The following is a 288358-nucleotide window of genomic DNA, read 5'->3' on the forward strand; positions in this document are numbered from 1 at the left end:
CTTGGGAGGCAGAGAATAGATGGGGACAGGGTCAGTCAGAGGTGGTATTTACTGGTTCTCCGAACTACTCAAAATTTACGCTGACGGTTCTCCAGAACTGGTCAGAACCTGCTGAATACCACTTCTGTTTACTTCTTCCTCCAGTCCTCCAACTCTGTTCTAGAGATTCATCAGCCACCAATCCATATTAATAATTAATAGTAACATTTATATGGATATGCCATTTCCTTCTAATTTTGCTTTTAAATAACAAAGGTTGGTGAAAGAGTTGGTACTTTTAGTTCTTCTTCTATGAAAGAAGATTGGCCATGTACATTGTACATTTTTATTTAAGTAAATAGTTTCCCAACAGCAAAGACCTTAGTCAGAAGATCTCACAAGCATTGGAAATTATAAATGTATATCTTGATCCTAACTGCATCACATGAAACTCTTATTTCTGTTTGCATGAATTTGTCATTGTTGCACATACCTCCAGTTTCACACAAGTTTGAAAATGTTTAAGCCTAGGGGTTCAATTTGCTTTGACCCTGTAAAGAGCTTTGACAGACTCTTTACAGGTATTTTTTGACTTACAACCAAAATTGGGACCAGAATTTTTGTTGCTAAGCAAGGTGGTTATTGAGTTGCCTTTGATTTTATTACCATGTTTGCCATGTTTATTAAACAAATCACTGTAGTTGTTAACGTGGAATGTGTGATTGTTTAACAAATCAGCTTACCACATTGATTTGTTTGGAGCTTTCTAGGAAGGTTGCAATGGCGGTCACATAATCTTGGCTCACTGCAACTGTCGTTAAAGTTATATTAGTTGCCAAGCACCCAAATTTTGATCATGGAATGCTGTGATGGTCATCAGTCACTTGCTAAATAAATGGTTTTAAGTTAAGAATTGCCTGTATTTTTCAGAGTTATGCAAAGCATTAAAAGTGGTCCTGAAATGAATCATTTATCTTTGAACTGTTAAATGGACTGCATTTTTGTAAGCTTAGGGTAAGGGCTACAATTGCTTCAAAAACCAGCTGCCTCTGTGTGAATTTTCAAACTAGGCACCTGAGCCTGAACCTCACAAAAGATAGAGGGACTGTAAGAGAGCTATCACAAGGCTAACAGGAGAATAACATGCAGGAGTACTAGTTCTATCTTTATTACAAAGTTCCATTAATAGCAACTAATTAGTCTATCTATTAGTTCCAGACAAGAAGCATGCAGGAGTACTAGTTCTACCGTATTTTTTGGAGTATAAGACGCTCCTTTCTCCCCTAAAAGGCGGGGGGATTTAGGTGCATCTTATAGACTAAATATGGGCATTTATGCTTCCCAAACCTTCAATGCATTACATTTTTGCCCTCCCTGGCCCGCAGAAGCACTCAGCAGTGCTCCATGTTTTGGGGCTCCCAAAGCACTCTGCAGGCCATAAACCAGCATGTTTTTGGCAAAAATGGGCCATGCGGAGACTTCAGTGTGCTTCTGGGGGCCTGAGAAGGCAAACACAATGCGAGAAGTGCTTGGGAGCCCCCCAAAATAGGCCACTTTTTTGGGAAAATGGGCCCCTTTTTGGCAAAAACGGGCTGTGCAGAGCACTGCAGAGTGCTTCTGGGGGCCAGGGAGGGAGAAAATGCAACGCAAAACTATTTTTCTTGTTTTTCTCCTGTAAATTTAAGTTTCTCTTATAATCCAAAAAATAGGGTATATTTATTACAAGATTACATTAACAGCAACTATTTAGTTTTATTAGTTCCAGACAAGAAGCATGCAGGAGTACTAGTTCTATATTTATTACAAGGTTACATTAATAGAATCTTGCAAATCTGAAAGTCCTCCTACCATCCTTCAGAAAACTAGGGAAAGTCCCTTCTGATATGATTTCCTCACCCTCCTCTTTCCTACTCAAGTTTTATCAGACCTTGATCAGCTGCTTTTCCTCTTTATCTTCCAAGGTCATTTCTACATAACATTATAGTTCCTGAGAGACAGAAATGCTTCTATACAGCTCTATTTTTCTGAATCCAGGTTAAGGGGAATTGGAAAAGGGAGCATTACTTTAAAGCTGTAGTTAAATAAAATCTGAGCATGTCCCAGTAACTCCTAGACATAGAGGCAAACAACCTCAAATTTGAGAGGTTTGCTGAACCTTAGTTAGACAATTGTTTATCTCTATGGACAATACCCCTCCCCATATTTATATTAGTAGTCTTTAACACAATAAATACAAAAATGCTTTGCTTGTAATGGGTTAGAATTGCCCCTGTATATGAAAAAGTCACGGCTTTTAAAAAGGAGGGAAATAGCATTTAGCTGGCTGTAGTATTTTCTCCGCTTTACTGTATTCCTTTAGACTTAGGCCAAGTGTAGTAAAGTTAAGAGAGGTTCCTTTTCGTTATGAATAGAAATACTGTATTGCTGGCTGCCAGCAGTTAGGCAGTTCGGCTCAAGGTTGACTCAGCCTTCCACCCTTCTGAGATCAGTAAAATGAGGACCCAATTTCTTGGGAGCAATAGGGGCGTGCATAAGCACACCAGCATGCCTAACGTCCCTGTCCTACTGTCCCAGTGTATTTGTACCAGTGACGTGCAGTCACTAGAGGCAGGGGAGGCTTGGCCTCACCAGTCTCCTGAGGAAAAGGAAACAATTTTTAAAATAATTAAAAAGGCCAAGGTAGTTGCTCCCAGACTCTAAGTCACATTGACTCTGAGTCTGCTTAGTGCAGTTAGTAGGAGGAGGCTAGAGTACTATGGGCCTCCTTTGCATAAGGAATTTTTCGCCTTTTAAGAGTTAAACAAGGGTTTAAAAGCAACAAATTCCATATGCAAATGAGGCATGTGATTCTCCCGCCTCCTCCTGCAGAGGGCACTTTGTTTAGAGGCTATTTTAAAACATTTAAGCAGAGTCATCCACGTGGTGACTCTAGCAGCAATTAGCCTAGCCTGCCTGGCCCTGGCTAGACCAAATCTAGCATTTTTGATGCAGCTGGAAGGTATGTGGGTCAGAGGGAGGGGGCAGGGGGGAGGAATTCAATTTATTTGTAATGTAATTGTAATTTGTTTTTATTATGTGTATGTGCGTGTGTGTGTGGTTTTTTTTTTTACCCATCTCTGCTGGCCCGCGGGCTGGCACATCTATTTTTATTTTTCATTTTATTTTTTTATTTTTTAAAGCCATGCTGCCTCGGTGCGCCATAGAGCGAAACATGTCCTGGTTTGTGGCCGGGTGGCATGCACTTTAAAGTGCAAGCATGCCGCCCGGCCACAAACCAGGACATGTTTCGCTGAATGGCGGCCGAGCCCTGCTGGCACTCTAAGTGCCGGCATGCCTTCTGGGCCAGCCGGCCATTCATATAACCGGGGCTTTCAAAGGGGCTGAGGGGGATTGCACAACTAGCAATCCTAAGCAAGCCAGCCTATGGGTCATTTCTCTCTCTCTAGCAACCCCCACAGCTGCAGGGAGAATAAGCAAACACAGCGGCAGGGCAAAAAGGCGACTGCAGTCGAGGCGTGCAATTTATTCATCTGGCACGTGCGGAGGGGCCCGGGCTGGATCAGCTGTATTTGTTTAATGAAAGGGGCAAAGAGAAAGGAGGTAAGAAAGCGAGTTGCACCAGAGAGCGAGAGAAGTTGGGGGGGGGGGAGAGACTTAAACGCCGCACGCCAGAAAAGAAAGCTGCAGGTGTCTGCAAGGCAGAGACCACCGACCACCCTGGAGCCACGAAACCCGGAATTAGCAAGGGAGGGTGCATTGAAAAAGCCGGGGCGAGGACGCCTTGCCGCGGCAGAGGCACACGTGGCGGCTGCTCCAGAGGGAAAGTGGTGTGGGAAGAGCCCGAGGAAGGCCCTCAGTGGCCGACAGGCCCTTTGCGTCCCGCCCTCAGGTGCAGCTAAAGGCCGGAGGCGACGGTGGTTCTCTTATTCCTTCCCTCCCGCTTTTTCTGGGACACGAGTGAGCCCTCAGACCCCAGTTCCCTCTCCCCAAGAGTTTTCCAAATTTGAAGCCCTCCAGTTCTCTTGCGCTGGTTTGGGACTGGCGTCAGAGGCAGGTGTCCCTTAAACAAGAGCAAAAAGAAGGCCAATGCTATTCTCATCTCCTCCCCTTGAAGAGGTTCCCATTTCCCCCGTTGGATTAGAATAACCATTTTGGAGTCTTGGTATGATACTTTTCAATGGCGCTTTTGGCATCAAACCCTAGTCCTGAGCCTACTCAGTTGAATGGAAAATGAAGCCTCCAGTCATCACTCTTGTCAAAGTTTTTAAAAAGGGGAAATTGGGTTAGATTTGTTGAGAGGTTGATCATAAATGGTTGGGGGGAGGTGTTGCCCTATTTTTGGGGGGGGGGGGTCTTAATTTCAATGTCATCTTCTGTGTGTGTGTGTGTGTGTGTGTGTGAGTGAGAGAGAGAGAGAGAGAGAGAGAGAGAGACATCAGTGCTTAAACCTCCATAAACCTCACCGCACGTCACTGATTTGTACCCGTTTCCTTTGCTCTTATTCATGTTTATTCTTATTCATGTTATATCGTACATGAGTGACAAATTAAATAAATAAATAAATAAATAAATAAAATATGCTGGACTGTCAACCGCTTAGAGAGGGCTATAAAGCACTGCGAAAGCTTTATGTAAGTCTAAGTGGTATTGTTATCTTCCCAAACAGCCTGAGAACAATGAAACCCTAGTTTGCTATCTAATCATTATTATTTTTTAAAAATGTAATCTAATCATTTATCATTGCGACCTCCTAAAACCTTTTTTAGCCCTTGAGGGCGCTAATGTCATCCGCCTTTCTCGGCAGAACCAGGCGGTCTGGAGAAAGAGGCCCTCCCTCGCCTCTTCCCCCTCCCCCGCCCTTTTCTCAATGGGAAAGGAGGTCGGTGACGTCTTCCGCCGCTAGGGAAGGACTCGCGCCGAGTTCGGAGAAGCCTCCAAGTATCCCAACGCCTCGCCCGATCCGCCTCAGCCGTCCTCCAGGGGGCGATAGCATAGCGAGCAAAAGGAGGCCCCCGGGAAGCTGGAGAGAGTTGGGGAGAGAGAGAGAGAGAGAGAGAGACAGAAGAAGGTGGCGGCGGGGGGCGAGAGAGAGAGAGAGACGCAAACAACTTTTTTTAAATGCTTCTAGTGAGTTGCAGCCACCGGGCCCGCCGTCCGCCGGACTTGTAATCGGAGCCTGCAACTGGCTGGAGCGCGGTGCTGCAAGGCGAGAGGAACTCCGAAAGCTGCCGCAGCGGAGATACCGAACTAAGCCCGCTTAGGGGGCAACGGCGGCGGCTGGGTGGGTGGGTGCTTTCTTTTCTCCGGGTTTCTCCTAGCCTCGCCCCGACGCTGGGGAAGGCCGGGAATGGGTAGGAGAGAAACGCGTGAACTTTTCCCCTCCATCGTGCAGGGCAGGCGGAGCGGGGCAGGCGGATGGAGGATGCGCTCTGCCCGGCGAGCTATCTAAGGAGGAGGCGGCGGCGGTGGCGGCGGCGAGGGAAGCGCCGGGGACGACGACGACGATGAAGCAGCAGCAGCAGCTGCCGGCCTCGCCGCCTCCGAAACACTACGGGGCGGGCTGTCCGGAGCCCCAGCCTCATGTGGCCCCGGCTTCTTCGGGGGGTCCCGCTCCCGGCATGGGCTGGAGGAGGAAGGAGGAGGCCCTTCTCGCTGCTGCCTCTCCTTTCCCTCCGCGACTACGGCTTCTGCATGGCCGCCCTGCTGCTCTTCTGCCTAGGCTCCCTCTTCTACCAGCTCAACGGGGGCCCCCCTCACTTTCTGCTGGACCTGAGGCACTATTTGGGTAAGGCCACGGAGGGGGAAAGCGAGCAGGGATGCTCTTGCCGCGGAAAGAGGTTTGGAGGAGCCAGGCCAGGGACCCCTCGAGTGTGGTGGCTGGAGGGAGCTTTTCCTCCCGAAGCGAGAGCCGGTTTTTTGGAGAGAGAAGGAAAGAAGCTCCTCTAGGAAGTGGGCGGGGGTCTCCGAAGTTTAAGCTGGGTCTCACTTGTTGTCAGGGGCGTCTTTTCCCAGCTCTCTGCCGGCCATCAGTTCGTAAGTGGAGCCGTGAAATTCAACATCCTTCTCTTTGAAAGGAGCAGAAAGGGAGAGTGAGATTACACCGAGAGTGGTTGGGTTAAGGGTGGGTTTTTTTCCCCTGACTTTCCAAATAAGGTGTGCTTTCAACAGTAAGTTGGTGAATAGTAGTAGCCTGTGTGAAAATGCTGAATTAATGTTTGGAATTGCTACTAATCAGATAATTTCCCTGTCCTGTGTATGCTTTATTAATTAATACCCAACCAGCAACCAAACTTTTGTCTTCATTATATTACATAAGGATACTGTGGAGGGAGTGAGGGGGGGAAATCCTATTTATTAGAACCACTGCTGACAGGATGAAACTTATTGAGTGCATTAAATGATACTTTAATCTGCATTTAAGTGGTCCTGAATAAAAAATAAAGCTTTAAGGCACAAATAAGAAATAAGTAAAAAATACTTATAACGGTGGCTTTTATAAATCCTTAGCCATATTTTGGACAGATTGCACATCATATAAACATAAAACCCATAGCTTTATGTTTCAAAGGTTAGAATTTTATGTCAGCATTCCAAATATCATGCAGAATTAGATCAGAGTCCAGGCAGAGCTATCCGTAAAGTTCCAATTTAATAAGATAGACATGTTGGCAACAAACCTGTGGAATCCCAAATCTAAAAGCTTCCTGGGATTCCACCCAGTTGAAAGTTGATCTTATCCCCACACCCATAAATCCATCACATGGTCCAATCTTCTTCGGCCACACTGGCCGAAGCTGGGAACCACCCAGCTGGTTCCGGTCAGGTTGCAGAGGTGCAGAGACAAAAGATGACCTTGGGCTTCTAGAAAGGAATGACACAACACATTCCACAATTCTACTCCTTTCTATTCCCCTCCCCAATTACTATACTATGAAACAGCATAATGAAATAAGAGAGAGGGTGCAGGCCAAAGATCCTAAAAAGGAATATAACTGCAGGCCTGACAGGTGTGCCTCTCCTCAGAAGAAAAATGTTTCCTGAAAAGAGAATAACATAAAAGTTAACATAACAAAATTAACCACCTCTTCCCCCCCCCCAAGGGGAACCCTTTGGCTTATTGGGAAACTTCTCATGGAATTGTTTACTAATTTCTCCACTTTTAGGTTCCAGCTTTTCACCCAAGTAGCTTCAGACAAAGGGTAACCCTTCCAATGCACTAAATACTGTAAGCGACCACTATTCAGCCTGGAGTCTACGGTTTTTTCCCTTTCTATCACTACAGGAGGAGGAAAAGTTTGGGTGGATGCTCTTATGCTGGACCCAATTACTGGCTTCAACAAGCTACAATGAAATTCTGAGTCAATTTTCCCTAGACTTCTGGGTAGACGGAGTTGAACTGTAACTGGGTTAACTATCTTCACTATTGGGAATGGATCTAGAAATTTGGAACCAAATTTCTGGCTAGGCATTCTTAATCTCATGTATTTGGTAGTTACAAAAACTTTGTCCCCCACACAAAAGGGTTTGGAGCGAGCGATGTTTATCAGCTTGCTTCTTATAGGCTTCTGCTGCATCTGCTAGAGCTTTCTTCATATTTTCCTATCCTTTCTGTAGTGTGTCCATCCATTCATTCAGAGACATGAAGGAGGGAGGTTCTCTAGAACAACTCAGGCATGGCAACAAATCCATGCACTGGTAATCTGGAAAGGAGTTAATTCAGTGCTGCTGTGGACCGCGTTGTTGTAGGCCACTTTGCAAAGGGTAGCAAGTCCTACCAGTTTCTTGCTGATAGTCCACATAATACCGATGTATTGTTCCACCACCGCATTGGCTCTCTCTGCTGCGCACTTCATGCTGGGATGAACCTCTGAGCTCAGTTCTTGTGTGGACCCAATGGATCTCAGACCCCTCTCCAGAACTTGCTGTGAGCTGGACTCCGTGGTCTGAATGATCCTCTTGGGCAATCCGTGCATGGCGATAAATGTGTTTCACAAACATTTTCGCTAATTTCTTTGCGGACGGCAACCCTGAGCAAGCAATGAAGTGTGCCTGCTTGGAAACCAAATCAATAACTCTCCAGATTACTCTGTTCCTACTGCTGTCTGGAGTTCCATGATGAAGTCCATTGCGACCTCTTCCTATGGTTGGTTAGGGCTGGCCACTCGTAGAAGTCCAGGGCACTTCTCTGACATTGGTTTCATTGTTGCACAAGTAGCACAGCTTTTATGTAATCTTCCACCTCTGATTCCATCTTTGGCCACCAAAATTGACGCCTGGCGAGGTGGAGCATTTTTAGGAATCCAAAGTGGCCTCCTAGTTCTGTCTCATGGGTTCGCTGTAGAACTTCCAGCCTCAACTGCGCGGGGACGTACAGTTTGGACCCCTTCCAGGCTAATCCATTTTCCATCGTTAGGATATCCTGGTTATTGTTGAGCCACTGGTCTGTTGGGAGCACCAATTTCATAGCTGTCATCAGCTTATCCTGGCTTCGGTTAGTGACTTGGGCTGCCTTTTGATAGGAGGAAGAAATCATGGGGTGAACAACTTCTCCCTTCTTACTGTTGTCCTACAGTTTTCTCGACAAAACATCACCCAACAAGGTTTTTGATACTTGTTGGACCCCTGGGGTTTTGGTCTTTGCTGCAGGTGCTTGCAGGTTCTGGGCTCTTGGGTTCATTCATCCTTGGGTGGCCCTTTTCCCTCCACCGGTGGTAGTGGCCCAACTGTAATAATCAATTTCCTACCCCCGTATCCCCATTTTATCGTAGGCTTCCACTTGTCAAGCCATGCAAGTTACTTTCTTTTCCTCCCTTTCACTTCATAATCCTTGGAATCCGTGGTGGGATTCAATTTTTTTTACCTCAGTGGGTGTGGCTTGGTGGGCCATGGCATGGTTTGGTAGGCGTGGCTTGGTGGGCGTAGCAGGGGAAGGATACTGTAAAATCTCCATTCCCTCCCCACTCCAGGGGAAGGAGTACTGTAAAATCTCCATTCCCTCCTGATCAGCTGGGACTCAGGAAGCAGAAAATAGATGGAGCGGGCCAGTCAGAGGTGATATTTATCGGTTCTCCAAACTATTAAACGCTACTGGTTTTCCAGAACTGGTCAGAACCTGCTGAATACCACCTCTTCTTGGAATGCTTGGTAACTGTCATGTTCTTCATTATAAAGCTGTTCTTTAGCAAGAACAAATAACATTCCTTGTGCTCTTGTTAGCTCCATGAAGGGTCTTTGTTATGGAATAGCAGGGGAACTAGAGGGTGACAAAAAAATCCTACATCATTTCTGACTTATTAGATAAATCATTGAGGTTCATACCTGATCCCAGCCTCCCAGGGATAAAATATCTGAAAGACTGTTGCTAGTATTTCAAGATATGTTGGCTATAACTAGGCTATAATGAATTTTAGTGTAGGAGACTTACAAAATCACAGTGGAAAGTAATGACACCCTATGTTAACCTAAACCTAAATAGTTATAATAAGACCCTTGGGTCCTAAACATGTGTCAAAAATCATCCGCTGATCACATCAGTGCTGTAACTGGCAGTTGGTAGATATTTCCCATAGAGTGGGTGACATCCATTGTATCTGTTGTCTTTGAATGTTTGGAGAACTATATTATTAATGAAGTCTCTTTTTTTGTTGATATTATTTAATTGTGACAGTTTCTTGTCACGATTAGACAGTATGATGATTATTTGGAAAAATGAGAACTCTGACTTTAAGTGCAGAAAGCGCAGAAACTTTTAGTAATGGCTTTCCACCAGTTCGTGCTACCTTCCTAAAATTATCTTATTTTTAAGTCATCGTAACACATGAAATGACCTTTAGAGATAATATCCATTCGTGCCATTTCCTTATAATACTTATGCTGTTTATATAGATTTCATTGCTAACTTTTAACATCCTAATAGATTCACATGTACTTTACATGCAGTCCATCTAATTTAGTCTCTACTACTTTCAAATGACTTGGAGGGTGTATAATACTTGTAAGTCCATTTTCTGACATTTCTGTATATACCATGTATATATGTGTTCCTTTATTGTAAAGCACATTTATTATTGAATACATGAGGCTTATTTCAGAGAGCATTGTGTTTATGTATTCGCTTCTTCTAACCACCAATTTTCAAATTGAATCTTCCTTTTGGAATTCAGTACTGAAGTTTCCACATCTGGGTCCATTTTTTTCCCCTTTTGTAAGAGAGACAAGAACTGGAATAGTATTTTTCAAGAAAATTCAACCATCGCTGAAGAAATGGGAATAAAAGCTTCTTTTGAAGTTGCTTTTTTATACACCAAAGGTTGCTTGATGTATTATATTGTATTGTGAGTTTTGGTATTTATCTGTTCCCTTTACCTACTAAATGTATTGAATACTGAAAATTTCTTTGGAGAAATGTGAGTCACTCTCAGGTTTGTGATTCAGAAACTGGTAGAAATTTATAATCATAGAAATGGCTAGTATACATTAAATATAGAACAGTAAAAAAGTTGAGGCTGAACTTTTTTATTTGATTCTACTGCTGCACATGAAAGAATTGGAAGCTAACACGTTTCTCTCCCCCTCCCCCCCCCATTATCCTGTACTTGTCTCTCCTCATTTCCCCCTTCCCCATTTTCCCAGTGTATGTGTAGGCAGACAGACAGAGCAAGCTTATATAAGTGATGCCCAATTTCTGGTTTAAAGTTTACAAACTCAGGTGGAGATTATGAGTTACATAAAAATGAGAAGTGTTTACAATGGTTTTCTATTTAGTTATGGAGAAAGGCAGTTATACTGGTGCTTAATTTGTAGCAAGAAAAATATCTTGATAGTATCAATGATCTTGATAAAAATACATATATGCTTATTCTCTTAGACATATCTGGAATAGTTATTTCAGAAGCTAGAAATAAGTACTAATAGTCATAAACATCTATGTGGTATTTTGATACTCTACAGTTATATTCACCATTACACAAGAGACATATTCTTATATGGTGAGGCTTCTCCTTGTTTACTATTTTCCTCCTGGTATCACTTTCATGTGTGCTCTAAAATGTCTCTCGCTGGCAGATACCATTCTACCGATAAGAATAATATTTGTACCTTAGAAGTGAAATGAGAAGTCCTTGGTGATCTCTGAGCTGGTTGCTTTCTTGCAGATGTTTCATTATCCAAACTAGGTAGCCTCATCAGTATTACCAAATTAGTAATATCAGTGCACACTACACTGATGAGGTTACCTAGTTTGGGTAATAAAAGTCTATAACAGTGATGGCAACTTTTTTCATCATCAAGGTGCCGAAATGGTTGCACGGAAACATCATGTGTGTGTGTAACGCGCTTGTTGGAGCCGCACTGTGGAAAAGCCGAATTTCCGAGTTCTCACGCCAACGATCAGTTGGCTGATGCACATGTGCAGGGCAGTTTTTATGCGCAAGAGGGGTTCGCGCTCTGGAAAAACCGAACTTCCGGGTTCTGGCGCGCATGTGAACCCACATCAGCTGGCTGCCGCTCATGCGTGCACCGGTTTTTGGCAACTGCGTGACCACAAAGGGACAGCTGATCATCGCACGTATAATGTGCACCAGAAACTCCGAAGCAACAGGCAAGCCATGTGTACCGGACGACATGGTGTCACACGCCACTTTGGGCACGCATGCCATAGGTTTTGCCATCACAGGTCTATAAGAAACAAGCAAACTCGGAGAACACAAAGGACCCCTCAGATACTATTCTGCTGGGGAACAGATGTAGTTGAATTTTTCCTATATTTCAGGGATGTAGGCTGTAGCAATCAATGATGAATGTATCTATCATTTTGCTGGTATTGCAGGGAGTATATTGTGTAGAACGCTTGGTCATTCCCTATGTCTCAAATGTCTTCTTTGAATTAAGATACAAGCAAATGGTGAGAAAAGGGTGAAAAAGAGGCTGTTTTATCTTTCCCTGTGGTCTGTTGAATGCAAAAATAGTTTCTGCCATGGTTGTCAAATATTCACTATTGGTAGAATTATCAATACAGTTGGTAGAACGATTCAAGTTAGAATATAGTTGAAACCTTGAAATACAAATAATAGTATTTAATCACTTTTACTTGAATTAGTTTGAATCTGTGATCCACCAATAGCAGGAACCTCTAGGAAGGTGATTCTGGTGACCAATATGGAAAGATTTCAATAAACTGCCACAGAAGTAACAAATAAGCCAACCATCCCACAAAGAGTACCTCTTTTAATAAAATATAAAAAGGTACATCTAGTGCTAGGATGCAAGCATCAGTGGAAGAAAGGGACTACTATGCATACACTTTTGCACTTCCCATTCAGAAAGTTTTGCTGAGTGATTGGTAGGAAACATACACATTACCTCTGTGAATTAGAAAGCTACATCAAAATGTGTAGGCTCTGCCTTTAATAATTGTGTGATACCTTTGGCAGAAGAAGAATCAAACCTCAATTTGAGGATTTTTCCTCAAACTGTGTGTTTGTATATATATTTTTCCTAAATCCATATGAGACTTTCATATTCTTTAACTATAAGGTTCTAAGTTTTGCTTACTAATTTTTTTGATTCTGAACGTTCAAGGTTTTTTTAGCTACTTTTTGTTGGTTGTTAGCTATGTATAGAATTTGTTAGGGAAGGGTTTTGAAATACACAAAAAGGTCAAATATTAGATTATTGGAGTCGTGATAATTGGGGCTTCGCAAAGTGTAATCATATTGCAGTTAGTGTTTCTTGTCAAGGAGTTATTGAGAAATAAATGATGTACCGTAATGGTGGCTATTAATGGTCTTTTCAATCTTTCTGCCCAGAACTCTAAGAGGAACAGTGTATATTAAGAAAAGTGAATATACATGAAATTGGGAAAAAGCAGAAATTTATATTCCTCTTCTTTTTTCCAGCTTCCTAACAGTGTTAGGAACATCCACCCAATAGTCTTGTACAGTTGGTAGAAAAAAAGCAGTTATGGAGATTAGGAGCAGAATTAATGTCTCTGATGAACATATGCAATGGAGTAACAGAGCAGTCTTGTATGAAAAAGCCACAAAATGCATCAAAACAACAGGATGGTAGCAGGAAGATTACATTTGCCTGTTGTAGACTCAAGCGTGGAATTTGTCATAATATAAAGTCAACATGTGTGACAAACTGAACTCCATATCAGTTTCTGTTATCATTCACCCAGATGAGAATAGTATTTCTTCAGTCCTGTATGTTATTTATGGCTGTTACCAGGTATAACCAAAATGAGAAATAAAGCAGAAATTCCAAGGAATATTAATTCTATCTGTTTATCCTGATTATTTTAACAGTGCCTCTTTATTTTGCTATGTCAAGGTATTTCTCTGTTCAGGTTGATTTATTTTCTATTTAGTGTTTTTTTATTTTTATGAAATTATCTGAAGCTATTAATACTGGACATAAAAATAATTTTTAATATAATCTGTCTGCAGGCTTACACTTTACAAAGCATTTATTTATGTTAACTTCATTCCCTCATTGCAGCCTGCACACAGATATTAGTATGGGGAAACATACTTGCACTGCCTGTGAGTTATTTTTTCCACATATTTTGCAGGAGTTAGCTACATTTTGGCCAGAGAAGTTTAGAAGCAATTCAAATGTGTATAATTGGATGGTCACCTAGTAGATTGCATATAAAAATATGAACATTGAAATATTTTTCTTCCAATAATGGACAACGGTTTGTTGGTTTTCAAGGGTTTTTTGAGTTCTTCACAATATTTTCTAGTATTTGGGAGTCATAGAAATTATGAGTGTACTACAAAAGAGTGGCAATTAGTAAAAAAAAAATCCTCCCCATCCCTTACACAAGAAGAGAAGCAGTTAAGGTCCAACTTACTACTTTGTGTATGGTTTAATACTAAAATGGAACTTCACTTTTCATAGACTCCCAACATTTCTGACAGGAATACCATGTTTTCCCGAAAATACGACATGTCCTGGTAATAAGGCCATGCCACATTTTTCTGGTGGGCAAAAATATAAGCCCTCCCCTGCAAATAAGCCCCTGGGACAACCCCCCACCTCCGACCAGGCAGAGCGCCGCTCACCAACTTAGTGGTATCCTGAAGGTGCCAAGCCGCGGGAACTGGGGGGGCAAAGGTGATCGTGTTGCTTGGTGCCTTCAGGATACCGCTAGGTTGGTGAGCGGCTGTGCTCAGCTGAAGAGGGGGGTTGCCGGGTGGCTGCTCTCTTTTGAGCAGGCTCCCAAAGAGCCAGGTACACCAGCCACCCGGCAAACCCCCTTTCCAGCCAGGCACAGCGCCATTCACTGACCTAGGGGTATCACCAAGCTGCATGAGCACATGTTCACTGCCGCCCAGCTCCCGTGGCTTGGCGCCTTGAAATGCCAGTGAATGGCGCTCTGTAGCCGCCATCCCAGCATGGCTTTTTTGGCAGCTTCCAAACTGAGTCTTCGGGCAGTGGCTGCTGTGTATTTACGCTCTATGGTTGTGGGCTGGCTGTCAGCAAAGCGTATAACCATAGAACGTATGCCCAGAGCGGCCGCTGCCAGAAGACTCGGTTTGGAAGCTGCTGAAAAAGCCATGCTGTGATGGTGGTGGTGGCGGCGGCGGCAGCGGAGGTACCCTGGAGAGCTGGGCGGCAGCGGAGGTGCCCTGGAGAGCTGGGCCAGGGCATTGTGAGGCTGGGAGGCATGTGAGCGAGAGCGGAACAGCTGCTCATGCAACTCCTCTCTCCAGCCGGGCAAAGCACCATTCACTGGTATTTCGAAGGCGCCAAGCTGCGGGACCCGGGCAGCAGCAAACACGCACTCAATGCAGCTTGGCCCACAAGAAGGACAGGATAGACAGCAAACTACACAACCACCAGACAAGATGGAGCATCTCTCTTCTCTAGAAGTGCAGGGTGCTATGGAACCAAGACCTAGCCGCATGACTACTAGACGTATGGAGAAACAAGCTAAAAAGCAACAGCATCAACAATCATCGGCCATCGATCAAGGAACTACAATAACAAATCTGGAAGCAGTGGGAGGAGCTAGACCTAAGGTTAAACAGGCCATGCAGGAAGCTCTAAAAATGCTTCAACCAACCAAAGATGACAACTAAGATTTTAACATGGAATGTCAACGGACTGAATTCTCCACAGAAGAAGAAAATATTTCATTATCTCAAACAGTTTAAGAACAATGTAATTTGTTTGCAAGAAATTCATATCAAGTCAACTGATCAAAAATATTTGATCAACTCAAAACTTGGTCAACATTTTGCAGCTTCCGCTATGGAAAAGAAGAATGGTATAGTTGTATACTTAAGAAAAGATATGAAAGCTGAATTAATAGAAGCAGATCCCTTTGGAAGATATATTGCTTTAGACTTAATCTTAGAAGGGAAAAAGACATTACTTTTGGGAATTTATGCTCCCAATCAACAGCAAGATAGATTCTATAGAAATCTTCATGCTAAATTAGTACAGTGGGACTATAGTTCCTGTATACTATTGGGTGACTGGAATGGAGTGATAGACACTAAGAGAGATAAGAAGATTTCCCGCCTAAATACTAAGATGCGAGCAAAGTTACCCAAACCTTTCTTTGACATTATGGATGATTTTGAATTGAGAGATATTTGGCGAGAAAGAAATGCAGAGGAATATGACTTCACTTTCTTCTCGGACAGGCATCAATCCCTTTCAAGGATTGATTTTATTCTAACCACTAATGATTTGCTTTCTAGGGTGAAGAAAACAAAGACTGCGGCTAGGGTCCTTTCGGACCATAACCCAGTTTGGATGGAGTTGGGAAGGGTAGTGCAGGCAAGAAGGTCTTGGAGATTGAATGAAAACTTATTTAGATATGAAAAGTATATTAATGATTGTAAAAAATTACTATCTGAATATTTTGTTTTGAATATGAATAAGGGTACATCTATGGAATTTGTATGGGATGCAAGCAAAGCGTATATGAGAGGAGTCTTGATGAATATAAATAAAACACATAGAAATAAGCAAGGGTTAAAACGAACAGAACTGGAAGAAGAAGTTAAGAGAAAAGAGCTGGAGTTAACAATGAACCCAGACGATACAAAGGTTAAGGAAGCTATTAACATATTAAAATCTCAATTTGACATGTTGATCTCTGACCAGGTAGCCACTAATTTATTATATGCAAAACAATACTTTTGTTTACGGACCAAACAGGTTTTATACAAGGGAGACAGATGAAAAGTAATGTCAGACTAATTATTAATGCATTAGAATATTTGGGAAAGAACAACCAGATCCCTGCTGCGTTTATATTTTTGGATGCTGAGAAGGCCTTTGATCGAGTTAACTGGCAATTTCTGCTGAAGATACTGCAAAAAATGCAGATAGGAGATAATTTTTTACACTCAATTAAAGCAATATACCAACAGCAAACAGCAGAAATCATAGTCAATGGAAGTTTAACAGACTCTTTTCAAATTGGAAAAGGTACAAGACCGGGCTGTCCTTTGTCCCCATTATTGTTTATTATAACTTTGGAAGTATTGTTGAATAAAATACGGGGCTTGGATGGTTTAAAAGGGATCAAGATTAGGCAGCAAGAATATAGAGTCCGCGCTTTTGCGGATGATTTGGTCATAATATTGGAACAACCGCAGGAATCCAGTATGGTTTTAATGAATACGATTAATCAATATGGTCAAGTGTCTGGCTTTAAAATAAATTTAGGAAAAACCAAAATATTAGCTATAAATATGAATATTAAACAAAAGGAAGAATTAGGAGTGATGCTAGGATGTGAGGTAGTTAAAAAAGTCAAATATCTTGGAGTTAACATTTTAACTTCAAATGGGAAATTATATAAGCATAATTATGAACCACTTTGGCATAGCATACAGACAGAGATGAAAAAATGGGAGAAATTGCACTTATCTTTGCTGGGTAGGATAGCGGCAGTGAAAATGAACATTTTACCAAAATTTTTATTTCTTTTCCAAATGTTACCTATACTTAAAAAAGATGCGAATCTTTTAGAATGGCAGAAGGGTATCAACAAATTTGTGTGGGCAGGAAAGAAGCCGAGGGTAAAGATGAAAATAATGCAAGATGTACGTGAGAGAGGAGGATTGAAACTACCTAATTTAAAACTATATTATGATGCAGTGGCATTATCTGTAATTAGTGATTGGACTCATTTAACCAATGATAGAATATTGAATATTGAGGGACAGGATCTGGTATTTGGTTGGCATGCTTACCTGTTATTCAACAAAAAATTGGATAAGAATTTTAAAAGTCATATTTTAAGAAATGCTTTATTGCGGGTTTGGAAGAAATACCAATATAAATTAAATGACAAGATACCCATGTGGGCAATTCCTAGACACACAATTGAAAATATGAATACAGCACAAAAACAGGACAGAATTACTTACAGACAGCTTCTTACCTCGGAAAGGAGGGTATTACAATTAAAATCTTTAGAGGTATTAAAAGAGGAGAAGGTAGTTCAAACATGGTTCCAGTATGGGCAATTACAGGCTAGGTGGAAAATAGATCAAAAAATTGGTTTTATCCAAGTTGAGGATAATCTGTTTAAACAAATAAGAGATCAAAGCTTAATGCGTATAAAGAGGATATATAATGTATTAATACAGATGGATTCGGAAACAGAGTTAGTTAAAGATTGTATGATAAAATGGGCTCAAAATATTGAGGAACCAATAATGTTGGATACATGGGAAAGAATCTGGGTAAGAAATGTGAAATTTACACAAGCTCAAAATCTGAGAGAAAATTTTTACAAGATGTTCTATAGATGGCATTTAGATCCTAAAAAGTTGGCTTCTATGTATCCGAATGTACAGCCTAAATGTTGGAGGTGTGGTTCTCTCGATGCTACATATTATCATATATGGTGGACCTGCCAAAAGGTTAAGGCATTCTGGATAAAAATATGGTGGGTCATGCAAAATATTTTTAAAAGAAGGATAAAATTTATTCCTCAGTTATTTTTACTAGGTATATGTAATGACTTTACAGTGGTAGAGACTAATTTGATTCTGCACCTGATAACTGCAGCAAGACTGTTGGTGGCGCAATATTGGAAGAAGGAAGACTTGCCTACAATCCAAGAATGGACATTGAAAGTAACAAACTTAGCCGAGATGGCTAAAATATCGGCATATCTCAAAGATCATTCAAATGAGATATATAAACGAGACTGGAAAAAATGGATTGACTATATACAAAATAAATACGGGACCAAGAAATTCTAGTTAGCCTATGCTTAAGATCAGAAATGATTTAAACGGTTAAAAGTTAGTTCAGTAAGAAGAAGCTAAGGTCAATGTAGAATGTCATTAATTTCTTTATTTCTTTTTTCTCAATAGATTTTAGACTGTGTTAGTTAAAAATCCATACCGTGTACGGGTTCTGGGAAGTCGGGGGAGGGGGAAGGAGGAGGGGGGTGGGGGGTGGAGGGAGGGAGGGGCACACACAAAAAAATTGTACTTCAATGTCTTAATGATTGACAAATGATGAAATATTTGTGTTTTTTTTAAAGAAATAAAATAAAAATTACCACTTAAAAAAAAAAAAGAATATTTGGGAAAGAACAACCAGATCCCTGCTGCGTTTATATTTTTGGATGCTGAGAAGGCCTTTGATCGAGTTAACTGGCAATTTCTGCTGAAGATATTGCAAAAAATGCAGATAGGAGATAATTTTTTACAGTCAATTAAAGCAATATACCAACAGCAAACAGCACAAATCATAGTCAATGGAAGTTTAACAGACTCTTTTCAAATTGGAAAAGGTACAAGACAGGGCTGTCCTTTGTCCCCATTATTGTTTATTATAACTTTGGAAGTATTGTTGAATAAAATACGGGGCTTGGATGGTTTAAAAGGGATCAAGATTAGGCAGCAAGAATATAGAGTCCGCGCTTTTGCGGATGATTTGGTCATAATATTGGAACAACCGCAGGAATCCAGTATGGTTTTAATGAATACGATTAATCAATATGGTCAAGTGTCTGGCTTTAAAATAAATTTAGGAAAAACCAAAATATTAGCTATAAATATGAATATTAAACAAAAGGAAGAATTAGGAGTGATGCTAGGATGTGAGGTAGTTAAAAAAGTCAAATATCTTGGAGTTAACATTTTAACTTCAAATGGGAAATTATATAAGCATAATTATGAACCACATAGCATATAGACAGAGATGAAAAAATGGGAGAAATTGCACTTATCTTTGCTGGGTAGGATAGCGGCAGTGAAAATGAACATTTTACCAAAATTTTTATTTCTTTTCCAAATGTTACCTATACTTAAAAAAGATGTGAACCTTTTAGAATGGCAGAAGGGTATCAACAAATTTGTGTGGGCAGGAAAGAAGCCGAGGGTAAAGATGAAAATAATGCAAGATGTACGTGAGAGAGGAGGATTGAAACTACCTAATTTAAAACTATATTATGATGCAGTGGCATTATCTGTAATTAGTGATTGGACTCATTTAACCAATGATAGAATATTGAATATTGAGGGACACGATCTGGTATTTGGCTGGCATGCTTACCTGTTATTCAACAAAAAATTGGATAAGAATTTTAAAAGTCATATTTTAAGAAATGCTTTATTGCGGGTTTGGAAGAAATACCAATATAAATTAAATGACAAGATACCCATGTGGGCAATTCCTAGACACGCAATTGAAAATATGAATACAGCACAAAAACAGGACAGAATTACTTACAGACAGCTTCTTACCTCGGAAAGGGGGGTATTACAATTAAAATCTTTAGAGGTATTAAAAGAGGAGAAGGTAGTTCAAACATGGTTCTAGTATGGGCAATTACAGGCTAGGTGGAAAATAGATCAAAAAATTGGTTTTATCCAAGTTGAGGATAATCTGTTTAAACAAATAAGAGATCAAAGCTTAATGCATATAAAGAGGATATATAATGTATTAATACAGATGGATTCGGAAACAGAGTTAGTTAAAGATTGTATGATAAAATGGGCTCAAAATATTGAGGAACCAATAATGTTGGATACATGGGAAAGAATCTGGGTAAGAAATGTGAAATTTACACAAGCTCAAAATCTGAGAGAAAATTTTTACAAGATGTAAAAACCGTGTACGGGTTCTGGGAAGTCGGGGGGGAGGAGGAGGGGGTTGTGGGCGTGGAGGGAGGGAGGGGCACACAAAAAAAATTGTACTTCAATGTCTTAATGATTGACAAATGATGAAATATTTGTGTTTTTTCTTTTAAAGAAATAAAATAAATATTTGAAATGCAGCTTGGCGATATCCCTAAGTCAGTGAATGGTGCTGTGCCCAACTGCAAAGGGGGTTTGCCGGGTGGCTGCTCGTGAGCGTGGTTGCTTCATGGCTGTTGTGTTGCGCTGCTGCGACAGCACAACATAGCCATTTGCCCATGAGGCTGTGCCTGGCTCTTTGGGAGCCCACTCGCAAGAGAGCAGCCGCCAGCAACCCCAAAACAATAAACCCTCCCCTCATAACAAGGCCCAAGCCATATTTTGTGTGTAAAAAGAAAATAAGATCCTGTCTTACTTTTAGGGAAACAACAGTATTTCTGAATAGGAATATATTCATCAGTTTGGTAATGACTGGGGTGCTGCTGTACCTTCATCTAGAGCAGGGGTGTCAAACTCAATTTCATTGAGCGCCGCATCAAGGTTGTGTTTGATCTTGGGGGGAGTGGGAGGGGCATGGCCAGCTCAACGTCACTCATGTCGGGGGTGCCTGTGATGGCCTGAGCACTCTGCCAGCGAAAACAGGTTGCCAAGCTCAGTTTCAGTTGCGACAGACACCTGCAACTCTCTGCCACAGAACAAGGAGCTCTGGAGTGCCACACACGGCCCTTGCAAGCTCCATTTTCAGCTGTGGTCCTCCTGTAGCCCTCTGCCAGCAAAAATGGAGCTCGGGAGTGCCTTATGCAGCCTTCTTAACCTCCATTTTTGCTGGCAGAGGCATTGTGAGCTGGTCCTTCACTGTTTTCAAGATGGCCCCGTGGGCCAGATCTAAGCAGTCCAAGGGCTGGATCTGGTCCCAGACCTTGATTTTGACACCCCTGATCTAGAGATTCATGTAAATAGGAAATATTTTCTAATGCAGGGGTCCCTAAATCTTGGTCTGTGGACCAATACTGGTCTGAAGCACATTGGGAATCAGGCCACACAAGTAGAGGGAGAGCTCACAAAGCTCCATTTGCACATTTGTGGGATTAGGATCTATATTTTATTTTTTATCCTTGAAACAATGGAGGGCTGTATGTAACTGGCAGACCACATATTTACCAGGTTTAATCACTGGCATTAACCATGGAAAGAGTAAATAATAGGAAGGATTCCTACCTGAAGATGGTAATCAGTGTTGACAGTTGTGGTTCAGTTAAACAAATACCTGTTTCCCTGAAAATAAGACCTCCCTGGATAATAAGCCCAATTGGGTTTTTGAGTGCATGTGCTAAAATAAGCCCTCCACAAAAAATAAGCCCTCCCTGAAAATATTGCAGCACAGCAGTAGCCATGAGGTGACCATGCTCGCCGCCTCCTGCACCTCAAAAATAATAAGACCTCCCTGAAAATAAGACCAAACATTTATTTCGGGGTCAAAAGAAAATAAGATAGCACCAAGGCATTTCATGATTAGAATAGGATTTGGGATGATGGTATCAGTTTTTCTTTCTACATCTTTTCTCCCTGTTTGAAACTATTTTGCCTACTTATGCCAGGTCCCCTCAGGTCTTACAAAAACATTCCTAATTCTTTGGAAATATTATATAAAAGTTGCATGAATTATATAAATAAATTTAAATTTATATGATTTATATAAATGAATGTACAGAATGCTTTTTTTCTTTTTTCTTTTTTTATTAATTTTTTTAATTTTTAATTTAAAACAAGTACAACATCTTTCTTTACATGCTATAGAAAGTGTATCAGTCGGTCACAAATAAACTTTCGTACATCTCCACCACAGTCAACAAACATAACTCATGTTAACTCAAGCATTTTAAGTCAAATATTCATACATATCACCATCATCATATATCCAGTTTCATTTGACTGTAATTATTATTTAAAAAATTGATAATAATAATAATCTTAAACAATACATGCCCACACCAGTGGGAAAAGAAAAAATCAAAAAACAAAAACAAAAACAAAAAAAAAGCCAAAAAAAAAAAAAAAAAAGACAAGGCAGGGAAGAAAAAAAAAAAAAAAGAACACAGGTATATATTATAAAAAAAAGTATATCAGCTGGTTACAACATATTTTGGTGCATCTCTTCCATTAATTCATATTAATTCAAATATCTTAACTCAAATGTTTACCATATTAACATCATCATACCTCCACTTTTAGTTAACTACAGTTATTTAAACATCCTTCAACCTTAACTATGCCAAAGAATTAATCCATAACCACATGCTGACATTTCATTTACTTGTTTGTAAAATCCTCTATTAACATCAAATCCTCATATCCTATTTTAGCTGAACATCCATAATATTTAATACCAAAAATTCCATCTTCCATGCAGTATAGTTTATTATCATTCTCCCTTCTTTATGTAGTTGTATCGTATATCATAACATTTTCCCCATATTAATTAACATTTAACTGTATATATTTTATTTTATTTTTTAATAGTGATAATTATTGTGATTAATAACCTTTGTATATAGTCCAAAAGTATTTCCAACCTTCCTTTCTCATATCCAATTATTATTTATCATATCAACTCCACATTATATACATTACTATCAATATCAATTGTTATTCAGCTATATCTATTACAAATAAGAGTAATTAGATTTAGCTAATTTTTTTGGGGGGGGGGCTTTTCAAATGTTTTATTTCATTTTCATTTCATACAGTCATACAGATTTAGCTAATTTTAAATTGTATTCTTCCATCTATCAGCCTATGTCTCTCCAATAACAAAACCTTCTCAGTCCTATTGTCATTCGTTGAATAGATTTACCAAATGTTTTTATAAGCAAGTCCAAACAGGGATATCTTTGCACCTTTTTGCTCAGGATGTCTCTGATGAGATAATAATGTTGTCCCAGCCTTGTTAAACTTTTCAAATTGACTTTAATTCTCAAGGGTGGAATTAAGAAATCTGCTAATGATGTTTCATAAAGTGTAGATTCTTTAATACTTCTCAATCCTCCTGCGCTCTGTCTCTTAAAATGAATCTTCTGTATAGCTGCCCCCCTTTCCAGCATTGCATTCCTTTCTTCCTCCGAGATAGACCAGACGTCATTTCTCACATTCTTCATTTGTATTTCAGGAACATTCGAACATTCAACGTTCTCACCTTTTTCTTCATATTTTAATGTCAAATAATCCAATTTTTTTTCAAATCTTTGAAATGAATCAAACAACTTTGAAATGCAGAAAAAAGTATTGAACGAGCCCTTGGAAATAAATCGACGCCATGTTTGACGCAGTTAGAGGCTCTAAGATATTTGCAAGTAAAAACAAGCTGGAGCTGTGCGATCTTATCTGAGCTTAGACCAACACAACCAAGCAATAAAAGTGTCAGATCGTAGAAAGCCAATTTGTAGTAGATTAGTTTTACAACCCACTTAGAAGAGTCAGGGGGAATGTTGAAGAATTCCTTGAAGCGTTTAAGAAATAGGGTAACCACCGGCCATAAATCCATTAAAAAAAACCAATTCGCCGCTAGATTCTTCTGTTTTTGGTTTCAATTAGCTTAAATTTTAGGTGCGGACCGTCTCTCTTTGAGTAATAAATCAGCTTACCAGTTGAATCCACTTCCAACCATTCTTAGGGGCAACCTGCAGTTTCGGTTAGCATACAGCTAATCCAGAAAGGAGTTGGCAGGAGGGGTTAATTCCAAGCCCCCCAGAGACTTTGCGAACGTCTCTGAGGTCACTGGATCTCCCTTCACCTTTCACTGTCTCTTCGGGACAGCTAGGGTCCGACGACCCGTCCAAAATTCCTTCGGAATAGGGGAGTTTCAGGAATAGCCTGAAACTCCGTCTTCTCACTGCTAAGCCCCGCCTTCTTCCCAGAATGCTTTTTTTCAACCTTTTTCCTCCCCAAGAAAGTCTTCATTGTAAATCCCAAAAGATTTAATTGGTCTCTGCTGATTAAATATGAATATATATTGACAGCAAACCGAAGTGCACCTTTCATTATGACATTTTAACGTTGATTAAAAATTAAAGGAAAACATTTATGAAGATTTACTGTTTCATCGGGTAATTCAAGGCATTGACTATACAGACAAAATTTAAGTGTTGTTTTGAGATGTTGTCCATACAAAATGATTTTCCACTGAACAAACATAAGCACGTTTCAAAAGTGCTTGAAAATAAAATCTGATATCATTAATTTTATTTGCTGGCTTTTAGAATATATCCTATCAAATTTCCTACATTTATTGATACGTCTTCAATTATTAGAAACAGGCTGTATTGCTGAATGGCAGTATTAGTAACTGGATATATTTAATATAAGGGTTTTGTGTCCGTAAATATTAAAAGCAATTTCTATATGCTTATTTCAGTTCATTGGACCTACATTATATGCATGGTAGTTCCTTGACATAACTGATATTTTTACTGTCTGGTATTCTCCATCTAATTTTCTTCAATTTATTCTTCCAACAGCTACATATGATATTTCTTTATGGCTTCTACTGGGAGGGGCAGGTTGACCTACCATTAATCAGATTAACTTAGATTCATAGAGGCAAAGTATTGGAAACTTGGATAGTTGGTTGGGTTCTTCTGTTTCCCTTCAGCGACTGGGAAGAGGCTTTGGTTTTACAAAAAAAAGGAAATGTAAATTATAAACATCTTCAACTAGTTCAGATCAATCCCTGAGCCTTTAGGAGAGACTCCTTATTTAATATTGGTTGTTGTAGCAAAGAGAAAGAGATGAAATAGAAATCAATTGTGGGCATGAGAATCCAGCTGTTCCTTCAACTGGATGGGAAGTCAAATGTCCATACTAGATTTTGTTACAGTTTAGGAAAAGATACATATTTTAATATTTTAAAAAGCCAGATTTCTGTTGTCTGTTTTGCACGGGTCAACAGCTTATACTTGAATATAATGATTTTAGAATAGTCCCAGAAATGAACTGTTGTTTATTTTAAGCAGCAGAGAAGAAACACAGAGTAATTATTTGGGGTTGTTTTTTTTTTTTTCTAGAACTACCACTATATTGTCACTTCTGTTTGCCTTGGGGTTCCTTTCCTCGCTTGAAACATTCTGAAAAATCTATGTGAAAGAATTAATCAGCTTCGCAATCAACATTAAACTTGCAGCACTGATTTAGTGAGACAGGATAATAAATGGCAAAGATAATTATGGAGGTTTTATTTATATTTTTCCTAAATCCCTAGACAGAGTAACTATAGAGAACTCATAACTTGTGCAGCTGGGGAGATGAAAGAAAAACTTTTTTCTTTTACATGTCATATAAACTTTTTTTAATTGCAAGTAAACATTGTTCATGAAGTTTATTTTGGGTTGCATCAGATCTTATCTTTTAGTAAATATATCAGCTGTGTGTTTATAATAGCTGCTTTTAAACCAAAGCACTATAAAGGAGCTTTGTGGGTTATTAAATTATAATAAGTTGAACTAAGTTACTTTCTGTTTATAGACTGATTTCTGATTTGACATGATTTGAAAGCTAGCAAACATATGTGAAGGTCCAATTAAACTGATTATTGTTAAAAACCATGTGCACAGGAGGTTAGTACCTGCTTGGAGTTTAGATAAGAGTCCATGGAGTTGGAGTTAGTCCACTTGTGACTACGTAGGGATCAAGGGTGGGTTCCGGCAGTCACTACTGCTGGTTCGCTTGTGGCCGCGCACAGGCTTTGTGTGCTTGATGCTCACTGTGCGCACATGCACAATGCAATAAAAATTGCTCTGCACATGTGCAGAAGCAAAAAACAAGATGGTGGTGCCTACAGCAGCGCCTGGGGAACCAGTTCCGGGCATGGCAGGCCTGGGTCGCTGCCAGTTCCGGCAGCCCAGGTCGCCAAACCACTACCAGTTCGGCTGAACCAGTCCAAACTGGTAGGAACCCACCTCTGATAAGGATTCTAATCTAATCGCTCTTTTGATTCTGCCCTCTGGTTCTTCTACTTCTTCATCTATATTTGGAATGTTAGGAAACCATCTGTTGTATATGTTTATACCAAACTAAAGTTGCATTGAATTGCATTCCCTTTGAAATAGCAAATCTGCATCTAAATTTGGTATTATTTGGTAAAACCTAAATGGTAATAGTGCAAATCACATTTATCACCTAGGATGATATGACAACAGCCTATAGGAAAGAGCTGCTTTTTTCTTTTGAAAGCTTACGTGGCAAAGGGATAGATGATTACTTGGACTACCTGTCTCTGAAGGTTTTTGCCCATTGTGCCAGATGCAGCAGAGTAGATATGATCCAAGTGCCTCTGTTAAACATGTCACCTTACGAGACTTCATTGTCTGTTGCAATGCTTGGATTAAGGTTTGGAGGGTCCTAACCCTTTTGGTCTTTTAGGCCATGAATGTCTGGTTCCCCCCCCTTCCCCAGTGCTAAGCCCAGGACATTAGGGAAGCCATATCTATATCTATATATCTATATCTATATCTCTATATCTCTCTATCTCTGTCTCTATCTCTATCTCTCTCTCTCTCTATCTGTCTGTCTGTCTGTCTGTCTGTGTATATATATATTTGTATAAAAGGCAAATACACTCACTCATCACGAAATCTCCAGCACTGTAAAGCCTACAAACTTGAAATTTAGCACGTATGTTCCTCTTGGCTTCTAGGTGCTCGCTAAGAAAGAATTTTTCAAAATGACCCTCAGTTCATTAGTAAATCTTATACAGTAATTAACACACTCTGATGCTAAGGAGTTCTACTCCTGCTCCCCACCTGAAAATAACTCTGTTCCAAGTGCCAGTTGCCTCACATTCCATTATCTCAGTTCAAACTGGCAGACATTCCACTCCTTCACTCAGGAGCAGTCTGGGGCTCCTTACAGTACTAAATGTCGGTACCTTACCCAAATATCTACACCTTCCACTTATGGAACTGCTATGAGAGTGATATTCCCTTATGTGTTTCAATCACCGACCACCATTCAGCCAATGGATTGTGATGCAAATTTCTCCTGCATAGCCCAATCACATAGTTTCATCACGAAGCATGGATATCCAGCTAGTATATGTAGTATTTGGGCTGAGGATTTTTTTTTTTTTACTATTTTAACTTTGGTTATGGGGTTCTTTTTAACCGACAGGATTTTCACAAATGCACCCTTTGATTGTATTTTGTTTGTTTTGACAAACAGTCTTAACACATTCACTTTGTTGTATTTTCTTCCTTCTACGCATTGTCTAGATTATTGACTGACGTTAGCTTATTTATTATGTAGTCAGTAAAACATATCTTCTGGTATTTCTTCTGAAAGTTTCTACTATCTGCTGTGTTGGCTTCATTCATTTATCTGCCAACATAACAGATAGTAGAACTTTCAGAAGATGTGTTTTACTTAAATAATATTTGGCTGCAGTCTTTTCAGCACTTGCAAAACTGACCATAAATTCAGATTCTTTACATTGGAACCCTTATCTAAAAATTAAGGTGTCTGTGAAGTTCTTGACTTGCGACCAGTCTTAGGTCCTCGACTTACGACTGGCTGCAGGTCCTTGACTTATGACCAGTATTAGGTCATCGACTTACGACTGGCCACAAGTCCTCGACTTATGACTGAGACTCTGGCAACCAAAGGCTTGCGCCTATTGGTTTAGACGCACCGGGCTGAAAGCGGGATTTTAAAGTGCTTCTATTGGCTGACCTGCTTGACAGCTCTTGTATAAATAGCTATCAAGCAGGGCAAGGTTCTGAAGTAGCTGTTCTTGTTCTGAGCTTGTGTTCTCTGTTAAATAAAGCCTGTTAAAGTACCTCAGTGACTCCGACGCCTATGTTCGACCTAGTCTTCAATAGTGTCACCAAATCAAAATGATGTTAACCGAAGTAGTAGCTAGTCTGAAAAATGCAGTTTCATCTGCATGCATCTCTTTCTCTTAAAAAAAAAAAAGAAGTTCTTCACTCCCTTTGAATTTATGCAATAGCAATAGCAGTTAGACTTATATACCGCTTCATAGGGCTTTCAGCCCTCTCTAAGCGGTTTACAGAGTCAGCATATCGCCCCCAACAACAATCCGGGTCCTCATTTTACCCACCTCGGAAGGATGGAAGGCTGAGTCAACCCTGAGCCGGTGAGATTTGAACAGCCGACTGCAGAACTGCAGTCAGCTGAAGTAGCCTGCAGTGCTGCATTTAACCACTGCGCCACCTCGCCTCTGCATCTTTGATGCTGGAGGGTGTTGGGGTTTTTTTTAGTGGTTCTGTGTTCTCTAAATATTGTGCACAGGGTTGATTCATACCCTACCAGAAAAGTATACTTTGGTTATTTTGGCCTTTATGGTAATTATGTGCATGATCATAAAGCAGTTATATTGCAGAGGTTGGTTAAAAAAACAAAACAAAAACACTCAGCCATAACTTGTCCTGTACAGTTATTTAAAGGAGAAAAAACAGGATACTGAGTCAACATGCTTTTATATTGTGGCTTTTCCTCTTTTCTTTTACATGTTTTAGAATGTAGCATCCATCCAATAAAACATTTTTGATTTAACACAATTGAGGGTATTTTCATTCTTTTTAGGCAACATTATTGAGCTGTCTTCATTATTTGGGTTTAGACTTGCTTCGAATATAAAAATATTCAGTGACTGTACTCTATGGATTAAGCTTGAATTTAGGCTGACGTGAATGTATGCCAGGGAAATGTATGATGGAATATCATAAGCAGTTAAAACCTGCCATGTATGTTTCCATTGAGTGTTAAAAGTGGGGGAATTCACTTCAGTACTAATAGAAGATACATTATTCTATGACCCAGATTGTTGGGGGTAATATGCTGACTCTGTTAGAGCGGGGCTGTAAAGCACTGTGAAGCGGTATATAAATCTAAGTGCTTAATCTGTACAGTAAAATGTGAAGTATCCTATAATTATCACCTTAATGCAGATTGAACGGAAAGTTTTCTGTTGACTTGACAGAAAGAAAAACAACTTTCTATTCATGGTAAACCATCTTTAAGCAGTATTTAAATGTCAGTTCCTAGACTTTGGTATGTGTGGTTTCCTTCTTATTTCATGATACATTCTTAACAGAGAGTAGTAATGTTTCAGAGATAGGGACTGAAATATTATGTGGTAAAATATATTTAAAAGACTCAATTGAAGTTGGTAGTTGTTTCAACAGCTGCAGTTTTATGAAACCATTGCTTTTTTATGACTGAATGCCACAAAGATGATTTGTGATATAACTTTTTTCCATGTGTTTGTTTTCATGTACTTAACTTGGTTGTTTGGCTATACCATACATTACAGTATTATTTTCCATATTCAGCGTTGATTTTTTATGGTTATCTATTACTACTAGTTGATTGCTTGTTTATGCAATTTTGATGCAATCCATTATAGAGTATATGGCTAGATCATTGCTTTTTTTCAGTTACAGAAAGCTAATTATAAAATATATTTAAAATGTTTATCTGCAAGAAAAAAATGATGAATTGTTTGATGAAAGCTTACTGATGGTTAGTTTTTTTTGCAAAATTTCTTTGTGATGCTGATGTACACTTATATAATGTTTGTGAAGGAAAACTCTGGACTGTCTCTAAAGAGTTATACTGGCAAATTGCGCTAGATTTTCATACTAACAGAAAGGAACGTGTGCTTTATGGTACTTGGAAGAGAAAGCATTCAGCTAGTTGGGTAGCAGTTCCTTTGGGTTGATGGCTATTTTATCTGTGTAATACTCAGAGAGCAAAGTATTTTTCATTGAATGATTCAGATGTAAGATTTTGTAAGCCTTGTGAGATAGACCAGACAAGAGACAAAGCCAAATGAGTTAATTCTACTTCGTTGTATGATTAAGGTAACAAAATATTGCAGATCTAGAACTATATATCTTCCCCCTCCCCTTTACAGCCTATTAAACTAAGGAGGTTCTCTTCTGTGCCTTTTGCCCAATCCACATTCCTGCTTTAGGCTCCCAATGCCATTCTCACACACCACTACCAATTTGGGAGTGGGGTGAAGAGACAAGATGATAGTAAAATAAAAAAAATATCCCATTTCTTTAAAGCTACATACTTGCACATCTGTGATTATATACATTCATGCAAGGACGTAGAAGTATATTGTATTAAGTTCCTTTTAGCTCTTCATGCACAATGTCATATGTGTCCACTAGGATAATGTTTTCCTTATTTAAGGATCAGTCTCTTTTTCGTGTATAAAAGATTACTATATGAAGAGTTTCAGAGGATTATAAAATGAATGACTGGCAACACATTCTTATCCCCACAGCCTTGAAGGTAATGAAAAAAGTTTAGAAAGGTTGGCTAACCATAAAGCTGGATATTATCTGGTAACAGATATTTTAATGAAGTAGTTGAGAAAACGTTGTTTCCAACAACGGAGAGGAAATGCAAAATATAAATAGTTTTATAGTTAACTTCTGCATTTACCAATTTATTTTCTGTGTTCATTTTTAAAATACAATAGTGTGCTTTCCTCTATTTTTTTGCCCTTTAGTAACCTTGACTGCTGAAAAGCAATTTCATTCTTCCTTCACCCTTTAAACTAATAGAATAGAAGAAACAAAAAGATCATTTGAATTGTTACTTCTGTTTTGGCTGACTTCCCACATGAGAAAACTCAATTGAACTTTGTAGTGTTTTTCTAAATTCCAGTTGCATTCATTTACCATCGCACAATTCAATATACCAAAGAAATAGTCCAGTGATGGCGAACCTTTTTTGGCTCATGTGCCAAAAGTGGGGGGAGCGCAAGTGGGGGTCATGTGTGGGCCTGCTGCATCCATAATGCAATGCACACAACACTAGTATACATGCGCGCATGACCAGTGCTCCCCCCATTTTTGACATGCTTTTTTTTGCCTTCCCCAGGCTCCAGAGGCTTTATAGGAGAAAACAGTCTCTCCCACCTCCCCGGAGGCTCTCCGGAGGCTTCAGGAGCTTCTCTGAAGCCTCCAAAGCACGAAAAACCGGCCCTACGAGCAAACTGTATGTTCAGGAACGGTTTAAGCCCTCGGGAGCCTTCAGAGGCCTTCCAGGGGCTTCCCTGAAGATTCTGGAGGGCAAAAAATGACCCTACAAGCAAACCAGAAATCACCTTCAGAAGGCCCCTGAAGGCTCCAGAGGGCTAAAACCAGCCCTACGAGCCAAACAGAAGTACGTTCCCGAACTTCCAGTTTGCTCGTAGGGCCAGTTTTAGCCCTATGGAGCCTTCAGGGGTCTTCCAGAGGCGGAATTGGCCTCAAAAGAAGGCCAAAGTCAGCTGGCCAACACGCACATGCACACTGGCCAGCTGATAGGACAATGCCTTGCGTGCCCCGACAAATGGCTCCACGTGCCACCTGTGACATGAGTGCCATAGGTTTGTCATCACGGGTCTAGTCACTCCTCCTCTTCATCATCTTAACCATTGTCTATCCACTGCAGGATGAAGGCCTCTTCTGCATGTTTCCAACCAATACGGTCCTGAACTTTCCTTTGCCAATTGGACGCGCAATACTTGCTGATGTTGTCATTCCATCTTTTTTAGTTCTTTTTCGTGGATGTTTTTTATCAAGTGGACTCCATTCTATGACCTGCCATCAGTTCTTCTTGCTATGTAACCAGCCCATTTCCATTTCAATTATTTTACTGTCTTGATCAGTGGTGGGTTGCAGGTGGTACTTCCCGGCTGAGCAGCTGGAGCGTTGCAGAGGCTCACGGAGGCATTGCAAGAGGTAAGGACACATGCACGCACTTTGCACAAGTATGTGCACACTGCACGCATTCATGTATACACCGGGCCCCGTTGCACCGGGATCCGCAACCCACCACTGGTCTTGATGATATTGTATGCTTTCGTTTGTTCTCTAATTCATGTGCAGGTCTTTCTGTCTTGCCTTATAATACCAAGAATGTATCTTTCCATGGCTCTTTGTGCCATTCCTAGCTTTTGTATGTATGTATGTATGTATGTATGTATGTATATGTGTGTGTGTGTGTGTGTGTGTGTGTGTGTGGATATATATATCTATATATATATATCTATATCTATCTTTATATCTATATCTATATCTCTATCTATCTATCTATCTATCTATCTATCTATCTATATATATATATATATATATATATATATATATATATATATATATATGTTTGCATTTAGAAACCAACATTAAATTGTAGCACTACCTTCTTTTACAAGTAGTCCTTGATTACATCAATTGGCACTAGTATTTTTGTTGCTAAACAAAGCAGTTGTTAATTGAGTGACACCTAATTTTATGACCTTTTTGCCATGGTTTTTAAGAGAATCACTGCAGTTGAATCACAGGGTCATTAAATGAATCTAGCTTTCTTCATTGACTCTGGGAAGGTCACAAATTTTGATCACATATGGGGATCTGTGATTGCAAGGATCAGTCAAAAGGCATTTTTTCAGAACACTTGTTCCTTTTAATGGTTATTAAAAGAATGGTTATAAGTCGACAATACCAATAATTGTGAATCACTGGGCTTACTCTACCAAAGCAGGGTTCGTGTTTCTTTTCAAGATATTTCACTATGCATTTCTATGTGCAGAGATGGAGAAGTAGAGCCCACTTTGCAATATCTATGTGGAATTAGAATTCTGTGTTATTGGAGGCTACCTGGAAAATATCAGTGATTAGCGTTTGGGGAATGGTGCCCATTCTATTTTGATTGATCTGCCTTGTCAATCTGTTGTATATCACTGGAATCAGGTGCTGGCCTGGGTGATAGACTGTATTTTTAGTTCCACTGATCTGTTGATGGCTTCTTTCTTTCTTTGAGTGCCGTGTCTCCAGGAATTATCTGGCTCTTCTGATGTTTGTGTGGTCATTTGTTCTAGTCAAGTATGTGGTTCATTCTGGGGGCATGAGTGGCTCTCAGCGATTCTGGTCTTACTTCTTTCTTGCAGTTATGTGTTGTTTTCATTCTTTTATTCAATTGGCTACACATTTATTGGGTAGAAAAAACCTCACTGCATTTCTTAACAATGTTGGCTTAAGGAGACCTAGTTGGGAAAGAAGCTCTGAAAAAAACTTGGCAAGGCTGGTTCCCTTCTCATTTTCTTTTTAGACTCTAATTAACTTAAAAGATGGATTAGGGAGATAATCTCCAATTCAGTTGAAACACACTTACAATGGCTAACAATGAGTTCAATGCAAAATATGTAAGGTTACTAATATGTAATAATAGTCTGAGCTGTTTCTTAGTTATTTATTTTTTTACATTATTTTCTTACATTTACCAAAAAACAGTATCATTACAAAACTAGATAAGGACTAAAAAAATAAAACTGCATTTGAACATAAGGTTATAAGACGTGTTGTAGAGATTGATTATAAAGACTATTATCTCTCATGCTGTTTTTTAATCTATGTGATTGTAATTGTTTTATTGACTTGGATTTGAATTCATATAACTATGAACTTCCCAACATCTTTCCTTTGAAGAAGCATGCAAATTTTAATCTATGCTATTAAAACTCATGTATCTATTTGATTGTAATCTTCAATTGGGTGGAACGGTGCACCATAGGGCAACATTTGCTGAATCCATATAGTACCTCAAATGGACTGATTTATGGAATGTGTCCAAAATCTGGAACCCATTATGACTCCCTTGGGATTTAAATTTGACAAAGTTCTGGCTACTTCATGCTGCCATGCTCCTTCACCTACACGGACATATGATTGTCATTTCTAGCACTTGCAGCCAGATTGCTACATAGAAAGTCCATGGAGATGCCAGCAGGAAGTTTCTTTGTGTATCCATGAAAACTTCTGTAATGTTGATTTATCTAAGGATTGCACTTCCTTTATAAACATACTGATTAAAGAAAACTTTCCGTTTCTTTTGATGGCATGTTGCTACTTTAGTTTTTGGCAAAGAGATAATTCTGTCTTGATTAATTAAATGACCAAGAAATATTTTGCATAACTCTTTAAAAAATCCCACAACTGCGAGTGGCAAGGAAATTTGGTTGTCCAGCATAGATTTCAACAATGGGTGGTTCAGTTAAAAGGAGGTACAATTTTAAGCATGAAGCATGTGGGAGAAAGAACTGTATTTTGGACATGTGTCAGATTTCAAGTAGAATTTGTTACAATTGCATATGTCTGAGCAGTAGTTCTCTAAATGTGGAATACACTAATTTCTTTTAGCAGAGTATTATTTTGCAAGCATATGTAATGTTTTAGTGAATAGTTTTATTTAGTTTTTATTTTATAGGATTTTGTCTAGATGACAGATAATTTCTGTGTACGTTTGTAAATGTATGTGTGTATTTTTGAAAAGGTCATATCTACATATTTTATGATAGACAAAACTACAGCTCTGTTAACATTTCAGATGACTCAGATGTATTTAACTCATGGAATTCAGAGAAGCATTTCAGAAATTTTCTTTTATAATTTCAAATAAATTCAGAAAAGCTTCATTGTAGGTTAGGACATTGGATACTCTCAGCAATATTTTTAAAAAATTAAGGAAAAGGCAGACAGTTTTTCTTCCTTCCTTCCTTCCTTCCTTCCTTCCTTCCTTCCTTTCTACCTTCCTCCCTCCCTCCTTCCCTCCCTTCCCCTCTCTATCTCTACTGTTTCGTATAGACAAAACGTTGTCAGAAAAAAGAAGTATGTGTGTCTTAAACAATCCTGTCTTTAGCAAGAAATATATTATTGTGATATAGAATAATTTTTAAAGTTTTGTTTTTCATCCTTCTGGCACTTTCATTGACTTTCAGTTTTGGTTTTTTTTAACCATAAAGCTATAAGTACTATAGCATCATTTCATCAGATATCCTGTCTTTCTTTTGTCTCAGATTGCTAGGGATATTCAATTTATTAGAAATTGGTGCAAATCTTGAAGGATGGTCACTGAAAGTAAATTAATATGGACATCTTCCAGCCCTTGAGAGAGAATGTGGCATATTTTGATTACTTTTCCAACAGCATGCAAAATTTTAAATAAAAATTGCCTTTCTGTCCATGAAATATATCTTAAGAATCTCCTTCACCTATAACTTGAAGGTAGCATGAAAAAATTTACTCAGCAAGCAGAAGTTGGAAACAAAGCCAGAAAGAGGGATATGATCTTAGGAGTAGGATGAGCAGGAAACATCTTTTCGTTTGTTTTTTAATTGCTTAGAGTATTTTTATGTGAATAAAACATAGAGGCATTAAGAAAAGAGATTTTGAAGCTTACGCAGATTTTAGATGCTACTTTTATTTCTACTCTTTATTTCTATACTGAATATCTTGCAATGTGCCACTAATTAGTAAACTACAGCTGGTTTCCTCCATTTAATTTTATGCTTGTTATCTGATTTTTCAAGACTAATCGGTTACTTGGATGTTCTAGATACTTGTGTAATAGGATTCTGGAAGTCTTTTGATAAAACAGATTCCTGATTTAAGTTGTCTATAACGTGGGTTTGTAGAGTCTTATGTGGTTTAAGATGACTCTTTTGGAACTTTGAGACAAGTTTCAGTATTTCTGGATTCGGAAACTATTCAGGATAAATTCATCTTCATTTCTCCAGTTCTTCCTTCTCAATAATTATTTGGAAGAGACATCTTTTATTTTTCAGCTTTCATCTTTTTAAAAGAATCCTTTTAGAAGAATCCAGCAAACATGTCACTACTAAATCCAGTGGCTCTGGGGCTCAACAAAGCATAACCATAGTTTTATCCTGAATAAAATGCGATTGTTAACAAAACTTGTATTGGTACTTGAGTGTTACAATTTTTAATCATTGTGTAATAAAAACTTTTTTTTCCTTTTGTTTTTTTGACAATGTTGTAATTGCCATTGCTTTCTTCTGGAATATTTTGTTTTCTATCCCTTAGGATTTCCTGATTGTTTCCCATCAACTTCTAAACATGTCTGACACTGTTTAGCTTTTTCAAGGTTAGATAGCAATATGTTATGACATTTATTTAATTCAGGGTTGATAAATTTTATCAAGAAGTAAACAGCCAAAAAAATATTTGCTACTTCCCTTCCCTCTCCTTTTTGTCTCTTCTGTACTCCTCGACTTTTGTTTTGCTTTCTCAATGGGACAAACAGATGAGCACCACATATGTGATCTAAATTATTGATTCTGCAGTTTTAAATGCTGGATTTTTTATTATATAAGCCATTATCACTTTTCTGGATGTTCTGATTTTTCTGAATTCCTCAGACATGCCAAGAAATTGCAGAGGCTTGCCTCCCCCACTCCGCCCCAGTGACTCTAAGCTAAGCTCTATCTGCATTAAACACTAATTAGCTGAATATGAATCAGTCTTCCTTAAGACAGAAAGCCAGCAGATTACAAATATTTTACGGTGATATTTTTGGATTTTTATTTATTTTGATTTTCATAAGCATATTAAATACTGAAATATTAAGTAATAAACAGTGAAAAATTAAATTCTTTCATAAATTTTAAAATAATTTATAATTCAAGATATTTCTTTGTACTACTTTCTACTCTGCCAGCAGATTACAAATATTTTATGGTGATATTTTTGGATTTTTATTTATTTTGATTTTCATAAGCATATTAAATACTGAAATATTAAGTAATAAACAGTGAAAAATTAAATTCTTTCATAAATTTTAAAATAATTTATAATTCAAGATATTTCTTTGTACTACTTTCTACTCTGCCATATGAAAGATTATCTTCAAATAAGTAGAATTTATAAGGCATGGATACCATAAAGATTTTCCCCCCATTTCCCTATTTAATGTTGATGATATATATAGCATATTAGGAAAAAATAGTGGTATCATACTGGAATTGAGAGTCACAGAGATTCTCTTTGTATTTCTGGAAAAGGAAATTGATATTTGGTGTTGCAAAATGAATCTCTGTGGTTTTAAAGGAGTAGATAGAAGGATGCCAAATATAACTAAATAAAATAATTGATCTGGCTGATGGTAAGATGTATCGGAACTTATAAGCGGCATTGATTTCTTCACTTCATGGGGAAGGTTACCATGCCTGGAAGGATTTCAACAATCTGTGCCCTTTGGATATACTTGCTTCCTGCCTGAGTAATGGCATAGTTTAATGACTGTAGCATATCATATTTTGGACTCATCATGCAAAAACTGAATTCCCTTTGGAAGTCCATGATGCCGGGAAAATTTGGATCAAAAAGAGGAAGAGAGTGTCCAAAAGCAAGGTGCATGGATTTGATTATACAACAATGAATGCATTGTTGAGAGACCCATAAAGCTGAATTGAAGACAAGTGATTCTGGAGATAATCTATCCATATGATTGCTAAAAGATGAGACTGACCCGATGACACTTAATCAGCATTTTCCTGCCTACCCATCCAATTGGAGGGATGGAATGCCTTGGCCAGGATCCTGCTTCTCAAACCCAACTTGTGGAGCTTTTACAGCCGGAAGAACTTACTTTTACAATGGACATAATATCAATATTGACGAAAAAAGGAAACCAATTCTGAAGCAGCGTCTCGTGGTCCTAGCAGCTTTGAGGCACATAACCAGAGTCAGGAGACAAGAACATTTTTTTTTTAGCTTGGCTAGCCTACTGCCCAAACAATTATAATTTAATAAATCATTTAGTACTCTTAAAAACACAAGGTCTGCAACATCAATCTGTCATAGAACACCAGGACCTGGGTTCAGATAGCTGGAATGGCATGAAATGTACAAACTCTGAGTTAGCACAATAGCCAACAAACTTCTGACACAAAAGGAAGAAGGAGAAAAACAATTCCTTGAGACAAATGTATTTGTTATACTCCTATCTTGCTGCAGACAGTTCAGCATTCAGCTGTTTCTAATCGCTTGTCATGCTTACATCTTTCTCGCAGTCTTGCTTCCTCTTTTTTCCAGGTGTTTTTTCCTCTTTCTTCTCTCAGATGAACCACTTCCTTTCACACCTCTCAGATACTGTTCTCCTCTTGTCATAAGAAAAAAGTTTTTTCCTTAGCAAGGGCAAGGTTTAGGGGGAAATCTGTTGGGTAAGACTGGTCATGGATATTGGCTGTCTGGTTTGATATGGGGGAAGGGAAGGGGTTTGCCCATTCACAATAATAATAAAGCTATCATAAGAAAACATTGAACATTTGTCATCTCTCTTGGTATTTTCCAGAATGGGAGGAGGGAATGGTCACACGTGGGTTTTATCACAGCCTGATTGGTCCAAGGCTGAGAGGAAATCTATAAATACCGGTGCCTGTCCATTGCTGGCCCAGATTCTCTCTCAGCCTGGTCCAAGCTGTAGAGTAGTTTGATAGGTTTCTATTTGTTTTCTCCTTTTGGGTGAGTTCTATTCAATCTGATTCCTATTTGGCTAATTGGGCACTTTAAATCCTTTTAAATTCTAAATTGATCTGCTGCGGCCCCAAGGGACAGATCTCTGCCTCGGGTGGCTGGGGGAGAGCCCAGTGGGGCACTAGTCTCCCCCCCCCCGCAGGCCAGGAGCCTTAGCCCGTCCCCGGGTGTGCGGGGGTGCGGTTCCATTCAAACTGCTTCATTCAAACTACTTTGAAGCGGCTGTTTTTGCAGCAGGAAAGTGAAAGAGAAACTTCAAAGCCTCGAGGCTCGAGCGAGCAGATCGCTCCGGAGGGGCCTCGCTGCAGGCTTCTTTTGTTTGTGTTGCCGGGGAGACAGAGCAGGGGGAGGAGAGCTGCTCTCCCTGCTCATTTTAAAGTAACGCCGGCTAGAAAAGCCTGGCTGGGCTGCTGGTGATTATTTCCAGCCCTTTTCTCCCGCGCACGGAGTTCCGGCAGCCATTTTGGAGGCTGCCACGTGCGTGAGGCCTGGCCCTTATCGACGGGCCTAGTGCGGTCTAGTGAGAGGCCTTGAGCCTAGGTCTCCCCACAGGCTTCAGGCCCTGGTCTCAGGTGGGACTTTGGAGGCCGATTCCTGCTCCTTTCGTCAGACACGTGAGTGGGGCATGGACGAGGGAGTGGAGATTCCCCAGGGGCAGGGGGCAGGCCCTACTGGGAGTGAGGAGGCCTTGGATCAGGAAGTGGGGGGAGGGCTCCCCCTCAGAGACCCCTTTCTTCAAGGCACCCCTCCAGTTCTGTCTCTAGGGATGAGGCAGCTCGCCATAGGGCGCTGGAAAGGACCTTTGCCAGGGCAGAAAGGCAGGCCCAGTCCTCCAAGTCTTTATCTAGGGACAGATCCAGGTCCCCTGTTAGGCCCATTTCAGAAAGGTCTCTACTTAGAGGTTTTAGCCCGGCTTCTTCATGCAGCTCCCCTGGTAGGTCGCGGGCCTTCTCCAGGAGGGGACGTTCTCCATCCCCCATAGATGATCCTCTGGAGGGCACGTCCACAGGCCCCACTTCCCCCCAAAGGTTGGCCCCTCAGGGCCCTGCTTCTACTTATGGGGATGTGGAGGATCTGGATAATCTCCCTGAAGGGATTAAGAGGCTTATTTCTGCAGCCATCACTCGGGGTATTGCCCAGCGGGACAAAGGCTCTCTTTACTCTAGGCATGGGGGGCTGAACAGGGCTCAGTTTTGGGCTTCCTCCCCTTCCATGATCAGTGAGACTTCCTTCCTGGGGGGGGGGGGAGTTACCCCAGGAGATGGGATTCTCAGATGATGAGAATACCACTGTTTCGGAGGAACCTTCTTCTAAGGTCCTATTTATGCCCGCCTTGTTTAAAGTTCTCTTGGATAAGGCGAGGCACACCACCAAGGTCGGAACTGGGGATCCTTCTGTGCCCCCCCCAAGGGATCCCGACATGGTCATGTTCTCTGCCACGGCCACCAACAAGGAAGAGATCCCTGCCCCTCCCTTGTTCCTAGAGGTTCTGACCGACCAGTGGGCTAAACCTTCTAATTTCTCTTCTCCAGGCAGTACCGACTGTCGGCATTATAACACGGAGCAAACCTTTGCTCAGGCCATTCAGCTCCCGACGGTTGACATCCCTGTGGCAGCATTGGTGTCCTCCTCCCCGGTGGTGTCGGGCGATGCGGCAGATAAGTTGAAGCCGGAGGATAAGCGCGCAGAGCTTACTTTGCGGAAGAACTTCAACGCCACAGCGTGGGCCATTAAGGCGGCGGCTTCAGCTTCGTACTTTAATCGTGCCACGGTCATGTGGCTCAAGAAGCTGCAGGCACGCATTCCCATACAGGAAGACCGGATCCATCAGGATCTGGTCAAGATTCTGGCAGCGTGTCAGTTCTCAGCTGACGCGACCTTGGATACGGTCAAGTTTGCTTCTAGCGCCCTGGCCACCTCGGTCACGTCCCGTAGGCTCCTATGGTTGCGCCATTGGCAAATGGACAACAAAGCGAAATGGGATTTGGCGGCTGCCCCCTTCAAAGGGCCCGATCTCTTCGGGGAGGCCCTTACTCGCATCCTCGTGGAGGATAAGGATAAGAAGAAGGTCCTCCCCTCCACGGCTAAGAAGGCCGAGAACAAGTCACGTCCCTTCCGTAGGCAACGGTATAGGGCCCCTAACTTCGGCTATAACCAGCGCTTCTCTTCTTTCTCTTCTGACAGGCAGCTCTTGGGGCAGCCCCTCCAGGACAGGAGCCGATTCCAGGGCCAGGCTCGGCGGCCCTTTCGGGGGGGAGGCGGCCGTCCCTTCCGCAGGGGGAAGTGACTCGAACCCGAGTCATCCCATCGGCGGCTGCCTCGCTCTTTATGCGGACCAGTGGGACGACATCACGTCGGATGCCTGGGTCCGAGCCACGGTTCGTTACGGGCTCAGGTTAGAATTTCTCTCCACTCCTCCAAATCTCTTTCGGTCGTTCCCTCCATCCCGGAGTCGAGAGCGCCGCCGCCTGAGGAGTCAGGCGATCGCCCACCTCCTCGAAATCCAAGCGGTGGAGGCGGTTCCCGCAGGGGAACGGGGCCGGGGCCACTACTCAAATCTCTTCGTAGTCCCGAAGAGCACAGGGGGTTGGAGAGCAATTCTAGACCTCAAGCGCCTGAACAGGTTTCTGGTCTACAGGCGGTTCAAAATGTCATCGCTCAAGTCCATCCTTCAGGGCAACAGGAAAGGCGATTTCCTGGCCTCTGTGGATCTCACGGAGGCCTATCTTCACATTCCCATCCTGCCCGCTCATCGCCGGTTCTTGAGGTTCTCCCACGGGCCCCACCATTACCAGTACAGGGCTCTTCCCTTCGGCCTGGCCTCGGCCCCGAGGACCTTCACAAAGGTCCTGGCTGCTCTGGCGGCCCATCTGAGATCGGTCCCGGTCCGCCTCCAATGTTATTTAGACGATGTCTTGCTTCAGGCGGGCTCCCTGTCTCAGGCCGTTTCAGATCTTCGGATTACCATTCGAAGCCTCCAGGCCCTGGGGTTCTCGGTAAACTTCGAAAAGAGCCATCTCACTCCCTCCACTCGCATTCTGCATCTGGGGACAGTCATAGATTCCAAGTTGGGGGAGGTGCGTCTGTCTCAGGAGAGGCAGGTCAGCCTTCGTCGGCTGGCGGAGAGCGTTCGCACAAAGCGCTCCGTTTCCATCCTCTCTCTGTCGCAGTTATTAGGCAAGATGGTCTCTTGCATAGGGATTGTCCCATGGGCCAGACTCCATCTTCAGCCCCTTCAATGGGAGCTTATCCCCTATCAGAGGGGACGAATGAGCAATTCCCTTCGGACTCTCCGCATCTCGGCGGGGGTCCGTGCATCCCTGGTGTGGTGGCTCTCCCCGGCCATCCAGCGGGGGTGTCTGTTCTGGGAGCCGAGCAGGGTGACCGTCACCACGGACGCGAGTCTGTTCGGGTGGGGGGCCCTGGTGGGCTCTCGGATGGCTCAGGGCAGATGGACGGCCTCGGACCTCCGTCACAACATCAATTGGCTGGAACTGAAGGCCGCGCGTCTGGCCCTGAGTCACTTTCACTCCTCGGTGGAAGGGAGCCACGTTCTCCTCCTGACGGACAATGTGGCCACCAAGGCGCACATCAATCGTCAGGGCGGGACCCACTCGAGAGCCCTCTGGCTGGAGGCTCTGCGATTGGGGTCGTGGGCGGAGAAACACTTACAGTCTCTGGTGGCGGAGCACATCTCGGGACTCTCCAACGTCCAGGCGGACTGGCTCAGTCGAGCAACTCTGGACAACGGCGAGTGGCAACTCCACCTGTCGCTGTTCCGGGAGATCTGTCGTCAGTTCGGGTCCCCCCGGGTGGACCTGTTTGCGTCTCCCAAGAACACACAACTCCCGTGTTTCTTCACCCGTTTCCAATCCAGCTCGGCGGAGGGCACGGATGCCCTCAGGAGCCGGTGGCCCCTGGGCCTTCTCTATGCCTTTCCCCCCATTCCACTCATCCCGGGGACCGTCAGGAAGGTGGTGACGGAAGGGGCCTTGGTCATTCTGGTGGCCCCGTTTTGGCCCAGGAGGCCCTGGTTTGCGGACCTGGTTCAGCTGTCGGTGACTTCCCCGTGGAGGATCCCGCAAGGGGAGGTGGTCTTACGGCAGGGGGCCCTGATTCACCCAGAGCCTCAGTGGCTTCAGCTGACCGTTTGGCTCTTGAACGGCGGCTTCTAGGGGGGGCTCATCTATCTTCCGGGGTCATCCGCACCATCGAGGCGGCACGTCGCCCCTCGACGACCCGCATTTATAACTCCACCTGGGCGGCGTTCGCCCGCTGGTGCTTCCCCAAGGGCATCTCTCCCAACAGAGCCACCATTCCCAACATCTTGGATTTCCTTCAGAAGGGCCTGGAGGACGGGCTCTCGCAAAACACCTTGCGACGCCAAGTGGCGGCTCTGTCCTCGGTCTTGGGGGGGGGGTCTTCTTCCCTTTCCCAGTCTCCTCTGGTCAAGCTGTTCCTCAAGGGGGCGGCTAATCTCAGGCCTCCCCCCGTTCATAGATTCCCCACGTGGGATCTTCCGCTTGTCCTCAAGGCCTTAACGGGAGCTCCGTTTGAAGCTCTCCGCTCGGTGCACTTGCGCTTCTTATCACTGAAGGTGGTCTTCCTGGTGGCCATCACTTCCGCCCGGCGTATATCCAAGCTGGGCGCCCTGTCTTGTAAGGACGACCTCTGTCATTTTCACCAGGACAGAGTGGTCCTTCGCCTTGACCCGGCATTCGTCCCCAAAGTAAATACCCCCTTTCACAGGGCTCAGGAGATCGTCCTGCCCGACTTCTGCCCGAGTCCGTCCACTGACAGGGAGCGTCTTTGGCATCGTCTGGATGTCCGCCGTGCCCTGCGGATCTACCTCCGGCGGACCAAGGATTTCCGCAAGTCTGAGGCCTTGTTCGTCTCCTTCCTACCTGGAGCTCTGGGTTCGAGGGTGTCCTCGGCTACCATCGGCCGTTGGCTGCGTCAGGCCATCTCGGAGGCCTACGTGGCCTCAGGGCGGCCGGTTCCATCAGGCGTCACGGCGCACTCTACAAGGAGCGCGCTGACCTCGGCAGCGTGGGCCACGAGGGCCCCGTTTGAAGACATCTGCCGGGCGGCTACCTGGGCCACTCCAACCTCGTTCATCCGGCATTATCGTCTGGATGCTTTCGCGTCGGCGGACGCGTCTTTCGGTCGTAGGGTCCTACAGGGGGTGGCAGCTGAGGCTCCCCTTCGGTCCTAGAGTTCCTGTTCTCCCTCCCTGGGACTTTAGCTTGGGTATGTCCCACGTGTGACCATTCCCTCCTCCCATTCTGGAAAAAGGACGTTGGTCTTACCTGAACGTCTATTTTCTGATGGGAGGAGGGAATGGTCACAACCCGCCCTGAGTTTTGTCTGTTGGGGCCAAGGGGAGGGCCCGGGGGGGGTGTTTCCCGGGGTTTGTTGTGTTGTTTCTTGTTTTTCAGTTGTACCGTTCATGTTCGAGAATCTGGGCCAGCAATGGACAGGCACCGGTATTTATAGATTTCCTCTCAGCCTTGGACCAATAGGCTGTGATAAAACCCACGTGTGACCATTCCCTCCTCCGATCAGAAAATAGACGTTCAGGTAAGACCAACGTCCTTTTTAGCCTTTTTATGGCAGTATTTAGAAACTGGATTGTTATCATTAACTTGCTCAAAATGTTCCAAAAGAGGGTTGTAGTTGTGAAAAAATGCTAGACAACCAGCATAATTCATTGAAGGTCAGAAAGCCATTTTTTGCCTTCAGACGCAGTCATTGTCCCTTGACATTATTTATTTTTGAAGAATACAGATAGATTACTTTGCAGGCAGTCCTTATTAAAATGTCAGTGTCTCTTATCACCTTAACTTCTTTCTATGCATCTTTCTTTTAATGTGTGACATGCAATATAATATTGGTGTACTAAATTCAAAAAATCAGTCATGTTTCACGTGTGTTGCTATGCCACTGCTTCACTGTTCTGACTGTCCCTAATCACACAGGCATCATCAGATGTGAACATCGCTATTTTTATTAAGTTAAGCTGGTACTTTTTATAAAACATTTTTATTGCAGAGGCAAAATACAACAGCATCAAGGAATTGCAGTTGTAATATGCTATCAAGTGGAAACTATGGATCTAAATGTAAAGCAGAGATATTTGTTGATACATGTGTCTGTATTGTCCATCAACACTGAAGTATGAAACACTGCCAATGTTATTTTATGCATGCTAATATTTTGTGCAATGCTGTTGATAATTTCTCAAAAGCAGAGGTGGGTTCCTACTGGGTCAGAGCGGTTTGGCTGAGTAGGTAGTAAATTGGCCTGCCAGGCCCCTGAACCAGTTCTATTGGCACCGGCGCCATCTTGATTTTTAGTTCTGTGCATGCGCAGAACAATCTTCATTGCAGATTCTTTTTTCCCTTTTCTAATGTTGTGCGCATGCGCAGACCTTTTTAGGTGCAAATGCACACACACTTTTGCGTGCCGAACTGGCAGTATTGGCGGCAGTAACCCAGCCCTGCTCAAAAAGCATATTTTTTTCTCCAGATCTCTATTATGTGAACAAACTACCGTATTTTTCAGAGTATAAGATGCACTTTTTTTCCTCAAAAAAGAGGCTGAAAATCTGGATGTGTCTTATACACTGAATACAGCATTTTTTGCCTCCCAAAGCCCCGCCCCTTCACCAAAATGGCCGTGCATACTCTTATGGAGGCTTTCAGAGAGCTTCTGGGGGCTAGGGAGGGCAGGAATGAGCAAAAAACAAATGGTTTTTTGCCCCACCAGTCCCCAGCAGTGCTCTATAAGCCTCCATAAGGCTATGCATGCAATTTTTTGACAAAAAACGGGCCCGTTTTCACAAAAAGTGTGCCATTTTTTGCTCATTTTTGCCCCCCCCCGGAGCACTCTGCAAGCCCCCCCAAGGCTAGTCATATCTTTTTTGGAAAAAAAACAGTCCCGTTTTTGTGAAAAACGGGCCGTTTTTGGGAGGTTTGCAGAGTACAAAAACATGTTTTTTCCTTTTGGAAAGCTCTTTAAATGATTGATGAGAATTACATTGATCAAGTGCTGTGTCAGCAGAAACACCTACCTATCTACTGTAGTTCTCTCTCTCTGTTTCTCTCTCTATCCCGCTACCTACCAACCAACCTACTCTCTCTCTCTCTTCCTACCTATCTACTGTATTTTTCTCTCTATCCCTCTACCTACCTATCTACATACTCTCTCTCTTCCTACCTACCTACTGTATTTCTCTATCTCTCTCTATTTCTCTCTCTATCTCTTTATCTATCTACCTACCTAACTACTCTTTCTCTTTCCCTACCTACCTACTGCATTTCTCTCTCTTTCTTTCCCTCTCTATCCCTCTATCTACCTACCTACTTTTTTAAAAATTTGCCTCTTCAAAACCTTGGTGTATCGTATACTCCGGTGTGTCTTATACTCTGAAAAATATGGCATATACACTATATTGCCAAAAGTATTCACTCACCTGCCTTTACTCGCATATGAACTTACTGTAAGTGACATCCCATTCCTAATCCATAGGGTTCAATATGGGGTCGGTCCACCCTTTGCACTATAACAGCTGCAACTCTTCTGGGAAGGCTGTCCACAAGGTTTAGGAGTGTGTTTATGGAAATTTGTGACCATTCTTCCAGAAGCGCATGTGTGAGGTCACACACTGATGTTGGACGAGAAGGCCTGGCTCTCAGTCTCCGCTTTAATTCATCCCAAAGGTGTTCTATCGGGTTGAGGTCAGGACTCTGTGCAGGCCAGTCAGGTTCATCCATACTAGACTCTGTCATCCATGTCTTTATGGACCTTGCTTTGTGCACTGGTGCACAGTCCTGTTGGAAGAGGAAGGGGCCAGCTACAAACTGTTCCCACAAAGTTGTGAGCATGGAATTGTCCAAAATGTCTTGGTATGCTGAAGCATTCAGAGTTTATTTCACTGGAACTAAAGGGCCAAGCCCAGCTCCTGAAAAACAACCCCACACCATAATCCTCCCTCCACCAAACTTTACACTTGGCACAATGCAGTCAGACAAGTACCGTTCTTCTGGCAACCGCCAAACCCAGACTCGTTCATCAGATTGCCAGATGGAGAAGCGTGATTTGTCACTCCAGAGAACGGATCTCCACTGCTCTAGAGTCCAGTGGCGGCGTGCTTTACACCACTGCATCTGACGCTTTGCATTGCACTTGATGATGTATGGCTTGAATGCAGCTGCTCGTCCATGGAAACCCATTCCATGAAGCTCTCTGTGCACTGTTCTTGAGCTAATCTGAAGGCCACATGACATTTGGAGGTCTGTAGCTATTGACTCTGCAGAAAGTTGACAACCTCTTCGCACTATGCGCCTCAGCATCCGCTGACCCCGCTCTGTCAGTTTACATGGCCTACCACTTCGTGGCTAAGTTGCTGTCATTCCCAAACACTTCCACGTTCTTATAATACAGCTGACAGTTGACTGTGGAATATTTAGGAGTGAGGAAATTTCATGAATGGATTTGTTGCACAGGTGGCATCCTATCACAGTTTCAAGCTGGAATTCACTGAGTTCCTGAGAGCGACCCATTCTTTCGCAAATGTTTGTAAAAACAGTCTGCATGGCTAGGTACTTGATTTTATACACCAGTGGCCATGGAAGTGATTGGAACACCTGATTCTGATTATTTGGATGGGTGAGCGAATACCTTTGGCAATATGGTGTATTTGCATGTGATTATCAGTAGTATAAATGGAAAGATTTAATAATTAGAAAGAAAAGTTTTTTGAACTAAGGTGAAATTATCAACATTTCTGAGCAACATTTTATTATTGCTGTGGGTATTAGATTCACAATCAGTGTAAGCAAACATATATGCACAGCTTAGAGGAAAGGGTTTATTTTGGGGTTAGATTAAAGGCAATGTCTGAAAAAATAGAGAGTGAAAATTGTTCACCATCCACCATTAACTGTTTTGATTTCTTTCCTCCAGCATTTGGGTAAAGGAAATGTCATACAAAAGTCCCTATGGTTTTAAAAGTGTAGATGGATGTGTATCAATGTACAAAAAATTACAATGAGATTCTTTGATAGACAATAAGATCTGTCAGAACCTGTGGTATTATTTACTTGATCTTTACCCCAACTTTCTGGTCTGGGGAAAAACTCATGGTGCCTAGCAACAATTAAGTCCAAAAATAATTTAAAAATTAAAATGCTAGTTGAAATTACAATAATCCGAATGCTCAAACCTTTTAACAATAGCCTGGTGAAAATAGTGTCTTTTTACAGATTTCTTGAATCCTGAGAAAATTGGAGTTTGAAGCAATTTTGGAAAGTGTACAGGTAGTCCTCGGCTTACAACCATTCATTTAGTGACTGAAAAAGTAACATAATTGTTTTCCACACTTATGACCATTGCAGCATCCCCCTGGTCATGTGATCAAACTTTGAATAGCAACTTGATTTTGATTTGATTTGATTTGATTGTATTTCTATGCCGCCCTATTCCCAGAGGGACTCAGGGCGGCTCACAAACCAAGTAAGGGGGGGGGATACAAACAGGAAAAAAAGAGACAACGGACAAACAACACAACAATTTAAAAACAATCAACAGCTACACAATTCGAGCGGGGACGGGAACTCATCAGCCCCAGGCCTGTTGGAACAGCCAGGTTTTAAGGGTTTTGCGGAAAGCCTGGAGGGTGGTGAGGGTCCAAATCTCCATGGGGAGCTCGTTCCAGAGGGCCGGAGCAGCCACAGAGAAAGCCCTCCTCCGGGTGATAGCCAATCAGCATTGGCCAGTAGATGGAATTCGGAGGAGGCCTAATCTGTGGGATCTAATCGGTCTGTTGGAGGTAATTGGCAGCAGGCGGTCTCTCAAGTACCCAGGTCCAATACCATGAAGGGCTTTATAAGTGATAACTAGCACCTTGAAGCGTATCCGAAGATCAATAGGCAGCCAGTGCAGCTCGCGGAGGATAGGTGTAACGTGGGTGTACCGAGGTGCACCCACAATCGCTCGCGCGGCTGCATTCTGAACAAGCTGAAGTCTCCGAATGCTCTTCAAGGGCTGCCCCATGTAGAGCACGTTGCAGTAGTCCAGTCTTGAGGTCACAAGGGCACGAGTGACTGTTGCGAGGGCCTCCCGGTTCAGGTAGGGACGCAATTGGTGCACCAGGCGAACCTGGGCAAATGCCCCCCTGGTCACAGCCGACAAATGGTGTTCAAAAGTCAGCTGTGGATCCAGGAGTACTCCCAAATTGCGAACCCTGTCTGAGGGGCATACCGTTTGACCCACCAGCCTGAGAGATGGAATACTTGGTCAATTGGTGGGAGGAAAACACTCGGTCTTGTCCGGATTGAGTGCAAGCTTGTTAACCCCCATCCAGACCCTGACAGCCTCCAGGCACTGACATATCACGTCAACCGCTTCACTGAGTTGGCACGGGGCGGACAGATACAACTGTGTATCGTCCGCATACTGATGATATTTTATCCCATGCCGTCGAATGATCTCACCCAGCGGCTTCATGTAGATGTTAAACAGGAGGGGGGACAGGACTGAACCCTGCGGCACCCCATAGTTCAGGGGCCTAGGGGTCGATCTCTGCCCTCCGACCAACACCGACTGTGACCTGTCCAAGAGGTAAGAGGAGAACCACCAAAGGACGGTGCCTCCCACCCCCACCTCCCGCAGTTGTCGCAGAAGGATACCATGGTCGATGGTATCGAAGGCCGCTGAGAGGTCAAGGAGCACTAGGACGGAGGCATGACCCCCATCCCTGGCTCTCCAGAGATCATCGGTCAGTGCGACCAAAGCAGTTTCCATGCTGTAGCCAGGCCTGAATCCAGACTGAAAGGGATCTAGATAATCGGTTTTATCCAAGGACCGCCGGAGCTGAGAGGCCACCACTTTCTCAACAACCTTCCCCACAAAGGGGAGGTTGGAGACTGGACGATAGTTATTTAAGATGGCTGGATCCAAAGATGGCTTCTTCAGGAGGGGTCTCACCACCACCGCCTTTAAAGCGGGGGGAAGAACCCCTCCCGAAGGGAGGCGATAACTACCGCCTGGATCCAGCCATGTGTCACCTCCCTGCTGTTCGCAACCAGCCAGGAGGGGCATGGGTCCAGCACACATGTGGAGGCACTCACAGCTCCCATGGCCTTGTCCACTTCCTCAGGGGTAACGAGTTGAAAATCAATCCAGAGATGTTGCTCCAGATTCTCCCCTGGTGCCTCGGCTGGCTCTGCGCAATTGGAGTCCAGGTCCGCCCGAAGCCGAGGAACTTTATCCGCGAGAAATTGGACGTATTCCTCAGCTCTACCTCGCAAAGGATCGCTCGTATCCCTCCTATTCAGGAGGGAACGGGTTATCCTAAACAAGGCAGCTGGGTATGACTCAGCGGAAGCTATCAGAGTGGCAATGTGAGTTCTTTTTGACGTCCTAATTGCCTGGAGATAGACTCTGATGCAGGATTTTAATAGTGCTTGGTCTGACTCGGACTTACTGGATCTCCAGTGGTGCTCTAGGCGTCTCTTTTGGCGCTTCATCTCCCGGAGTTCCTCAGTAAACCAAGGAGCCCTCCTGGATCCACTGCCTCGGATCGGCCGTAAAGGCACAATCCGGTTGAGAGCCTCTGATGCTGCTGAGTTCCAAGCAGCAGCCAGGGTCTCCGCCGGACTGCGGGCGAGGGTATCGGGAACAACGCCAAGCGCCGTCTGAAAGCCCAAAGGGTCCATAAGGCACCTGGGGTGGAACCACCTAATCGGTTCCTCCTCCCTACAGTGGGGGTTGGCCTCCGAAAGTCAAGCCTCAGTAGGTAGTGGTCCGACCATGACAGGGGCAAGATCTCACTACCCCTCAAACCAAGATCACAACTCCACTGCTCCGAGAGGAATACGAGGTTGAGCGTGTGACCCGCCGAGTGAGTCGGGCCCCGGATTACTTGGGCCAAGCCCATGGCTGTCATGGAAGCCATTAACTCCTGCGCTCCATCAGAGTGCTCGCCGAGCGAAGGCAAATTGAAGTCCCCCAGCACCATAAGCCTGGGGAACTCAATTGCCAGCTCAGCTACTGACTCGAGGAGTGAGGGGAGGGCTGTTGCAACGCTGTTGGGCGGCAGGTACGTTAACAGCAAGCCCACTTGACCCTCAAGGTCCAACTTCATCAGCAAAGACTCACACCCGACAAGCTCCGGAGCAGGGATCCTACGAGGAGCTAGAGACTCTCGGATAACAATAGCCACACCCCCACCCCTTTTCTGGGGTCACGGCTGATGAAGCACCTGAAAGCCCTCTGGGCACATCTCAGTGAGGGGGACTCCTCCCTCCGGGCCCAGCCAGGTTTCAGTAATACATGCCAGGTCTGCCCTCTCGTCTAAAATTGGCATGTATTTGTGGTTGCAGTATCTTAGGGTTGTAACCTTCTTACAAGCAAAGTCAATGGGAAGCCATGTTCACTGAACAATCATGTTACTAACTTGACAAATGCAGTGATTCGTTTAACAACTGTGCAGGAAAGGTCATAAAATGGGGCAAAACTCATTAACAAATGCAGTGGAAATTTTGGGCTCATTGTGGCTGTCAGTCAAGAACAACCTGTAATATAATGTACAAGACAGTAGAAAGTAAAAATGGTGTTGCTAAAGATAACAATAAAAGATTGGCAAAATACAGAAACTTATTATTAATGTTATTATATCATTATATATTACATGTTATATATTTGTTAGCAATTGAAAGAATGGATAGTAATAAACAGTGTGAGTATAATAAATGAACAGTATCTCTTTATGTTTAAACATATTCTTTATGTTTAAGCATATTCTTTACTCAGTGGTTTAAGCCCAAACGTTAAACCTTAAGTAATTTTTACATTTTACTTAATAGATTCACTGTAATTCATGGAATAATGCAATGTTCTGGGAAAATCTTGAAACCCATTGTTGCATAGTCTTGGGACTGCAAGATAACATCATAGGGATCTCTTTGTATTTTATTCCCATAGGAAGAATTTTATGTGTTTAGGAAAGGGCCAATAAAAAGTGCTTCATGATGAAATTGAGATGTGAACTTTTCTAAATCAAACACCTGACTGCAGTATACTGGCACCCATCGATGAAAACTAATACCAGGGAAGAAGTCTAATGGCCACTTGTGTGTTTTCCTTTCTGCATTTTATTTCCTGATAGATAAAATATAGAAATACAAGAATGCAACCAAATGTAACAACCAGGACTGAGGCGCCAGCAAAATGAAGAACTTGAGATGACAAGTTTGATATATTCAGAATCAGAATGGATTGGAACATTTCCTCTGTTTATAACAGACACTATAATATGTTTCCTCATTTGATTCTCTCAGTTTTTAATTTTAATTTTTAAACTTTTTTGTGGATACTCAAGTTTTTTCTACAAAATGAGACATACAAATAACTTCTATAATGCCTGCATTTTTTGTGCACCATGATGGTGAAAGATGCACCATGATGGTGAGCTTGAGCTATGGTAGAGGTGTGTAAATCAGCCCCCCCCCCCCAACATTTCAGTTTACTAATCCCTTCGTAAAGTTTTGGATTGTTCATTGACCCCCCCCCCCGGCCAAATAAATATTTGGGAATCAATGTAATATGCACTAAAATAATTTAATAAACACTAATTAGATAATATCATGAATAATATATCAACAACAATAATAAATAGTCCCATTAACCTTTGGGGGTGTTGATATGCATCATTTTTCCTGGATATTGGAAAATCATTTGTCTTCAAAAGACAGTCAGTTGCATAGTTTATGTATATAGTGAAACAGTGCTAGAAGTTTCCTGATGTAGACTACAGTAACGAATAATTCTGTGGTTTGACAAACTAAACAAAAACAGGAAAAGCAGAAAGAAATAGCCTGCAAAGTAATTATTGTTTGCTTCTGAACTGTCCAGCCTGGTTTGAGCATTTCCAAATTCCCAAAATAACATTGGGAACCACATTTCAGTGGATCTGAATGTCAGTAGACCTGTTCAATCTCTTTGTGAAAATTTGTTGCCCAAATCTCTATCCAAAATATAAAATAAAGCAGATGTGGATAGTTTTGTTCTTTGTTTTCAAGTAAAAGACCTTGAGATAGATGGATGGATGGATGGATGGATGGACGGATAGATGGACGAACAGACAGACAAACAAACCATGTTGTAACTAACTTTTATCAATATGTATATATTGTATATACTGTCTTCAATTTAGCATATCTATTATTTTACAGTAACAATAAAACTAACCACCTTTTACTTATATTATCAAACAAATGTAATAGGCAAATTTGTAAAATGGTAAGTCTTGCATAAATCAAAGTGTTATCTGCTTCCCAGGTTTTTGGTAGAAATGCACAAAATTCAGTTGACTGTGAGTGTAACTAAATCTTCAAAGACTCACTTCCTTTGTGACAGAAATCAACACATTTTCCAGAGTGGGAGGAGGGAGTGGTCACATGTGGGTTTTATCTTAGCCTGATTGGTCCAAGACTGAGAGCAAAGCTATAAATACTGGTGCCTTTTAGTCCTGACCCAGATTCTCTCAGTCTGGTCCAAGTACTGTTAGATAGGTGTTTAGGTAGGATTTTTTTCCTTTGCGATCTGGTTTCCATTTGGCTAATTGGGCACTTTAAAATTCTCAAACTTCCAAATTGTTACTGCTGTGGCCCCAAGTGACAGATCTCTGCCTCGGGCGGCTGGGGGAGGGCCCTGTGGGGCGTTTGATCTCCCCCCCCCCCGCGGGCCAGGAGCCTCAGCCCTATCCCCGGGAGTGCGGGGGTGCCAGCTCCGGTCTTTAGCTGCTTCCCAAGCAGCTCTCTGTGCAGCAGCGGCGGCAGGAGCGGCTTCGGCACCACGTGGAGCGCGCGAGCCGCCCGCCTTACAGCTGATCGGCTCGGGCGGCTTCCGCTCTGCCGCTTTTCGCTTTAAATTGCTGTGGGGGCCGTGCGGGGGTGAGGAGAGCGTGCCTGAGTGCCGCGTGGATCCCCCGACCCGATTCAGCACGGCGCCTGCTCCTGGAAGCCCGGCTGAGCCGCTGGTGTCTTTGCCGGCCTTTTCGCCCGCGCACTGGGTTCCGGCGGCCATTTTGGGAGGTCGCCACGTGCGCGGGGCCTGCTGCGGCCTACCTCGTGGGTGAGGCCTGGCACGAGGCTTTGGGCCTAAATCTCCCCACAGATCTTAAGGCCCTGGTTCCGGTGGGACGTTCGGAGGCCTGTATTCCTGCTCCCTTCGTTGGACACGTGAGTGGGGTATGGACGAGGGAGCGGAGATTCCCCAGGCCCAGCTGGGGGTGAGGCCCTGGATCTGGAGGTGGGGCGGGGGGCTCCCCCCCAGGGATCCTTGGTCACTAGGCGTCCTTCTAGGTCCTCCACTAGGGAGGAGGCCAGGCGGCATAGGGCTCTGGAGAAGACTTTTGCGAGAGCAGAGAGGCAGGCCCAGTTGACCAGGCCTTCATCCCGGGACAGGTCCAGGTCTCCCCTTGGGCCTGTGTCCAGCAGATCTTCCCCTAGGGGATTCAGCCCGGCATCTTCTTCTAGCTCCCCTGGCAGGTCTCGGGCCTACTCCAGGAGGAGGCGTTCTCCATCCCCTGCAGGTGATCCCCTGGAGGGTACGTCCAGGGACCCCTGTTCCTCTCAGAGGTTGGCTCCTCAGGGGCCTGGGTCTGCTTATGGGGATGTGGAGGATCTGGATAATCTTCCAGAAGGAATTAAAAGACTTATTTCTGCAGCCATTTCACGGGGCATTGCCCAACGAGACAAGGGCTCCTTTTCTTCTAAGCATGGGGGGCTAGGCAGGGTTCAGTATCGGGCTTCCTCTCCTTCTGTGGTCAGTGAGGCTTCGTTCTTGGGGGGGGAGTTGCCCCAGGAAATGGGCTTCTCGGATGATGAGAATACAGCCCTTTCTGATGAGCCTTCTTCCAAGGGCCTATTTGTTCCGGCCATGTTTAAAATTCTCTTGGACAAGGCATGGCAGACCACTAAGGTTGAGACTGGGGACCCTTCAGTGCCCCCCCCCCTAGGGATCCTGACATGGCCATGTTTTCCGCTACGGCCACCAACAAGGAGGAGATCCCGGCCCCTCCTCTGTTTTTGGAGGTCTTGACTAACCAGTGGGCTCGCCCCTCCAACCTCTCGGCTCCTGGCAGTAATGACCGCCGGCACTATAATGTTGAACAGACCTTTGCTCAGGCCATTCAGCTCCCAACCATTGACACCCCGGTGGCCGCCCTGGTCTCCTCCTCCCCGGTGGTGTCGGGCGACGCGGTGGATAAAATGAAACCGGAGGATAAGCGGGCAGAGCTTACCTTGCGGAAGAATTTTAACGCCACAGCGTGGGCTATTAAGTCTGCGGCCTTGGCTTCCTACTTTAACCGTGCCACAGTCATGTGGCTTAAGAAGCTTCAGGAGCGCATTCCTATCCAGGATGACCGGATCCACCAGGATCTGTTTAAGATCATGGCGGCCTGCCAATTCTCGGCTGATGCGACCCTGGATACGGTCAAGTTCGCTTCCAGTGCCTTAGCCACCTCTGTCACTTCTCGCAGGCTTCTTTGGTTGCGTCACTGGCAGATGGACAACAAGGTGAAATGGGATTTAGCGGCCGCCCCCTTTAAGGGCCCCAACCTTTTCGGGGAGGCGCTTACTCCCATTCTTGTAGAAGATAAGGACAAGAAGAAGGTCCTTCCTTCCACGGCTAAGAAGGCAGAGGCTAGGCCACGCCCTTTCCATAGGCAACGGTATAAGGCTTCTGATTATGCCTATAACCAACGCTTCTCTTCTTTCCCTCCTGATAGACAATTCTCTGGGCGGTCCTTTCAGGACAGGAGTCGCTTCCAGGGCCAGGCTCGGCGGCCCTTTCGTGGAGGAGGCGGCCGTCCCTACTGCAGAGGGAAGTGACTCAAACCCGAGTCGTCCCATCGACGGCCGCCTCTCCCTCTATGCGGATCAATCGGACGAGATCACGTCGGACGCCTGGGTCCGAGCCACGGTTCGTCACGGGCTCAGGTTAGAATTTCTCTCCACTCCTTTGAACCTCTTCTGGTCGTTCCCTCCGTCTCGGAGTCGGGAGCGCCGCCGCCTGATGGTTCAGGCGATCGCCCACCTCCTCGAAATTCGGGCGGTGGAGGCGGTTCCTTTAGGGGAACGAGGCCTGGGCCACTACTCCAATCTCTTCGTGGTTCCGAAGAGCACGGGGGCTGGAGGGCAATTCTAGACCTCAAGCGCCTGAACAGGTTCCTGGTGTACGGGCGCTTCAAAATGTCATCCCTCAAGTCTATCCTTCAGGGCATCAGGAAAGGGGACTTCCTGGCCTCCATAGACCTCACGGAGGCCTACCTTCACATTCCCATCTTGCCCGCTCATCACCGGTTCCTGAGGTTCTCTTACGGGTCCTGCCACTACCAGTACAGGGCTCTTCCCTTCGGCCTGGCCTTGGCCCCACGGACCTTCACGAAGGTTCTGGCAGCCCTGGCTGCTCATCTGCAGTCTGTGCCGGTTCCAATGCTATTTAGACGACGTCTTGGTTCAGGCGGGGTCCCTTCATCAGGCCGCTCGGATCTTCGGCTCACCATTCAGAGCCTTCAAAGCCTGGGTTTTTCGGTGAACTTCACCAAGAGTCATCTTTCTCCCTTCACTCGCATTCTGCATCTGGGGACAGTCATGGATTCCAGATTGGGGGTGGTGAGTCTGTCTCAAGAACGGCAGGACAGCCTCCGTTGTCTGGCAGAGAGCGTTCGCGCAAGGCGGTCCACTTCCATCCTCTCTCTGTCACAGTTATTGGGCAAGATGGTCTCTTGCATCGGGATTGTTCCGTGGGCCAGGCTTCATCTCCGGCCCCTTCAGTGGGAACTCATTCCCTTTCAGAGAGGACGCCTGAGCAATTCTCTTTGGACTCTCCGTCTCCCGGCAGGGGTCCGCCTCTCTCTGGCGTGGTGGCTCTCCCCGGCCATTCAACGGGGCTGCTGCTTCTGGGAGCCAGACAGGGTAACCGTCACCACGGATGCGAGTCTGTTCGGATGGGGGGCCCTGGTGGGCTCCCGGATGGTGCAGGGCAGGTGGACGGCCTCGGACCTCCGCCACAACATAAATTGGCTGGAGCTGAAGGCTGCGCGACTAGCTCTGCGTCACTTCCAGTCCTCGGTGGAAGGGCGTCATGTGCTCCTCCTGACAGACAATGTAGCCACCAAGGCACACATCAATCGTCAAGGTGGGACCCACTCGCGGGCACTCTGGTTGGAGGCTCTGCGGCTGGGCTCTTGGGCAGAGAGACATCTGCGGTCCTTGGTGTCGGAACACATCTCGGGGCTCTCCAACGTCCAGGCAGATTGGCTCAGTCGAGCGACTCTGGACAACGGCGAGTGGCAACTCCACCCGTCGCTGTTCCGGAAGATCTGCCAAAGGTTCGGGTCTCCCCTGGTGGACCTGTTTGCGTCACCCGAGAACGCCCAGCTTCCACGGTTCTTCACCCATTTCCAGTCCCGGTCGGCAGAGGGCGCGGATGCCCTCAGGAGCCAGTGGCCCCCGGGCCTTCTCTATGCCTTCCCTCCTATTCCCCTCATCCCAGGGACCATCAGGAAGGCGGTGGCGGAGGGGGCCCTGGTCATTCTGGTGGCCCCGTATTGGCCCAGGAGGCCTTGGTTCATGGACCTGGTACAGCTGTCGGTGGCTCCCCCGTGGAGGATTCCGCGGGGGGAGGTAGTCTTGCTGCAGGGGGCGCTGGTCCACCCGGAGCCGCAGTGGCTTCATCTGACTGTGTGGCTCTTGAACGGCGGCTTCTGAGGGAGGCTCATCTGGAGTCATTAACACCATTGGGGCGGCTCGATGGCCGTCGACGACCCGCATTTATAACTCCACCTGGGTGGCCTTTGTCCGGTGGTGCTCGCCTAGGGGCATTTCTCCAGATAGGGCTACCATTCCCAACGTCTTGGATTTCCTTCAGAAAGGTCTTGAGGATGGGCTTTCACAGAACACCTTGCGTCGCCAGGTGGCGGCCTTGTCTTCGGTCCTGGGGGGGGGGTCTTCTTCCCTTTCCCAGTTTCCCCTGATCAAGCTAATCTCAGGCCTCCCCCCATTCACAGGTTCCCTACGTGGGATCTTCCCCTGGTCCTCAGGGCCTTGACGGGGGCCCCGTTTGAGCCGCTCCGCTCAGTTAACTTGCGCTTCCTGTTGCTGAAAGTGGTTTTCCTGGTGGCGATCACATCCGCCCACCGTATTTCTGAGCTGAGTGCCCTGTCCTCCAGGGACGACCTTTGTCACTTTCATCAGGATAGGGTGGTCCTTTGCCTTAGAGGTTTAGAGGTTTTATTTGCATTTGTAGGCCGCCCTTTTCCCTGAGGGGACTCAGGGCGGCTCACAGAAAACCAGGGAAAGGGGAAATACAACATTGAGACAACAACACATAATAAAATAATGAGCAACATGCATACAACATTCGGGCGGGGTAGAAATCCTTATCCCCAGGCCTGACGGGCGAGCCAGTTCTTCAAGGCAGTGCGGAAGGCCTGGACGGTGGAGAGGGTACGAATCTCCACAGGGAGCTCGTTCCAAAGGGTCGGGGCTACTGCTGAGAAGGCCCTCCTCCTTGTGGTTGCCAGCCGACACTGGCTGGCCGATGGAATGCGGAGGAGGCCTAATCTATGGGATCTTATAGGTCGTAGGGAGGTAATTGGCAGAAGGCGGTCTCTCAAGTATCCAGATCCACTGCCATGTAGGGCTTTATGGGTGATCAATAGCACCTTGAAGCGCATCCGGAGATCGACAGGTAGCCAGCGCAACTCGCGGAGGATAGGTGTAATGCGGGTGAATCGGGGTGCACCCGCAATCACTCGCGCGGCTGCGTTCTGTACTAGCTGAAGTCGCCGGATGCTCCTCAAGGGCAGCCCCATGTAGAGCACGTTGCAGTATTCCAGCCTAGAGGTCACAAGGGCCCGAGTGACTGTTGTGAGGGCCTCCCGGTTCAGGTAGGGTCGCAACTGGCGCACCAGGCGTACCTGGGCGAATGCCCCCCTGGTCACAGCCGCTATATGATGGTCGAATGACAGCTGTGGATCCAGGAGGACTCCCAAGTTGCGGACCCTCTCTGAGGGGTGTAAAATTTGACCCCCCAGCCTGAGTGTTGGATTATTGGCCAAATCTTTGGGAGGAAAACACAACAGCCACTCGGTCTTTTCCGGGTTGAGCACAAGCTTGTTAATCCTCATCCAGTCCATGACGGCTTCAAGCCCCCGGTCCATCACGTCAACCGCTTCATTGATTTGGCACGGGGCGGACAGATACAATTGAGTATCGTCCGCATATTGATGGTATCTGATCCCGTGCCTACGGATGATCTCTCCCAGCGGTTTCATGTAGATGTTAAATAGTAGGGGGGATAAGACCGAACCCTGCGGCACCCCATATTTTAGGGGCCTTGGGGACGATCTCTGCCCTCCCACTAACACCGACTGCGACCTGTCCGAGAGGTAGGAGGAGAACCACCGTAACACGGTGCCCCCCACTCCCACCTCCCGCAGTCGTCGCAGAAGGATACCATGGTCGATGGTATCGAAAGCCGCTGAGAGGTCAAGGAGGACCAGGATGGAGGGATGTCCTTCATCTCTGGCTCTCCAAAGATCATCCATCAATGCGACCAAAGCGGTTTCCGTGCTGTAACGGACCCAGCCTTCGTCCCGAAGGTAAACACTCCCTTTCATAGGGCCCAGGAGATCGTCCTGCCCGACTTCTGCCCTGGCTCAGCCAATGACAGGGAACGTCTCTGGCATAGGTTGGATGTCCGCCGCGCTCTGCGGATCTACCTCCGGCGGACCGGGGAGGTCCGTAGGTTGGAGGCCCTGTTTGTCTCCTTCCAGCCGGGGTCACTGGGGTCGAGGGTGTCTTCGGCTACCATTGGCCGTTGGCTGCGTCAGGCCATCGTGGAGGCTTACACGGCCTCGGGTCAGCCGGCTCCATCGGGGATCACCGCACACTCTACTAGGAGTGCTGCGACCACGGCGGCGTGGGCCACGAGGGCCCCGTTTGAAGATATCTGCCGGGCGGCCACTTGGGCTTCCCCAACGTCTTTCATCCAGCACTATCGTCTGGATGCTTTCACGTCTGCGGACGCGTCCTTCGGTCGGAGAGTTTTGCAGGGGGTGGCGGCTGAGGCTCCCCTTGGGCCCTAGTGTTCTTGTTCTCCCTCCCTGGGACTTTAGCTTGGGTATGTCCCACACGTGACCACTCCCTCCTCCCACTCTGGAAAAAGGACGTTGGTCTTACCTGAATGTCTATTTTCTGAGTGGAGGAGGGAGTGGTCACGACCCACCCTGAGTTCTGTTTGGTTGCGGCCAAGGGGGTTTGTTGTGTTGTTGTTTTTGTCTTTTCAGTTGTACTGTTCATCTTCGAGAATCTGGGCCAGGACTAAAAGGCACCAGTATTTATAGCTTTGCTCTCAGTCTTGGACCAATCAGGCTAAGATAAAACCCACACATGACCACTCCCTCCTCCACTCAGAAAATAGACGTTCAGGTAAGACCAACGTCCTTTCTGTTACCTCAATCCAAGAATGGATTTTGGAAGGAGAGGTCTTGCTTATTAGAATCACTTATTAGAATTAGACTATTAGTGCTGAACTACTACTCCTTATACAGGCAACTGTCCATGCATAGCATATTCAGAATTCCCCTTTGTGTAATAAGTACATTACAGGCTTTTGCAGAAGTTGATATCTTGATAGTTAAGGATTGATTTTGTTTTCTCCTCCTGGTTCTTTCCATACTCTTGCAGATGTCCATGAGGCTGTAACTAACAATTTATTTTATGCTGTGCAGGCATGTACAGAAGTCACTGCCAAGACATCTTATGGGTCTTTAGAGACTGAGTTATTGTAAGTGCTAATGAGTTCTCAATTTAGTTTTTCTGCAGAAACATGTGTTTTCTATAGAAATTCAGTCACATGCTAGAATTCTAAGCAAATATACTTTGAATTTCTTAAACAAGATTCCGCAGTTTGAACTGTTTGGAGAAATGTGCAAGAAACAAGGAACTGCAGTAATTTTCTTGACAAATAGTTAGCATGTTTTTGTATTACTAGCACTTTTTCGACCTAGCAGAAATACACAGTAATGAATTATATTTGATTGTATTGGCTTCTCATGGAAGCCAATTTTTGTAGTGGTTAAAATGCTGAGTTAGAAATTGGGAATCTATGAGTTCTATTCCTCCCTTAAGCAAGACAGTTGGCTGCATTACTTTCAGCTATTCACTCTCTCAGCCCTAAGGGTTCTTGTTGTGGGAAAATAGACAGGAGAATTACAGTAGGTAGATATGTCATCCTTAACTGGACAAAGATAAAAGTAGGATGTTGTTGTTGCTTAAATATTTCTGGGTTTAGAAACATTTCACTTTTTCATTATAGGTTTGTCTCCCATGATTGGGGGGTTTCAGGTGCTAAAAGACAAAGAATTGATTATAACAATACCAAGGACATTTTTGAAGTTTCTGAGAGTTAAAAGTTTATATATTTGAGAGAGTACAGATTGGGTGCACTAAGCCAAAAGCAAACAAATCATGACTCATATTAAGCTTTAATATAAACTCAGTTTATGGCACTTCTCCAGGAATCAGGTTTAGTAAATTCATTCTTTAAAATACACCAGTCTTTTCACAGACCACAGTCCAAACTGGATTTTTGTTTCTACTCAGAGTAGATATAATAGGCATTTTTGCATGTCTTGGATTTGATTCAGTTCAGAACACATGACTGAGCTCAACTGTGTGATGTTAATATGTGACAACATAATACAATTTTGTAAAGTTTGCTTTTACAATATTATGTATTGTGTAAAATTTAATTACTGAGCATGTAAATTATGTAAGATAATACCTGCTTATTCAACACCTGCTTACTACAATGTAAAGTTGCAGTTCCTTTTCAATTAAGAAACGTGTGAATTGATATCCTCTTATTGTTGCAATCCGGAAAGTGTATCTGTAGTATAAAAATATGCTTTTATTGGTCTTTAAGACATGGAGGGACACAGTGGCTCCGTTGATAAGACGCTGAGCTTGTCAGTTAGAAAGGTCGGCAGTTCAGTGGTTCGAATCCCTAGCGATGCGTAACAGAGTGAACTCCCATTACTTGTCCCAGCTTTTGCTAACCTAGCAGTTCGAAAGCATGTAAAAATGTAAGTAGAAAAATAGGAACCACCTTTGGTGGGAAGGTAACAGTGTTCTGTGCGCCTTAGGCCTTTAGTCATGCTGGCCACATGATCACGGAGACGTCTTCAGACACGCTCTTCGGCTTTGAAACGGAGATGAGCACCACCCCCTAGAGTTGGGAACAACTAACACATATGTGCGAGGAGAACCTTTACCTTCTACTGTGCACCGCTTGGAGAGTCTAAGCAATGGGTTATTTCAGTCTGCTTGCCCTGGACTAAGAAAGTCTTTTCCCTGGCCACGCCTCCTGGCATGGCTCCATTCTCCAGAAAAAATTATCAGTCAGCCCGATTCGATTGATTTTTGTGAGCTCCAGCTATTTGGTCTTTTCCCTTTGGCTTGGAGTCTCCACACTAATTCTTTTCCCTTCTACTTCTTCCTCTCTTACTGTACTAGCCTTTCCTTGTTGTTTTGCTGTGTTTTGGTTGCTGTAACAGGCCTTCTGAGGCCAGGAGGTAGGTGAATGGTGGGGGAAGGTTCTCCAAGGCTGCACTGACTCATCCGGCTGCGCAGGCCTGCCGCTTGACTTTTAAAAGGCGCGGCAATCACCGGCAAGGCTTTTTAAGACCGCAGCAATCTCTGCGAGCTACCTTTATTGTTTTAAACGGAGTTTTTTCACTTTTTGGGCTTAGCTTCGCTCTAGCCTGTCGCAGAGGGGTGTGAGGCAGGTGGTTCAGCCTCACGCATGCCACACTGCTCTCCTTCGCCCCCACGCTGTTGCAGCGGCCATTTTTGGCAAGGGCTTTTTGCGCGCCTTTCATGCCAAGGCCTACCGCTTCAGCAACACCTCATCAGGAGCCGCTGGATGACCAGGGGGCACAGCGAGGGGCCCTCAACTGAACCTTCTGCCATCCTCAACGACCCCCAAGCGGCGCCAATGCCAGTGCTGCTCGCGGCCTGTGCTCTGGCACAGGGAAACGGCCCAGGGCCTGCTTAAATAATATACTCAGAATTTTTTTCTTCACATGTGACTGGGCCTTCTCTGCTCTCCTGATGGGTCTTGCAGTACTCCTGCAGACCTTTAACCTCCATTCCTTCTGCTCTTTCTGGCATTGCTCCTCTGCCTTTATTCTCTCATTCATGAAATGTTTTTCCTATGGATTCCTCAACTTACGACCTTTTGTGTTTCCTTTATTGCAGAGTAGCCAGTTCAGAGCATCCAGCACTCCTGCCTCCTCCTGCACTGGTCAGACCAATCTGAGTGATCATTCACCATGGAACCCTCTACATCAGGTTCTTTGTCCTGCGCAGGTTCCCAGCAGGTTTTCCTCTCCTGCTAAGGATAATGGGTCAGGCAGGAGTAGGGTGGTCAGGCAGGGTAAGAACCCTGAGAACACCTCTGTAGCTGAGGCTTAAGATGCTGAAAGGCACCAGAGACCCCTTGACAGTTAATTTGAGAGGGCAAAGCGCCTGGTGGAGGAGGATCTTCCCCCGTACTCCTCCTAGGGTATCCTTGGTTCCGTCTCCTCCCGGGGGGACCCTGCAGTCCTTCTAGCCGAAGAGGTGGAGTTGCAGGACTTGTCTCCTGACGGATCCCTGGCTACATCTTCTCCACCCCCCTCTGGACTTATGATCAGGGGCCCTCTCCTGAGGAGCTTCCCAGACCTGCCCCTTGGGGCAGCCCTCTCACCTTCAGGGAGAACCAATTGAGCAGGAGCCTGGCTCAGATCCCGCATCTTGAGTTATCTCCTCATATGCAAGCGGTGGTGGCCCGGGCCATTGCCAAGGGCATTGAAGCCAGCATGCGGCAGCACGTTCCTCCCACCCTCTTTCCTGGCCCTTCCCAGCCGGTCCAGGGGGCAAGGCGGGCGCACCATCACTCTCTTGAATCCTCAGTGGTCAGTGAATCCTCAGCTATTGAGGATCCTGTCCAGGAGATACATCAATTGTCAGAGGATGTGGCCCTTTCACTTGACGCCCCGTTCTTCTTGGGCCTCTTTAAACCACAGTCCCGTTAAGTCATTCCTGCATAATGTTACGGCAGCCACTGTTAAACAAGCCCACTCATCCCCCATCTGCGGCTGTTCCAGTGAATCCCAATGCTGCCATGTCTAAGGTTCCACCTTCCCAGCAAGAACTGGTGCCGTCCCTGAGCTGTTCTTAGATTTGATTCAGCGTCAGTGGAACCGACCAGCCACTTCATCCTCCCCCAGTGGGCGGACAAGAAGCCTGGGAACCTGCCCTGGAGGACCTCCTTGGTGCTCCCAGAGGTGGATCCCCCCATTACGGCCCTACCATTCAACAATCCCCTCCCCGTGGACCTCTTGGAGGGTCTCAAAGCAGAGGACAAGAAGGCAGAGAAGGCCTGCCACAAGACACATCTTAAGGCGCCTTCTTCCGCCTTCCTTTTTTTTAATAGGGCTGTAGTGATCTGGCTGCAGGGCTCCAGAACACGCTCCCAGTGACAGCCAAGAGACTTCACCAGGGCGTAGCTAAGATAGTGGCAGCTGTCCAGTATGCCGCGGACGCCTCCCGAAATGCACCAAATTTGTTTTCCAGGGCCTTGGCATTGAACGTTGCATCCCGACACCTCATTTGGCTCCGCCCCTGGCGGGCCGACCAGAAGCACAAATGGAAGCTGGCGTCAGCTCTCTCAAGGGTGCCAAGCTATTCCGGGAGGTCCTGAACCGTTTCCTTATAGAGTCAAAGGACAGTAGGAAGGTCTTGCCTTCTGCTTCCAAGAAGCAAGACCGTTAAGTCTACTCCTTATCCTAGGAGGCAGTCCTTCGTGCCTCTGAGCCCTCCACGTCTGCTTCCTTCAACCCTTCCGATAGACCCACAGGTCAATCTGAGTCAGAACTCAGGACGGGTCCTCCTTTCGAGACAAGAGGGGCACAATATGGGTTTCGCAAGCTCAACCGAGGGGGGGCCTCCAGCAGGCTCTTCCGTAAGTCTAGGTGACTGCCCGAGGTCGTCTCCCATCGGGGATCGACTGTAGTTGTTCGCCTCCCTTTGGGCCGAGAAGGCTGTGGATGCCTGGGTGCTATGGACCATCATCGGGGGCCTCTCCCTGGGGTTCCTGTCTCCGCCCCCCAGGGTCATCATCAGGCGACCCTCTCCCTCCTGCCTCTTGAGGAGGGGGCGGATGGTCCAGAAGGTCATCTGGAGGCAAAGGCATAGAACAGGTGTCTCCCGGCCAGGAGAGGTGGTATTTTCCCCTCCATCCTCTTCCTGGTGCCCAAGACCTCGAGGGGTGGAGGGCCATATTGGACCCTAGAACCTCAACCAGCACCTTGTCTATCGGGGGTTCAAGATGCAGTCCCTCTAGTACATCCTGACGGGGATCCACCAGAGACACCCTCTGGCTTCTATTGAATTAGAGGAGGCATATCTTCATGTTCCCATCCGTCCCCAGCACAGGAGGTTCCTGCGCCTTTTCTATGCCGGCCGACTTTTTCAATACAGAGCCCTTCCATTCGGCCTGTCGTCGGCATCCAGAACCTTCACAAAGGTCCTGGCGGTGATAGCGGTGCTCCTCAGGCGCAGGCCCATACAATTGCAATGCTGCCTGGACGACATCATCATCTCCAGTCGTCTTCCAGACAGCAAGCTGTGCGGGACCTCCACATCACCATGCGGACCCTCGGAAATCGTGATTTTCTCTCAACTTGGAGGAGAGTCACCTTGCTCCTTCCCCAGAATCAGTCACCTTGGGGTGGTGATAGACTCCATGTCATGTCAGGTTTTCCTGCCCCAGGACAGAGTAGAGGCTCCATGGTCTATGGCTTACATAGTGCTACGTGCAAGGCAGGTCCCTGTGATTCTCTTCGCAGTTGTTGGGGAAATGGATTCATGCCTGTCGATCGTCCCCTGGGCCCGTCTACACTCCATGATGCTGCAGTGGCTCCTGATGCCACATCAGAGAGCCAACAGGAGCGACTAAACCAAGCTGATTCCCGTGCCTCCGACCATGAAAAGATCCCTCCAATGGTGGGCCTCGTCAGCTGTCCTTGAGGGGCACCTCTTCAGGGAGCATGACGGGGTCGTCGTCACCACAGATGCCTGACTTTCCGGCTGGGGAGCGCACCTGGGTCTCCTCGTGGTCCTGGGCATATGGTCCGCATCAGAATCTCATCGCAGCATCAATCTTCTGGAACTGAGGGCGGCGAGGTTAGCTCTTCATCTCTTTTATCTGTCTGTTCGCCACCGTCATGTCCTCCTGAGGTCAGACAATGTGGCCACCAAGACGCTCATCATCCGCCAGAGTGGTGCCAGATTCCAACCTACTGATGGTGAAGGCGGAGGCCCTGGGCCGCTGGGAGGAACGTCACCTGAAGTCTATGCGCTCCGACCACATGTTGGGAGTAGCAACACCCAGCGGACTGGCTCAACAGGACCACCATAGATCCTGCCGAGTGGCAACTCGATCCTGCACTCTTCCATCGCCTCTCCCACAGGTTCGGTCTGCCGCTGGTGAGCCTCTTCGCCACTGGGAAGAACACTCAGCTCAGGAGATTCTTCTCCCGCTGCCCGTCTCCAAGGGCAGAAGGAACGGACGATCTGCGGTGCCACTGGCCCCGGAGACTTCTTCTGCCATTCCTTCCTCTCCCTCTCTTACCACAAGTCCCTTCCAGGAGCATAGCGGGGGGAGGAGGTGCTCTTCGTGGCTCCCTGCTGGCCTGGAGATCGTGGTTTGCTGACCTGGTCAGCCTGTCAGTGTCCCTCCCCGTGTCGGATCCCACCAGATCAGGTCTCCCTCTGCCGGTTGGCCACCTGGCTTCTGAGGGGGACCTACTCAGGAACGGAGGCTTGCCGGAGGAGGTGGTGCACACCATTCAAGCTGTTCAACCTTCCTCCACGACGAGAATCTACGATGCCGCCTGGGCATCCCTTCCAGGTGGTGTGAGAACCTTCTCATTGATCCGGTCACAGCACGGGTGGACTGCGTGTTGGATTTCCTGCAGGGGGGCCTTGAGAAAGGCCTGTTCCCAAACACGCTGCGGCGCCAGGTAGCAGCCTTGTCCACTGTCTGGTCCGGGGATCCTTCCTTGTCGCTCAGCAGGATTCCCAGGGTACGTCATTTCCTGAATGACGTCTCCACTCTTCGTCCTCCCACAGTGCATTGACATCCTGCCTGGCAACTGTCTGTGGTGCTGCAGGCTATCACCTCTTCGCCTTTCGGGCCGCTACGCTCGGTCTTCCCCCAACATCTTACACTGAAGACGGCGTTCCTGATGGCCTTCACATCTGCCCGCCGTATTTCCAGGTTGGCCTTGTTGGTCCGCCAGGACTTGTGCATCGTTCCGACAGAGTCGTTTTGCGCCTTGCCCTTCCTTCATTCCGAAGGTCACCGCCTGGTCCCACAGGGCGCAAGAAGTCATCTTGTGGCATTTTTGACCTTGCCCTTCTCGTACACAGGAGCATTCCTGGCATAAGCTGGTTGTGTGACGCGCTCTGAAAATCTACCTGCATCGGTCCTCAGACTTCCGTAAGTCCAAGGCCTTGTTTGTATCCTTCCAGTCCGGCTTCTTCGGCAAGGAGGTCACCTCCTCCACTGTTGACAGATGGTTGAGGGCGTGTATCGCCTCTGCCTACAAGAGTCAGTCTAGGGCAGTTCCGCGTCACACCACTGCACTCTCTACGAGAACCGCGGCCACCACTGCAGCCTGGGCCACCCAATCTTCCATTGTGGAGATTTGTAGGGCGGCCACGTGGTCATCGCCGTTGCCCTTCGTCAAACTCTACAGACTGGACAGTTTTGCCTCAGCTGAGGTGTCCTTCGGCAGGAGGGTACTCCAAGCGGTTGTTCTTGCAACCAAATCCTGGGACACTTCTTCTACCCGCCCAGATGGACAGTAACTTGGGTATGTCCCATTGCTTGGACGCTCCAAGCGGTGCATAGGAGAAAGACCATTGGCTTACCTGAAGGGTCCTTCTCTGTGCACCACGGGAGAGTCCAACCCACCCAGATCCGTCCCGGGATGCATGCTCTCCATGTCAACTAAATTGGTCATTGGACTCTTCTTGAACCATCCTCTCGGCCAGACTTTTCTATTTTTCCTGGAGAATGGATTCACGCCAGGAGGTGTGGCCAGGGAAAAGACTTTCTCAGTCCAGGGTAAGCAGACTGAAATAACCCATTGCTTGGACTTTCCCGTGGTGCACAGAGAAGGACCTTTCAGGTAAGCCAATGGTCTTTTACCTTTAAGACACAGTATTTTATAAAGAAAGGAGCTGCATAAATTTCCCATGGCAGCAACTAATGATGTAAACTTGTTTTGTTTAAAAGAATGGGAGATAGATATGTCGTTAAAATCTGTAGCAAAAGACTTCGGTATTTGGAAATTGTCAAATAAGTGAACTGAATTGTACAGTATATGTTAATTTAGTTGCCTGTCAATGTTTTAAAAGGATCGACTAAAACACAGTGGCCTCTGCACCCTTCATGTATTGTGATGCTTTTGTCAGCAGGTTAATTTCTTTTTGGCTTGCAGCACATATCACATACTTGGAATTGAACTGGAACCAAACCATTTCCTTTGTGATTCTGAGCACATCCCATGCTTTCCACAGCTATGTAAAAACAACTGAAATCGTCTCTCTAGAGATGACTTTCCTATCACTTTTTAAGATTTCTTCCTCTCCTTTCTTCTCCTCCTTTTTAAAAAAATCTCCTTTTTGGCATTGCAGAAATATATTTTCATAAGGTAGCATTGATGCCTCCAGAGCTGATTCCTGTATTACTGGGGCAGCAAAAACTGTATTTTAGATTTATTTCCTTTATAAAAGATAATGCCATAAAGTTGTAATTTTGTGGATACATTTCTAAAGGACAGCATATTTTGGATTACATACCAAGTAAGAAAAAAGAGCTTGCTACGCCCTCTTTAAAATTTGGCTTCTCCAACTGAAAAATATTTTTATATTTAAAGTACTTGAAACAGAATGCCTGCTCTTCTCATCAGACTATATTAGTTCATGGAGGACACACCCATAATAAGGACCCATAATAAATCAGTGCTTTTAAAGAGAAATCCAAATGAATATATCTCCATTTTACGCTTCATATTTCGTTGTTTTCCTAATGTTGTGTACTTCAGAACTGAGGAATGAAAGTAGAAATCTTCCAACAAACTCACATAGCCTATAAATGGGATCAGAAATTCATTTAATATTATCATTGAAATCAAGTAGACAAGTGGCAATTTGAATAAAAGCAAATAGAACTGTTGGTATCAGATCTGTAACAATAGTTTTAAAATGGATGGAAACAACATTTGGTTTTTAATAACACATTAAAGTATATTACAGAATTGAGACACTTTATAGCAAAATATATTGAAATAAAAAATTATTTCAGGATTTGGAAATTATTAAACGGATAATTTCAGTAGTTTGGAAAATGAAGCAGTAAAAATGAAGATCAGCTGCAGCTGCAATTTAGAGCAAGAGAAACTTTCCCTTTAGTGAGATTAAGGATTAATTCTTTTGTTTCAAATTTATGTTAAATACTGGCTATTTTTTTTTCCTAATAATAAAGTAAATCAGTGGTCTGAAATGTGTTTCCAAAGAACTCCAATGTCAGCCTCTGCTTTGCTGCTGCTTCGGCTGCCATTGAAACGGGGAGGGGGGGCATGGTATTTGGGAGGGGAATCATTATGTGCTGGAGGAAGTTTCTAGACGCTGAACTGACCATCTCTTTGCGCATGTGGAGAAAGGGAGTTTCCGGCCAAGGCTAACTGTCCAGCATTCCACCCTGATGATGCTTTTTGAAGATATCTCCCACCTGACAGTTGGGTGAATTATTATTGGACTATGAAACGGGGTGCCAAGGGGAGGGGATTGAACTATACATGATATCCATTGCTTTCACGCCAATTTATCCAGACTCAACTTTGCTTTGCTACTTATCGTTTGTAATTAGTAAAAGTACACTTCATTTCAAGAATGGAGTTGAGTGGTTTCTTTTCTGATTATTAAATGAAGCAGCACCTGACATCCAATATTATTAGTATATTAGTTGGAAAAAGAGGGATACGGTAGTTTCCTAGTGATAATATCTTATTAACAGTACAGGATGAGTCAACTATTGGGTGAAAATGTGGACTATCCCAAAATATTATTTCTTGAGCAAATCCAAAATAAACAATGTCTCATAAACAATATGTCATACCACATATTATTTAGGAAAGGTCCTAAATCATATGTAAAATATTGGTTTATTAATTTGCTAAAATCTCATCACTGGTTTTTAAAGTTACTAAGCAATCATTGTTAATTAACTGAACATTGACATAGGTAAGACATCTGTTTGGCAAGACTTAAAATTGTATTTTTAAACATGGCTTCTATTATTGTGAGCTGCAGAAAATTTAGAACTGAATTCAACGGCATGACAAACATTTGGCAAACAGATTGTATAAAAAAGCATTTTAGAGATGTCTTTGACGTGAAGTTTGTTTAATCCATTTATACATCCTTTAACATTTATGGTGCCAAAATCAGGAATCTGTAAGAAATCAGAATGAAAATTATAAGTTATGGGTTTCCATAAATTTGCTTAGAACTATGTAGACCTGCAAGTAAACTAGGAAATCAAGAGATTCTATAGTAGAATTACTGTGCTCTTGTCTATTCCAAATTATGCTTTTTCTCATTTCGAGAGTAAGTTGCATTGTTACATTTGATGACTTTTTAGTTTTGTTGCTACTTAACTATTTTCTCACATTTTAAATTGAAATAATATTTTTGCTGAACAACATTTCTCCAACTAGATAGGGGATAGGTTTTTTGTATATTTTGATTCAACTGCTAATTCAGAAACAAATCTTTACTGGCTTGGAATTAGGACATATAATCCTGATATAATAGCAGTTTGCGCATAAAACATTTCTGTATAAGGAATCATTTTTTGCTTTTATTTTCTTACAATGAAGATTTTGAAAAATTCAAAGAAAGCAAGTAGTATTACTTTTTTTCCATGGAGAAAACAATACTGAAGTATGAAATTGAAGATAATGTACAGTGCATTCTGATCTCCTTCACTTTTGTAAATTTTGTTATGCTGCAACCTGATTCTACAGTTGTCGAAATTCATTTTTTTAAATCATTAATCTACACTCAGTACCCCATAATGACAAAGTTAGAACAGAATTTTAGAAATGTCTGTAAATTTATTAAAAAGAAAAAATTGAAATATCACATTGGCAAAAGCATTCAGACCCTTCACTCAATACTTCGTTGAAGCTGCTTTGGCAGCAATTACAGCCTTGAGTTTTTGGGGGTATGACACAACAAGCTTTGCACACTTCGATTGGGGATTTTCTACCATTCTGCAAATCCTCGTAAACTCAGGTTGGATGGTGAATGTTGATTTACATCCATTTTCAGGTTCCTCTAGAGATGTTCAATAGAGTTCAAGCCAGGGCTCTGGCTGGGCCACTCTACGACATTCATAGAGTTGTCCCTAAGCCACTCTGGTTTTCTCTTGGCTGTATGTTTAGGATAATTGTCATTTGGGTAGTGAACCTTCGGCCCAATCTGAGGTCTCGAGCGCTGTGGAACAGATTTTCATTGAGGTATATACCTGTACTTTCCTCCATTCAGCTTTCCTTTAACCCTGACCAGTCTCCCAGTATCTCCTGCTGCAAAACATCCCCACAGCATGATGCTGCCGCTAACATGCTTCATTGTTGGGATGATATTGGACAGGTGATGAGCAGTGCCTAGTTTCCTCCAGACATAACATAGAATGAGGCCAAACAGTTCAAACTTGGTTTCATCAGACCAGAGAATCTTGTTTCTGGCAATCTGAGAGTCATACAGGCGGTGTGGTGTTGTTGTTTTTTTGCAAACTTCAAACAGGCTTTTATGTGTTATGCACTAAGGAGAGTCTTCTGTCTAGCCACTCTGCCATAAAGCCCAGATCAGTGGAAGGCTGCAATGATAGTTGTCCTTCTGGAACACTGTCCCATCTCCACAGAGAATCTCTGGAGTTCAGTTAGAGTGACCATTGGGTTCTTAGTCACCTCTCTTACTAAGGCCCTTCTCCACCTATTGCTCAGTTTGACTGGGTGACCAGCTCTTAGAAGAGTCTTGATTGTGCCAAACTTCCATTTGAAAATTATGGAGGCCACTATGCTCTTAGGAACTTTCAGTGCAGCAGGAATTTATTGTAGCCTTCCCCAGATCTGTGCCTTGCAATAATCCTGTCTCTGAGCTCTGCAGGCAATTCCTTTGTCCTCATGGCTTTTGCTCTGCTACAGTATGCATTGTCAGCTGTGAGGCCTTCTATAGAGGTATGTGTCTTTCCAAATCACATCCAATCTGTTTAATTTACCACAGGTGGACTCCAATCAAGGGGTGGGAACCTATCAGCAACAATAGCTAAATTTCAAGTATTGTTGCAAAGGGTCTGAATACTTATGCTGATATCTCAGTTTTTTTCTTTTTAATGAATTTACAGACATTTCTAAAATTCTGTTTTCAGTTTGTTGTTATGGGGTATTGAGTGTAGATTAATGAGAAAAACAAATGAATTTCAACAACTATAGAATCTGGTTGGAGGGCGGGGCTGACATCGCTACGACACGACATGCAATCTTGGAGCTCCAGGATTGCTGTCAATATCTCTGCTGCTGGACGGTCCTTTTGGACCTAAACAGTCCCGTAGAGACAGTGATAGAAAAGGGCACGTCCTGCTGATCTCAGGGGCAACGCAAAGTCCCTGATTGATCCAGGAGAAGCTCTTTTTTCCGGCGAAAGAGAAGCAGCCATTGAAGCTACAGAAGGTTGGGACAGCTCCTGAACGGAAGAAAAGCAGGAAAGAGTGTGTGTGTCAAAATGGTAAGATAAAATTTACTATTAGAGAAGACAATGCCCAAAAAGACTTAGAGTAAAATTAAAATTGAAGACAGAAGAGAGCAAGCGGCGAATTAAGCCTGAATTAAACTTAGTGTGTTATCTTTTTTTATTTTTTTTAAATGGATGGAACTTTTACAAATTCCTCTTACTTTTTAAATTGGACTGATTTCTTTTTTTCCTCTCCTTCTATTTTTCCTCTTTTTTCATATTTGTGGATTATGATTTTCTTTTCTTTTTACAACACCCGGCTGGATTGTTTGCTTTTAAGAACTTTTTTTCTTAAGTTCGGAATTTAAAGAGAGGGGTAGAGGCAGAGGAAAAAGAAGCAACACTGCCATCTAGAGACTGGGGGCTTGGAAACGTTTTTTTATTTCCATTGAACATCTGACTCAAATCTAATACTTCAAGGTATCTATTTGTTTATTGAAAGGGGTAGTGGGAAGAGTATTGATTGTTTATGCAGGTGCTCTTCTGGAGTACTATCAATAGCTGGACTGGAGTGAAGAGAAAACCTTGACTTGAAAGATTATAGTGAACTTGTTTGAAACTTAACAAAAAAAACTTTGGATGTTTTAGTGGCAGTGTTTATAACCTGGAAGAATGGTGCAACATGAAGAAGAAAAAGAATTAACATTGAAAATGATTATTTTTGAAATTCAAAAAGTACAAAAAACATTAAAAAGAGGATGAAGAACATAGAACAAAAAACAGAAAAAATAGAGGGAAGAGTTGAGAATATTTATAAAACAATGATTAAATTTGAGGATAGAGTTCAAAAAATTGAAGAAAAATATGAACAAAGTGATTAAAAAATTGTTGATATTGACAGTAAATTGAGCATGGTTGGAAATGACAGGAGTGGAATGTTGAAAGGAGAGATTAACGAACTGGAACCCTTTCTCAAACCTCAAAACATGGAAGAAGAAAAGGGAGAAAATTTGGCAGAAACAATGATAGAAATTCTGGCAGAAGCACCGGTGATAACTAAAGGCAAGTGGGTGGAAGGAACAGATGGAGGGTTTCAAGTTTTTACAAGATACGCAAGGAACAACAAGGTGCCAAGAGAAGTCCACATAAGACTTATCAAGAAAACAATTAGAATACAAATACCACAAATGGCAAGAGATATAGGACTGCACTACTACTGGAAGGATACAGGATGATGAAATGAAATGTTAGAATAAAAATTAAGTTAAACTTAGTTAAATTTAGAGTATTATGTATAAAATAAAGTAATAATAGTTATAGCTAAATAAATGATTAATAATGATAATAATACACATATATATATTAGATTGATAATATGAAATTTTATATAAATTGTAAGTGAGGACTATGGAGAGGATGTTTAAAAGCTTTGTTATAAAAGATAAATAATTCTATATAGAATAGAATATAAAGATGTAATCATTGGATGATTTCAGGTTGATGTAAATGTCATAATATAAATTTATCTTAAATTTAGAATATTTTACATAAAAATGATATAATAATAGCTATAGTCAAATGAATGTTTAATAACTATAATAATTGTATACATATATATTAGAATGATGATATGAGTTTTTACGTAAATTGCAAGTGAAGACTATTGTGAGAAAGCACAAAAGCTTTGTAACCAATCGACGTACTGTAAGTAATTGGGAAAGGATTTTTATTTTGTGTGTGTTTATGTCTGTATGTTTTATGTTTGTTTAAAAATAAAAACGTTTTTATAAAAAAAAAGAATCTGGTTGCAGCACAACAAAATTGACAACAGTGAAGGAGGTCTAAATACTTTCTGAACTCACTGTAAATGCAGTGAGAGAGGAAAAAAAGTGCCAGGAAAGCAGTTAACAGTCACCAAAATAGAGGCAAGATGAGCCTGAATATACAGGTAGTTCTCAACAATTGGGATTGGAACTTCTGTCATTAAGTGAAGCAGTAGTTAAGTGCTTATACAACCTTTTTTGCCATTCTTGTTAAGTGACTCATGGTGATCATTAAGTGTATCACATGATTATCAACAAATCTGGCTTCCCCCATTGACTCTGCTTGTCAGAAGACCTCTGAAAAGGCCGCAACTACAGTATATACCGTATTTTTCGGCGTATAAGACACCTTAGTTTTTTGGAAGAAAAATGAGACGAAAAATTCTTCCTCTGCCTATGAGCATCCATGGTATTCAGCTGGCTAACTTACTGTCAGCATAAGAGAGTTCATGACTTGATCAGCGCCACGCAGCTTAGCGCCTTTGGGATATTACTGGGTTGGTGAGTGGCACTCTGCCCGGATGGAAAGGGGTATTGTGGGGAGGCTGCTCATGAGAGCTTCTGCCCGGCAACCCCCCGCTCCAGCTGGGCACAGCGCCATCCACCAACCTAGCAGTATCCCAAAAGCGTCAAGCAATGTGAGCGCCTTTGCTCCCCGGCTCCTGCAGCTTTGCACCTTTGGGATATTGCTAGGTTGGTGAGTGGCGCTCTGCCTGGCTGGAGGTGGGGGGGGGTTGTCCAGGGGGCTTATTATTGGGGGAGGGTGTATATTTTTGCCCACGGGGAAAAATATGGCATGGTCTTATTATCAGGACATGTTGTAATTTCGGGAAAAAACAGTAGGCATAGCAACTAAGTCAGCCAATGAGGGCTACTTACACTCTGAAACAGTATTTGCTGTGAGCAACAAGGAAGGAGCCTGCCTTAGATGAGAATTGAAAGTGAAACTGCATGTGTTTTGCTTGTATTTATTGCTACCTTGGAAAACCTGCTTTTGGTATTGTATTGTGTATTATTATTATTTTGAATCCTGCTGAATCAGTTACTTGTGTGTGCTTTCTGAATGTGATTGTTGCTGCAAACTCTGACCAGCTGGGTCAGCTTTAGCACTTATTGCAGCCTGATTCAGCAAATAATAACCAAGCTGAACTAAGTAATAGATAAAAAAGAGGAAATAAAAATTGTAAAACACAATTCACTAAGATTTTTTTCATGGGAAGTGGGTCTGTGGGTTGGCAGTTCACTTAGGCCAGCACATTTATTCATTTTCTCCAACCAGTGTACAAGGATAGGGAAGCTTAGATCTTTCTTACTGTGTGCTAAACTATACTCATCTTTGCCAGCGTACTTGTTCTGACAAGACCAAGAGGGAAAGTTGAACATTGGACAGACATACAACTCAACTCTGTGTTGTCATACTCTTACTTTGGAATTGCATATCACACAGCTTGATCCCCAATTATATGGCATACCATACAGAATGTTAATGTAAGTGCTAATATACCTTAATTTCAATGAGAAAGGCCAAGGACATTGGAAATGAATTGCTATTCATATCTTTTTCCCTTTGTAAGGTATCCTCTTACTTGTATTATTTCATTTACTTAAAATAAACTCACAACTGACCTTTTTTTTAAAAAAATGTGAACAATATATCTCTCTATTAATGTAACATGAATTAATACATCCTCTGTATGCTCCTATTCTTCTAAAGAAGAACTGATTAGCTCTTGTTCCCTGTTTTCTGGAAGGTGATACTAGGGACTCTTTGTTCTTAGAACCAGTGGCTAAAACATCATGAATTTCTATTATTGGGATATAAAAATAATAACACAGAGTTTAAACCCTGTATGATGCTTCCATCAAATGGTTCACATCTCAGAAGTAGCATCTTTGTATGTATAAAATGAAAGGGCTATGTGTACATTTCAGTTCTGGATTATTGATTGTTGATGGATGCTGAGTATAGTTCAGACCTAATTCATCTAATCTGTATTCCACTTTATTATTATTTTAAATCAAGGGGTTAATTCTGTAGTCTTTCTCTGAATTGACAGAACACTGCTCAAAAAGCCAAGTATATCCAGTTTATATTATCTTTAAAGTCTGAATATAGTAATAGATAGTTATATTGGTACATAATTTACATAACCTATAATTTATTTCTTTAAGATGAAGAAATATTTTTTTATTTTAACATGAAATAAAGAATATCATGAAACAAAAATGCTAGGAACATTCTTTTTAAATCAATAGCTTTCTGTTGAGTGTCTTAATTACAGAGAGGATTCTTCAGACAGACTTCTCATTGTTAAGAAAAACTGGTGTGTACTAACAGCTGGATATTAGGGTAAATTTGGCATTTGCTAGTGATGGAAAGAGAACTGATTAACATAAATGTAGCCTGGCTATTAAAAGTTTTTTTATTCATTAATCTGGTCATTTAGAGACATAAATAAAAACTTATACTCTTTTTCAAAATGTATTTAGAGTAGTGTGTGTGAATAAAATCTAAAAATGCAAAACTAAAATAGTACTCATATTGCATTCTTCAGTTTTTAATGTCTTTATAATTAACTGAAAGGAATCATTCCCTTGTTATAAAACTGTTGCTAGAAATCGCTGAATCATTTAAATTTAGCCCCAGAAATTGATATGGCCATATATTCAGAATGAATGCTTGATCTGCTTGGTACAGATTATATTGCATTTGCTCTTTCTTATGGATGAAATAGGGAAGATATTGTGGCTAATAAAAGCTCTAAAGTAGGGATGTCAAACGCAAGGCCTGATGGCCAGATCTGCCCCGCGGGGTGCTTAGATCTGGCCTTAGGCTTTAGGGCCACCCTGGAAGGACCAGCCTGCAGTGCCTCAGCCCAGACCAGACCAATCGGATACTGATCTATAACTTTGTGGCAGCTGGCAGCATGCTTGAGGAGGCCATGGCAGCCAAAAACAGAGGTTGGGAGGTCTGTATCCAGCTCTGTTTTCGCTGGCAGCGTGATAGCAAAACAAACTACTAGCAAAAGTGGCATTTGATCACAAGGCAAGGAGGCATTGAGAAATGTTTCCCCTTTTGCATTTGAGCATCCAAGAAGGGACAAAGAGAAAAGACAAAGAAAAAGAACGGAAGATGAAAAGAGAGCAAGGAAGGAAAAAAAGGGAAAGAGGGGAAGAAAGAAGAAAGGAAAATGAAGAGGGAAGGAAAAATGGAAGGAAAGAAGGAAGGAAGGAAAGATATAAAGAGAAGGAGGGAGGGTCTGAAGTAAGTCCTGCCTTAGAACTTGGCCACCTGCTCCCCTTTTGCCATCCCTTTGTCTCCTCCTCCTGACTCTCCTGGTGATCTCCCATCCTATCACTAAGGATGCTTTAGTTACAAAACCAGGTCTCGTCACGTGGAAAGAGAGTGGGCCGCCTTCTGACCCACACACTTTGCTCTCCCGCACACACCATGAGCAACCTGCCCAAGGAGAATGAGCACAGCAACATCAGCCTTTAGGAAGAGGTAAGCGCAGCCTGGCACCCCCTCAGGGAAGTGGAGCTAGGCTGAGGGTCCTGGAGCCCTAGGAACTCAAGGGTCAGGCTGGGTGCTTGCCCTCCACTGCCTAGGGCTCTGGACAGCCTGTTTCGCCATCTGGGGGTCCTCCGTGTGGCCTGAGATGGATGGCAAGACTCCTCTGGAGGACAAGGCTTTGGCCGTCTCCCTGGTCTCGCCTTCCTGCGCTGGAGACAATAGATACCCCAGCCCCGCCACAGGTGCCCCTGCCAGAGTGACATTGAGCTGACCATGCCCACCCTGCCCATGCTTCCAGGCCCCCTGAGGTCAAACACAACCCTGATGTAGCCCTCAATGAAATTGAGTTTGATACCCTTGCTCTAAAGAATAAGAAAAGCTCTACAAGGCTGTTCTTTGGCTAAATTATATTATCCATTGTTCTTTGATGGCCATGGACCATGGGGTTAAGATATAATATTAGTGATCCTAGGTAGTTTTCTGTGATGTCTAAACATTGCATAAGGTTTAGATTATATAATAGAAAATTTCATTATACCAATAGAAGAGAATATATGTCGTTCAGGGTTGAACTGGTGTCCTTGGTGTTCTCTGAGCTTGGTTATTTGCTTACATATATTTCATTACCCTTCATTACAACTATGGTAGGTAACGATATCAGTGATAGCAAGTGTGGTGTTTGCTCTCTATTTATATCCCAGTTTATGTCCAGCCTGTGTTGGTGGGGTGCAGTTTCATCTTGGAAATTCTATGATTGGACTGTTATTTTTTACTTGATTGTTTGATGTTGATCCCTGTTTATCTAGGTGTTGATTACTGGAGATGATGTTTTCTGGCCTTTTTTGTTTCCTTAACTTTTTACTGCCTCTATTAACTGGAATAAATGTGGTTTATTTCTATGTGATTATTGATGGCTGATTTGTCTGATTGCCAAGCTTCCTAGCATTTTTGGATTTGGCTTGGTTTAGGACGCTCAATTTTTCAGTTAAAAGAGTAATCCAGTCTCTCCATATGTTATAAGATTAAGTAGTTTTCATCTGTCTTTTGACTGCTACTTGGTGTTCATGGATGCCCTCTGCTAGTTTGTTTGTCTGTCCTACATAGGGAGTGTTATAACTCTTACACTATATGTTATAGAGGAGTCCTGTTTTGTTTTTGGTTTTTTTGCTTCTTGAGCTATTGGGTCTTTATTTTACTTGTTTTGAAGAGATTTAGTTTGGTTTGTGTGCTATAGTGATGCCATGTGGTTGTAATAGTCTGTTGGTTGTCCCTGGGATGTTTTGATGTATAGTAATATTATCATTTTCATAGCTTGTGTTACAATCCACTATAGTGAATTGAGTGTCCAGGTATTTTTCATAGAGTTGCATGGGTATCTATTTTGTTGGAATTCCTTGTAGAGATGTTCTGTTCTACCAAGGACTCCACAATTTTATTATAGCATGAACAGTATAATGGAATGCATCACAATTAAGAAATCCTTATCATCAGACTTCCTGGGAGGAGCCTACTGGTGGGGGCAGCAAAAAATCAGCTGCCTCCGAATTCCTGGCTACGTACCTGTTTAGAGGATCTTCCATCTGATGTCTTATCAGGTTTTCTTATCCTTCAGGCAAGAAGGAAAGAAGAAACTGTTTTGCTGGCAAATGCTCTTCGATTTTTGCAGCTTTTGTGCTTGCAAGGAAAGGGGGGCTAGCCCAAGGCAGAACGGCTGTCCGTGCTGGGAACTTCAAACTGCCTTGTGCAGGACAAAGTAGGTCTCTCCCACTCTGCTCAAAGTTTTGTTTGATTTATTCTTATCACGAGCTGAATCCGTTTACTGTGGACAATAATTGCTTATCAACATTTTAGCTTCTTTTCTTTTTCTCCTCCGAAAAATTATTTACTCAGAGGCTTCTAAAATGGCGCCGAGCAGGCTGGTTTCTCCGGTAATAACGAACACTTTTTGCTAAATCCTCACAAGAATTCAAAACAAAAGAGATTGCTTATCATTTGTTTTGGTTTCACAATAGAAGAATTTTACTCCTTCATTAACCTTGTTAATGAACCAAGTTAAATGGTGATGAATCTGCTGAATGGTCTTGTTACAATGTTTACTCACTGAAAGTTTTGCCAAGCCTTAAACTTCAAAATAAAAGCCTCTTTACTTAAAGCTGCATATTCAGGCAATAGAGTTTCATTAACTGCAGGCAGATAAATTTTGAAATGGCCTCAAAACCAAATATTAACTTGAAGTCGTCACCCTCTACTTCCAGGGGCACATCTTCAGTGCCTGGCACAAAGCTGCAGCCTCCGCTTCCTACACCCCCTGCTGGGGATGTGTTAACGAAAGAATTTTTCCTGAGTAATCTAAGCGAGGCTCTTAATGCACAGACAATTAAAATGGAAGATAAGTTTAGAGATAATAGAGAGGTGGTAAAGCAGGAGAGAAAAGAGGAAATAAAAGAAATGAAAGAAGAAATTAAAAGTGAAATAAAAGGACTTAAACAGGAGCTGTATGAGAAATTTGATGCTAAGGTTGATAAAATTAGAGACGACATGCTGAGTCTTGTAACTGTATTAACAGAACATATTTCTGGAGTGGAAGATACTCTAGAGGTTCTTAATGATGCCAATGCTAACTTGACAGTGAAAACAGAGGTGGTGGAACAAAAAGTGGAAAATGCTGAAAAAGAAATTATTATGATACAGTACCGACAAATGGAGTTCGCATTAAGAGTAAGGGGGCTGCGTGAGGAGAAACAGGAGAACCTGAAACAGATCCTATCGGAAGCTTTTGACCGCCTGATGGGAAGACCAGGGACCAATCAAGACTGGCAAATTGACAAAGCTTACCGCGTTAACTCCTGGCTGGCAAAGCAGAAGCAGCTTCCTCGAGACATCGTTATATACTTTACTACAAGAGAGTTTAGAAATATGGTACTGCAAGCATCTTATAACACTAAGCTTCAAATTGGCGGTCAAGACCTGGTTGTTTTGAAAGAGATACCACCTCAAATGTTAAGAGCCAGGAGAGACTACGCTTTTTTGGTCGAAGAACTCAGAAATCGTCAGATACAGTATAGATGGGATGCACCATTTGGCATCATATTTACATTTGATAAGCAAAGGTACCGCCTCAACTCTGTATGGAAAGCCCGAGATTTTTATTATAATATATTGAATGCCGGACACCCTGCACCATCTGGACCTAGAGAAAGACCACAAGAAGGACAGGATAGACAGCAAACTACACAACCACCAGATAAGATGGAGCATCTCTCTTCTCTAGAAGTGCAAGGTGCTATGGAACCAAGACCTAGCCGCATGACTACTAGACGTATGGAGAAACAAGCTAAAAAGCAACAGCATCAACAATCATCGGCCATCGATCAAGGATCTACAACAACAAATCTGGAAGCAATGGGAGGAGCTAGACCTAAGGTTAAACAGGCCGTGCAGGAAGCTCTAAAAATGCTTCAACCAACCAAAGATGACAACTAAGATTTTAACATGGAATGTCAACGGACTGAACTCTCCACAGAAGAGGAAGAAAATATTTCATTATCTCAAACAGTTTAAGAACGATGTAATTTGTTTGCAAGAAACTCATATCAAGTCAACTGATCAAAAATATTTGATCAACTCAAAACTTGGTCAACATTTTGCAGCTTCTGCTATGGAAAAGAAGAATGGTATAGTTGTATACTTAAGAAAAGATATGAAAGCTGAATTAATAGAAGCAGATCCCTTCGGAAGATATATTGCTTTAGACTTAATCTTAGAAGGGAAAAAGACATTACTTTTGGGAATTTATGCTCCCAATCAACAGCAAGATAGATTCTATAGAAATCTTCATGCTAAATTAGTACAGTGGGACTATAGTTCCTGTATACTATTGGGTGACTGGAATGGAGTGATAGACACTAAGAGAGATAAGAAGATTTCCCGCCTAAATACCAAGATGCGAGCAAAGTGACCCAAATCTTTCTTTGACATTATGGATGATTTTGAATTGAGAGATATTTGGCGAGAAAGAAATGCAGAGGAATGTGACTTCACTTTCTTCTCGGACAGGCATCAATCCCTCTCAAGGATTGATTTTATTCTAACCACTAATGATTTGCTTTCTAGGGTCAAGAAAACAAAGATTGCAGCTAGGATCCTTTCGGACCATAACCCAGTTTGGATGGAGTTGGGAAGGGTAGTGCAGGCAAGAAGGTCTTGGAGATTGAATGAAAACTTATTTAGATATGAAAAGTATATTAATGATTGTAAAAAATTACTATCTGAATATTTTGTTTTGAATATGAATAAGGGTACATCTATGGAATTTGTATGGGACGCAAGCAAAGCGTATATGAGAGGAGTTTTGATGAATATAAATAAAACACATAGAAATAAGCAAGGGTTAAAACGAACAGAACTGGAAGAGGAAATTAAGAGAAAAGAGCTCGAGTTAACAATGAACCCAGACGATACAAAGGTTAAGGAAGCTATTAACATATTAAAATCTCAATTTGACATGTTGATCTCTGACCAGGTGGCTACTAATCTATTATATGCAAAACACAATACTTTTTGTAATGCAAACAAACCTGGCAGATGGTTAGCTTATCAGATTAGGAAAAAAAGGAAAACTCGAAATATATCTAAACTGATTTACAGAGGGAAGGAGGTGTTTCAACAGGAAGAGATTCAAAAGGCTTTCTGGGAATTTTTTACAGAACTGTATAAAGGGGATAAAATTAATGGTTTAGACATAGACAAATATTTAGACAAAGAGAAAATACCTTCAGTTAGAGAAGAACACAGGCAAAAACTGAATCAACCAATAACCTCGGGGGAAATCCTGCAGGTAATTAAGCAATTAAAGTCAGGGAAAGCACCAGGTACAGATGGCTTGACAGCGGTTTACTATAAAAACTTACAGTTAGAAATGGTAGAACCTCTTAGAGAATTATTTAATATGATTCAAACGGAAGGTAAAGTTCCCTCCATCTTGGAAGACAGCGTTTATATCTTTGATACCCAAAGAAGATCAAGATACTACTCAACCCAAAAATTATAGACCTATTTCATTACTGAATGTAGATTATAAAATTTTTACTAAAATATTAGCAAATAGGTTAATGTTGGTCACTCAACAATTGATACATACGGACCAAACAGGTTTTATACAAGGGAGACAGATGAAAAGTAATGTTAGATTAATTATTAATGCATTAGAATATTTGGGAAAGAACAACCAGATCCCTGCTGCGTTTATATTTTTGGATGCTGAGAAGGCCTTTGATCGAGTTAACTGGCAATTTCTGTTGAAGATATTGCAAAAAATGCAGATAGGAGATAATTTTTTACAGTCAATTAAAGCAATATACCAACAGCAAACAGCACAAATCATAGTCAATGGAAGTTTAACAGACTCTTTTCAAATTGGAAAAGGTACAAGACAGGGCTGTCCTTTGTCCCCATTATTGTTTATTATAACTTTGGAAGTATTGTTGAATAAAATACGGGGCTTGGATGGTTTAAAAGGGATCAAGATTAGGCAGCAAGAATATAGAGTCCGCGCTTTTGCGGATGATTTGGTCATAATATTGGAACAACCGCAGGAATCCAGTATGGTTTTAATGAATATGATTAATCAATATGGTCAAGTGTCGGGCTTTAAAATAAACTTAGGAAAAACCAAAATATTAGCTATAAATATGAATATTAAACAAAAGGAAGAATTAGGATTGATGCTAGGATGTGAGGTAGTTAAAAAAGTCAAATATCTTGGAGTTAACATTTTAACTTCAAGTGGGAAATTATATAAGCATAATTATGAACCACTTTGGCATAGCATACAGACAGAGATGAAAAAATGGGAGAAATTGCACTTATCTTTGCTGGGTAGGATAGCGGCAGTGAAAATGAACATTTTACCAAAATTTTTATTTCTCTTCCAAATGTTACCTATACTTAAAAAAGATGCAAACCTTTTAGAATGGCAGAAGGGTATCAATAAATTTGTGTGGGCAGGAAAGAAGCCGAGGGTAAAGATGAAAATAATGCAAGATGTACGTGAGAGAGGAGGATTGAAGCTACCTAATTTAAAACTATATTATGATGCAGTGGCATTATCCGTAATTAGTGATTGGATTCACTTAACCAATGATAGAATATTGAACATTGAGGGACACGATCTGGTATTTGGTTGGCATGCTTACCTGTTATTCAACAAAAAATTGGATAAGAACTTTAAAAGTCATATTTTAAGAAATGCTTTATTGCGGGTCTGGAAGAAATACCAATATAAATTAAATGACAAGTTACCCATGTGGGCAATTCCTAGACACGCAATTGAAAATATGAATACAGCACAAAAACAGGACAGCTGTCTGTACCTACAGACAGCTTCTTACCTCGGAAAGGGGGGTATTACAATTAAAATCTTTAGAGGTATTAAAAGAGGAGAAGGTAGTTCAAACATGGTTCCAGTATGGGCAATTACAGGCTAGGTGGAAAATAGATAAAAAAATTGGTTTTATTCAAGTTGAGGATAATCTGTTTAAACAAATAAGAGATCAAAGCTTAATGCATATAAAGAGGATATATAATGTATTAATACAGATGGATTCGGAAACAGAATTAGTTAAAGATTGTATGATAAAATGGGCTCAAAATATTGAGGAACCAATAATGTTGGATACATGGGAAAGAATCTGGGTAAGAAATGTGAAATTTACACAAGCTCAAAATCTGAGAGAAAATTTTTACAAGATGTTCTATAGATGGCATTTAGATCCTAAAAAGTTGGCTTCTATGTATCCGAATGTACAGCCTAAATGTTGGAGGTGTGGTTCTCTCGATGCTACATATTATCATATATGGTGGACCTGCCAAAAGGTTAAGGCATTTTGGATAAAAATATGGTGGGTCATGCAAAATGTTTTTAAAAGAAGGATAAAGTTTAGTCCTCAGTTATTTTTACTAGGTATATGTACTGACTTTACAGTGGTAGAGACCAATTTGACTCTGCACCTGATAACTGCAGCAAGACTGTTGGTGGCGCAATATTGGAAGAAGGAAGACTTGCCTACAATCCAAGAATGGACATTGAAAGTAACAAACTTAGCTGAAATGGCTAAAATATCGGCATATCTCAAAGATCATTCAAATGAGAGATATAAACGAGACTGGAAAAAATGGATTGACTATATACAAAATAAATACGGGACTAAGAAATTCCAGTTAGCCTATGCTTAAGATCAGAAATGATTTAAACTGTTAAAAGTCAGTTCAGTAAGAAGAAGCTAAGGTCAATCTAGAATGTTATTAATTTCTTTATTTCTTTTTTCTCAATAGATTTTAGACTGTGTTAGTTAAAAATCCATACCGTGTACGGGTTCTGGGAAGTCGGGGGGGGGGGGAAGGAGGAGGGGGGGTGGGGGGTGGAGGGAGGGAGGGGTACACACAACAAAAAAAAATTGTACTTCAATGTCTTAATGATTGACAAATGATGACATATTTGTGTTTTTTTTTAAAGAAAAATAAAAAAGTTCTGTTCTAAAAAAAAAAAAGAAATCCTTATCATCAGAAGCAGTTTGAATACATTCATTGCAGTAGATTATTTCATTTATAATCACATTAATATCACTTTTTCTTTCAGACATCAAGTGCTATACATGGAAGACTTTCTCACTTTATTTTTACATTTTCTATTCAAAACACTTCTCATTATTTCTTAATTGTGATGTATTCCACTATGATTGCTTTTTAAGGCTGTTGTGCTGGATAGTGAATGTGTGTGTTTGTGTGTGTGTGAGAGAGAGAGAGAGAGAGATTGAGAATGTTATTTGAATTATGATGATAAAAAATGACCCTATTTAAAATATTGTGATCATTCCAGCTTGGTTTGATTTATATATTTGCAGAAATAGAATTTATAATAGCTTTAACTACTATATTATAAACAGCAACTAAATTATACAACAGTTTATATTATTTTCAAACCTTAATGTATATATAATTTTATGTTATATACAAATTAAACACACTCTTTAAATTAAGTTCAATACAATTAGCCTACCTGCAGTTTTGGAATATTGGGCTCCAAGGGCTTGAATTTTTCCTCTCTCTGAGAAACGTTACTCACTTGCCTAAATAATTGAAATTCTAAAAATATTAATCACAATAGAACTCACTGTGAAATATAGAACAGAATAAAGTGCTATTACTTTCAAATCATTACTTTGAAAAAAGTAATGGTCTATGAAAAAATGGAAATGTAAAAACCATGTAGAATGCATTAAATAACAACGATTTAATCAATTGAAAAGTTTTTAAAATGACATCGCACTATAGAGCACAATTTTAACTATCAAAATCTTTTCTACAGTAATGCTTGAAATAAAATATTCACTGGAGCTATGTAAAAGCAAAGTAGAAGGCAGGGCAGCTGTTCTGAATTTTTCCTAGACGTTTTTCTTTAGTACAAAATTGACTATTCTGACCACACCAAGAATACAAAAAAAGTTCCAACAATGTTTGAATCAGAGGTGGTATTCAGCCGGTTCTTACCAGTTCAGGCGGCGACTGGATGTTCCGCCCACCTACCCCGATATAATGTGTGACCTTCTGCGCATGCGAGGTCACATTTGCGACCCATTAGTGAAGGTAAATGAATTCCACCACTGGTTTGAAAATCAGTGGAGGTCAGGATGCTTCAGGTGAAATTGGAATGACCCATCCTGATCTCAAAACAAAACACGAGCTCAGAACATTTTAAAGTTGAAATATGCCCGCTCTCTCCTAGGAACTTGCATGAAAAAGAAAGCATTTTCTAACCACCAGTTGACTTCTAAGGAAACTAAAGATTTGATTACAAATTACTAATCTTAGGCCCATGAAAACAATTCAAAAGAGTGTTTCATTAGTATTGAGCAAAGAGTCTCTCCTTCAAGTATTAAAGTCACAATGGTTTCCCACATCTGTCTGCACTTTTGTGTGTTCCAGTGCAAATAGTTCTTGTAGGAATGATCTTGATGATTGTCCATGCCTGCACAGAAAACCATGAAAAGCCTCTGAAACAGCCAAAACTGCTTTCTAAAGTACCTGGTTACTTTAATTCTTGAAAGCAAGTTAGACTTCCTTCTAATACTTTCATAATGAATACTTTTTTAAAAAATAGACATTGTATTCATATAAAATATCAAGTATAGTAATTGTTTATATTTAATATAGCGCAAGTATAATGGGTAATATAGAAATTTGATAGATATAAATAAATACATAAATATTTGCAGTTTTCTTTTTTCATTTTTTTTATATTAAGGTCTTTAATGGTCTGTTTCTTTTTTCTTTATTTCTAGGAAATTCCACTTACTTAGATGATCATGGACCAGCTCCTCGTAAGGTGAGATGCTTTGTACATTATGTTACATTCAACCAGATTCTGTTCGGTTGTTCCATTTTTCTGCCACTGTAGTTTATAAATGATAAATCATGGTGAGTAATGGCATTATTTCTGTCCCATCAGAAAGGCATAGCACAAACAATGGTTCTAGCATGGTACTTGGGTGTAAAATTGGAGTTACAGATTTTGGAGGCTGTTAGAAACCAAAAAATGTGCACCTTTCTGATTTCAGAATAACTTTGTGCTAAAACCTAGTTATTCAAAACAACCAGTTGTACCATTGACTTATGAATTTTGGCATTTTTAAAATTTTGGAGATCCATATCCTGCATGTCATGATAAGAATGTGTTAATAAATTAAGAATAAGTTAAATCAGTTAAAGAAATTTTGCTTCTAGAATCTGAGTAAACTATACACAATTTTTAATATTCTTACTTGATCAGAAAAGTTCCATTTTCTTTAATAGGTTTTACCTTGCTCATTTTTTCTGTTTAATTCTAACTTATATTACAGTCCTGATCTTATATTTAATTCTATTTTATTTTATAAATCATTGTCTTTTATTTTTCTCTGCTGATTTCATAGGTTTTGATTATTTGTCGACGAGGTATGCAGTGATGGGATTCAACATTTTTTGCTACCGGTTCTGTGGATATGGCTTGGTGGGAGGTCATGTGACTGGGTAGGCATGGCCAACTCGTCATCACTCATGGCCATTCAGTCACATGACCATTCCACCGGGCCATGCCCACAGAACTTGGTAGGAAAAAAATTTGAATTTCTACCTACCTACCTATTTTCTGCCCAGGCCTGGTCTAATCTCTCAAAGGCCTCCTCCTGCATGCTGTCTGCTCTTCCTTCGCCAGTCCTGTTTCCATCCTTCAGAGGCCCTGCCCTAGCCCCCGCTTCCTCCCCCATGACTGCATCTTTCTTTGGGCTTACCTTCCTCCCGCGGCGGCTGGTCCAGACTCCAGATAGCAAGTTCTCTTTTTTGGTGCGACTGCGAGAAGTCTCCCAGCCACTGCGTCTTTGCCAGCTGCTTCCTGGCAGCAGCAGCTGGTTGGAGGCCACCAAAAACTACTGGAGGTCTCAAATGTGCCAAAAAAGCCACTGCCATTGCCACCCTGTTTTTCGTGCTGGCCATTCACATGCATCCTATTACCTGCTGTGCTGGAGGGACTTTCCGGGCAAGTCTATGCTGCATAGAGTCAGTGTCCAGAACTTACTGTTTCTGTGACTTATTTAATTGCTTACTTATTTATATCCCATCTTTATATTTTTAAAAATAACTCGAAGTAGCATATGCATTAGCCTTTGGGATATAGAAGTATGGTAAATGCAAATTGGGTATCTTTCGTTGAGGTCAGCATATCATGCAATATTGATGATGTTTTGTTTTAAATAAGAAATAATAAAATCATCTTTGTTTTATATGACCAAATAGAAATGAGGTGTGATTTACAACTATTAAATCTTAGACTGAATATCCAAGAATTCAAGCATTCTAGAGGAAGAAAGGCTATTTTTCTTTTTCAATCTTTTAGCCTGTGCAAAAAGTTTAAATTCAGTCCACATTCCAATTCAATACATTATTAAAATATCCAGGAGAAAAGAATAAAAAAAATATTCTAGGTTAAAGTAAAACAAAATATAAATTTTACTACTAACTAAACTTAGCAGATTTGGTTACCTACATTTATGAGAATATTACTTTTAGAGTCATTCCCTATGAAAACCCAGCCAGAGGTGGTATTTACTTGCTACCATTCTTCTGAGGGTAAAATATTTTCATACAGCTAGTTTTTTTAGAACAGGAGTGTCAAACTTGATTTTATTGAGGGGCACATCAGGGTTGTGTTTGACCTTGTGGGGGCGTGGACAAGGTGGACATAGCCAGCTTGATGTCACTCCTATCGGGGCGCCTATGGTGGCCCAAGCGCTTGGCCAGTGAAAACGGGCTCCCGAGCTCGTTTTTGGCTGCCACTGCCTCCTGCAACCCTTTGCCAGTGAAAATGGCACTTTGGAGACCATTTTCACTGGCAGAAGCACTGCAGGCTGATCCTTCGCTGTGTTCAGGGGGGCCTGCGGGCCAGATCTAAATACCCTGTGGTCCGGATCCGGGCCTTGAGTTTGACACCCTTGTTCTAGAAGAATGTAAGTAAGAAGTTTTATGAATATTTAGTCTTCTTGGTACTTAGGGTAGTTGAATATTTGAGGATATTAATTTTCAACAGTATTTTCCTATTCTTATAAAGTTGCCAGCAGCATCTAATCTTTGAACAACATTCAGCTTAGTCGACAAAGTTTGTTTTGCCTGAACTCTCTTTTCTGCTGTTCCCATGAGCAGAGAATATGAGAATTTACTTGCATAATTGTTTCCTGTTATTGAATAAAGTTTGTAATAAAAACAAAAACAAACCTAATATTAGCTCCTTTTGATCTATATTTGAAGTTCTGTTTACCCAGCTCCCTTTTTCAAACTATTTCGTTTAGTTGGTCAGTCCACATTATGATTGTTTGAGGTTTGAAATTCAAAGTAATTTAAATGCTCAAATTTTAAATTAATTCCCTTTTGAAATATAAAAGTGAGATGAAGTTTCCTTGCCAGATAGGTCAAATGGTTCATGTCCTCTTCTTAATTACTGTTCATTTGTCCACACTCTTGAATAAAAATAATCATTTATTTCTATGGATATTCTCAGTCATCCAGGTCATGGTTGTCCCAAAAGTGCATTTTCAGGAGAGAACTGGACTTTCTGGTTTTTCTTTGAAGACATTTCACTTCTCATCTAATAAGCTTCCTCACCTCTGAAGAAAGAAAATATTCTTCTTCATTTGTAATAAAGCTATTGCAAAAATCACTGGCCTGAGATTGGGTTCTTGTTGAACCTTGTTGACCCATAAATCTTACATGTCTGATTATCTTCAAAATTACTTAGAGGTCAGGTGAATCTCATGCCGGTGATTTTTGCAACGGCTTTATTTCAAATGAAGAAGAATATTTTCTTTCTTCAGAGCTGAAGAAGCTTCTTGGATGAGAAGTGAAACATCTTCAAAGTAAAACCAGAAAGTCCAGTTGCCTCTTGAAAAAGCACCTTTAGGACAATCATTTATTTCCTACAAATATAATGGGTTTAAATCTCTATTATATAAAATTGTATTTACTTGGAAGCACATAGAGATACATATTTGTCTATTTTTATTTTAAAATGGGAGCCTTCCCCACCCTCATAGTTCAATTGATTGGGGTGAATTAACCAGAAATGTAAAAGTAGGCAAGCTTGGGAGGAAATCTGTATCCTTGAGTACAAGGCAGTTTCATCTTATGAAGCATTTTATTGCAATGGTAAAGTCTTTGGGGAGAGCTTAAAGAGGTCAGTAAACATCTGTACAAGTTTAGAAGTGGATGAAGAAGCCAAGACTGGACGGTTGTCAAGGCAGTCTGCTCAGTGCAGTGTAATTCTGGCTCTTAATGAGCTGCTCGACCTCAAGTGGCTGGCTGAGAGAATTGAGAGACAGACATTTTTACAGGGTGGAGAGACATAACTCTGGGACCATTTGCCCTAGCCTCATTTTTTGGTTTAATCTTTTGCTTCAATATTTGAAATGATCATTTCACATTCAAAGCAGGAAAAGTTAATTTAGAATCTCAAGAGAATAACACAATAACAGGCCTAATCTAGGCCAACCCCCTGCTCAAGCAAGAAACCCTACACCATTTCAGACAAATGTCTAATCTCTTCTTAAAAGCCTCCAGTATTGGAGTACCCATAACTTCTGGATGCAAGTCCTTCCCCTGATTAATTGTTCAAACTGTTAGGAAATTTCTCTTCACTTCTAAGTTGGATCTTTCCTTGCTTCTTGTCCTGTCTTCAGGAGCTTTGGGGAGTAGTAGTGATGTTATTCAAAAATTTTTACTACCAGTTCTGTGGGCGTGGCTTGGTGGGCATGGCAGGGGAAGGATACTGTAAAATCTCCATTCCCTCCCGATCAGCTGGGACTCGGGAGGCAGAGAATAGATGCGAGTGGGGCCCGTCAGAGGTGGTATTTACCGGTTCTCCTAACTACTCAAAAATTCTGCTACCGGGTCCCCTTTTCTCTGCGCTTATTTCAGTGTTTTGGTGTCGTCGTCGCCCCCCCCCCCCCCCCATATTTTAGCTTTTCCACATACTTTGTTGGGCTACTGACTAAGGGACATTTTTAAAAAGTACATTGATGAAAAATAAAATGATAAGAAACTGGATTCAAATAAACATTGTTCTCAGACTTTGCAGGTTATACAAAAGTCCAGGAGAGAGTCTTTTGTCTTGGGAGATCTCTTCCCAGATGAGAGTTTCTCATCTCTCCTATCAAGGAAAATGATAGTTGACTCTAGATGATAATCTATAAGGATTGTAAGTGTTGGAAATCAAACTACTTTTTATGTTTTCTTTAGCACAATCTCCATCTCTCTCCCTGTTAACCATGGACAAAAACTACATGTAGCTCAAAATTAATTTGTCTTCATAGTTTGCCCAAATAAACATGTCGACTCTTTTCAGATATAGCTTCTGTACTTTAGTTTCTTTCTTGCTGCCAGAAGCTTGATTATTACTATAATCATGTTTCTGGCTATATTGTGGGAAAGGAGATTTTCCACTGCAGAAGCTTAGTTTCCACTCCGACAATATTATGGAAGATGGTTAAAAATACATTTCTTCCCCCATGTTTTAATTGGTAGTTAATTTTAATGTCTAATTTAAATCTTCTTTTAGTTTGTATTTGTATTTTTACTATTGTAAGCTGCCTAAACAGAAAATTGGGCTGGAAATCAATGATACACTTTGTTCCTCTAGCATAGCTCCACACATAAACTCCCATATAATTTTATTTAAATGCAACAACTTCATCATTTTTATGGATTTTTGAAGCAATCAAGTTGTTTGAGTGGGCATCCTTTTTTATTTTTGGTCACATTTGAGAATTGTGTGCTCTTATCACAAAATGACTGCTTGGAGGGCATTGCCTTTCACTCAAAGCCCTCCTACTAGAAAGAAAGAAGCTGGTGTGATTACTCTCTGCCACCATCTTACCACAAGATGCACCTTACCACAACTAGACTGTTGTTCCAATGAAAATATTCCCAATGCATTTTAGCTACACCCCACCTTTATTAGTATTATTTATAAATGCCTGTTTGAGTCCTAGGGCTTTTTTGAAGTAAAGATAATGTAGAAATTAGTTCTTCATAATAGTACTTCTCACAGGGACGTGGTGGCTTCGTGCATAACACACTGAGCTTGTTGATCAGAACGGTTGGCAGTTCAGTGGTTAGAATCCCTAGCACCGCGTAACGGAGTGAGCTCCCATTACTTGTCCCAGCTTCTGCCAACCTAGCAGTTCGAAAGCATATAAAAATACAAGTAGAAAAATAGGGACCACCTTTGGTGGGAAGGTAACAGAATTCCATGTGCCTTCGGCATTTAGTCATGCTGGCCATATGACCATGGAGATGTCTTTAGACAGTGCTGGCTCTTCGACTTTGAAACAGAGATGAGCACCACCCCCTAGAGTCAGGAACGACTAGCACATATGTGCGAGGGGAACATTTACCTTTACCTAATAGCACTTCTCAAGTCGGGGCTATATGGCCCCCTGGGGGCTCATATGATATTTTGGGGGAGGGGGAGTGAAAACCATGGCACATGGACCTCAGAAAAAGAGGGAATCAAAGAAGAGCAAAGTGTATTTTACTGCAAATATTGTATTATTGACTTCAGAAAACTCAGTTACTGCTCTGCGTCTGTATCTGATAATGGGACTTGGACAGGGGGGGCCAAAGGAGAAAAACAAGGTCATAAGGGGACCCTAAGCAAAAAAAAAAAAAGATTGAGAAACACTGCTTTATAAGATGATATTTTTCTATTTATTGTTGTTATTTCAAAAATATCTTTTAAAAATGAAGTGAGTGTGGAACATGATTAAGCCCAGTGTATTTATATGGGCAATCTCATAGACATCTCTGTGGTAAACAGTTAAGATTAACCTGTTTCATTAAATTTAAATGTAAGGATAAACTGAAGCATCAAGGAGCACATCAGGGGTGGGTTCCTGCCAGTTTTAACCTCTTCTATAGAAGAGGTTCCACAAATCTACTGTGCCATTTAGAACCGGTTCCAGCTCCCTCCCCCCGCCCATCCGCACCATGCTTGCCCCGCCCACCACTCACTGATTGGCTGGCTCACCAATGGCCCGGCCGCCTCTAAGAGTCCTTTCTAAACCTTAAAGTCTTAAAGCTGTCAAGTTTGAACATCCCTGGGTTTTTTTTTTAAAGGATTAGGGGTGCAAGGTCTTGTAACTTGACAGCTTTAAGACTTGCACACTTCAATGCCAGAGTTTCTGAGCCAACATTTTGGTTGCTAAGCAAGAGCGTTGTTAAGTGAGTTTCACCACATTTTACAAGTTGGCCATGCCCACCCAGTGACATGACTTCCAAGCCACTCCCATTCAGTCACATGGCTGGCAAGCCACTCCCAGCAAGCCACTGTCACAAAGCAGGCTACACCTAGGGAAGAGGTTCTAAAAAAAATTGAAACCCACCACCGGAGCACATGGACCTAAGTACAAACTCTATGTTCTTGTTCCTGCTTCTCTATGGAAATTCTCAACTATCCATGTCATAGTTGTCCCAAAAGTGCTTTTTTCAGTTCAGAATTTAAGAAGTTTTTGGAATGAGAAGTGAAACATTTTCAAAGGAAAAAGAAACCCTAAGAATATCCAGTTTGAAAAAAAGCACCTTTGGTCCTGTTCCGGCTTGGATGTAATATATAGTATATTTAGCAATTTATATATACTACTATAAAGTATATATTATTAATGGAGCAGCATTTAAACTTCACAGTTCATTTCTTGAAAGTTCATATGGTTTATTTTTAAAATTTGAGAATTCCTTAAATTAAAATGTACAAAAGCATTTCAACCGGGTGAGATGGTGCAATAAGAAAATAAAGATTCTCCCCTTCTTGTACAGAAAATAAGTCTAAACAGTCCGGACAAGATTGGGATACTTTTCAAGAGTGATGCATCTGGGCAGCTGAGTGATGCTCTACCTGTCCTGTAGGGGTCATGACTTTCTCTAAGGAGTAGATTTACACTTTGAAGGTGTTCCTGGATCACCACTGTTAGTAGAAGCCTAGGTGGCTTCATTGGCAAATAATGCCTTTTATCAAGGCATTGCTAATTTATCTACTATGATCTTACTTGGATAGAGACAAACAGCTTTACAACAGTTACTCTCTGATATTATCTCAGTTAGATTATTGTAATGTGTTGTGAGTGGGGCCCATTTGAATAAGAGTTGGAAACTTTTAGTTAGTTCAAAAAATAGCAGCCAGTTTGCTTAATGGGACTGACCATTATGAATATATTATGCCATTATGCCATGGTATTATGCCAGTTCTTTGCCACTATACTGACTGCCATCCATTTCCAGTTCAAAGTTCAGATTTTTACCTTTAAATGCCTAAGCAGCTTAGGGCAAGGTTACCTGAAGGAGCATTTTCTCATGAGCCTTACCTAGATTTTAAAATAATCTAATAAAGCCTTTCTCCGGGTCCTTTCATCAAAACTGAGGTGGGCATCTTTAAGGGGTGGATTTTTTTCCCCTGAGATGGCATTTCATTAATGTAATTTCCTTCCCAACTGGCACCGAGCATCATTTCAACACCAGGTGAAGACTTTTCTATTGATATTGATGTGAACTGATATGTTTGAACCTCTGGGTTGAAGAAATTCCACAAACTGCATGTCAGGTGCGACTTCATTTAATAATCAGGAAAGAAACCACTCAACTCCATTTGTTTGACATCAAGTGTACTTTTACTAATTATAAACAAACAGTAGCAAAGCTAAGCTGAATCTGGTTAATTAGGCGCAAAAGCAAAGAATATCATGTATAATTCAATCCCCTCCCCCTGGCACCCCAGTCCATACTCCAATTATAATGCACCCAACTGTTAGGTGGGTGATATCTTCAAAATACATCACCAGGATGGAATGCCGGACAGTTAACCTTGGCGGGAAACTCCCTTCCTCCATATGCGCAGTAAGATGGTCAGGTCAGCGTCTAGAATCTTCCTCCAGCACATCATGATTCCCCTTCCAAATATCATGTCCCCCCTCCCCGTTACAATGGCAGCCAAAGCAGCAGCAAAGCAGAGGCTGACATCCGGCCCTCCTCCAGAAAAGGGCGGTCAGACCTGCAGAAATGAAAAGAACACAAACAAACGGACACACAACAATACATAAACGAGAGAAAGGGTAAGGGAGAGAAAAAAACAAAAGAAAGGAAAAATTAGGAGATTGTCCGACAATCAGGGCTAATCAGGATAGGCAGAGTAGAACTTGCGGAGCAGACGAGGCGCTCGAACATGGGACGTGTCTACCCATTCAGTGTGAGATGGGGGGAAATGCTTCCAAACCACCAGGTACTGAACACGGTTTTCCCATTTACGAGAGTCCAGTATCTCACGGATCTCGAAATGTTGCTCCCCCTCAACCAAAAGCGGAGCGGGCGGAGGAGGGAGAGGTGTTCTCAAAGAAGAAGTGCAGAGAGGCTTCAGGAGAGTAACATGAAAAACAGGGTAAACCCGGTTGAGATGCTTAGGCAACTGGAGTCGGACAGAAACAGGGTTGATCTTGACAATGGGAAACGGGCCAACGTATTTGGGCCCCAATTTCTTCGACTTCTGGGGTGTTTGAAGAAATCTAGTGGACAAATAAACTTGATCACCAACTTTGTACTCATAAGGCTTAGCCCGTTTCTTATCAGCCTGTTTTTTATGAGCGCGGTGTGCAGCATCCAAAGTCTGGAGAGCCAAAGGCCAAATGTCCCGAAGGCGATCACTCCACTCAGACAGCGACGACACTTGTGGTTGCTCGCGAGGAATTTCAGGAATGGGTACAAAATCCTGGCCGAACACCACACGAAAAGGGGTAAAACCAGTGCTGCTGTATACGGAATTATTGTAAGCCACCTCAGCATGAGGCAACAAATCTACCCAATCATCCTGCTGTTAGTTAATGAAACAACGTAAATATTGTTCTAGTACAGAATTAGTCCTTTCACAAGCCCCATTAGTCTGAGGGTGGTGGGAGGAGCTTAGCCCCTGGGCGGAGCCAATCCGATTCAGAAAGTCTTTCCAGAAGAGGGAGGTGAACTGAACACCCCTGTCCGCAATGATGTGGTCGGGCACCCCATGCAAGCGATAAATATGAGAGATGAACATCTTAGCGAGGGATTTTGCAGAAGGGATCTTGGAACAAGGGATGAAATGGATTTCTTTGGAGAATAAGTCCGTAACAACCCAGATAACCGTGTGTCCCTGACTCTCAAGAAGTTCGACAATGAAATCCATGGAGATCTCCTTCCATGGGGCCACTGGGCGAGCCACCGCCTGGAGTAACCCCTGGGGCTTACCTGGAGGGCATTTAGCAGCAGCACAAACGGGACAACTGGCAACATATCTCTCAATGTCCTTTTTCAAAGACGGCCACCAAAATTGCCGCTTGACAAGGTGTAGAGTCTTGATGAATCTAAAGTGCCCAGCCATCTGGGAGTCATGAGCCCGTTGAAGGACAATGGGTCTAATGGACACAGGAACGTATAACTTCGCCCCAATCCAAGGCAATTCATCCTTTATAGTGCATTCATTCATGTGCTGTTGGAACCAGTCATCCCCAGTAAGGGCTTTTTTGAGGTTAGAAAGAAAGTCCTGAGTGACCTCCACCTTAGAAGTTGCCTGACTTCTAGTAACAACAGGAGCAGCGAGGCTCTTTGCGGGAATGACAGGCTGGACCACACTGAGCTTAGAACAGTTGTACTGAGGGAGTCTGGACAAAGTATCAGCCATAAAGTTTCCCCCCCCCCGCCCCCGGAATGTATTTCAAGGTAAAATTGAATCTATTGAAATGCTGAGCCCAGTGCATCTGCTTAGGAAAAAGTTTTCTGGGGGTTCTCAAAGCTTTCAAATTTTTATGGTCAGTCCACACCTCAAAAGGGTGTTTGGCGCCCTCCAGAAAATGGTGCCACGTGGACAAAGCCCAGCGAACAGCAAAAGCTTCTTTCTCCCAAATGGCTCAACGTCTCTCCGTGTCGGTTAGTTTGCGTGAGGTGTAAGTGCAGGGTTGTAATTTACCTTGGCTATTAGCTTGAAGTAGTACAGCTCCCACTGCCACTTCACTGGCGTCAGCTTGGGCCACAAAAGGTGTGTCCATGTCCGGGTGTTTGAGGACTGGTTCCTCCGCAAAAAGGCGCTTTAACTTCTCGAAAGCAGCTTGACAGTCCATAGTCCAATCCAGCGACTTGCTAGGTTTGGGTTTGGTCCCTCCTTTAGACTTAAGGAGGTTAGTTTTGGGGAGAGCTATCTTAGCAAAGGAGGGAATAAATTGACGATAGAAATTAGCAAAACCCAAAAACTTCTGCAATTGCTTACGTGTACGAGGGGCCTCCCACTCGGTGACTGTTTTGACCTTAGCGGGGTCCATTTCAATGCCCCTGTGGGAGATGCGATAGCCCAGGTAATCAACCTGCTCCTGATGGAATTCGCACTTGGATAATTTGGCGTAGAGTTCAGCCGCTCGGAGTTTTTTCAGCACTGTGCGAACAAGCCTCATGTGTTCTTCATGTCTCTTGTGTAAATAAGGATATCATCTAGATAGACGATAACTCCTTTGTAAAGATGGTCATGTAAAACCTCATTAATTAGCTGCATGAAAACAGCTGGCACCCCCTGGAGGCCAAATGGCATTACCCGAAATTGGAAACAACCAAGGGGGCAGTTGAAAGCAGTTTTCCATTCGTCCCCCTCTTTAATTCTGACTCTATATTATGCTTCTTTTAGGTCCAATTTAGTGAAAATATGGCTCTTCCCCAGTTGGGCCAGCATGTCTTTCATCAGTGGTAATGGGTACAGGTTCTGAGCTGAGATGCAGTTCAAGTTTTTGAAGTTCACACACAATCTGAGGGAGCCATCTTTCTTTTCTCTGAACAACACTGGCGCTGCTACCTGGCTGCCTCCCTGGCTCAATGAACCCCTTTTCAAATTTTTATCAATGAATTTTCTCATTTCCTCCATCTCTCTAGGGGACATGGAATATATTTGGGGCTTTGGAAGCTTTACTCCAGGTAAAATATCAATGGTGCAATCTATGGGCCTGTGAGGGGGCAATTTATCAGAAGATTTTTATTTTATTTTTATTTATTTTATTAATATTTATATTTATATTTCTCACTAAAAACATCCTTGAGGTCCCAATATTCCTTTGGAATTCTTTCCTCCCCCTCAATTTTCTCCTGCCCCCTGGCTGCCAGTGTGGGGTTAGTAGAATCAGAGTCTGGGGTTTCAACTTTCCCCTCAGGGTGTGGTTGTTCGAATCCGTAACCACCCCTCTCTCCAGTTAATGTGTGGGTTCCATCTACGGAGCCAGGGGAGTCCCAAGATAAGGGGCCGGTCCATCCCAGGCGCCACAATAAAAGTTATTAATTCTTGGTGGGTACCCATCCACATCTCGATGGGTTCAGTGGAAAAATGAGCAGGGCCGCCTCCCGCAATAGAACCATCAATTTGGCAAAAAGCAATAGGGTTTTTTAAAGTTTTTAATTTCAAGCCCAGCTTCTCCACCATCTCAGGGCTTATCATGCAACGGGAACATCCAGAGTCTAATAGAGCTTTCTCTGTTGCACCAGAAGAGGGCACTCTAAGCTCAATTGGGATAAGCATAGGGCCAGCACGGGAACTTACCCAGCGATGAGAATGCTCATCATCAGATTCATCAGACGAGCTGAGGCTTCCGTCCCCCTCCTCCTCTGGCTCGAAGCATCAAGAAATGTTCTCAGCAGCGAAAGCAGCCTCCTTCCTCTTGCCTGTAGTCTTCTCCGGTTTCCCCTCCCTCTGGAGGGGTGGAGCGGGTTGAGTCAGTTTGACGTGGCAATTCATAGCCCGATGCCCCTCCTTTCCACAGTGAAAACAAGTGAAAGGCTTGGCTTTGCCCGCAAAACCTCCCCTGCCTTCACTCCTTGAGCGGGGGGGGGGGGTTAGGAGGTGCTGGGGGGGATTTCTCAACTTCTCCCTCTCCATGCAACGAAATCTGACTAAATCCAATTCCACGTCTTCCGCGTTTTCATACCAAGCTTCTAAACGACGGGGAAGGCGTCTGTTTATGCATTGCTGATATACATCTTTATCCAAGCCATCAGCAAATTGATCCAGCAAGGCCTCTTCTGACCACCCCCTCATATAGGCTGACAATTCCTGAAATTCCTGCACATAGTCAGGCACAGTTTTCTTTCCCTGCTTAAGGGCCGTAAATTTCAGCCTAGCGCGACGCTCGGTCAAAGGGTCATCGAACCTTCTTCTCATGACTGCCATAAATTCATCAAAATTCCTCAGGAGAGGGGAATTGCATTTATGTAGCCCGACCATCCAGTCGGCTGCTTTCTTCTCCAAGGCCATTAACACCATTCTCACTTTAGTTTCATCTGTCTCTAAATCAGGCCCATATATTTCCATATAATTCCAGACCTGAATAATAAACAACCCGAGGCCTCTGGGTTCTCCATCATATTTTACGCTTAAGGGTGGCACCTTAGCCATCCGGCGTCGCCTGCCCCCTCCCCTGCTGTTGGAATGTCTCTAGCCGCAGGGGGGGAGGCTGGTTCTGGGTTTTCTTGCGCACAACCCCCTTCGGCCCCTCCAGTTTCCCTTAAGCTATGCATTGAGTACCTTTTGTCCAGCTCCTCTGTGGGCTCCCTTTCCACAGCTCTCTCTCGAATTCGACGTTCACTCCATGCCTCTTCAAGGAGCCTCATAGCTTGGGAGATTTTGTAGTCTTCTTCTCCAGTGCCACTCCAGTCAGCTGCTGGTTTTTTCTTTGGCCTCCTTCTCGTGACTCCAGCTTGTAATTCCTCAGGTTCCTCTTTCTGTTCCCACACCCCAAGTCCATCTGGGACGGACGGCAGATTCTTCCACTCTCAGTTCGGCTAGTCTTCTGTTAGAGATGGTCCCGCCGCTGCCCCCACTTCTTCCTCCTGGTCGCTTTCATGCAAAGACATTCTCTTTTCTTCTTGTGAGGGTACCCCCCTCAGTAGTTGTTCTCTCCGGGTTGGGTGCGAGGTCAGATTCAGCTTATTGCGACTTCATTTAATAATCAGGAAAGAAACCACTCAACTCCATTTGTTTGAAATCAAGTGTACTTTTATTAATTATAAACGAACAGTAGCAAAGCTAAGCTGAATCTGGTTAATTAGGCGCGAAAGCAAAGAATATCATGTATAATTCAATCCCCTCCCCCTGGCACCCCAGTCCATAGTCCAATTATAATGCACCCAACTGTCAGGTGGGTGATATCTTCAAAAGACATCACCAGGATGGAATGCCGGACAGTTAACCTTGGCGGGAAACTCCCTTCCTCCACATGCGCAGTAAGATGGTCAGGTCAGCATCTAGAATCTTCCTCCAGCACATCATGATTCCCCTCCCAAATACCATGCCCCCCCTCCCCGTTACAATGGCAGCCGAAGCAGCAGCAAAGCAGAGGCTGACACTGCATTCAGGTAATTAAGATTGCCAGAATGGAAAGTTTCCAACAAAACCAGATTAGATTCATGGTCTCATTTTGTTGTCCATGCATTCTTGTCTTTCAGATTGTATGTAGCACTTCTAGGCCATATACCATTCATAATTTTGCAGAATTTGTATTTTGCTAGAACCAATATTTATAGTATAGGTAGATTTCAACTTATGACCAGTTGTGTAATGAATATGCAAAGTTATGACACATTTTTAAAAAACCTATTTACAATTCAACCTCAAAGTTACAATTGCCGCCCCCTACAAAGTCATATGATTGTATTTCAAGGACTTGGTAACCAGCTTGTATTTATGTCTAGTTGCAATGTTCCATGGTTATGTGACTACAATTTGCAATGTTTTTTTACTATTTTTTGGCAAAAAAAATGTCCATGGAAGGATAGATTTGCATAGTGACCACTATATGTTTCTAAAAACAGTTGTAAAATTGAGTCCAGTCAAATGGTTCCTCAACTTATAACCACAACAACATACAACTAAAATTCCAGGTTTTATTGTAATTATAAGTCAAGAATCGCCTGATCTTCCTTGCTTATTGGAGACTATTGAGATAAATTATAATGGATGGGTATATCTATCAGAGGATTTTAAAATATGTAATTATACATGAATAAGTAATGTCAATGAATGCATTTTTTCTCTTGCTACTCTCAAAGATGAAAAACAAATATAGTCGTGTGACATTTAGTCTCAAACAGTGACAAAATTGAGCTGAAATAATTCAAAATATTAAAAAGTAAAATGAATAGTAAATGAACCAGAGAAAACTGGCTTAATACCACCTCTGGCAGTCAACTTATTCTCCAGAGCACCTGAAGGCAGGATAAGAAGTTAGGGATGGAAACTAATTGGAAAGGAAAAATTTCCTGACAGTTAGAACAATTAATCAGTGGAACAACTTGCCTCCAGAAGTTGTGAATGCTCCAACATTGGAAGTTTTTAAGAAGAGATTGGACAACTATTTGTCTGAAATGGTAGGGTTTCCTGCCTGAGCAAGGGGTTGGACTAGAAGACCTCCAAGGTCCCTTCCAACTTGGTTCTGTTCTGTTCTGTGTGCTTGGCAGAAACTGCCTTAATTTGATTTTAAAGTGAAATGCAAGTATAGAAAAACTGGTTTAGTGAATAAGCATAGAAGCTTACTTCAAACAATACCTGACTAGTTTTATTACGTTTAACCTATTTATGTGTATTTGTGGTTAATGTTTAGCCATTGAGAACTGATTATGTGTATGAATCTATTATAACTTTTGTACTTGAAGATATGTAAACAGATATGAAACCTTACTTGACAAGTCATTACTTAATACAACTATCCAAATAAGAAATGCATGTGTTTACTATTTGAGGTTCTTGGATTAATGTTAGTTCACCAATTCATCATACTCAAGACATAATTAGTATTTTGTCTCACCAAGGATTATTTATTCTTGTTCTTTGGATAATTTCCTAGAAAGGGATATAATCCTGAATGGTTTGTGACATTTTAAGACCTTAGATTTACAAGAAATAAAACAAAAATATGTATTCAGTATTCTGTCTTAAATTACAAAGAGAGGAAATGCAGATAAAAGTCCTCTGTTAATTGAAAAGTGCAATCAGACTAAGTAATGGAAATTGAATTTTATCTTTAGCACACTGAAGGAGAAAAGAATTTAAGAGTATGATACCAATCGAATATTAGATCACTGTGACATAAATAATCTGTGCACTAGAGCTTTCCTTCATAATAATTTTGCTAGTATTATGATGCCTCAGGGTATTTCCCATCTTTGATATAATAATCCAAGAGCATTATTCTAGAATGAGAAAAAAGAAATATTTTCTGCTTTGTCAATATTTCATACTTTCGGATTTCTTTGCGTCTGAAGTACTCATTTTCAAAATTCAAATTTCAAGTCAAAACAATATCATTTATTGCAGTTAAATATTTTCAAATAGGAAGACTAACATCTTTTTATCTTTTCTGCCTAGGTCCTTCCATTCCCAAGCCAGGTGGTATACAACAGAGTTGGAAAATGTGGGAGTCGGACTGTGGTTTTGCTGTTAAGAATTCTGTCCGAGAGGCATGGGTTCAATTTAGTTACATCGGATATTCATAATAAAACTAGGCTTACCAAGAATGAACAGGCAAGTTATCCGCTTACTTTTTCCCATTTTATATTCAGAAGATCAGAAAGTCAGAATAGAGTTGGAAGGAACCTTGGAGGTCTTCTAGTCCAACCCCCTGCTCAAGCAGGAGACCTTATACCATTTCAGACAAGTGGCTGTCCAATCTTTTCTTTAAAATCTCCAATGATGAAACACCTACAACTTCTGTTGGCAAGCTGTTCCATTGGTTAATTGTTTTCACAGTTAGAAAGTTTCTCCTTGATTCCACATTGCTTCTCTCTCCCTAATTCCACATTGCTTCTCTCCTTGATTAGTGTCCATCCATTTTTTCTTGTCTTGCCTTCTGGTGCTTTGCAAAATTCGTAGCAAGTCCATTTCAATGATGAAATTTTAAAATGCATTATACTAATGTCTGTTAGAGAGAGAAAGAGAGTGAGAGACAGTGTATCTCAGTCAAATATTGAACCTGGTTAATACTGGTACTGAAATACGTTCTGCCTTCAGGCATTTTGATGGAAATTGGCTTCATGAATGGAATGATATGTATGAATGGAATCCAGTAGTGCTTTAGATATTTTTGGTTAGCATTAGAGGTGCAGCTTTTCATGTACAATCAAACTAATTTGTTTTCAGAGAGTGGATTCTCCAAAGCAGATTTTGAGAGTAGAAATGCAACTGCTGATGGAAGAAAAATCATTTCTGTTCTATCAGAGGAAATTGCTTTCATTAATGGAATATCCAATTGGACGCTAGGTTAAATGTCCATTGTTCACTAAAAGTTTTGAATAAGCTTTCTTTAGTTTCACATTATGGTTGTCTATGGACAACCAGTCTGGCATTTGCATTTATTGCTATTTCTTTTCCTGGGGTTTAGTTATGTGTCAGTATGATGTCACCATGTTTTCAGAAATTTGCTCAGATCATTCTCTGAAGACATTTCTAACTGAATTAAAAATAGCACTAAAGCACTGGACTGTTACAATTGCTGTGCCAAACAGGTGTGAGAGAAGGCAAATATTGCTGGAAGTGGATAGTTATTTTTCTGGAAAAATGTTCACTCTTATTCTCAAATCATTTTTTTTTTGTGCTGAAAACCAAGATTGCTAAATATTGAGTGCAACCCTAAAATCAACCATGGAAAGTTTAAGTTCAGCACATTTGTGCTTGTTTTGGGGGATCAAAGTTAAAAGCAAACATCACATAAAGTTCAGTGAAATCCTGTAACTAATAGGTACTCAAAAATGATTTATGATATGGCCTTGAAGTTTAAAATTTGTAAGATCAAACTAAATATATCAAAGAAACTTTAAAAAGTCCCTCTATGAGGAAGATGGGTGGTTCAAAATGTGAAAAATAAATAAAGCATTAATTGGGCCTTTGTGAACATTAGGTGTATGGATGACAGGAAGTGTTCGGAAAGAATGATGCAGAAAATAGAATTTGGAAAACAAGACATTCTAATCAGGAAGCTGACATATTTCACATTAAAAAGAGGTTCTTTCTGTGTGAGTTTGAATACATACAGAGACAGAGGTGTGTGTGTTGCAAAACTTCGAAGTCTCTTGTGATCTACCACTCTGATCCAGTATGAATTGATAGATAAATGTTTTTCAATCTAGGGTAGAGGAGAGTGATGAGCCCAGAATCACTCTGATAATATTTTGCCTAAGGAAGGATTAGACCCTGGAATTTTCCAGCCGGATCAAGCATCTTAAACACTGTATCACACTACTTCTCTTTTGTGTACATACTTCATGTTTATGTGCATGGAGAAGACTTATACAGTGTTACTGGATAATTAGTTACAAATCTTTTCATCAGAAAAAAGTTGCGTGTTTTTCTAGCAAACTACATACAGTACTCAACCACAGAAGGCTATGTTGAATATCAATATTTAATATAATTTAATATGATTCAGACTTATTCATAGTAAGATTATATTCAGGCTGTTTGATATTTGCCTATGATGCTGATACAGTAATGCCTGGGAGTTGTTGGAACTTATAGGATGAAAGGCAGTATTCTTATTGGTGAATCTGGAATTCACAATATATAGAATTAAGAGTAAGCAGAGGAATTTGAAGACAAGTAGCTGAGGTCATAAGCATATAACAGATGATTGGGGAATTGACTTATTCGGATAATAATTCAAGAGCACTCCAAACAACCTACAATATTGCTTTTCCAGCAGCAGCACATTGCATAAAAAAAGACAAATTGAGTTTAATAGAGTTTTAAAGACTCAGATTTTCAACAGGATTCCATTTTTAAAAATAGAAACATCAATTAATTAAATTTAGGATATTGATTCATATGCTTATGCATGCAAACATTTTTTTTTCTTCCGTTCAATCAAGAACAATTATTGGAAATTGCATGGACAAGTCCCTGCTGTTTTCCTAGCAAGGTTTTTCAGAAATGATTTGTCATTGCCTTTTTCTTAGGACTGAGAAAGAGTGACTGGCCCCAATCACCCAGTTGGTTTTGTGCCTAAACAGAACTAGAACTCACATTGTTCCCATGATCTCACGTTCCCAGTTAGTACCACCTATTTCTACCACATAAACATATAAAGGCACTAAATTAATTTAATTAATTAAATTAATCCTGATGACTGATTGGAGGGAATAATCAGGACTAGGTATAGAAATCAGGCAAATTGTGTCTCCTAAATGCTCTCCCTACTTTGATGTTGGAAGAAAACAGATTGACTTTGGTGCAGCTTCTAGTTAAAACTTCTGTGAAATGTAGAACATGAATAATCTGTTCCTAATCAGTGAGGCCATGGAAATAACTTTTTTTATCTGCAATGTTTCTGTGGAGATTGATTTGCAGGGGGAAAGGAAGATGGGATTATAAGGATGTGACATTGGTTCGCCTATCTCAGGAACATCTGATTTGAGAAAGATTCTAGAAGTATATCTTACAATAATATATTTAATGGAGTTTATTTTAAATCAGAATGTCAGGAGTCATAACAAAGAAGAAATGCAATGGTTAAATCACCCAGCTTTAACACTGTAAATTTAAAATAAATAAAACATACATCCATTTTCTCACATCATGTTTTGATTTTCAGAGAGATGCATTTCAATGGTATGTTATTACTTAGAATGATGCATATCTATTTTTAAAATAACACAACACCATATATAATATTATTGCAAGCATTGGCAAAATAATGTAAGAGGAAAGAGTTTTAACTCAGATATAAAGAAATCTTAAGTTAAAGCTCTTTCCAATTTACTATCTCTTTGAAATATGGCACTATTTTATTCCCAAGTAACAAAATTATATTTTATTTGAATAACATTTGACTTTATTTTCAGTCTTTGTATACTGTATATACTCGAGTATAAGCCTAGTTTTTCAGCCCACTTTTTGGGCTGAAAAAAGCCGCCTCGGCTTATACTCGAGTCAGTGAAAAATTTGCCCGAAATGGAGGAGAAAAAGGGGCGGGGCCATGCCGCTGGGTGACACTCGTGAATGGCCCAGTGCCCCTGTGAGTTTCCCCTCCCTCTGTGTCAGTTTGCCGCACAGCGCGCACCGCACCATCCCCCCTCCTCACGTTCTAATGTAATGCAGGGCTGTCTTACGATTCCCCTTCCTCCCCCTCCTGCCGCTCTGCAACGATGTCCCACCTCCTCCTTGTTATGGCAAGCAGCCACATAGCGATGTCCCACCTCCTCTGGTACAGTGATCCAATGATAGGAATCACTGTGCCGTGTGTCATAGGAGGCGGGACATCGCTCCCGCGGCTGCACGGGACATCATCATCACAGCGGGACATCAGCATCATGAGGTGAGTGAAGTATTTCATTGAATACACCGCTAGTTTACTGTTTTTCTTTGAAATAAATATTCAAAAACATTATTGGTATCTATTTTTATTTTTGAAATTTACTGGTAGCTGCTGCATTTCCCACCCTAGGCTTATACTCGAGTCAATAACTTTTCCAGGTTTTTGTGGTAAAATTAGGTGCCTCGGCTTATATTCGGGTCGGCCTATACTCGAGTATATACGGGTAAGTCGGCTTTGGTGTTTTCCTACAAATCACTTGTTAATGCCACCAAGTGGAGTATTACTGAAAATGCAGTCTATTTTTTTTACTGAACTTCTAATATATTTTAGTAAGAAAAATGTATTTATAAAGACATATTTAAAAAAAACAGAAAACAATAGTTTTCCATAATCCTAAATTGTTCACAATTCGGAAATACTTTACCAGGAAATAACTTCCCAGTGTAATGAATAATCCACAGTAAGGTATAGTGTACTCTGTTGATATATTATCTTTTCTCTGACTTCAAGTTTTGTACAGTATTGTGAAAGTAAAGAAGTTATCAGTACAACAATTTTATTGAATTGAATTCTTTGTTGAATTTTTTAAAAAGAATTAAAACTGATTTCTATTCAAGTTTTACATTGATATTAATTAATTATATGCATACCCCTATAACTTACATTCATACCAGTGACGTGCGGTGAGGTTTATGGCTGGTGTGGCAAAAAGAAAAAAAGTGGCTTTTGGCCGCTGTCAAGAAAGAGGCTTTTGGCCGCTCCCGGCGGTATGTCCGCCATACACACACACACACCCCAAAGAATCCCAGACAGACAAACAAGCAGCTTCCCCACCATGGGCTTTGTTCTTAACCGACAGCGGGCAAAGGGAATAGAGAGAGGCAGTGGTGAGGCTGCCTTTTGCGGGGAGAGCAGGAGCTTGGCCAACCACGGAAAGGTGCCACGGGGTTGGGAAATAAAGTGCCAGCCCGGGGTTGGGAAATAAAGTGCCAGCCCGTGCTCCAGCAGAGGCGATTAAAACACGCACATGCACACACACACACACAAATTACTTATAATAATACAAATTACTTACAAATTACAATAATTTTGAATTCCTCTCCCCTCCCTCTGACCCACATACCTTTTCCAGCTGTTTCACAGAGGATTTCAACTCTTCTCTTGTCTGCCATGATGAAAATGTAAAAAATGTAAAAAGAAAAAGGCAAGAGCTGCTGAAGTAAGGCTGGATTACCTGCTGCCAGAGTCTCTAATGGATGACTCTGCTTAACTGTTTAAAAAAGCCTCTAAAAAAAAAGTGCCCTGCAGAGGTGAGAGAACCACGTCCCTCTACATAAGGAATTTTTCGCCTTTTAACCCTTGCTTAACTCTGCTCAAGTGATCATAAAGATAGACTAAATGAGGCATGTGGTTCTCTCACCTCCTCCTGTAGAGGGCACTTTTTTAGAGGCTTTTTTAAACAGTTAAGCACTAAGCAGAGTCATCCACTGTGACTCTGGCAGCAACTACCTCAGCCTTTTTCCTTTTAATTTTTCTTTTCTTTTCATGACAGTGGTGAGGCCCTGCCTCCCCTGACTGCACATCACTGATTCATACATACATATAGTATGTGTTCATCTTTTTTGGATTAGAGTATTATAATCACATAAAAAAGAGGAAAAATATAGCTTATCTAATTTACATGAACACATTTTCTACACCTCTTCATATCTTTCTATAATTTGAAACCATCAAATAATTTCTTTCTTTCTTTCTTTTTTTCTTTCTTCTTTCTTTTTGCAATAATAATTTTATAACCATTTTCCCCTCATCCATGACTACTTTCAATTCATAATTTCACCAAGCATCCTTATTCGCACTTCCCCTTAGCATAACTTGACACAGTTTTGTGGCACACTGTAATATAACTATTTTCATTCTGTCCACATCCTCTTTCCTTATACTCTTCATTCATTGTTTCTTTATTTTTTTTCATATAGAGTGTGTATTTTGTGTTCCTACAGTCATTCAAATTCTAGTCCCATTTCCCCACCCCCATGTCTTTCTTCCATGCATTTCCCACTCCACGAAGATTTACTCTTGGCACTACCAAAAAATGATCTGGCCCACATTCTGAATCTTTCATCACCCTCATCAGACTAATTGTTTTAATCTTTTATCCTACACAACCAAATCAGTCACTTTCTTATATTCATTCTTTTGTAGTGTGTACGAATGTATGCATAGGCTTAAGTTTAACCATGTATTCAAAACATGCATTTCTGTAAGCAGATACTAAAAAAACCTGTTACCAGTCACATTTATTTTTAGGTTCTGAGGAGACCAGTGGGTTTTTTTGTATGGGTGTGAATGGTGTCTTGTCTCATTCCCATGTGTCAATTCATGTCTTTAATAATTTTCCCCTTTATCCTGTTCACTACACAATTGTTTCATCTTTTGTTCTTCCACTATTACCATTCATTAGAGCATAACATTCAACTATTATTAAGTTAATGATGCCAATTCATACTTTCTGACATGCATTATAGCCCTTTCATTTATAATTAAATTTATATTTTCATTTCCTTAGAGGTATTCATCAGCATCAATGTTAAAGGTCAGATCATCATCCTTTATTTCTATTACGCTACATTCCTTCCCTTTTTTAAAATTTCTCAGCACACATCATTTAACATTTTATGACCAGTCACAATGGCCTCAGAATGGGTACTGTATGGCTGGTCATGGTAAAACTTTGCATTGCAGTCACATGACCGCATTTTGGTGCTTGACAACCTGTTCACATTTATGACCTCTTCCTAGTAACTTGCAAACATGTCATCACCGTTTGTAATATTCTATGCCAGCTTCCCTAGAAAGTCAGTGGGGAAGCCAGCAGGAAAGGTTGCAGGTGGAAGGGAGGTTGAGTTTTAGGTCCATTTCCCCAGCATGCTGAGGAATTTCCCTTTCCTCCTGCATGTGGAGGAGTGGACTTCAAATCTGGCAAAAATGCAATTGAACACCATCATTCTGCCAATCATTTAAAAGGCTCTTCTTCAAATTGCACTATTTGGAGAAAAAGCCTTTAAGGCAATGACGAGAATAGTTGCCTGCTCACAGGATGGAACAAGGCAGCCTCAATCGTCAGCAGCTGCCAAACAACAGAAAGGTAAGTGGATGGTCTTTGTGGGGCTGGAAAAAGGCACAGGTCTCCTGGGTGTGGTGAGGGGGCTGTGCCCCCTACTTACTCTATCATGTCTGGGAGGCCTAGACCGTCTCCCTGGCGTTCTGCTGGACAACCCACATTAATATTTAATTATCCCAGCTGGGACAGCCAGGCTTGCGGTCAGTATGTGAACTGATCCTGTGGTTGTCTTGATTAATAACTGTTTCAATCAACAACTATGGTCATAAAATGGAGGACTAACTGTACATTTTCCTTATACTTCTCTTCTGTTGATTGTTTAGCCAAGAAATTTGAAATATAAACTTCCAAGATCACAAAAGTTCTAACTAGATTTACCATAGAGAAACTAATGAAGAAATTAGTGGAGGGGGGGAGATTCCAGAGATTGCAAGCTGTCTTTATAATGAAACCAAGATTCTTGTTCTTGCAATGGTTTCTTCTACTCTCACACACAAAAGGTTAGAAATCATTTTCATGAGCAGGAGGGAGAGTGATTATTTCCACCTGTCTTGTTTTGGTAACAAGTTTGTCTGGCAGTGGATTTGTGGCTGCATGAGAAATGGTTGTCACATTTAATCCGTTAACTGATGGTCTTTATCATGTAATCCTGTTTCATTGCAAGACATGATTCTCTGTATGCCACGGTTGTCACCAAAGACACTGATAGTTGCTGAGCCACACGGACTTAGTCAATTGAGACGTTCACAAAATACTTTTTATTAATATAAAGAAGGAGTAGATTGGTTTTGGCCAAACCATATGCAGCACTTCTGAGAACAGTAAAATACTACTGGTCAGTCTTGGTGTGTTTTGACCATTGTGGCAGGGGTAAAATGCTACCGGTTCTGACCGGTTTGCCCAAACCGGTAGTTTAAAAAATGCTACCGGTTTGGGCAAACCATTTTTCTGATTATCAGCTGTGACGCGTGAATTATATTAGCTAGAAAGCAGGATTTCCTGCTTTTGCAGGCAGTCTGTGCAGGCACGGAAGTGCATGCGTGTGCTCACATTGCTACCGAACTGGTAGCAAAGGTAAGTGGATTTCATCCCTGCATTGTGCCACAAGAATAAACAATGCACATTTCTGTCCTGAGCATGCACATCTCACAAACCTTGGATGTACAGATTACATGGTCAGGATGCATGTATTGATTTTTATCACCTAACCAAAAGTATTTTTGCACAGTTGTGCACAGTTTTGCAATTCTGGGATTTCAGCTGGCTATAATGAAAATATAATTTGTACAGGGTATTTCAAATTACCACTTGGATATACAATGTAAGTATTTAGATTATAAAATAAACTGACTGAAGTCTTAATCCCTGGCAAGAAAGTCTAGAAATCTTTTACAAATATCTAATAGTAACACTTTTGGATTGATGTAATATAGTATGTTCCAGATATGTTGAGGCTTTGCAAAATTAGGGAGAACACAGTTGCAGAAATCACTTCAATTCAAGCTTTCAAAAAAAGGGGTGGAAGGGAAGAGTCTTAAAATTAAATTATCTTTTAAAAACAAAATCTCCATGGAAACTAAACACAAATAATATTTGTGAAGGAATTGACTGAAATAATGAAGAACATTGCTGTGTTTATTTGGAGCATAATGCAGTGATGAAAATTAGGAGTTGGAAAAGTTATTGTTGTAGGAGAAATTAGCTCTGATTTAATGAAATTTAATGTACTGTTTTTGTAAGTGCATTAAACGTATGCACGTATCATTGTGTTTGTATGCTTTATGAACATAAGTGGATCTCAGGTAGCTGACTGATTTGTTTCTGCTGCTTCTGCATTAGTGCTTCATGCCCAATAAATTTCCCAATAAGAGAAGAGGAAATTAATTTTTAAAATTATAAAGTTCAGGAAATAAAGTTGAATATTTTTATATGAAAAAAATCATGGTCCCCCCCCCCGCCCCAAGCTACTGTTTGTGGCTAGTCTTGCTGCAATCTAATGAGTCAGAGCCCAATGAAATAAGTAGCTTTTCATGGCTTCTCTTTGAAACTGTTTATCTTAATTTTTGTTTCTTTTTGTTTTTAGATGGAATTGATTAAAAACATAAGCATTGCAGAGCAGCCCTATTTATTCACTAGACACGTTCATTTCCTTAATTTCTCAAGGTAAGGACTCATTTAATTTTAATAGCATATTGCAATGAACAGACAATTGGTTTAGGCAATCCTTTTACTTTTAATTTAATGTTTAGCTACAGAAAACACATCCTTTGATAACTGTTTGTCATGCGAATCTGCTTCTTTATTTTGAGCACCCTGTGATTTATTTGGGGAATATACAGTATGTGCACTGACACACATCCTATAACAATGTAAGATTCTACCATAAGGAAGTTGCATTTCTGTCACAAACCAGAAAAGCAGTGATGCAGAATTCCCCTAGCCATCCATTATATCAAGGATAAGGATTTTTTGATAAAAAGGAAGAAGGAAGGATTTTGTATGTTCTATTACTGAGCAAAATGTTTGGGAATAAAATGTGTATCTTTATTTTTATTTATTGGTATGCACTATATGCTTCTTTCAGAGGTCATTTGCGTTTCCAAACTTTCCAACTGGAAACTTGGCATCATGTTATGCAAAAAGGAATCTTCTGCCAAAATTCCATTTGATTTTTTAAAATGTTCCTCTGCACGTATACTTTGCTATTGAAGACCTTTAGCTGTTAAAATTTACTATTGTAATCTGAAAAGTCTTGAGAGAGGATTTCAAGTTCAAATTCAAGTTATAATCCCATAAGCTTTATGATCTAAGATATCATAACAGGTAGTCCTCGACCTACAACCACAATTGAGTCCAGAATGTTGGTGGTATGTCATTGTGGTCATAAGCCATCACCTTACTGGACTTGATTTTACAAGTATTCTTATGAAGAGCTTTAAATGAATCACATGATTCATTAAGTGATTCACATAGTTGTAAATGAATGTCAAAAAAAACCCTGCAAAAACATTGCAAAACATAAAAAGTGACTTTAGGATGCTGCAACCAGTTATAATTGTGAGCAAATGCTCAGCATGCAATTTAAAGGTAAATAATATGTAACTTTTTTGAGCCTGTTGTAACTTTGAACAGTCGTTAAGTGACCATTCATAAATTGAGCATTACCTATAAGTCAGAAAAACATAATTATATGGAGGAATAAGTTTAAATTTGCACAATGTTGTTTGAAGGAGATCAGAATAAGAGGTGTGCAGCCTGTTTCAATGTACATGTAAATCTATATAAAGTTCAGTTTCATTTGCAAAATGGTGCTTTTTCTAAAATTTCACACGCAGAATGTTTAAAAATGAAGTGTTATACACACCTTTGTGCTACAAAGAACTACAAAGTTCTGCAAACTGATATCAGAAACAAAATAAATTTATATGAGTAGTCCTTGACCTACAACCATTCAGTCAATAACTTGCCAAGTTATAATGGCACTGAGTAACTGGTGGTTATGATTTCAGAGTTCTTGCCATCCCAGCATTGCTAGAGTCACATGATCAAGATCTGGGTACTTGGCAACCTGTTTGCACTTAACAATTTGTTGCCATTTATCCCACAATCATTTGATCATGATTTGCAACCTTTCCTGGGGAGCTGGGGTAAATCTCCTCCACCCATGCACCTGTCCCCAGCCCTCTGCACTTGCACTCACTCACTCCCATGTACCCTCCCTGAGCAACATTACACACCCCTAGGCACTCCCTAACCTATACTGTGCCTCTTGCCTGCCCTTCCTGACATGCACCTCTGCAACCCATGCAACTCTTGTGCCCTCTCATGCACCCTACCATGTGTCACCTCTTGTATCCCTTGTACTTTCTTGGTCCTCCTTTGCACCCATGCCTTTTAAACACCCTCCCCAATCTTCCCTCACATCAGCCACTTACCTTTCTGTGAGCCTGGGAATCACAACTTCTCCCACTGACTTTGGCTGTAGCAAGTCAGCTGGAAGTTGCCTCACCTAATGACCGCGGGATTCAGTTAATGATGGCAACTGGAACACAGGTATTGGCGCCACTAAGCAGTGTTATTCCTCTTTATATTCACATCTCACAGCAACAGAAATCCTCATCCTAACTGTTCTAATAGCAGATCCTAATGCCCTAGTAGCAGCTCTTACACTGGTGCCTCAAAACTACAAAGAGTTCCTCTTCCCTCTACAATTATAAACAGGAATAGCCATCTTTTAGTATTGGGACTAGGCAAGAGGGTATGCTTTATCTCCATGTGGCATTTTGCATCATGCGGGCAACATGCTCTGCTGCTGTAAGGAATGAAAATGGTGGCTGCCTTTGTTATCTCGATCCAGGTCAGACCAGAATTATTGAATTATTATCCAAACTCGATTGCAGAAAATATGACTTCAACAACAGAGTGGTCAACACCTCGAATGCTTTACCTAACTCCGTTGTTACATCCCCAAACCCTCACAGCTTCAACCTTAAACTGTCTACCATGGACCTCACCCAATTCCTACGAGGTCCCTAAAGGGGGTGTGCCAAAGCGCACCAGCGTGCCTACCGTCCCTGTCCTACCATCCCCATTTATTTGTATCCATTTCCTTTGTTCATGTACGTGTTCATACTTATACCTACTATCTTGTACATGTTTGATAAACAAGCAAACAAAAACAAATAAATATTTAGTAGGGATGCCAAAACATGGCTGCAAAACTCAAAGTGACCACTAGATGGCAGTCAAGAGATTTTCAAACATTTTTTGTTTGTTTTTTAAATAGCAACTATTCCTTACTTTTTTCTATCATCAACTAGTTCTCCAGAATTTTGCAGCTCAAATCTTTCCAACCTAACCCTGGGAAAAATGTTTTCATTCTTTATATTTCCCCCCTATATTTGGGGCTACACATAGGTAAACTATCTAGTGAAATATCGGAATCAGTTTAATTGAATATAGCATACAGGTTTTTTTGAATTTTGAAAAACATTGCAGCATTGGATTGTGAGCATTAACTTCCTCCAGCTGCTTATTTTTTAATTGAAAGATTGGCATTTGAGGGGAAGAAGGCGCACAGTAAATACTTCTTAGCTGAAGCAATTGCCTTAGTGATACAAACATAAATTGAAGAAGGGTGGAAGTCCCTATAAGACAATCTACATCTGTCATGATGAAGTGATGTATGTTTTGGAAGATGTTGAGAATTCTTGAGCTGAATGAATGAAATTCTATTCTCTTTAGGCTCATGGGAGGTGTGCCACAATTTATAATTTATTTCATATTTTATTCTGCTTTCCCATCTGCTACGTTTGCCCTTGAAGTTTGGCATTGACCAAAGATATGTACAGAAATCTGGGTCTTCTAGTGCAAATGGATAGCTTTTCTGAATTCTGGCTAATTAGGTCAGAAGATATGTTTAGTTATAAATTATACTATAGTTTTTGTAGCAGGAGAGCCATGTTAGTCTATGCTAGCCAAAACTCAGGAGGAGTCTGGTAGTCCATTTTTTTTTTTTTTTTTTGAGTAACAGATTTTATCCAAAGGCGTAAGCCATTCTGAGCCCCAGAATGTATCACTTCATTTGATGCATCATGCACGGGATAGCTAATTCGATGTAGAACTTAAAGGGGCCAGGGGACTGAGGAAAGTAGGGGAAGCAGTAGTTAGGGAAATGCAGGCTAGATGTGGGAAAAGTTACGGATTCCTTTTAAAGTACCGCATCCCCAATTTAAACCCTACATCGCTTTACCCATTCCATACACTGGATAAAGTGCACTGCAGTTCACACAACATTTTACATTTTGTAATAACTTTTTTCAGTCTGAAAGGTGCTGGCAGACTTCTTGTGATAATTGGTAAGAGCATATATCTAGAATAGCAGAGTCCCCCTCTCCCTCTTTTTTTTATTGTTGTAGAAGATGGTCCAGGCAAGTGAGCAGAATATAAAATAGGGACTAAATTCAAGAGGACTGAAGTGGTATCCTTTCTCAGATTGTGCAGCTAAATTGGAGTTTAAAATTGGAAATCTAAATGGCAGCAAGATCTAATTCATCGATACTGCTTGAATCAGTTTGGTGAGAGAACATTCCACAGTTACATGTCCACCTCCTTCTCTTGTAACCACCCTTTTCATGTATATTGGTAAGGCTATAGAAGATTTCGGCAAATGTGCAAGTCAGTAGGTGGCATGGTTAGACAATTGATACACCTGGTTCTGCAATACCTGTTCTGACTTGGGCTATATGCCACATATGGGCATTATTAATCACTAGCTGATAACCCAGCGTTGCCAGGATATTTATTTATAGGGGGCAAATGTCCAAACCAAATGTAATTTCTAATGTTGGATTTTCCCTCTTACCAGAGGGAGCCCCCTTGTGGAGTACCATGAAACTGTTACCATTCTACTGCACTGTACAATAAAAGCCATTTTACGGAAATACAGTAGAAGCCATTTTAAGGCACAACAGGCTGTATCTTAACAGAACACACAGACCCCGAGGGGTGTTAGGGGTGTCTTACCCCCCCCCCCACATGTTTTTTTTCCAGTGAGTACCAGGTTTGGTTGAAATTGCTTTAGGCGTTCCAGAGTTATGCTGGAACATACACCCATACCCACCCACACACACACACACACACACACACACACAGCCATTTTTATATAGAGAGATGAACTGCAGGTGTGTTCAATCTGTAACCCAGGTGCCACATGCAGCTCTGCACAGTTAGTAATGTGATTGTGCATATTGTAAACTTTTAACATTATTCTGTGATTTACATACATTAACTCTAAGGTGACCAGATTTTCAGATTGGTAAAGAGGGACACCTTTGACGCGGGTGGGTGGGGGCCTTGATTAAAAATTTTATACGGAGCAACAAAAATTTTCATACAACGCAAAAATAGTATTGTAATATTTTTTTTATTTCAACATAACTACAATTTACAAATATAAATTGTAACTGTTGCCAAACATCAAAATTTTGATCACGTGACCATGAGGATGCTGCAATGGTTGCTAAGTGTGAAAATGGTCGTGAAGTGTGAAAAATGGTCATCAGTCACTTTTTTCAATGCCATTGTAACTTTGGTCACTATACCACCTTTCTTGCCACAGTTCTTAAGTGAATAACTGCAGCTGGTATTTTGTATTTTGGATAGAATCTTTTTAAAAATAGTCTAAGACAATTTAAAAAAAGATTCTATCTAAAATACAAAATTACCAGCTGCAGTTATTCACTTAAGAATTGTGGCAAGAAAGGTGGTATAATGGGCTTAGTGACCAAAGTTACAATGGCATTGAAAAAAGTGACTGATGACCATTTTTCACACTTAGCGACCATTTTCACTCTTAGCAACCGTTGCAGCATCCTCATGGTCACACGATCAAAATTTTGATGTTTGGCCACAGTTACAATTTATATTTGTAAATTGTAGTTATGTTGAAATAAAAAAAAATATTACAATACTATTTTTGCATTGTATGAAAATTTTTGTTGCTCCGTATAAAATTTTTAATCAAGCCCCCACCCCCAGTCAAAGGTGTCCCTCTTTACTGAAAATCTGGTCACCTTGCTTTTTAGGATGCTGTCTAGATTTGCCATAGCTTTCCTCCCCAGGAGCAAGCGTCTTTTAATTCCTTGGAATTGGGTATGTCTAGTTTAATAAAAAGAATAACCAAGGTATTGTATTGTGGTTGCTGCAATTAATATACTTAATAACTCCATTTTTATTCTTTATTTTTTAATAATAATTTTCATAACAGTTGCTCCTGTTTTTGTAATTACTGTTTTATATTATTATTTTAGTGGATTGTTGTCACCCCTGAGAGTCATTTCTATTGAGATGTACACATTTGAACAATAAATGTATTTATTTTCATATTTAAGGAAAGGCATCATCTATAAACTAAGCAAAGGTGTAGCTTCCAAGATGTGCCCTTGGGATCTTGAAGTTGGTGGGAATCTACTCAGAGATTAATTGAGGAAAGCTTAATAACAGGGACTTCTTAACTTAAATCCACACAGAATAAAACTATTTTAATAAATCCTATGCACAATAAATAAAATATTATTTTAAAATAAAAGAAAAAAACCCACTTACCAGCAGGCTTGCACTCCAAGTAAACCCAGAATGATGTAGATGTTAATACAAAGAACTGAGCAAATTGAAATGGTGAAATTAGTCAGGGAAAAATGCCACCATATTTTGGAGCAGTCCTCGAACCTACGTGCCCCTCCCCTCTGGAAAATCCAGGAAGTAACCTCTCTAGCCATTTCCTGTAGCTCTATGGTACTAGATCATTTTTTTCTTATAAAAGTGAGTAAAAACGGCACGGGGGGGGAGGTCCGTTTTGTTGCTTTAACGTTTTAATATCTTCAATGAAAGTACTGAGACACAGAGAGAGAGGTTAGACAGGGTGTCTTTTGTCTTGCCCCGGTTAGGATTTCTTAAGCAAATCCACTGGGCTTTCAACATGAAGCCAGAAAATCGGGACTTTTTTAAAAGGTGGAGGGACACGGGAAAAATTGTTATAAAGCGTGCTTATCACGCTGAAATCGGTACGTCTGGTCACCCTAATTAACTCTGTTACCTATTTTATATGTGGCCTAGTCAAGCATTGTGAATGAAGTGGATAATGCAGATTCCCTCTTGATAATTTAGTCCAACAATAAGCATAGAGTTTGGGATTTTTTTTTTATGTAATTGAAATCAATTCCTATTTACTAAATGTTTCTATTTTGTGAAATATCAATAAAATAATAGAATTTAGAATGACAATCCCTTGAAGTGTGTGTTTGGTATAAACAAAATCCACCACTCAATTCCATTGGGTTGAGATTAATATTCCCAGAATTGTAAATTATGTTCTGAAATAAGACTTCCAGACTATGTTAGCTCGCTATTATCTCTTTGAAGCAATTTATTCTATTTCAATTTCTTAAAATACTTTGTATGCTTTCTCAAACTAATAATTCTTTTTCCAAGTCTTGTTCTTAGCTGCTATACTTCCTAGAACAGGGGATCCCAACCTTTTGGGCACGACAGATTGGTAGAGAAAGATTTTTAAACAGACCACAGGGGGCGTTGTTTTGCATGCTGCCTGTATATTGTGGATGGGGCTTCGCTTGTTTGCACGGTCTTATTTGCATGGCATGCTGTGGACTGGTCCATGGAGCAGGGGTTGGGGACTCCTGTCCTAGAATAGTTTCATGAGTTGACACCACATAAATTTATGATTTAATTAAAGGATCTTTGTTTCCTTTAGATTAACCTCGTGGGGTAGTGTATTCAACCTCTTGTTAAGTCTTAATTGATTGTGATCTTTGATACAAAGTTGATTTGCTAGCTGAACTGGACTGACTTTATGAAAAATAAGTAAGAAAAATAAGCACTTGGCCTACAAATCTTGTTCATAATCCATTGTGAGATTTAAAATTAGCAGTTCTGTTTTAATAATCTTAGCATTAATACTTCAAGAACAATGAATTGTCACAATTCATTTTGTCAGTTATTTTGAATGGAGGATTTTGTACTTGTTTTAAAACAGATAATTGTATAAATACACTTTATAGTATTTCAAGCTAAAAGTATTATAGGGCTAAAGTTTGGAAGAAGCACAAAGCACTCTGGGGAATAACTAAAACGTCAGTCTTAAAGACAAATTTTGTTTATATTAAAAATAAATTTATATTCCATTAATTCTTGGTATTGCATTTACACTGATGACATGGTGCATAATCTAAAAAAAATGTGTAGAGTGTCTAAATTTCATGAAAAATGAATTAAACTTTAACATCAGGTATCCTTTTATTCAATTTAAAATATTTACACGGCAATAAGGCTACATACTCCTAACAATTTAGATGCTAGTATAATTGTATCTAAATCCTATTGGTTTCCATTATATTCTTCCAGATAAATTATGTATATTATTCCAAATAAATTATGTATATCAATATTGTTCTTTATCTCACATTTTAACCTTGCTTTTATGTAGATCTGAAAGTAGTAATCCAATTTATTAGAATATATTTTGAAAGTAATCATTAAAATGATCTTAATATAGAATCTGTATGTAATTTTACAATTTATAATGTAAACTTAAGGATTTATAATCATTAGTGAGTTGGAGACCTTAGTTCTAACATCTAAATAGGGCAACATCTAACATCTGAGTAGGATAACTATGTTAGAGCTAAGATATCTAACTCACTAAACATTATTAAAAACGTTTGTATTACATATTTGTCATAAATTCTTTCAACCCTTCTGTAAGCTTTTATATGTGGAAATTGTATAGCTAGCCATGGTAATGACATAATTGTCCAACAGAATATCCTCACAAATAATTGTGCTTAGGATCATAGACTTGGAATGTTACACTGAATTTGGAAATTGATTTATTATTTATTATCATGTAAGTTTCACATCTGGATTTTCAATTTTACCCTGACATTTTATTAAGATTTCATACATTTTACCCTGATATGTGTTAGCCTTTATAATTAAAAAAGAAAAAGCATTTTCCCTGCAACAGTTCAGTGCTTTCCTCTCAATTAATCCTTAAAATGAAAAATACATATTAACCTCCCTGGGATATATAAACTAAGAAAATATTTACTGGGAAACAAGCCATTTGCTTTTGGGGCAATTTCTCTTTTTAGAACACATCCTTATTTTAGCTATATTTATTGTAGTCTCAGTGGATGGTATAGGAAAGCCAAGTACATAAACATTAGTGCAGGTAAGCAGATATGATCTGGTTACTACTTCACTTACTGTAGATCTAAAGCATTGGAAGCCCTGATTGGGGCTTCCATTTTTTAAACCATTTTTTAAACATACTGTTTTTGTCTGCAGTCTTGTATCTGGTTCTGTTAGCAACAATGGTATACTTCACTTTATAAAATAGGATAGGGTATCCTATTGAATAAAATTAATATTACAGTAAACTGTCTTCTGTCTGGTAAAATAAGTTATTCCACATTAAGTTCAGTATAAAAATACATTGAAATAGTTTTTATATTCTTTTTGGTGTACATATTTAAATTTCTGATTTATTAATCTTCAAACTTAAAAACATTTTATCTCTTGCCAATGGTTACTGTAGTTCTATTTTCTACTCTTATATATTCTCTTCTGACACCTTTTGAATTTTTAAAAGTTCTGTTTGCAGTTTTCTGATTTTTCTTTATTTTTGTTCGCCAGATTTGGAGGAGACCAACCAGTATACATCAATATTATTAGAGATCCTATCAATCGATTTTTATCTAACTATTTTTTTCGCCGTTTTGGAGACTGGAGAGGGGAGCAGAACCATATGATCCGTACTCCAAATATGAGGCAAGAGGAGAGATACTTAGTAAGTTATTCCAAATGTTGCTGCCTCAATTTATTACTTTATTAAGAAGTTTTAAGTTGTGGTGGTATCTTTGTATAACTGATGGAAATGAGAAAAGCATAAACACTGATGATTTGATCTTGGATAATAGAACTAATTTGGCATGCTCTATGTAGACTTAGTTGGGTGAAGCGAGTAAATAGAGAATTCCAATTCTTCACTAAATTTCTCTCAACACAAACATCGATCAAGACTATCGAGGGCAGGGTTATCAAACTCAAGGCCCACAGGCGGATCTGGGCCCACTGGGTGCTTAGATCTGGCCTGCGGGGCTCCCTGGAAACAGTCAAGAACTGGCTCGTGGTGCCTCTGCCAGCGAAAATGGCATTTGGGAGGGCCACATGCAGCCCACCCAAGCTCCATTTTTGCTGACAGAGATTGCAGGAGACCTTGCAAGCCGGAAAACGAGCTTGGGAGCCCATTGTCACATGCAGAGTGCTTGGGCAACCACAGGCGCTCCCAGCACGAGTGACATCAAGCTGGTCATGCCACCCTGACCATCCCAGTCCCCCGAGGTTAAACATATGGTGTGTCCCTCAATGAAATAGAGTTTGACACCCCTGACTTAGGGAATTTGAGTAGTTCCATTTTCTGACCAGTCAGAAAATAGCAGTCTTTGGTATCTTTCATACTGTGATTGAAAAAGTAATTGAGGAAAAATTAGCTCCACCTTATTTGAAGTGACAAGTGTAATGTTGAGGTCCACCAGAGATGAGGTATTATTACCTATTGAGGTAACGTCTACATGCAAAACACACCAGGTCAAACACAGCTTACAACAACAGTGGTTCAATAAGACTATATTGGTCCCAGCAGGCTGATGACATCATTTAACTTCTGCTTTGGTTGGTTATAGCAGAGACGGTATGTGACCTCTTTGTCGTAGATAAATTGGCGCCTAATGGAGTTTAAAGGAGTCCATTGCAGTGGTGGAAAGGGATCTTTTAGACAGTTCAGCTTACAGAACTAGCAGTATCCTAACTGTTTATGAGAATCTCCTCCAATGAGAATCACTGATTCTGGATACTTAGTTTTGTTATTCTGATTTCTTTAACTACTTAAAGCATGATGCCAACTATTTATATAGTTTCAAAACTGATGTAAATTACATTTACTTACATTCTCTTCGCAGAAACTTATTCAATTAAGCATATTGAGTTAGAACAATTTAGTAATTTAGACAAGAATTTCCATCGTTAAGCAATGCGGTTATAAAGTACAATATCATGTGACTATCACTTAGCAGCAGCAGTCCTGGCAATTTCCATTTCAGTCATTAACTGAATCCCACCAATCGTGAGGACCTACCTCAATCCAGCCCATTCCAAGTTGGATTACAGGTTGTCCAAAGCGTATATTGTCATACTGGGAAGAAGGCAATGAAAGTCAGCTGGGGGTGGTAAGACTGGCAGGGTGAGTAGAACACAGGGTGGGCCAAAAAGGCAGAGATTTGGGGGGGGGGGGATGAGAGATAAGTTAAAGTACCCCTGCATTCTTTATTGCAGGCAGGTTACCAAACAGCAAAGGTTTGATAATGTGACCATAGGGGCATTGCAATGGCCATAATTTTGGGGACCAGTCATAGCTAACATTCATTCAGTACTTAATTCAGACTTCGAGCAGTCACTGAAAGAATGGTTGTTAAGTATGCCTTATCTGCATCTCCACAATAAATTATCTTTGAAAACATTTCCTTGCCGAGGTTCAGTAAATGTTGCTTCTGTTTCTGTTGGATGAAAAACATTTCCCTTTCTGTGTATAACTTCTGTTTTTTAGATGATTGAGAGAGGCCTTTGTTCAGACACTGGATGCTTCTGAACTTCAAAAGTTATAACAAGGATTTCTGGGGTTTTTTTTTTTTTTTCTGATGATAGTATTTTATCTTGGGAAATTCCCACGAAGCTCCCAAAGGTGCTTTTTCAAGAGGCAACTGGAAATTCCAGTTGCCTTTTAAAAAGCACCTTTGAGACAACCATGATTGTATTACTGAGAATCTCCATAGATGTCCCACAAAGCTCCCAAAATATTTCAAAAGATTATCTGTTAGAAGGGTCCTTTCAGAGAGGCGTTTAAGATTAAATTATTAAATTTAGTAAGTGAGATTAATCCTTAGCGACTGTTTCTTTATGCTCAATTTATAACGTAGAAAATTAAAACTGATATCTGTGTTTTAAGTTTTAATGTAATATAAAATAACAGGTTTTATATAATTCTTACTCTAGAAGAAACCAATGATAAACATTTCAGGCTTGAGTGTATTACCGAATACAAATCACTGGTGCCTATAAGCACAGAAGTTTTGGCTTCTGAAATCTCAGAAATGTTTGCGGAAAATTCTACTGACTATTTGGAATCTTAGAGTAAATTGTTTTTGGCTTTGAATCACTTCCAGAAATAACAGCAGTTTGTGCAAAGTATTGGATAAACTTGTTTTAAGTGTTTTCATCAGGACTTACCATATTTTTCGAAGTATAAGACGTACCTTTTTTCCTCAAAAAAGAGGGTGAAAATCTGGGTGCATCTTATACACTGAATACAGCATTTTTTGCCTCCCGAAGCCCCACCTCTTCACCAAAATGGCCATGCATACCCTTATAGAAGCTTTCAGAGAGTTCCTGGGGGCTGGGGATGGCAGAAATTAGCAAAAAATTGGCTGTTTTTGCCCCGCCCCCAGCCCCCAGCAGCACTCTCTGTCTCCATAAGGCTATGCATGCAATTTTTTGACAAAAAAGGGCCCGTTTTTGCGAAAAACGGACCGTTTTTTGCTAGTCGTCCCCCCCCCCCTTGCTAGGAGCACTCTGGAAGTCCCCCCAAGGCTATTGATACCTTTATTTGAAAAAAAAAACGGGCCTGTTTTGGGGAGGTTTGCAGAGTGCAAAAAGGTTTTTTTTCCCTTTTGGAAAGCTCTTTAACTGATTGATGAGAATTACATTGATCAAGTGCTGTGCCAGCAGAAACAAAGTCTTGGGTGCTCCAGCGATTTCCTTCTCCAGCACATGGAAACATCTACCTACCTACCTACTCTCTCTCTCTCCCCATACTACCCACTGTATTTCTCTCTTTCTCTCTCTCTATTTCTCTCTATCCCTCTACCTACAAACCTACCTACTCACTCTCTTTCCCTACCAATCTACTATATTTCTCTCTCTATCTCTTTCTATTTCTCTCTCTCTATCCCTCTCTCTACCTACCTACTATATTTCTCTTTCTCTCCCCCCCCTATCTACCTACGTACCTTCCTGCCTACTCTCTCTCTCCCTACTTATCTACTGTATTTCTCTCTCTCTCCTCCCCCCTCTATACTACCAACCTACCTATTCTCTCGCTCTCTTCCTACCTACTGTATTTCTCTCTCTCGCTCTCTCTCTCTCTCTCCCTCCCTCCCTCTCTCGTCTCTCTCTCTCCCTCACCCTACCAACCTACCTACTCTCCCTACCTATTTACTGCATTTCTCTATCTCTTCTATTTCTCTCTATCCCTTTACCTATCTACCTACCCACCTACCTACACTCTCTCTCCCCCCCTACCTACTGTATTTCTTTCTCTATTTCTCTCTCTCTCTCTTTCTCTTTATCTACCTAACTACTCACTCTCTCTCCCTACCTACCTACCTACTGTATTTCTCTCCCTCTTTATCCCTCTATCTACCTACCCTACTTTTTTTTAATTGCCTCTTCAAAACCTTGGTGCATTTTATACTCTGGTGCGTCTTATACTCCGAAAAATATGGTAATTCAAATCCATCAAATCCATTTTCCAAAGTCAGATTTGGCCTAAACTGCTGCTGCACTATGTTCACAAAACCTTTCTACATTAATTAGTTTTGACAAAAACTAAACTGCAATCTTCTCCCCACCACCACCCCCAATTCTCCCTCCAGCTATAGATGCAGGAAGAAAGATCAGTTAGGTAGGTTTAAAGCTGAGGTAAGGCTTAGCTCACATCTCAGCTTCAGCCATTTTAAGATGTGTGGACTTCAGCTCCCAGAATTTTCAAGCCAACTTGCTAGTTGCTTGCTGGTGGACAATCCTAGGACTTGAAGTCCATACAACTTCAAGGTACCAGATTGCTAAAGCAATATTTTCATTTCATTTCATTTCATTTATTGAATTTATAGGCCGCCCAATCCCGGAGGACTCCGGGTGGCTTACAGAAATGAAAAATGTTAAAAAGGATTAAAACAATAAGATACAACAAGATTAAGAAGAAAACACAACATGCACCCAATCAAAGAAACCATCTCTGGATCCAGCTGTTCTTAATAACTATCGCCCAGTCTCCAACCTTCCCTTCCTTGGGAAGGTTGTCGAGAAGGTGGTGGCCTTCCAGCTCCAACGGTCCTTGGAGGAAGTAAACTATCTTGACCCCTTCCAGTCAGGCTTCAGACCTGGTTACAGCACTGAAACCGCTTTGGTCGCATTGACCGATGATCTCTGGAGAGCCAGAGATGGAGGACATTCCTCCATCCTGGTCCTCCTTGACCTCTCAGCGGCTTTCGATACCATCGACCATGGTATCCTTCTGCGACGACTGCGGGAGGTGGGAGTGGGAGGCACTGTGTTGCGGTGGTTCTCCTCCTACCTCTCGGACAGGTCGCAGTCGGTGTTAGTGGGGGGGCAGAGATCGTCCCCTAGGCCCCTAACATATGGGGTGCCTCAGGGCTCGGTCTTATCCCCCCTACTATTCAACATCTACATGAAACCGCTGGGAGAGATCATCCGCAGGCACGGGATCAGATACCATCAATATGCGGACGATACTCAACTGTATCTGTCCGCCCCGTGCCAACTCAATGAAGCGGCAGACGTGATGAACCGAGGCCTTGAAGCCGTTATGGACTGGATGAGGGTTAACAAGCTTGTACTCAACCCAGAAAAGACCGAGTGGCTGTTGTGCTTCCCTCCCAAAGATTCGATCAATATTCCATCACTCAGGCTGGGGGGGTCAAATTCTATACCCCTCAGAGAGGGTTCGCAACTTGGGAGTCCTCCTGGACCCACAGCTGTCGTTTGACCACCACTTGACGGCTGTGACCAGGGGGGCATTCGCCCAGGTTCGCCTGGTGCGCCAGTTGCGACCCTACCTGAATCGGGAGGCTCTCACAACAGTCACCCGGGCCCTTGTGACCTCTAGGCTGGAATACTGCAATGTGCTCTACATGGGGCTGCCCTTGAAGAGCATCCGGCGACTTCAGCTAGTACAGAACGCGGCCGCGCGAGTGATTGTGGGTGCACCTCGGTTCACCCACATAACACCTATCCTCCGCTGGCTACCTGTCGATCTCCGGATGCGCTTCAAGGTGCTATTAGTCACCCATAAAGCCCTACATGGTAGTGGATCTGGATACTTGAGAGACCGCCTTCTGCCAATTACCTCCCTGCGACCAATAAGATCTCATAGATTAGGCCTCCTCCGTATTCCATCGGCCAGCCAGTGCCGGCTGGCAACTACAAGGAGGAGGGCCTTCTCAGTAGTAGCCCCGACCCTTTGGAACGAGCTCCCCGTGGAGATTCGTATCCTCTCCACCGTCCAGGCCTTCCGCATAGCCCTTAAGAACTGGCTAGCCCGTCAGGCCTGGGGACAAGGATAGCCGCCCCTCCCGAATGATGAATGTATGTTGCTTACTATTTTATAATATGTCTCTATGTCAATGTTTGTATTCCCCTCCCCTGATTTTATGTGAGCCGCCCTGAGTCCCCTCAGGGAAAAGGGCGGCCTACAAATATTAATCAAATCAAATCAAATCAAATCAAAGGGGGGCTGGACCTCAATCAAGAGGTCAACAGCCCCAGGCCTGCCGGAAAAGCCAGGTTTTAATAGCTTTACGGAAGGCCATGAGAGTGGGTAGGGTCCAGATCTCTGGGGGTAGCTCATTCCATATGGCTGGAGCGGCAACAGAGAAGGCCCTACTCCGAGGCATCGCCAGCCGGCATTGTCCAACTGAAGGCACCCGGAGAAGGCCCATCCTGTGCAATCTTATTGGTCTTAGGGAGGTATGCGGCAGGAGACGGTCTCATAGGTATCCGGGTCCTAGGCCATGTAGGGCTTTAAAGGTGATAACCAGCACCTTGAATCGTGCTCGGAGACCAATGGGAAGCCAGTGCAGCTCGCGGAAGATAGGTGTAGTAGGGGTGTACCTTGGTACACCCAATATCGCTCACGCGGCTGCATTCTGGACTAATTGTAGTCTCTGAACACTTTTCAGGGGCAGTCCCAAGTAGAGCGCATTACAGTAATCCAGTCTTGAGGTGACAAGGGCGTGAGTGACTGTTTGAAGTGCCCCCTGGTCCAAATAGGGTCGCAACTGGGGCACCAGGCGAACCTGGGCAAAAGGCCACCTAGTCACAGCCGGCAGGTGATGTTCCAAAGTTAGCTGCAGATCCAGGAGGACACCCAGATTGCGGACCCTCTCTGAGGGGAGCCAATTTTCTCCTCCCAGGCTTAAGGACGGACTAGCTGGACTGTCCTTGGGGGGCAACATCCACAGCCATTTGGTCTTGTCAGGATTGAGTGCGAGTTTGTTCGCTCCCATCCAGACCCTAACAGCTTCCAGGCACTGGCACATCACTTCTACCACTACACTGAGTTGGCAGATACAACTGAGTGTCGTCCGCGTACTGGTGGAATTTAATCCTGTGCCGGCGAATGATCTCACCCAGTGGCTTCATGTAGATATTAAATAGGAGGGGGGACAAGACCGACCCCTGCGGAACCCCATAATTGAGGGGCCTAGGAGTCGACCTCTATCCTCCGACCAACACCGACTGCGACCTGTTGGAGAGGTAAGAGGAGAACCACCGTAAAACGGTGCCTCCCACTCCCACCTCTTCCAGCCGTCGCAGAAGGATACCATGGTCAATGGTATCGAAGGCCGCTGAGAGGTCAAGGAGCACAAGGCTAGAGGAATGCCTTCTATCCCTGGCCCGCCAGAGATCATCGGTCAGTGGGACCAAAGTGGTTTCGGTGCAGTAATCAGGCCTGAAACTGCCTTGAGAGAAACACTAGGTCGAGTGTGTGTCCCGCTATATGAGTCAGACCCTGAATTACCTGGGTCAAGTCCATGGCTGTCATGGAAGCCATGAACTCCTGGGCCCCATCAGAGTGTTCGCCTAGGGACGGCAGGTTGAAATCCCCCAGTACTAGCAGTCTGGGGAACTCAACCACCAACCCGGCTACTGACTCCAGGAGCGCAGGCAGGGCTGTTGTAATGCAGCTAGGAGGTAGGTACGTCAGAAACAAGCCCACTTGAACCTCTAGGTCCAACTTCAAAAGAAGGGACTCACACCCCACAATCTCCGGAGCAGGGCTCCTGCGAGGAGCTAATGATCCTCGGATAATAATTGCCACTCCCCCACCCCTTCGTTGGTGTCGTGGTTGGTGGAGCACCTGAAACCCTTCTGGGCACATTTCAGAGAGGGGGACTCTTCCCTCATGGCCCAACCAGGTTTCAGTAATACATGCCAGGTCTGCCCCCTCATCAAGTATTAAGTCCCGGATGAGGGGAGCTTTGTGAATCACAGACCTGACATTTAGCAACAGCAACCTGAGACCAGGGCCCTGGCTTCTCTTGCCACCTGGTCCTTGAGTTGAGCTTACAGGGCCGGAATGAGGGATCGCTGTGACGTAGCGAGCCCTTCTTCCCCGGTAATGGCTAGCCCAGTAGTCCCCGTCGTACCTATTTCTCAACCTCAGCACCTTTAAGCTGTGGACTTCAACTCCCAGAATTCCCCAGCCAGACATGCTTAACATCTTAAAATTGCTGAGATTGAGAAACACTGACATATAGGAATTCACTACAGCCCTTAAAATCATTCTGGACAGTTCTCAGGACATTAAGAATATAAACAGTAATTTTTAAGCAATGTCAAGTGACCATTAAAAAATGCTTCAACTGTTTTTCCAGCAGTTTTCTTTCAAAACAATGAGTTTTTTATTTCCAATGGCTGAAAATGCCAAATCAAGAATTTAGTTCATTATTAATTATGCCAGTGCAACTGAAAAAAGGAATGCCCTTTATAGAAATAGTTGGTTCCTTTCCATTCTTAGCCAAAGATTTTAATTATTCTGAAAGCAAGTGGCCATGCAGGGGATATACATTTGTCATATATGATCAAATGGCTTTGAAATTTTAGAAAATCCTAGAACATCTCATCCTCATTCAAAACCTATACACAGGTCAGGAAGCCACAGGCCAGGCAGAAAATGGCAAAATAGGTTGGTAAAGGAATGGCAGCAGGCTGTATGTGCTCTCCTTACTTATTCAACCTGTATGCTGAATATATATATTAAGGGAGGCTGGATTGGAAGAAGATCAGCATGGTTTCAGAATGGGAGGGATAACAACAGTGGCCAAAGTATGCCGATGACACAACTCTGGTGGCCAGTAGTGGCCGCTGCCTCTTTGAGAGCCAATTGGGAGACTTCTTTGCCAGCCAGCCGCTGGCTGCAGGCCACCAAAAAGTCCTCCAATCAGTGAAAAAGCTGCTGCCGTTGTCACCATGTTCTTCACATATGCACATCCCTTGGACTGCCTGGGGGCCACCGAAAATTCTGGTCAGCTTGCCTTCTGGACTTTGGACCAGCCACTGCGGAATGTAAGCAGCCCAAAGAAAGAGGCGGTGGTGTGGGAGGAAGAGGGTCTAGGGCTGGGGCTGTAGGGAGGGTGGGGCAGGGAGAGGGGAGTGACTCTGGAGCAAGGCCGGATCCAGGGAATGGCGCATTCCTCGACCCGGCCGAGGTCAGCAGCGAAAGGATCTCAGGGAATGACGCATCCCTGGGCCCCAGCCCCAACCCAGGGTGAGCGGGCAACATACTTACCTTTGGTGAGCTGAGCAGAGTGGGTGAGGCACGGAGGCAACTGGCAAGGCATGTAGCTGGGGTCGGCCATGTGGTGAAGGCATATATAGGCTCGGATGGGCGGGGTGAGCGTCAAGCAAGTGAGAGCGTTGGACTGGCTGAGCGAGCAGTGGGTGGGCAGGTGAGACAAGCAGCAGGTGGGCGGGGTGAGTAAGTGGCAACAGTTAGACTGGTTCAGGGGTGTGGCTAGCCGGCCATCACTAACAGTTCTCCAACCCCGGGAAAATGGCCGCCACCGGTTCATCATTACATTCCGCAGTGGCTGGTGTGAACCAGCTGAATCCTCTGCTTGTGGCTGAAAATGCAAAAGATCGATGGGCTCTAATAACGGAGGTGAAGGAGCAAGAATAGGGAAAAATGGGACTAAGATTAAATATAAAGAAGACCAACTATTGACAACATATATAAAAAGCAGACTTCAAATTGACAGAGAAGATATTGAAGTGCTTCTACCTTTTAAGATCAACTGTCAACAGTAGAAGAATCTCTTGTTAAGAAATACTTGAGAGAGAATTTCCATGAAGGCCTTTGAAAAGTTATTCAGATGTCCTGATGTATCTGTACCTACAAAAATCAAAATGTGAAGCCAATGGTTTTTCCTGTGACAACCTATTGAAGTGAAAGCTTGACTTTGAAGGAGCAGGATAGAAAAAGTATTAAACTTATCAACTTAGAGAGGACTCCTAGGAATACCATGGACGGCCTAAAAAAACAAATGATTATTAAATAAAACACCTCAGAATTCTCACTTGAGGCACAAATGAGTAAACTCAAATTATCAATCTATGGTCATATTTTGTGGTGACTTATCTCCCTGCTGAGCAAGACAAAAGGAATGAAAAGAAAAGGCTCACCCACAGATCAGCTCAATTACAGTGTTGATGGCTATATCATTGGAAGACCTGAAAGTCAGATTGGGGACAGATCAGTCTGGAGAAAATGTATCCATGTGGGTTGCTAAGAGTGGACACTGACTTGATGTCTCATAATTAGTCATAACAGCTGAGGAGAATAAGGCTCTTACTAGAGTGTTCAGAATTCTGGGTGGAAGGGAAAGAAATGTGCCTGAAAGTTTTTGTTTTGTTCAGTGTTTCCTAGAAGCACTATATGAACTCTGCTCAGTCACAAATACCAGAATGTACAAAGCAGTATTTCAAAAGTGCCTAGAAAAAATATACACATAGACACACACACACACACACACACACACACACACAGCAATTTTCCTTCTTCCAATTGTTCTCAATTATTTCTTTCAGCTACAATGCTGTATATTGTACACTTAAATGTGACTGTTAAAAATGTCTCTATTCTTAGGAAAAGATTACTGAATAATTCATCCACACTACCTGAGATCTAGTTCTAGTCTTTATCTTCCATTGCTAGAAGCTGTAAATTTTATCTATTTCTCTCAGCAGTTTTAACCTACACTTTTGTTATTAATTTAGAAAATCAAATACTTGCTTATGTAGAAACTATTATTTTAGTTTTGGTGACCCAGATTCGTACTTAACCCATATGAGAGAGAATATTTATCTATAAGTTCAACATACTAAGAGGTTTCCTGCATCACTGGGGGAAAAAATTCCCACAACGTTATTATTGATCATACTGTGAACTACATGTGAAAAACAGCAGTTACAGCATAAATTTCTCAAGCTGCTAATATAGAAACAGTGTTGCCCACAAAATGATATATTTAGAGTAAAGGACCTGAAAATACGTTTCTACTCAGCCATGAAATAGCTGAGTAGTCTAGGGAAAAATCACACTTCAGGAAAAAATAAAATAAGTGTAACATGAGTATAGGAAGACTATAAATATTATAAATATGTATAATACAGATTGTCAGGGTTCCAAGTAACACTCTCAGAGAAAGAAGACTCTGAGGCTTGAGTTTCCTCCAAGTTCCATTTTATTAGAGATGTCATATTGGCACATCTGGGAAAACCTGAATCTGAAAGTTTTCCCCACCCAAATGGCACTCACATGTCCATCACATAATCCAATCAGACACCATCCAAAACTGGAGATGCCTCCCAGTCACCTCCTCGCAGCTACAGGACAACATGTCCTTGATTCTCTGAGAAAAGAATGTTATTTTGACTATATCTCACCCATACTCCATATAATCCTCCCTCCCATTTTTCCACAGTAGGAAATGTGGCAGGCCTGAAGACCCAATATAAAAGATGTCTTCCAGGTCTGACACCAGAGGTGGGTTCCTACTGGTTTGGACCGATTCAGCTGAACCGGTAGTAACTTGGTGGCCTGGGTCGCTGGAACCAGCAGCGACCCAGGCCTACCACGTCCACAAACCAGTTCTTTCAGCGGCACCATAGGCAGTGCCATCTTGTTTTTGCCTTCTGCGCATGCGCAGAGGACTTTTTGTTGCACTGGTGCATGCGCACACAGCTCGCATCAAGCATGTGTGTGTGCGTGGCGCATCCCTGAGTGAACCAGCAGTAGTGGCAGCCAGAACCCACCCCTGTCTGAAACAGATATTACAAATAATATCACAATTAAGCATGATACTTTAATACATCATATATGAGATTTAAAGTTCTCTCCCGATTAATGGATACAATAAATATATTAAACATTGTGCTATTAAAAGCAAAAAGAAAAGATCTTGGGCAGTCCCTAATATTTTTCCTTGCCTGTAGTGCCGTATATTCTCTAATGAATAAGGAGAAAAATTGTTCCCAAAGGTCAAACACATATTTGTATGAAGGGCTGGGAGAAAAATAGCACTAAACATGAGTAGTGGGTTTTTTATCTGTAATTGAAGACAATTTTTATCTGTAATTGAATCTACCGATAGTCCTTGACATCTTGGGCCCCAAATTTCTGTTAATAAGCGAGACATTTATTTAGTGAGCTTTGCCCCTATTTTATGACCATTCTTGCTACAGTTATTAAGTGAATAACTGCAATTATTAAGTTAGTAGCATGTTTGTTAAGGGAATCTGACTTCCCCATTGACTTTGCTTGTCAGAAGATCCCAAAAGGTGATCACATGCCCCTGGGACTCTGCAACCAACCTATTCAATTGCCAAGCATCTAAATTTTGATTATGTGACTGTGGAAATGCCACAACAGTCGAAAGTGTGAAAAATCATCTTAAGTGGTCTCAAAAATGATCACTAAATGAATGGTTGAAGGTCAAGGACTATTGTATATAAAATATATGTTTCAGAAATATATTTCAGGTAACTTGGGCTTGCACTTAGCCAGCATAGGTAGACTAATCACAGCATCAGAACAGCATTAAGAGAAGAAAAATACTTATTGTAGTAGAAAAACAATTATTTTGCTTCCAAAATAGTGAACATCAAGGTCAAGGGCAACAAGTAGGCTCCCAAATTTCTCCAAAAAACTATTCTACCCTAGTAATATTGTACTGTTGCTGGAAAGGGCAGGGTTCTTTTCTGGGGACGGGTTGTAATTACAGTGACCTCCTTCACTGCACTTATTATATCCTTAGCACTGGTGAAAATTATGTCTTAAAAATAATTGGTGCAGACTTGGAATTGTCTGAACGAGACGATGGGAGGTAATTGCAGCATAGAGTCTATAGACTGCTTGTTCTTTCTTAGACTAGTGAAGATAGTCATATGTTCATTTACCTCTACATGGGGCAGCCTTTGAAGAGTATTCAGAGACTTCAACTCGTCCAGAATGCAGCCGCGCGAGTGATTGTGGGTGCACCTCGGTACATCCACGTTACACCTATCCTCCGCGAGCTGCACTGGCTACCGATCGGTCTCCGGATACGCTTCAAAGTGCTAGTCGTAACTTATAAAGCCCTTCATGGTATTGGACCTGGGTACTTGAGAGACCGCCTGCTGCCAATTACCTCCCAAAGACCCGTTAGATCACACAGGGTCGGCCTCCTCCGGGTTCCGTCCACTAGCCAATGCCACCTGGCTACTACCCGGGGGAGGCTCTTCTCTGTAGCAGCTCCGGCCCTTTGGAATGAACTCCCCGTGGAGATTCGGACCCTCACCTCTCTCCAGGCCTTCCGGAAAGCCGTCAAAACCTGGCTGTGCCGGCAGGCCTGGGGTTGATGAGTTCCCCTCCCCTCTCGACTTGTATGGCTGTATGATTCTTGTGTATTTGAATTACGTGTATTGTGTTTTATGTCCCCTTTCCCCCTTTTGAGTTGTTCGCCGCCCTGAGTCCCTCCCGGAGAAGGGCGGCATACAAATAAACTAAATCTGAATCTGAAGCTGAAGCTTAAACCAACATGGAACCATGTTACCAGACATTTTCCAGGTGTTCCTGTCTCATCACAGGGATTAAGGGTACTCCAGTGCAAAAATGACCTTGGTTTTCTTCCTGCAGTTAAATCAAGAACTCACCAGTTCAATTAATCTTTAATTTTCATAACACATTTAGCAGTAAGCAATTAATAAAAGCATAGATAAATCTTCATGTGATACCTCTGTAGATGGAAATATAGGTTTTATAACACTGTATTCAATTGTCGTAGGAAGAGGCTGATCACTGAACTGGAAACAGGAAAATGTCCATCTTCAGAATAAATTTCAGTGTTGAGGGGTTGTTAAACAGAATTTGTGCTAAAAAACTATTCCAGAGATCTCGCTGGAAATTCAAGAGAGAGGATTTTTTAGATATATGTTGATAGCAGTCCTAAAAATCTGCCTCTGCAATAAAACTGTTGCTATGGTGAATATATGGTAAACTTCTAAAAATTGTAGACTTGCATTAACAACACAAACACAAATACATTGTCCAATTTTTTTCTGTCTGTGATTTCATAAAGGAAATAAGAATCATGCAAATTGACTGCCAATTGGAATATAGATTGTGGTTTCTATGGAAAAGAATGTTTTCTGGAAGTATTTATATAGTATTGAAAATTCCTGGAAATAGAATTCAGAGTGGTAAAATGACAGTCAAGGTTTTGGGTTAAACAGATTACAATGCATTAGACTACATGAAGAATTTGCAAGTATGTCTTTCTGGAACCTGAGAGAATAAGTAAATTACCACAAAAATTCTTAATCTGGAATTTATGCATTGCTTATCTAAAGTTCAGCATATAATAATAATGTTCACTACTGTGAATGGAAACATAATGGAGATATTTTAATAGAACGTAATGTGATTTCCATAAGATCATTTCAGCAACAAAGTGTTAGCCAAGAATAGTTGGATTTTCCTACAGCTGCCTACAATTTGAGAAAAATTAAAAGAATGACAAATAGAAGGGGGGTTGGTTTGTTTAAAAATACCTGCCCTTTAGAAATATCCTCAGCCTTTAATTTCTCAGCCTTATGATGTATAGAAACTTATACTGGTGCTCCTTAAAAACAGTGAAATTTATCATTCCAAAATTCTTTTCTGGTTTAGGAAACTCATCCAATGATTGAACTAGCTGCTGTAACTATATTAAATCACTAGGAAACGTGGTTTCCCAAGGCTCTGACTCCATTCAGAGCAAATATTTAACAGACTTTCATATACTTATGTGACTGCTGTACTTCTTTAATAGCCATTTGAGGTATTGGGAGTTGTGATAATGTTCATAAAATTTAAGAGATTTGAAACAAAATTACATTTTAACTACCTTTTTCTTTGAACTGCTAGTCATGATCATGATTGCTGGTCATGTTCACTCATTGCTAGTCATATTGAAACTGAAAGACTTCAGCTATATCTGGTTCTGATATTCATGTTATTACATTTATCTTTACAATATACTGGAAATACTTGTTTTATAAGTAAAGTCTGGCTAAAACATTTCTCATATATGGTAAGACACAAATTTGCTCTAGGAAGGAGACGGTGATGGGGTAGGAATCTTTCCTATAACCCCTGTTACCTTTACAAACGCGAAAACAAGTTTTTTATTTATTTAGCAGCCCTTTGTGATTGTGTTACGTACAACACAATACTGAAAAAAACCCTGTATCTATGTAACTGACAGTATCTTACAGCTTATATTTCATCCTCTTGATATCAGAAATATATCATGTTGCTACCATCAAAGATAAATTTACAGCAATTGTAATTATCTCACATAAATTTTTTGTCTAATGGAGCTCATAACTTCCATCATAAGTCATAAAAATCATAAGTCAAAGCATCAAGGTGACTGGACCTGATTTTACAACATTTTTTCTGTCAATCATGAAGCAAATGCCACAGATCAATGTACTGTATTTCCATGGGGGTATTTTGCTGGGCCATTTACCAGGAAATGGTAAAAAAAAACATTGTAAATTGTGTCACATAATCATAGAACATTGTAAAAGGCTATAAAGGTGAGCCAGTTGCCAAAATGCAGTTGTGTGTGTGTGAGAGAGAGAAAATGGGAGGGAAGGAGGGAGAGAGAGAGGGAGAGAGAGAACGGACACATGCATATGTGCATGCACTCGCCAGAATTCGGGAAATGGGTTGTAACTACTGTACTTGGAATTCTCAGTAATTTTTCCTCTTTCCCTAATACATTGTTTCTCAACCTTGCAACTTTAAACTCCCAGAATTCTCCAGCTGGCATGCTCACTGGAGAATTCTGGGTGTTAAAGTCTACATAGCTTAAACACAGCTCTAATGTGAAGGAACTTGTAAAATTCAGTCATTTTTCCTGTGGTTCTTGATAGGCCTTTATGCTAAAAGCAGCAGTTTTTCATTCTACTAATCTAGTATCCACACTGAAATACTGCTGTTCGCTTCATTGCAGTCCCCAGTGGACTCTTACCCTTTCACGAGACACCCACACAATCTGGCATGATGTGCTGTCATTGGCAGATCCTTTTCCAACAGGATCCGCAGAGGAATTGTCCTGGCCGAAGAAGTCTGGCTTCAGTTGAATTGGTTTGCATCACATCTGCTTACCATATGGTTCCTTTTAGCTATCTTCTTGCATTTAACAATTAAATTCTTCTAAAATTTAGAAATTGAAATTTGAAGAAATAATGTCTTAATTTGTGTCTTGCTGCAAGAGTAGCCTGATTTCATTGTTTAAAGAGTAAGCTTATAAACCTTCCATAGGAATTGGACTTTGCAAGCAACAAAACAATTCTTTCTATGGCCTGAGCTTCCCTCCTGACCTTTGGTCTTTATGGTTATATATGGGACATTTTTTTTTAGGAAGTAGGATGCTACAGAAGTATCCAGTTGTCCAGTCAACTAATATTTTTGGAGAGGGTGAGGATTGTGTAGATGAATGACTATGGAGATTCTCAGCCAAACAGGTCATAGTTGTCCAAAAAGTGGTGTTTTTTTGGGAGGGGCAAGAGGATTCTGAAGAGCTGAAGAAGCTTCTTGAAAGCATCTTCAAAGAAAAACAAGAAAATCCAGTTGCGTCTTGAAAAAGTACCTTTAAGATTGTAGATGGGACCTTGGGCCAGGGGAGATATGGCTGGGATCAGGAGAGCTTATGTATTTGTTAGGAAGAGAATCAGTCAGTCAGGAATATCATGATGACAATGTGTAAATGGAAATGTGGTGGGACTTGGGAGGATGGACCATTCTTAGGTAATGCAGTTCAAATGTCTTGTACTGGTATCATGTTCCAGCTCTTGGTACTTGCTCCCAATGCCTGGTCATTGGGCTTAGGATGATCAGCTGTTTCTCAATGGCACATCCATCTCTAATAAGGCTTTCCTTACCTAATGATGTATTATCTGACAATTATCTCATTATCTTTGCTTGGAAGAAGCTAGCTGGGAAGGTTGCAAATGTGGATTCCATGACCCCAGAACACTGCAACTCCTGTAAATGCAGGCCAGTGGCCAAGCAACCAAATTTTGATCATGTGACTGTGGGAATGCTGCCATGGTTATAAATGTAAAGACCAGTCATAAGTCACTTTTTCAGTGCTGTTCTAAGTATGAATGGTCTCTAAATGAATGGTTGTAAGTTAAGGACAGTCTGTAAAAGAGAGTGCAAGGAAAGGGAGTTGGATTAGAAGACCTCCAAAGTCCCTTCCAACTCCATTATTCTATTATTCTGGAGTAATTCAGATATTGCAATTGACAAGCATTTCCAGATTAAAATTTAATGTCAAGAAAGAATTTCATATTTTAAAAATTGTTGATTGTCATTTAGAAAACAAAGCAATATTAGTTATATCTAATTAATTGTTATGGCTTCATTCTAGTAGTAGTTCAGTTCATCTAGGGCAAATCACCTTCCATTTTAAACATTTCTGTTCCATTATTTGCCATAGAGGGGTAAGAAAGTAGCAATAGTTCTTAACATTTTTAATGCCAGTAGCTTTTGTTACTTGCTACACAAGGGTTTTTTTCAGTATAAAATATTTGAAAAAGGAAGATAAAAGGGAAGTAGCAAAGTGTCAAAAAATAATGAGCTAAGTTTTCTCAAAGTAGAAACTTTGTTCCACTGTTAACAGATGAAAGGGATAAGATGGTTTGGAGTGCATTGGTTCTTTACATCTTTTGTATAAATTCATGTTACTTTAACCTTTTTATAAAAGGCTATTACAATTTGGATAGCTTGCCCATTTTGTAAATATACATTTTTTTCCTGTATTAATAGAAAAGATTTTAAAAATTATCTTTTTTTAAGGATTTTTAAAGTAATGAGGCTTCGAATTATTTTCACTGGGTAATACAGGAAAAAGCTCTATGTTTGCAAAAACAGTTAGTCACTCTGCAGTGTGGTTATTATATGATCAAAAGTGGAAAAACTCTACCCACAATGGGATAATGCCAGGTGAAAAATGATGGAATTTGCAGATATGTCCAACCTCTCTTCCTTGATTAAAGAATGCTTATAGCTGACTCGACACCCCTTTTAGACCTTTTTGCGTGAATAGAAAAAAAATGATAATATTTTTTATGTTGTTGATGTTTAGCAAAAATAGTTAATTAAAAAAAACAGCTTTTTTGGTAAGTAAAAGTTAATTTTGTAATTCTATCAATGGTGGGATTCACTTACCTTCGCTACTGGTTCACAAATGTGAGCACACTCACCTTCTGCACATGTGCACTGCCTTCTGTGCATGTGCAGAAGGTCACACCTTATGTCGGGGTGGGTGGGCGGAGCCTCCAGCAGCAGCTACTACCGGTTTGCCCAAACCGGTAAGAACCAGCTGCATACCACTTACGAATTGTATCTAATACTTGCTGCAAAGAAAATCAGAAGGTACTTCTTTCTTTTCTTTCTTTCTTTTTTTTTGTCTTTGTCTTTTTTCTTTTTTCCCCTTTATTTTACTGATACTAGTTCTTGTTAGTTTTAATTTTCTATTCAAATATATTTAAAGTTTATCACTGATTAGTTTTGAACATTGATTTACCACCCTGATATTCCCCATTTAGTTTTCTATTGCCTCTAGCAGTTGATCTCTTTATCAACTTTATTAGTAATTATTTATGAAGAAAATGGGATTATTTAATACATGGTTGCAGTATTATAAAAAATCTTTGATTTTTGAGAATATGTATTAATTTTTGTTATCAACCAATTTTTATCAAAGTTTTCAAATTTACATTGGCCCAGCGATATTTCTAATCTTTCCAGTTTCAGAACCGTATAATGGAACATAAGAATATACAGTATTTCAAATGCATTGATTTAATAATATTCCAGACATTACTGTGGAAGAGTTTTCACTTATCTATCTCATTTTTGGAATATATCTCCAAATTTATTCAGCATGCAATCTACCCCTGAAGATTTGTCATGCATAAAAACACTATGCCAAAATGCTTTATATTGTTAAAGGAGAATATTTGTAGCTCATGGGTTGAATTGAGGGGTCCTTGGGGCTCTCTGTGCTTGGTTGTTTTTATGCAGATGTTTCATTTTATATATATATATACATATATATACTTAAAGTCACAACCCCTGGTATGCCCAAGTAAGGATATGGCTAGCTGATGAGAGCTAAATAGCTTGAAATAGATCTATACTAGTCTTCCTTTATTTATTTATCAGCACAAATAAAAACATACATATATATACATATATATACATATATATATATACATATATATATATATATATATATATATATATATATATATATATGATTTTTTTAAAATTTATCAGCACAAATACAACTATATATATATATATATATATATATATATATATATATATATATCACTTTTTCTTTCTTTTTTATTTCTTTATTTCTTCCTTTCTTTCTCTTTCTTTCTCTGTGTGTGTGTGTGTGTGTGTGTCCCTTTGCCTCTCTCTCTCTCTCTCTCTCTCTCTCTCCCTCCCTCCCTCCCTCTGTGTCTCTCTATGTGATTCTCTCTCTGTGTCTGTCTATCTGTCTCTCTCTCTCTCTCGCTCTCTCTCGCTCTCTCTCTCTCTCGCTCTCTCTCGCTCTCGGTGTATCTCTCTCCTTCCTCCCTCTGTGTCTGTGTCTCTCATTCCCTCTATCTCTCTGTGCCTCTGTCTGTCTGTCTGTCTCTATCACACACACACATAGATTCAGAAACAACACCTTGTTGAGTGTTCCAATCACATTTGAAACACTCAACAACTGGCATGTATTCATGTTTTTTTGCAGTATTCTGCAGACATGGGGGCAAAATATACTGTATATACTCGAGTATAAGCCTAGTTTTTCAGCCCACTTTTTGGGCTGAAAAAAGCCGCCTCGGCTTATACTCGAGTCAGTGAAAAATTTGCCCGAAATGGAGGAGAAAAAGGGGCGGGGCCATGCCGCTGGGTGACACTCGTGAATGGCCCAGTGCCCCTGTGAGTTTCCCCTCCCTCTGTGTCAGTTTGCCGCGCAGCGCGCACCGCACCATCCCCCCTCCTCACGTTCTAATGTAATGCAGGGCTGCCTTACGATTCCCCTTCCTCCCCCTCCTGCCGCTCTGCAACGATGTCCCACCTCCTCCTTGTTATGGCAAGCAGCCACATAGCGATGTCCCACCTCCTCTGGTACAGTGATCCAATGATAGGAATCACTGTGCCGTGTGTCATAGGAGGCGGGACATCGCTCCCGCGGCTGCACGGGACATCATCATCACAGCGGGACATCAGCATCATGAGGTGAGTGAAGTATTTCATTGAATACACCGCTAGTTTACTGTTTTTCTTTGAAATAAATATTCAAAAACATTATTGGTATCTATTTTTATTTTTGAAATTTACCGGTAGCTGCTGCATTTCCCACCCTAGGCTTATACTCGAGTCAATAACTTTTCCAGTTTTTTGTGGTAAAATTAGGTGCCTCGGCTTATATTCGGGTCGGCCTATACTCGAGTATATACGGGTATGTTTAAAAGTACCTGGCAGCGGCGTTCTTCCCTGGGGGGCTCCGCAGAACATCCCAGCTCCGGGTTGAGGGACGGAATCTTCGCCGTGGGCCAGTAAAGCTTCATCCACCAAAGGTAGCAGGACCACAGCCCCTCTCCCAATTGGCCCTTCCTCCCTCTGAGGGCAAGGGACCCGACTGCCCCGCTGCTTCTGGCTTCCTTCCGAGAGCCTCCTCTCTCCGGGGCTGTAATTGTGCAGGCTGTGCTTGCGTGCTTATGTTTTCCACGGGGGTGATGGATGGGCTCCGGAATCGCTCCATGCCTTGGAAAACATAGGTGCGCGCAGGCAGCAGGGCAGCCGGGACAAGGGAGTGCAACCCACACGGCTTTTTCAAATAGCAAAAGAAGGGACAGGAGAGGAGGCTGTTTGAAAAGCCCCGCTTGGAACTCCTCTCCTTTTCCTTCTTTTGCTGTTCTGTACATGCAGTGTGGGTCGCACTCCCTTGTCTTTCATAGCCAGCTCATTTCCAATTGGGGTGGGGATCCATGGAGAGGGACGGAAAAATCGATTTCTTCCCCCCTCCCCCAATTGGAAACAAGCTGGCTATGAAAGACAAGGGAGCACAACCCGCACGGCTTGTTCAAAGAGCAAAAGAAAGGGACAGGAGAGGAGTTCAGCTGTTTGAAAAGCCCCGCTTGGAACTCCTCTCTTGTCCCTTCTTTTGCTGTTTCTACATACCAAGCGGGTCACGCTGCATTGTCGGCAAGGGCACTTTGCAGTGACGGGGGCCAGGAGCGGTACCGGCGCTCCCGGAAGTTAATTACTTCCAGGTTCATCTACCAATCGGTGCGCGCAAACCGGGGCGATCCGGGAGGAACCCACCCCTGATATAGTGTATAAACACACATGCACATGTATACATGTATTATTTTATATATTTGTGCAGTTATTATTGCTTAAATATGCTTTTAAAAAAACCTGAAATGCAGTTGTGTAATGCAGAAGCTTCTCTCAATCTAGAGTTATTAGCTGTATGAGAGCTCCAAACTATTTTAACAAAAAATGCAAAATGCTTTTAGTGTATATGTTGCAGTATTTGTTTGGATTACTGTATTCAAACCACTTACTTTAAAGGGTTTTTTGTTTCTTTCATTTCATTCTCTTTTTTCTCTCCCTTTTAGGATATTAATGTTTGTATTCTTGAGAATTATCCTGAATGTTCCAATCCCAGGTTATTTTATATTATTCCATATTTCTGTGGACAGCATCCAAAATGCAGGTAATTTACAAACTTAACTTTTCTTGTAGCTTTTGTCTTCTTATAGTCTTTCTTATTGTTAAGGGAATCTATGATGAGTTAGATTTAAAAGATTCAGCACCAAAATTCCAACCAAAGTCAAATATAACCTGAAGGACACTGAATTTCTGGTTGTCACCTGAATATATACAGTACAGTATAGGTAGTCCTAGATTTACGACCACAATTGAGGCCAAAATGTCTATTGCTAAGTGAAAAATTTATTAAGTGACTTTGCCCCATTTTACGACCTTTCTTGCCACAGTTAAATGAATCACTGTAGTTGTTAAATTAGTGAAATTGTTGTTAAGGGAATCTGGCTTCCCCGTTGACTTTGCTTTTTAGAGAGTCGCAAAAGTGTGTCACTTGATCGCACTGAGCCACGCAATCGTAGGAAACTTTTTAAAGCATTTTTTTCCCCTGCCTATTCACCTAAATCGGCAGGGAAAAAATGCTTTAAAAAGTGGGGGGGAAAGGTTCCATGATAATCAGCTGTTCTATGCGATCGAGGGAACCTTCCCCCCCCAACTTTTTAAAGAATTTTTTTTATTACCTATTCATCTGAACCGGTAGTAAAAAATATGCTTTAAAAACTGGGGGGGGGGGGCGGCTCCCACAATCACATGGCACAGCTGAACCTTTTTTCCCCCCACTTCTTAAAGCATTTTTACTACCGGTTCAGGTGAATAGGTAGTAAAAAATGCTTTAATTTTTTTAAGTTGGCCACGCCCACCCAGTCACATGACTCCACCCCTACCAAACCATGCCCAGAGAACCAGTGGCAAACAATTTTCATTTCACTACTGTCTTGTAGGCACCCTTCTCCAATATACAGTCCCAATGTTTTAGACTACAACAGTCACCAGTGTGGCTAATGAGAATAATAGTCCAATGATCAGAGCTAAACTGTAATACAAATCTTTTGGAGTACATATGTTATGGAAAATTGCCTATAGTGTATATCAGCATCTCAAAATCTTAATTACAAGATACACTATATTGCCAAAAGTATTCGCTCACCCATCCACATAATCAGACTCAGTTGTGAGCGAATACTTTTCGCAATATAGTGTACTTTAAAATATTCTAAATATGACTCTGAAGCCTTTATAGCTACAATTAACTACTGTTGTTTCATATGTGGTGATTTACATCCTAGCAGGTTGTGTCATTTTAAATGTGAAGAATATTGTTATTATTTTTTTAAGGGAACCTGGTGAATGGGCCCTTGAAAGAGCAAAAATGAATGTGAATGAAAATTTCCTCCTTGTGGGCATTCTGGAAGAATTGGAGGATGTGCTGCTTTTATTAGAAAGATTTTTACCTCATTATTTCAAGGATGTACTCAGCATCTACAAAAACCCAGGTAACTCTCTTGATAGTATGTCACTAGTTGTTTTTATGGCTCAGAATAAAAGTTGCTACTCTGCTTGATCGCTCTATTAATTTAATTTAGGAAAATCTATTTATTTGGCATATAGACCAGTCATTTTATGAAAGCTATACAATTATTATTATCAGATTGGAGTTGCTTATTGTATGCTAGATAGATTAGTAAAAAATTATTTGTTAGATTTTCTATGTTTCCCAGGAGTTCAAGACAATGTGGCACTGGTGAGATTCAGTTTGTTCGGGCCGGTTCAGGCAAACTGGTTGTTAAATTTCTGGCTGGCCCTACCCCTTCCTGCCTTGCTCCTTCCAGGAGTCCCCATGCGTCCCATTTTGGCTCCCAGGTAGTACAGGGAGCCAAAACCCATTTTTGTTCCCAGGGGGGTGCAGGAGGCTGAGTGCTGCCTGTCACACCCCCTGGCCATGCCCACCATGGCCACGCCCATCCACCCGATCATTAGTGGTGGGATTCATCATGAATCCCACCACTGAATGTAGATCTTCTCTAGTTTTCCCCACATTGATAACTCTCCATTTGGGCTGAGAGATAGTGAGTGCCCAAGGATATCCAGTGAGCTTCTGTAGCTAAGAACCGGCATGAATCTGACTTTCCTGGAGGTTCCAGGGATGATGGCTAGAGTGTGAATTTGAAAGAAAGCCTTCCAGAAATGATAAATCCCTTCCCTAATATTGCAAAGAAAACCAAATTGATGCATCACCAGAACTTAAGCTTAATTCAAGGAATACTTTCTATGCATATGGTCAACCTTAATAAATTCATGCCAATTGCCAAGCATCTGAATTTTGATCATGTGACCATGGGAATGCTGCAAGAGTCATAAGTGTGAAAAACGGTCATAAGTCAGTTTTTCCAGTGCGCCTGTAACTTTAAATGACCACTAAACAAGTACTAACTTGTATTTATAGAATTCTATTGATCCTCTTTTCATATTAGCTTGATTTGGCCAGAAGGTGGCACTACGTGTCTTCTTTTCTTTTACAATTATAAAATAGACCCTTAAAAAGCAAACACTCTGCATCTGATTTGCCCATCACATTTTCAGATTTTATATTTTTTAAGAAAAAATGAGGAAGTTGAAATTTCCCTGTCCTTCCTTCTGAATATAAAAGACTCAAAATTATCTGAAATAATAATGATCTTAAGAAGGGTTATGTAGCACTTTTTAAAAACAACTTTTATTTCGTTCCCTTTATGAATATAGCTGGAATACTCCTGCTTGGAATATTTTCATATAAAGAAAGAATAACATCTATTAATTACAAAAATGTTGCTGCACTGTTGCTTTTATCACAATAAAAAAAGAAATTATGCATATAAATATAAAGTATACGTTATTTATCTAAACAGGAGCCATACATCTTCAGTTAGCCGGTCATTCGTGCATCTAGAATTGGTGTTTACTGCAGTGCATAAAAATTCCTCCACATGGGTTTATGACTTGCATTTGCTCTTCAATAGTTACATTAAAGTAAACTAAGGGATAAATGTGCAGTCAAGCACAATAGTTTCGGAACAGAGGGGAAACATACTGTTTTAATTCTTTTTGTTTTAATTATGTAAAAAAAAGTTAGTGACAGAGATTTATAAATTCAAAATTGGATGCCTCAGATTGGATAATAGCAAGGAAATGTGTAAATCAGTATAGAGCAGTCACTGAGACAAGCAATTGCAAAGATACGGCTCCCAGTACAAAATCCATGAATCAGATAACACCTAGATTTTGTAGCCCCGTGTATTTTTTTAAAAAATGCCTCCTTTTTACAAACAACTGCAAAAGAACCTTGAAAGTAAGCCGAGATAAGATGGTGGCAGAGAAACAAAGCAGTCCATCAGTAGCCTGCCCCCAAAGGGGTACTAGAACTAAATCTATAACAAAGAAACTTCTATATTAAGAAACCAGATGTGAGCATTGAAAGAAATAGCTCCATGGGGCACAATATTAAATAGGCCGTAAAATGTCAACTTCATAATGTTAAGTCAAAAAGAAACAAACAAAATGCTATAAATATAAATAGGAAATTAAATAAAGGAAGTATATGTGAATCTAGTTTTCTACTTGAGGCAAATGCCTCTTTTATTGAATAACAAAGGAATCCAAACTAAAGCTGCATAAATGGAAAAACAAGGTTTCCCATTCTTTTTTCTCCTACTCACAGAAGGCTTGTTGAGATAGCCTAGGAAGAATGCTCCTGTTCTCATGCCTCTATTGTATGGCTTATTCTCTACGTAGAAGGAGGACAAGAGAATAACCTGCTAGATCAGTTCTAAGAATGCTTTAGTGGGGAAAGCAGAGCCTTCCTAAAGATTCCCATTATGGTCCAAAGCCCTGACTACATAACCCGAGGAGCCTCTGCTATTGCCATGTACAAAAGGCAGAGAGAGAGTAGTACTCAGCTGTGCAAAGAAATGCCTTGTGTCAGATAATCTACTTGAAAGCGGAATTTGGTTCCCAGGTAGACTGGTTTTTGTGATGAGTTGTTGACTATTATTGGCCATGCTCAGAAAGTGCGGAATTTCCTGCATATAAGACTATACTATGGCTGAGTATTGTAAAATGATTTCCATAGTAAAATTGAGGAAAAGCTTCATCCTAACAGTAGAAAATTCACATCCATCTGTTTGCAGTTAATTGTTCTAATTGGAGCTGGTGTGTCGAGGAAATGATCACAACACAAACCATCCTAATAATGAGAAAACAGCTTACCCAAAGCAGTTTCCATGTACAAAAGGCAGAGAAAGAGAGAAGTACTCAGCTATTCAAAGGAGTGCCTTGTGTCAGATAATCTACTTGAAAGCGGAATATGGTTCCATAGATTTCTTTTAGGGTTATCCTTAACCCCTCAAGTTCTGTTCTCTAATATATTTTTTTTAATCACCTGTTCAGCAGATGAGGAGGCTAGAGTAATCTGACCCTGTACATGACCAACAAATAGTTCTTAACTTACCACCATTCATTTATTGACTATTAATAGATATAATATTGCTGAAAAAAGTGACTTGTAACTGGTCCTCCCACTTATGATCATCACAGCTTCTCCACGGTCAGGTCATCAGAATTTGGGTTGTTGGCAACCAGCTGTATTTATGATGGTTGTAGCATCATGGGGTCATGTGATCGCTATTTGCAACCTTTTCAGCCAAGTTCCAACAAGCAAAATCAATGGAGGAAACCAGATGCATTTAATAACCTCACGATTTGCTTATTAAAGATGGCAAAAAAGTTCCTAAAATTGGGCACATCTCAGTTAACAGCCACATTGCTTAGTAACAAAAGTCCCAGTTCCAATTGTGATTGTAAATCAAGGACTACTTGTATGTTGAATCCAGAAACAAGAAATTAGACACTGACTCACAAGAAGATTTACTTGTAGAATAGTAGACCAATTTCGTTGTATACATGATGTACAATGACAATAAAGACTATACAATATTAGACATGTAGTTCATCCCTACATTAGATGCTTATATTATCTGTCTCTACTTTCCTTGTAATCTGACTTGAGTTAAACTCAATAGTGACTTCCACATATCACGGCTGAAGTGTGAAATATACACGTTTTAAAGAAATACATTTCATGTTTTGATTATGCTTATATGATTTTCTCATCATTGCCACAAACCACTGAATATAACATATGAGTTGCTGTGGAAAAATTCATGCGATAGTAGCTGCTCTGTGTCAGTAACTCTTTCATATGAATTGTATAAAATAATGCTGTTCAAGATCATTTTCGGATAATCTTTTTGCTGCTCTTTATGGGAAGTGTGCCTCAGAAAAAAGCCAACTGAACAAAAGTGGGCCTCAAGCCAGCTCTGAGGCGATGGGAAGACTTTTTTTTCCTAATTATGGCAGCGAGCTAAGGAAATTCTTGAATATATGTCCCCTCCCTTTTTGCTGTCTTCTCTTTCATTAGACAGCAGAGATTAAAGTATTCCATTTGCAATAGGTCTATTATATGAGGAACATGATTACTTTAAACAATAATTAATAAGAACAACCCCAAAAATTCAGAATCATGGCTTATTCATATTAAGCATAATTCAACAACCACAGTCCTCACTCTAAACATCTTAAGAAATAGGTTTAATCTTTAATGGGACATATCATTCCCATGAAATAGATGAATTGAGACTCATCAAAGTTCATTTATGTAGCAGAAAACATTGTTTGGACATAATCCTATGTGGGGGGGGAGTATTTGTACCATGTTTATAGGGCCAATTTGATAAATTGGACATTCCCAACAGAGTCTTAACATTCCAATTTAAGGACTAGTATTGGCCTAAAAGAATTTGAGGGGTTGGATATTTGAATACCAATAATCTCCATTAGGGTACTATCTGCTTTAATTGCATGTTCCTTTGAGGCTTTTTCAGTATCTCTTGAATGCATAGAAGAAAGTAGATGGAAAGCATTCTTACTTACTAACGATACTCTTCTTAGAAGAAATATTTGCTTGGCATCAATTATCTGAGGCCTGAATTTGATTTCATACAGCATTTTATTTATGATTATATATTGTGAACAAGAGTTTTACTTGAAGAGCAATAGCAATAGCAGTTAGACTTATATACCGCTTCATAGAGCTTTCAGCCCTCTCTAAGTGGTTTACAGAGTCAGCATATCGCCCCCACAGTCTGGGTCCTCATTTTACCCCCTTGGAAGGATGGAAGGCTGAGTCAACCCTGAGCCGGTGAGATTTGAACAGCCAAACTGCAGATAACAGTCAGCTGAAGTGGCTGCAGTACAGCACTCTAACCACTGCGCCACCTCAGCTCTAGAGCAGTTAGAAAGCCTTTTAAATAGATGAAGTAAGACTCTAAATGATCACAGCAAATTCAGTTTTATAGCTATGAATTGTTCCATTAACTAACCATTGAAACAGTACAAAGCTATAATGATTTACAACATTTTCAGAAGGCTCATTTTGTGTTAGGATTAATCTAGGGCATATAGAGTATGGGATTGTGGGTTGCTTTTTTACAAATCTACGCAGAATTGCATGTACGTGTTAGTATTTTGTTAGAAATCACACTCAGCACATTTTTCTCTGGTTGTAACTTGAGCCACTTGAAACTGCAGTGGTTTCAACTAATTCCCCCCCCCCGCCCCCAAGTTCTAGTTCAACTTATATTCAATGATTCTTAACATTGTTTCAATCCATTCTTCTTTTGCAAATGAATAATGGATTAGCAGCATTTCTAGATTTTTAGCACCTTGGCTTTTGGCGTAAGATTTATAGCAAGAGTTATTTAGATAGGTTTCGGAATCGTTTTAAATTTCATCTGGCAAAAATGAATAGCTAGGCATTTCTCAGGCTTCAGTATACCAACCAAGCTTAATACATTCTGAAAACTTAAAATACATTTTTTTTTTAAAAAAAACACCTCCTAGAAGTATTTCTTACTACTTTTCTAATGAACCTTCTTCCTTTTGATTTTTGACCTTTCATTTTTTTTAACCTCTTTTTCATTTGTCTCATTATTCCAGGAAGCAAAATAGTCTTCCAGTATCCAATCATCATCACCATCTTCTTCCTAGCATTATTCCCATAGGTTCAGAGTCCACTTTTCAGGTCAATGAATGCTATCTTGCAGCATCTGGGCCCAAGCGGGCAATTTCATGAGCCAAGGTGGCGCAGTGGTTAAATGCAGCACTGCAGGCTACTGCTAGATCAGCAGTTCAGCGGTTCAAATCTCACCGGCTCAGGGTTGACTCAGCCTTCCATTCTTCCGAGGTGGGTAAAATGAGGACCCAGATTGTTGGGGGCAATATGCTGACTCTCTGTAAGCCGCTTAGAGAGGCCTGAAAGGCCTATGAAGCGGTATATAAGTCTACTGCTATTGCTATTGCTATTGCTATAATTTCTATGTCTGTATTTATTGTGTCTTGCCATCTTTGCTTTGACCTTCCACCTGGATGCTTGTCATCCGTGTTAAAGTGGAAGGTGATGGAGCCAATGGAGGGGGGTGCTGCTTGTAGGACAATATCTAAATAAAAAGTAATTTACTGCAGAAGTGAATTTTAGTTATTTATATTGGATAAAATACATATTTTTATTTATGGAGAAAAAGGAAATTTCCAGAAGCAAGAAGGGATAAAGATAACATTTAGCCATAAGCAACTGAGTACTTCAATTACATTGAAGGAAATTAAACAAATTATTTTGTCCAAATGCTAGCAGAACTCATTTTTAACTGTTCATTTCCCACCCTATGAAATAAACTGTGATGAAAGCTTTATTTTTTGTTAAAAAGGAATAACATTATCTTGAAGAGTAAAAACAACGCAAGTACTTACAAGCATCAGGAAGGGAAAGAGACAACATTGAATTGGTTATTTGGATTAACTGTCTAATGTCCAGTAGGTGGCAATAAAATCTAATCTTCCAGCCTGTTTGAATGAGAATTGTATATGAATTCCATCAAGCTACTGTGGGGGATTTTTCTTAATATATTAAGAGTGCAAATATGTATGTTGAGTGATTTGAAGGTTTCTTTTTCTTCTAGGTTTGGATTGATGCTTCTCTTTAGCTACACATGCTGGGCTCATACAGTTTGACTGGGTCAGGAGCAGTGTAGAAATTCAATAACCATATAATAGATTTTAGTTGAGATATTTTAGTTGGGAATTGGTATCTAGTCTGTGAGAAATAGACAATAGGCAGGTCTCTTTAATTGATAGCAGTAATGCTTAACTGCAGATCTTAATATAGTGTTGTGTTTGCTTGAAGTTTTCTCAGAAAGTAACCAGCAATCAATGATGTTGTTTCTACATAAAGCTTATGTGGAACGCCATTCACCACCTGTGTTCAGGCATTCTGGGTCATCTGCAATTTCCAGATCATTTTTAAAGGTCATTCCATAGAGATTGCGTTACAGTTATTGTGTCTTGGTTATCAGCTCATGAGCCATCAAAATCAGTTTTGTGCCTTCTAAATAGGTAGGAACTTAGTTTTACTTCTTTCTTTAGCACCAAGGCTTGATCAATGTCCCACATCAGTGTTAGATTAAAGAAGCCACCCAATTGCAAACCTGGTACATAGAAGACTATATAACTCCACCCAGAACAGACATTTCTCAAGAATCATAAAATTCATTCTCCAAAATCAATAGTAATTTTATCAACATCACAAGTTGAACAATCAAAACTAGTACAAACTAAAAAAAAAGTAGAAGGTGTAGAAAAGGGGAAAAAATAGAGAAATTGAAAAGAAAGAAAAAATATAGTAAAGAAAATAAAGAAATTACTTTTCCCTTTATCACAAATACTGTATAAACAACTTTAGCAATTTACCCCCTTCTCTTAAAATACTTCCTTCCCACAATCCATTTCTTATCTATAAACAAATCTGTGAAGTCTTGTCACTTCAGTTTTCACAGAACTATCCAGCTGTTCTGGAGAACTGTAGGACATGTTAACCCACATGTTTCAAGTGAAGAAAGAGAGCTATTAAATTGTGGAAAGAAATTCATAGCTTACAAGTGCTACAAATTATTTTTATAATTGTACTTTGGGAATGAGTAAGTGAGAGTAACAAGATGGCATATACTGCAGAGCTGTATGCCTTTAAAAAAAAGGTCTGTCTAATACAATTGGGCAGAATATTAAAATGGTTATAAAAATACAAAAGTAAATTTAATCTCAACTTCCTTTCTATTTAAAAAAAAATGTTCATCTTGGATTCAGGCATTGGAGATATTTAAGGACTCTTAAGAAAGCCATCAATAATGTTTTTCAAACCCTCTTTTATTTCCTGTATTGTTCTAGTCCAGGAGAAAGTCGATCCAATTATTCCCTTTCCAAGAGACATAGTAAACCTGTTGGGAAAATTGTGTTAGTTGTCATCAGAAGAAAATGTTAGTAACTCTTTCCCCTCTTTATCACTTTGTTTACTTCTGAAGCAAGCTTAATTTCTTGACAGTGGGCTCTCTGTTCCTTTAGGGCTGGATTGAGGATGGCTTTGATTCTAATTCTCTGGCTGTTAGTCAGAACAGTCAGTCTCCATGTCACAAGTGGAGTTTTCTAGAGAGAGAACTTTATTCTCGTTTTGATATTCTCTCCTCCCCCCCCCCCCTTTCTTAATGTCAAACTTCCTCAGTTTTTGAATCAGACTCCTTACATATTACTAAAGTGACCAGATTTTAAAATTGGTAAAGCGGGACACCATTGATGGGAGTGGGGGAGACCAGGCCTTTTTCCATTTCAAGGTGTTGCTGCTTCTTCCACGGCCTCCTTCTCCCCCCCCTTCTTGGAAAGCTTCGGGCGGCTCCTGGGCGGTTGGCGTCCGGGTGGGAAGAGCCGGAGCGATCGGGTTGATCGGGATTTTTTTTTTTAAAAAAACCATCGGATTCCTTGAATGCCCGCACGTGTGCGCAACACAGGCCTTTTTCCATTTCAAGGCGCTGCCGCTTCTTCCACGGCCTCCTTCTCCCCCCCACCTCTTGGAAGTCCAGCCAGCTGCCCACCAAGCTCTCCGCGGAGACTCACACAGAGTTTTCACCGCGATCTGCCTGGTGAGAGGAGGCAGCAGGTTGATGCAGGCCAAATCCACATCCTGGTGCAGCAGGACCTCCTCTATCCGGCTGGTGTAGAAGGGGATGCTCATTTCCTTGGCCAGTTCTTTTGCCTCTTCCTGAGTGCGGCCCCAGAGCGCCTTGACCGCGAAGCCCTCGTCCTTTAGAAGCAGGATGATGACCTGGGCGGTCAGGCTGGTGCCAAACACGCCCACCCCGGGCAGCATGGTTGTTGCTGCTGCGGCTGCTTCTGCCTGCTTCCCTCCACCCTCACCTTTTTCCTCCCCTTCCTCCTCCTCCTCTCTGCGATCTGGATGCCCGACGCGCCTTCCTTTCCTCCGCATTCGGCCCTTTCGCGTGGAGCCTCAAGATTACGAGCAATGCGGGGTTGCTACGCTAAGGTCGCCCGGTCCCAACTGGGAACTGCTGCTGCTGCTGCTGCTGCTCCCGCCGCAGGCACCCAGCGGCACCCGATCGCTGCAGCAGTGGCTGGCTCTGCTCCCGGTTGCGGGCCCCTGCCGCGTCCAGCGCGTCTTCATCAGCAAGCGGGTTGCCTGCCCGGCTTGCTGCCACTGCTCCTCCATAGCCGGGTCATCCCAAGAGGAGCTCCCCCGCCTAGCTGCGTTGCACACACGTGCGGGCATTTTTTTAAAAAAAATCCCAATCAACCCGATCGCTCATTTTTTTTAAAGGTTCCAGATCTTCTGCAAACACCCTACTGCATCCCGGCCATCTCCAATGCAAGGGCAGTGAAGGGCAGCCAACAAGAGGCGCGGGAGCTAGGAGCAGCCCTTCTTCATTCACAAATCAGGAAAGAAAACCACCAGACTCCATTTGTTGAAATCAAGTGTACTTTTACTAATTATAAATGAATAGAAGCGTAGCAAAGCTAAGACTGGTTATTTAGGCGCAAAAGCGAATAATATATTGTATAATTCATTCCCCTCCCCTTGGCATCCCCTGCACAGTCCAATCATAATTCTCCCAAATGACAGGTGTGAGATAACTTCGAAAGGCATCACCAGGATGGAATGCTGGTCCGTTGGCCTTGGCGGAAACACTCCTCCTCCACATGCGCAGTAAGGTGGTCCGGTCAAAATCTAGAATCTTCCTCCAGCACAACAATGAGCCCCCTCCCAAATACCATGCTCCCCCTCGCCATTTCAATGGCAGTCGAAGCAGTAGCAAAGCGGAGGCTGACATGCCCAGCAGTCACCTGCTTCCAATCTCCATCTGCCCGATGGAGGCTGCCCGGCTGCTGGCGCTGCTGCGACTCTGCTCCACCGCCGAAGATGCCACCGCCACCCCTTCGCTGGCTCTTCCTGCCCACCACCGGCTGCACCGCGGCCGACTCGCCCAGGGCGGGCTGCAAGGCTTCGGGCGGCTCCTGGGCTGCGGGCGTCCGGGCGGGAAGAGCTGGAGCGATCGAGTTGATCGGGATTTTTTTTTAAAAAAACGCCGGATTCCTTGAATGCCCGCACTTGTGTGCAACGCAGCTAGGCCTGGGGAGCTCTGGGTCGTATGTGTTTGGGATGACCCGGCCATGGAGGGGCAGCAGCAGCGAGCTGGGCGGGCAACCCGTTTGCTGTTGAAGACACGCTGGACGTGGCAGGGGCCCGCGGCCGGGAGCATAGCCAGCCACTGCTGCAGGAATCGGGTGCCGCTGGGTCCCTGCGGCAGGAGCAGCAGCAGTTCCCAATTGGGACCAGGCGCCCTTAGAGTAGCAACCCCGCATTGCTCATAATCTTGCGGCTCCGTGCGAAAGGGCCATCCAGATCGCAGTGAGGAGGAGGAGGAAGGGGAGGAAAAAGGGGAGGGTGGAGGGAAAGCAGCCGAGCAGCCTCCATCGGGCGGTGAGGCGAGCTGCGTGTGAGGCCGCTCGGTCAGCCCACCCCACGACTCCTGCTAGTGCTCGGCAGCGCGCAGCCACCGCGCAGCCTCCATCCCTGCAGGCCGCACTCCTGGCACACAGCCACTAGTCTATAGACAAAGATAGACCTGGAAAAATGAGTGAAAATGTTTGCAAGAGGAAGCCACGTGGTGGAGCGAAAAAAGGGGCGGGGCACCCTTTCTACAAAAATCGGGACTTTTTAAAAATGCCCCGGGACGCGGGACAAATTATTAAAAATCGTGACTGTCCCGCCAAAAGTGGGACGTCTGGTCACCTTACATATTACATACTAAGTGGTGTGAAGTATTCAAACTCAAGAAGAAGGGGAAATGGGAATGTCTACTTTTAGTACTTTATTTTCATAAATGATTAATGGTATTCGTAATCAGAGCAGTTTTGAAATAAAACAGAAGACTGTCATGAATGGGATACCCTTTTTACTTATGCTGTATTGGCTTTGTGCCATAACACTAAGCAAAAGGTTTAGCTGTAGAAGCCCCACCCTGCCTCATCCTCACTGACCCAGCCCTTCTCTGTCGTTCAAAAAGCAGCTTTGGAGGCCAAACTTTCTCTGTTGGCCATCCAGGCTGAATAAATGTTGCTGCTGCTGATTTTCACAATAATTTTCTATATCAACCTTTTAAAAAAAATACAAAGAATTCTTCATGCTTTCTAAATCTTATCTAATATCTAAGAATGAGTTGCTTGAGCTCCCAGCCAGATAAATACATTCAGTTTTCTCATCATCTTTCCTTCCATCTATTGATAAAATTGCTTTTAAGCATCATGGATTTTTTTTAACATGGGCTTTAAATATGAAGTAAAAGCAAAAGTTGAAAAAGAACCATCAGGTCTCTTCCTCCACGTTTCATTTTGGAATTGTTAAAAATGACCCATTACTCCTCAAATCTCAGTGCCACGTACAATCCATATTCAGTTCAAATAACCCATATAATATTTTCCCCCAAAAAATGGAACTCAAAGTGAGAAGTCTCTGAGAGACTTCTTTTAAAGTGTCCTAATAATGTTCCAAATTCATGTACCTGAAATTTAGCTATTTGCCACCGATTTCCATGGCATGATTTTACAGTGCTTATGAGGGGCAGGTTCAAAGGTAAGCAAAGGAACATCCTACCAATTCCCAAAACTGGGCAGAAAAAGCATCCTCTTGCTGCAAGTGAAATCAACTCCCCATTGTAGGGATCTTGCAGGTTTCCCAATATATAAATTTGATACATAATTTGTATTCCCCAGCCAATAGAAGATCATCTCTAAACAACAGATTGAAATGGATTACAGATGCAGAACTGTTTAATTTTATACTTGTGATGAAGAGGAAAGAATACATTCAATCCCATAATTCCTTGATAGTTTCTTTTAAGAAGACAAAGCAGTTATCAAACCTGAACATGAGAACTGTTTAACCAGTGGTGGGTTGCAGGTGGTACGCCCCGGTACGTGTGTACCAGCGCCAGCCCGGAGCACCAGATACCATTCCACACATACAGTGCCTGCACAATGCTCCGCAGAGCAGCTAGAGCATTGCGGAGTGTCACAGAGGCGCTAAGATCCATGTGCACACTGCACGCGTCCATGAGGACACCGCCAGCCCTGTTCCAACTGTACTGGTTGGAATGGGAGTTGAAACCCACCACTGTTTAACCAAAAGGAGAACTTCCAACCTTGAAATATTAAGAGAACATGAAGGAACATTGGCTAAAATAAACATATTTAATATATTCAGCTATGTTGTTACATTTGAAGAGAGAATCTGGCTCCACAGGTTTCTTGGACAATTGCCAGTCTTTAGAGTAAAGCTACTATAAACATTGAGAACTCTGTATCAAAACATTGCCTCTGGGATTTCCCATTCTTTCACAGGTTCAGGCTGTAAGAGTAATAAATATGCGTGATCCATCATCTCAGCACTATCTTAATAGCTCATTGTCATATATTGTATAACATCTATTGTATGTCATCATTTTGTTATAGAAAACAGCTAGAGATATACATTCCTACAATTAGTGTACAATTGTACATTCAAATAATTGCACAGCTGTAAGTACTTTGGCCTTTTTTTAAAAAAAAAAGGCTGCTTAGAAAAATATACATAATATATAACAAAGCATTACTTTTCCATTGCTTTTAGATAGATAAAAGGAAATTTGGGTTTTTGCTTCACAGAGCAAATATTTGTGATTATTTTCTCCCCCCCCCCCCCTTTTTATTTTTTTCTTATTTTCAGCATGGATTTTATCACTTGCAAACTGGTCTTTGGTTGACTTAAGTAATAAAAAGCGAAAGGAGATACTATAAGACAAAATAAAGTTTCTAAAATAAATGGCTCACAGTTTGCTGCGCTCCATATGGCAACCCGTCTAGAAGGTCATAAAATATGGGTTTCCTGTCTTCAACTGAAGCAGCTGAGTTTACACAGCATTTTTAGTATGCTTGGTCTGGCATGGAGCCAAACAGGCATCATTTTTTTTTCATTATGTGCATTTCATAGATGAGTTGGGTGGTTAAGTTCAAGAAACAGGTTTGAGAGTTAATTCGGATTTTTATTAAAAGAAAATACAGAGTTGTATAAACAAAACGAGAAGGTGGAGATTAGTACCATGATAGAGGTAGCGGATTTGGCTAATTAGGCTCAAATCTCTAATGGCAAGTTAATGTCAATCATGATGGAGGATTAGGATGTTATTGCAGTGGGGTGGGCAGTTTTTCATTGTTCTTTATCCTGCCTAGAAAGAACAATCTGTATAGATGAACAGCCAGAGTATTTGATAGTAATTCACTCCACTTATTCTCCTATGAGGAAAACTAAATTATATATTCATGTATTTCCATTACATGGTTTTAAACATAATGTGGATGTTATCTGATCAGCACAGTTTTAATCTTTTACTACCACTGGAATCTCTGTCAGAATCAGGTTCGACCTATATTGTATAGGTCTGTGATGGCGAACATATGGCCCATGTGCCACAGGTGGCACACAGAATCATATTTGCCAGCACACGAGCCGTCAGATCCTGAGCACATGCATGCACCAGCCAGCTGATTTTTGGCCTTTTGGAGGGCTGGGGGAGGCCATTTTCGCCTTCCCTGGGCTTCAGGAAAGCCTGCGGAGCCTGGGGAGGGCAAAAATGGGCCCAATGGGCCAACTGGAAATTTGGAAAGGATTTGTTTCTGGCCTCCGGTGGGGGCGGAGGAGGCCGTTTTGCCCTTCCCAGGCTTCAGGAAAGCCTCCAGTCATGCGGACATGCCTGGGGCAGAGGGTTCAGGCAGGTATGCGGGACGCATTGAGGGTGTGGGCATGCATGCATGATAGTGCACATGCGCACAATTTTGGCACACCTTTACAAAAAGGTTCACCATCGTCAACATAACCACCACAATTGAGCTCATAATTTATGATGCTGTGAGAAATGTATTAAATGAGTTTTGCCCTATTTTATGACTTTTCTTGCCACATTTGTTAAGTGAATCACTGCAGAAGTTAAATTAGTAGTCTGGTTGTTAAGAGAAATTTGGTTTCTCCATCAACTTTGGTTATCAGAAGGTCTCAAAATCACATGACGCAGGAACACTGAAGCCGTCATAAATGTTAGTCAGTTGTCTAGCATCTGAATGTAAATCACATGACCAAGGGGATGGTGCTATGCTCGTGTGAAAAATGGTCATAAGTCACTTTTTCAGTGCCGTTGTAACTTCGAACGGTCACTAAGTAAACTTTTGTAAGCATGCACAAGCTCATGAATGAGCAGGAACTCTTGTAAATAGTTGCCTGTACAAGTTATAACTTGTTAATCCCAATCTTTGGGGTTGACTTGGATGCCCAGTCAGTGTCATAAATGGAGATACAAAAAGTCTGGGGTAAAGAAAAGAAGATCCAAAATAATAATAGCAGCACAATCTAGAGACAGGTCAAAGGGTCAAGTAGATTCTCAGATAACTAGCCAGTACATTACTGTCACTGCAGACACTATCAATCAGGGGTGGGATTCAGCCTGTCCAGACGGGTTCGAGTGAACCGTTAGCTCTGATGATCAGCTGGGAGCAAACTGGTTCGCTCCAAACAGTCAGTTTGGCCTGCCCTGCGCTTTACTTACCTATATCCCCTCAGCTGATTCATGTAGCAGAACGGATTGCCGCACCACAGCTGTGTTACTCTCTAGAAGTTACTCCCCAGAGCCTGCACAAAACACACAATCACCGAACCAGTTGTTAAACCGGCAGGATCCCACCACTGCTATCAATGCCAATTCCCCAGTTGCAATACACATATGGTCAGGAAAAAAAGACTGAAATCCATCTTTCATATAATAGTTCCAGGTAGGTGTTGCTTCAACAGCTGATATTTAAAAACTATAGCAGTGGATAAGACTGCAACATAGCTTGTCCTTCAAAGGATGATACAGAGGGTGATTCCTAGTATTTTTATCTTTGTCTAGAGGCAGCTTGCAAGGATTTAGTGCTGGAGGAAAGGAGGTTTGAAAGGTTGAATCCTTCATCTTGCCACCCCACAAAAAATGTCTTGTTATCTGTAATATAAACATAATGTTCCAAAACTGTTGAGTCATAGTCTTGAATTTAAGGTAGGAATGCAGAAGGCATTGTGCAAGGAGTCATATTCCAAAACTGGACGGGAACAGGACAAAAAAATAAGACTATTTCAATTTAGTTGATTAAAATAATTTCTTTCCATTTATTTATTAGGTAGTCCTCACTTAATGACCGGTTGCTTATTGACCAGTTGAAGTTACAATGGCCTTGAAAAGAGTGTTTTATGGCCTGACTATCATAAAATGTTGCACTGTGTCAACATCTTCAACAAAATCGTATCACTGCATTTTGGTTCTTGGAAACCAGCTTGTACTTACAACCAATTGCAGCATCCCACAGTCATGTAAACCAGCAATCTCTGATCTTTCCAGCTTGGCACACCGGCAGTGGTGGCAATGGGAAGGGGATAGTTTCACGTGTGTGCATCACTTTCACAAATGCAGTTTCCAATGCACGCACACATGTACTCATTCAGCACTGCCATGGCTAGTTCCAAATGGGTTACGGCCTGGCACTGGGCTGCAGTCCACAGGTTGCGGACTCCTGATGTAAATGCAATTTGTGCCTCTTTTGTGTTTTTTTTAGCAGAAAATGTCAAAAATACCCATTGCATATGCCGGATTAGTTTAATGACTGAGTGGTTCATTTGACCATGATGACTATGATTGTCATAAAAACTATTGTAACAACTACCTCAACTGTGATTTATCGCCAACATTTCAAACTCAATTGTAGTAATAAATCAAGGATTCCTGTAATAATTTTCCTATTTTGTTAGTTTTTTGTTTGCTTGTTTAAGTTATGAAAATAATTACTGTAATTGATCAGATTTTCAGAACTTTATAGTAATTAACAATAAACAAGACACTCTTTAATTAAAACACCCATAGTAAAAGTAAAATCAAAACTTAAAATTATAAAAGCTCAAACATCAAATCAAGCCATCTTGAGGATTAACTCTGTTTTCTAGTACTACATAATGTAGGCCAGGGGTGTGACGGGGGGATCATGTGACATATTGGGACTTTTTCCCCCTTCGCTGAACTGGACATGGGCATGGCCAGTGCATAATGCATCTAGCCATGCATTTGGTCATGAGTTTGACAGCCTATGTAGGCCATCAAAAATCAATGCCTGCATGCATTATAGGATTTACAGAAATGGGGAATTATCAGAAGTTTTCTTTTGAGGCACACAAGTTGGACAAGTTAATTCTGAGTGAAGGGATGTCTAAAAAACTATTCAAAGAAACTCTGGAGGCTCTTGAGAGGCTACTTTAAATTTTTGGAAGACAATAGATTGTACTTCCCTGGATTGAGGAGGAAAAGGAAACTGATTGCACATACCATTTTCAGCTAGCTCGTTTCATATTAGATAAAACACATCATATACTGCATTTAAAAGATTTAGTGATTGAATTGCTTTCAGAAACATATAAATGAATGAAGATAAGAAATGCATAGAGGATTCCAGGAGAATACAGTCACATTGCAGTTATGAATTCTTCTTTTTCTCTATCATAAACACTATCAGTTTTGTAAATTGGTTCCAGATCTAAAATTTCTCACAACTGTCGTGTCAGTTAAATTACAAAGACCAAAAGTAATCAGGATAAAAATGGATAGACAGGGAGACAGTAGACAGAATGGATGAATGGACAGGCAGAGTAAAAAGTTCATCATAACAACTTAAATCCCACAATTTCACTTTCACTGGGAACATATCTTATTCTCTCTTGGATTTATTCATAATGAAAATCTTGGAGTTCTGGTTAAATCTCTGAATTCTATTTAGGTCAGAATTTTTTAAATACCATGTCTTATTTAGAGCCTTTGAAGTAATGTTTTGCTTAGGTTATGGTAAATAAAAATTTTAAAAAAATATTTGATATAATAATAAAAAAATGAAACCCATGTTTCAGTTTTGAGATATTTGCAGGCTCATTTCCTTCCAGGGATCGTGTGTATAGCAGAGGGCATGTTAGTAATTCAAAAAATAATGAAAGTGATTGTCTTGACATAAATTCCGCTTTGTCCAAATGTCTTACAGAGCATAGGAAGCTTGGCAACCTAACTGTGACAGTGAAAAAAACCGTCCCTTCAACAGAATCCATCCAGATCTTGTACCAGCGCATGAGATATGAATATGAATTCTACTACTATGTCAAAGAGCAGTTCCACCTGCTAAAACGCAAGTTTGGATTAAGATCCTCAAATGGTAACTCTTCTCCTAGGCCAGAATTTGCCATTCCTTCTCCTCTAGAAACTGAAGAGCCAGTAACAGAAGATGAGGAGCAAGACGATGAAAAGTGGTTAGAAGATATTTATAAAAGGTGATGCAAGACGGATTCCAAATTGTTAAAAAATGCTAATAACAATCTGAAGAAAGTGAGTTAATACAAAGCAGCATTTGAAAAGACACTACTCTTAGATTGAACTCAGAAACCCCTTTCTGAAAAGGTGTATTTGTTGAAATATTTTTGTTTGTTTCCTGGGCTCCACAGCATTATTGTAGTTAGAATATACTTTTAAATATATCATCTCTTGTTTAATTAGAAATAACATTGATGTTGTAAACTATTTTTGTATATGGTACTTTACAAGATGATATCACCTTGTTGGTCATTTGCAATTTTCACAAAACTAGCTTGCCTGATGTAGCATTTAATTTAATATATTAGAGTTTTATTTGAGCACATTGAAATAATAGCATGATATAAGAGATTTGTCATTGCCTGAATAAGGAATGCTGTTGTTCTGAAATAACAAAACTATCCATTGCTACTAATACCATTTGAAAAGAGACAACCAGGCTGTTAACAACAGTAAAAATAGGAATATAGAGAAGCCTAGTTAATGACTAGCATGCTCTAGATGTGTTTGACTACAACTTCAGTGATTCCCAATTAGATCTGTGTTGCCAGTAACTGGCTGGCAGCAAGGAGAGTTGTAGAGTGTTGGGAATTTGAGAAGGTGGGTATCATTAAATATCAGTACAGTGCTGAGGTTGAGTAAAATCGAAAAGGATAACATTAATGGAATTTAAACTTAGACTGCAGAAGAAAATATGAGATATTCTTTTTTTTATTTTAAAGGAGATTCCTTTTTCCATAGTAGTTTTGACAATAAGCAAATATCCATAAAAGAAGGGGAACAAGAACTTTATGGGATGTTTCTGTAACATTGTAAATATTGATAAAATTAATTGGTTCTAATTTCAAGACATTATTTCTGAAGGTGGAAATTTATAATTGCCTCAACTACTCTGAAAATCTGATACTTTCTGACAAATAAGACTGAAGATGAATATGCTGTGATCCCATCAGATGTCTTCAGTTCTTTTTCTCTCTCAAAGAAGTCAAAGTTTAACTCTTGCATATAGATAAGCAGCAGATACTCTTAACAGCATCCTCAAATTGTACTCTGACTGCAATAGTCAACATTTATGACTGATAATCAAAAATTACCACTTGAAAGAACAAAGTTGTAAGAGTTGGGTGCGTATTCTGTTTATTGTTTTGGTGTATATTAGTCAACTCCCATTTAACAAATTCCCTTTTCAGAGCCGATGGATATCTGCTGCATTCTGTTTTTTTACAATGCTACTAGCAGGATTTGAACACACAAATTATGTTGTGGCTACACACTTACATGATTGAAAAATCTCACTAGGTGGTTCCAGTGCACTACTCTGAAGGAACACACTGGGAACTCAAAACAATAATTAACCAAAATGCTGCATTGTATATTAAGTGGTTTCTATGAAATTACATTTAAAGAGTAATGATTAGTTTACACACTGTGGAATTGTTTTCTTTTGGGGAGCAATTTAATATTCACATGCTGGAATGTGTTTTTTTTTAAAGTTAAAATTTGTGTGTGCTACAAGAATCCTGGATTACTTAACATGTTTGCTTTCTCTGCAATTTCACTAGAATCTATTTTTTATCATGCTATTTAATATTATTCTTTGCCACAAATACTTTGAAATGTTAAAAGCAAGAGCTGCCAGTTGATTTATTTGCTAGATATTAATGTTGTATATTTTTATATAAGCAACTTGACTTCTATTCTATTTCCAGAAAGGTACTTCATAAATTTATTTGGCACATAAGCTTTTAATATTTCTGAAAGAACAGGCCATATATCCGTCATGAAACAATGTACTTTCAATAATTTAAAAGCACATTTTATGTTCACTCATTTTTTTTACTTATTTATTGTGACTTTTCAGCACATTCCAAATTTTAAGTTGCTCAGGAAAGAAATTCATTTGAATCATTTTTTTTCTTTTTTCAAAAATAGTGATTGTTGTTATAGAGCTTTCAGCCCATGATAACCTTCTAGAAAGTGCCATATTGGTTTGTAAATCACTGTGAGAGAGAAAGATGAATTCTTGGAATATGTGAAAATAATGAAGAGAATATATGTACATTAGGTTGGTTATAAATGAAAACAGCCAATATTTGAATTAAATATACCTTAACTTATTCACTCACGCTTTGACCTAACCTGTCTATTTTTAATGCACTAACATTTCCACATTGCTTGTTCTTCACAGAGTCATACAGTTATGTCTCTGGCCTCCTTCCCCTGCCCCATGTCTGAATGTTAAAAGTTTTCCCATTGAATCACCCTAAAAACGTTTATTGTAGTTTATTGGCTGAGGGTCATACTTCAGTTGTGTTGTTCTGACATCACTACGTGAGAAATACAATCAACATTGGAGCTGTGCTACATTGCACTGCCAGTATAAGTTACATAACCAATACTAGTTATTGTTTTTTTTCCATACACAGCTAGTGTAAATAAAGGTGGCAGAGAATAATTGCTGTCCAGGGTAAAATTATTTGTCAAAAGTGCTCAGGCAACTTTATGAAGTTTTATAAATGATCTTAAAAGGCTTTGAATTGAAAAAAATGATTAAGAAATGGTCCATTCAAGTGTACTGTACTCTAGGAAGATTATAATCTTCTAAAAGTATGGTTGCATTGCAGTTATCTAAAATATCCATGCAGCCTTCTGAAATTAGAAGGTCTTTTTGTCTTTTAAAGGCAATTATAGTTTTTCATCAACATTTAGTTGTCACCTAATATTTATGATGAACAGCCTTCATTCTGTTGTAGAATTTGATAACTCAAGCCAAGTAATCAAAATTGGATGCTTTTAAGATCCAGTGCTGCAATTAATCTAAGTAATCTAAATAAAGACGCTCTAGAGTCCCTACAAGTTTTAGAGAGGAGTAAAAAACCTTCCCCCCCCCTAAGAAAATCTCCCATGTTGAATTGTATATTCTCACCTATTGTTTACCAAACTTGCATTTGAAAATAATTACATTTCATGCATTTTAATAAAGGCCTGTAATTTGCAAAGTTAATTGTGTGGTCTGGCCTTTGTGCATATATTTGTGTTCCTAGCATTCTTTGTTTTAATACCAAATAAGAGATTTATAGTAAGATTAATGGAGAATATAAAAAAGACCATTTTCTTTTCTGGGGACTTTTAAAGTTGATTCAATATAACAATAGAATGATGAATTTTCTATTTACATATAGATGAAGCGTTTATATTTAACTGTAGAGAATCTGCAACTTTCTAATATCTGATATCATTATGGGGAAAGGATCTCTTTTCAAATTACTCCATCTTCCCTCAGAAACAAGGTTGAAATTTTATTGATACGTTATTGCTCAGTGAATTTTGTAGAATTTCTAAATGATTCAAGGGCTGTTCTAGATTGAGTAGATGGATAAATTCTAAAACTTAAATTAGTCTAAAAATGGAATATTTAAGACAATGAATATATCTTTTTATTATAAAAAGCATCAAAAACAAATTGCACAGGACTATATTGGAACATTGTCACAATGCTTTAACAGATAACAAAAACTAATATTTATATCTTTATAATTTTAATCATTGAAAAATTACAAATTAGAAATACTGAAGGAATTGCAGGATGGTATTGTTATTATGGCTATTTTCATTTTAAAACATTCACTCTCAGTCTTTCATAAAGCTGTGAAGATCTGGCTTTTTCCTGTGCATTGGATCCAGATTTTAGATGTTTGCTACACCCAACTTCCTCTAGGTGTTGGCTGTGTTTTACTATTTTGGCTCTGTATTGCATTTTTTAAATTGTCTTTTTTTTCACTGAGTACCCCATCCAGAGTTGCAACTTATGAATAGTTTTTTAAATAGTTTTTTTAAATCATTTAAATAGATTAGTAAAGTTTACTTACTACAAGTGACCTTCTGCTGAAGATGCTTGCTTCCCACTTGGAGGGTTGAGAATTCAATCCTAGGTAGTAGTAGAGATTTCTGTCTCAGGGCACAAAGAAAAAATATCTGCTGCGAACTCCATGTGGAGTCAGGAAGGGCATCTGGCCAGTAAATGCTCAGCTCCATTCAGTCGCCCCAACTCTACCCTGAATTAAAGTATTACTGGGTCATAAAAAGGGAGTTTTAGTAAAGTTTATTTACAATGAGTTTATAATATGAACTTGAAATAATAGGTATAAAATTTGTGGTTTTTCCCCTAAAAATGTATCTTTGATATTTCAATCTTTTTATTAAGAATAAGAATAGATAGCTTGTTGGCAAACACAATTTTTGAATTCTCCACTCATGGTCACCAGAACTTTTATACATTGTGCCACTGTCAGCAAAAAGTGTTTAATAACTGTGTAAGCTATATTATTTATTTAATAAATTTGTAAAAGCACCAAAAAACCTTGGTGCTATTTTACTGATATCATATCACTAAGCCTTCTTCTCCATGCCTGATATGTCTGTTCTCTTGGTTCAGAAATTATGTCAGCCCATTTACATTAGGTTATTGATGTTTTGATGTAGTAATATAAGCCTGAATAGGCAGCCATTCTAATCTAGAAGCTTCTTTGAAATGTTCAGAGCATGGGCACAGTCACAAAATGACTATCTTGAGAGATTTGCCTATTTTATCAAAATGCAAGTTATTAGGATGCTTTCGACAAGCCTGAAAAATCTTTTGTACGGTCTAAAACATTGCTGCAACTACATATAATTCTGGGGCTTAATATTTTTTTACATTAAAATAATGTTTTGAAAAGTTTAGTGGGACAGGAATCCCAGCTGGCATCAGGAGAATGGCCCTGTGACAGCAGCTAAATTAAGAGTAGGATAAGTTCCAGGTTTACATCTTCACCCTGACACTATGTCATTGATTGACTTTGGAGGAATCACTAATCTCATGCTAATCAGGATGTTAATGGACAACCATGTGAATTAACTGAAACTCCATTTGGAGAAAAATGGAATAGAAAGATAATGCATGCATGAGAAAGGCGGTTGTTGTTGAAATATGTCCCATTGTTAGACAGGATCTGTATAAATACGTTGAATGTAAGAGCCAGAGAAATAATATAACATTCATAGGTTTGCCACTTCCTCATAAACATGACATATTAGTTTATTCAAAGGTCTTTTCAGCCAGGTGAACTTTGAATGGCCATTATCTTGAATCAATAGCTTTCTACTGAGGGGTAAATAACACAGACTCTTTTATTTATACCCTTTTCATATTTCTTGTATCACTGGTTTACTGTATAAATAACATTAAGTCACAAATTGGCAAACATTTTTATGCAGTAATACTCACCAATCCTTTAATATTCCTGTGTCCTCCCAGAAATCTCACAATTTGGATGTTTAAATTTAAAAGTTAGATATTGATTGACTGCCAAAATCTCACACCCAGTGCCTAATTTTTTTTGTCTACTGCTCTAAATTGTAATTGGTTCCTCACTTATATGTGAGCCAACCTTCTATGGCTTATCAACAACCAGACTTTTATCAAGGAACACCCCCCCCCAAAAAAACCCCTCTTGACTTCTAACAATGTATAACGGCAATGATCTACTACATTCATCTATAGTATTCTTGTAATTTCTGATAATGTAAGGGTCAAAAATTATCTGCGACCGTATATACATTTTTTTTTACTAAAAGAAACCCATCTTTTTTTTTTTGAACTTGCACATTTCCCTCATAGTATACAGTATTCTGAGATTTAAGAGTCTGCTTTTTCCTCTCTGAAGATGTCTACTAAGAGGTCACGAGAACAGTTTATATTACAATGAGGTGCTCCAAAATCCTGTTTAGGAAAAATAATATCTATAATGTAAGTCACAGAGGCTTTATTTATTACAGGGAAGCTATCATTTTCAGCAAAATGGCTAATGGAAAAAATATATTGTGTATGTATGTGAAGGGTTCATGTTTTTTTTTTAAGTAGTGGGAGCAGAAAGTACTGTTTCTGCAATAGAAACTCTGATTAAGCTATTTATTAGACATCTCAGAACTTTTTGTTCAAAGTCAGCAATACGTAGTATGGTTCCTGTTGAAGTACATGCCGTTTGTTACCCATGAGGCAGGATGTTGTTTCCTCAGAAAGTTTACACTCTTGCCATATTTGCAATTGTTGGAACTATTTTCAAGCCATTCTTTGCTCGCTGGGCCTATCCATCTGTACCTACAAATGTAATTATATGCCAACCCAATTATAATTATATTTTGCTTAAATTTATTTTTTATCACCTACTATATCCCCAAATTAATCTCTGGCATTGCTAATATAAATTTTATCAAGGATTCCTGTATTTTTGCCCTTGCTGACCAGAAATACGTATGTCACTCAAAGCAAAAGACAGATATGGACAGCAGCTAGAGTTGGGGTTTTCAAAAATGGGAAAAGCTATTATTTCTTTGTCTCAGAATCCTAGGTGTTACCTGATTCCTGCTGCTTCTAGCAGCACTAATTCAGACATTACAGATATTAGCTCAATGGAGGCCTCTTCAAACCTACTGTATTTGTTTGTTTGTTTACTGGTTTACAAAGATTGCATAGATTGAAAACAGTGTTTCCCAATCTCAGCAACTTTACGATGGGTGGACTGCAACTCCTAGAATACCCCAGCCAGCATGGCTGAGGTTAAGAAACATTGATTTGAAGAACGCCTAGCCACATAATGGGCAGTTTATGTAATAAAAAAAGAGAACAATCAGACGAAGAAACAAATGAAAATGTGTCCAAAGGGGGTGGGGACAGAACAAACTCTTATAGGACTTCATCAAGTTTTCATGTTTTAGACTATCATTGGAAGGGGGCCAAACAGATCTTGGGGGTGTAGCTGATCCAGAGATTGTTGGCTTTTCTAAAACGTAGGCAAGGAAAATGCACGAGCATGAGCTGTCTGCCCTATCCAGCCCCAAGATCATTTCCTTTGATTTCTTCTGGTCAGACTTCAATCTGAGCAGCCATCTTCTGTGGAAACCTTGGGTGGAAATTATTTTAATTAACCCCCCCCCACACACACACACCAGGAGCTTCCCTCCTCCGGTAAGACAAACCCTGTGGGGGGTTTGACAGTGGCATCATAGTCACTTTCTGACTCCGACATTTTTTTCCAAAAATTAGACATGTTACACATATTGTTCTCCTCACCAGGAAGCAGTTATTTCTCTGATGAGTGCAGTAATGTCCATATAATTTATCCACTTGTTAATATAATTAGCACAGGAGGAGAAACCATTTGTATGAACCTTTATAGACATAACAATACCAAATATAGCAAATGGAAAATCTTGACACAAGAGGGAGCCCTAGTTACCAAATAATTGAAAACATGTTGCCAAAATCTGAAATCACTTCTTGCTAATTAGTACCTTACTGAATCCTTTATAATGTGACTCATACTGGGTTGTCAGATTGATACTTTAATACCTCTATTCTAGCCCATTCTTTCTATAGCCTCTAAGGGTGCTTGAGTGAAGTTTACTTGGCAATAATACAAGAGTGACTTGCTATTGTTTTTTTTTTTTTTTCTCCCAGCTATTTTTAGATTTCCCAATTAGTTTAAGGTACTAACCATCCAATGGCCCAACTCTGGCTTATTTCCAGCCAGAGCTGCCACCTGTTAAAAACTGATTTAAACTACTGCAATCTTTTTAAAAAAACAAAACAAAACAAAACAAGGTTTCTGCATTCAAATTTTGCAATGTTGTCAAAAATTATTTCCCGAAATCAAAATTTAGCACAAATCAAAAGCGCAAGTAAGGATTTAGTAGAAGCGATAAAGCTTGACAAAAATTCATTTCTACAAACATTGCACTTTGGAAATTGTGTGGTGTTCAACCAACAATTTTGTTTTGATTTCCATTGGTGGTGAGGAGAACAATTCCTTTCTAGACAAGCCCTCTTATCTACACATATAGATGAAATCAAGAAATTTTTCTGATGTGACAATCCCCATTTGGGCTTCAAAATTCTTGGATGCTGAAAACACAAAGGAAGCATGTAATAATCCACTCCATATAACATGTAAAGCCATTGCTGAGCTTCTATGTTATATGTAGTAGCTTTACCAGTCAACTTGCTATAATCATTGGAATTCTGGGGTTGAATCAGCATACATTTTAAAGAGGGATTTTTTTAAGTGCACACTCTCATTTTTATTGGATTTGATCTGGATTTCATAAATACTTCCAATTTTACACAAACTAAATTATATAAAAGTTAAAAAAAGTTGTAGACTTACAGGTAAATAAAAGGAATGGCAGAATACGTAAGATTATAAATGCATTTCACCTCTTGATTCTGGATTAAAGTTCATAAATAATAACCTAAACTTAGATACTAGATAAAAGCTCATTTATACTTCTGATAATTTGCAAGAGCATTTGAAATAATTATACTATCTCTTCTCAACAACTATTCCCTTTCCCAGACAAGGAATTGAAGAAAGCAAGACCTTTGCCTGCAAAGGATATTGGTTGCATTTCTTCTGGATCAGCTGGCTGGTAACAAAATAAAATCAAACAGCTGGATTAGCTTCAGTGAAGATAAAAGGCAGTGTACTGTTGTGGTATTCAACATCTGCCTCATTTCTCCTCAATGATTCACAGAACAGAACATGCATTTCCCCATCCATTCCACAACTGATGAGTGATAGCAAAGTTCTTTCTCAGATTGTGATTGTAGGAAAAAGGAGGCAATTCATAATGATCTTAAGAGCTTTCCGGCCACTGCTTCAGGCATGGATCTCTAGCCCTGTTCTGTACAGCAAGTGAGAGTACCCTTTTATTGTCCAAGGCCTGCATGGTCAAATTTTAGCCGGACAACCGCAGTCCAGCACTGGATGAGGCTGTTGCAAAAGTGAACCAGGCCAGGGATTTTTTTCCCTTAAAAAGTATCCTAACGAACTAAAAATTGATAATACATATCTCCCAAAAGATACGAAAGCACATTGTGTATCCTATGTGACCTTGGGCAAAAAATCAAGTGGGCTTCCTCCTCCTACCAACGCCTTTTAGCTATTGTACATAATAATTTAACCTCTTCCCCCCACCTTTTTATTTTGAAATCTGAGGTACCCAATGTTACTTCATTCTGAATCAGCTGTATGAAAGAACTACATTGGCTCCCGAAGCCACTCATCAAAGCTGCACACCTCTCAGACGCTACAAAGGAAAGGTAGATAAATGCAACTTTGCTGACATTGGAAGGATCCACCAGTGCTGTAAAACTGGGGATACTCAATAGAAGTGTCCAAAAGGCACTAAAAGCAGTTTTAATGTACCTGGGATAGTTATTTGCAGGGTCACATGAGATTGAGTCAGGAGGAGAGAAATATTCAACCTCCTCTATTAAAAAGGAGTGTTGGAAAGAAAGAACTGTGAATCTTGTTTTATGCAATTCAGTGCAAGGAACATTGTAAGAATGGAGAATCAGACAATATATTATAGATTCTTGTTCAGTGAAGGAGACAGAGGGTGTTTGTAAGTGTGTTTTTTAAAGAAAAGAATTTGAAGCTAGGGAAGTGCTAAGAAAAAAGAGGCGAAAAAAAGCAGCAAGGATTAATTGTAGCGGAAGAAATCACAGGAACAATATATTTTACTGGAAGGGACAAGAATGGAAAAAGTGCCTTGATGAGCATGTTTGTAATGCTACACCGCAGTTTATTTTTATACAATATGTAAAGTTTGGGAAACTAGAAAGGAATGTGAAAAACCTTTTCCATAGTGGAGTTCAGACTGTTGGCTGAGTCAGTTTAATATTTTTTAAAAACGTTTTAATGGCGAGGCCTCTTCACAGTGACTCTGGAAATAATAGCAATTACTCTGCACACCCACTGCAGAGAGACTGTCTTTAAAAGGAACTTCAAAAGAAGGATTTCTGGATGATCCACCTCAGTCTTCCTTGAGCTACTGCCTTTCAAGATTATTGCCCTTCAACTCTCAGCCAGTGTGGAATTTGCCAGAGTGTAGTAGACCGAAAGAATTTCATTAACCAGAATTAAAGTCATTAGAATGCATTGTTTGTTTCTTTGTTTTCTTTAAAGAGCATTAGTGCAGAAAGATGATGCAATGCATTTTTCAGACTGTGGTCCTTTTTCACAGTCCCTTCCAGTATTACACATCTGTTTGCCAAACCAGATCCCCTAGGAATCCCTGGGGCTATTTGCAATCATCAACCTTCCCCACTTGCTCTTACTAGAGTTTGCATTGCAGCTAGGACAACAGAGTACACAATACTGCTTTTCTCCAGCTGAAGGGGTTTACAGTGCAGTTCGCAACACAGTTCAAGGTCTGAGTTTGAACTTTAAAACTCAAAACAGTCTGCAACCAGTGGACTAGAATGACCACTTTTCTCCCTTGGCTCTGCTTGGTGTGCAGGAAGAGCTACAGAAGTTTCCAATATAGCAAATATTTTGAAGATGGGGAGCAATTGGCTTGAGAACCTACTGGACAACCCCCACCCCACTCCGGCCACCCACTTCATTAACAAACGTGATTGCATCGGGTGGATCTACCATATCTGGGATACAGATCTCCAGATGAACACTAGATGGCAGCAAGTAGCCACTGTCTTCTGCATCTCTTCCCTGCTATGTCTGGTGTTCATCAAGGTTTTTGTAGGCCAAGCATGGGTCACCAATTGAAACTGTAGCTAAAAAGCAGCTTGGCAGCAAAGAGGCAGCCAGTGCGGGAGGAACTGCCATCATCAGCTCCTCTGATGCCATTTCCAATTCAGCTGTCATCGCAGCAAAACACCAATAAAAGATTTTTGGAGAGAAGCCTCCTTCTTCATTGAAGTAGTCCTGAATTAGCGACTGACTTGTTTAGTGAGTGTTCACAGTTATGACAGTGATTTAAAAAGTAAGTTTGGAACTAGGACTCACATTTATGACGTGGTCTGGTCTGTAAAGGTCTGTAAAGCTGAAGCAAGATGATAAGTACAGTCATGGTTTTTCTAAGTCACCTCTTCATGTAATTGCTAATTACTGGCCCCAAGTATGGGTGCTAAACAAAGACTGCCTGTATAAGTTAAATTAAATATAATCCAATTTTTCCCAGTTTGCTTTTAGAATACCCAAGGGTCTCTCAGCCATTATAACCCTTTTTACTTGGATTTTCTTCTCTGCAATGTCTTTATCTTGTTTCAGTTCCACAGATGCTGGACAGTATCTTTTCCACTACTACTGTGTGTTCCTAAAAATAAGACCCTGGCTTTCCTGAAGGCCTCTACAGCCGAAAACAGAGCTCTGGATCAATCAGGAACTCTATTATCGGCTGCAGAGTCCTTCAAGAAAGCCTTGCCAGCTATAGAAGAAATGGGCTGGCAAGGCAGGTGTCGGGGTGTGCAAGGCCTGGCTGTCCAAAGGTAACTTAGTAGGGCAGCTCTGCCGCCCATCCCCATCCTAGTTTAATTTTTAGCCGTGCTCCCTGGAGTGGGGGGTCATAATTAGGGCTTACTTTGGGGTAGGACTTACATTGGCCGTCTGTAAAAATCAAGCTAGGACTTACTTTCAGAGTAGGTCATATTTTCGGGGAAATACAGTACATAACTTGATATATATTTTATGTGACTTCCCATGTTTTTATTTCTAAATTTATATCATTACTTTCATAAATAAATAGGCGTGTAGTTGAGAAACTTGTGTATTCTACACATCTGGAGAAAACCAGGTTAAAGAGAACTATTTTCAAGATATCTCTGTATAGGCACGTGCAAACCTCTGAATCAATGTTGAATTCTGGAGACTCATCTTAGGAAGATTTTCAGAAGTGAGAGCTAGTGGTTAAAGCACCAGGTTACAAACTAGGAGACTGTAAGTTCTAGTCCGCTTTAGGGTACAAAAACCAGCTGGGTGACTTTAGTTAATCACTTTCCCTCAGTCCAACCCACCTCACAGGGTGCTTATTCTGGAGAAAATAGGAGGGAAGTCTATTATATATTTGTAAAAAATTGTACTTTATTTGTAAAACAATAATAAAGGCAGCATAATATAAATAAATAAGTGGTCTGCCATTGCCTGCTTCCTAGAACTGAGAGAGAGGGACAGAAAGACACAGTTGGCTTTAAGCCTGAAATTGGATTAGAAGTTATGATCTCCAAGTACCTAGCCCACTGCCTTTAATGACTCTACCATAATGGCTCTCACATCAGTTACTAGGTAGAGTTCTAGCTGCTTTCTAAACCTGACAAGACAGAAACAAAAGATGTGGTATCACTTCAGTGAAAGCATGATGTTATCTAAAAGAAAGCCCCCTAAGTTATGAGCAATACGACCCCAATGTTACTTACCAAGGTACTTTGTGCATTCAAGGAGGTCCAGCTTTCTCAGTCAGCAGTGGAAGTTCACAGGAATGAAAATTGTATCCCATGAGAGAGCTAGACTGACTCAGACAACTAGTGAGTCAGCAAAGATGAACTACTACTACTATTTCTAGAACAGGAATTCCAGATTCTTTTTCGAATCTTGCATTAATGTAGCTGACATATGGATGAATGAACAATTCCAAATTGAACAATGGGACATTTGGCCTAGATGAAGTTTTCAAACCTGGTCTGCTATATGGAATGTACTAACCATATGGAATGTGCACTATTTCCTGGAAATCATACCAAAAAGACTTACTTGCTTAGTTCTTTGGGCCTGCTGGGGGCTGAGCTGGTTTTGTTTTGGAAATAATGTTTCTTAAGACATTAATAGCCTCATTTGTCTATGAGTACAAAGTGTTCTAGATACTGTAAGAAAGGCAACACTGACAAGTAAACACTGGCATGTAAATTTTTAGCCCCTGCAAATCAGATTTTTGTAACGGACATGACAATTGTTTCCAAAACAGTCTTTGCGAAAGTAAACCAGGACAAGACATCTTTCTATTTAAGTAAGGGAAGAATACATTAGTGAGACAAGGTGGAATAAGAGCTAATGTGTATTCTATATCTTTTTTAAAGTCATTGCCACAATTCACAGTTTATTTTCTATTGATGGGTGTTTCATTTTATTGATTTTTACATCCATAAAATAAGCAAACATGAGACAGGAGTAATATCAGTGGCACTGCAACTCTAATGCAGAAATGTGTCATGATTATTTTATTTATTTGTATCCAGCTTCTATTATTTTTACAAATAACTCAAAGCAGCGATGATATTCAACATACCTCCCTTCACCTATTTCCCCCCACAACAACCTGTAAGAGGATTTAGGCCGAGAGACAGTGACAGTCCCAAAGTTGCCAGCTGGCTTTCATGGCTAAGGTGAGACTAGAACTCATGGTCTCCTGCTTTCTAGCCTGTTTCTATGTACATTTCCTTTCTATGCACTTTTTTAGTCTCAAACCATAGAAACAGACATAGGGTACAAGCCATAAATACTAGAATAATTTTGTACCCAGTCTATGTTTCCAGTTAGAAGCTAAAGATTTCATTTCATCTAGCAGAAGACTTTAATTAAAGCCAATGGTGACTAAGGGGGAGTCAACATTGTCAAGATGATTGTCCTATTGCAAACCCTGCCTGTTGTGTACAGGTGACAATGTCACATACATGTCAAAAGGAGAAGAACTTGCATCATGGCAATTCATCCATCTATCATATTGCTGATTTTGACACACAGTCCTGTGGACATCCTGGATTAAAGTATACCATATTTTACAAATTAAATACCAAACAGTAATGATCACTATAAGGAAAAGCAATTGTTTTGATCCTAATAAGCTGAACGTTATCTATTTCTGCTCTTTGTGAAAGTCATCTATTTCTGCTCTTTGTGAAAGTCAGATTATCTCTTTGTGAAAGTTGGGTGTGTGAATCATTGCACCTGGAAATTTAGCGTTGTAAGTTATGAATATACAGTATATTCTGCAGTATTTGATGGAGATTGGCAGGTACGTTGAACTCTTTGCATCCTATTGTTTTCTGAACCATTAGCCTCCCAACAGATTCCTCAGAGACTACAAAAATCATGGAAGCTGACTTCTGAACTATTCATTTACAGATTGGTTGTTGTTAGGATTAATAAACCTCTGATTGAAAAGCCATTCCAAGGAAATGAATAGGGTCCTTTGAGCCAGCATAACTAAATGCCCTTTCTGCCAGCTTCTCTCTCTCTCTCCAGCCATTATCCCCAAAACAGAAATGCATGGAATGTGCTTAAATGTAAAATGCAACAGAGGCTATTCTTATGGCTCCACATTTCTACCCTAGCCTGTACCATTCTTCAGAAATGGTTTGAGGTGTTTTTAAATTAATGCCAGGAGAGAGGGCAACCATTTCAGGTTCTTAAGTGAGTAGTTCAGGGATAATTGAAAACATTATCAGTTGCCTTACTTACCCTAATTTGCAACTCAGAAATAAACACACTATTTGGTGCAATCAGATGACACATTTATCAAAGAGTTGCTCAATTATCTTATTCAGAAATCTGTTTCTGATTTAGCTTGCTTCTTTCAGGTTGAGCATGACTGCTATATTTAATGTCCCTATGGCAATTTAATACACTGCTGTGTGAACCATTGGAAAATGCTAAACTAGAAAAATATGGTCAGGCTTAACCATGTAAAAAAATCAATTCTTAAAGAAACAAAAAAAGAAGGAATGTATAGGTATAGCTGAATATGAACCTCCTAACATACTATATCATACCAGTCTCAGAAACCTTGATTAAGGTGGATAAGAAGCCATAGGAATAGCCTAAAGGAATAAAACCACTTAGGAACAAAGATACAACAGAAGAACAAAAAACTGTCTATTAGTTTTAAATTTAAACTGGTTATCATGGAGAATATAAATAACATGTTTAACCATTAGAAATACAGAAATGTTGGATAGTTTTCTCCAAACACACACTTGGGTAACAATCTTGCGCTGAAGGTAGAGTTTGATTAATACATTTACCAAGGCATCTTCTTTGACACTTAAAAAATCTCTTTCAAGTTGACTTTGACTTTTGTTGATACCATGTATATGACCATGTTACAGACAAAGTCTTTAAAGACAAAGATTTTTTTCTTCTTATTATGCTGACTGAGCATCATATTTGGAGAGAGAGATTGTAACATTCATCTCTATATATGCATAATTAATAAACAGTCAATTTAAAATGAGTCAGGATTGCAAGAGTTTTGGCCATTTAGCAATTTTAGCCATTTTGTTATTAAAAGTAATAAACAAGTTGAAAGAATTTTCTTGCTAAATGTAATAAGCAAACTGGAGACTGCTTAAAGAAATTAATTTTCTTGCTTTTAAATGCAAGGAAGCCTTGATCTCACTCTCTTTCTTTAGTGTGTCTATAGATGCTCCCGCAGGGAACAGATAGTGCTAAGCAAAAAGGATATCCCTGCAATTATGTTCTTAGCAAAAAGGGAAATTTGAATCAAGTTTTTGTATTGTGATCTTTTCTTTTTGCCTACTGGTAATTTAATTTTGCACCTTCTGTTTCTGCAGTTTTACTTTTAAAAGGTAACATAAATAGAAGAGGTAGTCCTGTCACAGCCTGGGTTATCTATGATATTTGGGAGAGTGACTCCCAAATGGTACTTTTTAAAACGTTTTCAACAGCTCAAGGAACATTGATCATAGAACAGAGACTGGAGGTACCTTAGCAGCAATTTTTCATAAGATGAAATTACATTTCCTCACATTTTGAGGAAAATCTAACCAGTATAGACCCACATCTATAGACGTGAAAGTCAGAGTATGAAAAAAATATTTGCCTTGATTTATGAAAGAATAAATATAAAGAGTGTGTGTGTGCGTGTGTGTGTGTGTGTGAGTATATTGGAATATATGAAATATATACACACATACAATCTATCATACATAAAACATATATTATTTCAATATCAAAAACTACCTGAGATAGGATACTCAACTGAACAACAGTAATCTGTAGTGTTCTGTGCTGCTGTTAATAAAACAAAGTATCTGCCAATATATAATAGACTAGACATACATTCAGATTATCTTTAAGGACCATTAAATAAATATACTTTTGGTTGATGGATGTAAGTATTAGATATGGAGTGGTTTTTAATGCATTTGCTAACTGAAACATGAGGTAGTAGAATGTGTTTTACTCTCTCCTTCAGCTTTCCTGTCTAAGCAATAAAAGGTCTAGCAAATAGAGAAAAATAATGTAGGCCTCATGGTGAATGAGGTAGAACGTAAAACAGAGTGGATATTGCCATTCTCATTTCACTGCATCCAAATGACATTTTGCAAGACAGCAGCACTAGGAAAGTAGTCCTTCCTTAAACAGCTTGCATATTTGTTTAATTTCCTGTCTGAATCTAGCCTGTCATCTTTGGAAAGAAAATTTATATATTCTGTCTAGTCTGTCTTTGTCTCTAGGGTCTCTTAATGTAAATGTCATTAGATTTTTTTTAACTTAGCAGAAATGTGGTTACTTAGCTCTGAGGGATATCAGCGTATGTCCAACTGCATTTGACTCTCAGCCTGGAATGTGCAGAGTTACTGTTAAAATTTTTAATAATATTATTTTCATATTGCCACTAAGATGACATTATACACAGGTGATGCCAATAGATTTCTTGCTGCTGCTTTTATATGCATTCTGACACTTGTGTATGGATTTCAGGAATTTGCTTTATTTTGCAGCCTGAAGCAATGCAATGCAATGCAATGCAATGCAATGCAATGCAATGCAATGCAATGCAATGCAATGCAATGCAATGCAATGCAATACAATACAATACAATACAATAACAGAGTTGGAAGGGACCTTGGAGGTCTTCTAGTCCAACCCCCTGCCTAGGCAGGAAACCCCATACCATTTCAGACAAATGGCTATCCAACATCTTCTTAAAGACTTCCAGTGTTGGGGCATTCACAACTTCTGGAGGCAAGCTGTTCCACTGATTAATTGTTCTAATTGTCAGGAAATTCCTCCTCAGTTCTAAGTTGTTTCTCTCCTTGACTAGTTCCCATCTGTTGCTTCTTGTTCTGCCCTAGGTGCTTTGGAGGTGCTCCATCTTCTTTGTGGCAGCTACTGAGATATTGGAACACTGCTATCTTGTCTCCCCAGTCCTTCTTTTCATTAAACTAGACATACCCAAATCCATGTTACCCTGTTCCAATTACAATTACAAAGGTGAATTTTAAGCTGCTAATAAGAGAATGTCATCAAGAGCATATCAAAGATGATTTTAGGAGCAGAACAGGCTAAATGGCATACAAAATGATGTTATCCTATAGTGAGAAATGTTGGGAAAGAGCAGGGGTGTCAAACTTGCATTGTCACAGTGGTGTCACATGACATTTTCCCACTTCGCTAAACCAGGTTGGGTGTGGCCAGTGTGTGATGCATCCGGCCTGCAGGCCAGGAGTTTGACAACTCCTGGGAAAGAGGGATAGAATGACTTTCCTCTCATTAAAACAATTGCCTTGGACTGCCTAATGGCAACACCTGACCTTATTAGTTTCTAACTTCTGCCTACATAGACTAATACAGCACTTCCATCATCCACTCATTGTTTCAACTAGTTCAGTTGCACTTGGCCAAGCAGCTGCAAAACAATGAATATCTTGTTCAGATATTCATGAAGGTTGCACTGCCCAGCATGCTGGCCAAGTCCTCTGGCTCCATTCCATTTATGCCTGGTAAGGCAGGCAGCACAACCTTTGATGGGAGCTTGCTATGCCATTGGAGTCTGAGAATTGCAAAAACTTAAACAAAAATATAAGTACATGGGAGACAGTAAGAAAATCTGACCCAAGATTCATGGTAGTAGCCCCTGTGAAAATCCATCTGGCAATAAAGCCAAGCATACTTTTGTTGCCATCCAGTCCTCTAGCATCCCCACTGTGATAGCAGGGGGTTCTTTCTCAGCTATCTTTCTTAACAAGTGTGCCCTCAGGGCTTTCCAAAACCACAGATGCTTGGAAACCTTGAAAGAACTTGGAGCATTTCTTTTAAATGTTATTACCTCCTTGAAGTAGGTCATGTTAGGAAATAGGCTTTGGAAGACTATTGGGATTCTACTTTATAGGTGTAGGGTATAATAACAGAATCTTGAAAGCTGGAAAATCTGTCTCCCTCCTTTACACAAAAGAGAATCAAGGGAGGACAACCTTGAATTTCTTTGTCATTCCATTCTTCCTTCCAGAATTATGCAGGTGTTGTTCTAAAGTCTGTTTAATTTCTTCTTCAGGACCAACTCCATACTTCTCTACCAGCATTGACCTCAAATCATTTTTGAAGCTAAAGAGCTTCATAATTTTGCAAAACCTCTCTGCACCTTTATCCAGTCCATTTTAATGTTCAAATGACATGTCTCTTTTATTCATACTGCAATTAGTTCAGCAGCAACAGGCCAATCATTTGTTTTAACCATTATATAAGTGCCTGTTCATCTGTGATCCATGAGGTAATGGGTATTTATCTTTAAATCAGCAAACAAAGGACCAGGCTTCAGTCTTTCACCTCGTCCTCTGGTGTACCGTGTTATCACAGAAACAAAATGGCTGCAATTGCTGTTCTTTCTTCCTCATACAGTGTACCTTGTTACTTGTCTTTAATTGGTTCTGGGAGGCGCAACAAGTACTAAAAAGGATGAGTAGCAAATAAACCATGTGACTTACTATGTGACCAGGGATGAAATGCTACTGGTTCAGACCAGTTCATCCGAACCGGTAGTAAAAAATGGTATCGGGCGAACCATTATTTCCAACGATCAGCTGTGACGCACGGTTTATATTAGCTAGAAAGCAGGATCTAAATTGCGTGGCACAGCAGATTCCCCCCCCCCTTGCTGTTCCACTTACCTTTGCAGGCATGCTCTGTAGCACGCTCCGCCTACCGGTTTGGATGTCATGACATCCATTTTTGACACTCTGCACATGCACAGAAGGTCCTGCGCATGCAGAAGGTCATGCGCACACTCACATTTGCGAACCAGTAGTGAAGGTAAGTAGATTTCACCCCTGCATGTGACCCTTTGTTTTGGCTGGGAAGGACTTCCTATCTGTCCCTTTCCTATGGCAACAACCTTCTCAGCATGGCTGACTTCCTGTCCACTCTCTGCAGCTGTCCCCTACTTCATTTTACAACATGACAAGTACCAAATAAACAATGAGTACTGGGACAACATTTTCGCATCAAAAAGTACCAAATTCAATGGCTTTTGAAGCAATTGACTACCAAGTTACCATTGTATCTATATACCACTAAAGGCAGAAAAGAACAGTTGTCAGTGAGACAATTGACAGTTGTCAAATCTCTTGGGGTTGATGCTGAAGGCAGCAGGGCAGTGGGGACAGACCATCTCCTGGATGTCTTGAGTTTTCCTCTCTATTGCTGGACAGAGGAGTGTGCTACACAAAGGCTGCTCGCAAAGTATCCTGCTGTTTATATGTGTTACATTGTGCTGTTTGCTTTTGTGATGGAATTGACGGTTGCTCCCTTGTCCTGTAGTCTAGACCCAGAGCAAAACTCCTTTTTTGGTATGCATTTAGGAAATGGGGGCTTCAGCAGATATCACTGGATTGGTGGCCCTCACAGATCTGGTGCTAGGCTTGCTCCTGTGAGCTGATATTTTGAGCTAAGTACAGTGCATCAGAGTTGGCAGCATTTGTGGCTGCATAGTAGCATATTACCACAAAGTGCTGTCAAAGAACATATTTGGGAAATAGTATGATGGAAAATATCTATCTTCTGCCACAAAAGGAAAAAAATAGACCAAACTTAGTCCTCTGAAATAGCTCCTCCTGAATTAAATCACTATTTTATTAGTAAGCTATATGAAAAAGACCAGCTGGAATGGCAATATAATTCATTTTATTCTCTTCAGCAATTTTTTTTTCTACAAGAGTGACATTGAGCTTTATTTCCACCATTCAGAGAGCTACAGAAATGGGTGGAAGTAATTAAAATTTACAGATAATTTAGGAAAAGCCATCTGGACTCAAATGTCTCACACAAAAGTTTTGCCTCCATTGTTTCCACATTTTTTTTTCATTCCACCTTCCCTTTGTGGCATCAGGGTTTTGTTTGTTTGGTTTGTTGTTGCTGCTGCTTTTTGTTTTTTTTTTAAGATGTTGGGAGGAGAGTCAAAAATGATGGTAATTTCCAGATAGTTCTGTCTGGAGGGAAATAGAGATATAACCAGAACTCTGTCCTAACGCATTAAAAAACTAGAAGTAGGGAGATCTTTCAACACAAAAGGTTTTTTTGCCACCCACTCACAGGCTTTTGTGATGGTTAATCTGAGTAATAAAGAATTAGTATTGTATATGTTTCTTTGGACAAGAGACACTTGTGGCTCTCCAAATGTTGCTGGACCGTAATGACTATACAATCCCTGGCCATGGTGACTGAAGCTTATGGGATCAGATTGGGAATTCTGAGAGACATTTGGAGAACATGAGCAAAGGGTTTCCCTATCATGCAATGCTCTCCGTGATGTTCTCCAACTTTCCATAAGTCTGGGATATCCATTGCTCAATTATCCTATTATCAAGTGATGTCATTTGACAAAAATGCACCGATCTGCATGAACAAATTGCTACCGAAAAGGGGGAAAAAGTTTGAACTCATTCAACAGAATATTAAAGTACTGATTCAGACATATTCATGAACTGAATCTACTGTGAAAGAGAATAAATAACAGGCTAGAACAACACAGCAGTTTCCGATCAGTGCCAACTAGGTATACAGTTCTTATATGATCACTTCAGATACTACTAGCACAGTGATTTGTTTGCTAATGTTAGTGAGAGTCATCTGTAAAAACAGTGTTATCTGACTATGGTTTTCTGGAAATCAATGAGGGCTGCTTCACACAAGTAGCTACAGATGAAAAAGTGTAGTGTAATTCAGCTTTTCAGCAGCAACCACAAGACTGAGCTGATCTCAGAATATACTTGCCCTAATTTTTCTGTATTTCCAAGCTACTCAACCCTGCTTTCATTACATTGTTTAGCAGCCACTTTACTACAAAAGATAAATACAGGCAGCACTTGATTTCAGCAAAACACTTTAGATGATGTAAACATATGTTCTCTGCAGTTTTGAATGAGAACTGTGCTTTATTCTGAAGAATAATTGAAGAGACTTAAAGCAGCAATGGGTTGCTCTATATCAGTGCTCTATAACCTTTTTCTAAAGCTGTGCCAAAACTGTAGGAGTTTGGGGAGGGTGAAAAACCAGGCCAATGGGCCAACTGGAAGTTCAATATCGAGCATCCGGTTGGACTGTTGGGCCTGTTTTTGCCCTCTCTAGGCTCCGGAGGCTTTCCTGAAGCCTGGGGAGGGCGAAACCGGCCTCCCCTGGCCCTCTGGAAGGCTGAAAATCAGCTGGCTGGCATGCACATGCGCACCAGAGCTGAAAGCTGCTGAGTGCTGCCGTGCCAGCAAATATGTGTCCGGGTGCCACCTGTGGCGCACATGTCATAGGTTCACCATCACGGCTCTATACAGAACTGCAGAGAAACACTTTTCTTTTTTCCACAAAAGTATTTAAGTGTAACGTGCCTGAACACTGGTGTATTAATCCAAAATATATGACTGAAAATAAAGTTATGTGATTACTTGTAGGTGAACTCAAAGGTGAACTAATGATAAACACATCCGAGAGTGGTGCTTTGGATAAGTTTGCTTTCCTTCTAGGCCCAATAACAACCAGAAGAAAGGTCAAAATTTTAAGCTCTGCTGGATGATAGGCCTCTGGGGTTTATCAGTGCAAACCATGTGGCATGTACACCCATTGCAGAGGGGGCACGTGAATCGTTGCTCTAGCTCAGCTCCACCACACATGCGTTCACACCTCCTGCTGGCCAGCTTATTTTTGGGTCTCTGCTGTGCATGTGTGGAGGTGAGCGCATGCGGGAGGCACGTGTGCTTGTACAGGGAGTTCACGTGTGCTTGCACGGGGGTGGGGGAGCATGGGGGACAGATTCAAGGAAGCTTGCTAGGCCCAAAATGGGGAGCAGAAGGTGTGCCCCCCCCGGTGGCCCATTTTTGCTCCCAGGATGCTGTAGGTAGGCCTATTACGCCCAAAACGGGGCACAGGGGGGTTGTGTGTGCATGCATGGGGAAGGCGGATGTCATGCGCATATGCACATGGTGGGTGGGGCATGCAGAGCTGTCACACGCGCATTGTATAAAGTGACCAGATTTTAAAATTGGTTAAACGGGACACCATTGACGGGGGGGAGTGTTCTTGATTAAACATTTTGCTGCCCGACGCTGCGGCTGAGGTGAAGCTGCCAAAGCTCCCGCTGGCGCCCCCGCTCATGGCAGCGGTGGTGCCGCCTCCCCCTCCATTCAGAGCACCTGAGCTGGGCACCGCATTACTCCTGCCGTCGCCGCCGCCTCCTCCGCCGTGCTTTTGAGAAGCCATGGAGCCTTTTGTTTCCTGCTCCCACCCCCTCCGCCGTCTTCTTACTGGCTCCCGCAGCCTCATGGCTCCTCAAAAGCACAGCGGAGGAGGAGGAGGCAGGGGTAATGCAGTGCCCAGCTCAGGTGCTCCGAGTGGAGGGGGAGGCGCCGCTGCCACGGGCGGGGGTGCCGGCGAAAGATTGGCGGCTTTACCTCAGCCATAGCACCGGGTGGCAAAAGTTTTAATCAATAACACCCCCCCCATTCCATTCCCAGGCAGAAGAAAGAGACTCTGGGGAGGAGAGCTTGGCCAGTCATTGGAAGGCGTTTGAGAAGGAGAAAAGCAGGCAAGGAAACTTCTCAAGAAGTTCCAGAAGCAGCTGCTTCTCCTCTGGGCTGGAGAGACGGGAGGAGAAGGAAGGAAGGAAGGAAGGAAAGACGGGAGGGAAGGAAAGAGGAGAGGGAGGAGAAAGGGAGGAAGGGGAAAGGGATGAAGGGAAGAGAAGGTAGGTAGGGAGGAAGAACCCGGTTTTCCCGAGAACGGTCTGCTCCGGGCTGGAGAGGGCAAACCAAAAAGTTTAGATGGGACTTCACTGGCGGTTGCAAAGCAGCCTTCCCCCAAGGCCCCCCAACCCTTTCAAAAGCCACCCCCATCGCCAGCCTCTCCCAACCAAATCCCCGCCTGCCTCCCCTCGGCTCACCCGGACCAGGTTGCTGACGGCGGCTTGCACAGCATGGCTGCAGGGAAAGCGGCGCCTGAGAGAAATGGGCAAAAAAAACCACTTCCGAAGGCTGAGCCACTTGGCCTGGGACCGAGACTCCTCCTTGCCGCACTGCCGCTGCCGCAAAGCCCCCCCCCGCCCGAGGCCGCTGGACAGCTGTCGCAAAAATGTCACATGTCGGCACACGCATGCGCAGGAGGCGAGCTAACCTCACCCCTCGGCGGGTGCTGCGAGCAAGCCGAGCAGAGGGAGGAAACCACTGCCCTCTAAAGGCCACATCGGGAATGACACTTCAGAGAAATAAAAACTTTTTTTTTAATGGCGTCCTTTTTAAAATTGATGATTCAGCGTCTTTTCTTTCTTTTGGAAAATCGGGACTTTTTGAACAGCCCGGGGGACACGGGACAAATTATTAAAAATCATGACTGTCCAGCCAAAAGCGGGACGTCTGGTCACCTTAGCATTGTATTATGGGTGTGGGCATGCTCACACTTTAGGCAAACAACGACAAAAAGGTTAGCCATCACCGATATAGAGGCTATATGCAAGTGTAGCACTGCAACAACTTAGGATAGACGATTCAGGGAGTGGGGGGAGAGATTCTCATTGAGATTCTTCTGCCCTTCTGAAGGTTCAGTTTCAGGGAAAGGTAGCTCTTCTTGATGTCCTGCATGTAGATATTCTCTGACCTGCTAACAATGTGTAGTGAAGGAATCTTGTATGGAGGGACAGAATCTATGTGACTTGAAGTAAATAATGTTTGTAAATTATGTGTATGACATAAGATATTTTTAAAAAGTCACTTTCTCTTTTCTGATTGATGCAGCTCTTTTCTATGTCTCTTTCCTGTGCTTGCAGTTTTTTGCTTAATGGAATTTCATGATTTAAGGATCTTTATATATAAAAAACAAGTAATTTATTTTTCACTTATCCAATTTCTAATGCATCTGTCACTAGGTGCTGAGTATTACAGTAAATACACTGAAGAACAGATTGTGGAGCTCCTATTTTAGTCATATATATATGACTAAATATATATATTTATAAATATATATACATATACATATATATATGTATGTATGTATGTATGTATGTACGTACGTACGTACGTACGTACATACATATATATAACCAGCATCATTTTTCAGCCAGTTTATGCCCAGCAGTCAAGCAATTTAATACTGTAGTGTGTACAATTCTTAACTTATTGCTATAGACCATTTGGGGGATCTAAGCTCTTTTTTTGTAAACAGCAACATAGGTTATAATATAATCTATTTCTTCTCATCTAATTGCAGGACATGCTTTTGTTCATTTATCCTCAGCCTACTTTTCCCCTCATACTTAGTAACAGCTTTATCATCAGAATTAAGGTGTAGTGATAAATCACTTCTCCGATTTCCCAGCAATTCTACGATTTACTGAAACTGAATTATGAGAGTTGATAGTTCACTTCTCTGAAATATGATCACTCTCGTGATTGGGTGAGCAAGTTTATTCAATTACATATTTTGGAGATTTGAAGACAAGGGAGAAGACTAGTTGATTGAATTTAGATTGTATAGTTTTGTTGTGAATCTGAAATGGACTCATTAAGCATGTCTTTGCATTAAAACTCTCTATTTTTTTCCAAACAGACATCTGGAATTAGCCAGATTTTTTTTTTGCCATCCTATGGCAGATTTATGTTTCATCCACCATTCTTGTCTTTGCTGCTTCTGCCTCTGCTCCCAATGCTTCCTGAATTGCATCTAAGCTTGCTCAGTTCATTTGTGGCCTAAGTATTCTTCTTTGCCACTAGACTTGCAAGTGTTAAAAAAGTATCCTGTTTACTTAGAATGAATATGGGAAGCTGCATTATGACCTTTTGCTAGGAGTTTCCTGATCAGTTTTTGCTAGACTCATCACACCTAGCATCATTTCCAAATGCGAAACAAAAAGTATTTGACTTACATCAATCAAAACAATTAATTGTGACAAAGCGTGAAAAGGATACTCTTCCCACTTTCTGCACATCCTTATAAGGTGGACATTAGCAGCAAGAAAAAGGAGCTCTTTAAATATTTGCTTGACATCAGGAGAAAAACACTAGAAAAAAACATTTCCAAGAATGTAATTTCATGAGTACACAGGTAATGTTATTTTTTCTTAATATAGTACTCCCTCTCCTCTTTTTTTCCTTTCTTTTTAGTTGAAGTTACATTTAGCTGTCATTCCCTGCCATTGTCCTCTTTTCATGAATATTTTAACAGCCACCATACTTGCGGATGAGATCTTACAAAGTGCGGAATTGTTAATTTGCACTGGGTAGTCAAGACTCTCCCAGAGCTTGCTGGGAAAGAAAAAAAAAGCCTCAAATAAATAACATTGTATTCCCATTGGAAATATAAAATCCAGCTGTTAAAATATAATCTATTTCTATCCTTTACAGTAGATCCCTTGGAAAGTATAAAAGTGAAAATAGGTGAACCAGATACTTGTTATAATAACAGAGCTGGAGATAATTTAATTTTTTAGTAGGTAAGGAAAGTCAATCAAAAATTAATTGGCCAATATAACAATGGTGGGAGGAAATGCACCTTCAGGCCATTTAATGTGGTATTAGTGTGTGTATACACATATATCCAGTGGCCTTTCCCCATTGGCACAGTGTGCTTTGGCCATATCTTTTTCTTTCTGTGTACCCTTGATTTTATTTATTTATTCAATCAATCAGGGATTCTGGGTGGCTTACAATTCATTTTGCCTGCAATTTCTCATCAGTTGCTGCCTAAGGCATTGTTAATTGATTTGGCTGTATCAGGCTTATACTGACACTGAGGTTGGACAATGTGTTTAAGAGTTTGCCATCCATTATCTCAGAGAAAATTTCAGCGACTTGAAACAAAGGTAATAGAAGTGAGCTAGATGTCAGCAATGGTGGCACTGAATTTTATGCTTATGTAGATTTCCACCTAATCAAGAAAATTCAAGAAAGGCCTTGCCTCTGTAGGCATTAGAACTATTTGTTGCAATAACCATTGTGTAAACAGGGCTAAAGAGCTGATATGAGCTGTAGCAACTGAAGACAGAGAGATGTACAGTTTCCAGTTAAAAAGAAAGTCGAAAGAAATGATCAGGTTGCATTTGTGTCATTAATATTAATTCAGCTACAACAATTATGTCTTGTAATTTGGAAATTTTGATTGAACAAATACAGTATAAAACACATTTTCTCACCTCACGATAGTATTGGCAGATCCTTTCTGGGACTGGAAGTTAAGTAAAGATGACCCAGGTTGCTACTTGGATGGGAAATTATCAGGGATTTTTAAAGCTGTAGATCTGACAACAACCCAACCAAGAGCTCAAAACAAGGCAACCTACTTGTGTGTTATTGCCAAGGAACTACCTATTTATTACCGCCTGAAGTCACCATTCTTAAGTTATTTATGCAAGATTGAGTATAATTCCAGTCTTGGGAAAAGAGAGGCAAAACAAAAAGCAGTCCATTCTTGGTTTGTCACCTGTTAATATTTTATCCTCCTTACTGTACCGCAGAGCTTCTTCATTCACACATACCTGAGAGAACCTTTCCTGCCACCTCAAAATTTTCTTCAACAAATAGTGACATCTTCCAAAAATGATTCTGAGGTTGAGCATGAGGGGCAGAAAGGACGATGGGTTACCTTGAACATAATTTATTTTGATCTAAAGTGATAAAATTTAAAATGTAATACAATGAAGATGAAACAATTAAGTGATGTATTCTTGCATGTAATTCTACAAGTCATGGTCTCCAACCGTCTCTTGCACCCTCTCCATAGCATCTTCTGACTGCATTGATTATAAAATAGATATAAAACTGCTGAATTGTCACACAATTGGCAGTTGGAATTGTCTTCAAACTTGAAATCTATTTTGAATATTAACTCCTCCCATTCCTACACAAGCCTCCCCAAAAGATTAACTATATGAAGGGGTCACCATACTCCCTATGATCATCATAAAGAAATAGTCCAAAATGTGAACTCTGATTACAAAAAGTTGCTCATCCCTTTTGTACACCAGGATGACTTGACAGATTTGCCCAGAATCTGTAAGACTTGCCAGTCTTACAGATGACAAAGAGAGATTACTGAGGATTCTGAATAGAAAGGGGTCCTTTTTTAGATAAACACTGATAATCACTTGGATTGAATGAGACTGGAGATCGGTTATCAGTATTTAATTAGTTTCAGTCATTGTTGACCACAGCAGACCAAAATGGGATAAATAAAATTTCTAAAGTGAAAAATGAAGATGCAGTACATAGGCAACCTTTGAAAAAGATATTCAAATATACATGTTTCATGTCAATAGCTATAATTATTAACATATTCCAGCAGCAGGCTCAGTGATTTAAGTCCTAAGAGGCACCATTCATATGCAAAGGAAATTTCAGCTTGCTTGGGAGGAGCCCAAGAAGTAGAGTTAATAAATTTTATAGAAAAATTCTTAAAGCAGCAAACACATTGGTTTATCTTGCCTTTTCTGATTCCCACTGCAGATGTTGCTGAAGCTCCATGAAGATATGAGATGCAGAAAACAGTTGACAAAAAGTGAGCTTTACAAAATGGAGACTATTTGAATATAAAGATAGATAAAGTAAACCAAGATCCCTTCTGGGTATGTAGTTTATCTTGGTTATTTATGTACATTTGTAGTGTTACCATTATTTCTTTTTTATTTCTGATATATTTAGACTGTCCCTCTACACAAAAAACAAGGTTTTGAGGTAGACAGCATTATGCATTATTTATTATTCAGCGATGGGATACAATGAACCTGGCTTACAAATTGTTTGTCTTAATATCCACTCCTAATGCAGTAAAATAACATTCTGTTTATTTTATTTGCTAAGCTCAAATGTCTCACATAATGTTTTTAAAAAACCCTTTCTAAACCGCTTATGGCAACACTGGGTTTATTTGGTCAGATGTGGCATGTTTACTTCTAGGTTTATATTGGGAAGAAATAAATCTTGCTGCCGCTATCCAAAATGATAAATTTAAGATTAAAAAAAAATACTGATGTTATCTTCTCATTTCTTGGACCTTCATGAGATCCAAGAAAATGATAAATTTAAGATTAAAAAAAAATACTGATGTTATCTTCTCATTTCTTGGATCTTCATGAGCATTGGTGACGCAGTTGTTAAAATGCAGTATTGCAGGCAAATTCTGCCCACCTCCAGGAGTTCGATCCTGACTGGCTCAGGGTTGCGTCAGCCTTCTATTCTTCTGAGGACAGGTGTTCTCTTATCATTTTCTCACCTATTTTAATTTGTATTCCTCGTCTTTTGCAATTCTGTTTTTGGTAGGTTGGGTTATTTTTTTCCTTGTAGAAGACAGATGCAAGAATGAACTAAGCAGCTCTACTTTGTCCCTGCTGCCCATCACTTCCTTGCCATCTTCTCCAATTAGTGGACTAACTGTTTCCTTGACTTTTTTTGGGGTTACAAGAAAAAAATAAAACTGGATTTAACTACAACATTGTGTGAAAAGGTAGTATTGTATATGTTTCTTTCTCAAAAGGTATAGCATCAAAACCAGTGGTGGGTTTCTATTTTTTTACTACCGGTTTTCTCGTGCGCGCATGCGCTTGCGATGCTTTGGCGCATGTGCTGAAGCATCTGAGTGGGTGGGCAGAGCCCCCCACCGCTGCTACTACCAGTTTGCCCAATCTGGGCCAAACCGGCAGAAACCCACCTCTGATCAAACTCCTGACTGATTATCACCAGGGCTACCAAAATTTCATTTCATTTCATTTTTCTTCTCTCCTTCTGCCTTTCCAATTTTTTTTCTCTTGTTCATAGTCAACTGCCTGACTGGCTCTAAGTCTTTTAGCTTCCCTAATACAAAGTGTCCAGTTAATTCTTGACATAAATTAATTAAACCAAGATAACTTATTATTTCATTCTAGGTTCTGGCCACTAATCTCACTTTTGCTGCAGAAAATTAGATGATTTTGCTTCTGCTACACTTGTTAAAAGAAGAGGGAAACAATTGTGGGGGCTGGGGTGTTCATAGTTTTGAGTCTGCCAGAACGGCACAGTGGCCTAGAGGTGAAGATGCTCACCTCCCACTTGGAAAATTAAGTGTTCAATCCTACGCAATGGCAGATGTTTATCAGGGCACAAAGAGAAAATATCTGCTGTGAACCCTGCCTAGGTATCAGGAAGGGCAGTCAGCCAGTAAACTCTCAGCTCCATTCAGTTGTCCCAACTCCATCCCAAATAAAGAGATTAAATGGTTATATATATATATATATTTAAAGTCACATTATGGGCAGAGCCATTAGGCCACAGGCTCTTATCCGTTATCAGCGAATATATATATATATATATAGTCACAACCCTTGGTAAGCCCCTTTGCCTAAGACGTTTGCCTAAGATGCAATACAGCACAGGTTCGAATCCCAGTAAGGGTATGGCTAGCTGATGAGAGCTAAATAGCTTGAAATAGATCTATACTAGTCTCCCTTTATTTATTTATCAGTACAAATTATATATATATATATATATATATATATATATATATATATATATATATATATATATATATATATATATATATATATATATATATATATGATTCTTTTTATTGAGTATGGGTTCATGGCTTATATTGTACATAAATGACCATAGGTTGCCTAAATCTGTAGTTGGAACTACCTGAGATATTTGAATAGGTTGAAAACTTCCAAGCCTTCCATTGGGATCTGGCACCATTTTTAGGAGTGCCATGGAGCATCACTTGCCTTCAGAACCTGGCAAGCCGTTTGATGATCCAAATTACCTTCCTGCCCCTGGTAGGAGTTTGAGAATTATTTAACGGTGCAGCATCTGCCTTGCAGCTCTTAGGGAGAAATGGGAGGGTTTTTTTTTTTTTTTCAAATTCTTTCATTCTCTGTGAGTTGATGAATCTAACCATGTGATCCTAAAGGAATGTCCATAGGCGATGTACAGGCATAGTTTTGATTACCTTGTCGTGGCCCTCATCTTGAATCTTTTGTGTACACCATTGTGATCCTCAATTATCTTACTTGGTAAAATAACATATGCACTGTATTTTATATTAATAGCTAACTGCAGCAATGTGTAAGTATTTCTCAGCCTGGTAACTAACTAAACATGCCTACAAATAAATTGATATGCTGATATAAATCTATGCTACGTACTACCATATACCAAACATAATTGCCTTGTATGTTTGTACAGATATTCCTCATTTAGCGACTGCCTAATTTAGCCACTTTTGCCATTATAATGGTGACTTAAAAGTATTTTTGCAACTAATCCTTGCATTTACAATCTTTGCAGGTTTTTAAAGCAAAGGAAAACTGAAGTAAAATTGTAAGCACAGTTGTGGTTCCACTTAGTGAGTGCTTGGTTTAACGATTAAGTTGCTAGTCCCATCATAAACAAGGATTTCTTGTATTTATTTCATGATGAATAAAGTCATGTCTGACACATGCATCATTTATTTGTTAGACTGATATTCTGTCTTCCCTTCAAGAGCTCCAAGCGATATATATATAATGCTCCTCCTCTCTTTTTTCCCATAGCAACAATCCTGTGAGGAAGTTTGGGGCGAGAGGGCGTGACTGGTTCAAAATAATCGAGCAAGGTTTCATGGATTTGAGCCTGGGCCTTGGCAGCGCCAGATCCTCCAATTTTTACAGGATCCACTTTTTCTTTAGTGTACTGGTAGCCTACACTTCAACTTCAAAGGGCAATTTATTTAAAATTGGATCTTTAAAAAAAATAGTAAATAGTCACTAGCTCAGTTCCATATACGCTTATGCAAAAATGGCAGTGATTGTTCTTACTAGTTCTTGTGCTTTTGCAGTTACATATTTAACCAGCCTTGCCTTCCTAGCATTCAAAAATATGTAATTAACTAGTAAATTACAAGCCGTACATTCCACAAACAGCTCTAGGTGGTTTACAAAATGCTATCAAAAACTGTCATAATTAAAAGGCATAATTAAAAGACATAATTAAAATATATGGCAATAAAAAGTGGTACTGTAAATATTAAAACATTGGAAAAGAAAAAGGTCTGGAAAATGAGCAGGCTTGCTTCAACCTGGTAGCCGTTTGTTCTATAATAAGAGCTCTACCCTGGAGAAAAGTGTCAGCTCTTCAAGACTGTATTAACAGAATCTTGAAAGCCTGACCATGTTTTCTCTTCCCTTCTTCTACCATCCTGAGTTTTTCCTTAATGTTTACTTTGTTTCCCAGGTGTAAAGCATGGTTTTGTATATGTTTCTTTAACCTTCTCTGCATAGATGCTCCAAGGCCCTCTGCAAAAGCAGAATTCATCATCACTGTCAAAGGTATTCATAGAAAGACCCATAAAAGCTCAATTGATGTAATAGTATGAGTAGGTTGTGTTAAAATACTGAAAATAACTTATGTCACTAGGTACGATTGAGTTGATTTATTAGCCAGCTAAATGCTTCTCCTCCCCGACCTGAAGCGGCTTGGGCTCCTCAGAGCTACCGCACGCCTTTCCATTCTTGAAAAACGGCCACTGCCGGCCTCAGAGAAGCAATTCAGTTGTTTACTATAGAAACAGCTTGCCGATGGTTCCTGAAGCCGCTCACATTCTTGCAAAGGTGTGGGCGCTCCACAGCATTTCAAACTGCTGCGGTTCGCCGCTCTACCTTTAAAGTAGTGGTTCTCAACCTGTAGGTCACAACCCCTTTGGGGGTCGAACGACACTTTCACAGGGGTCGCCTAAGACCATCAGAAAACACATATTTTTGAAAAAATATGGAAAACGTAAAATAATTTTATGGTTGGAGGTCACCACAACATGAGGAACTGTATTAAAAGGTCACGGCATTAGGAAGGTTGAGACCCACTGCTTTAAAGGGAACGCCGGAGCACTCCGACAATGATTTAAATTATTGGGACAGTCACAGTCACTCTTCGATCAAGGCTATAAGACCTGCTGCAGGATTAGAAAAGGCAGAATAGGCTCTCTCTCTCTCCCAACACTGCAGAATTTTCCTGTCAGAATGACAGTTGAACTGTCAGTTGGCCCCAGATCTCCACGCCACCCCTAAGGGGCTAAGGGCGAAATGGGCACCACCCCAGCACTGGGGTTACTGGTGTTAGACCAGAACCAAATAGGATATTAAATTCACAATAAATCCAAAAATTTTCCAAAATCCTCTAGAACACTAAGATGACACAGCCGTCCACATTGAGGGACTGAGTCGAAGCTGAGTTTTCCTGGCAACATGGGCGTGGCTTAAAGGTCTTATCAGGCTCAGTCCAATCAATGAAAGGATGAAGTCAACCCAGTCTCAGTCTGGATGCTACTTCCCCTACTATGGAGAATAACTTATGTCACTAGATAGGATCGACTTGGTTTATCAGCCAGCTAAATGCTTCTCCTTCCTGACATTAGTTGGTTCTCCTTTGTCCAGAAGAATGTGGTCCAAAAGAATCTGATTTTTATGGGACAGTATAATTTCATCCAGAAAAGGTATCTGCCCCAAATCAGAAAGACCCATCAATCATTCTTCCCTTGTTTTCCATGTTGTTTCCATCTATGATGCTTTGACACAAGTCATTGTAATATTGCTTCTCTTCTAATAACACTCTGAAATCCTTTGCTAAATTCCTTCTTCAGATCTTTGTCTCTCTGGCTTTGGCTTCTCTGCTCTTTCTGGCCAATTCCACCAGTTTGTTTTCTTCTGTTACTTGAACAATGGGAGTCTTTTTCACATTCATCCCTGATAATTCTTTAAGTTCATTCCACGGTCTCTCTATTTCCCCATCCGTAAGATACAGGACTTCAAACTGATTCCCGATGTTGTTCTTGAAAACGGGAGATATATGCTCAAAATCAAATTACGGAAACTGAATGGCTTTGTTCTTTTGGTTCAGCTTGATTTGAAACTTGCGCATGAGCAGTTCATGAGCTGTTCCAGTCAGCCCCTGGCCACGTCTTGGGTCTCATAACTGAGTTCTTCCTATTACTGTACGATAATAATTATTACCATACAGTATTAATTGTTATTATTATACAGCAATAATTATTACTATACAGTATTAATTGTTATTACTATATAGTAATAATTTCATTTGATTGATTTGATTTCTGTGTAATGTTCATGTGTGTATCATTTTAGTTGTTGGAAAAATGTGCTAGCCATGAAGAAATCAATGGACTGGCAGGAACTAAGAAGCTGCCTGCCCTGTTTCATTTGTTTCTAGGGAATGCATACTGCTTTTCTTCTGTGTTAGTGTTTGGAGCATAAGCTTAGACAATAATCACATTAAAGCATTGTCCATATAATTGAATTGATATTAATCAGTCATTGTTCTTGCAATATTCTTCCTGTTTATGAGAGCAAGGCCATTTCTTGTTTTTCATGTCCTGAGTCAGTATGATTTTACTGAAAATGACCACTTCCAGTCCATTTCAGTTTGCTGTTGCCAAAGATGTCAATATGTACAATAGACGATTTATTTCATTTTTCATGTGTCGTACTACCCATATTTGTGCTTCCTTGGTCTTTGCAACTTCAATCCTGGAATATTGCATCCACCCATCCTCATGAAGAGGCACAACAAGACTCCAGGGGGCAGAAGGATATCAAGGAGCTATTATATCAAGTCTCCAGAAGATTCTGTTACTCTACCAAGTCAGTGGAGAAAACTCTTTTGGACTAGTCACTCCATCACCCTAGCCCAGGGGCCTCCAACCTTGGCAACTTTAAGCCTGGCGGACTTCAACTCCCAGAATTCCACAGCCAGTAGTTGAAGTCCATCAAGCTTAAAGTTGCCAAGATTGGAAACCCCTGCTCTAGCCTACAGGATTGTTTAGTGGCAGTAACTTTGGGGGAGAAATAAGATTCAAACTAAGTACGGTAATCTTGGGTGGATATCATGACTAGTCTGATCCTCACTGAAATTGACCTTTACATCCACAAGATGGGAGTGGGGATACATTTATTTTTAATTGAATTTAACCTAAGCAGAAATATAAGAGTTTCTTGCTCTGGATAGAATGCACTGACAGTCCTGCTCTGTGAGGACAGCAGATTAAAATGCCCCACCATTTCTAGTGTTGTTTTGAGTGAGCCACCTGAACAGCAACATAGGGTACATGTTCATTCTGCAATTTCTGAAAACCTGTTAACACTGCTATTTTTTTATTATTGTTGCCCACTTTCATTTTTCATGAAGAACCTTCATAATCTGTAGTTTAAAAATCTTAAGGGTTCCCCCTCCCTCAATTATTCCCATGTCAACTTGACATACAATACTTGGAATCCCTGTTTTTAAATCTCCATCACATTGCTTTGTGGTGGAGTGTCTGAGATTTTGGTCTGAGTGACTGGCTGTATTTTTAGACAATGATGTTGTTTCAGCTGCTTGTGTGAAAATATGAAACTTTCTCTTCATGAATGAACATAATTTACTGGCTTCAAAATGGCAGAATTCCTCCTTCTGTTTTTTCCCCCCTGAATAGATCACAAATTTGGTTTCAGCTTCAGTTACTGTATTCCCAACTACTGTGTTAGTTGCCACTAGGAACAATTAGTCCTTTATTTTAGTTTGGGACCTCACTTAAGAGCAGTAGATTGAACACAGATAACTCCATATATTTAAAGCTGGAGCCTCTATGGGGATTGTCATAAATAATTTAGCTTACTTAAGTGAATACTGAAATTAGTTAAGGCTCCACGTTGCTTGGCTCCAAATAGTCTATTTGTGGCCAAGTATGTAGAAGGGTCCTTTGGCAGAAGCTCAGTCTTTCCCATCATCTCTCTTCCCATCCTCCCTCAACACAAAAACTGAAATGGAAAACAATATAATGTTCTTTAAGCCACCAACATCTGTGATCCCTGGGATTTAAGATAATTTAGTTATTTTAATTGCTGCGTGGAACAGATGGAAAGAGTGGAAAGCTCCAAAGCAACCTAATGAATGAGGGTGTTTGTATATTCCAAGCAAGAATGGTAGATTGTAAGGAGGAAATTAGAAGTGTAACTGCATTATCTTGCAAAACTGTGGGCTCATCATTCAACAAAGTAAGTGCTTACTATATTTAGAATAGCTAACATGACCTGAACCTGTTTGAAGCAACAATTCAGTCATGGCAATATAGAGATGCTTTTTGATTTTGGGAACAGAAATTGATTTTTTTTTTCTATTTGCAGCTGCTCTTTTAAAGAAAGCAAAGAGAACCAAAGGTAATGATGATGGCACCACAAAGCCCATCATGACACCAACTTGGTACACTCTCTATGTTTGGAAATTAAGATCCTTTGTTCTTGGCAACAATTGAGGAAAGGAAGGCAGGAAAGATGTGATCCCTATGCAAGAGGTGGTGATTTGTAATTGGCCTAGTGGACAACGACTTAACTATGAGCCAGCAGTGTGCTGCTGGATTAGGACAGCCCACCCCCATAATTTAATGCCCACCGTGCACCATGTCCCCTGTGCATGCATGCATGACGCCCCCCCCCCCCCCACGTGTGTACGGCTTTCTAGGAGCCTGGGGAGGGCGAAAACAGCCGCCCCCAACTCCCCCCCCCAGGCCGTTTTCTGATTTCTGGGTTGCCTGTTGGGCCATTTTTCTCTCTCCAGAGGTTTCTCTGAAGCCTCCGGAGGGCAATAAACAGCCCAACATGCAAACCGAAAGTCCATTCCCAAAGTTCTCATTTGCGTGTTGGGCGGTTTTTTGCCCTCCGGAGGCTTCAGGGAAGCTTCCAGAGAGTGAAAAAACGGCTGAAAATCAGCTGGCCAGCACATGCATGAGCACTGGAACTGACAGGGTAATGCCTTGCATGTCCTCAGAAATGGCTCTGTGTGCCACCTGTGGCATTCATATCATAGGTTCGCCATCACAGGACTAGGACCTCCAAGGTCCAGTCCTACTCTGTTATTCTGTATTCTTTATTACAGTCTGGATAAAGTAAGGAAAAGCAAGGCTGTTGCAGTTTTTTCTAGCTCTACCTTCTTTCAGATAGTCTAATGATCAAGCCAGCCTCATTCTTCTACATCTTTAAACCTATAACCACGTTACCAGTGGGATAAATGGATCACAAAAGACAAAGAGATGGCATTTTTGGCATTCTTATTGTCCTAGCAAATGATAAATGTCTTTTACATTGCATCCCAAGAATTGAAGATGAACTATTTTTTGCCATCCTGATGTCAGGGCTGGCAAACTACTCAATGGCCTCAGGAAGCGTGATCCATGCGAGGTTCGATCAAGTTTAATCTGCACATGTGTTGTTTTTTTTAAAAAAATGCAGGTGTGTTCATTACGAATTCAGCCTAAATTTAAAGGGTCCCCCCTCCCTTGGCTTGTTTTAAAAGTCATTTAAACACTTGCAAGTTTATCTGTCCCTTCAGGGTCACCTGAATCTTGTAGTCTGCCATTTTTTTCCTGGAAATCCTTTCATAGTCCAGCACCATTTGAAGGGTGTTCATCATCAAGTGCATAGGTAAATGTCTATGGAGATTCTCAGTCATCCAGGTCATGGTTGTCCCAAACCATGACCTGAACTGAGAATCTCCATAGACATTTAGCCATGCACTTTAGGATGACGAATGGTGCTGGAGTATGAATGGATTTTCAGAACAGCCCCCCCTCCCCCTGCAAACTATAGGATTCGGAACAATAGGAACTGAAGCCATAAATAAACCTGTGAGTGGCCTCAATGACTATCAGAAAGAGGGCTAATGACCACATGACTGCAAGGACTATAAATCCTTCCATTCTTCACAATTCAGTCAGAACTGAAGAAGCTTCTTGGATGAAAAACGAAGCATCTTCAAGCAAAGCAAAAAAGTCCGGCTGCCTTTTGAAAGAAAACATCTTTGGGACAACCATGACCTGGATGACGGAGAATCTCTACTGCTGCTTGTTTTAAAAGGATAATGTAGGCTCTCTGCCTCTCGCTCCCAGATCTGCAGATGCAAAACCACTATGTTGTTCAAAGCATTTTCCTGGTCATTCAGTAAAATAACACTTCCATTTCTTGGGAATAATCATAAAAATGTTTTAATCACTCAAAAATGCTCAGAGTCCACTAAATAAATTGTTAGGTTGTATTTATGGGATAACTTTGGGGACCTTTTAAACTGATTTTTAATAATACACATAGTGCCAAGCAATTCTACTGAAAGCTTTGAAATAAGTAAGAAATGTATGGTGTCAGAGGGAAAAGGCCATAATAACCCAAAATAACTGCAAAGCTTTGCCTGTGCATCTAGTGGGAGAGTTCTTAATATTTCATAAATATTATTGCTCACTCTCAGCTATTACTCTGTTGTAACTTACTCTGCCTATTCCTATTTCTGTTGAAAAGAGCCATTATTTTCTAATGACCATGATGTCATTTGTTTTTACTAGTTCCCAAGCGTGAGTCTTGACATTGCAAGTAATGAGCTACTTAGCTCAGACCAAGTCTAAATACCTGTTTTAAATTCTAGAATTACTCAGCAGAATAAACTTGTTGCCCGGTTAAATTGGTTTGCTGGATCATAATTATTAATATCCGATATTATCCAATATTAAGAAAGTGCATCGAATGGCCACCATCAAGTCAAATGTTTTCTCACGGGTTGTAGTATAGAAAACCTGTTCCCCGTTTCCGTGGCAATTCGGCTAATCTTTCTAAAGATAGTGCCAGGCTGGGGATTTTCCGTAACGATCCTCTTCTCGTTGTCCGTGTCAGTTTTACGGTGCCAATGTAAAAAGTAACGCATGGAAGTAGTGGGTCCCTTATATGGGATAAAATCCAGTTTCGCAGTCTAAATACCCGCCACATTTTCTTGGTTTGAATGACGATCCGCAGATTCATGGAGGAGGAGGAGCCGATTTCAATTTCAGCGTGGAAGCTTGAGAGATATCTCCCATCTCTTGGCACTTTTCGGTTCTCGGGCACGCTAAGCCGGGCACGCTGGTTGCTTCCCTGGGAGAACTTGCGAAAGGAACCACTTTGCATTCCAACCGCCTTTACACCGCTCGCGCCGGGCAAATCAACGGCAATATCCGTCACCGAGGCAACGCGGGAGCTCCTCCTTCTCCCCCCCCCGCTCTCCCGTTAGCCTTCGGGGCCAGTTCTCGCGAGGCTTGCCAACTGGAGGCGCCGCCATATTGTGTGACACTATTTTGATTTGGACTTGGCTGGCTGAGATACGCAGCGAGCAGAGGAGGAGGAGGGACGGGAACGACTGGGAAGCCGGAGCGGGAGAGGCGGTGACGGCGGCGGCGGCGGCGCCTGGAAGACCCTCCTCCCCACCGCCAGCCATCCCGCCTTTCCCCGCTGCCCCTTCCGCGCTGCCCGTCACAGCAGCAGCAGCAGCATCCCCGGTACGGATACCCCTCCTTGCTCCCTCCCCCGGTGGCGGCGGGAGGCGGCGACGGCTCCGGAGTGGCTCGGAAGGGTCGCTTGTCCGGCTGGAGGCGGCGGTGGCGGCGAGTGCCGCTGCTGCGGGGCACGGAGGAGGAGCCCGCGCGGAGGAAGGGTGAGCGAAGTCGGCTGCGGCGGGCCTGGCGGGGTTCTGGCGGCCGCTCCCCCGCAGGGGCTGTCCGTCAGGCGGCCTGGAGGGAGCGCGGGGTCTCCGCTGCCTGTCTGGGCCCGGCTGGCCGCGGTGCCCGGGAGCAAAAGAAGGGGGGGCGTGTGCAGGCAGGGCCGGGCGGCGGTGGCCCCGCTGGGGAGAGGAGGAGCCGGGTTGAACTTCCGCGGTCTGCCGGGGGAGCTGCGCCGTTGGGTCCGAGGGCTGGGACTGCCGACCCGACTCCTCCTCGGAGCCCTTTCAGAGGCGTCCCGGGAGGCGAGGGGCCTTTTTTGGCCTCCCTGAATTGGAAAGATTTTCAGTTTTCTCTTGGGCGTCGGATCTGCTTGTCTCTGTGCTGCTTCTCCTTCTTCCCGAAGAAGAAGTCCCGCTCTTGACTCCCAATTTGATGGATATATAGGAAGTGTGAGCTAGTTACTGACTGACTGACTGACTGACTTACTTACTTATTTTAAAATCACCTATTGTGCACCACCTGCAAGAGTTCCTTAAAAAAGAAATATTAGAATTTTGTCCGTACTTGAGAGGCCATATTTTGTGGCATCCCCAGCCAGACTTCATGCTCCAATTCAAATTGGATTTTCAAGAGTAGAATCACCTGTTCTAATTGTTACATTTTACTACTGTTATTCAGGAGCTGAATATTTCAAGGGCTGCTCTACATTCAGTGCAGTGTAATAATGCATCCTAAATGTGACTAACTCGTCTGTGACAGTGACCAGATCAGCTTTCTCCAGGAAAAAGTGAACAACACACACACACACACACACACACACACACACACCAGTCATTGGGGGCTACCTCAGAATGCAGGAGCAAGTACTCTGACCATAAAACTGATTTTCTAGGGAACTGGAATGATGTTAAGATTCAACCCATAAAGTGTCATGATCTTTACTACTGCCCAGTAGCCTTTTTATAACATCAAATTTTTTGATGCTGCCAATGAATTTCAACTATAGCAATAGCAATAGCAGTTAGACTTATATACCGCTTCATAGGGCTCTCAGCCCTCTCTAAGCGGTTTACAGAGTCAGCATATAGCCCCCACAGTCTGGGTCCTCATTTCACCTACCTCGGAAGGATGGAAGGCTGAGTTAACCTTGAGCCGGTGAGATTAGAACCGCTGAACTGCAGATAACAGTGAGCTGTAGTGGCCTTCAGTACTGCACCCTAACCACTGCGCCACCTCGGCTCTGTTTCCTATGTTCAGATTTGAAGAGATAATATCATCAGCATATTGGTATAGTAGATCAGATTCCTAGACAATCTTTTCCAAAAATGTCTTGTAAATAGCATAATATCATCAGCATATTGGTATAGTAGATCAGATTCCTAGACAATCTTTTCCAAAAATGTCTTGTAAATAGCATGGGTAGATATTAATTCTTGTAAATAGAAAAATGAAACTATCTATTACTAGATAAACTGGTGTTCTTGAATTTAAATGTCAATACGATGGTAACAATGAATGCTGTGATTTATTGAAATTATATGGAAGTTACTTTTTCCTGTATTAGGGTTAAAGAGATTTTCCCTTAATGCCATTGCTTGGAATCTATTCTCACACAGCAGTTGAACTACTACAAAAACAATACCATCCCACCCCCAAAGTGTTATTTTGAAATGCATGGTAAGTTGTCGCAAGAACGAATATGGATGCAGTCACTGCACAATATTCCTTTAAAAAAAATCAAATTATCTTTTAAGATGCACACCAATCTTTATTTTAATACTGACATTTTTGTACATGTGTACTGTATATCAAAAGAAAGCACACTATCTTCTGTAGGTACATGAGAAAACAGGTACAAAACTCTAAAATACCTCTTGGCGCAGCACTTTCAACAACTATCCTTTTTATTAAATGTTTAATAATGTTTAATAAACATTTCTTAGAACGTTCATCAGTATATTATGAAATGCTTCATTGTGTAAGTGCTAATTTTAGTGAAGTTCTGGATATAAATCTATGGTGCAGATATATATTGGGCTAATATATTTTTGGATGACAGTATTTTCTATGTACAGGTTAATTTTAGTTAGCTAAAAGCAGTTTTTACTTATTTGAACAGCTGGTTTGCTTCTTTTATCAAGTGTATTTTTTGTAGGCGTTATAGTTATAGAAAGCCCTATAAGTGAGCTGCTCAACAATTCTGATAAATCAGAATTAAAATGTTACTTCAGCTTGATACAGGAGGATGGATAAAGCTGAGACAATATCGTTGACAAAGTGTGAATACTGTGGGATTTATAAAATGTTTGATCATAAGAGCGGGATTTCTGATTGGGGCAGAACATATTGCTTACTGCAGATTTTTATTTGAGTCACTTACAAAAATGCGAACTTTTAAAATTATGATTGTACATTTAAAAGGAATTGATGAATGTGGTACCTTTTTATATAAAGTTTTAGATCTTAAGATTTTATGAAGCAATATTTAGGTCTTGATTAGCCTGCAGATAATGTTGCTTATGGTATGTGAACACAATTACTGTATTTTGTTTTGTAAATGTAAGCACCAAAGTATTTTTAAAGATGTTTGCAATGACTATTCTAATTCAAAGTAGTATTAAAGTATTAAATGTAGAAAATAATCTAACTAATGCTTGATAGTTATAACCAGATTACTATATATTGCTATGTGGAATATTTCGCTTTAGAATGTCACAGAGAGAACTGCTTTTCTTTTATTTTTACGTCTTAACTCAAGATAATTTGTCCCTCAAGTGATTGGAAATAGAGAGCAATGTATTTTTTATATCTCGTTAAACTAATCCAGAAATTGAATTTCAGGCTTGGATTTAAGGAATATTTTTGTAGGAATTTTACTACATTCCTCATTGAATAGAGGTTTTATACCATTGAAACTTAGACTTTTTATAGTTTTGTTATATAGCAAATTATTGCTGCTTCACATTGAACCTGATATATGTTTTACTAAGAAATGTTAATTATGTATGTGATCTAAAATTCATTTTGGCTACAACATTGTGGAAAATATCCAAAACCAGAAGATATAACTAGGTTAAAAGAAATGACTTGTCCCCAATTTAAACATTCAATTTAAATGCCTCTTTATATGTACTAAAGTTAATGGATATTAAATTTATAAAAAGTATATTTTTTCATATTTCCAAAAGAGTTTTATTAAAGAAGTTGTTTAAGAAAATATGCAGAAACCATTTGTAGTCTTACACTGTTATATTGTTAATTTTGTTATGCAGCCTAGAAAGTTGGTAAGTGAACAAATCTATTTTGCCTGAATAATTCCCTATTGAAGACAACTTTTTAAAACTAGTTTAAATTTTACAAAAACAAAACATTTTAGTTGTTAAATATGCTTAACAACTTAGTTGTTAAGTTCCAAGATCTCAAGGTGGTGTTCATCCCTCTTTCCCTGTACTGGTAGTAATAAACTTGCAATATAGGTTGGTTTGAAAGAATGATTGGTTTGACCCAGAGTAATCCAACGAGATTCATTGGCTGAGGTGATTTGAACATGGGTCTTCCTGATCCTAATCCAACACTGTAACCATTGTATGATGATGCATGTTTTTAAAAGAATTTATTTTGAAGCATTGCTGGCCATATAAAACAATCCACCTATACTTGTTTTATAGGAAACAGATCTAAAATAGTTCTGTTGATTCAGAATTTATAGTTTATACTTGTAAAAGTAAGCTATCTCTAAGATTTTTATTATTTCTTTAGTACTATTTCTTTTTAAACTTCTCTAATATTTATTTTTCCAGTAAATGCACTATAAAAGAAGCAAGCAAAAAGTTTCAAGATTAGGGTAATTCTTAGTTGGTATTTTTCTGTTGTTGATCCAAATAATATTTTTGCCAACTTCACTGATTAATATCAATTTTAGGTAACAATTTAATTAATGCAAGCAATTGTGGCAAAATTTCAAACAATATGAAGAAACCAATAATTGAAACAATAGTTAAAAATTCCAGCTTTCACACTTGGGAATTATCTTTTTGGTAATGAGTTGAATTTATTGTTGATTTTCACTTTCTTCTGCCAGAAGGATTTCTTGTGGATATAGATAGCTCCCTGTCTTTCTGCTACATGTCAGTGATTTAAGATTTGTTCCTTTGGAAGTTTGGAGTAGTTAACCAACAGCGTGCACAGAAGTCTTTCCTTGCAACAGTAGCTTTCACCCAACTGTAGTTGGAGGATTTTATTAAACACCAGTATATCTTCTCTCTTCCTCCATTGTTAACCTGAAGTTTTTTATGGCTATCTCAATTTAACATACATAAACAACATACAATTTAAGCACCCTTTTCCCCCCAAAACTGAACAAAGTTCTCACATGTATTTACTTGAAAAATAATCTCATTTGATAATTGATAATAACTCAAATGTGCTAACATTTACGATTAAACTTATTTGTAAATGAATGTGCTTTGTATTTGGCTGCAGTATTATTTTTATTTCTGTGTGTGTATGTATGTATATGTATATATGTATGTATATGTGTGTGTGTCACACACAAATTATACACACACACACACACACACACACACACACACACCCCACATATATATATATATAAAATTTGGCAGTATTATGAATGTCTACTGTGAAGCTAGGTTTAGTAACTCTACAAATGTCAAGGTATATTGGTTGTCCAAATAAGTGATTAAAAAAAAACTTTAATGAAGATTGCATACAGAATTCCTCCCTTCAAAAGCCATAATTCAAATTTTACAAGGAAATCACATTGCCTTGAAAATAAAACAGCAATATGAAAGGTTGTACTGATTCAAATCTAAGCAAAGATGTTGATAAATGTTTGCTTTTTTTCAATGATACATAATTTGTAAATAATAACGGTATGTATAGAACTAGATGTTTACCTCTGTTTTTATTAGTACTCAATATGAAAAATACTGCTTTAAATAATTGAAAATTGTAAAAAAGATTAAAGTAATACTTTATTTCTAATTTTTGCTTTTGTTACCAATGTACACTTAACTTCTGTTAGATAATCAGTCTAGAGGTTTATTTAAAATATACACACCCACAAATAAATCTGTTATTTGCCTGTAACCATTCAGAGCCAATAATTATGGGGAGAACCCATAAAAAGTATTTATACTGAATGTCTGAGTACAGCTGAGTTATTGTGAAGCTATGTAATCTTAATTTTGTATAATTTGAATAAAAGTTATTGTATTTCTAGTTTTTTTTCTTGTTTTTCATCATAATATAATTTTTCCAAACTGGAATGATATGAATCACTTTTAGGAAAAAAATATTTTTTGTGTGTGTGAGTTAGTAGTATAAGCACCTTTGGAGTTGCTCACTGATTATGTGTGATAGAAGTGCCCCAGTTTCTCTTTCCTTCAGGGTAGAACCAGGCTTTGTGTAGCATATTGAGGGCTAGGTTTAAAAAGTAGGCAGGAATAAGTCCCAAATTTGGAATGTATTCAGAATTCCCAAGGGATGAAACAGTGGATTCACTATTTTTCAAAAGCATTATAGCCTAAAAAAGGTGGTGCATTTGGTCCAGGACAAATATTTATTATCACAGAGAGCCAGTTTGATGTAGTAGTTAAGGCATAAGGCTAGAAACAGGAAAACAGGAGTTCTACTCCTGCCCTTGGGCACAAAGCCAACTGGGTGACCTTGGGCCAGTCACTTTCTCTCAGTCCTAGGCAATGGCAAACCACTTCTGAAAAATTGTTCCAAGAAAACTGACCTGTCCAGGCAGACTCCAAAACCCAGAGAATTATCAAGATGCCATATTAATGTATGCTTATAAAACTTGTTATTGGAGTGGGCCGTGCATATATGCTTTGGTAGTTTAAAAAAAGGTAGTAAAGTTAATAAATGCTTCCATAAATGCTTTATCAAACAAATCTTACAAATGTGTAAGTTTCTCATAAGCGACTTATAGGGCATTTTCTGCATGAAAGACCCAAGAGAAAGAATAAATGTTATTTTTGCATAGAATATCATGTGGGAGAGAAAGATTGCAACTGTATGATTGACAGCAATAAGAACAATTAAATCTAACAACTGAGGGACAGGGGGATCAGGTTCCATACTAGAACTAGGTGCTAGAGAAAGTTGCTATTTTAAGCATATGCTACAATGTCATGTTTGTCTAGACATGTAAATCAGCTAATTAGATACTTGAGAATGTTAGTGTAAGCAGCAATATTTGATAAAGTGCACTGAACAATTATTTTAAAATATGCTTTGGCTGTTTATAATAGATACATTAAAGCAGCATTTAATCTTTTTGTACCAAATATTGGGTGGGTCTTTATCACATGTCTTCTTAAGAAAAATATGTTATCGGGAGGACATTTACAACATGTAGTTTTCAGCAAATTTGGATAGGTTTTAGAATTCCATTTGATCATGGCTGTTGATATTATAACTTCAGTTGTAAATGATTCAACAGTATGCATCAATGATTTTTCTTGTCAGAAATAATTGTGACTTATGTCTGAAACAGATGTTAACCTAAGTACGTAAGAAGAGCCCTTCTAGATCAAAGCTCATCTATTCAAGTATTTTGTGTCATGCCAACTAAGTGCATTCAAAATATTTAGAAACATGTACATAGGAATAAATCTTTTCCATTTTGCCTTAATAGCAATTGGTATTTAAGGTATGTTTCCTGTTATTCAGAAGGTAGTAAACTCTCACTGACAGTAGTAACCTTTGGTATCCAATTCTTCCAGTTATCCTTTAAAACTATCTGCACTAGTCTCTTATTTTACCTCTGAAAATGACAAATTCTAGCTTAATTGGATGTAAACAAATACCTATTCCAAATCTTTCTGTATTTATTTCAGAATGTTTCATGTCTTACACACACACACACACACACACACACACACACCACACTTACTTGACATTGTCAATTATGTATTATATTCCAATTAGGATTTATTTATTTATAGAATCACTCTGTTTGCAATTTTATTTTTGCTTCCCTTCATAATGATCTCAAACTTTAGATCTCATTACATTGGAAATTATCATTTTTTAAAAATGTACGGAATGTTGATATTTTATTGAGCCATGTGCTCCTTGCTCCATCATCCTTTCCTGATTCATTTGTGTGAAGTATTCATCTTCCATTGTGGGTCAAAAATTGATATGATTATCGTGAACAATTTTTATATCTATAAATTCTGGTGCTTAGCTTTGCCAGGAACGTTCTGCAAGAGAATTTGTTAAAACCTTTTTGAAAATAGATGTACTCAATTTCTATTAGTTGCCACTGTCTGCATGCTTGCTAACATCCTAGAGCCGTGATGGGAAACCTATGGCATGCATGCCTCAGGTGGCATGTGGAATCATTTGTTAGGGCATGCAAGGCATTGCCCTATCAGCTCCAGTACGCATACGCAGGCTGGACAGCTGACTTCGGCCTTCTTTTGAGGCCGTTTTTTGTCCTACCGGTAAACCGGAAGATCAGGAACAGATTTCCGGTTTGCTCGTAGGGCCATTTTTCGCCCTCCAGCTTTCACTGAAGGCTCCGGAAGGCAAAAAACAGCCACACGAGCAAATTGGAAGCATCTGTAGGGCTGTTTTTCACCCTCCAGAGCCTTCAGGAGGATTCTCCGAAGGCTCCAGGGGCAAAAATTAGCCTTACAAGCAAACAGGAAGTGACTTCCGGTTTGTCCGTAGGGCTGTTTTTCGCCCTCTGGAGGCTTCAGGGAAGCTCCTGAAGCCTCCGCGGGGCTGGGGGACAGTTGTTTTTGCCCTCCCCAAGCTTCTAGAAAGCCTATGAAGCCTGGGGATAGTGAAAAAAGCACAGCAGAAGTGGGGAGGGGGAGGAACAATAGCAATAGCAGTTATACTTTTATACCGCTTCATAGGGCTTTCAGCCCTCTCTAAGCAGTTTACAGAGTCAGCATATTGCCCCCAACAACAATCCGGGTCCTCATTTTACCCACCTCGGAAGGATGGAAGGCTGAGTCAACCCTGAGCCGGTGAGATTTGAACAGCCGAACTGCAGAACTGCAGTCAGCTGAAGTAGCCTGCAGTGCTGCATTTAACCACTGCGCCACCTCGCAGTGTTCCGCATGTATGCGCGTGGGGAGGTCGCATGCATAGCATTATGGGTGTGACATGCCCACACACAGAAGCCAAAAAAGGTTAGCCATCACTGTCCTAGAGGTTAATCAGGCAATGTGTAGCTTTGCAAATGGCAAGTTGATTTGTTTTTAACAAACTTGGGTTCTTAAGATTCAGTTGTTTCGAGTCAAAAGTAACATACTTTAGTTCACTATGAAGATGGTAAGAAGGTATCTTTTTAGTGGTAATAGATTGTAGTGTAGTATTGTATTGGATAGCATCGCTATTGTGGGAAAATGTTTAGTGAATCTAGTGTATTTTGCATTACTTCTAAATATGGATCAACATCAGCATAGCTGGTAATATTGTTCTCATACAGAAACTTCTGTTTACAGTTTTCAGTCTGTATAACCCACTCCAGCATGGCATGTACTTGAGACTATGCAGGTGACTATTTGTGTATTGGATTCATGCCCGTTCTGGCTGGTGAAAACCAACTGAGATAAATTGAGTTTTAGTACTGACCAGGTTGCTCTGTGTAGTTTAAAGAATAGGGCTCAATAACCTGAAATTTGATAAAAAAAACCTGATAATAATTGTACAATCTTCTTTTGTTTAATGGTTTATGGGGATGTGAAGGTTTTTTAATATCTTTTCTCCATAAATCAAGAGTAATCTGATCTGTACTTTATATTATGATTTTACTGATTGATTGTTTTGCAACATTCAGATAAACTGTGGTAAGATTAGAAGCAGGAAACTTTAAAGCAATCTGTTCTGAATCACAAGGCCACTTTCAGGGCAACTTGGCTATTCAGAGTGATAAAGTACACGTAACCCTCAACTTGTTTGTAAGCCACCCTGGGTCACTTAAGTGAGATGGATGGTGTATAAATTTGATAAATAAACTAGCAACCACCATTGGAACCTGAAGTTCAGTCAAAAAGCAATGTAGTTGTAAAGCGAGGTGTTATGTGACTGCATCACTTAACAACTGCAAATCTGGCAACTATTGTTGCTATCCTTAAATAAATTTTGCTTGTAGTTAGCTAAGCACCCACTCCATTGGATCTATTCCATTATGAAATGTTTAATATGCTATATACTTTTCCAAGGTATTATATATAACACCTAGGCATTATGCAGAATGGCAAGAACTATTTAGGCAAAGGGTGAAAAGAGAGTCATGAAAAGAGTTAGAGGTAGGGTTAACCCCTATCCCTTTATTGAGCAAACTCAGTATTTGAAAATGAAAGAAATGCAAAATAAAATACAGTATTTCTTAGTGAAAGAAAAGCAAGAGACAAAAGACTAGTATTGACCTACTTCTTGCAACAAGGAAGGCTAGAATGGAATTTTAGCAGGAGTATTTTATACTTTGCCAGTTTGCTTTTTGGCATTGCATAGAATGCCTAGGAAGATGTGTGGAATATTGTGTTTCATATTTTGATGTCCCATTTTTGGCATTTTATAGATTTCCTAGGCATTATATAAAATGCCTCATTTCACACACTGATGGTAATGCTGTATATAAATTTGTTCATCACCACAGTGTAAACAAGTTTAGTAACTTACCACCTTCTCTAAAAATACAACAAATGATTTCTTCCCACATCCCATCTCTTACCTATAAAGAAATCCTTAAAGCCTTGTCATTTCAGCAGAATGTTGAACTCCATTAAGAGTTACCAGCGGTAACATATTTGTTTTAATCTTTATCAGATAAACCAACTTTAAACAGATAAACAAATAAAACAATACCAATAAAGGCGAATATTTATTGTTTTCTTGCAGACATTTCATTACCCAAACTAGGTAATTTCATCAGAACATGCTCAGAAAAACAGTGACTCTGATTGGATACTTTGTTGACTGTTCAGTTTGAGAGACAGTTTGCTTACAAATGTAATGTTATATATGTAGCCCCCCAGGATTCAGAACAAGATCTATTAAATCTGTCTTTAGTTTGAATCTATATATATAAAAGTCAAATCCACTCACTCATCACGAAATCTCCAGAACCACAAAGCCTACAAACTTGAAATTTGGTCTGTATGTTCCTCTTGGCTTCTAGGTGCTTGCTAAGAAAGGATTTTTTGAAATGACCCATCAGATCATTAGCATTTCTTATATTATTATATTATTGGAACTCTGTTCCAACTGCCATGTGGATGTGGCCTGTGCATGACTCATCTCTCCTGCGGGCTGGTAGTTTAGACATTCTACTCCGTCTCCCCACCTGAAAAAAACTCTGATGCTAAGGAGTTAAACTGAAGGGGATAAGATAGGAGAGACCTCTGTGGGGCAAGCCTGAGGGAGAGAAGGGGATAGGAGAGGGTCAATGGAGCCAGCCTGAGGGAAAGGAGAGGCTGATTGTAACTACTCATTAATTTTCAAGGTGTAAGTGTCGATTTATCAAGCCTGATCAAATAGTTTTGAAGCGGAGCATGGGTATCCAACTAGTTAGTATGTCAGTCAGAACTCACAAAGTCAGAATTACAAATGGGTTGCCTATTATTAAAAATGGCAGATGGTGTTCTCTTTCCTCAAACCAATGAACCACTAAAGCCGTGCAATTTTCTTCACTGAAAACAGTCCATATTTTTGAAAAGTATGGGTTCAGTATGAATTGTCCAATGATCAGGCATTTTTAAGCCCAGGACTGTCTGTACTAGCCTCAACATAGCTTGTGAAAGTCCTAATACCTGTTTTTTTCTTTGGTACAAACCACTCACTTTATTTTCTGGCTTTAGTCAACTGGATGATTCATACACATGATCCTTTTGTATTATTCCATGTGTACTTGTGCGAAATCCTATGGTTTTTTTCCCTATGCATAGTCTGCATACTGGTAGTCTTAGCTGAAGAAACACAAATCAAACTAAAATAGTAGATGGCCCATTATAAAAGAGAAGCTAGGTTGCTTGTTAAGTGGAACTTGTGTAGGACAAGTTATATAACACAATATAAAATGAACCAGATGTAGTTATTTTTCCTAGTTGAGTATCTGCAGAATACTTTAATTTCAAAAATATGTAGCATCTATGTTTTGCAGCACAGAATGAAAGATTCAGTTTTCTCAGTTTATATTTTAGTTACAAACTATCACATTTATATTAAAAATTACTTAGTGGGAAGTTAAAATATATAATTACAATAAAAACAGTGTAGTAAAATATTGTTTAATTATGTACCATTAAGTTGGTGTCAACTCTTAGCAATTTATTTATTTATTTATTAGACTTATATACCGCTTCATAGGTATATAAGCGGTTTACAGATTTTTAGCAAATTGAGTCAGCAAATTGCCCCCGCAGTCTGGGTCCTCATTTCACCCACCTCGGAAGGATGGAAGGCTGAGTCAACCTTGAACCGCTGAATTGCAGATAACAGTCAGCTGAAGTGGCCTGCAGTACTGCACTCTAACCACTGCGCCACCTCGGCTCACATAGATTTATTTTTCTCCAGAATGATTTGTCACCAGTACAGTTGTTCAGTCTCCCAATAATGCATCCATTACTACTGGAATCCGTTGGCTTTTTTTCCTGAATTAGGAATTGCATAGGATTGATTTATTGATGATATGCTATTAATTTGTTGTAAACTCTTAGATAATTTTTCTGTGGTGATCTCCTTTGGGTCCTCTAAGGATGCATCATTGTCATTGAGTCCATTTGCTTTGCTGCTGATTTTCCTGTCTTCTCTTTTCTTCCAACTTAGTTTCATTAGAATATTAGAGCCTTCTTCAGAGAGCGAGGTCTTCACATATGTTCATATTTCTGAAGTGGAATAATTTGAGCCGGCCATATGCCTCATGTGGCAGTTCTGAGCTGATTTACTTGGTAATCTATTTTTTTATTTGTTGGTTGTCCATGATTTTATCAGGAGTCTTCTCCAGCATCAAAGTTCAAAAATGTCAATACACTTCTGCTGTTTCCAACTTTCATTTCCATTTTCATCACTGCGTGCTGAAAGCATGCATGTATGTGTGCAGCAGCCTGTGTGCATACTCATGCAATGCCCATATGACCCGCGCATCCCGCCCCAGCGCATGCACGTGCAACCCTCTTGCACTCCCACATTTCTGCCCCTCCCATGCACAGCAGAGACCCGAAAATCAGATGGCTAGTGGGAGGTGCACATGCATTCACGGTTGAGCTGAGCTGGGGCGACAGCTAGCGTGCCTGCAGAGAGGGCTCCGGGTGCCACCTGTGGCACGTGTGCCACAGGTTCACCATCATGGCCATAGAGTGTCACTGGGAATACTATGGCTTGCATTATTTTTATAGCCATAGCCATATCACTGCATTTGAATAACTTCCAGTGGCTGTTCTACCAAGGGCTAGTTAGTGGTGTATCTGAATGCTTATTCCTTTACTGTTGAAGGTTGGATCATAAAAAGTTGGAGCTATCCATCACTTTGCTATCTTCATTGTTGATTCTAAGCCTGTTTGTTGCATTGTCATTAGTTTGACATTTATATTTAACTTTAGAACCTTTTTTTCATTTTGTCTCTTGACTTTTAATACCAAAGCCTGCAGATCCTTTGCATTCTCAACTGACAGGGTAGCATCGTCAAAATAGTACAGATTATTAATATTTCCTCCTTGTATTTCCTGTTTTAAAATCTTGCTCATTATCTTCCAATGTGCTAAATATATACAGTATATTCAGCATATATTATAGATTGAATAAATAATGAGACAATATTCAGCCTTGTTGCATTCTTTTGCAAAGCTGGAAACAGGCTAGTTTGAGCTTGTGCTCAACCCAGAAAAGACCGAGTGGCTGTTGTGCTTCCCTCCCAAAGATTCGATCAATATTCCATCACTCAGGCTGGGGGGTCAAATTCTATACCCCTCAGAGAGGGTTCGCAACTTGGGAGTCCTCCTGGATCCACAGCTATCGTTTGACCACCACTTGACGGCTGTGACCAGGGGGGCATTCGCCCAGGTTTGCCTGGTGCGCCAGTTGCGACCCTACCTGAATCGGGAGGCTCTCACAACAGTCACTCGGGCCCTTGTGACCTCTAGGCTGGAATACTGCAATGTGCTCTACATGGGGCTGCCCTTGAAGAGCATCCGGCGACTTCAGCTAGTACAGAACGCGGCCGCGCGAGTGATCGTGGGTGCACCTCGGTTCACCCACATAACACCTATCCTCCGCGAGCTGCGCTGGCTACCTGTCGATCTCCGGATGCGCTTCAAGGTGTTATTAGTCACCCATAAAGCCCTGCATGGTAGTGGATCTGGATACTTGAGAGACCGCCTTCTGCCAATTACCTCCCTGCGACCAATAAGATCTCATAGATTAGGCCTCCTCCGTATTCCATCGGCCAGCCAGTGCCGGCTGGCAACTACAAGGAGGAGGGCCTTCTCAGTAGTAGCCCCGACCCTTTGGAACGAACTCCCCGTGGAGATTCGTACCCTCTCCACCGTCCAGGCCTTCCGCACAGCCCTTAAGAACTGGCTAGCCCGTCAGGCCTGGGGACAAGGATAGGCGCCCCTCCCGAATGATGAATGTATGTTGCTTGCTATTTTATTATATGTCTCTATGTCAATGTTTGTATTCCCCCTCCCTGATTTTATGTGAGCCGCCCTGAGTCCCCTCAGGGAAAAGGGCGGCCTACAAATATTAATAAAATCTCTAAAAAAAAAAAAAAAAAACTCTACTATGTTCTTTCCACATTGTGGTTTCCTGACCGTATATAAGTTTCTTATGAGGACAACTGAGATATTCTGGGATTCCCATTTTCTCCATAGTGAGGGGGGAGGAGTATCCAGAGTGGGTTGACCTTGTCCTCTCATGATTGGATGAGTCAGATAAGCTCTTTGGGCAACGCCCCCTGGCCAGCAGGACTTCCCCATTTTGACTCATCCACTCATGGAAAGGTTGCACCACTCTGGACCTCCAGTAATTTACAAAGGATTAAGGAAAATAAACTTGGACCCGGTGAATCCTGCCTCCCTACATCGCACACAGCCTCCTCCTGCAAGGACTGGACTGCCACAAGCCCCCTGGGGCGGCACGCTGCCCTGGCCACTGAGTGAGACGGAGTCACTCAGTGAGGACCCTTGCCGAGCAAGCAGGAGGACAGGGCACATGCTTCCTAGAGGCAGCCCTTGCCGCAGAGGCTTCTCAGGAGCAGAAGCGCTCCTCCGCTCCCCTCAGGGGTTGAGACACGAGGATTGTTAAAACGCCCTGGAAAGCCTGCGCTGGCAGCTATCACCAGTGGACAAGGTGAGAGCTGGAAAGGCTCAGAAAGAGCTGCGGGAGGCAGGGGGAGGCGAGAGCGGCAGCAGCAGCCGCATGGCAAGCCTGCAAAGGCAAAAGCCATTTCCATGTGCTCCAGCAAAGAGGAGCCTTTTGAATTTGGAGCCGGGGGCCATCTTGAAACCATGTGGTCCAAGATGGTGACCCCCAGCAGCTCAGAGGAGGCCGGCAGGAGCCCAGCTCTCAGCCCTCCAGCAACACCACCACCGGAGGTTCTGAGGAGCCCTTAAAAAGGTGAGAAACCATCGCAGAGGCATTAGCCAAGGGCGGGGGAGGCAGCAAAGGGCCAAAAGGAGGCTTATCAAGGAGGTTAAAGAGGCAGGCGGTGGATCGATCCCCCCCAAGCCTACCTCCTAGATGAATCACAGAGGCAGCTGCCACAAGGCTTGCAGGAAGAACCCTCCCCCCCCAACCTGAGAACTCCTCCCCCCAGGGGAGGATCCCCTTCGGCTTGTCCTCCGGTGTTTCAGCAATCTTGCCTAACGATGTATGCAAGCCCATTTCTGTCCCTTTTCTGACTGCCAAGTAACAGGAGAAGGCTTCCCCCTTAATAACACTCTCCTTTAAGTAGGAGAAAGAGAAGGGGGCGAGAAGGCTGACCAGCCTCTTAGTAGCACAAGCTGTGTTCTTTGTGGCTAGTGCTTGCTTCCCCCTTAAGAACACTCTCCTTTAAGTAGGAGAAAGAGAAGGGGGCGAGAAGGCTGACCAGCCTCTTAGTAGCACAAGCTGTGTTCTTTGTGGCTAGTGCTTGCTTCCCCCTTAAGAACACTCTCCTTTAAGTAGGAGAAAGAGGGGGGCGAGAAGGCCCTCAGAAAGACCAGCCTCTTAGTAGCAGAAGCTGTGTTTTTTGTGGCTAATTCTTGAGGGCGGGGCTATGGTATTTGCCACGCAGAGCCATTTGGGAAGAAGGGGGAGGAGAGGCCCCACGTGGCCCAAGCCGGCAGCCCCCTGCAGCCTGGAAAAACACAAGCAGAGGGGGGAGGAGTAATCAGCCCGGCTGCTAAAGGCTGCAGCTCTCAATGGAGGGACAGAAGAGCCTCCAATCAGATTAGAGATTACCCCTGAAGGCCTTCCAAGGGTGGGGGTGACTAGGCAAAGAGCAAAATGCAATGCAATACAACACTATGCAATACAATAGCAGAGTGGGAAGGGACCTTGCAGGTCTTCTAGCCCAACCTCCTGCCTAGGCAGGAAATCCTATACCATTTCAGACAAATGGCTATCAACATCTTCTTAAAAACTTCCACTGTTGGGGCATTCACAACGTCTGGAGGCAGGTTGTTCCACTGATTAATTGTTCTAACTGTCAGGAAATTTCTCCTCAGTTCTAAGTTGCTCCTCTCCTTGATTAGTTTCCACCCATTGCTTCTTGTTCTGCACTCAAGTGCCTTGGAGGATAGTCGGGCTGCCTCTTCTCTGTGGCAACCCCTGAGATATTGGAACACTGCTATCACGTCTCCCCTAGTTCTTTCTTTCAGTAAACTAGACCTACCCAGTTCCTGCAACCGTTCTTCATAGGCTCTAGCCTCCAGTTCCCTGATCCCCTCTGTTGTTCTTCTCTGCACTCTCCCTAGAGTCTCCACATCCTTTCTACATCATGGTGACCAAACTGAATGCAGAATTCCAAGTGTGGCCTTACCAAGGCCTTATAAAGTGGGATTAACACTTCACGGGAGCTTGATTCTATTCCTCTGTTTATGCAGCCGAAAACTGTGTTGGTCTTTCTGGCAGCTGTTGCACACTGCTGGCTCATATTAAAGTGTTGTCCACTGGGACTCCAAGATCCCCTTCACAGTTACTACTGTGGAGCAAGGTATTCTGTACCTGTGCACTTCATTTTCATTGCCTAAAGTAGAACCTTACTTCATTGAATCTCATTTTCTTAGGCAGTGCCCAATGTTCAAGTTTATCAAGATCCTTCTGTATCTTTAGCCTGTATTCTGGAGTGTTGGCTATTCCTGCCAGCTTGGGGTCATCTGCAAATCTGATGAGTCCCCCACCGATCAGCATTTAACAAACAGAGAGCTAACAGTCATTCTGGCTCCTTCTCATGACCGCTTGAGATAACAGCAGTACTTAAAGAAACACTACTACTATCATGGCATATATATTGCTAACCCAACTGTTAGCTTACACACCTAACACCCTCATTCAAATCACTGATGAAGATGTTGAAGAGTACTGGGCCCAACACAGAGCCTTGGGGTACTCCACTGCATTCTTCCCTCCATGAAGAGGCAGTTCCATCGAGGAGTACAGGTGTGTGTGGTTGGTCAACCAGTTACAAAGCCATCTGGGGTGACAATGTCTAACCCACATTCTTCTACTTTATCTAGTAGTAGGTTATAGTCTACCTTATCAGGACTTGCTGAAGTCCAAGTTAACTACATCAATGGCATTCCTATGGTCCACTAGTGTTGTCACTGTATCTAAGAAGGCAATATGGCTAGTCTGGCATGATCTGCTTTTGACAAACCCATGTTGGCTTTGGGCCCTTGATCTGTTTTTCTCCCTTTCTGAAGAGGGGAACCACATCAGCAATCCTATAGGAGTTCTCCGGTACTCCAGGATCTCTGATAGATATAGTTTAGTTGTTTGGAGATCTCGTCTGCCAGTTCCTTCAGATCCCTGGGGTGTAACCCATTCGGTCCTGGGAATTGGACTTTGGCTAAGGTAGACAGGTGCTCACTTACCATTTCTTCTCTATCTCATCTTGGGTTCCTAATCTGATTTTTGGGGTGCTGTTCTTGATAGATTGGACTGCTTTATCCCTTTGGGTAAAGACAGATGCCATACATGAGTTAAATAGTTCTGCCTTACCCCTGCTGCTTGTCACCTTCTGGCCACTTTCTCCCAGCAAGGAGCCAATCGTTTTCCTTAATCTTTCTTGTTTTTAACATGTGGGAAGATGCCCCCTTTTGTATTTTATTTTATTATTGTTGTTGTTATTATTATTATCATTATTATTATTATTATTATTTTACCTTTGCAGCAGGCCTTTCTTTATTGTGAGCCTTAGCTTCCCTCACTTCATCTTTACACGGACTCTAGTGGCTGACCATTGAACGCTGTCTGTGTTTACATTCAGAATATCTCGGCGCTAATCCTAGCCATAGAATCATAGCACCCTTATGGCCGGGGGAAAAAGTGTCAGACAGGACGGTCTCTAGGCCAGAACCCACCACAAACTCAGAATGGGATGTCCGACTATGAGAAATCGCAGAAGCACCTCAGATACCCTATGATCTTAGACAGCATTCGCTGAGGGCAGAACATATAGCAGGGGTGGAGAACATCAGAGCCGACTGGCTCAGTCGGACCGAGGTGGACAATTTGGAGCGGAAGCTGTAGCCAGCAATCTTCGAGGAGCTGGCGGAGTGCTTCGGACGCCCGGAGGTCGACTTATTCGCCACGCCCCTCAACGCTCAGCTCCCGAGGTTCTTCTCCAGGTATCAGACACGGGGGGCAGAAGGGGTGGATGCTCTGCGAAGCCCCTGGCCCAGGGGTCGTCGGTATGCCTTTCCACCCCTACCCCTGATCCCCAGGGTCATATGGAAAATCCTTCAGGAGGGCACGTAAGGGGTTCTGTTGGCACTTCACTGGACCTGGAGGCCGTGGTTTGCAGATCTCCAGTCGCTTTCAGTGGAGAGGCCTGGGGAATCCCCCAGGAGAGGATATCCCTCAACCAGGGGCCGCAGGAGCACCCAAACCCTCAATGGCTCCAGCTGACTGCTTGGCTCTTGAGCGGAGCATCCTGGGGAAAGACCTCTTCTCCCCCAGGGTGATGCAGACTATCCAGACTGACCGCACACCCTCCACAGAGCATATCTATGGCTCCATATCTATGGCTCCCCACCCGAATGATGAATGAATGTTGTTTACTATTTTACCTTTATGTACTATTTTGTGTCTATTGTTTGTACCCTCCCTTCCCCATTTTATGTAAGCCGCCCTGAGTCCCCTCAGGGAAAAGGGCGGCCTATAAATATTAATAAAATCACTAAAAATCCATGCGGTGGGCCTTTGCCTCATGATGTAACTCCCTGGGATACAATCCTATCCAGGCCTCAGTGCCTCAGATTCTGGACTTCCTCCAGGCAGGCCGGGACAGAGGTTAGCTCCTAACACGATTAGGAGACAGGTTTCAGCCATCTCATCAGTTCTCCTGCGTGACAGGAGCCAGAGCTTGACTCACCATCCTATGGTCAGGCAATTCCTCAAGGGGGCTTCCAACCCCAAACCACACACAGTGTTCAGGGCCCTTCCTGGGAGTTACACAGGGTAGGGGACGCTCCAACAGGCGCTCCATTTGAGCCTTTACGAACAGTTTCCCTTAAGTTCCTGACTCTTATGGTGGCCTTTCTGGTGGCCATCTCCTTTGCCAGGCCGATATACGAATTGCAAGCCCTGTCCACCAGGGAGGATCTCTGCATCTGCCACCAAGACAGGGTGGGGTTACGACTGGATCCGTCCTTCATACCCAGGGTGGACCCCTGCTTCCATTGAGCCCAGGAACTGATTTGCCCAACTTCTGTCCAGACCCTTCTCACCCGTTGGAGAAGTGGCACACTCTGGCCGTAAGGAGGGTTCTGTGGATTTACTGCAGGAGAACCAGGCCAAACAGGAAATCCGAAGCTTTGTTTGTCTCCTTCCAACCAGGTCCTGGGTTACGTGGTGACTTCCACCACAATAGGCAGGTGGTTGTGAACCTGCATTGCCACTGCATACCAATCGCAGGGCTTACAGCCACCAATCAAATCACAGCCCACTCCATGCGGAGCGCAGCCACATCCACGGCCTGGACCACGCAGACCTGCCTGGCCGAAATCTGCAGGGCAGCCACGTGGGCTTTCCCCTCTCCCTTTGCTAGGAACTATAAACTGGACTCTTTTCCAGTTTGCTAGGCGAAGCGGGCGGCTGACTGTGTGTGCCGTGGCTGGAGCCTTTTCCGGATGCCTCCCCCCCCTCCATATTTAGCTCAGCTTTTACAGCGATGCTACTGCCCTCAACAGCGCTGCTCCTCTCACCAATGCTGTCCCCTTTACCAACGCTGCCACTGGTATTACTATTGCTCTTTTCAGCAACATAGCCCTCTGCTCCAGCACTGTTTCCTTCACCAACGCTGCCTTTTTCTCCAACGCTGCCTTTTCTACCAACGCTACCTTTTTTACCAACATTGGTTTCCTGCCACTCTGGACTTTGACTGTCTGACTTCCCTCACCCATATATTTAGGGCCTGTGATCCTGTCTTTCTTAGCCCTGACTGTTACCATCATTATTATACTGGTTTTACCCCCAGAAGGAAACTTTGGACCTGGGCTGCGGGTGGACAGTCGATGGCAGCAATCTGAACTCGCACCTTAAATTTTAATCAACTGCGCAACTATTTTAGTTTCTTTCTTTTCTTTCATCTTTCTCTTCTCTCTTTGTATGGGATATGCATGAGATACGTATGAGATGAATGAATGTCCCACTTTTTATTATTATATTGTTGTAAATTTTTGTGTGTTTAACTCTTACGTGGGGATTGTCTGGGGGAGTGCATGGGTATGTATGATTCGGAGGACCTGCCGGGAGATGCGGGGGCCATGGGGGTGGTTGAGGGGACCAGAGACACGGGAGAGGGTCGGGGTATTACGGTCGTAACAGGGAGGGGCAGATACGGCGGGGACTTTAGGGCAGGCCATTACCGGGGAAGGAGGGTTCGCTACATTACAGAGATCCCTCCTTCCGGCCCTATGAGTCCCACTCCGAGACCAGATGGCGCAAGTAATCAGGACCCTGGACTCAGGCTGCTGTCGCTAAATGCCAGGTCTGTGGTACATAAAGCTCCTCTCGTCCGGGACTTAATTTTAGACGAGAGGGCAGACCTGGCATGTATTACTGAAACCTGGCTGGGCCCAGAGGGAGGAGTCCCCCTTGTAGAACTGTGCCCAGAAGGATTTCAGGTGCTGCACCAGCCGAGAGCCCAGGGAAGGGGTGGGGTTGTGGTCGTTGTTATCCGGGAGTCGTTAGTTCCTCGTAGGGTCCCTGCTCCGGAGCTTGTCGGGTGTGAGTCTCTGCTGATAAAGTTGGACCTCAAGGGTCAAGTGGGTTTGCTGTTAACGTACCTGCCTCCCAACAGCGTTGCAGCAGCCCTCCCCTCGCTCCTCGAGTCGGTAGCCGAGCTGGCAATTGAGTTCCCTAGGTTGATGGTCCTGGGGGACTTTAATTTGCTGTCGCTCGGTGAAAACTCTGATGGGGCGCAGGAGTTCATGGCTTCCATGACAGCCATGGGCTTGACCCAAGTAATTCGGGGCCCAACCCATTCGGCGGGTCACATGCTCGACCTCGTATTCCTCTCGGAGCAGTGGATTTGTGATCTTGGTCTGAGGGGTAATGACATCATACCCCTGTCGTGGTCAGACCACTGCCTACTGAGGCTCGACTTCCGGAAACCAAACCCCCACTGTAGGGAGGAGGAACTGACCAGGTGGTTCCGCCCCAGGCGACTTATGGAACCGTTAAGGTTCCAGACGGAGCTTGGGGTCATTCCTGATACTTTCGCCTACAGTCCGGTAGAGACTCTGGTTGCTGCTTGGCACTCGGCAGCATCGGAGGCCCTCGACCGGATTGCGCCACTACGGCCCCTCCGAGGCGGCGGATCCCGGAGACCTCCTTGGTTCACCGAGGAACTCCGGGAGATGAAGCGCCGGAGGAGATGCCTAGAGCACCGATGGAGGTCCGATAAGTCCGAATCGAACCGAGCAATGGTAACCACCTGCACCAAGGAATACACCAGGGCACTTAGGGCAGCGAAAAGATCTCACATAGCCACCTTGGTTGCGTCCGCTGAGTCCCGCCCAGCCGCCCTGTTTAAGATAACCCGCTCCCTATTAAATAAAAGGGAAGCGGGGGAACCCTTGCAGGGCAGAGCTGAGGATTATGCCCAATTCTTAGCGGACAAAATTGCTCGGTTTCGGTCGGACTTGGACTCCATCCCCGCAGTTCCAGCCGAGGCACAAGAGGATCAAGTAGAACATCTCTGGGTTGAGTTTCAGGATGTTACCCCCGGGGATGTGGACAAGGCCATGAGGGCTGTAAGTGCCTCCTCCTGCGTACTGGACCCGTGTCCCTCATGGCTGGTTACTAACAGCAGTGAGGTGACACGAGGCTGGATCCAGGCGGTTGTGACCGCCTCTCTTCGGGAGGGGAACTTCCCCGCCGCACTGAAAGCGGCGGTGGTGAGACCCCTCCTAAAGAAGCCATCTCTGGATCCAGCTGTTCTTAATAACTATCGCCCAGTCTCCAACCTTCCCTTCCTTGGGAAGGTTGTTGAGAAGGTGGTGGCCTTCCAGCTCCAACGGTCCTTGGAGGAAGCAAATTATCTCGACCCCTTCCAGTCAGGCTTCAGACCCGGTTACAGCACAGAAACTGCTTTGGTCGCATTGACCGATGATCTCTGGAGAGCCAGAGATGGAGGACATTCCTCCATCCTGGTCCTCCTTGACCTCTCAGCGGCTTTCGATACCATCGACCATGGTATCCTTCTGCGACGACTGTGGGAGGTGGGAGTGGGAGGCACCGTGTTGCGGTGGTTCTCCTCCTACCTCTCGGACAGGTTCGCAGTCGGTGTTAGTGGGGGGGCAGAGATCGTCCCCTAGGCCCCTAACATATGGGGTGCCTCAGGGCTCGGTCTTATCCCCCCTACTATTCAACATCTACATGAAACCGCTGGGAGAGATCATCCGTAGGCACGGGATCAGATACCATCAATATGCGGACGATACCCAGTTGTATCTGTCCGCCCCGTGCCAACTCAATGAAGCGGCAGACGTGATGAACCGAGGCCTTGAAGCCGTTATGGACTGGATGAGGGTTAACAAGCTTGTGCTCAACCCAGAAAAGACCGAGTGGCTGTTGTGTTTCCCTCCCAAAGATTCGACCAATATTCCATCACTCAGGCTGGGGGGTCAAATTTTATACCCCTCAGAGAGGGTCCGCAACTTGGGAGTCCTCCTGGATCCACAGCTATCGTTTGACCACCACCTGACGGCTGTGACCAGGGGGGCATTCGCCCAGGTTCGCCTGGTGCGCCAGTTGCGACCCTACCTGAATCGGGAGGCACTCACAACAGTCACTCGGGCCCTTGTGACCTCTAGGCTGGAATACTGCAATGTGCTCTACATGGGGCTGCCCTTGAAGAGCATCCGGCGACTTCAGCTAGTACAGAACGCGGCCGCGCGAGTGATTGTGGGTGCACCTCGGTTCACCCACATAACACCTATCCTCCGCGAGCTGCGCTGGCTACCTGTCGATCTCCGGATGCGCTTCAAGGTGCTATTAGTCACCCATAAAGCCCTGCATGGTAGTGGATCTGGATACTTGAGAGACCGCCTTCTGCCAATTACCTCCCTGCGACCAATTAGATCTCACAGATTGGGCCTCCTCCGCATTCCATCGGCCAGCCAGTGCCGGCTGGCAACTACAAGGAGGAGGGCCTTCTCAGTAGTAGCCCCAACCCTTTGGAACGAACTCCCCGTGGAGATTCGTACCCTCACCACCGTCCAGGCCTTCCGCACAGCCCTTAAGAACTGGCTAGCCCGTCAGGCCTGGGGACAAGGATAGCCGCCCCTCCCGAATGATGAATGTATGTTGCTTATTACTTTTATTATATGTGTCTACGTCATTGTTTGTATTCCCCCTCCCTGATTTTATGTGAGCCGCCCTGAGTCCCCTCAGGGAAAAGGGCGGCCTACAAATGTTAATAAACATCTAACAAACAAACAAACATCTAACTCTTTTGCCTCGGCAGAAGCCTCTTTGGCCGCAGGGCGTTGCAGGCAGTTCACGGGGCAGGGCCCACGCCTCAACTGGGGGGGTCATGGGGCCTCAGGGGTCTCCCTCCCTAGGGATGTGCAGGCTTTGGTACGTCCCACTCTGGATACTCCTCCCCCCTCATTATGGAGAAAGGGCGTTGGTACTTACCTGATACGCCTTTTCTCATAGTGCGGGGAAGAGTATCCAGTCCCTCCCTGACTATGTTTGTACGACTAAGTGTTATGTTCATTGTTTCATGAAGTTATATAAATATTGATGTCGAAGACGATAAAGCTAAGAACTGAATTAAGAGTCTGGAGTGAATGGTGCAACAAGTCAGATGGAGCTCTTCGTCACATATGGGGAAGTCCTGCTGGCCAGGGGGCGTTGCCCAAAGAGCTTATCTGACTCATCCAATCATGAGAGGACAAGGTCAACCCACTCTGGATACTCCTCCCCCCACTATGAGAAGAGGCGTATCAGGTAAGTACCAACGCCCTTTCTAGTACATTCCACAGGTTGAAGTGACTAATACAAAGACTTTTCTATAATCAATGAAGAACATAATGATTTCTTTTGGGCATTTTGGGGAGACTTTTTCTGCTATCTAGCATCCCTCAGCAATTACATCTCACATTCTGTGGCCTTTTTTAAAGCTCACTTGAACATCTGACATCTTTGTTTCCAGGCTCTAATCTGCATTGGATGATCCTAAGCATTATTTTAGTAGCATATGAAATTAATGATATTTTATGATAGTTTGCATACCCCATTGAGTCTCCTTAAAATGTAGATTAACTTTTTCGAATCCGCTGACCACTGTATTGTTTTCTAGATATGCTGCCATAGCTAGATTTGAACCTTTACTAATTCATCTTCTCTTGCTTGCCATATTTCAGTGGGTATTTATTTATTGAATTTATATTAACGCCTATTTGCCCATGGCAACTCAAGGCAGTTTACTGAATATAAAATCTCATTAAAACAATCAAACTAATAAAAAGAATCAAATAAATTAATATAATAAAATAAAATCACCCTCTGCCCCAGCGACAGCATGTCACACGAGCCATTTAAAGGGCTCCATCCTGCTCTGGGTTCCACAGGCCCGCTGGCAGAATTAGGTCTTCAGCACCTTCTAGAAAAGTGTTAGAGTTAGGACCGTTCTAATCTCTAGGGGAATGATGTTCCAGAAAGAGGGAGCTGCCTTCTGGGTCTTACCAGGTGTATCTCCCTAGATGATGGGACCCGCAACATTCCCTGCCCCCCTCCTCTGGTGCGTCAGGTAGATGTGACAGGCAAGAGACAGTCCCTCAGATAGCCTGGTTCCAAGCCATAAAGAGCTTTAAATGTGACAACCAGCACCTTGAATTGCACCTGGAAGCAAATTGGCAGCCAGCGCAGCTCCCGCAGGAGAGATGATATATGTGCACAAAAGCATGCAGACCACTGCATTTTGCACCAACTAGAGCTTCTGGATGCTCTTAAAGGGCAGCCCCATGTAGAGCATGTTGCAATAGTCAAGACAGGAAGTGACTAGGGCACGAGTGACTGTGATTAGGGATTATTAGTCTAGGAAAGGTGTAACTGGCGCACAACCCGCAGTTATGCAAAGACCCTCCTGGCCACAACCGCCACCTGCTTTTTGAGCAGGAGTCGTGAGTCCAGGAGAACCCCCAGATTATGCACATGGTCTGTTTGGCGTAGTGCCACCCCATCCAACACCAAAGGTGGCAATTCTCCCTGAGCCAACGAACCCCAAACCCAGAGCTACTCGGTCTTACCAGGGTTTAGTTTCAACCCGTTGCTCCCCATCCATCCCCTAACAGCCTCTAAGCACTGCGAGAGGGAGGACATGGCATCACTTAATTCCTGTAGTCTTGGTAATAACTTACACTGTTGATCTAACTTAATCTAGAATTAAAGTTTGGTGTAAATAAAGAATATTTTCTAGGGTTTGTGGGAAGTTGACATCTCTTCTGAATAGTATTTCAGTAAACTTCCTTTTCATGCTTTCATTGCGTAGGAAGTAGATGGATCTTGCATTTCCTGTAACATTTGAGAAATCCTCAATTGGTTTGAAAGACTTTCCTTATCTTGCTTAAACTAAACTTTCATGAACCAAGTGTAAGAAGATTGATATAATTTAGAGTTGGACAATGAAACTTACTCATTTTACTCACTTAGTCACCAACATTCTTTTGTGATGATGATTACTACACTTACACCTCATTCTTCCTTTAGATAATTTGATAGTTTGCCTAGCAGTTTCCTAGTATGGCAGTCAGATGTAGAATTGCATCATATAATGTTAACGTAGTTTCTCTGCTTGCAAATCAATATAGATCTGTTGAGTCAACCATTCGTTGTGTTTACATTTGTTCTTTCTAGCTTGGATCAGGCACTTATAGGTATATTTCTTATCTTTGATATGGAGGAAACAGAAGCCGTTTGATTCTACCACCTCAGTATTTTAATGTGACATGAAATAGCCCTCTTGGCCCCAGTTTGTTATCAAGAATGAGAAAATTTAGCAGCATGTATGTCTCGTATCACAATGACATTTGGGTTAAGCAAAAGTAGAGTAAGTCAAGTAATGCTGTTTTTGCCTACATCAAAGTTCAATGCAACAATAACAAGAAGATGCTATTGTCCCTCTTCTCAAAAGAACCAAGTGGGAGATCTGCTGTGCCAAAATCTGTTGTAGGCAAAAAGAATTGGAATCCTCTCCAAGATTTCTCAAAGATCATATATAATTGTACTATCTAGTTCCTTCAGTATTCTGAGATAAATCTTATTTTATTCTTGGGATCTAAATATTAAAATTAAGTAGACATGCCCTGACCATTTTCTGTTTTACTCCTGCCCATTTATAAAGCTGTTTGCAATTTCCAAGTTGAAAATACACCATTTAAGAAAAAAACCTGGATTAAAATAGAAGTTGAGTACCTCTGTATTTTGTTTAATGTTATTTTACAATGTTCAGTGAGCAGTTGATATATTTGTTCCTTTTTTCTTCCTGTTACTTCCTATTTCTCCTAGAATTGGTACTTTTTAATTGGTTTATAGATGAAGATGTGTATTAACAGCAAAATAGTCAGGTTTGCTGATGAAATCACATTTTTCAATATTCTAGAAAAAACTGCATGAATGAATAGCAAAATATCAGTGAGTTCTGTTCAGTGTAAGGAGGTGTAAAGTGCTAGCAGGAAAATCATAACTTCACAAATAATTTGTGTTGTCTCAATTTTTAGTGACTGACTAGGAGAGGAATTTGGAGTTTGCAGTGGGTAGTTTAGTGAAAATACCGAACAGTGCTATTAAAATATTATGATAAAAGCTTACAGGCATTCTAAGCATTTCACAAGTGATGTGATTTTTCACCAGTTTGGTAGGAGTAACATACTGTATTTTTTGGACTATAAGACGCACCATGATTTTGAAGAGGTAAATTTAAAAAAAACAGTTTTTGCAGCGTGCAGGCCTCCCAAACCCTCTGCATGCCTTGTTTATTGCAAAAAAAGGAGGGGCCATGTAGAGATTTTGGGAGGCTTGTAGAGTGCTCCTGAGGGGTTGGAGGGGGGAAACGGTCTGTTTTTTGCTGCATGTCCATTTTTGCAAAGGGGGCGGGCTTTCAGTAGGCCAAAAATGCTGTATTCCGTGTATAAGAGGCACCAAGATTTTTACCCTCTTTTTTGAGGGAAAAAGGTGCATCTTATACTCCAAAAAATACAGTAGGTGTGAACCATAGTAGGGAGAAACGTTTGCCTAAGGAAAACTGAGAATGAATTTCTTTTTGAATTATAGTTTAGTTTGAGGGGTCTTTGGTGCTGTCTGAGCTTGATTGTTTTCTTGAAGACATTTCATTACATAAACTAGGTAACATCATCAATGCTAGAAGGCAATGGGATTGACTGTTGGTGGGAGTGATCTTGGAAGTTCTTTGATTGGGCTGTTTACTGCTAGCTTGTTTGGCAGTTCTTTGATTGGGGCATTGTTTACTTCTTGATTTTTGGTCTGATGTTAATCATCTATGCTCATTTGGGTGTTGATTGCTGGTGGGAAGGTGTTTTGGTCTAATTGTTTCCTTTTTGGCTTGTTGATTGTCTCTTTCGCACAGTACGTAGATATTGTTTATGGCTGTTATGTTGTGTCCATTGATGGATAATTAATTTGTCAGATAGCCAGGTTTCTAGAAATTCTCTTGCATTTTTGGAGTTGGCTTGGTCTAGGACAGTCACAATTTCTCAGTTGAAACTATGGTTAAGACTGTGAAATTGAAAACGTTTTTATCATAACTTTTGACTGCTAGTTGGTGTTCATGGATGTGTTCTGCTAGTCTTCTGCCCATTCCTTACTCTTTTAGCAAGCATACATTTGGAATACTGTGCACGGTTCTGCATGTCACATTTTATAAGGGAATCGGGATTGCAAGAGTTAAAGTAAATTCTGAAATAAATCATTTTAAAAGTTACCTATTTTTAGCTTTAAAAGATTTACATGACAATGAGCTTAGAGAATCTGAAAGGCTATTACATAGAAAATGAAGCAAACTTCTATATTGTTTAAAAAACATAACTGTAACCAATGAATGATATCTAGTTCATTGACTGTCCCAATTCAGGGTCTTGGTGTTTTTTTGTATATTAGCATCTCAAGCTTCTCACCACTTGAGATACTACTGAATCTGAAGGATCCCTCTTCCTGTATGTTTACCCTGAGATCGTTTTCAGAAGGCCTCCCTTGGTGTATCCTTCCATGGAGAGGTGTAGTGAATGGGCTGAGAACCAGCACTTAGAACCTCCAATTCTAAAGTTTCTTCTGTAACAATGTACACCTGGTATAATATTTATTATCTTTTCATACTAGACAAAATATTTAATAATAATGCTGTTGTGGTTTTTATTATTCTGTTATTGCTTTGGTTTTGTCAGTCATTATTTATGTTATTAGCTACTATCCTAAATGACTTTTAAAAGGAAAGAGTGAGAATATAAAGTCACTGGTAGCAATGGCTGTATAAGGGATACATTGAAGGGAGTATATCTCTTAGTACTTCCTATGGAGCAATAACTACACAGAGCTGTTGCTTCTATTTCCTTGTGAGCTTTCTGGAACCATCTGGTTGAACTAGGTAGGCCTTTCTTCCAGTTGTGCAAGTCTGCATGTAGAGAATTAGAGAAACCTATTTATTTACTCTGAAAGATCTATTTAATTCTATTTAAGCCTATAACTTTTGCCATTAAAAATATTATCTTAAAGTTATAGTGTTTCATTTTGCCAGTTTCGGTGGAATAGCCCAAATGTGTTTTTTTAATATGATGCTTATTGAAATGTGCCCCCCCCCCCCGAAAATTGAAAATTGGAATTTGTAATAACCAGAATATTAACCTTTTTCTTTGAGAGAAAACCAGAATTTTCTATACTTATCATTTTAATTTTGAGGACTTATTCCAGTATAATTTGTTTGTTTATTTGTATGTTTGCATTTCGGTCTGGACAATTACTTCTGCCATTTTTCCTTGTTTTTATTTTATTTTCTACTCTATTACTTAACTCGCCCCCCTTCTCAGAATGTGTTATGGTATGTTTTTTTAAAAATGGGAGCTATAGCAAAGAAGGTGGAATGGAGTGTTTACACAAGAAGCCTTACATAATTTTTGATAAACATGTTGGTTCCTATAGTTTCCTACTTTAAGTAACTTTATAAAAAGGAATTAATTGGATGCCTTTTTCATTTTCATCTCACCCTTTTTTATTTAATCTGTAAATAAATTGCACATAAGTGAATTCATGAGTGACTATTTCAGAAACAAATAAATATTCTGTGTGTTTATTCACACACTGTATACTCAGGTGGTTTGGATGGTGGAGAAATTCTTTCTTAACAATCTATTTCTGAATATTTCCTGTAACATCTCATAGAAATTAAGTAGGCTTATATATGTTTATTTCTAAGTAATGGAAATAAATTTAACTTGATTATTATTGCTTTTTAGCAAATATGAAGAAATTGAAAACTTTTATAATTTAGCATAAGTGTTAAAGGAGCGTTGGTCCTACCTGACACTGTTTCTCATAGGGAAGGGAAGAGGATCCAGGAATGGGTGTTGTTCTGCTCTTGACTGGAGACTGAGCCTGTCATCTTTTTGGCCTTCTTAGGGAGGAACTCCTCCCAGTTTTGATGAAGGCGTGATGACGAGGTTTGTGAAAATATTAGCCCCTCCCAAATTGTGGACCAGATGGTCTCCTAGTGTGGGGTTGGATCCTCTTCCCTTCCCTACAAGAAGCAACATGTCAGGTAGGACTGACACTCCTTCTCCATAAGGGGAAGGGAAGAGGATCCTGGAATGGGACTTACCAAAGCCCTCCAAACTCATGGATGGGTCGCAGTCTGGACCAAGTCCCCTGATCCACATGGATCCTCTGGAGGACTCTCCTGCTGAAGGCTGCCTCAGCAGAACCAAATGTATCCAATTTATAATTGTGAATAAATAGCGATGGAAAGGCCCAAGTCGCCACTCTGCAGATCTCTTCTATAGACGCCTGTGTGAGCCACGCTGTCATCATGGCTACGCTCCTGGTCGAGTGAGCTGTGATACATCTAGCCATTGGAAGTTCTTGTGCCTCGTAGGCCCCTGAGATGGCTGCCCGAATCCATCGCCCCACCATCGTTGAGGTGACCCTGCTATCCAAGGAGGAAGTCTGAAAGAAGATAAAAAGTGATTTTGTCCTTCGGAAGGAGGTAGTCTGCTTGATGTAAATACGGAGAGCCCTCCTCATGTCCATGGTGTGTCACTTCTTTTTCCAGACATGAGTGGGCCCCCAGCAGAAATTTGGCAGATCAACTTCTGGGCTCTGGAAAACCAGGAGTTGATCTTGGGGACAAAGGAAGGATCCAAGCCTAAGACCATTCTGTCCGGATGGAATGTGCAGAGGCCTTCCCTGACCGAAAGGGCCGCCAACTCTGAAATCCTTCTGGCTGACATGATGACAACCAAGAATGTCACCTTGAAGAATAGGAATCATAAGAAGGCTGATCTCAGTGGTTTGAAGGGACTCTCAGTGAGTGCATTTAACACCTTTGACAGGTCCCAGGTCAAATACCTGTGAACCACAGGCAGCTTTAAATTGGTTGAGCCCTTTAGAAATCTGTGGATGGTGACATGCTGTGAAAGTGAGCCCAGGTTCCATATGACAAGATTGAAGACAGAGCAGCTACCTGTCTACAGACAGTATTAGGACCAGTCCCTTGTCCAAACCTTCCTGAAAGAATTCCAGGACTTGACTAATGGATACCGAGTAGAGGTCAACATCTGTTCTAGAACACCAGTGGCAAAAGATGACCAGGTAGTGTTGTATATTCTGTCGATAGATGGCCTCCTGGAGGCCTAAATTGTCCATATAACCCTGGAGGAGAAGTTGTCTCGATTCAGGACTTCCTGCTCAAATATCAGGTGGCCAAATGTCAGGTGGCCAACTGGAGCCACTGAGGACCAGTGCCCCTGGCTGAGGGAGATCTTGTCCCAAGGGATCCTCCAGGGTCGAGCCACAGACAGAGATATGAGATCAGCGAAGCATGGTCGCCTGGATCAATGAAGGGCAAAGAGCAGCAATTGTGCTTTCTCCTTCAGCACTTTCCTGATTACCCCTGGTATCAGTGGAAGGGGCAGAAAGGCATACAGGAGTCCATGGGCTGCGAAGGGCATCGATCCTTTGCCCCCGGCATCAGGAACCTAGAAAAAAAAAATCTAGGAAGCTGCTTGTTGTCTGGGGTGGCAAAGAGGTCCAGGAGTGGATGCCCAAAGCGTTCTGTCAGTTCCTGAAATATGGCTGAATGCAGGCGCCACTCCGATTGGTCCACTGTGGCCCCTCTGACCACAGTGCTTTCATGTTGCTCACCCCAGAAATGTGTTCTGCCCGTAGGGACAGAAGATGTCTCTACACCCAGAGGCCTAGAAGTTCTGCCTCCTGCATGAGAATCCTTGAGTGGGTCATCCCTCCAGCCGAACAAGCTGGTGTCCATAGTGATGGTTAGACAGGTGGGGGCTTGGAATAGGCATCTCCTGGTGATCACCGGAGACATCCATCATGTCAAGGACTGCAGCACCTTGTGTGGCACTTGAACTCTGGCTGGTGAATGGTTCCTGCCCGCCTGTTGGTAAGGGAAGAGGAACCACCTGACGTGTAAGCAAGTGCATGAGACAGTGGATATGCAGGACACCATCTTGCCCAAGAGCTGCGAGAGGAGTGCCAGAGGCATACAGAGTGTTCCTGTATGATGTGACGTGTCATTATCTTGAGAGAGAAATACCTTGGCTCTTACTGTATCTATGACCGCTCCCAGATGCAGCAGACAGTTGGTCGGACTCAGGTGGCTCTTCTCCATGTTGACCAAGAAGCCGTGGTCCTGGAGAACTGGATCACGAAGTGCAGATCCTCCTTCGCCTGAGCTCTGTGGTGGACTGGACCAAGATGTCATCTAGATAGCACTGGACCCGTACAGACAGTGCTTGGAGATGGGCTGCCAAGGCCGCCAACAGCTTCGTGAAGGTCCTGGGCACCGATGATAGGCTGAATGGCATGGCTGCCCTGTATTGGTGGTGCCAACCTGCATAGTGAAATTTGAGAAACTGCTGGTGAGCGATCAAGATTGGTATGTGTAGGTATGCTTCTGTCAGGTCTATTGAGGTTAGGATGTCATCCTCCCTGATACACTCCAGGATTGACTAGAGGGGAGTGCATCTTAAAGTGCATCTTGAAGTGCTTGTACATAATGTACTGGTTGAGACGCTTGGATAGCCGAGTCCATGAGGCACCTCTTGACTGGGTTCCATGGCTTGGGTTAGGAAATAAAGAAACTTGAGGGAATAGATTGAAATTCCAGAGCTAGAACTAGACTGACCATGTCTTGAACCAAAGAGTCCAACATGGTGTTCTCCCACTGATGCACGAAGAATTGGAGTAAGCCACCAATGGGAGGGTTGCACGTACAGTCAACGGGAGAAGAGATAAGGATAGCTTCCTGCCCCTCGAAAGGGCTGTTTGCCCTGAGATGTTGGACGGGTCCTAAAACCAGATCTGTCCAACTGTCCTACCTATAGTTAAAGGGCCTTTGGGACTGATGGAAATCAAATCCAGAGTCATGGGGATGAAAGGACTGCCCCTAAAATAGGGGCCTGGGAGCCTGCCTAGGTTCTTTGCATAAGGAAGGTTGTTCTGTATAAGGAAGGAAGAACCTTGCCCCTACCTTTAGTCTCAATCAGAATAGGATCTAATGCCTCTCCAAACAGCTTGTTGCCCTTGAAGGGCACCAACCTCCATTTACTTCTACTGTCAGCCTGCCAGTGCTTGAGCCAAAACAGGTGTCTATCCATGATGGATGAGGCCATTGACCTGGATGTGAACTTGGCCGCATTCAGGGTGGCATCTGCTGAGTACTGAGCTGCTGCTATAATCTTATTGACATCTTGATGAAGTCTAATATCATCTGGGGGCAGTCTTGCTTGCAGCTGGCGGAGCCAGAGAACAGAAGTGCAGTTGAAAAAGGATGCTAATGATGTAGCCCTAACGGCGCAAGCAGCAGCCTGATAAGCTCTGTATAGGACCTGTTCAACCTTTTTGTCCTCAGTCTTGAGACCATCCATAGCATCTGAAATAGTTAGAGTGGCAGAAGTAAGGGCTGCCACCTGCCCATCTACTGTGGGAATTTGGAGCGGGTCAGTGAGATCTGGGGCTACGTTGTACAGTCTTTTTTCCATCCCTGTTGGAAAAGGCCTAGCCCCTGGGATAGTCCATTGCCTCTGGACAGTGTCTAGGATAAGTTGTGGAGAGGGAACTACTTCATTCTCCACAGCGGGTTCAGAAAAAAGGTAGTGACCTGAATCCCATGGCACCTGAGGAGTCTCTGAGGCGGGGTTAGTGTCTAAATTGGCAGTGGCCTTAGCTTTGGTCAATAAGGCCTTGAACAAGTCAGGCCTGAACAAGCCTGTGAAGTGGGAAAGTTCAGGAGACATACATTCATCCCCAGATAAAGTAATGGCTTGATCTTCCTCTCCAGAGTAATCTTCACTTCATATGGAGGGGTCCTGAAAGGATGCGCAGATAGAATCCCCCCGGACCCTCTGTGGAATAGGTGCCGTCCGCTGAGCCTGGTAGGGAGGCAAAACATGGACAGGTTGGTTAGCTTGTTGAAATGCAGAGAAATCCTGGGAAATTGTCTTTAAGATAAGGCCTCTTAAGAGCTCAAAAGAGACGCCTAGAGCGCCGCTGGAGGGCCAGTAAATCTGAGTCAGACCGAGCACTGATGAGAGCCTTTATCAGAGCCTATCTCGTGGCAATACGGACGGCGAAATGCTCGCATTTTGCCGTCCTTATTGCATCCGCTGAATCGCGCCCAGCCGCCTTGTTTAGAATAACCCGCTCCCTCTTGGAAGGGAGGGATGCGGATGACCCTTTACAAGGTAGAGCTGAGGAATTTGTTCAGTATTTAACGGATAAAGCCGCTCGGATTCGGACAGAGCTGGACTCCAATTGCACTGTACCAGCCGAGGTACCGGGGGAAGGTCTTGAGCATACTTTATGGATTGAGTTTCAACTTGCTTCTCCTGAGGAAGTGGACAAGGCCATGGGAGCAGTGAGTGCCTCCACTTGTATACTGGACCTGTGCCCCTCCTGGCTGGTCTCGACCAGCAGGGAGGTGACACGTGGCTGGATCCGGACGATTGTTAACACCTCTCTCCGGGAGGGAATTTTCCCGCTCCTCCTAAAGGATGCGGTGGTGAGACCCCTCCTGAAGAAACCGTCTCTGGACCCAGCCATTTTGAGCAACTATCGTCCAATCTCCAACCTTCCCTTTGTTGGGAAGGTTGTTGAGAAAGTGGTGGCCTCTCAACTCTGACGGTCCTTGGATGAAACCGATTATCCAGATTCCTATCAGTCGGGTTTTAGGCCTGGTTACAGCACGGAAACTGCTTTGGTCACACTGATCGATGATCTCTGGCGAGCCAGGGATAGGGGTCACCCCTCTATCCTTGTGCTCCTTGACCTCTCAGCGGCCTTCGATACCATCGACCATGGTATCCTTCTGCGACGGTTGCGAGAGGTGGGAGTGGGAGGCACCGTTCTTTGGTGCTTCTCCTCCTACCTCTCGGACAGGTCGCAGTTGGTGTTGGTCGGAGGGCAGAGGTCGACCCCAAGGCCCCTCAACTATGGCGTGCCGCAGGGCTTGGTCCTGTCCCCCCTCCTATTTAACATCTACATGAAGCCACTGGGTGAGATCATGCGCCGGCACGGGATTAAGTACCACCAATACGTGGACGATACGCAGCTGTTTCTGTCCGCCCCGTTCCAACTTAGCGAAGCAGTAGAAGTGATGTGCCAGTGCCTGGAGGCTGTTAGGGTCTGGATGGGAGCAAACAAGTTGGCACTCAATCCAGACAAGACCGAGTGGCTTCTCATGTTCCCTCCCAAAGATTGGCCAACTATTCCATCTCTCAGGCTGGGGGGTGAAATTATACGCCCCTCAGAGAGGGTCCGCAATTTGGGAGTCCTCCTGGATCCTCAGCTGACTTTAGAACACCATTTGTCGGCTGTGACCAGGGGGACCTTTGCCCAGGTTCGCCTGGTGCACCAATTGCGACCCTACCTGGATCGGGAGGCCCTTCAGACAGTCACTCACGCCCTTGTGACCTCAAGACTGGATTACTGTAACGCGCTCTACATGGGGCTGCCCTTAAAGAGTGTTCGAAGACTTCAGTTAGTCCAGAATGCAGCCGCGCGAGCGATTGTGGGTGCACCTAGGTACACCCACGTCACACCTATCCTCCGCGAGCTGCACTGGCTACCCATTAGTCTCCGAACCCGCTTCAAGGTGCTGGTCGTAACCTATAAAGCCCTACATGGCATCGGACCTGGGTACCTGAGAGACCGCCTCCTGCCGATTACCTCCCTCAGACTGATAAGATCTCACAGGTTAGGTCTCCTCCGGATTCCATCTGCCAGCCAATGTCGGCTGGCGACTCCCTGGGGGAGAGCCTTCTCTGTTGCAGCTCCAGCCCTCTGGAATGACCTCCCCGTGGAGATCCGGACCCTTACTATCCTCCCGGTAAGCGTGGCTTCTGCTTGTTGCTACCGAGGCAGCAGACCCCTGACTGATAGAAGGGGCCCTGGAAGGGGAATCACTTCTCTCCCCACCTGTAGCTGAGTATTTTGGCTGGCTGGACTCTGCGAGGCTGCCATGACTCGACACGTCAAAGCAGGCAAGTTCGGAAAGAATGGCAGCTGTCATGGCTTTGAATTTGACACCAACGCACCATCACTGTCTCTGTGCCCAGACTGACCCGGGCAGACTGTAACCCTTCGTGCCAGGGGCTTTGCACCCTTAAGGGGCAAAGCCCCTCTCCACTATGTCGCGGGGTAGCAGTGGTCTGGCTGTGAAGCCAGACAAGAGGCTAAACTGGTGGACCAGTTAGCCGCACGATCGCAAAAGAGTGATTCTTGCGATCCTGTTTTTCTTTTTTCCTTTTAAATCCAAAAAGAGAATCCAGAAATGACTGTTAGAGGAGCAAAACCTAATATGTCTCGACTGGCAAAAGACTGAGCCGAAACTGGGAGGAGTTCCTGCCTAAGAAGGTGTTGCCAAAAGATGACAGGCTCAGTCTCTAGGCAGAAGAGTAGAGCAACAACCATTCCTGGATCGTCTTCCCTTTCCCCTATGGAGAATGGTAAAGTTTTCTTAATACGATTAAATAAATTCCTATAGGAGTGAAAATTTTGAAGGATCATACTTCTGCTGGTAATTTGACTACTGTGCTATATGAGAGCAAAGTCTGAAATTTTGTGTTTTGAATGTTGCTTGTTTTATCCTGGATTCATTTAGATATTTTGCTTCTCTGTATTTAATGTGTTACATAGTAGCAGAGGGTGCAGAGAGGTTTATATGAGTTCTGATAAAATATAATAAAGGTTATGTATTCATTTAAGGTAAAATCAATAACATTTGGGTGGGAAAGAATGTGAACATTTTTAGGCCATAATATTGATTCATTCTCTCTCTCTCTCTCTCTCTCTCTCTCTCTCTCTCTCTCTCTCTCTCTCTCTGTGTGTGTGTGTGTGTGTGTGTGTGAGAGAGAGAGAGAGAGAGAGAGAATTGAAACAGAAACCAAGTAATGTCAAATTGAACAATTACAGCCCACTGCAACTAACATGGTAGCTTCAGTTCTGTGATGGAACTTAGTGTTTCTGATTGCACTTGTAAATAATTACTGTGTTTAAATCCTGGCACAGAGTGACTAATCCTACTCGGTTTCTGGAAAGCAGAGTATATGTTTTGCCAAGAGTGTTGAGGTGGATAGAAGTGGTAAAATATTGTTCCTGAAAAAAACAGCCATGCTGGTACAGATTCAAATACAAATATTGCTTTTCTGAATCATTGAGAATTTGGGGGAGCTGTGAAATAATTCACATTTGTTTCAATGAAATGTAGAAATGGATAGAATCTCACTATTTCCAACGATTTGCATAATACAGAAATAAAAGATGATATATGCTTTTCTGTGCTTGCCAAACAATTGCGAAGAAATTGGGGCAACCACAGATACTGCCTGGCAACTTTGACCAGCCAGAATTTTGCAACCAGTTATTATTTGATTATATTATATGTGTGTGTCTGTGTATGCATCATGTACCCATTTGTTAACCCTCAGTACTTTAAAAAAAAAAGCTGAATGTGCTTGCTCCTGTCCCTTGGCTTATATCCTTCAGCTAGTGGAGGCATTTGAGAAATATATCCAGCTCTTCCTTCCTAATAGTTGTCTTTCTATTCTGAATTCAGCTGCAACCATTTGTTTACTGACGAAAGTTCCAAAGGCACTGAAAAAAATGACATGACAATTTTTCATACTTGACATGACCGTTGCAACATCTCTATGGTCATGTGATCAAAATTTGAATGCTTGGCAGTTGGCATATATTTATGATGGTTGCAGTGGCAGTGTCCTGGGGCAAAATGATCACTTTTTGTGATCTTCTGACAAATAAAAACAATGGGGAAGCCAGATTCACTTAACAACTGTGTTACTAACTTAACAATTGCAATCATTCACTTTAAAACTGTGGCAAGAAAAGTCGAAAAATGGCCAAATTAATTTCATTGTCTCACTTAGCAACAGAAATGTTGGGCTCAATTGTGGTCATAACTTGAGGACTACCTGTACACCAAAAGGAATGAGGTAAAACAGGACTCTTTATAAAAGATTCCTAGACTGAGGAACATTGGCCATACAGTGAATTGAATCCAATTAAAGGAAGTTGAATTCTGTTTTCAGATTTAGAAATGCTTATGTTTAAGGATTTGAAATAATCTGAAATACTGCATTCAGTTTTGGTCACCATGATGTAGAAAAGATGTGGAGACTCTAGAAAGAGTGCAGAGAAGAGCAACAAAGGTGATTAGGGGACTGGAGACTAAAACATATGAAGAACGGTTGCAGGAACTGGGTATGTCTAGTTTAATGAAAAGAAGGACTAGGGGACATACAATAGCAGTGTTCCAATATCTCAGGGGTTGCCACAAAGAAGAGGGAGTCAAACTATTCTCCAAGGCACCTGAGGGTAGAACAAGAAGCAATGGGTGGAAACTAATCAAGGAGAGAAGCAACTTAGAACTGAGGGGAAATTTCCTGACAGTTAGAACAATTAATCAGTGGAACAGCTTGCCTCCAGAAGTTCTGAATGCCCCAACACTGGAAGTCTTTAAGAAGATTTTGGATAGCCATTTGTCTGAAATGGTATAGGATTTCTTGCCTAGGCAGGGGGTTGGACTAGAAGACCTCCAAGGTCCCTTCCAACTCTGCTATTGTATTGTATTGTATATAATACGAATATTCAGATAATTATAATTTATCAGGATAAATTCTAATCCTTTTCAAAACTTCTCATATCCAATAGATCCACTATTGTTCAAGCCCTTAGGGGCTAGCATCTATCTATCATCATCTATGATCCCCATTTACTTGTTTGAGTGTATAAATGATAGTATATGGCAAACACAAAATGTATAATTACCATGGCTGGAAAGTACACTTTTGTATCAATAATGTATTCTTTCTGCAATATTAGTCACTTATAAAATCATTAAGTAGACTGGTGGTCAGTAGCATTTAGTTTTCTGACGAGTGCATGTTATATAAACCTTGGCCCTTCTACTTGTTTAATAGTTATTTTTTTGGATATTTCTATTAACTATAATATATTTTTATTACCAAAAATATTTACCAAACTATACAAGAAAAATGAAAGAAAAATCCCTTCTCCACATGCAAATGAACATTTAAAGTAATAGATCTTGCAGGCAGTTAGAAATAAACATTTTTAAAAAAATATTAGGATTGGGGTTAGAATTAATTTATATGTAGTTCTGGATGCGGGTTATAAATATTGGGAACTGGCCTTTTCTATATATGTAGGTGCATAGTTTACGGAAGAATAAAAATAGAACTGTTTAGAAATTTTATCACAGTAGAACATTATTAGAAACATAATGTATGGCATGGCTTCAAATTTTGACTGGCAAGCTAAATTGTTTTCAGTATTGTGCATGTTTGAAATGGAGACTGTTATTTCTGACACCTTCTATTATTTAGAGAAGTAATACCAAACCTGTATCCTTCATAGGATGTTTTTGTTCCACTTCCCATGAGACTGAATTTTGTAATCAGAAAAGGTTTGCTTTTAAAAAAACAGTGGGGGTGGGGTTGGGGGGGATGGAATTTCCAAACAGTTGATTTAATTAATGCTGCCCTACTCTAAAGAAGTTAGGATTACTAGACAAATGTAGTCCAATATGGAAATATGCATTTGTTTCAAAGGATAAACTTCATTGTGGTATTAATCCATGTATAATTATTGCATATTTATATTATGTGATTTTACATGATTTTCAGATTCACACATGCTTTTCAATATATAACAGTAGAATTGATTAAAATAAAATATATTATTTGAAATTATACTCATAAATTTTATATCATACTGCTTTACTTGTGAATATGATCCTTAGATTTTCTTTTTCAATTTTTGGGGTCAATGAAGTTTCAAATATGTAAATCAGATAAAGGTTCTCTATAATTTTGCATGCGCTATAATTATATTTATGTAGAAGGAATAAGTGAACCAAGTTAGGCCAGTGAAAAGTAGGCTTAGCATAAAAGTGATTTCCTGGATGGAATCTTTTTCAGGACTTCTCAGTTTGAAGGTAGAAGTGTTTTGTATAGACATTTAAATTTATTTAATTCCTCATTGTTTTTGTTTTCAATATGACTCATTAGAGGTTCAAAGCTTTATTGGAAAAAGAAAACTACATTCTTTAAATTGATTTAAATCTAACAATTAAAAAAAAACCACCTCATTTAATGTAATCCATTTTTCTTTTTCAATGTAATATACACTTATTTTGTGGAAATAATAGCTGCTTTCATTTTAAAAAATGGGGATAGGGCATAAAACTTTGAAGTCTACCTTCGCATGCTGCTATTAAGAACATTTTGGAATGTAACCATAGGGATTATTTGCTCACTAAAAATTACCATATTTTTGGGAGTATAAGATGCACCTTCCCCCCCTAAAAGGCGGTGAAAATTTGGGTGCATCTTATACACCGAATGTAGTCCCACCCACACTTTGGCCTCTGCCTCCCAGCAATTTGCCTCCTTACAGCAAACAGCCTGTTTCAGTTTCAGCACAGTTTGATTAGCACAAGCAGCTGATTGTCAGTTGGATCGGCCTCCTGACCATCAGCTGTTTCAGGCTGCAGGGATTGCCATAGCCTATAGCTGCTTCGCATTTTTGACTTCTGTGTGCCCCATTTCCCACCCATTCTGATCCCCGCTTCCTGGAACAGGCAGAAAATGCGGCATGCAGAGGCCGAAAATGGGGTATGGAGGCAGCAATAGGCAATGGCAATCCCTGTAGCCTGGAGGCCAATCCAATTGGCACTTAGCTACTTGTGCTAATCAGGCTGTACTGAAATTGAAACTGAAACAAGCTGTTTGCTGCAAGAAGGCAAATTGCTGGGAGGCAGAGGCAGATTTTTTTTTTCTTCTGCTAATCAGACTAAACTGAAACTGGCTGTTTGCTATTCAGGGGGAAAAAGTTACATCTCCTTCCTGGCTAAGCTTCTTCATTTCTGACTGAATGGTGGAGGATGGAAGGATTTATATTCCTTGCAGTCATCTGGTCATTAGCACTTTCTGAGAGTCCAGAAGCTACTTGGAGTTTTATCGTTCCCTTAGAGTCACCTGAATAGTGCAAATGCAAACTTCTTGGATCTGATAAAAGAAACCTTCTTGGAACTGCTGAAAGTTTACAACACAGTCCTTTCAGCAGTTCCAAGAAGTTTCCATACCTTTCAAAAGTAATAATTTAAAAAGAAAAAAGTGAGGAAAAATTCTAGCCATCCTTAAGAAGCTTATTTCTTTAACTTGTGAATGATTCACAATTTCTAATTCAAAAATATTAAAAGTCTTGTGGCTTCTTGTACTGTATTTAGCCATCTGCATTTTGTATTTACTGCTTCTTTGGAAGCCAAATTACAAAGGTGTAATTTGATCTTTCAGCCTTGGTAATACTATCAATAATGGGTACAATATGTTCTGCTAAAAGAAAAAAAAATATGAGGGGTTTTTTAGTCCACATTTTTTCCTCTTCAAATTGTTAGCCTAAACAAATTTCCATTTAATAGATGTGTTTTAATTGGTTAAAACAAATTGATTTAATTAATCCATATGTGAAATTATGTAAGAGTTGTTTAATAAATTACAAAACATTTAATACCATTATCATTCTTTTAAAGTTCAAAAGTATGAGTGAAGGTTTTGTGATTTTTCTTAAAGGTTAGGGCTGTAAGGGACTAATACAGTAAAATGTCTTTTCACATCTGAAAAATGTTAATAGAACTGCAGGGAACAGAAATTAAAAATGACTTGAAGGGATATATGTTTATTTTTTAAGTTTCTATATATTAATTAAGAAATATGTAAATGTTGTAATATATGCTGTTACATGCACTTGCAATTTACTCATGTACTCTTATTATGTTACATAAATATGAATTGAGAAAAGGTTCACAGAATAATTTTTCTATATATGGCAAGTCAAAAATTAATAGCAACATTGGCAGAACAGTATTCCTTGTCAACTAGAGGTGGTTATATACCTTGTTAGTACTGTGTGATTTCTCCTTTCTGGAATTTGAGTTATCTTGGGAGTTGACCCGGATTGTTGGGGGCAATATGCTGACTCTGTAAACCGCTTAGAGTGGGCTGAAAGCCCTATGAAGCGGTATATAAATCGAACTGCTATTGCTATTGATGAACACCATGGCAACTTGAACTCATTTCAGCTCATCCTTGGTCTGACCCACATGGCTTATTACACTCATAGATCTAGCTTTTCCCTCAGAGAAGATGTGTCATGATCTGATCCGTTTCCATTAGTCCACTATCATAGAAAAATAATGTCCTTTATGACAGTGGAATTAATTAGACTAACCTATCTCTGCTTAGTGAGGAGGATCCCATCCTACATGTTTGGTGAATTCAGCAGGTTTTCTGGTAGCACTTGGGCAGTTTTCCAGTGATTGGGAGGGCAGCTCTCATGAGCAACCCATTGATCTCTAGAAAATAGAAAAAAAAATTAAGTGCTTGACAAAATTGCCTTGAGCAACATCTTTCCACTGATCCTGTGTAGTCATGTAGTTTCAGAGTAATCAGGTAAGAAAGCCATAGGTTAAGTGTGGATCAGTGGTGGGTTCCGGATCCCGTTCCAACCAGTACGGTTGGAACAGGCCCAGCATCACCCACATGGATGTGCGCGCGTGCATTATACCTACCAGCGAGCCTCCGCAACTCTCCAGCTGCTCGGCGGAGCGTCGTACAGGCGCTGTACATGCCATGCACGTGCATGGAAGCACCGAAGGCTTTTGTTCTTTATAGATTATAAAGCTTGCAATGAGAATGTTACAATCAAATGCATGTGATGATTTACTTAAGTTTTTTTGTTTTGCTTATAGAAAATGCTAGGACAAAAGAGATGATTTTAATTTCACACTAAGGCCTGGAACTGCACATTGAACAAACGTCCTGATCAGGCAACATACGAATGGCCCAAGGAAGCCAGCAAATTGATTTTCAGGTTTTAAATGACCTGCGCCAAAAATTTCCTGAGGTACCTGAAGTTGTTGTGTCCAGATGCATGTTACAGGTCAGTGCTATATTGTTACTAAACATTTTAATATTGTTATATTAAAAATTAAAGTCTTTTTTTGGCTAATTTATTAAGTTTGAATATAATCATTTGTTTTCTTTTTGAATGCTTTTATAGTTTTAGTTCTACTTTTTTTTGCTTTGCATTTTATTTTATTTATTCTGCTTGTTTTGTATTTCATTTTAAATTGCTGGATATCAAATCTAAAAATATACACTTAATATGTTTCATAAAGATCTATTTAAGATTTAAGATTTAAGATTTAATTTATTTGTATGCCGCCCTTCTCTGGGAGGGACTCAGGGCGGCGAACAACTCAAAAGGGGAAAGGGGATACAAACACAATACACATAATTAAAATACACAAGAGTCATACAGCCATACAAGTCGAGAGGGGAGGGGAACTCATCAACTCCAGGCCTGCCGGCACAGCCAGGTTTTGACGGCTTTCTGGAAGGCCTGGAGAGGGGTGAGGGTCCGAATCTCCGCGGGGAGTTCATTCCAAAGGGCCGGAGCTGCAACAGAGAAGGCCCTCCCCCGGGTGGTAGCCAGATGGCATTGGCTGGTAGACGGAACACGGAGGAGGCCCACCCTGTGCGATCTAACGGGTCTGTGGGAGGTAATTGGCAGCAGGCGGTCTCTCAAGTACACAGGTCCAATACCATGAAGGGCTTTATAAGTTACGACTAGCACTTTGAAGCGTATCCGGAGACCGATCGGTAACCAGTGCAGCTCGCGGAGGATAGGTGTAACGTGGGTGTACCGAGGTGCACCCACAATCGCTCGCGCGGCTGTATTCTGGACGAGTTGTAGTCTCCGAATACTCTTCAAAGGCTGCCCCATGTAGAGCACATTGCAGTAGTCCAGTCTTGAGGTCACGAGGGCATGAGTGACTGTCGCGAGTGCCTCCCGGTTCAGGTAGGGGCGCAACTGGTGCACCAGGCGAACCTGGGCAAATGCCCCCCTGGTCACAGCCGACAGGTGATGTTCTAAGGTCAGCTGTGGGTCCAGGAGGACTCCCAAGTTGCGTGCCCTGTCTGAGGGGCGTAAATTTTCACCCCCCAGCCTGAGTGATGGAATACTGGCCAAATTCTTGGGAGGGAAACACAACAGCCACTCGGTCTTGTCTGGATTGAGTACAAGCTTGTTAACTCCCATCCAGACCCTGACAGCCTCCAGGCACTGGCACATCATGTCAACCGCTTCTTAAAAAGATCTCATATAGCATTTATTTTTCTCACTTGATTAAATTATATTTCTGTATCCCTTATAGTAGGGGTCTCCAACCCCCAGTCCATGGCCCAATACTAGTGCATGTGAAGCTCCATTTGTGCTAGTGGCAGGCGGGCCCAAAACCATTCTCTCTTGCCACCCCACCCCGCCACAGCCATCACTGCCAGTCCGCAATGCCAAAAAGATTGGGGAGTTCAGGATCCAGTATGCTGATTGGTATTCCACAATAAGTATTCATTTTAAGATGGTAAAACAATACTTCGTATACTGTTTGATCCAATTAGCCCCCTTTCCCAGTCTAAAATAATTTGATTACCCTCACAAAAATAAAACAAAACAAAAATTCAGTATTGCTTTATACTGTATTATTTTAAGCTATGCAGTGACTATTCACTGCATAACTTAAAACAAGCAATTAAAATTATTCCATTACTATTTATATTAATTATATTCTAGTTATCAATAGGACATCTCTGTATCTATATTATTAGTAGGTATTAATACAGAAAATAGTTTTCTAATGAAAATACTATTTAGGAGTTTTGTGTCTTTTTTGTATTTTTATTACTAAGTTATACTATATTTAAAAATCAACACATTTAATTTTTCCTTAAATTATGGGGTTTTAACTTAAATCAACATTAAATATTTGTGGACATATACACAAATACCCTGTAAATTCAAGACCTTCCAGGTACTGGTGGTAATTTACAAGGCCTTCCATTTTTACTTCTATTACAAAAAGAATTTTAATACTGGATAAAAATACTTTCTATGTAGGAAAATATAAAGATAACTTTTGAAATGAAATTGAGATTAAACTCAAAATAAGCATATATTTAATCCAAACCCAAATCCCATTATGGATCTTTTGAGCAGTAAGATTTAATGAGAAGATTGCTGAAGATAATTATGTGCAATAGAAATATATGTCGTTATATTCATCCATTTACTATAGTCTTCTCCCTCAACTACAGTTTAGTGTAATGGTTTAAGGCACCAGGCATAGACCAGGAGATCATGAATTTTAGTCCTGCTGAGGCATGAAGTCAGCTGAGTGACTTTGAGCAATCATTCTCAGATTTAGGAAGAAAGCAAAGGCAAATCACTTGCAAGGCTATTGAAGGGAGTTGACCACACACATACACCCTCACATATACAGGAAAGAAAGAAAAGGCTAATTGAGTTCAATACTATTAATTCCCAAGACAGATAGTACAATATTTGGAGCCATAGTATTTTAATCGGTCTTTCTTTAGCCCAGGTGCAATCTGTTTTTTTGTTTCTCTTCTGAGCTTTCTTATCCCTCTTTTGCCTGTTTTCAAATAGATTTATACGCCAGAAAGTTGTATTTGTTAAGTTCTTAAATAACTGTGGCAAAACTATAGGAATTCTACTGATGCCTGTTTTTAAATTTGTTACAGAATAATAATAACTTGGATGCCTGTTGTGCAGTTCTCTCTAAAGAGAGCACAAAATATCTCTACGGTGAAGGAGACATTGGTTTTTCAGATGAATCTGGCATTTCCAGCCTGCGAAATCACATGACATCCCTTAATTTGGATTTGCAATCACAGAATGTGAATCTCCATGGAAGAGAAGGAAGTAGAATGAATGGAAGTAGGACTTTAACTCATAGTATTAGTGATGGACACCTTCAGACCAGCTTGTCCAACAGTGAATTGTGTCATCCAGAACCACAGACTGCTCCAGTCCAAGTTCCACAGGGATTCTTTGGCATATCTAATACTCCTAGTTCTTCCAATTCAGGACAACATTTTGGATTTCACTTGGGCAGTAAAGGATCTTCTGGTTTGACTCAGCAAATACCTAGATTTAACCCCATTATGGTAACTTTAGCCCCAAATATTCAGCCTGGTCGGAACACCCCAACATCTTTGCACATACATGGTGTACCTCCAATAAACAGTCCACAAGGCAATTCTATCTACATTAGACCTTACATCACAAATCCAAGTGGTACAACTCGCCAGAATCAGCAAAATCCAGCCTGGATGTCTCAGTTCAGTCCTCTGCATTCTCAACAAAACTACCAGCCTTCACATTCAAGCCCCTGGTCAACTATGCCTACAACCAGTTCCTTGACACATACCTCATCACAACAGTCGACTCAATCAAACCAGCAAGGCCATCAGACCTCTCATGTGTATATGCCTATAAGTTCTCCTACAACTCCTCAAGCACCCACAGTTCATTCATCTGGTGGCTCACAATCTTCTTCAACCCAGAGCCAATATAATATCCAAAATATATCAACAGGACCTCGTAAAAACCAAATTGAAATAAAACTTGAACCACCGCAAAGAAACAATTCATCAAAACTTCGTCCTACAGGTCACCGCTCATCCACAAATTCCTCTTCCAGCAACAGCCAGACTTTAAGTAGAAGTCAACCCACTGTTTACATAGCTGCCAGTCCCCCAAACGCTGATGACATCATTACACGAAGTCAGCCAAAGGTGTACATTTCCGCCAATGCTTCTTCAGGTGAAGAACTTGTACGGAATCAGCCCACACTCTTCATATCAACAAATCCAGGAGTCACGGCCACATCTAGGAATATGTCTGGTCAAGTTAGCATGGGACCTGCCTTTATTCACCACCACCCTCCCAAAAGCAGAACAATTGGAAACAATGCTTCTGCCACTTCTCCTCGAGTAGTGGTTACTCAGCCTAATACAAAGTACACTTTTAAAATTACTGTTTCTCCAAATAAACCCCCTGCAGTTTCACCAGGTGTGGTGTCCCCAACTTTTGAACCTACAAATCTTCTTAACCTTCCTGAACACTTTGCAGAAACAGAAAATATCCAACACCTTAATGATCCTGTTTTAGCACATGTCGATAGGATTAGTGAAGCACGAAAACTGAGCATGGGGTCTGACGACGCAGCCTATACACAAGGTAATGCTTTTGTGTGAATTATTGCTGCTTTAGTTCATTATGTCCGACTTACTTGTTTATTTTAAATCTCTATAACGAAGAGATTTAGGGAGGGAAAACCTAATATTGCTGACAAAAGGTACGTTGTCAGTACAAGGATGAAAGAATCAAGAAATTATAGAAATTATAACTTTAATAGTCTAGAACTAGAAATGGCTTTGTTAATATTATCAGAGAGAAACCTATAAGTAATTTAGAGGTTGGCGGGTAGAAGTGATAATACAGGAAATACAGTTGGAGAGCCTGTGCATAATTTCTGGAAAAGATAAATTGAATTTTTCATTATTTCTATTCCTATTCTATTTTTATAGGACATTTATTTCCCATTAAATCCAATCAGACAGAATCAAGATTATGAAATTGATTTATCCACCATAATATATGTGAAGATTTTGATTTACAATATTTCTTATCACCCCACACACAGAGAGACACTCAGACATAACTATATCCTAATAATTTTTATATTTATTTGTTTATTTAATTAAATTTGCCAATGTGGCTCTGTTTCATGAATAAAACATAATGAAAAAATAACCTACATATTATTTTCAATTTAAGCATTTATATTTATTTACAAGCATCACTAGGTGGAAGCTTATGTCATTGATTCCTTGTCATATTTTATTTAAGCTTTTAAAAACAACATCATAGGCCCCACAGATTTCATACATTGTGCCTGTTGTACCTGATGGATAATGCAAGATGATGAAATTGAGATGGCCCGGATAGATTTACCACCTCTGTCTGTCTTCTGCCAGAGATCAATAAGTGCAGTCAATACTACCTTGATACTATATCCCAGTCGGGTTTATTTTCATTAGACTGATACTATACAAGTTTGTTTAGAGAGTCTTACTTAACATCTTTTTAAATCCCTGTGCTTGAATTCATTTGCAGCATTTTCATTTGATTCTCCCTCTCCATTTTCTTTTTCCTTGGTTTATTTCTGTGTTTTTTCATCTTTTTTCATATTGAATGCCAGACATAGTCATCAATGTGTGAAGCAACTCTGCAGATCTTTGCATGTAAATGCTGTTCAGGTGATCTTAATTTAATAAACACTTGTTCAGTGACCCTTTGATGGCGCTAAATGAGTGGTACTTACAACTGCTCTTCAAAATTTTGCTGATGCAACAGCCCTGCCGTCATGTGATAGCGATTCAGATACTTGGGGACCAACTCACAATGACAGTGTCATAGCATCATATCATCACCACTTGTGACCTTCACTGCTAGCTTCTGACAAAGTCAGTGAGGAAGCTAAAAAGAAGTCAAAATGGTGACCACATAATACTATGCTTAATGATGTTGCAGGACTGGCATCACAGGAGTGTGATGGCATGCTTTATTACCACATTACTTAGGGATGAAAATTCTGGTCCGAATTACCGATCTTAACTGAGGACTATCTGTATTATACTTCGGCTTGGGACCATTCCAAGGCAAATGCCTGTAGCCATTGGTCAATTTTTAGAAAGGTCTCCCCTTTAAAGTTAGCATGCACCAAATTTTAACCAAAATTTTAAACATCTGAAATGGCCAGGAAATTTCAGTTACATTATTTACAGTTATTTAATTTACAGAGTAATAATTTATCACATTAAGTTAAGTATGGTTTATTGGTTTTGAGGGTAGCAAGCTGTGGTAACTTCTGAACAGTAACTTGCAGGATAACGGGTCAAGGTGATTACCTTCAAAGGAGTTTTTTGAGAATATCAAATAAAGGAAAGAAGAGGTGAAAAATTAGTATAGATTATAATCAGAAACATATCCCCTTTTACACATCAACAAGATAGCAAAGCTCATCAGTTTAACAGAGAATCAATATGATATAGTGACCAATTATTAGACCCAGATTCAAAGCCACCATAAATCATGGAAATTCTTTGGGTGACTTTGGGCTAGTCACTCTTTCTCTAACCAGGTTTTGATTTCCAGAAAAAAACTGAAGGAGGTAGTATTATATAAGCCAGTTTGTTTCTGAAAGAAGAGTGGGATATAATAAATTAATAATCTTTTGCAGGATTGCCTTCATTCACAAAGTATTCTGTTTTTGTTTTTTTTTACATTTATTGCTCCCGGCCTGAAAATAAACAGGCATCTAGATTAAGATGAACATGCCAGGCAGCTTGGAGGTCATTGTAGTTCCTTTCGCTCTTACAAAGTTCCTTGGTATATTCAATTAAGGATAAGAGGCTAGTCTTTATGTAGGCATTTCACGTCATCTACTCAGCAAGATTGTAACTGGCTTTGTTTATTTATTCTTTTGGTAAATTGCTTTCAGGGATCATTGATAATCCAGCAAATGCAAATTGCTGTTTTTTTGCTGATGTTTTTGCTTGCATGTAAAGGTGGTTGCTGACTATGAAAAGTAGAGGAAAGAAAGATTTATTGGAGTTTCTTGAGAGCATGAATAACATTACTGTTGCAGTAAGTGACAAGAACATGCACAGTACAATTATACACACAGACATATACATTCCAATGTTTTACTCTCAGAAGTTTAACTAATGTTACAAATGACAACTATGGGGACAGTATATATGCATGCCCATCAACATTTTACTTGGTGAGACCAGAAGTTTTGTCTTCTAACTTTTGGACCAGTGGTGACCGGTTCTGTGGGCATGGCTTGGTGGGCATGGCAGGGGAAGGATACTGCAAAATCTCCATTCCCACCCCACTCCAGGGGAAGGATACTGTAAAATCCCCATTTCTTCCCCACTCTGGGGCCAGCCAGAGATGGTATTTGTCGGTTCTCCGAACAAAAATTTCCACTACCGGTTCTCCAGAACCTGCTGAACCCATGCTGCATCCTGTTTTGGACCCATGCTGGAGCCCATCTTCAGGGAACTTCTCTCTTCAAGACTGACCCAGATTGAATCCTATACCAATCTTTTATCTTGTCCTGAGCTTAACTGCTGCTTTCCTAGGAATACTATGATTCCATGTTACCTTTGTTGTTGTTGCAAAGTTGTGTCTGACCCATTGCAACCCCAGTGACAACGTTCCTCCAGGCCTTCCTGTCCTTGACCATCCTCTGGAGTCCATTTAAGCGCATGCCTACTGCTTCGGTGACTCCATCCAGCCATCTCATTTTCCAGGCCCCTGCTCAGGAGAGTCCAAGCAAGGGTTAAATACAGCCAAACTGCCCAGAACTGAATTGAAACTTTAAGCCACGCCTCTGGTGCTGAATATCTCCAGATTTTTTCAATTCAGCTAGCCCAGTAGGACGCGCTTAGAGTTTCTCTTCATTTCTATTACTTAGCTTGGACTCTCTTGAGCTTTTTATTGTGAGTAATGCTTAGTTTAGGGTCTGAGCAGGCTGAGTTAGTGTATTTAAGTTTTATTTTGTTCGTTTACACTCTGGGCTCACTCTTCGTTCCTCAGGCGTCCTGATCACCCAGGTGCCGCTCGGAACGCAGGCAGCTGCTGGGGGAAGCGCCCAAGTCGGAGGTCTGATGCCAGCACTGCTACAACCCCTGCTTGGTGGGGGGAGCCGCCGCTGAGGCTCTTGTTACCTTATCCAGCCTAAATGTGCTGGTGATTCGTTAAGTTGAAAGAAAAATTATACATACAAGTTTAACCCTATCATAAACTGCCCATAAGACAACAGCCCAATTAAAGTCTTTGGAATACTGAGAATACTTCCTGACATGCATTTGTTCTGCTTCGAGCCTTGAATAGGTTTTACTGAGGTCAAAGGATTTTACACATTTTGTGTTCGAAAGTGTTGTTTCTGGAATTCTGCCAGGATCATCACAATTAACTATATGCCTAGGGTTTTCACTGTAGTAGAGGTACATGTCTGCAGCTTTTTTTCACTATCTCAAATTTGTGGAATGTGATGATATTGCTGCATACATTGTATTTACTGTTAGGGATCAAGATGTTACAATCTTTTTATGTTTCTCTACTGTACAAAGATTATAATAGCAAATATAATTGTAGAGAGTTGATCATAAGAGTTATTCTTTAAACTTAAGAAAATGTATGAATTTATTATATCAGTGCAGCGGGAATATATTAAATTTCTAAATTGTAGGAATTCAAAATAATGTATTAGAGAGTTAATCAATAGCACAGAGTAGTGAATGGTTAGGTGTGACAGCAAGCAAATATCTGCATTCTTTCATGCTTAGAATACACCTTAAAATAGACTCAGTTTCACATTGTTAATAAGAAACGGATGCTTGGAGTTGGACACTGGATGTCCATTTGTTATCCAAACTGCGGTTTATGTGAATTCGAGTGCTTTTTCTAATTTTTTTGAGATTTTTGCAAGCTAGTTTTTTTTTTAGTATATTATGGGCCATGGGATATTAATTTTTATTCTCCCCTTTGTCTAGTCATAAACTTTTTTTTCTGGATGTTCAAATTCTACATCATAGTTATAGATAGTCCTCGATTTATGACCACAATTGAGCCCAAAATTTCCATTGCTAAGCAAGACAATTAAATCAATTTTGCCCCATTTTACAACCTTTGTTGCCATAGTTGTTATGTGAATCACTGCAGTTGTTAAATTAGTAACACAGTTGTTAAGTGAATCTAGCTTCCTTATTGACTTTGCTTGTCAGAGGGTCACAGAAGATGATCAGATGTCTCTGACACATTGCAAGCATTATAAATACAGGTCAGTTGCCAAGTATCTGAATTTTGATCACATGAACATGGGGATGCTGCAGTAGTCGTAAGTATGAAAAATGTTTGCAAATCCCTTTTTCAGTGCTGTTATAACAAAATGAGTTGTAAGTTGAGGATTACCAGTACTGCAGTTATGTTGTAAACTGTTTGAAATATTTCTGAATAATGGCTTTCAACAGTTTCCATATCAACTTTGACTACCAGAATGCTATAGAGTGGAAAAGATTCTGAAGCATATATACTGCAAACTCTCTTAAAGAGAGGTTTGTATGCTTGCCAGTACTAATGCTTTTATTCTATTGTTAACAAATTCTTACCAAGTTTGCAACATACCACAAAATTTCATGTAACATAATTACAAATATTACGCAACATGATACATTTATTGAATATTTCTGCCATTGTCAATGGATGATAAAAGTAAAGTTTTTCTGGAATGAAATGAAACCACACATAACATATCAAATATACAGGCTCAAGTGGTTGGGGAGGCCATGAATATCGTTTATCAAAAATTACTGTGTTTTAATATAAGTTTAAAATGCCATTTATTTTCAAATTAGATATACTTTATTAATCAGTTGATTGACCATACCAAAGCATGACCATAAGGCACAGTAAGATACAATAAAATAAGGTAACATTTAAAAGAATAAGATAAAATAGAATGCAGAGATGTATAATAAAATGAATATTAAAGTTCAAAAACAGTGCGTCTTTAGGTGAATTCATTATTTTTTCATGCAACTTCAGTGTGTTTTATAAAACGTGTTCTCTGTTGGACAGAACTGACTATAAACATAATGGTTTTAATAGAAAATCTCTCTTTGTTACAATCCCAGTGTCTGAGGCATATAAATGACAATTGACTAGGACATTGGAATGTACTCTATTTCTGATTGTCCTCAAATACATGTTCTCTCAAAATATGTCACTTGATGAAATCACCAGATTTGACCATAGAATCTAGTTACTCAAATCTTCCTCTGGTAAGGGCTATCTTATGACACTGAATGAAATCCATTGTCACATAGTTTTGTATTTGGAAGGCCATTTTATTTTTTCGCCAACCATTGCAACAACCTGATGTTTGCAAGTGAATCAAAATCAAGGGCTTAATATCCAAAACTCTGTCTGAATATTGTCTTGACCTTGTCTGACTGAGGATAGATAGTGTGTTGAGAAGCCGTAATACGAGATGATTTGGAGAAATTGATTAATCCATGTGGTATGTTGTAGTAAGCCCATCTGTTTTGGCATATTCTTGATAATTGTTGGGCTCCATTGAAAGAATTGTTGGCTAATTAAAGGCTTTAATTGCTGTTAACTACAAATTAACTGGGTGTCTATTTCAGCTCTTACTGCTAAAGCAGGTGTATTCCTGTCATTTCCAATCGTATTTAAAAAGTGGGCTTGATTTTGTTCAAGTATAGAAGCACTTTATAGGCCCACAGATCTGTACCAATACCTATTAGTATTGGTACAAGTTTTGTCTTAAAATGAGGAGCAGAGAGCTTTGACAGTTGTAACCAAGTAATTTATTTAGTAGTTTTGAGATTGTTGTTGCTTTTATAAGAATTGTTTGAAGTGGTTGATCCAAGACCCTGTATTCATAAAAACTACCTCTAAGTGTGAGAAGGGATCTGTTTGTTTTATAGGTTCTTCTTCTAAATGCCAATTGTGTTTGGGTCATCTTTTTCCAAAAACCATTAGTTTGGATTTATTAATATTTAAAAAATTAGAAGTGCACTAGGTACCAGATTTCCCCATCAATCTTCTCATGCCTGCTTGGAAGTATGCCATCAGAACCATGTCAATACAAAAGGATATTGATGTGTCTTTAAGATTCTTTGGCATGTGAACATCTGTAGGATTGAGAAATTATGGGATGTTGTTAATCTAAAGTTTAAACAACTTTATGTTGTTTAACTTGGGACCAAAGTGGATTCTTGTCTAATACTTTTATAAATGGATACTGTGGGTGAGAGAGCCATTTACTCCAATATGGACTTTCAGGTATGTATTTGTATAGAGGGCTTTTACCAGGTATAGAAATCTAGGTTCCATATATAGCTTGGCAGCCTTCCTCCATAAGATGCCTCTATTTATGGAATCTAATGCAGCACTGAGATGTATGAAAGATGTAAACATATTTGTCATCTGTTGTGCATATGGTAATAATATGGTATAGAAAACGGGTGTCAAACTCGCTGCATCATGTTGCCATCATATGATATTTAGTGATGTTTTTCCCATTTGCAGAGCTGGGGTGGGCATGGCCTGTGCATGACGCATCCGGCCCATGGGCCATTAGTTTGACACCCCTGGTATACAATAAATAAATGATCTATTGTCAAGTCCCAAGTCTGAACGTAGCCTATTCTGCTAATATAGTCTTTTAAATTGCCAATCCTTCGCTTTCTTTGAGAGATGTTTTACATCTTTGCTGTTATATCAATAAGGCATTTGAGTCTGTTATTTGGGGGTGGGGAGGTCTTCCTTGGTGTGTGTGTGTGTGTGTGTGTGTGTGTGTGTGTGTGTGTGCGCGTGCATGTATGCGTGCATGTATGGGAACTATTAGGAAAAGTTGTTTGCCAGCCTAACTCTCCTTTGGCAAGTAAACATAATATCCTTGGGGCTCGCTCCTAAATTTGCATGCTATTATATGCCATGATTTGAAGCCTGGTAGGTGAATATCTTCATTAAAGGTAAAGTAAAGATATCCCCTGTCCAGTCAACTCTGACTCTAGGGAGCAGTGCTCATCTCCGTTTCTTAGACTCTTCCATGATCATGTGGCCAGCATAACTATATGCTGAGATGCATAAAATGCTGTTACCATCCCATTGAAGTGGTACCTATTTATCTACTTGCATTTGCATGCTTTTGAACTGCTAAGTGGGCAGGACCTCTAGGGCAAATAACATGAGCTTACCCATGGCATTCCCGTCTCGAACTTGGGCTATCAGTTTTTCAGCTGAGAAGTTCAGCATCTTTAACCACTGAGCCAATTGCACCACCCTTGAATATCTTCATTACCAGTGGTTAATCATGTCTCTTGGAATGCTATGATGTTGAACTTGGAAAGGAATTCCAACAAATCTCCATCTGACATTTTATTTCATCTGGTTATATTCCCTGCCAGTAGCTGAATATTGTCAGAAGGGGTAGTTGGTGATGTAATTGAAGTCTGCAGTTGAATAGTATGACTCATGCAGTCACTCTACAGGTGAGATGAGATCAAAAATTTCTTCAGGATCTAGGAAGGCACATTGATTACAATTTGGCCCACCTCTGCTCTCTTTTGCTGTATAGAGTCAGGTAGGTCAGGTAGGTTTTGTAATGTTTGCACACAGAATAATGAACATTAGAAAGTCATTTCATGTCTATATCATTGGCCAGAGGAGTTGGCTCAGCCCTGGGTGGTAATTCTTCCTCCCTCAGGGGCTACCTTTGTCTGTAGATTTCCTCTAGTTCATGGAGTAAAGTTTTGCTTGGAAAGCTGGAGAGAATGCCAGTTTGTGTTAGATTGCAGATGTCCATCTCATGCTCCTGGTGAAGCCTGCCACCTTGTTCTCAGGATATTAGGCCATCAAGATCTTCCTATTGTCAACAGCATCTCCTTTTTTAATCTTTGAAATTTGTCATTTGCATCATTCTGAGGGACTCTTGTGTTGATGATTAGCTTATCTAGATTCCCATAAGAGGAAGGGGTATCTAATTAGTTAATCCGTTGGATTGCTTAAAATTCATTTCATTCATTTGCATTTACATGCATGAATCAGTGCTGCTTCAGCATTTATGTTAATCCAGTTTTTGGTCAATTTTCAAGAGGCCTCATAATGCTTTTAATTAAGATGTGGTTCCCAAAGCTTTACATTCTTCGTTAAAATGTTGAGCTTTAAGCTACAAACAGATTAAACAAGCGATTATTTGAAAATAAGTAAACATAGATTTAAGAAATTTCTTTGTTTTATGTCTCTTTCTTATAAAAAGGACTATAAAATTTCATTAAAAATTCACAAAAAAAATGTTTTTTTAATGTAATGAGGTAAAATAAGATCTGAGAGATTCACCAGTACTATTCGATTTGTTGCTCTGACCACCTTTCTTACTACTACAATAGTATGAAAGAGTTTGATATGCAGAGTTTTGTTTTTGTTTCATTTTTGTTTGCACGATAAGGTCATAATCTACTTTGAGGAAGCTTAGGAGAAATTGATCACAGTTTCACAGACCAAAGTTTAGAACTAGGATACGTTTGCAGTAGTTGGTCCCTGCTGGTAGAGAAACTGATTGGGAAGATTAATCAGTTAGGATTTGTAATGGGCATTGGAGAGTGAAAACTGAAATGGTGGGTAGAAGATGTGGACTGTTTAGAAGAGAGACAAGAGATGAAGAACCTTCATAGCATAGCATATGGTTATCACCAAGATCACATTCTCACAACTGTTTTCGTCCACAATAAGAAAAGCAGAATGGGCTCCCGTCAAGCCATTTCTTTTAAGGAATTTCATCATCATTTTCCCCTCAGGTCTTCTCATTCACTTTCTCTCTTCTTTAGAACAGCTGAGATCCCACTGAGATATTGTATTGCTCTAACCCTGCTGGGTTTTAGGAGGTTTTAGGAAACTTTTTCCCCCAGCAAGCCTTAAGGGCAGATGTGTTATTCCTTTTATAGTGTGATGTTTATTTTCAACAGAATTTTTATTTTAAAATTATGATTTAGGTTGCTGGTTTATCATTATTTATGTATAATTCTTAATTGGGAAAATAGGAGATGTAAACCATTTGTAGTTGATAATAACGGAAATGGCATGTAAATTAATAAGTAAATAAAGAAAATAGGAAAGGGAGGTGGCTATAATTTGGTGACTAGAGCTATATGGAAGTTTGTTCTTTGTACATTAGAAAGTTAACTAAGGAAGCTAAAGCCAGGGAAATTTAAATTTCATATATTGATTAATTTAATAATGCACTTTGAAATTATCATATTGATTAGATTGTTATAAACATGGTTTGTATGGTTTTTATAAGTCATTACTTATGTGTCCCTATGCTTCATATTGGACAAACTGGGAAATTCTCATATAATTGTTTGTCCTAGGACTGCACTGGGTTAAAACAAATGCTGTGAAGAGAACATTAAATTGGTTAAGATGGTATCTTAATGTTCTTCAGCTTTACTAGTACATCAGAAGGCTAGGATGGAACGGCTTCAACGAGAACTTGAGATTCAAAAGAAAAAGCTGGATAAACTAAAGTCAGAAGTCAATGAAATGGAGAATAATCTAACACGAAGGCGGCTGAAAAGATCAAATTCTGCTTCCCAAATTCCTTCAGTAAGTCATCATTTCTGGAGATACAGAATAATCCAGTATTACCATAAAATTAATATAAATCAAATCAAAAGAGCAGTTTTTAAGTATACAATCTGCAGGATACTTGGTGAACAAGAATAAATTTAGAAGTAAGATGATATTCAGAAAATATATTCAGGAAAATTAAGAAATCATATTGGGTACTTTCAGTTATTTGTGCTTAAACTGTCATATCTCTGTTATTCTCAAGCCTGTTCTTGATATAATTATTCCTAGGTTATATGTCTTTTTATCCAGCTTTATATTTTTCTGGAGCTTTCATTTATTAAAAGCTAAAAATTATTTCAGTATCTTAGGTTATGATTATGTGATCTAGGTAGTCATTACATTTGATTTCCAAATATTTAATTGGTTTTCAGCATACCAAAGAGGTTGCCTGAACTTCTTAAAAATATTAAAATGTTTATATAATTCTAATGATACCATCATCAACCAATAACCATGTCTTATTATCATAGCCATGAAGCAAATAATTCTGTGTTTTTCAGCTTGAAGAAATGCAACAGTTAAGAAGTTGTAACAGACAGCTTCAAATAGACATAGATTGTTTAACCAAAGAAATTGATCTTTTTCAAGCAAGAGGTATGGTATTAGAAATATGAACTATCTTTTTACTTTTTAGTATGCAGGGTTTGAGGACTGCAGAATAAGACTATGCACACTTTGAAAATTATTATACTGTTTGCTTCAAGACAGCAAAGCTTTATCCTATTAAAGTAACCAATTTTCTTCAGACTGCTACTGAAGAAAAAGCTGTTGTTGCTTTAAGAGTTGCATTAAGGAGTGGCTTCCTTAGAGCAATACTATAGTATACTTCAGTATTGAAAACACTAAAATGCATCTGTGGTGAAAGGATTTAGTTTGATGTAAATAACAGTGCTTTATAATAAAATGAAAATGCTTAGCTGTGTAAATTACAAGCCCTTCTGATTTTTTTTTGGGGGGGGGGTAAAAATTAAAAATCACATTTATTTGAGGAGGGAGGAAAAACAAAATATAACAAAAAGTAGTTATTGTTATGTGGCCATATTCTATTGTGTGCAGAGATCTAATTCAGTACCTGCACGTAGATGCTGGGACTTAGCATAGCCTTCATTTTAAAATACTCTCAGAATTTGGGATGGAGGAGAAAGAGGATATATGTTCTAAAAAAATTCCTACTAAAAATCAGATGCAAGTTCAGAATTGTGTTTCAATCCCAATTAAATTGGTGTTTTTACTAGTTCAGAATAATGTACAGGGTACGAGTTGGATACACTTTGTAATTTGTTTGCTTCATAATCATAGATATATATTCCTAGAAAAAAATGGATCAAAGATTTGCATTTTTTTTCACTTTATCACTCAAAGAATTCCTCTTTTGGATGCATTAAAAGTATAATAAAGTAAATTGAAATTAATACATTTTAGCAATTCTAATGCGGCCAAACAACACTTAGTGTTACTGTATTTTAATTTTTTCATGCTTGCTTAGAATACCAAATGCTAGTATATTTCTTTCTTAAATTCAAATGATATACTGGCTAGGTACTCAGGATGTGGTTATCCACTCTTGTGTCTGTATTCTTAATTCTCAGTTTTAAATTTGTTGTTTGTATTAGAAATTCTACCACACTACAGAAAAAAACCCCAGTACTTTCTTTTAAAACAGAGGAAAGCTATGCAATGTTACAAGTAATATCTTGATCATAAATACCCCACTGCTTCAGTTTTAATTGCCTTTTTTGTCCTAACTCTGTATGATGTATGCTTCTTTTTTTTTTCAGGACCACATTTTAATCCCAGTGCCATCCATAATTTTTATGACAATATTGGATTTCTAGGTCCTGTGCCACCAAAACCTAAAGGTACTGCTAATAATTTTTCCCCTCAAAATTATCTCTGGAATCAAACTGTATCGTTTAACTTATTTCAGTCCGTAATATTTGTAATCTATTGTTGGTAAAAAAAACTGTTGGAGGCCTGTAGCATACAAATAATAACCCATCATATTCATTTGCTGTAATTATTCTTGTTTTCCAGAGGAGGGGAGGGAGTGGTCACCTGTGCGTATTCTCAAAGCCTGATTGGTCCAAAGACTGAGAGCAAAGCCTTAAATACTGGTGCCTTCCAATCCTGGCCCAGTTCTCTCAGTCTTTCTTGGTCCAAGTACTGTTTGAGAATATTCCATAGGTAGGATTTATTGTTGTTGCAATTTGGCTTTCTATTTGGCTTAATTGGGCACTTTAAAAGTCTTGTTAAATTCTAAATTGTGCAGCTGCGGCCCCAAGGGACAGTTTCTGCCTCGGGCGGTTGGGGAGGACCCTGTGGGGTGTTCTGCCTCCCCCCCCCCGTGGGCCTGGAGCCACATCCCTATCCCCGGGGGTGCGGGGGTGCCAGCTCCTTCATCAGCGGCTGCAACGGCAGCTGCGTTGGCTGTAAAAGCCCCAGAAAGCAGCAGCAGCGCCATGAGGCATGTGCAAGCCATTTGCGGAGCCGGCGATCATCGGATCGGCTTCCGCGCTTCTCTCCGTTGATCCCTGGCTGCGAGTGACCTCTGGGGGAGGGGGTGCGAGCCTGAGTGCCGTGTGGCCTCTCCCAATCTCTCTGGAAGCGGCGTGGGTGCCTGAGAGCCCGGCTGAGCCGCTGGAGGCTTGATTTGGCCGCTGGGCTTGTATGGAGGTGTCCGGTGGCCATTTTGGTGGCCGCCACGTGCGCGAGGAGCGCGGTTCGATCTGCGGCTGCTCAGGCCTCAATTTTTGCAGCCTACAGAAGGCCTTGGCCCCCGTGGGGCCTATAGAGTCTCGAAACCAGGAGGTGGGCCCAGTCAGGGGTGGAGAAGGCCTGGAGCAGGGGGCAGAGCAGGGAGTTCCCCCCCCCGATTCTTTGGCTGTTCAACGTCCTTCTAGGTCCTCCACTAGGGAGAAGCCAGGAGGCACAGGGCGATTGAGAAGACTTTTGCAAGGGCTGAGCGTCAGGCCAGGGCTGCTGCGCCCTTATCCCGGGATAAATCCAGGTCTCCTCTGGGGCCTCTTTTGGCACTCTTCTCCTAGGGGATTTAGCCCGTCTTCTCCCTCGGTCTCTCTGGATAGGCCCCATTCCTATTCCAGGAGGAGAAGGTCCCCCTCTCCTTCCCCTTCGAGGGATCCTTTGGAGGGTACATCTAGGGGGCCCTGTCCCTCACGCAGATTGGCTCCTCATGGGCCTGGCTCTGCCTTTGGTGATGTTGAGGATTTGGATAGCCTCCCTGAAGGTCTTAAAAGGCTTATTTCTGCAGCCATTTCAAGGGGTATTGCCCAGAGGGACAAGGGTTCCTTTTCTTCCAGGCATGGGGGACTAGGCAGGGCCTAGTGTCGTGCTTCCTCTCCTTCCATGGTTAGCGAAGCTTCATTCTTGGGGGGGGGGGAGAACCTCCAGGACATGGGCTTCTTGGATGATGAGAATGTGGGTCTTCCTGAAGAGCCCTCTTCTAAGAGCCTCTTTGTTCCAATCATGTTCAAAATCCTCTTGGACAAGGCAAGGCAGACCACCAAGGTAGGACGGGGGATCCTTCAGTGCACCCGCCTTGGGATCCTGACATAGCCATGTTTTCCGCCACGGCCACAAACAAGGAGGAGATTCCGGCTCCACCCCTGTTTCTAGAGGTCTTGACCAATCAATGGGCTCACCCCTCCAATTTCTCAGCTCCTGGGAGTAATGACCAAAGGCACTATAATGTAGAGCAAACCTTTGCTCAAGCCATTCAGCTGCCAGCCATTGACGCCCCGGTGGCCGCCCTTGTTTCCTCCTCTCCGGTGGTGTCGGGCGACGCAGCGGATAAGTTGAAGCCGGAGGATAAGCGTGCAGAGCTTACCTTGCGGAAGGATTTTAATGCCACTGCATGGGCTATCAAGTCCGCGGCCTCGGCCTCCTACTTTAACCGCGCCACGGTCATGTGGCTTAAGAAGCTCCAGGAGCGCATTCCCATCCAGGACGGTCTCTTCAAGATCATGGCGGCCTGCCAGTTCTCAGCTGATGCGACCCTGGACACGGTCAAGTTTGCTTCCAGTGCCCTGGCCACTTCGGTCACCTCTCGTAGGCTCCTTTGGCTGCGTCACTGGCAGATGGATAACAAGGCAAAGTGGGATTTGGCGGCCGCCCCTTTCAAGGGGCCCAATCTTTTCGGGGAGGCCCTCGTCCCCATCCTTGTAGAGGATAAGGACAAGAAGAAGGTTCTTCCTTCTAATGCTAAGAAGCCCGAGACTAAGTCATGCCCTTACCATAGGCAAAGGTATAGGGCTGCGGATTACGGCTGTAACCAGCGTTTTTCTTCTTTCCACTTTGATAGACAGTTCCCTGGATTGTCCTTTCAGGACAGGAATCATTTCCAGAATCAGTCCAGGCGGCCCTTTCATGGAGGAGGCGGCCGTCCCTACCGCAGGGGGAAGTGACTCGAACCAGAGTCGTACCATCGGCGGCCACCTCTCCCTCTATGCGGATCAATGGGACAAAATCACTTTGGACACCTGGGTCCGAGCCACGATTCGTCACGGTCTCAGGTTAAAATTTCTCTCCACCCCTCCGAACCTCTTCAGGTCGTTCCCTCCATCTCGGAGGCGGGAGCGCCACCGCCTGATGGATCAGGTGATCGCCCACCTTCTCGACATTTGGGCGGTGGAGGCAGTTCCTCTAGGGGAACGGGGCTTGGGCCACTACTCCAATCTGTTTGTGGTTCCGAAGAGCATGGGGGGCTGGAGGGCGATTTTAGACCTCAAGTGCCTGAACCAGTTCCTGGTGTACAGGTGTTTCAAAATGTCCTCCCTCAAATCTATCCTTCAGGGCATCAGGAAAGGGGACTTCCTGGCCTCCGTGGACCTCACGGAGGCCTATCTTCATATACCTATTCTGCCCGCTCACCGCCGGTTCCTGAGGTTCTCGCACGGGACCCGCCATTACCAGTACAGGGCTCTTCCCTTCAGGCTGGCCTCGGCTCCCCGGATTTTCACGAAGGTTCTGGTGGCCCGGGCAGCTCACCTGCGCTCCATCCCAGTGCGGCTCCAATGTTATTTGGATGATGTCTTGGTTCAGGCGGGGTCTCTTCCTCAGGCCGTCTCAGATCTTTGGCTCACCATTCGGAGCCTTCAGAGCCTGAGCTTTTCAGTGAACTTCGCCAAGAGCCATCTTTCCCCCTCCACATGTATTCTACACCTGGGGACGGTCATAGACTCCGTGTCGGGGTGGTGCGGCTGTCCCCGGAACGTCAGAGCAGCCTTCGTCAACTGGCGGAAAGCGTTCACGGAAGGTGGTTAGCTTTGGTCCTCTCTCTGTCACAGTTATTGGGCAAGATGGTCTCTTGCATCGGGATTGTCTCATGGGCCAGGCTTCACCTTCAGCCTCTCCAGTGGGAGCTCATCCCCTTTCAGAGGGGGCAGCTGAGCAATTCTCTTCGGACTCTCCATCTCCCGGCGGGGGTCCAGGTCTCTCTGGCGTGGTGGCTTTCCCCAGCCATTCAGCGGGGCTGCTGCTTCTGGGAGCCGGACAGGGTGACCGCCACCACAGACGCAAGTCTGTTCGGGTGAGGGGCCCTGGTGGGTTCTCGGATGGCTCAGGGCAGGTGTGGGGCCTCGGATCTTTGCCACAACATAAATTGGCTGGAGCTGAAGGCGGCCTGCCGGGCTCTGCGTCATTTTCAGTCCTCGGTGGAGGGGCATCACATGCTCCTCCTGATGGACAATGTGGCCACAAAGGCCCACATCAATCGTCAAGGGGAGACCCACTCACGGGCCCTCTGGCTGGAGGCTCTGCGGCTGGGCGCCTGGGTGGAGAGGCACCTGTTGTCCTTGGTGTCGGAACACATCTCCGGGCTTTCCAACGTCCAGGCGGATTGGCTGAGTCGGGCGACTCTGGACAATGGCGAATGGCAGCTCCACCCGTCGCTGTTTCAGAGGATCTGTTGGAGGTTCGGGAGTCCTCTAGTGGATCTGTTCACCTCGCCCGCAAACTCCCAGCTTCCTCGGTTTTTCACCCGTTTCCAGTCCAGGTCGGCGGAGGGCACAGACGCCCTTAGGAGCCAGTGGCCCTCGGGCCTTCTTTATGCATCCCCTCCCATTCCCCTCGTCCCAGGGACCGTCAGGAAGGTGGTGGCGGAGAGGGCCCTGGTCATTGTGGTGGCCCCTTATTGGCCCAGGAGGCCCTGGTTCGCAGACCTGGTCCAGCTGTTGGTGGCCCCTCCGTGGAGAATTCCGTGGGAGGAGGTGGTCTTGCTGCAGGGGACTCTGATTCACCCGGAGCCCCAGTGGCTCCATATGACCGCCTGGCTCTTGAACAGCGGCTTCTAAGGGGGGGCTAATCTGTCCGGGGTCATTCATACCATTGAGGTGTCTTGGCGTCCATCGGTGACCCACATTTACAATTCCACCTCGACGGCCTTTGTCCCGTGGTGCTCTCCTCTGGGCATCTCCCGATAGGGCCAGAAGGGTCTTGAAAGCGGGCTTTTGCAGAACACGTTGCGCCGCCAGGTGGCAGCTTTGTCATCGATCCTGGGGGGGTGGGGTCTTCTTCCCTCTCCCATGTCTCCCTGATCAAGTGTTTTCTGAAGTGGGCGGCTAATCTCAGGCCTCTCCCCATCCACATGTTCCCCACGTGGGATCCTCCCCTGGTGCTCAGGGCCTTGACAGGGGCCCCATTCGAACCTCTCCGGTCTGTTCATCTGCGGTTCTTGTCACTGAAGGTGGCCTTCCTGGTGGCGGTTACCTCCACCCGACGTATTTCAGAACTGGGCACCCTGTCTTCCAGGGACGACCTTTGTCATTTTCACCAGGACAGGGTGGTGCTTCGCCTTGATCCTACCTTCATCCCGAAGGTGAATACTCCCTTTCATAGGGCTCAGGAGATCGTCCTGCCTGACTTTTGCCCTGGTCCGTCCAATGATAGGGAGAGGCTCTGGCATCGGTTGGACGTCCGCTGCGCTCTGCGGATCTACCTCCGGTGGACCGAGGGGGTCCATAGGTCGGAGGCCTTGTTTGTCTCGTTCCAGCCGGGGACACTGGGTTCTAGGGTGTCCTCGGCTACCATTGGCCGTTGGCTGCGTCAGGCCATTGTGGAAGCTTACGGAGCTTCGGGTCGTCCGGCCCCGTCAGGCATCACAGCCCATTCTACCAGGAGTGCCGCGACTATGGCGGCGTGGGCCATGAGGGCCCCATTTGAGGACATCTGTCGTGCGGCCACTTGGGCTTCTCTGACGCCTTTCATCCAACATTACCGTTTGGATGCCTTCGCATCTGTGGATGCATCGTTTGGTCGGAGGGTCTTGCAGAGGGTGGCAGCTGATGCTCCCCTTGGGTCCTAGGGGTTTCTTGTTCTCCCTCCCTGGGACTATAACTTGGGTATGTCCCACAGGTGACCACTCCCTCCCCTCCTCTGGAAAAAGAATGTTGGTCTTACCTGAACGTGTCTTTTAAGAGGAGGGGAGGGAGTGGTCGCGACCCGCCCTGAGTTGTGTTCTGTTGGGGCCAAGGGGAGAGCCCGGGTGGTCCCGGGGGTTTGGTTGTTGTTCAGTTGTACCGTTCGACTTCGAGAAACTGGGCCAGGATTAGAAGGCACCAGTATTTAAGGCTTTGCTCTCAGTCTTTGGACCAATCAGGCTTTGAGAATACCCACAGGTGACCACTCCCTCCCCTCCTCTTAAAAGACACGTTCAGGTAAGACCAACGTTCTTTCATTTGTTCTTTCTTTTACTTGCATCATCCCATTTTTTAAAGACAGAAGCTATGCATTCATACATGCTGGGACATTTGATTTTCCTTCAATTTTAAACATAAGAACTGAGAAATTATCTTGGGAAGTGCACACATACTCTTTTCTCCCCAAAGACTCTATTTCTTTAGTATTTATGGTGCTGTGTTCTCTTTCTGATCTAGCTCTATCTTTTTTGGTAGACTGAAAATAAGGGACAGATAGATCTTAACAGAAGACTCAACCCTCTTGAAAAATGTTGCCCTCCCCCAATTTCTCCAAACCAGGGGTACACCAGCATTTCTTTTGCACCTCTCTCCAATGGAAGTAGGGACCTTTTGTTTTGTTTTCAGAGATTGGGGTGTAAAATCTTAAAGCATTTGATTTAGCACTTTTAAAACCACCATCAAAAACAAATCCATTAGCATGCTGCAGTTTCATATGACTTTGAAGCTAGAAAAACTGGGAGGCAAGTACCTAAAACCAAGAAAAGAAAGGGAAATATGTCAAGTACTAGCAATTTGTTTTTCTATAAGAATGACCAGTAGATTTCAAACAAGATCCTTTGTCAAGGGCCCTACGTGCTCTGTTTTTTCATGGCTCTTGAACTTGCATATTTTGCACCTTGCATATGTAGTAATTTATTTACTCTTGAATTATGAGTTAGATTTTAAAATCACAGTAGTGGAAATAATATATGAAAGTTTTAACGTAATCATTGTTGCTTACATAGAGTCTGCTTGGGTCAGATGGGCGGCTACATAATTTTGTTTATTAAATAAATAATAATTGGAAAATGGGGACATATATTTGTTTACTTGCTATTTATATTTGATCATTGTTTTCCCCCCCCTCCCACCTCAGCCGATCAAAAATCCGTGGTCAAAACACCAAAGACTGTTCCAGATACTGAAGAAGATGAGGGAGCTCATTGGAATTGTACAGCTTGTACTTTTTTAAATCACCCAGCCTTAAATCGTTGCGAACAGTGTGAGATGCCCAGGCATTTCTGAGCCAGGGAGGCTCACTTATCTTCTGTAAATCCAATTTCTGACTATTGTGTCATTTCCTTGGGATAAATATTCATTTATGCATAGGATTTTGTAAAATTGAACATGTGACAAGGTTTATTAGTAATGTTAAATGTCATGACACAGAGATAATACCTCAGTCTTGTGCTGCAGGCAGTTGGAAATTCACCAGCTGGAAGGTGATCTCCTGAAAGAACTTGGTTGCCAGCTGCCTGACATGTACATTATTACCAGATGCCCTTAAGAATAACTCCCACCAGGGTCAGTGCTTTGGTGTTCCCAACAGCCTTTCTCCACAGATGTCACTACTGAATTTTGACAGGGGAAGGAATTAGATTGATAGGGGTTTTTTGTTTTTTGTTTTTATAAAGCTTTCAATAAAACACTACATTCAAAGAGGAAATGAAAAAGGAACAAATTGAAACTCTATTTGCTGCCACAGAGGGCCCAGGAATTATAGAAGAACTTCAGAAATGTAGAGGTACTCTTCAACTTGTCTTCCGGAAAGCAGTTCCACATTGTGAAGACAAAAATCAGTACAATCATCTGAAGATGAAAAAATAAAACTGCATGCTTTGTCTGTACCATAGTCACCGTGAAATACCCCCAAGGCTTTTCCTACTGTACATAATTCTAGAATCTTCTTTAAATGACTTTTCTTCACCTTTTATTATTTCTTGTATTTCTTAATGTATAGTGTAATAGTCTTTGTTAACTTTCTTTCCCCCTTTAAGTGATTATGCACGATTGTGATCCCTTTGTGTTAAAAAAAAAAGTTTTGGTCTGAGAGAAGCCGTGCCTTAAAACAGTGTTCATGACAATGCACAAACTAGCTCTTGTCTGCCTCTTCTGTATGTTGCTCTTGTAAATGCTGGTAATCTGTGAAGACCTGCAGATGCAGCATGGTAAAAATGCAGGAAACATTTGTGCTTCTGGTTCACTCAGGACACATGATTTTTACGGTGGGTGATATCTGGGTAATATTTTCCTGGCAAACAAAAGCACAAGAGAAATCGAGTCCCACTCCCAGCAGATCTGCCTCTGATAGGCTTGCTTCATTTGCTGGGCATCTTTAAAACTCTCCAGAAATAAAGACTGGGAGGGAGAGGAACATATTTGAGTACACAGAAATAGCAGAAAATATGAATATGCTCATTGTTGGCAGCCAGTTCTTACACCTGATTTGGTGGAGAATAGCAACAATCAGAATCATTTGAAAAAGAGCCTGGAAAAGAGAAAACAAGCAGACTTGAAGCCATGCCAAGCATCTCTTTTTTTCATGTCCTTGTTTCTGAGGAAATCTATTCAGGTGGTTAGAAAAACTTAATTGAAACCAAGATCATGGTTTTTTATTTTTTAATTTTATTTTGCTCTCCTGCATTCTACTACATAAATGATATGTCATCTCTCGGGATGAGGTGAGAAGAAGCAATGAACAGCAAAACTGTATTTTGTATCTGCTCAGAATTAAGTGCCATTAAGTTCAGTGAGACTTACTCCAAGGTAAGTGGATATACTATTGCAGCCTAAATGTAGCGAGAGACAAAGTAGACTGTCACCCACTGTAAATATTTGCCAGTGGACATCTTTAACAGCAATTTTACAAGTGGTCTATGAAAATATACAGATGCCTTTCTTTCAAAGGCTTTGCATTTTTTTAAAAAAAACATGGGAATTAAATTAGTATCCCAAGTAATCAGTCAGTAAATCCAAAGTCCTTGAATTGAATACATTATGTTATTAAAAGAAGAAGAAGCTTTCTTTTTCAGCTTCATCTGCAGTTCTATGTGAAGATTGATAAATGCATTTTTACCTGTTTTATTAATAAAACATAATTTGGATATCTTGAGTTGATGGTTTTGTGATTTAGGTGGGTTAACTGTCTTTGTAACAGATAAGTTATTTATAAAAATTAAAAAAATATATTGTAACATTTGTTTTGTGTCTTTTTAACTAGAAATAACATGTTTTGTGTAGATATTCCTTAAATAATTGGTCATTGCTAGAATACATAATTCTGATTTCAGTCAGACTCTGAAGGCTCTTTTTTAAAGTCTAAAGTCCATAGCATAATTGCAAATTAACCCTTGTTCAAATGTTATTACAGGTACTTTTTAAGAAAATAATCTGCTTGGTATCTGATATTTGTGTATTCTGGCACAATCTTCAATGCTTATTTTTATCCATTATATATTAATATAGGTAGTTATCAACTTGCAACCATTCATTGAAACAATGATTCAAAGTTGTAGAATTGTCGGAAAAAGCAGTTTACAACCTTCCCTCACATTTATGATCATCCCCCCACCTCTGTAGTCACATAATTCAGGCTCTTAGCAATCGGCTCACTTGCGACTAGATGCAGCATGCTGCCGTTACATGATCACAATTTGTTGTCTTCTCAACTGGCAAGATCAATTGGGGAAACTGGATTTTCTAAAAAGACTGATTTGCTTGTCCACCATGTGATTTACTTAATGACTGCAATTAAAAGTGGTCATAAAATTGGGTTTGGTCACATGATAACCCACTTTACAACTGCACCAACTTATAGTCTAAATTCTGTTCCCAATTGTGTTAAGCCAAGGATTACTTGTATGGAAATTATAAATGAAACGCTTCCTTTGGTTAGTAAATCCTTATAAGAATCAGCACTGCCTGAGACAATAATAAAGAATTACAGAATGAAATTTCAAAACAAGCACTATTGTCATAGGGAATATAAGCACACAGACTCAGCCAGTAATATTTTTCATGTTTCTATTATTTATGCAGTAGGTGTTACTTTCCAATAGTAGGTAAGTTTCGGTTATTCATAATAGCGATCAGGCTCCATTAAGTCATAAGTCGAAAACTACCTGTTAAGAAACAGGATCTAGAACTTGGGTGTATGCTAGTACATCTTTTTCTAATGGTGGGGGGAAGAAATACGGCATGAAAAGAGAGGATCCACGGTAATATTTTCCTCTTAGATGTACCTTGTCCCTTGAATAGCAATGCGTAAACACCACCCTACCAATATATTAGCATTCCCTTATATGTCATAATTTGGTTTATTTGACAAAAGAGATACACTAGATGTAATTGGGTTGTTTATTTTTATTTCAAAGAGTTGTCCTTCACTTTTCCACAAATAGGTCCTCATGGTAGCATATTTATTTTGAATTAAAAAACATATCAATATAATAAGCAGACAATAAGTAAATTAGGAAGCAATTGCAGAATAAGCCATTAACATGTTAACGTTCCATCCACAGCTTCAATACTATAAGGAAAAACTAATTTGTGCTTTCAAAAACAAAGAAATGTATCAAGTAAAAATGTTTTGTGGGAGAATATAATATCACCATTCTTCCTAGCTGTTTATATTCACATCAGCACTGTGAACTAATCTTAAAAATAACATAGTAACCTGTGAAGGTTTTTTTTTAAGCATTATTGAAATACATCAAAATGGAGGTTTTTGGATGACGATCCAGGTATCTCCATATACTAGATCAGTTGCAATTTCTGAAAATACCATATTCATGAATAGTCCGGTAAATAACAAACTAAACCAATCTGAGGGAAGTAGTTTTTGTCCAGGAGGGGATTCAATTAATGCACCAACAACAACAAAAAAGGTGGGGAGGGGGAGACTTCAACATACAAGTGCCACCTGAAGGCTTATTTTTCTCTATTGGCTATTAAGAAAAGGAGGTATAAATGTGTGCATTTTTAAGCCAAGTCCAGCTAGTCACAAGGGCTGAAAACGTAGTGATTGGGGGAACACTATTGTCCTTGTACCTTTGCCTTTCTTCTACAAGGCTAGCATGTCAGAGCAGCTGACAGTTCTTTTACTAAACTTGGCTGCTCTCTTAAAGACTCAGTAGTGACAACCCTGGATGGGACACCACCAGGAAATCTCATATCCTGGAAAAAGGCAATTGCAAATCACTCTTACGTTTTTATTGTATTGTTGCCAAGAAAATTGCAAATAGGATAGTCCAGTAAATAACAAACTAAACCTACTGTACATGGTCATATCTATGTAGCCACCAAGCATTTACTAACAGAAACTAAACATAGATGGGAAAAAAGCCCTTGCTCATGGTTTAATAAAGGAATAAGAAACTTGGAGAATGATTAAATAGAAACATATGAAGCTGAAGCCGTCTAAGGATGTTTGTGGGAAATGCATCTAGGAAGGATCCAAATAAGAATATAAATTGGCTTAATGGACTGACAGGCTGTTTTGAGGATGGCAAAACATAAATGATTGAAACCAGAAAAACAAATTTTGTGTGTGCTTGTGTATATATCTATATATCTCTTTCTGTTCTTACTGGTTGATCTACTGAAGTTGAATGTACCTTGTGTAAAGAAGACATGAGAAAACCTTCACCATGGTTTCCTATTAGGGAACCTACTATGAAGATTCCCATGCTTCCTAGCTAATGGTATAAAATTTCTCACTATGTCTGTGTTGGAGGAAATTAAGGCTTGGTTTTCCTGAAAATATGGGAACGTAAACCTTAGGGGTTGCTGGACATTTGCTTGCTCTTGAGAAAATGGAGTTTGAGCCAAATTCTGCTGAGACTCCACACCAGAAGGACAATTGTATCTTCTGAGCAAGTTGGAATTTAACAAAAATAATTGGTCATAAGGTCTAGTTTGCAAATGTCCAATGTGACCCATCTCCCCATACTTGCTATATGAAAATACCTCAGCTGAAGAATCTATAGAATCCTGTTCTTCATTGGACTGGGCCTTTGAGATCTCCCTTGCTAAAAAGGAAGGTGTTTGTAAGGTCTGTATTGCTGATGCCTGTTTTCTACAACACCCCTGGAAGTTACACATTTCTAAACATGGACAGTCCAAGCACCGGTTGTGATGAGACAAAAGTGGACCCTGGCTGTATCTGAGATAATGGTCCCTAGGGGACTCACCTACTAGGGCTTCATATTTTGCAGGTCTTCCAAGTGTATTTCCAGAATACGTCCTGGCAGTTAGAGAAGATGCAGTGAATTGTTCGGCTTCCGCTACTGCATATCCAGTTTGACCATGTTGCAATAAAGTTAATGGAACCTGGTAGCTGTCCTGATACATGTTTGCCCAGTTGTTAGCTGAATCCATCTGGTACTCTCCTATCTGTTGTGGGACACTAGTGTGAATTACTTCTGAGCTGAGTGCTGTGCTGCTTCGGTTAATAGTACTTCTAGGACTATATAGAGAAGATGGATGCCCACTCTTATTCTTCGTGGGGTTTGTTCCCTTCTCTTCTTCAGTCTTTTGACCCGACAAGTAGGTTTTAGCTTTGACCCGGAGTTCATCAGCTACAGAGAGATGGTCCCAGTTCAGTCTTTCTGGGTGGTAAAATTTGCACTTGATGCCGTATGTGCACTTTTTGCCTGTGGAAAATAAAATGACTAGATAAATCGGCTGGTATCATTGGGCATGGAAGCAGATGGGAGCATCGTATACTTTTTAATTTTGTAAAAATAATTTTTCCATATAGAGGTAATCCTTGACTTACAACCATTTGTTTAGCGATCTTTTGAAGTTACAGCAGCACTGGAAAAAATGAGTTAGATCTGACCCTCTTACAACCATAACAGTATCTCTGTGGTCACATGATCAAAATTCAGGCGCTTATAGTTACAACAGTGGCAGAATCCCGGGTTCGCCTGATCATCTGCGACCTTTCCAGCTGTCTTCCAGTAAGCAAAGGCCATGGGGAAGCTGGATTTACTTAACAAAAGCAGTGATTTGCTTAACAAATGTGGCTAATGGGCCATAAAATTGGGCGCAACTCATTTAATAACTGCCTTGTTTAACAATGGAAATTCTGGCCCCAATTGTGGCCAGATACCAAGGGTTACCTATACTTTGTTTTTATACAAATACAGAATAATGTTGAGAAAAGTTCATAGTTTTGTGGAAGATACATCTTTGAATGTCTGGAGAATATAATTTTGCCACTGAAGAAGCAAAACACGGCAACGATTCTTGCTAGTGCCATAACAGCAAGCTTCTCTTATATAAGATTGTAATTGATTATAGATCAAAAGATGTGGCATGCAGAGTGGGACAGGAGTATATATATATATATATATATATATATATATATATATATATATATATATATATATATATATATATATATATATATATATATATGTTATATATATATATATATGTTTTCTGAGGTGTTAGTATGTAGGTCTCTAGTTGTTCGGGTTTTCTCCCGCGTAGAATTGGAGATGTCTTGGCGACGTTTCGACGAAATCACATTCGTCATCTTCAGGCTGCTTCAGACTACTTCAGGCTTGGTGTTTCCAGGAGTAGTGTGGTAGTTCCACTATAGTTCCACTATATATATATATACACAAATGTAACAAAAAGGCAACAGTAAAAAAATATTGGGTTTCTGTCTGGATGGTCTCTTGTGACGAGCCGAAGACAGAGAGTGGAAGTGTGACCTTCCTCCCATATTTGGGCATACCAGGGGTTGTGACTTTAAATATATACATATACATATACATATACATATACATATACATATACATATACATATACATATACATATACATATACATATACATATACATATATATATATATATATATATATATATATATATATATATATATATGCGCACTATTAATTCTCACTGTGCAAAAGGGAGTGCAATGCACTGAAGTCTGAAATTCTACTACCATAATATTCCTTTATATCCTTGCACTTGCAAAGTATGCACAAGCGTATAAGAATGCTTTGCCTAATAATTTGCATAACCAAATTCCTACCTCTGTATAGTGAAGTTTACTACACGGAAGGAAAAAAATGAAATCAGGGATAATTTCAGTTTTTCTTGGGAGGTTAACTTTGAGACTTCATGGGCATTTCTTAGAGGTGTTCATAAAGTGAAAAATGTATTTTGTTTCATGCAGAAAACATTGTTTAGCCAAACCATTCTAGGTGGGTTATGATTTGGTGTAGCCAAAATGAAACCTGGAACGTTCTGATTTTTTTGTATCTATAATGTCACTTAAGCTGGGTGCTTGCTCTTTTTAAAGATGTATGGGTTCCAGATGTAAATATCTGAATATGCAAATAATGTGCAAATTATCATGAACTATTGTGGAGGAAAACCAATGTTTTAGTCTTGTTCTTTCTGTAACTGGTTTCATTGTAAATCTTGCAAACTAACCGATTGAGCATTGAACAAAACTTACCATAAGGACAGAGCTGCCATCTTGATTCAGGGAAAAGAGGTTTTCTACTTAGAAAATTATCCAGAGAAGGTCCATGTCGGCCCAAAGGATCATCAGGTGGCATGAATCTAAAAATAAATAATAACAAATTACTGAATCAACATTCTCATGATTTTCTGATATGTGCTGAAGTTCACAATGTATCTTTATATCTTTAAATATTCAAACCAATGTCGTCATATAAAAAAATATCTGCAAATATACATGTGAACTCTCACACAAGTTTTGGATATTTATATATTTCTAAAGCCATCATAAATTAGAATATTGGAAATAGCAAATCTGCATGGGCAAACCTTTGAAGCTATAGATAGAGATTGTATATTAAACCTAGTTAGTGACCATTTCATTAGAATTAATGTGAGCTAATATCTGCCTAGTTTGCTGGTTGTCCATTTTTGCATTTCTACATTGGCAGGCAAGTTCGAAAGGTTTAAGATAACACCTCTGAAAACCAGTACAGTACTGATTATAATACATTGATTAAAGTATTGTTTAGAATTGGGGAAAGTCAATTCAAGCTTCTGGTCAATCTTTGAGCTCCTGGCATGATTTTAAGTGAGAAGGTCACTTTTAGCCTCACTTTATAAGGCTGCTATGTGGGTAAAAATGGGGACAGAACACATGTACAGCAGAAAAATATGTCCCAGCTGTGTGGAAAAGGGAACAAAAATCTGACTTAAACATTTATTATAGCCACAGTCTCTACCAGTTTTGCAAATAGCAATAGCAATAGTACTTGGACTTATATACTGCTTCACAGTGCTTTACAGCCCACTCTAAGCAGTTTACAGAGTCAACATATTGTCCCCAACAATCTGGCTCCTCATTTTACCCACCTTGGAAGGTGGAGTCAACCTTAAGCCATTCAATCTGTGGCCTAGAGGTGGAGCTCTCACCTCATAATCAGAAAGGTTTTGAGTTCGATCCTAGGTAGAGGCAGATGTAGGGTCTCCTGCTTGGGCATAGAGTTGGAGTAGATGACCTGCAAGGTTCCTTCCAACTCTGTTAATCTGAGATTCGATCTGCCAAACTGCTGGCAGCCGGTGATCAGCAGAAATAGCCTGCAATACTGCACTCTAACCACTGCACCACCACAGCTTTTTTCAAATTATATCTATATTGATTCAGGGGGGCAAATACAAATCCAAACATTTCTTGTTTCCTCTTATTCATGCCCTGTGTTGGATCCAGCAAAAGCTTCAGCAGCCAGAAGAGTGTCTTCTATTTGCAGAATGTTTTTGACTCAGTGGGGTCTTTTCCGTGGCTCCATAGAATTAGCAACCTTCACCAACCCACCAGTCCCTTGCAGTCCCTAGGGCCATGGAGAGCCAGATGATGACAGCAAAGGGTAGACAGGACAATGTGCAAAAATAATTCCTTCCATCAGCAGGAGCAATGCGAGTGGAATTCTGTCATACGCCTGGTCTGCTATCTTTTTGATGGTTTATAAACACGCACGAGCTCAGGCATGTCCAACCTGCAGCCTGCAGCTACATGCAGTCCTGGACAGCTAGTAATGTGTCCCCATAAGATTGCGATTAAAAATATTTTAAAATATTTTTGTTATTTATATACATTGACTATATTATATATTTTATACATGGCCCAAGACAATTCCTCTTTGCTCAATGTGGCCTGGCCAAGCCAAAAGGTTGTACATGCCTGTGCTAGCTGATCTCAAATAGTGGACCATTGATTTAGAGTTGCAAGCAGACTTTCCAGTTCTACCCAGAAATACCTTCTTGAGCTAATCTGTACATCTTCTGCAATCAGCTAGATATCTGAACTACATAATAATCCCAAAAATTTAACTAGATTCAATGCCCTCCCAAAGTCCATTATTTAGAGGAAGATGTGAAGGATCCACCTTTAAACAGAAACTATCCATGCAGTGGTAGAATAATTGAAATGATGGAACACAATAATATGTATTGCCCTCTCTGTGTAAGTGCTTGACAGGAATTATTTCTATAACTAAATATCCAAGTTATTCTGATTTGTTTTAAGTTGTTATTTTTAGATCAATCTGATTTTATTTTCTTGTACAGTGTGCTGTAATATTTACTCTTAATACATTTTAGAAGTTTTACAGCAATTATGTTTTTCCTTTTTTGTTCTAATTAATCATGATTTTGTTCTTTATCTGCTGGTCTGTTACTGAAAAAAGATGGATCGATTGATTGGCATGCTCCTCCTTCTGAATTTTAAACTTTAGATATTGCTCTTGAAGTCTGCACTTTTTAACATTAGAAATCAGATAGATCTGTTTGCACATATACCAGACTCTTACTTGTCATTGACGAAAGAATACATGAGCAGTCGCTGCTCAATGAACCATTTCCACTCAGGGTTTTCATTCTGCAGATCTCGAAAGTTGTCGTTGGAAACAATGACCCCATCTTGTTCATAGGCCAATTTAACAATGTAGCGATCATCATAGCACATCATTCTTTTGCCCTTTATTTTGCGGGATGGTGTGTAGATGAGAATTGCTTGCTTGGCCAAGCTTTCAAGGATATGTGGATCTAAAATTAAAAATGGGGCAGGAAAATGAACAAATACTACCACACACAGATACAGAAAAGAGTTGCATGCAGAAATGGAAGATGGGTTTCAAAATGTCAGCATTGCATAAGGAAACAAAAACAGCTTGTAATGTTTTTCATTCAGAATACGGAATAATAGAGTTGGGAGGGGACCTTGCAAGTCTTCATGTCTGGCTGATTTGTCAAGTTCATATATTTATAAAACACCATTTCGATGCCCATTTAATTTGGAATAAATCTGAATGCTTCCCATTTAATTAGAATATGAACTGAAATGTAAATTGTCTGGTACATTGTGGTCTCCCAAATGTTCCTGAATAAAAATTCTAGCTAATCTAGCCAATGTTGAAAGATGCTAGAAGTTCAGCAACATTTGAAGGACCACACATTCCCTGTTTAAACATTGCTTGCTATGTTTATTTTATAAACTGATCCCAAAAGCTATCTGTTACTTACTCAAAGTTAGCTTGGAATCTAGGATAACTCAACAACTGATTCTCACATCTGGAGCTGAGCAGCCTGGAAATTTCACACATTAAATTGTCATTGGGTACAGAAGTGCAGATACAGCTGAAGGTCATGAATATGGATATAAAAAGGTAACTTGTCCACAAACGGCATAGTAAGTGAAATACTGTCTAATAGAACAATCTCTTGAGAAAATTACTGTATTTTTCTGTGTATAAGATGCACCAGAGTATAAGACACACCAGGGTTTTGAAGAGGCAAATTTTTTAAAAAAGTTTTTTCACTCTGCAAACCTCCCAAAACTGCCTGTTTTTCGCAAAAACAGCCCTGTTTTTTGTCCAAAAAAGAGGGGGCATTGATAGCCTTTAGGAAGCTTATAGAGTGCTCCTGGGAGCTGGGAGGGGCAAAATTGAGCAAAAAACGGTCTGTTTATTGCGCATTTCTGCTCTCCCCAGCCCCCAGGAGCTCTCTGAAAGCTTCCTACAAGCTATGCAGGGCCATTTTGGTGAAGGGGGCAGGGTTTCAGGGGGCAAAAAAATGCTGTGTTCGATGTATTTTCAGCCTCCTTTTTGAGAGAAAAAGGTCCGTCAAATACTCTGAAAAATACGGTATGTAAAATTCCACTATAAACAGACAAATACCAGTAGAGTTTAAAATGAGAAACATTGTACTACACTTCCTCTACAGTGTAATATTTATAGAATATTCTAGATACATTGCATGATACAGGTGTTCCTTAACTTACAACCACAATTTAACCTCAATTTTCTATTGCTAAGCAAGACAGTTGTTAAATGAACTGTGCCCCATTTTATGACCTTTCTTGCCACAGTTATTAGGTAAATCCCTGCAGTTGTTAAGTTATGTGATTCTGGCTTCCTCACTGACTTTGCTTGTCAGAAAGTTGCAAAATGTGATCACTTGAACCCCACCCCCCACCTCCCAGGATACTGCAACCTTCATAAACATGAGTCAGTTGCCAAGTGTCTGGATTTTGATCACATGACCCTGGGGAAGCTGCAATGGTCATAAGTTTGAAAAAACGGTCACAAGTCATTTTTTCCAGTGCTTTTGCAATTTCGAACAGTCATTAAATGAACTGTTGTAAGTAAAGAACTACCTGTTCTTTGTAGTCCACTTCTTTTAGACTTCAAGATAAAATGTATCTTGTAAGTAAGAGTTGTTAAATTGGTCTCTAACTTATGAGCATAAGTTGTGAGGTAATTGATTGACATCAGAGTCTCTGAATTCTAGATATTACTGCTATTGGTGCAAAGGAAAAAGCAGATGCTTGCTAGTTTTTTATTTGGTAAAATAAACAAATAACCAAGCTAGCTGTTTCTTGGACAAAAATAAAAAGGACTTAAAGGTTGTTTAAATATTTGAAAACCAGCAGCTATAGCAAAACTGATTAGGAGTGGTTCTAATTGTGTTTTCTGCCTTATGCTTTTGTAATTCCATAGAAGCAGTGTGCTGGTAAATATTTAATCTCATTGATTGCAGTATGAATCATTTAATGTACAACTGGGAACTAATACTTCATATTGAAAATCTGTTGGATCTGTTCATACCTGTAACAGGGGTATCAAATCGAGACCGTTCCTTTCTCCAAGATGGAACGAAAACTTTGATATACTGGTGGCCTCTTTGTTTGAACCAGTCTACCACCAGCTGAATTCCTAAGCATGAAAATACTTCTTTGTTTCCATGACTGGAAAAAATAAAAAAAATGATTATTTTTGAATGTTAGCAAATTACAGTACTTTTTAATGGCTTTTGCCGTATATCATATGCTGGATTTAAATGAGCTCTTGTGTCTGGCAGCTAACATTTCTGGCAAGTGGGAATGCCTTTTTTCTGATAAAAAATTGATTTATAGAATTTCATTCTATACTGAAAATCATTTCCTAGCTCAAAATATCCCTAAAAGTATTTATTTTTCTAACTGTTGTGTAATTTCAATACTTATTTTGATGGAGAGACCATCAGTTCCCGAAAAGGCAAAATCTATCTGATATACTAACATATCTAATTGTTCCTGCCCATAACACCAATGGCATTTTGAAGATTTATCTTTTAAAAGCAAGTTAAAGGGAGAAGACTGTTATGTTTATCTATCTCCCACATCTTTTTCTTATGAACCTTTTGGGAAAATGGATCCAAAGTTAGATATTATTTCACATTCTATCTGACTTAGAAATCTATCTGGATTCAGGACCAGGAGAAAAATAGGAAATATACTGATCTAGCAATGCAATTATAATAAGATATCTAATAGTCAGGATCTTATTTGAAAAATCCCAGTAAAGTTCTTAGATGTCTGGAAGACTTCTATAAAAAGAATGGGGTGTTCTAATGACCCAGGTATCATCTTATTAAAAAGGTGACACCTGGGTGGTTTGAATTTTGCCTGAAATCAAACTGTTGGCAGCAAAATTTCTTTCAGCCTGAAGATGTTTACTTGAAATATAACAGGGAATAGAACAAAACAGAATAATAGTTAGAAGGGACCTTGGAGGTCTACTAGTTCAACCCCCTGCTCAGGCAGGAAACCCTATACCAGACAATTGGTTGCCCAATCTCTTCTTAAAGACTTCCGGTGTTGGAGTATTCACAACTTCTGGGGTAAGTTGTTCCGCTGATTAATTGTTCTAACTTTCAGGAAATTTCTCCTTAGTTCTAGGTTGCTTCTCTCCTTGAATACATAAGGTACTTGTATATTTTGCATGAAGTAGAGTTTCTACCAGGGGTGGGTTGCTGCCAGCATTACTGCTGGTTTGCTTGGAGAGCGCACATGCACAGTTGCATGTAAATTGTTCTGTGCATGCACAGGACATTAAAAAAGGACTAAAAACATGCCAGCAACAGCATGGGCAACTGGGCAACTGGTTCAGGGGCGTGGCCAGCCTGCTGTCCCTACTGATTCGGCAATCCAGTCCCAATTTCCACTACTGGTTCACCTGAACCGATGCGAACTGGTAGCAACCCACCTCTGGTTTCTACCCAGTTTTTAATTATCTAGACTCTATCAGATACACACTTATTTCAAAATGCTGGATTTTGAATACTATACTTTGGCAATACCTACAATCCTGTAAGAGCAGAATCTTATATTAATTTAAGATTATACTTCAATTAATTGCATATAATTAATGGGACTTCTCCCATATCCATTGATTCCTTTATTTTTAAAAGAAAACATGATACAATGGGAATTTGCCTGTTGGGCACAAGAGAGGGAACCAGAAAAGTACAATATAGACATAAAACAAATAACACAAGTAAATAAACGGAGAGGAACACTTAAATATTAATTAATAACACAAAATGGTACAAAACACCCTAAAAACGGACAAAATGAAGTTTGCTTTTGAACAGTGGATCCAGGTTAATTTTAGAAATGACTGCCATTATAGATTTAAAATTACACTTAAAGTAATTGCCTATGATTAATAGGTTCTCTTCTTGTGTATTTATTTATTCCATCTTTTTTTTTTTTTAATTTTCAGCTTTTTCACTGAAGCAATTTGTATGCCATCTACTCCCTGGACTCCAGGTGGCTTCATATAAAATAAACAAAAATTTTGAGCGAAACACAGAACATGAACTTGTAACAAAAAGGATGAGGCAGGATTTTTTTTCTTGTAGTTTTTTTTGTCTTCATGGAATCTAATAAAGTAGGCAATAATTTTAGCAGTATCCCACAATTATGTAGTAAATCTACTTAATTTCTTCTATGTTGTAAAAGTATCTGTTCAAAAATCCTGGAGTAAGCTAATGATTGAATATTCTGAATATTAGTTACTGCTTCTATTATTATATCTTATAGAGTAAAATTCATTTCAAGTCAAGTATGATTACTGATAGCTTCAAGGACATTTTAGTGTGGTTTTTCTTGGCAAAAATATGAAAGTCATGTTGTCTTCTGAGGTGTTTTTAGGGCTAGGGCTTCCAAACAGAAACTAAACTGAACCCTGTTTAGGTGCTGCCACCTAGCTGAGCATCATATGTTATACATATTTCCCCCACAATTGTGCAGCAATTTCCTGTGGTTTACCTATTTGCATGTACATATTTCTAATCTAGAAAAAGTTCTTTTCTGTAGCCTAGCTGGAACTCCAGTTTGTATGGCATGGACCAAGGAGAGATGCGCATAGACTTGTGATGGATGAAATCCATTGTTAGGTTATCAGAAGTACCCAGTGACGTGCGGTGAGCTTCATGGCCAGTGAGGTAAGCGCGAAAGGCCCACCGAAGCCCCGGTGCCGCGTCCGCCATAGAGCGGGACCCTCATCGGCCATGAAGCTCACCGCACGTCATTCGGCAGTTCAAACTCTGCTCTGCAGCCCAAACTTTCTCCTCCCAGCAACTTGGCCTGTTGGACACAGTGGTGGCAGGGGGAGGAATGGGCTGGGTGGGCTGGCTGGCTGGGGAGAGCCCTTTAAAGCCCTGCTGCCGCATCTTCCCAGCAAGACTTCCTTTCGGCTTGCAGTTTCCCTTGCCTGCCTTAGCCAAAGCTTGGCGCCCTGCCTCTGCTTTCGCTCTCCCTCCCTCAGGTCTGCAGCAGCGTTGGTGGCAGCTCTCGGCCTACGGCTGCAGCGTCACGCAGGCTGTGGAAGGAGGAGGAGGGAACCAAATGGGAGGCTTTTACCGGGTCTGCGCCCCACAGCCAGGACCATCCTTGCGCCTCAAGCCACGTTTCTTCCTGCAAAGCCCTTCACGCGTCAGGCGGAGCTCTCAGGTTGCCCAATCCAGTTTCTCCCAGGTTCAAAACTATGGAGGGAGGAACTGGATGGGCAACCCGAGAGCTCTGCCTGACGCCCAAAGGGCTTTGCAGGAAGAAACGCGCCTAGTGGGGAAGAAGGGGCCTCCTGTAACACAGAAAAGCGAAGGGCCCCGGGCAAGAGCTGAACACACGCATGCACTTTTCGCCCATAATGGCGTCTCTCCTGCAGCCAGCTGGGGCGCTTGGGGGTGGAGAGAGAGAGAGAGAGAGAGAGAGAGAGAGAGAGAGACGCCGAACAATACTAGTCTGAGGCTTCGCTTGCGGCCCATCGTTCGTTCCCCCGCTTGTTACTCCGATGCTCTTCCGAAAGAGGCGACGGTTGCCTGCCTGCTGTGTGTGTGTAGGGAAGAGGAAAAGGAAAATGAGCAAAATAAACAAATCCTCCTCAAGCCCCGCTCGGAAAAGCAACTGGCACGCCCGCGCTGTAGCCCGACTAATTGCAAAAGCAGCCGCTTATGGCGATGCCACGCAACAGGATGGATTGGCTGCTGCACCTTTTTGGAAGGAGGGTGGCGAGGAGGGACGAGGGTTAGAAGCATCGGGGGGGGGGAAGAGAGAAAGTGACTGCTTCCAAATCGGTAGCCGCTCAGACCAAGCGAAAAGGCTGCACGAGGAGCCGCTGGGAGAGATGCCAGAAAGAGCGTTCCCGTCGCAGCCCAGCCCACCCTCGCAAACTCTCAGCGCCCCAGTTCCAGTGAACCGGGAGGCTGGAGATTTGCCAGTCCGGTGTCTCTCCTCGTCTATTTCTAGGAATGTGCGGCACTCACTCATTGCCTGGCACATGCATAAAAGCGAGTTGTGCCCAGAGTTCGGGAGCTGAAAGGAAGTCTTGCTGGGAAGACACGGCAGCATGGTTTTAAAGGGCTCCCCCCTCCCCAGCCAGCCAGCCCACCCAACCCATTCCTCCCCCCGCCACCACTGTGTCCAACAGGCCAAGCATCTCATGTTTATGGTGGACATAAACGTGAGACGCCTGGCCTGTTGGGACACAGTATCGAGAATGTCCCTGCTGCCTCCGCGCTCCGCCGCCTCGCCCCCTGCCTCCTCCGACCCCACCGCTGTGAAAAAAGAAACACACACACACACACAAATTCCTCACAATAAAAAAATTACAAATCCCCCCCCTCCCTCCATCCGATCCACATACCTTTTCCAACTGTGGAAACTCTCTCAACTCTCCTCTTGTCCGTCCAATGTAAGCGTGCTCAACGTAATGATTCGCTGCTCCCAGATCAGGAGGCGGGAGAATCAGTGCCTCCTTTGCATACGAATTTTTTTGCTTTTTAACCCTTTCTTAACTTTTAAAAGGCAAAAAATTCCTTATGCAAAGGAGGCCCACAGTTCTCTGGCCTCCTCCTATAGTTAACACTAAGCACTGTTCCAAGTCACTGTGACTTGGAATCTGGTAGCAACTACCCTGGCTTTAATTATTTTTAAAAAATTCTTTAAAATTCTTTCCTTTCCTTCAGGAGACTGGTGAGGCCCCGCCTCCACTGCCTCTAGTGACTGCACGTCCCTGGAAGTACCCTACTTGGATTTAATTGTACTGAGACTTTACAGTGATTTTGGTACGCACAGTAACCAGAAGTCTTGTATTTGCTTAGGGAGACAAACTGCCTAAGATAATTTGACAAAATAGAGCAGTACAGTCATTATTTGAGTAGTAGCTGGCTATAGAAGGCTGATATCAAACAAAGTGGTTTTTCATTTCCTTTAGTTTTTACCAATGGGGTTTTGCACATTCACTAAGCAAATTCACAGAGATTTTTTATCCCAAAACATAACAGCTTGTTTACATTAGCATTGTTGTAATTGCCCTGTTAGATATTGTTTGATATTGGAGGGTCCAATATCCCCTCCATGGGTTGCTTGTTCTCGATTGTTTCAGACAAATTGTAAAATCCTTGTTGACCCTCACACACAGGATACTGCATTTTCCTGAGAAACTGTGGACTCCACTCTGAAGGGAGAGCAACATATTTGCATGTCACTTATACTAGTTATGTCAGCTGTGACCAGGGGGGCCTTTGCCCAGGTTCGCCTGGTGCATCAATTGCGGCCCTACTTGGATCGGGGTGCACTTCAAACAGTCACTCACGCCCTTGTCACCTCAAGGCTGGATTATTGCAATACGTTCTACATGGGGCTACTCCTGAAAAGCGTTCGGAGACTACAGCTAGTCCAGAATGCAGCCGCGCGAGCGATATTGGGTGTACCAAGATACACCCATATTACACCTATCCTCCACGAGCTGCACTGGTTGCCAATTGGTCTCCGGATGCAATTCAAGGTGTTGGTCATTACCTTTAAAGCCCTACATGGCTCAGGACCAGCGTATTTGTGAGACCGCCTACTGCCGCATACCTCCCAACGGCCAATAAGATCCCACAGGGTGGGCCTCCTTAGGACGCCGTCAGCCGGACAGTGTCAGCTGGCGGGGCCTCGGAGGAGGGCCTTCTCTATGGCGATTCCGACCCTGTGGAATCAGCTACCCCCAGAGGTCTGGACCTCGCCCACCCTCATGGCCTTCAGAAAAGCTGTTAAAACTTGGCAGGCCTGGGGCTGTTGACCTTATTATGTAGGGTCCAGCCCCAATTTGAATGTATGCGTGTTGGAGAATTTTAATCTTTATTTTTATTTTATTTTGTTTGTTTTTCTTTTCTTGTTCTGTGTAAGCCGCCCGGAGTCCTCCAGGATTGGGCGGCCTATAAATCTAATAAATTAAATTACATTAAATTAAAGAGGTGAGTCAGGAGTAATTTACTCCAACTTTTAGCAATGTCTTGATTAGGTGAACAGCATTATTCATTCTGAGGCCATTAGATGTGTTGGATTATCATTCACATCATTCTTAGCAGATGGGATCTTGCTAGTGTAAGATTATGAGACTCATAGTCCAGCAGGTGCCAGTTTGTTATTACTATGAGTATTTCAATTTGTAAAAGCTACGTAATTGCAAAACAACTCAAGGCAATGTACAAAAATTTTAAAAACCCATCATGAAAGCAAACAGAAAAATTGAAAGCCAATAATGTTACAAACAGTGGGACATGGTGGCTCAGGGGCTAATATGCTGAGTTTGTTGATCAGAAAGGTCGGCAGTTCAGCAGTTCGAATCCCTAGCACCATGTAATGGAGTGAGCTCCCATTACTTGTCCCAACTTCTGCCAACCTAGCAGGTCAAAAGAATGTAAAAATGCAAGTAGAAAAATAGGAACCACTTTTGCTGGGAAGGTAACAGCGTTCCGTGCGCCTTTGGCATTTAGTCATGCCAGCCCTATGACCGCGGAGACATCTTCGGACAGTGTTGGCTCTTGGCTTTGAAATAGAGATGAGCACTGCCCCCTAGAATCGGGAATGACTAGTGCATATGTACGAGGGGAACTTTTACCTTTAACTTTAATGTTATGAACAAAAAAGTTAATCTAGCAGTGTTGTTAACTTTATGTTGTGTGGATTTCAACTCCAGCATAGCTGGCTGTGAAATTCTGGAAGTTGGCTATCCATGGATCTTAAAATTACCAAGCTTGAGAAACACTGCTCAAGGATACAACAAAGACATACAAAACTGTCATGCAAATCTGAGAAAGAAGCCAGGCATGCTGCCTACACAACGAAGCAGGAAGTAGCAGATAGATTGAAGCTTCTCCTTAGATGAGTCCAGCCGTGTGAAACTCTTCCTTCAACGTACCATGGTAAGAAAACTTAAGAAGTGCTAGAGCTTGCAGTTCAGTACAGCTGGAGGGCATCTGATTCTGAAATTAAGGGAGTGATGTGTATATGCATACAACATCTATTATTTATTCTTCTTTCTCCACCCCCACCCTCAATTATATTTAAATGTAAGGTCACAGACTCTGCAGACTCTTTCCTGTGTCACTCACCACCCTCTGGTTTTTGTCATCAGGAAATCTACAAAAACAACAGTGAAATCTGTTGTCATAAAAGGACTTTTACCTTCTCTTGGATTTTGTAATAAAACAGGCAGCTGCACTTTAATTGGCCTTGGGCACAGAAGATCTCCCTGAGATAGGATGCCTGTCAGTTTAGGAAATGTGCATAAGTGGATTTTGAAAAGAGAGCTTGTTTACATGCGTGGTTATTTAATTTCCTCAGCTACAATTTAGATAAGATCAGTTTGCACATGAAATGTCCTTCCTGGGTTCCCTATTTGAACGTAGCACATTTTCATGCTGTCATAGCTCAAATACGTTAGAGAAGAACTTCATGTCATAAAAGTTCAAATTCAACACAATCATAATGTTAATTCTATGCCTTCCTGAAAAAAGGAAGAACCCACAGTTGCATTCAGCATATTTTAAATCTTGACCTATCACATTCTAAGACTGCAGAGCAAATAGAAGCCCTTGAGACAACAAAATGGAAAGATGCTTGCCTCATTGCAATGTTGCTCCCATCGATTACAATAGGTCTCAAATGATCAGACGCCTCGTTTGGTTCCTCAGTAGAGCCCTGGGGAAATGGGAGGGGCCCTGGTAGTCCATGAGCAGCAAGATTGGGTTGAAAACATTGTGCCTCACTCCGATTCTCCCGAGGTCTCTTCCCCATGAGGATCAATTCTTGCAGCAAATCATTCTCCGAAGCTTCTTGACCTAATTTCTCTAGAACTTTGCACACCTCCTTCTTGCTGTAGCCCAGCTTATGGAAGAATTCAAGCTTGTTCTGCTGGGCTTCCATGTTTGCACAATGATAGGAAATCCTGCAGGATTAGTACTTTTGAAATTGGAGAATCAGATGATGTAGCTGGGTGCAGGGGACATTTATGCTGCTTTTAGTCAGTAATGATCATCTACTGTAGCAAACTGACAATATGTCAGAGAGAGATGTCAGAGAGAGGGAGGGAGGGAGGGAGGGAGGGAAGGAAGGAGAGAGAGAGAGAGAGAGAGAGAGAGAGAGAGAGAGAGGAAAAACCACAAAAATAACTATTTGGTGACAATGATAAATCAAAGAAGTGCCAATTAGATGATAAAAAAACTTCAGGATTAAGCAGTTTTTGCAATACAAAATTACAGAATCTACTTTTTAATAAAATTATGAAATTGAAGTATTGATTACAAAATAATATGTTTCTATTATTTATTTATATCCCACCCTTATTATTTCTTGTATAAATAACTCAAGGTGGCAAACATATCCAACACAACTTCCTCCTCCTATTTTTCTTACACAACCCGGTGAGATGGGTTGAGCTGAGAGAGAGTAACTGACCCAAAACCATCCAGTTGGCTATTGTATTCCAAAGAAAATATCTACATAATTTTAATAAACATAATAAAAATTGCTTTCTATTCTTGAAATGCATTGTCAAGCAATCCCCAACACTTCCCAATATCTAGGATTTGTATATATAATATTGACAGGTGTTCAGAGACAAAAAGTTCTTGGAAGATACCTATTCATATGAATCTCCCTTCTTCAAACTGATGCTCACTGTCAGAATTTGTAACTTGCCTGATGAACCCGCAAGAAATAATCCTAAATCATTTTGAGACCCTTAAATTGTGAAAGGCTGATGCAAAGTTTTTGCTGCTTAGTATTCAGTCTCCTCAAGGGACAATTTATCACACATAAATATAATGCTTTGTAAATATTGGATAAAACAAAATGACATTTCTATTTAGATTTCTCTTGAGTTAAAAAAAGGCTCATGAGGATAAAATAGAGTATTTACTTTACCTATCTCAGATTGTGTTAGTCTCTTGACTTACCAGATGCGTGCTGCCTGTCTTGAGATGTTCTGAGCATCAGTAATTCTCTCTTATTAAATATAACCTCTGGGTAACCAAAATCCATCAGAACATCAGGTAATATGCCTAAGATAGGTGTGCAAGAGTGACGTAGTCCAAATCCTGTGCATGTACATACGCACGCAGATGCTTGACTTCAGCTTTATCTCTGATGAAAACAATGAAAAACAACTTCATCAGGGAGTTGCACTGTGGTTAGCAGAGGACAGATACCATCTCTTCTGCTGGCGAAGTAAATAACAAATGGTTAGCAATAAACAAACATTGTCCAGCATTACTGAGGAAGAAAAGTGTCATTGATAACTTGTGACCCGATTATGAGGTAGGTGGGATACGTTGCTTTGATGCAAAGTTTAAGAACTATTATTGTGTACCGAGAACCCACAGTTCTCTAAAGATTTTGAGCTTCGGCTTCTAGCGGTTCCTGTGAGTGGAGGGAAATTCAGAGTTGTCACTCTGCACATCCTCTTTTTCAAGGCAGAACTGCACGGCACTTCTAAATTGAGCTCATTATCATGTTGCATATTCTTTGAATTTGGCTAAATCCCAGAAACATTTAACAAACATCTCCCCCGCTCCATATTTTTTTAGTCACTTGTATTACTTTTTTGTTTGTAAAGGGAAAAAGGCATTCCCCCTCCCCCCAATTTTCAGGCATAGATGCAGGCCTCATACTCATTAAACAAATCATAAGCAACCTAAAATTATAATATTTTTAAATAGTTACTTCAATCAACATACATTTTTAACATATTCATAGCATTTATGGCTGCAACAATTTTTGTGGAGACTTTGGTGCTCTGGAACATAATTGTATGCTTGGAGATGTTTCGTTACCAGACTAGATAATCTTTTCAGTGGTAGAAGGGAGTGGGGTTTACTCTGTTTATATATAGCAACTTGTCCTGAAAGTGTTGATGGGGGTAGTATTTTCTCCCCGGTAGTTCCTTGATTAGGGAATCAATTACTGTTTGTTTGTCTGATGTGCAGCTGTAGTATTACAGTGTAAATATATATAAATAGGTCATGGCACTCAGGTATTGGTATAATTTCTGTCCCTAGTAGGTTTAGGTTTATTGGTTTTGTATGCCGCCCACTCCCGAAGGACTCTGGGCGGCTCACAATAAACAGGGGAGGGAATAAATAAGACAATACAAACAATTTTAAAATCCAACAGTCACAATTAAAACGGGGCTGGGTGCTTTAACAGCCCCCAGCCTGCCGGAACAGCCAGGACTTAGTAGCTTTACAGAAGGCCGGGAGGGTAGTAAGGGTCCGGATCTCCACAGGGAGCTCATTCCAGAGGGCCGGAGCAGCAACAGAGAAGGCTCTCCCCCGGGGGGTCGCCAGCCGGCATTGGCTGGCAGATGGAACCCGGAGAAGGCCAAGCCTGTGCGATCGAATTGGTCTTTGGGAGGTAATTGGCAGGAGGCGGTCTCTCAGGTACCCAGGTCCAATGCCATGTAGGGCTTTATAAGTGACAACTAGCACCTTGAAGCGAGTCCGGAGACCAATGGGCAGCCAGTGCAGCTCGCGGTACCGAAATATATTTTTAAAAATGTCCTAGGATTTATTTTAATATATTGTGTCCTGGTGGATTACAATATAGGACAAAATTTGGAGTGGGCAATGTTAAATTGAAGAAAAAAAACCCTGATGAATAGGATTGATCTATGTATGACTACCCTGTTTCCCCTAAAATAAGACCTACCACCAAAATAAATCCTAGCTTGATTTTAGCATGCTCCTAATATAAGCTCTACCCCAAAAATAAGCCCTTGTTAAGGTTGTTATCAGTGGGAGGCATGGCCAGTACTGGAAGCAGCAAGGGCATGAGGGGAGGGTGTGATGGTATCTAGCACAGCACAGGTGAGTTTATTACCTGTCCAAACAGCAGGAGGAGGCAGAGGCAAGGGGGATGCATTGCCCAGGATGCGGAAAAGCCGAGAGTCAGTAGGTTGGAGCAGGTGACCGGCAACTGGATGCTGGTCTTTGCACACTGGCACTGGCAGCAGATGGAGGCAGAGGTGTGTAGGGGGGGGGGGCAAGACAGACAATCCCGATGAGCCAAGTGGCCATGGGAAAACTGAGAGATGTGAGGACGAGCCTCCATGCCCACCCTCTATTCTGTCCCACTGTCCCTTGGCTTCCCTGCTCTTTTGTGGCCTCAAGCAAGGAGAAGAACTGGGCCTCTCATACATGGGCGTGGGGGGAGGGGGTAAAAGACATCCCCTGGAAATAAGGCCTATTGCTTATTTTGGAGCCCCCCAAAATATAAGACTAGGTCTTATTTTTGG

The 288358-nt window shown here is 41.3% G+C and overlaps 3 protein-coding genes across 9 annotated transcripts in view; 2 read left to right on the forward strand and 1 right to left on the reverse strand.

Moving 5' to 3' along the window:
* The first annotated feature begins 5066 nt into the window (after positions 1–5066).
* UST (uronyl 2-sulfotransferase) lies at positions 5067–162298 on the forward strand. The gene is given in 9 exon segments (XM_032217056.1): positions 5067–5615; positions 5617–5764; positions 87054–87097; positions 102698–102853; positions 111845–111924; positions 120976–121129; positions 142420–142517; positions 143744–143901; positions 160973–162298. Coding segments are annotated over 9 exon segments (1257 nt in total). The 5' UTR covers positions 5067–5483; the 3' UTR covers positions 161260–162298.
* Positions 162299–198248: 35950 nt separating this feature from the next.
* Positions 198249–266766, forward strand: TAB2 (TGF-beta activated kinase 1 (MAP3K7) binding protein 2). Of its 7 annotated transcripts, XM_032215230.1 has the most exons (8): positions 198263–199840; positions 201412–201524; positions 242092–242282; positions 244943–246443; positions 256312–256472; positions 257000–257093; positions 258278–258358; positions 265068–266766. In XM_032215230.1, exons 3-8 carry the CDS (start codon positions 242181–242183, stop codon positions 265214–265216), a joined length of 2088 nt encoding a protein of 695 aa, XP_032071121.1. In that variant the 5' UTR covers positions 198263–199840; positions 201412–201524; positions 242092–242180; the 3' UTR covers positions 265217–266766. The 7 variants fall into 7 exon arrangements, with proteins under 7 accessions (XP_032071127.1, XP_032071126.1, XP_032071125.1 ...); XM_032215233.1 differs by lacking the exon at positions 201412–201524 and having other exon boundaries at positions 198258–199840; positions 265606–266766; XM_032215229.1 differs by lacking the exon at positions 201412–201524.
* A 1566-nt stretch (positions 266767–268332) lies between these two features.
* Positions 268333–288358, reverse strand: part of ZC3H12D (zinc finger CCCH-type containing 12D) — a 26490-nt gene continuing 6464 nt past the window's right edge. The window contains exons 2-7 of the mRNA XM_032217001.1: positions 286023–286209; positions 284690–285116; positions 277079–277218; positions 274784–275018; positions 272452–272558; positions 268333–270624 (exon numbers count right to left, since the gene is read on the reverse strand). Of these exons, the coding sequence (XP_032072892.1) occupies positions 269615–270624; positions 272452–272558; positions 274784–275018; positions 277079–277218; positions 284690–284991 (1794 nt within the window). The 5' untranslated portion in view covers positions 284992–285116; positions 286023–286209 and the 3' untranslated portion in view covers positions 268333–269614. The remainder of the gene's footprint in view (positions 270625–272451; positions 272559–274783; positions 275019–277078; positions 277219–284689; positions 285117–286022; positions 286210–288358) is intronic.

Source organism: Thamnophis elegans, chromosome 4, assembly GCF_009769535.1.
Source record: "Thamnophis elegans isolate rThaEle1 chromosome 4, rThaEle1.pri, whole genome shotgun sequence".
Taxonomy (NCBI): Eukaryota; Metazoa; Chordata; class Lepidosauria; order Squamata; family Colubridae; genus Thamnophis; species Thamnophis elegans.

Excerpts from the sequence above, each read along its gene's own strand:
- TAB2 (XM_032215230.1), top strand. The coding sequence starts at position 242,181 with ATGGCCCAAGGAAGCCAGCAAATTGATTTTCAGGTTTTAAATGACCTG. Across the intron at positions 246,444-256,311 it reads CGACGCAGCCTATACACAAG|CTTTACTAGTACATCAGAAG; the intron begins GTAATGCTTTTG and ends AATGTTCTTCAG. Across the intron at positions 256,473-256,999 it reads CTGCTTCCCAAATTCCTTCA|CTTGAAGAAATGCAACAGTT; the intron begins GTAAGTCATCAT and ends TGTGTTTTTCAG.